This window comes from Motacilla alba, chromosome 14 (genome assembly GCF_015832195.1).
Source record: "Motacilla alba alba isolate MOTALB_02 chromosome 14, Motacilla_alba_V1.0_pri, whole genome shotgun sequence".
Classification (NCBI taxonomy): Eukaryota; Metazoa; Chordata; class Aves; order Passeriformes; family Motacillidae; genus Motacilla; species Motacilla alba.
Window position 1 is genome coordinate 7,023,570 of NC_052029.1, and position 247,009 is coordinate 7,270,578.

The 247,009-nt window shown below is 39.7% G+C and overlaps 1 protein-coding gene and 1 long non-coding RNA gene across 5 annotated transcripts; one reads left to right on the forward strand and one right to left on the reverse strand.

Annotated features, from left to right (window-relative positions):
* Nucleotides 1-3,912: 3,912 nt before the first annotated feature.
* On the forward strand, nt 3,913-213,998 carry LOC119706873. Of its 2 annotated transcripts, none has more exons than XR_005258621.1 (4): nt 3,913-4,017; nt 71,535-71,759; nt 188,959-189,047; nt 202,896-213,998. It is a non-coding gene; the product is annotated as an uncharacterized LOC119706873 (long non-coding RNA). The 2 variants fall into 2 exon arrangements; XR_005258620.1 differs by lacking the exon at nt 3,913-4,017 and adding an exon at nt 61,520-61,906.
* On the reverse strand, nt 56,279-234,039 carry SHISA9 (shisa family member 9). 3 transcript variants are annotated; one of them, XM_038151044.1, is made up of 5 exons: nt 233,902-234,039; nt 232,183-232,782; nt 224,977-225,104; nt 76,582-76,737; nt 56,279-58,903 (listed from the first exon to the last, which is right to left on the reverse strand). In XM_038151044.1, exons 2-5 carry the CDS (start codon nt 232,704-232,706, stop codon nt 58,536-58,538), a joined length of 1,176 nt encoding a protein of 391 aa, XP_038006972.1. In that variant the 5' UTR covers nt 232,707-232,782; nt 233,902-234,039; the 3' UTR covers nt 56,279-58,535. The 3 variants fall into 3 exon arrangements, with proteins under 3 accessions (XP_038006972.1, XP_038006973.1, XP_038006971.1); XM_038151045.1 differs by lacking the exon at nt 233,902-234,039 and adding an exon at nt 233,656-233,858; XM_038151043.1 differs by lacking the exon at nt 233,902-234,039 and having other exon boundaries at nt 232,183-233,186.
* Between the last annotated feature and the right edge of the window lie 12,970 nt (nt 234,040-247,009).

The following is a 247,009-nucleotide window of genomic DNA, read 5'->3' on the forward strand; positions in this document are numbered from 1 at the left end:
TCTTCTGAACCATAGCCTTGGCTCCAGGAAGCTGCAAAAGTGTGCTGAGCTTTCTTTTGGATTCTTGAAGAAATCCACACTTGGAATATATACGTCAACAAAGGGGCAAGACCTGCGCTCTCCATGGCATAATCCATGCACAGCAGGGACAGAAATGCCAGGTCAAAAGCAGGTTTTTTCCCAGGTCCTACTGCGTTACTATGGAGTAACATCTCATAGTATAATAGTGCCAGCTCAGGCTAAAAATTATACCACAGTCTGGAGCTGCTGCTGCACAAGATTGTGCATTCTGCTACGTTTCCATTACATGAGCACATATCACTTCCAACAATTGCCCAGAAAACAACACCAATACACCCACAGTTAGATTTGTGTGTTTTTAAAGTCTTAGTTATTTAAATTTAAAGTATTAACAAATATTTAAGCCTGATTATTTCTAAAGATTTCATAATCTTGCTGATGCAATTGCATTTCCATTTGTGTAAAATAGTAGCAAGGATAGGAAACAACAACAAAGAAAACGGAAAGGGTCAACTCCTGGTACCCTCAGGGCCTGTATTTCTTAGTTCCTTAGTATAATACTAAGCAGCACAAGTGATTTTTTCAAAATGTGTTGTTGTAATGACATTGTAACTGTGTTCACCTGTTATGAATGTCATGAGGTTTGGTGAAAGCAAAGACCAAAAATGAACACGCTTCGATCCAAACATTTTTTAATGGGTGCAAGAGCAGGAAGAGCAGGAAGAGTTTCTGATCTCATGGCTAAGCTCTGGCAGAACCTTACTCCAGAAGTGGTCCCTCTGTTCAGTGGGAGAGTTCTGGAGACTGCTACACTGGCATGGAGCTGTCAGAGAAATTGCTGTACACTGCCATAGCTTGAAGCTGTTGTTAATTACTGTAATAATACATCTGTACACACAAAATACACAATTAAAGCTCTCATAGTTCTTAAAAGCTTAATCAGTACTTACAGAGACTAGCATTTCTATGTTTTTTATATAAAGAGTTGGTGTGAGTATTTACTCAAACTATAAAATTCTAAGTTACTGCATAGGAGAAGCAGGTTCCCTCTGTGACACTTCCTCTGTCCTCCAGCTATGCTAAAGAAGATCAGGACATCTTCCACTGAGAAGAGAGGGAGTGCATCTCCAGTGGCAGCTCTCTGAGTTCAGTGTAGTCCTTGTAGGCTGCAGAATAAAGCTAAGAGAAGTTGGCTCCTTAAAGACCTGTATGGGAATGTAGTGAAGAGATCATTCATCTCGAAGAGATTAATGAGAGGCCTTCATTTGCCAGCCCTCTACAACCACCTTCCACTTCCTGACTGATATTCCCTTGGCAGCTGAGTCACTGCATTTCCAGGGTAGTGCCACCTTGGCAACTTTATCACCTCCTCAGCAGCTCTGCTTATGTTGGCTGACACAAGGGACAGGTCGTAGGCCACCTTTTCCTGATCAGTGCCAGCTGAGCCACCACGGAGTGTGAATGGGCTGCTGAGCTGCCAGCCTGCCCCGATTTGTTGTTTTGATTTTGCTGCAGAGTTAGAATGCCGAAGGAAATCCCTGTTGTTCAGCCAGTACTCTTAGACGAGGACATTACTTTCCATTTTGTGACTTTACAGGTCTGCAAAGCACATGAGACATTTATGATGTCACATTAGAATTATTTTATTAGTAGAAATATAAAGCTTGAGAATATTGCCTAGAGAAGAAATGTCCAACTAAGGAAAAGAGAAAAACATTCCTTTTGTAAAACTTACCAAAATCTTAGTTATAGTGAGCAGAGAAACAAATATCTCTGTATTTTGATAAAAACTGGTCTATGCTAAGGCAAAAAAAACATGCCATGAATTCATGAATGATTTTACTAAAGTATTTTCAGATAACATAGACTGATTTTCATACGGGCTGATATTCCAACATTCTGTTCAGGATTGAATAATTTCAATGTGTTGTTGCTTACAAACAATTTTTGCCTGAGATATAGATATGTAAAATAACATTAACTCTGCAGCATGACATGCTGTTAGGGTATACATTAATTGTTCTAGTTTGGGCCAGTACATTAAAATGCATAATTTTTCTGTGATTAAAATTTTGTGGGCTTTTAACACACAAAACCAGCCCCCACAACACAAATGTTCATTTGCTCTGAAGTACCCATTTGTTAAACCCTCTGAATGGATTATTACCTCACATCTGGTTCTCCTAGATATAGCTGTATATATTTAGAAATCTAGCACTTTATGAAAAGGACCTAAGTTCTCATTGCCTGTCCCCTGCATGGGGAAGATCTACATTTAATCCAAACTTTCTACTTAATGCGTTACAAGCGGTTGTGGTAGAACAAAACTTTGGATATGTTTTCTCTCAAGCAGTGCTCACTGCATTTCATGTACTTTTAGATACACTTCTAAAGGAAATTTAAAATGTAGAAACTTTAGTCTTGTTTTTCATGCTTGGTATTATCATGGGATACTAACAAAAGGCCTGAAGCTGTTTTTAAGAAAGCATAAACATATGCTTTGTTCATTTTCAAATATATCTTCTTTTCATTCATTTTCAAATGTCTTCTTTTCCTTGAAATAGTCATGATTCACACTGTTCTTCATATTTTCATCAGATAAACAACCTGATTGTGCCAATCCCTTAGACCATTAATATTAATGTTTTTATCAGCAGACAGGCTAGGTTCTCTTGCTGTTCATTCTATTAAGGGATTTCCTTCTTTCTTCCCTGACTTTCCCTTAAGACAATGAACAGCATTGGGGAATTAGGAGAATTATTATCTTTAGTATGCCATGTGAAATTTTTTCCTTAGTCCTAATTTTTCTTCAGCTAAATGCAAATGAAGCCATCCTAAACAAGCTAAGGCTGTGAAAGCAGCAAAGAACTGAACACACTGAACATCTCTGGAAAACATATGCATGGGGCATCAGCATCCTACAAGTCAGCTCACAATATGCACCAGCCGGCAAAACTATTAGATATTTTACTAAAATGCTTGTACATTTTGGAGGTAATTTCTTAATGCACAATCCCACTGTGCTGTTATCAGGTTTAAAAATCTAGCCCAGTAGAACAACAACCCAGAGTGGAGGACACAGAGGTTTCAGCTGTTTGAAGCAGTTTCTGCCTCGCCATCCCCTCTGACCTTGAACACGCTCTGCATCATTAGGGCTAAGTTCTGCTTTTCTCCAGCCCCATAAATCAGCTGTTTCTTGCTGTAGAGAGGTAGGGCTTTGATGGAAGGGGCAAAGAAAGGCCTAGGTTAGTTGTGAAAATAGTTTGTTCTTCAGAAATCTGACAAAAGAGAGTTTTTGCTATTACTACTTCAGATAAGCAAGGGACTTGACTTTGGCTCCCTTTTTCCAGCTTAGTGCTCTCCTGAGCACAACAGGGCACAGCCACAGATTTTTTTAAAAGTCAAAACAAACCTTTAAATTCTTTCAAGTCTGGCCTTGCAAACTTCAAGTGGAAGTAGATGCTGCCTTTCAGTAGCATGTAAACTATTGAATCTCACAAAAGGTAAGTTTTTTCAGGAGCTTATTCTGAATGTTTTTGTTCATGCTGCCTTTAGGCAACTCTTTGATCATAGAAGTTAAGGATATTGTCATGAGGCCGGTGGCTCCTTGTGCCTTTCTGTGTCACAAAGTTTTCCAGACCCAATTCAGAACATATTTAGAAACTTAGAAAGTTGAAGTGTTAAAATTTCAGAATCCGCTCCCCTCCTTTTTATTTTTTGTTTGGTTTTGGGTTTTGTTGCCTTTTTGGTGTGGTTTTTTTTTAGTTTTGTTTTTGATTCTTGGCGAAGCTCTTTGTACAAACAGGGAGGCCTCAGTTTACCTGGCGCGCTCCACGCGGGCCGCTGGTGAGCAGGTGGGGAAGGCGGGCCCTGGGAGGGGCTCCGGGGGCACCTGAGCGCAGCTGAGGCCAAGTGGCAGGGCGGGGACATTGCCCGAGGGCATGGAACGGGGCAGCCCAGAAAACACGAGCCTGGCTCGGGAGAAGGTTGTAAAAGGTATTCTGGGGCTGCGGTGCGGGGCTCGCCGGCGGCTGCTCGGGCACAGCGTGAGGGGACGGCTGCCGCTGGCAGGGAGTGACTTTGGGAACCCTGAAGCACGGGCGTGCTGCCACCATGGGACTCGTGCTAACGGAGAGCTGCACTGCGGGCGCTGCTCCGGGCTTCCCAGGGCCGTGAGGTGAGCCCAGCCCTTGCACGGGGTCAGTGCGAGCACGGGAGGTGCCTGTGGCTCCGGTGGCTGTCGGGCCGAGTGAGGGGAGCGAGTGCCTGGGGCAGATGCAGCTTGGGTTTGTGCTCAAAAGCAAATAATTCAGCGCTTTGGCCTAGAATTGTGTAGCGTCTCGTCTTACCTTTCTTATGATGAGAACTGAAGTTCTTAACCATGGGATGCTGTATTGAGTTTAAAGCTGAACTTTAGATGATCCTTGGAAGGCTGACTACCTGCACTTTCTCTAGGAAAGCGTGGGATCTTTGGGGTAGCTGAAGGATTAAATCTTTTGTGTGCTAAGATTTTGCTATGAAAGCAAGGGTGGAAAATTTCACTGTAAGATGAGGAAAACTCGGAGCGAACAGGGACTGGAGTGGTGTGAAGGTTGTGCTCTGCATGGGAATGGCCACATTCCCTTTGGGGCTGTCACAGCCTCAGGTGAGAGGCTTTTATGCATGGTTAAAGTTTTCATGGCATGGATAAAATATAAGCTACTAAGTTATTCCTAGAAATGTAATTGGAAATATGGCTTCAGTGATGAGGGCAGAGCAACTTCTTGGTGTAAATGGTTAAATGGTGCAGCTTTAGGGGTGTAGGAATAAGTGCTGTGTTAAGCTAGCTCCTTGATGGGATAAGATATTCAGGATAAAGGATTACTTAACTACTCTCAAGCTGAGAATTAGATTACTCAATAGATGGTCATTGTACTAGATTATTGCCACCTGTATTAAAAGTCATTAAAAGGAATTGATTGCTTGTGATTATCTCTTTGTACTTTGTTTTCCCCTTGGGCTGTAAGGGAAGGTAGTAGGAGAAGCTAGAATACAGGCTCTTGTTGAAGGCACCTGATGCTACTGGCAGCCTGCTGTTCTGGGAGCAATAGCTCTTGAGAAAACTGGTGTTTCCACAAGGCAAATATGCTATATTTTAGGTAGGGAACTAAATGGCTTGAGTGCAATTACCCTTTCCATCTGCCTTTTCAGTCTCACTGATGTGTATATGCCAAAGGTGGATGTTGGTGATCTTCAGGAAGCACTCAGGTGTGTCAAAGGCAGGCACAGGGACTAATTCTGGGCATAACAGTGGCAGGTGCTTGGTTTAATTATGGACAGAATGTGAGACTCTACAGGGACAGGAGAGGAAGAGTGTGAAAACATACCTCTGGCATGAACTCATACTGGGTTTGTGGGGCTAAAGTATGGTTGAGATGCTATGATTTGTGTAGAATGCCTCTGGAGAGGAGTGAATACACAACAGCTGGTCTGAATTCAGCTTAATTACACTTGTTTAGCTCTTCCCTACCCCTAACACCTCTGAGGCAGAGGGGTAACATCCAACACATGTGCCCTCTGTAACCTTCAGTGAACGCAGCAGAGGGCAGCTGAAGAGGCTTTATGGTAAGCGTGTGAGTGTTCTCAATGGTCTTATGGAAAAGCCTGTTTCTCCCAGTTACTAGGGATGCAGTTTTCTTCACATCAGCTACCTTTACACACGGAAGTGAATTTCTACTGTAGTGACAAAAAGGCTGATGCAGTCCATGTATAAATGCTATAAAATGCTAAGCAGGCATGAAAAGACTCTGCAGCCTCTGCATTTGGCAGAGATATAATTGCTATTGAGTATCAGCTAGTGCTTGCAGTCTAGAAGGAGGCCAACATTTGGAAGGTTTAGAGAAACCCTTTTTTTTTTTTTTTTTTTTTTTTTCCCCAAGGACAAACTCACCCTACTAGTGTATCAAAGCAAAGTCTGAAGAACAATGTGGCCTATAAATAAATGCAGCCAGTTGACTAATTTGATAGAGACTTAATCAGTCAATTCAGCAGACAAAATAAAAGAAAAAATTAATTTTACAGTCTAATAGGAAGCACAAAGTTAGGAATACATACTTAATAATTTATGTAAATTAATTGCTCTTGGAAGAACTTACCTTGGGTGATAATTATGTTATTGAAACATCTTCTAGTCCACTTAGGATGCTTTTCAGGAGTATATGCTGTAGTTCAAGTAGAGATATCATATGTGGAGCAGTGATATAAGGCAGCCTCATGGCCTCTGAATATGTGGGGCACTGGGCTAAAAAATTATAGAGGCTACTCTGATCAGGGGGAAAAAACAACAATTGTAACACATTTCTTTAGCTGAGCTACGAATGGCAACGCATATTGCATGAAGTGGGAGAAAATGCCTTCTTAAAGGTGAAGCAAATCTGCATGATCCAGGGCTCTGCTTAATTGATTAACCAGCACCAAAGCATTGCCTGAATGAGGGAGGGGAGGAAGTATATTTTTGAACTGACAGATCCCTACTTTTAAATCTCTTAAATCAAAAATTTATCTATAATTAGCAAAAGGCATCCATATGGTGACTTTTCCAGTCCCAGATGGGTAGCTGTCATTTTGCACATGATCTTTGCTTCTCTTTTGAAGTAGAAATGAGTAATCTTGGAAATATTAATCTGACTTCAACTATATTTATCCTTCTATCAACAATGATGACACATTTTGATTTCTTTCTGGGTGTGCACAGTATGTGCTGCGGTGCAGAGGATTCCAGTTGCTGTAATTTTCAGTGGAAAGAATAATGATCACAGGGAACTGTAAGTAGGTTATTATGGACTATTTATGTATTTAAATAGAAACGCCAACATTTTCAAGAGTAATGATGCAAAGATGTGCCAGACTTGAAACTCTGTTGCAGACCTGATAGAAGATGTTCTGCAAGTGCTGGAAATTTGCTCCCTTCTCAGTGATGTGTTACCTGGCACAGTAGCAGCTGTACATCTGCTCCTGCCTGGCAGGTGACTGCTAGGAATAGCTATGCCAGAACGAACAAAAAAAAGTAAAAATAATTTACTGTGCCAGGAAAGTTTAGGTATCTGACTTATCTTCTTCCCCTAAGTACTGCAGTACTAATCCAAAGCATGGATCTTTCTGCCTTTTGAATGTAGTTTATGTGGTGCCATAACTTGTGTGTTTAGATTTCCATTTTCTTTTTTGGGTGGCGGGGGATTGGAAAGTAATTGTGTGTGTAAGGGGATGATATTTTGTAGCAGGTGCTGTCTGTGCATTTCCTCACTTTACAAAAAAATATCTTGGTTGCTTGAGCTCAAGTATCCATGTAAACAGGCCAGCAATCTCTGTAAGTGGTACAAAACCTTGAGATCCCTCTTCGTAAGCATTCTCCTTAAAAAGCAATCTTATTTTGGAGGGGAAAAAATGTTACAGTACAGATTTTTGTTACCACAGGCAGCGTCAGAAGCAAGAGGCCAGATCCAATCAAATGAAGTAAATGGAATTACCCTGAATTTACTCCTGTGTAAGTGAGAGCTTGTTTCAAGCCCCAAGCTACATGAAAATGATTGCTGTTCTCTTTGCCCGTATGAAAGCTGACATAAATACAACCTAGAGTGAACTTATTTAGCAAGTGATAGGGTACATTTTTTCATCATGATTAAAAGGCCTTAAGAATTCAAGTCTCCGATGCGTGAAAGTATAAAGGTGCCTGTGATTTGTTAAGATCAATAGGAATTAAATACTTAAGCGACTCAGGCCCAGGTATCTGAAAACATTCCATCATTTCTTAGCAGCTCAATGATCATAGTTCTTTCTTTTCAGTGCTGTCCTTGTGATAATATTTGATTTAACTTTTTACAAAAATACCTGTGAAGCACAGGTGATGAGAATGAATGTCAGAAGCTTCTTTTTTAGATTAATGTATTTTACAAGCAATTAGAATTTTAGTATTGCTAGCCTCATACTAGGTGAAATTTTAGTGTAGTTATAAACTTCACTAGTATCTGTTTGTGAACTTTGCAAGTATCTTTGGGGGTAAAAGACCTGAAAACTAATTTCATTACAAGGGTGTGGAACACCTGCAGTCGGTGAGGAGAAACCCCACACAGACACTCAGGTGCAGTTGGAGCACAATGGTCTTGTTTGTGTTCAGCTGTATTATAACTTCAAAAGTATCCAGTACTTCATAGCTTGGGGTTTTTGATTTTTTTTGCCCTCAGTTGTAGCAGATGTCAGAAGAGTTTTTGGTTTTCTATCAAGCTTATTAAAACCTTTTCTGTGATTTCAGCCTACTACTTCGAGTTCCTTTTCTGTTTTGCTTTAGATACTCTTTTGACATTGCTGTACATACAGATTAGGAGAATGCCTTTGGAAACAAGCCCACATGGGTTAGATCAATAAGAAACCCATAGGAAAACAACATTGTTGTGGTCTGGATATCACAAAACAGGATGAAGAATTGTGTGCATCCCATGGTGAAGTACCTTGCAAAGTGATACGTGGTTTATTTTGCTCCAGGTTTTTTTCAAGCTGTGATGATTATTTATCAAGAAGGAACTGGAGTTTTACAGATATTAGATTAAATAACCTAGCATTTAATATCTGGTAAGTTTAAGTTTGAGTTGGGCCTCTCAATTCTTGATTAAGTATGTAAACCTATTAAAATTTTTGTATGTATACTTGAAAAATGTGCCAAAGATTTAAATATTGTGGCAGAATCCAGCTCCAATGGGTATAGAAATATTGCTGGGTACAGTCAAGAATCAAAATTCAAATAAAAAGTTAATGAGTTCCTAAAATTTACGTATTGCCACCTAATTGTTATACTTGACTTCTCTTAGAATTAATTACAGCTAAGGGAGCAAAAGGCTGAATTCATAGTATTAAACATGATTGTAAACTTATAAAGAGTTTTTGGGTAACCAAAATATCACATAGCTCTAGCTGGTAAAAAACTTCATCTTGTGCCACCTTTAATGTTTGAAACTTTTCTCAGATGTAGACTAAACTATATTACTGTCATATATGCCTTCAAAAAAACCCAACTATATTACTGTCATATATGCCTTCAAAAAACCCACAAAAGGCCCTAATCAATCAGGCCAGTAGAAACAGGAATCTGTTTTTTAAAAAGGAAAATTTGTGCACGAAGAACTTAAAGGTGCTCAGCGGGTGAAGCCTTATTCAGGTGTGGTTTTTACTCTCTAGGACAGAGTTATAAACAGTTTGCAGTATAATCACCAAATAAAGGGAATAGTCCTATCAACATGTGTGCAGATATAGCACCCTCCAGAGAGGTTTAGAAATCTGATTCCTGTTCTGTTCTTATTCTGATCTTTAATTGCATGCTGTTTGTCAGAATCTGGGACAAACTTAGAGCCAAAGGTTCAAGAGAAGACTTGTATTTTTTTCTTATTGTCCATAGGAGTATGCAGGGATATTTTTATGTACAGCAAAATCTAGAATGCTTTGTCAAAGCTTTGAATTCTGATTCTTTCCTGATGCAAACCTTAATTTGCTGTATCCAGTATGTAGATTTCCAAAGCCTTTAGCAAGTCTAAATGTTCTGTTTCTAATAGACATGTATAGAAAACAGAGATTAATCTGTGCAGAGAGGAATCATTTAGAATGTAACAGCAGGGACCTACAGGAAGTATTGCCCTGTGTTATTGCACAGGCTGCTTCCTCACAAGGTTTCAGGCAATTTAGAAACCGTGTGATCGAGAACAGCTTCATGGAAATCCAAAAGGATAGGTACAATCAATGTCAGTTAGTAACAAATCAATTATACAAAGACTAATGTTCAATTACGTTATTGTGTCTAATTTGTTTCCCACACATTTGTCATCTGTTTGCATTCTTAGGCTTCATTGCTGTTGGATTTATTACTGGCCTAAGGTCCCTCCAGATATTTCTCTGCACTTCACGATCACTTAAACACCATGAATAAAATACAGACAGACAGTTTTTAATAGCATTGAAGTGACATTTCATTCTGGGCTTTGGCCATACTCTTATTAGTCAGATCTACATGTGGTTTCTGAGGAGCTTATTAGCTAAAGGGAATAGGTGGGAGCCCAGTTTGATGTAAAACCAGTTTAAGACTTTCCTGGATTTTAGCAAGGAAGCAAGTTAAGTTTTATCATCTCATACATAAGATGATAAAACTTGTATATACAAGTTAAGTTTTATACACCAAAAGGTGTGTAAAATCCCTCCAGGTAATCCTCTGCTGAAGCTTCTGTGCATCCATAAATGGCTGTTGGGGGCATCTTTGCTTCCAGCCTCTTCCTGATTGCTCCTTGATGATGTTACATTCCCTCTTTCCCGGCACAGGTGGGATGATCAGCAATTCCCAGTGCACAGTCAAACAGCCCAAGGGATGTGATGCTGCCTCTGGGCACCCACAGGACACCCTGCTCTGCAGGAGTCTCTCCGTGTGGGAGTTCTATCCTAACTGCACTGGTATTCCATTTCCAGTGTCCATTTCTCAGTTAGTTGCAAACTGTTTGCTTTCCTGAGGGATGCATCATGTTTCAGTACTTCAAAATTATGCATGAAATTTATGGCTCTATGAAAACAATGAGTTATTTGCTCCTCACAAAACCAGGACTCCTGGGACTTAGGTGATTAGGAGAGTGGCAAGGCTGCTTTATCAGCCATGTTATAGCCTGAGTGGCTGCCTTCAGCTGTTCTTTATCTGCTGTTTACAAATACTCATTTGCTTCTGTGCTTTCTGCTGCTTTTTAATCTCCTTTTTATCACTGTGTCACTAAAATCTGTTTATGCCACTCTCTTCTAGTTACACGTTTTCTGCATCTCTTGATTGGGTAGTTGTAATGGAATTATTTCTGTCTTAATGGAAAGCAACTTTTTTATTCTTTTTCCATTCTGTCTCTGAAAAGCAATTCTGTTGGGTTTTTATTTATCTCTTGCTGCTACTCTCTGCATTTTACTGGAAATAATTTCTAGATTTTTCCTCCTTTTTTAATTTTTCCCATTCTTTTTTTAAATCAATGTAATCGTCATCATCAGTCAGCTCCTGTGAATAGGAAGCTTTTATTCCGTTGTTTTTTATTGAAACACTTTTCCAGCTTGTTTTGGAAGGTATTGTTCCCTGCCTTTTGATTTAGAAACAAAGGCCAGTAACATCTGTTATCAAATAATGCTTTATTGGAGATTGGAAACAGTTGTTGTAGTGTTAGAAAGCCTTTGAAATCTGTGACTCTCTACTTGATCTACACTAATTGAATATCTTACCTAACCATTTTCAAAAACATTAAAAGCCATGTTGCCAGATTTAATCCTTGACTTTGACAGGATTTTGTGACTGTCTTTCTGCCCAGTTAATTAGTTCATTCTCTAATAGGAATTATTGGGAAGGTGCCTCTTGGGCATGGTGTGATGAAACTGCATTGAAAGGTGCAGGAGTATTCAGAGATCCCATCACGTGTAGATGTTCATCTGACACTGGTTCTCCATGTATTGCTTATGTTCCTTTTCATGAAGAGCCCAAAGATACTCAATCATCCAAATTACATTTCCCAATCTTGATTAATCTGTCAGTCTTTAATTGGTTGTTCCCTTTATCTGTTCCTCACATAGGTCTCCTGTGTCAGCTTTTTTCCTTTCAGCACAGAATCATTCTGTGTTTAGAAAGCAGGAGAGTTTTTGCATTTTGATTTAATTTGATATGGCAATTCGAGTACCCTCCAGGATATTTTCTATTGGTCTTTTAAAATACATCATCAGAATATTGCATTAATTCATTACCTTAAATAATTTTTAAGTTACTTTTTTAAATTTACTTTTATATCATGAGGACTTTGTACTTCCTAGAACTGGAAGTTTCTTACAAAAAGCAGCCCACCAGAGGCAGTGGCATTAGAAGTAAGGCAGAACAACACAAAATGAATTCCCAGGTTAAAAAGAAATTTCTCCAACTAGGATGAGACTCACAGGATGAACTATTATTTTAAGTATGCTACTAGAAGAATCTGCTTGTTTAACATGTTATTTTCCAGAACACTTTGTTAGTCCTAAAAATTTGAAAACAGCTTGTGAATTTCCATGCAGTGTGCCTTTATACAGGCATCCAAAGATACCTTGTGATGATTCAGGTGTTCATAATACCTGTAAGGTGCACCCAGCGTGATTGGATGCATTGAATGTCTTGCTGCAGAAAATGGCCAAAGCTCATATTAAAAGAGCAATGGTATCAGCTGGCTGAGATCCTTGCTTGGAGCTGGTGTGCACTGAAAGCTAGAGGAAGATTTGTCACACATGAAGAGACTGGATGTGTTAAATATTTTTTAAGAATGTGTAATTATATTCAAATGTGGTAAATTTCTTACCCTTCTTAAATGATTCTTTGTTTATGAACCTGCCATGCTTATATGGCAAAGGGTGGCATTGTAAGGTAATATATATTGTGGATGTGTTTAATATATTAAACTTCACAACGCCTACTGTGAAACTACAGTGTGGTTACAAAATGTCTAACAAGAAGTGCTGAAGTATGACATCAAAAAAAAAATAAATCCATGACTAATATCCTGGAGGTGTTGAATCCCATTTTAATGAAGTTGCATCTATTGGAGTCCCCTTTCTGTAGTCCTGGTTACCTTCACCCATACCTGGAGCCTCCTGCTGAGAAATATTTCCTTTCCTCTTACTCCAAATGTTAATAGTTTGTTGAAGTTCAGCCCTCCACATAGTTTCCAAAATGCTTGAGCTCCTCTGGGAATTGAATTCGCAATAAAAATGTAAAATGAGTCTTGAAATTACATTGAAAAACATATTGGGAAGAATTCATCTGTGTTTAAAGCTTGGTACTGTTGGAGCCTGGCTAAGCTCTGCAGTAGGAATAGCTGATACTGGTGGCAGGGACGGGAAAACAGCCCCTGGCAGATGTTCTGCCTGTCCTGTTGCTTCTCTAATGCATACCAATGTTTTATTGTCACAGATGTCATCAGAAAGGCTTTTTCCCCTTCAGTAAATACTTTTTTGGGCAAAGCAGGTGAAATCACTGGTGACTGGGAAATTTTAGCCTTAAGTAAAATGAAGATGAGGCTACAAGTTCTGTTTTCCCTTCTTGACTGTGTTAAATCAGAACTATGATAACATTCATTTGCTTAAATAGAAGGATGGTGGGAATAGGAAGTAATCTGAAATAGAATGGACTCTATTTTAATCTGAGATTGTCCTGAGAAGAAATTGATTTATGTGTTAATTTGAAACTACAGGCTGACAAGGTGTTCTAGGGGAACCTTTAGAATCAGGCACCTGTTTCCAACACATTTTCAGTGAGAATTTGATACTTTGCTATCCTGTTGTATCTTTGGATGCTTTCTGGTTTAATTCTGCGTTCTCTCTCTCCCGGTTTGTTACAGGGGTTGGTATTTTCAAATTTCCTTCATAGTTCTTGGTATCCATTACTGCTGGTCAATCCCAAAGCTGCTATTCTGCTGTTACCCTTAATAGCTCTATTTTCTCAGTGGTCTCCTGTCTTTGAATAAACTACAGGCTCCCAGATCTTGCTGAGTTCTTTTTGTTCTCTAACTCTTTCTCTTTGACTGAAGCTTCCCTCCCTGAAAAAGAGGTAACTTGCAAAGGAAGAACAATTTTCTTCTCATCAGAAGGTTCCACCTGCTCCAGTCATGGTCTGAAGGAATGTGACTTTTTGCCATAGAACAGCAGTTTAATGTACTGTACCCCTTCATATTCTGAGATGTCTGTAGTATCTCGTGGATTTCATCTGGGGGTGTGCCAAGACTTCCCATATTTCTGTTTGTGCATTTGCTGTTTCTACTTTTAAGCTGTTAGTTTTGAATCTCAGTGTCCCTGTTTTCTGCTATCAGCTCCAGTAATGTCTTTGTGTTTTCTTTGGTTGGTAGCAGGAACCCTCTGTGGGGCACTGCCTTGTGTCTGTCCTCCATGCAGATGTAGATCTCAGGCATGAGAGACCAGTCTGTGGAAAAACATGTAACTTTTAGAAATGTTCCCTGATTTGGCACAGGGAAAGCTAAAATCTAGTCAAATAAAAAGGAATCAAGTTTGATTCAAGCAACACATTTCAAAACTTTCCAAAATATTAGCTGTGATAATTTGGTATGTTTATCTCAGCCATAATTTCAGAAACTTTTTCTTCTCTTTCCTAAACAAAAAATTCTAAGGAGCATAACTAAAAGGGTACCTTTTTATCACCTTCAAGCCCTGTTTTCAAGGAGAGACATTTAATTTTTTTTCTGAGCAGAGAATTTGGTTTCAATTATTTGGTGTCTTAAAGGAAGTTAAAATATTTCAGCCAATATTTAAGACATTCTAAGCAACTGTAATTACTTTCTAATTTCTAGCATATGTTAGGGGCTGATGCACTCAAAATGCAGTTGTTTTTTTAAAAATTCATTTTCTTTTCCGTAAGGGAATTTGTGGAGCTGAATTATTCTGAATATGTTTATCTCTCCTAATGATAGTGACTAGGCATAGCTGCAGTGTTAAATAAGTGGGCAAGAATATTTCAAGAGCTTATTTCAGGAAATATATGAGAAGCATGAACTTATATTTGGATTACATGCGAGCTCTTAAAAACTTCATTTAATTCTACTCCTTGTCATTTCAATTCTGAACAATGGTAGAAGCAGTGTAACTCTTGATTGTAAATATAATTTTTATGGGTAGGATTTTCCTTTTTCTCTTTAACTGAAGTATTTGTTCAGAAATTCCTTGAAATGGCCTGGAAACCATGACCAAACACAGCTGTATAAGTGCCTGTACTGTGCTGTTTCATAATAACTGAGATCCCTACATGGACACAAGAATATTGCACTGTTCCAGTCTCCTTGTTTGTCATAGGCAGCGATGCTTCATTACTGTGCTTCCCAGCAAGCCTCTGATTTGTCACTATAAAAATTTATAACAACTGTAAAAGAAAATAATTAGTTAATTACTTTGTATTTACTAAGCTTGCATATATCGAGATACAGTTCCCTGCTGCCTAGAACAAGTCAGTGACTGTTTTATCTCCTGCTAGTGGGCAAAACAAACACCTGCAAAGGTGGGCTTATTTTAGCAGATACAGGGCATCAATGTTTTTGCAGTAAAGACAGAGATTTTCCAGTCTGTCAGTCTTGATTGTTTTTGTCACAGAACACATGGAAAGAATACAGTTCTCCAGTGAACAGCTTCCAAAACAATTTTTATTCTGTCCCTTCAGAGTGCCTTCAAACTCTTCTAGTTTAGTGACATCTACATCTTTATAAATGCATCATGACTTGAAATCTCCACATTAAGATTAGATTAACTGTCTGTTGAGGTCAGACCTGTGCAAAAGTTTCTTAGATATGACCTCATACCCTGAGAGCAAAATACTCCTAATGGTTCTGAATGCTTCATAGCTTTAACACATCAGCACTGCATGTCTCTGCTCTTGGACCCCCGAACATAAAGCAGAAGGCCAGTATCTCATGGGTGAGTTATGTGACTCTTCTGTTCATGTCTTACTGTGTAAGAATCTGCCTGAAGAGCTGCTCTTTAGATTTGTCTTTGACAGTGCCTTTGGTGCAATGTGCAGCACTGTTAGACAGTACATGTACAGCCTTGCTTGCACTTCATCTCTGAGCAGGATTGTCAGGCAGTGCATGACAACTGACAAAACAGTTAAAGTGACATCTGTCAGTCAGTCTAAATAATTATGCTCAGTCCCTAGCACGTGTCTGTATTCTTTGAGATAACCCCTTTTGAAACAGCATCTCAACATCAGCAGGGGAAAATAGGCAAGCTATGCCTTTTGTTCTTTCTGTTGCCTTTATCTTCCACTTACCTTCAGCAGTTTTTGATACTTACTAGTGGCGTCTAGAAAGATTCTCGCAAAGCTTTATTTTTGTAACATTTTCCTGAACCTCTTCCAAAATTAACTGTGATGCAGCTGAAGGGAAGTCTGCTGCACAATCAGTCCATGGGGTTGGCAGGGACTCTGAGCAGATCCTATCCTGTTGGCACCCTGGCAGTCAGGCTATTCTCACCTGTGTCTCTGCAGATGGATTGCAACATTCTCTGTGCCAAATGTCCAAGGATTATTTTCCCCCTCAGGAAGCCATGGAAGAATGTTCCTTCCAAATACAGAAGGGCATTTATTAACTCCTGCCTTCCAGTGACATCAAGGCCTGAAGATTACACTCATGGATTGTAGGTAACCTGGGCAAAAATATTGCAGGGACGCTGGTGAAACCTAAAGCCTGGACACAGCCATAGCACAGCAGCTCTTTATAGAATAGTCCACAATGATTTAGATTTTAAGAAGTTGTATATTAGTTCTTTCTTTCTAATTCTAGAATGTTTTTCAAACTTGGTTTCTTTGGTTTTTTCTTTTTCCTTGACTTTTTTGTTTGTTTTTGCTATGCCTTTCTTACTGCATGTTTTCTTTAAACGTTTTTTCTTTAGTGTTCTTTTCAAACTGAGAGATGCTCCAGCTGCTTTAAATAGCCTCTCCATTACTCTCCTGGCACATTAACCCCATCCCAGCAGGTTTGCCTGTGGATCCCACACAGGGAGAACTTGGCATACTGATAGCTCCTGAAGCCAATGTCAATATGTCCAAGGTACCCCTTGAGCCAGAGCTATTTATGTTGCTTTCTTCACTGGGGGCAACATTGCTTCTCACAGACAGTAAATCTCAGCCGTCTGAGTGCTGGAATTTAATTATCCTGTTCTATTCAACCAGCTGCTACAAAGAGCTGAAAAGGAGAATTCCCTCTGGTACACAGGTTTTGCAGAAGGATTCATGTTTCGCATAAGTAACAAAGAAGTTCAAACACACAAGCTTGCTGTGAGTTGGAATGAAGTTTTCTATGAACTACGACACAGTTGTGTGGATAAGCCAGCACTTGCTTTACTCAGACTAATAGGATGGCTGTTGATGGGCTTTGGCCTGAAACTCTCCAAATGCTGCCCTGAAAAGTTAAAAACTTAGCCTCTTACTCCTGCCCTGTGGTCAGGGGTGTGGCAAGCTCACAGTCTCCTCCCCATTGTAAGTCCATGTCAGCCTGTGAGGCACTGTTAGCTCAGCTGCTGAGATGTGTGAGTTTATCAGCCACTGACTGATTTCCAGAGAGGCTGTAGGTTGGTCATATGACACCGTTAAATATCTGGGTTAGCGAAAAAAGCAAATTCCACTTCTGTGCAGTGATGCTGAAGGCAGTTTTCTCTGATGTTCTAAGTACCCCGGTACATAGAAATATTAATTTTTCTGAAAAAAAAGCAACTTCTAAGATAGGAGGTTTCCCTTCTACAGCTGTAGAAGGGAATCTTCTTCCTGTGCATGGACAGCCCTCATTGGATAGAACTGCCAGGTATGAAAATATTTTTGAGAATCAGGAATGTGTCTATTCTGTTTGTATTCATATATCTTTTTTACTTTCACAAAAAGAAACACAAAAAAATCCCCAGCCGGTCACTGGTGTACCTCTGTCTACTGAGGAGTGAAATCATAAATTTTCTTCCAGCCACTGGGAAGGCTGCTTAAAAAGTGCTTTGCACAGTCCCAGGTGGGAAATGAGGAATCAGAAAGTGGATGGAAATCAGTTCTTTGACACAGCATTGCTTACCCAGAGTTTTAGATATAGAGGGCTTGGTGCATTTCATTTATATCTATTTGTGCTACAGAAGGTGATTGGAAACCTGTGGCTGGAAATCTGCTGTGAATCAGAATTCCCAGCATCACCTTTCTCCCAAAATTTAAATTAATCTATAATAAATCAATTTTCTTGGGAATAAAAATGTCAAATGTTGGCATTTCTAATTAACAAGGTATGTCAGTTTTTAAAAATTTAATTGTCCCATGTCTCTACCAAATAGTCTATTACAGCTGTAATACTGGTCACTTGACACCTCATAAATAATAATTTTCACATGAAGACTTCTGTATGGAAGACTTCTGAGATTATTTGAATGCATAAGAATTTTATGAATTGAAGAGAAATGCGTGAAATTAATACAGAGTACTAAAAGTCATCAACAAGAACTGTGTAACTTTGGTTATAACTCAGTGTTGATGTTGTTAGGCAATAATCTCCCTTCTGCTAATATTTTATGTAATTGGGTCAGCAAGCAAAGACTATTCTCTTTAATAGGAGCTCCCTATGTGAAAGCAATTTGCTGATTCCCTTTAGGGTAGAGAGAAGAAAGTAAAGCCCAATAGCAATAGAGTGACTTTCTGGTGGTTTGTGCATGCATACAAGTTGAACAAATAAACAAGAAGCCCAAAGAACTCCATCAGATGCATTCAAAAATCCTGTTTCCAAGAGGTGATAAGGCATCATATTTTGGCAGAAGTTGCATGCTAGGAAGGTTCAGTGCATTTCTGAAGTTGAAAACATAAATTCATGTACAGCCAGACAAACTTAAAGTAATTTTAAAAAAATCAACAAAACACCCAAACTAAAACCCCAAACCAAACAAACCGCCAGAACCCAAAGCCACTTGTTTTCTTTCCTAAATGTTCTCTCTAAGTTCAATGAACAGGACTCTGCTATAAGGAGGGCTCCTGCCTAATCACTGTTGCAGGCCCTCAGGGAGAGCAGGAGGGTTGCAGTCTGGGTGAAAATCAGACCTTGGCTGTTTGGATGACTGAGGTTTAGCCCTGGTCAGAGTGAGAGAAAAGAATTCCCCTTCTCAGGAAGGGTGTCCTGGCTCTGAGTGTGCTCTGACAGACCCAAGCTCCAGTGGTTTAGTGAAGGACAAAGCAGTTTGCTTGGGGACAAAAAGGATGTGAAGCTGGGATTGTCCATCTGTTATTAAGGTGTTCTGCGTTTCCCAAGTAGTGATCCAACTGCATTTCCTGCATTTTTTCTCTCACTGAGAGAGGACTGACCTCACAGGTAACATATTTGATGTGGGCTTGGCAGGAGGGAAGGGGTGGGGCAGTGGTGCTTGGTGTAGTTGTGTGGTGGTCGGTTTGTTTTTACACTCTGATATCCTGCTACTGTATTTTCTACATTTTAAGGAGATTGACCTTAGCCAATCTCATATTCCTGAGCCAGGGATGCTCTGAGTTTCCTTGAGGATGTTTCACTTGCTTGGACTCTACCCTGTAAGCTTCAAGTACATTGCACTTTTTCTTCTGTAACTACCTCCCTCATGCACATGGTTATCTAGTTCTGTTCCTGACAGGTTTTGGTTAATTTTAAATTAGGTTCAGTGGTAACTAACCTTTATTTATCCCGAGAAACTTGCTGCTATCTTAAGGCTGCATATTGAAATGAACACACCAGCTAATTTTTTTGCAAATTTTCATTATTCTCAGGACCAAAGCTTGAGGTATCAGGCATTCTTCTATTTACTTGGCATATGTGATGTGGGTACATTTTTATTGCCCACATTCCACCTCTTCATTAGTCTCATTCTCTGTTTTCAACTAATTTAAAATGTCAGGATCTGCCACTTCTCTGCCAATTTCATGATGGCCTACACTGGCAAACACCCTGAATTGCACTACAGTCATTTCTGCAGGTGGAGAGGGCAATGTCACCTGAGGTTTCTTTTGGATTATGTCAGTTTTGGTTTGAATGCTGTGTATTGAAACTTCATTTTCTAGCTGTCTTAATCTCCAAATCATAATTTGGGATGGAAAGAGAAACCTGTGACTGAAAGGGACCTATTTTTATAATTGAATTCACTCAGTAAATGTGACATTTTGTTAATTATATTTGATAGAACATACAGTTGTTTTGTCTGTTCCTATTTTCTGGTGGTGTACAAAATAAGGAAGCTCAGTTTGAGGTATAGCCTTGAGGGACAAGCCAAACTGGTTTTTGCATGGACCTATAAACTTCTCCCAAACTTCTAGTGACCTGCCATGCTCAGGAAGGAGAAAACAGTGCATCTAAATTAGAAACTTTCTCAGTTTGGCATGTGATATTTCTACTTTCCAACTACACTTTAAAATTTTTTTTTTATTTTTTAACATATCATGATTGGAAAGTATTGAATTGACTAGAAATACTTTAAACTTGACTATCAGACCTCTCTTTTCACTGCCTCCAATGTAGCTGTGCCTATTAGGAATTGTACCTTCCTAGTAAAGGGAGCCCCCTTTATACTGCACTGAAACTACTCCAGATGTGCTGTAGTGGTAATTGAGGCACATTACAGCTACATAAGAATTCTCACACTCTGGAAGTCTGGAGTTTTTCCTGATGAAAGCCTGTTGCTGTTGAGGCAGTGCAGTACAAGGAGGGCAGCAAAGTCTCCTGTTACTTGCTGAATCTTGGTGTTAATGAATTTTGTGCTCTTATAAAATAAGATAACGTTCTGGTTTGCAGTTAACCAGCTCTCAGCCAAAATCAAATTTTCTCCTGGTCTCGTGTGGCAGCTTTGCAGCAGAGTTTAGCTGTAGAACCTTGCTACCAAGACTGCATGCTGAGATCCTTCTTTCATGCAGATTATGACTTTTTCTGTGAGCAAGTGATAAGCTTTTTCAAACATGGTAACCTAGCAAATAAAATGCCTCTGTATTTGCTTGAGAGAGCGGCTCCTTTTGTATGCCTCTTAGTGACCTTAATTTCCATGTGATTAAATTTTGATCTGTTAATGATTTCACTCTGACGGGTGATAGAGAAATGAGGGACAAGCAGGAAAAACTGGTACATCATTGCTTCCAAATGAGCTGATTTGAAAAGTACAAGAAATAGATTTCAAAATTCAGCTGAATTGTCTTCCAGTTAAATTATGTTGTATCCTCCTTGTTATTATTTTGTTATAAAGATGTCTGGATTTCTGATTAGGAAACAGATTCTCAAACATAACTTGACTGAAATATAGCAAAAATAACTGAAGAAACCCTAGAAAACTTGAGCAACCTAATGCTTCCTCTGATGCTTATTACACATTAAGTATCTATTAGTACTTCATAAAGAGCCAGTATTGGCAGAAGTGTCAAAATCTCAAATTTCTTATTGTCCTTTTATCCTCAGGTGTGTTCTCCCATAAAATAGAAGTCCTAATGAAAAAACAAACGCCTATTTGAAAAATATAAGGTTTGAACATGTATGTGACAATGCCTGTAAAAAACAAAAAAAATACCCCAACCCCAGAAGAAACAATCCAGCCCTCAAGAAACCTCACCAAAAAAATTGAGAACTCTCCAAAGATGTAATGAGCCTTCTTCATATGTCTATATCTAAACTCAGATGAGAAATCTTCCTGGGTTTTTGTGTTACAGCCTGGGTGTAGGTCTTGTGTATCCATCTTCACACTTGCTGAGAAATAAATGCACCTGAGGAAGGGGCTTGGTTAAAAATTCCTTTTCCATGAGCAGAGTGTCAAAGTGGGGTGTCAGATTTAATAACCACTTTGCTGTAAAAGCTACAAGCAAAGGAATACAGCTACTGCATCATAGTGACTTAGATACAGAAAATACGAAAGGTTCTTTTTATTGTGGTGCTGTTCTTTGCACACTGTTTGACCCTTTGATGTTAGGCACAAGGAGAAACCTAAGCAGCAACACTGGATGTTTTTCTCGTTGTGCTTGTAAATGCTTGTATTTGTGCAGTCTGTGCCTGACGCTGTTATCTGTGAAAGCCACAAGGCCTCCTTTGCATGGTGCAGCAAGCAGCTCCTGCATCACTGGACCGTCCCCAGAGCCACAGTGAGTGTGGCAGAATCCACCAGGGGGAAATGGCACGAGTAGCTACAGGGGGAGATTCAGTGGTGGTGTTTTACCTGAGGTTTTGAACTTGCATTAACAGAATGATCACGAACTCAGAGCAGTTGCTCTTTGAGAGATGTAATTTCTGATTTCTAATTACATACTGCCATCAGTTTTGGCTGTTTGTAAAATTATAGAGCAGAATAGACTGCAAAGGGCCTCTGGAGGTCCTTCCAACTCTGCTTAAATCAGGACCCCTGACATTTAGCCTATAAACAACTTCTGTGCATGGCACAGGCAGAGTTTGGCACTTATTTAAACCTACAGAAAACACTTGGCCATGATGGAAACTTGTATCTTCCCATAAAGTACTTTTGTGCCCGGTCTGGCCTCAAACTGTGTGGGATAAACGTTCAGGCATTCATGTGTATATTACTAGAGTTACTCTGTGTATTACTAGAAGTGCTTTTATCTCCAAGTGTGTTTGAAAAACATATTTTCAATGTAGGTGTGAATGCAACTCTAGCAAAATATAAAACATATAAATCCCTGAAGCTCGTCCAACATGGACCAGAAGTATTAACATAATCTCACTGCTCTTAATCAGATTTCAAATATGAAAACACGATGAGGCAGAATATAGAATCTTCCTGCATAGTAGAATATATTGTGAGATGAAACTGAAGAGGTTACTATAAATGCAGATTAGTTCCTGTACCTATTCCAACAGAAATCAAAGCTTAGCATTTGTATTTCCCATCTGCTTTTGAGCTGACTCTTTTAGCTCTAGTCAGGAGTCCATAATCTGGTAAGCATGATGTTTTTTATATATTTTGTCCTCCACATGAAGTTGTGAGCTAAAATCAGATATAACTTCAGTGAAATTTGCATGTACTTTAGCAAACACTCCAGTCCAAAGAAGAATGGGTTTGAACAGACCTTTGAAGCATCTTTGGCAGTTACAGGTTATAATGTCATGACTACTTTGTGTGTCAACTGTGTGGGTTTGAAAGCACACAAGAATTGTAATACTAACAGCAACCACAGGTGATTTTGTTAATACAATTCAATATGTTTCAAGAGCATCATACCCTGCATGCTTTTCCCAGTGATAACATGCACGAAAAGTGGCTCAAATCTTCAGCACAGCAGCTTGTGCTGTAGATTAACCAGCTCACCTGGTTAAACACAGGTGAGCCCAACAGGTTAGCATTTCCTCTGTTTCCCAATACATCACAGAGTTGTGCTGAGGGAAATGGGAAAGCTGTCAGCAGAAGGGAAGGGAATAACATAAACCAGAAATAGCCAGTCAATACAAAGAAGGAAATGCAGTGGATGGTCAGCTGAGCTTGTCTGGCTGTGCTGTATGACTGCCAGCTCTGAGGTTGTTTTACATCTTGCTCTTGGCAGCAACTTTGCTCCAGAAAGTTATTTTCACTTTGAATCACTTCAACTGTGACAAACTGCAGTGTGGGGGACAAGTAGTGTGGCTGGGGCAAAAGATGTCAGAGAGACATGGCCATTTCTTAGTGGTTTTGCCACTGGGGAGCATCTGCTGTGTCAGCACATCCTGCAAGGATGGCAGTGCAAGCACAGAGTTCTTTGCAGCAGTTTAAACAACGCTTAATCTCTGTATAGACAACCTTACTCATTATTAAAGCAGTCTCAATTTGGTTTGATCTAAATTACAGTCAAGGTGAATTAAGACACATGAAATGAGTTATTTAAATTCTGAATTAAACTAACTACATCATTTTACGCAATTTAATCAATGTCCTTCACATTCAGACACTTAAAGTAGTTAGCTTTTCTAAGATATTCAAGTGCTGTGCTGGAAATTTGAGTCTGAAAACTCTTGTGGGGTGCAGTATTTGGGGAGTCCAAAGGCAATATCTTTCTAAAATCACATTGCTAAATTTAAATAGTTCATATATTATCTTTACAGATAAATGTCATATTGAACAAGGCATGAATGAACGTGTGGTGAGCTGACAGAAAGTGGTTTCATGCACCCAGAGAAAATGACCAGTAGAAGTTTCTGTGTCTATACCAAGTGCAAAGCTTTCTGATGAATTTTTATCATAGTTTGGAGTGAATGGAATACAAAAGCTGGATATTTTTTGGCAATGCTTCAGGGCAATGTGAAGAGATCAAGATAATGAAGTATAAAAATTTAAAATGTTTTGATTCCTTCATTGAAACTGAACTGAATTATACACTTCAGTTTTAGATTTAAAAGAAAGGTCTCATTTAATTATATCTTCAAGAAATGCAGAGAACTCTCAGTTTCCAGAAGCAGGAGGGTTACCATAATAAAATATTATTTTAAATGTATACTATTACATAGTTTCCTTTGATATAGGGCTTTGATTTAACCAGGTAGGTTTTATGATTTTTTTTAATAATGTAGCAAATTTTAAATTACTTCCAATATTGTCTGCTTGACCCTTGCCTCCTTCTTTTACCTATTATATGTGGTAATCAGAAACTAATTGCCTCTGCACTGTCATCATTTCTTCTTTCTTTCCCTTTCTCCTCTGAATGTATTCCAGCACTTGTAGGGCATGTCCTTAACAAGGTGAAGGGGGAAAAATGGAATTAATCTATGATGCAAGGTTCCACAGGGGCTCTGCAGGAATTTGCCCATGCACTAAACTGATTTCTCTCCTCATGTTCCTCTTGCTTAAGGGAACCTTGCAAAGGTCTCAACAATGTCACTACAATGTCTGTCTTTATTAGAAAACACCAAGGGAAGATAATTTAAATGAGAACAAGTTGTTTTTACCATAATTTAAATTATGGTAAAAACAACTTGAATGCTTTGGTAAGTGTTATTTTAAAGGATTCAAACCCAAGTTATTACTTAATTCTTTTACTGTGGCACCTTGTTTCATGCCAGAGCGTTGGAGTAGGGCACGTGTGGGTAGTGAGTTACTACTGAAATCACTTGCAGCGTACAGAAATCTCACTTAGATTGATCCACAAACTGGAAATACATATTTTTGAGTATCAGTCCCAAAGTGTCCTCACAATGTCCCTGTGAGTAATGAAATGTGTGGAGACACAGGGGTTTTTTTTAAGCAAGGATTTGCTCAAACCAGTGACTAATAACTGAATCTTTGTAGACTCTCTCAGTTATCTCACAGTCCTACTTTGCTTTATTTTATGAAAATGTTTGCCCTTTTCCCAAGTGAGAAATTTCTTTTGAGAAAGTATTTTCCAAAGCTCTTTGTTTTGAGAGGTTATCTGAATTGTAGCCTTCAAATGGAAACCTTTCAGAGGCTTTTACACCTGTAGAACATTTACATCACTATTTTGCAGGCTAGAGTTCATACTAGTTCTTCACACTAGAGTTCAGTCATTACAAAACCAAGAACAGGACAGAGACTTCAGTGCTTACATGTTTTTTTCTTAGAAGGAATTACTTCATAAATTAAACTGCAAACCCACTATGTCTATGTACTCGTTTTTCTGTTTTTTTGGTGTTTCACCCATCTGATGTTGGAAAGAAAGTCAAAACTCTCTTGAGCTCTCCATATTGTAGCTCACTAAACATCATTATACAGTCTTAATGGGCCCACACTGTGCAGCTGCCTGGCTGGTTTATAAAAGCCACCAGATCTCTTGCAAGGACATCTCCTACCAGAAGGTATTACCTGCTAACTGCTCAGACAGGGTTTTTTGGATCTGGTTTCCTCACTTAGCAAACAGTCTACAGTGAAGGTGTTGAGCCACTGGTTTGTGTAGTTTTTTCAGCTGCATCAGCAAGTGGAAATGAACAAAAGGGAAATTAAACCGTAAAGAAGAGAGATATGAGGAATTTTTTTCCTAAACAGGAGACAATATTAAAAAGAGTGATTCATTTCTCAAGTCTTTGCAGAGTTCTGATTCCCAATAGTTGAGTTAAGATTTCCCACTGTGCGTGTTACCTCCAAGTAATGATGTTCATATGCTGCCTATGGTGCTCCTACCAGTGATATTTTCTTTTGACATGTGCAGTGTTCCCAAATACCCAGTGACTAAGATAGCTAAGCACGACAGTTGTGTTTTAGGGACATAAACACCAAACTCGGAGGAGGATACTGCAATTACAGTTCTTTTACACCAGACAAATCTCTCTTCCTCTAACCTGGCAGTGGTTGATTTAGAGATAGGAGTTACCTTTCACTGCTTTCTTTTACACTTCCAGTAAATATTCTCTGTCCCTAGCACTGCGTGGGTTTTTGTCTATCAGCAAGTTTGGTTTTTAATCAAAAATGGACATAGCTGACTTGAATGGCCTCACAACATTGTCAAGTGTTTATGACTTTTTGATAATTTTTCTCTTGGAAACCATTTTCTTCCCACAGTAAGGAAGCCTAGGAAGTTTCTCTTATTTCTCTTGACACCATCCCAAGAGCTGAGAGAAAAGGAAGCTGTCACTAGGTGATAGACTTCTGCCAGACTTGACTGCCAGTTGAGTCTGCGATGTGCTTCTATGCATATTTTTTTCTGTGTGTTTTTACCTAACGTTTCACAAGCGTTGTGTTGGAGTAAACTTTAGTGTCTGTTGAATCTGCAGTTACAATGCCAGATTACATGTGTGATCTTTGAGGCAGTACAGATTAAACAAATACATTCCTCCCTGCAGTCCAGGGTATTGGATTATTTGCAGGTGTCCTCAGAGCTGTTCAAGGATCGTTCACTCCAGTGATAACCTGAGTGACTTCCACTCCTCCATCCCTTCCAGATTTTATGAAATAATTCACAAGAACAAACATGGATACTCCCCACAGGGCTTTGGTATTTTTCATTATTTCAAATGATCATTGAAGTGAGTCTAAAAATTATTTTAACACGGCAGCCCTGGCATAAACCAGCAAATTCATGTTTCTGCCATATGGCAATTAAAACTTCTTTGGCCAACCAGCTGCAGATCACCTAAGCCTATTGGATATTGATGGAGACATTCCCAGAAAATATGGGTTAGGCATATTATTCTGAGAACTTCAAGTGAAAATGTAGCAGAGGATTGGGAAAGGTGTCTCCATTAAATATTTAGGACCTATGAAATGATATGCTGAATATCAGAGAATTTTCCTGAATCAGGGCTTAAAATGTCTTTTTGAATGGTTTTATAATAATAATGAGAGTCTGTGCTGACATCTATAGTTAGATAATTGTTTTGAAGCCATAATCTATCACTCCTACAATTTTCTCATTGATAGTCTCCTTTTCAAGTTGAGGAGGAAAATTAGTGGATTATTTCTAAAACTATAATATAAAACTATAAAAATATTATTTCTTATCTCATTTTCACTGCATGCAATAATCTTTTAATTCATTCTGATCTAGTATTTTCAAAATACAGTTTATAGATGATTCACAGCAGTTCAATTTCATTTTAACATTTAAATATCTTATGTTAAATGATATCACTTAAACTTTTGAGCAACTTCCTGCTAGCTTTCTTGAGTGTTAATGCAGTTTTTGCATGTAGGATGCATGAGACATTTTGTGTTTCTCCTTAGAAATAGTTTGTGAACCAAGTTCTGTCTGTATGTGATCTGTGGTGCTGAAAAAGATTTTAGAAATTAATTTCCATTTTATTGTGCAGAAGTAGGGGGAAGGTGACAGCTGGACAGCCATTCCACCTGCATCTCAAAAAACTCATCAAATTATTCAAATATTTGTGAAATACAGCCTTGTCCCTTTAACTCCTGTTTGCTGACCTTGGTAATGATCACAGGGCAAAGAGGTTCTGATTTACTTCAGCAATAAAGACTGGAGTGTTTTGGAATCTCTCTGCCTTTAACAGCACTGCAAGGAAAGGGGTGACTGTAGTTGTAATTGTTTCCTTTTCCTCTCCCTTACTGTGGATTATTTTCATATGCAAAGCAAAAATCTAATACTCTGTTTGCAGATTTGTCTTAAATGCAAGGGAAGTGCTGCCTGAAAGTCCTAATGTTGTAACAAACTTCCTGGACTAGTTTATTTGGGTAAAATTTGATGCTAAATTGCTATGGACAGCAGCATAAATGATTTAATAAGATTCCTGGAGATATGTAGCCAATTGCTCTTATCATAGATTTCCTGTTATAATCAGCATTACTTTTTAATGATCAATTTTTTTTTTAAACTTCATATTGTTTAAGTTTCTATTAGCTGTTTGGAGATTAGAAGAATGGTGATATCTGCAGAACTGATTGGACTATTAAAGAGATTTCTGTATTAATAACTAAGGCTGGGTGATTTATGTATGATTATGGAAGCCTACGCAAAATAAATCGGTGGGAGCTGTGGGGCCAGGACTTCATATGTGGTAGATAAGAGATAAACATTTTAATTAGAAAAGGGTATTCCTACCAATAAATTGAATTATTATAACGGGAGAAAGGGGATTTGCTACATTTGAAGAATACATGAAAGAATTCAGAAACCATCCTCTAATACATGTATTTAAATTCAAAAAATTTAATGTTGGTGATGGTTCCTGAGAATCCTGTGGGAAGTTCCAATTAATATAAACAAAACTCAGACGAAATGAGCAAACCTGCCAAGCCCAGATATTTAAAATGAAAGATTTGTTCATATCTGAAAATACTCAGACATAGAAAATGAAGAAAAGCTTTTACAATAGAGATATACTTGTACAGAAGGGTATAAACAACTCCCAGGCTGCTCCTGTCAAACTAGCAGGGCAGGGGAAGGAACGTGGGGCTCCATTACATCCCACTGGACTGTCAGACAGCTTGAAGTTGAAAAGAAGGAAAATTGGTGGATTTAACATGGTGCTGGGGAAGTATGAGGAAAAAGAAGGATAAAGCAATTTTAACCACTGTAGCATATCATGTAATATAACAATTAAGAACATAATATATACACTATGTAAAATGGAAGTAATTTTTTTTATCTGAACTATTAATGTTACTTTCTGGTGTCAAAATAAAATTTGGAAAATAACAAATATTCAGTTAAATCTTAATCGAGAAAACATAATTTCATATTAAAATCGTTTCCATGTGCAGCTTAGATGTAGAGGAAAGCATATATTCTAGTGCTGTCAGCAGATTTGAAATAATTTGAGTAATCTTTCCCTAGGTATATTTTGTCAGAAAAATTTCTATTTGGCATTCTGAAAACACCACTGATTACAAAATTCCCTGAAGAAGCTGAGCTGAAATACAGCATTATGACTGGGAGCTTGTAGGCATTTCCAATATTAACTTGGAAAGACTGTCAGTAAAGCAGGGGAGGGTCAAGAAGAGAGAATAGGGCTGATGAGTGGAAATTACCTATTCCAGGTAAAATTCACAGCTGATATAAGAAACTTCCTAAATAGCAATTTTTAGTGCTTGTGACTGCCTCATCCTCCTGCCATCAAAGAGCTTTCAGTAGCCTTGGAATATGCTACAAGCACAGCAATTTTAATACCCGGTATTTTAGCATATTTGCATATTTTAATCATGTGTTTTCATATAAAAGTTCTTCAATAATAACTACATGTGATATTATGATAGATTATTACAGTGAGTTATCTTTTGTGACTCCCCAAAGTTAAATGACGATGTTAAAAAACCAACCAACCAAATAACTAGAAAGTTTTAACAGGGTAAAATAGCTGAAATATTTAGTGTGAAAACAGATTCAAGAAAAGAATCAAAAATTACTCTATATTAGTACTCCTGAGGCATGATTTATCATAAAATAATACAAACAAGCGGATGGAAATCTTGGGTGTTTTTATTGACTCCTAGGGTTCTGGGTTTCTATTATGTAACAACCTTCCGTTTTGCGGACTGTAGGCAAATTAAAAGTACTTTTCAGTTACATGAACTGTTGAACTTTACCAGCAAAATGGAGGAATTAGTCTAGTTTCTTGTTGAATGTTTAATTTAGATGTAGTAATCTTTCGAGGTTTGTGATCCATTGCAGGAAAGAAAAGTCTGTGAACTGTGTGTCATTACAGAAGAGACTGGGCATTAGATTAGGCTGGCACTCCTTTCAAGGGCACCTTTCAGGTTTTAGGCTCTACATTCTCACTTTGCACTGGTGGCAAAAAGGAAATAGGCTGTGGTGGAGAATCTTCCTGCTTCCCGGGGTGGGCACTAAGAAATCATTAGTGCCAAGACTTTCTGTAAAGGAATAGAGGATGCTTGTGAAGCAGTAGGGAATATTGCCCATGGTCTCTGGAGGCAGGTCTGGACTGCCTTGGGAAAGACTGGAATTTCCCTGTTGGCAACACCTGCTAAGGGAAGACAAATACAAAGGAAGCAGCAGGGTCACAAAATCTCCCAGGATTATCCTGACCTAGTGCAGTTTACTAATCGCTCCTTACATAGTATCTTGTTTAGTGATAGAAAGTAGGTCAGAACTTATTTAAAATTGTTTTCTTTGCTTGTTCCCAAATCAATTAGGACTCATTTTCTATGGTACTCACCTAACCAAAGTCATTGGCTGTCTCTTTGCTTCAGAAGAAAATTCTCCCTTTCCCTCCCAGGGGTCTCAGGTCTGACATTACTTTACCATGACACAAAATCTTCCATTTTCTGCTGGGCAAATAAAGCAAATTCTCCAGCTTCCATCAGAACATGTGCATGAGTGCTGGCATATCTAATGTTTGACACATTTGTTATAAACAAAGTAGCAGCTGTTACCTTACCCACGTATATTAGTTCATTAGAGAGCATATTTATTTCATTTCAAATTTTAATGTTAACTCTTATGTGCACTTTTGTTGCTAGCAGAAAAGCCAACATGGCTTTAAAGTTAATGCTTTATGCTCCGTGTTATTTTGCCTCAGAGGTTCGGTTGTTTTATTTTTTTTCATAAGACAGCAGGTCTGCTTTTTCCTTAACTCAGAGCAAAATAGTGTCCTTAAATGTAATCTCCTTTTTGACCTGGTTTTGCTTAAACGTACAGTTATGAAATGTGTTTGTATGTTACATATATATATTTATATAAGCTATGGAAAGAGGAGAAAAAGGGAGTTTGGAACAGGAAGCTGGATCAGATCCTCTCAAGGTCCCAGCCTGAATTTTCCCGTGGTCTATCTGAGGTGGCTTACAAATCCTGGTTGCCACAGGGAGACTGAGTTAATGAGTCACTTCTGCATCAAAGTTTGACTCAAGTCATCCGTGAAATGGGTTCATTGGTCCTGGCCCGAAGGCACAGCTTTGATCCTGCAGCTCCTGTGCTGAGGTCTCATCCCCTGAACTTCTGCAGATGGCACCAGCCCCCCTGCCCAGGGCAGTGCCGGCCCCCAGCCGTGGGAGTTGCTGCGCTCCCTCAGCCCGCAGCTCCTCTCTGACCCTGAGGCTGTTCTAGAGGATTTCACTGTTAGAGGGGTGCGTGTCAGGACAGCTCACCCAAAACTGCCTTACACCTAAGAACAGTTACTTGGGGTTTAGGCTCATAAATCCAGTGATTTCCACAATCTGCTGGAAGAAGTTGTACCTAGGAAATTGCTGCTTAAATAATGTGCCTTGGGGAACAGTGAACATACACTGATAGAAACTTCAATTCTAGTTGATGAGATCTAGTTATGACCTCTGAATTATGAGGTATCAGCTGTATTTAATTTTTGAAATATCTTTGTGAATCATCCATGCAAACTGTTATTGTTAGAAAAATCTATTAACAAGGTAGTAAACAGTAAAAGATTTACCAGATGTTATTCCTTCAGTGGGTTAAAAATAAATCAAACGCTGTATTTTTAGTTTGTACAGTAGAGCAGTCATGTTTCTCCATAAAGTAGATAGCTATCAATACATAAAATGGGTTCTGCTTCCTGAGCATTGCAAGTGAATATGGTTTGGCTGCAGTGGTTGAAATCATAGCTTGTTTCCCACCTCCCTCCTGTCTAGCTGTGGATTGGGTGTGTAAGCACACGTCACATTTCTGTTGGGTGTTTTCTGATGATTCCCAAAAGTGATTCCAAAACTGAGATTGTACACGTAGCTGTGAATATACCTGTCTGTATGAGCAGGATCCTCTTTTAGCTGAAGTTAAATGGAGTTAACTAGATAATGATCAGAACCTGTTTTCTTTGCTCAGCACAAAGAAAACTGACCTGACACATAGAAGGAATTTTATTGTACTGCCAAGAGTTCAATTACTGTGGGAACCACTTGAATACATGTCTGTGTTTAGTTAAAAATGAAATCTTGATTATAAGCAATCAGCAGAGAAACAGAACTGAAGTAAGCAGGGAATTGCAAAGTAGAGAAAGGATATAAATTTTCTCATAGCTCTTGCACCTGTAAATGCACAAAATACAACTCTTGCAACTCATTGTGTAGGCAGTGACTTCAGATGCAGATTATCATCATATGTTGGGTACTACAGAGAAATTCTGGGGCTAGAACTTTGTGGAATGCCAAACAAAGTTAACATAAAAATAAATCTACAGATCAGTTTAAGACAAAAATATTTCATTATTTTAGGACTGTAGCTGATGATTCTGCTCCAGGAGGTGCCCTTCTACATCAGCATCAGGAACAGAAAAGCCTTTGGTATATTTTTATTCACTATCGATTGATTTGGGCAGCTCTTAGCCAAACTATTCTAGAACATGACAATGTTTTATCATACCCTAAACTGAAATGGAAATTCAGCCAGAAAGTACTGCATGAAGAAACAGAAGAATGTCTGTACTTCTAACTTGAAATTGAAAACTGTTTTCTTTTATAGTTAGAGATGGAAATTCTCTGAGATGCTTTGACTAAAATAGGTAATATAAAGCTGCAGTTTTAATCTGTAGCCAGGGAACTACAAAAACCGTAATTTTCAATCTATTCAGCAGTATTTGTAAGAAAAAAAAATTTACTCCCTTTCATTCTTTTTGTAAAATACAGAATGAAACAGTCATCTTTTACATACCTGTGAATAATAAAGACATCTAACAAGTTTTGGAACCTATCAACAGTTTTTGTATGATAACTCTTAACTGCTTATTACCAATCTTTTCCCAGGAACAGACTGTATCTTTTTTCCTCACTTCCTAATTTTGAAAACAGGCCTACAATTTTACATACCATTTTGCAGTAGAGTGTATAATTCATCCTATTAATGTTCTCTCTTCATTCTTTTAATTACAGTTTTAAATTTTTATCTATATTCTAATTTCCATGGAATTAGACATGCTAATCCATCCTTTAATAATATGTTTACATTTTACTTCTTTCAGGATGGGAGTAAATTTAGGTGCACTTTAATTTATCTTTCAGTTCTGCATTTTCTGAAATCTGCATTGCAGATTGATATCTTTTTGAATATATGCATAGATATGTACCTATATAGATATGTATCATAACATGCATACTGAGGATCAGTGAAACCTCAGTGTACTTTTACAGCTCCTCAGGCATTATTTCTTTCAGAATTAATTATTACTGCTGTCACTGCAGGGTAATAAAAATACTAAATGCATGTCTTAAAAGCTATTGGTATTGTAGCTACCCCTGGAAATACCAGAATGGATTCCCTTGCAGCAGGGAATTGAGTGTGGGATAGCTCCCTGTGCCAGTGTCACAGTCACCTGCTCAGTTTTTGCCCATCCTGCAGGAATGTCTCTGGCCAGCTCCTGAGCCCTGTTTTCATGTGCATCTCTGCCCCAGGAGTATTGCACCAAGTTAACAAAGGATGATCATTAATAGCTGCACCTAGGCAAACCTTCTGTCTTCCAGCAGTCTGAACTCCCCCAGCATTAATCACTTTCACAGGAATTATGAAGCCAGATATGAAACACGTCCCTTAAAGCAATAGAGTGCAGGAGCTGCTGTAGAGGGTCTGACCCGCTGAACGCGTGTCCCCTGTGGCCACAGCTGTCACCAAGTACAAGACATCTCTCGAGATCCATTGGGTGTTCAGCTCTCAGGGTAATACTGCTTTTAGTCCTGAGACTGATTATTTTCTATCTGGAAGTATCAGGGTTTGTATGCCTTTATTCTCTGTTTAGTTGGCATGCCTCGTTAGGAACAGAAACCGTAAGTCAACTCCATGATTGTTTCAGTAAACGTGGTCCCCCAGGGGAGCTGTGCTGGTATGTTCTAGCTTTTTTTCATTGATTGCTGCAGAAATACCAATATGGAGGGTATTAAACCCCAATTCAGCCAAGTACTTAAGCAAGTACCCTCTTTATATATATGTGTAGTCACTCTCATTTCAGCCACATTGCTCATAGCTAAAATAACTTAGTGTACCAAAGCTAAAACGCTTTAAATCCTCTTTTGTGATAAGGCTGCTGTTTAGGATGCAGAGATCCTGTGAGCAATGCTGCTGCAGCAGTTGCTGGCACTGTGCCCCATCTCCCATGCCAGAGGTTAACGTGCCCATGCCAGCGCTGACAGGGCAGGGCGTGTGTGCGCATCTCGCCTTTCTCTGGTGACAGCTTGGCGTCTCCTGTTAAGCTGTGCTTGTGAGCGACCTCTGTGGAAGGTCGAGGTTGACAGCTAGGGGCAGTAATGTCTTAAGCTGCAAAATTCCTCCAAGGATATGTCAGTACTTAGAGAACGACCAGGGAAAGATATGAGTGATCAAAGAGCTGCAGACAGAGTACTGTTGTGTAAGGAAGGCCTTTCCATATTTTTCAGACCCTGCTTTTTGACATCCAGCACAGCAGCAAGCATTTACAGTTAGAATATGCCTTGCACCTTTTGCTTAGGCTCAAGGAATTGTGTTCTGCTAAATCTGTGCTCCAGGATCTAGCCCAAGAAAGTGTGCCAGGACATCAGGTTGCTAGTTAATATGACTAAAGTATGGGATTCAATTACTCCCTAAGAACTGGATTTTTTATTTCCCTAAGTTGCACTGGTGATCTGCAATCGGAGAATTTTAATTCGGAGCTCTGCTTTCTTATATTAATTTTCTACATTTTGCATGCTTGTGCAAAGAGGAGCTTTTGCATGTTTTTCTTAGTTGTGTTTTTAAAGAAAAAAATGTGGTAAGCATGGATAGAAGCCATCATTCTCTTCCTCAAAGTAGGCAGGAAGAAAAGTCTCCACACTAAAGCATAAGATGTAGTATTGCAGGTTATAAAAGATAATGAACCATTATAAAATGCTTCAGGAGTCAAAGACTGCCCCTTTTCCTTGAGGCCTCACTAATTGTACTGGATCAGACCCATGAGGCTGAAGCAAATGGATTGTCTTCATGGTGGACAGGCTCCCTGTTTGACCCTGACACAAAGAGCTGTCGAGCCATTGGTTTGGCAAAGTTCAATAATGAGGAGGTAAAATCTGAGGTATCTTTCAAAAAAAATGAGTAAATCAGAGAAGTGTCACAATCACTGGTTCATAGAATGGTGTGGGTTGGAAGGGATCTTAAAAATTCTCTTGCTCCAACCCCTTCGTTTTTTGCCTTGTGACACCTTCCCCTGAGGGTGCACTCAGTCCCACTGTCTGTGTCACCAACAGAGGTGTCACACAGCGCCAGCCCCAGCGCTGACCCGCGAGGAACGCTGCCTGTCCCTGCCCCCCACCTGGACAGTGAGCTGCTGTCCTCAGCTCTGAGTGAGACCATCCAGTGAGACCACTCTCTGAGTGAGACATGGATTTGATGGGGGTCACTTAAGTAAGGCAGTGACCCCTATAAAATCTATATCTGCCCGCTCCAAAGACTGTCCTGTGTGGGACAATGAGAAATGCTGGGCACAAGTCCAGGTAGATGACAGCAGGTGCTCTTCCCTTACCCACCAGTGCTGTACCCACACTGTAGAGAACATGAGCGTATCCATGAACTATTCCCATTTGAATGTGTGCTCTGTGGTTTTCTGGCAGTTTTAGGAGTTGTGAGAGGCACAAGATTTTGATTACAACATCATGGTCATACACACATCCCCTCACACACTGTTGCACCTGCCTTCCTGCCAGAAGCATGCCTTGTTTTCCAGGGGGAGTGAATTAATATCTCAGGCTATCTCACTTTGCTTTTAAAATTATTACCTAAATCTAGTTTCCTGTTCCTTCCATATATTGTTCTATCTTTGATCGCATCTATATCTGGGGAAAAATGGAATAGGAAAGATAGGGATTTAATTAGTGGTGATAGCCAGGGGGTATAACTGTCATCCCCAGAATGAATGACTGCTTCCCACTGGTAGCAGCAGATCTAGCAAAATTGTATCACACGCTTTATCTACCTGTTGTTATTATTACTGCCTTGGAAATTCCCATGTGTGTTGATCACTTACCAGGTGATTGATTAGTCTGCTGCAGGAGTACTGAGTCTTTTCACAAATGTTTTCAGTTTTTTTCCTTTGCAGCCCTTTCATTTTGTCACATCTTGTTTCCTCTGACTTGTGCTCTGGAGAGATCTGTACAAGCCTATGCAGATTAGTTTTGCCACTAATGCACAAGTCCCCTGTAAGTGATCTGTCCTTCCATTCTGACTAAACAGCTGCATTGTTTTCAGTGAATTAAAAATGAGCTCTGCTGCTATTTTCTCTTCAGTAAGGATGCACATTTCTAATTTCCTGTTAGAGAAGTTGTTTATTAAAAAATCTGTCTGTTCATTATTTGTGCTTATGAAGGTGGAGCACCTTCATATGCAGAACATAATTAGCACTTGGAATTGTTTTGATCTAGTTTTCTTTAGGTAAACTCTTCACTAATAGAAGGTTTCTACTGGTGAGAAAGCTCTTTTAGACTCCTGGCATCAAAGCCTAACTAAGTGAATGTCATTATTCAGCCAGGTTTTCAGTGCAGTGCAAATAATTTGAAATACCTTTCCCAAATACTGCTTTTTATGCTGATTTTGCTTGGGGTAATTTTGGGGGGGGGGGAAGTTATGAAATGCAAAATATTTCATGAAGAAATTAAATAAGTGAAGCATAGAACTTCTCACTCGGTTTGAGGGCTTTATAGAAAAGTGACATGCTGAAAAAATCCTCTTTTGGCTGCACAGCAAGATGAGGAGAAGCAAATGGAAAATATATGTTATTTGGACAGACAAATATCTTAGAAAATGTTCCTTGTGGAAATCTCTCATCTGTTTCTGCTATCTTAGGTGGTTGCAGTCAGCACTCTGAGGCAGGTTGTTGCTGTGCTGATCTTCCTGTTTCACTCTCTTCCAGCTCTTCAAAAAAACAGGGAACAGGACCCCATTCTCAATTAGGGATCTGCATTGGCTTCGTTTCACCAAAAATGCAGATTAGGATGTGGTCACCTGCTGACAACATCAGACACAATGTTTTGAAAACTGGTTGCATATTTTATCTATTACTGGTCATTTTAAAAATCTGATATAGTGACCCTTTGAATACCAGACTACATTTTCAGCTGCTGTGTTATAAATTCCTACTTTTTCTCTAATGTTACATTTCTGTGACTCCTAGAGCACTGCATTCCATATTCTTCACTCCACCTCATTTCTAAAGAGTGGAACAATCTTCTTTGTGTTGCTCTTACTTTGTTATAAGTTGATGCAAAGCCAGATCCCTTCAAATTGTTGCATTCGTATTATAAAAATATGTAGAAATACACACACAAACTCCTGCTCCAAGCTGTATTTTTGGATCTGTAGAAGGTATTTGAACATTAACCATGTATCTTCCATTTAATCACCACCTTAATTTAATTTCACTTAAATAATGGAGGTGACAGCATTAATCTCCCATATTGATTAACCAGACAGAAAACACTTCTTCACCTGATAGTGAGGTGACAGATTTATATCCAGAGAATGATTACTGATGTGTTTAATTTGCCTCCAAATTGAGCTGATAAGATACAGATTACATAGACTGAAGTTGGAAGTTAATTGTCATGTATGAGTCCTTGTTCAGACCAATAACAAGGACTCCAGACAACTGATAGTTTGGTGGATTTTAAATATTATTTCCACAGGTAAAACAAATAGTTTCCACACAAAGTGCATAAATGTTTTATATATATATATATATATATATATATCCATATATACACATTTATATGTGTATACATATATATAGACTTTGTGTACTCCTACGACTTTCTTCAAATTTCTTTCTACTAAAACTTTAATAAAACACACAACTATCACAGTTCTTTTGAGTCTAAGCTATTATTCTCTCATTGTATATTGCATCTTCCTCAGTGAGGAACAGGCATCTCCAGGGATAAATGTGTACCTTTGCCAATGGAACGTCCAACTCCCTGAACTTGGAATTAAAAGGAGTGCCACCAGATATGGGTTCAGTAAACAATTTGCAGAATTGTCTCCCTTTTCCCCATAACACAGAAAGTCTCCCATAGCATGCAAATGAGCAAATGTAATTGAAACAATAAAATGGTCTTTGAAATAAAAAGATAGTAAGAATAATAATCCTTAACTGATCCATTATCACTCTCTCCCTTCTGTTTAAGCCTCTTTGCTGCAATAATCAAATCTGCAGTTAGTCACTGATAAACACACATCATAGATTAATTCTGTTATTTTCCTGCAGGCCTTAGAAGTACCTTTTGACCATGATAGACCTTGTCCAGTGATTGACAAGGGTTCTGATAGCTCGTTTCAGAGCTTTTTTGCATCTTAAGGGCTGAATTGCTGGAGGCAAAAGCTTTGCAGAGAGAAAATCAAGTCTTATCTGTGCTTCCCAAATTCTTGTTTAGGTTTTTCCTCTTGAGCTTCTGTCTGCCTTTACTGATTTAATTAATGCCTCTCTGTCCCCAGGTTACATACCTGCTGACTTTAAATCTGTTGCCATTTATCCTTTATTACAGCAACATTCTATGCCTGACGATTTGGCTGATAGCTATAAAACTACTGCCAAACACCCATTCCCATCAGAGAGCCTTGGAAACAAGGACATTAGATTTTTATTTTTAATGGAAATTGATAAAATTTATCTTAATAGTTTAAATATCTTGAAGCTCTTTAGAAGGTAATTAACTTGGATTAACTCGGACATTCTTATTTCTCCTTTCATTCATGTCAGTGTTGCTTTGGAAAAGAAACTCTTCTAAAAGAGCCGCTTGATTCTGCTTGTGATGGTGAAGTTAAGGAAGGTATCCAGTGGAACTGGCAATATCTTTAGCCTTAAACTTGCTTCTCCTGCTCTGCATACCTTGCTTTGAAGCTTGGTTCTCAAATACTGTCCAGGGGCTGACCATCTGTTAGAGCAGAAGGGGACCAGCAGCAAAATGAAAAGGAAATCATTACCAACCCTGTGAGTTTCCTGACATTGGGCAGATCCATTGTGCAGCCTGATTTGTGAAAGTTTGTCTCCTTCTGAATAAAAACCATCTTTTAGCTGTTACTATTTAAAAACAATGATGTACAATATTTTTCATTAGTGCCCTGTAGCTCAACAGATTTCCTCTACAGTCTATTTCCTTTACATGGTTGTCTGCTCTGACTGCAATGGGGGTTTTAGTTTTTTTCAAGTCATAGGTTAGATTTTCTAAGAGAAATGGACCTCTGCATAATAGATTTAAAGCTATTGATGAGACTTGCTCCTCTTAATTAACTCTTTCCAAGACAGTAGAAGCAGCCTATGGGCCCTTAGAGGTCTGCAAGCCACGAGAGGAAAAGTTCTGGACTAGGATCCTGCAGGAGCAGTTTAGGAGCCAGCACATCCCTGTCTGTCTCCATTTCTCTATGGCTTTCTTCAGCAGTTCTGTACTGGTGTTTCTTTATTCCTCTTTCTGTAACCTTAAGCTTTAATTAAATTAGCCTACAAAATACACAAATTTTCATTTACTGACTGTTAAATGCTAGGATAACACACGAATAAATGGATGTAAAAGTCCCATAAAGAACAGTTAATCTTGTGTTCACAACTTCGTTGTAGCCTAAATCCAACTGATCTTTTAAAATGCTCAGAGGGCATCAAATGAAATTAGCAGGAGGTAGATGCAAAGGAGCTTATTCTTCATACACTACAAAATGGTACAGAATGTCTGTCTAAGGCTATTGAGGGCTCTAAAACTTCACATAGGTAAAAAGGGACTTGGAAATATAATGAAAGAAAAATTATCCAGTGGGGATCTTTAAACAGGAAGATGCCATACCTGGCTCAGAAGAGCCTGAACTCAAACTGCTGGAAGTCAGGGGAGTACAAGTTCATTTCACCTGTTCTTACTCTGTTCTCAGACTTGCTCCTACTTCTGAGATTTTTACCCAATGTGACAGGCGAGGTTCAGGGTGATCCTGTATTATGCTTATTTTCCTATTTGAGTGCTTTTTCCCCTTGACCCTGTCTTTCTGTTGGGCTGCTTCTGGATTATCTCCTTGGTTAAACATTTGCCATCTATAATGCTTTAATAATAGGTTTTACTCTGGATGTATTCATTCAAACATTAGTACTTTAGATGGCACAGGTGGTTCTGTTGAAATTTTTATGCCTGATTTGATTTAATCTTTTTTAACAATGTTTGTCCAAGATTTAGCATTTGAGCGAATAAAATTAAAATTAACCTCAGCATTTGAAAACTAAGTTTGGGAATCCCATCTGCCATAACATTTTTTTTCAAGCACAGCAAGTTTTGAAAGCATTGAAATGCCAAAATTATGACTTTGCTTCATAAGATTGGTGTCAATTCCTTTCTTTTCTTTTACTGATCTTAGATGTTTTTAAGCTCCAATTGTAGCTGTATTTATACTTTTGAAAGATTACATTATGCAACTAATCTGCTGTGATCAAAATTGTAAGATATACAGGCTGAAATACACTGAATAATTCCTGCAAATATTGATGTACAAAGTCTTTGGCTTCCTTTCACCCCACTATGTTTGAGCATGTTGTGAAACAGGTTTTCAGAATCTTCTAAATAAGTATTTTTGTCATTGCAGAAGGAGTTTTAAATCATACAGAATGTCACCTCAGCTGACATCTGACAGTGTGAACCAAATTGCCATACAAATAAACAGGGAAACAACTACAGCTGGAGAAAAAAGTGAAAAACCAAAATTTTAAGTTGAGCCCTTCATATATTGTACTATAAATGAAAGCTTTTAGAATTCTTTCATTCTTTTGAAAAATTTTCTTGTATTTCAGAAGAGTTGAAAGAAGGCTAGATGGGTATGAGCTGCTTTACTCTTTATTGAAATGGGTACCCTGCTCAGGTACTAAGTGTGCCCATGGAGACAGGTTCAGATATTAAAGATATTAATATTGTTGTGTCAGGAGCTGGAGTTAATTGTGCATTTATCAAGAAAAAAACTATAGCCAAATGTTGCCTGGATATCAAAACAGAACATTCATGGGGAAATGCAGTTTAAGAACAATTGTTCACCTCAGGTGTTTTTTTTTAAATTTCAGATTCATCAGTCTCAAGCAGAGAAAGGAACATCCAATTTTATAATCTGATAACTTTTCATTTTAAAATTTAGAAAATTAAAATACTTTAAAAAGTCTAAATGCCTGGAGCAGAAATTATTTAAAATGTATTCTAACATACTGAATCATAAGTAATTATATTTCATAAGTAAATGTTGGAGTCTACCTTGTCTTCAAATCTGGATTCTGCTCTTTGTCTGGTGGAAGTGGGAGAGTAGAGGGAAAGCTGTGTCCAGCTCAGCTAATCTCTGGAAATGTGGCTGAGGTGTGGATTGACAAGGTCACCAGTATATCTGTCCACTGTTCTGGGCCTGCCACTGCAGATTCCAGAATTGTTTTCTGGGAATGGAGCAAGATCTTTCTGGCTTCTGCACCATAGCCTTTGCTGCTGTCCTTTGTTATTAACGTTGTCCCAATGGCCATACTGGAGTGCAGACAGCCTGGATTAACCCAGGAATCCAAGCTCTGTCTGCTCCATACAGAGATGCGTGTTTGGAAGAAGACTAACAGAGTCTCGTTGCGGTTTGTTTTCATTGGTAGTGTTTGCTACACCTGCTCTGGCCTGCTCTGTTGTTTTTGTCATGTTGAGCCTGCCATCACCTCTGTACTGGATTCTGCAGCACACGTTCTCTCCTCATTCCAAGCTGCCTCAGGCCACGTTTTCTGTTGTCAGGGTTCCCTGACAGTTTCTGTGCTGGTTCCTGCCTGCCTTGCCAGTGTGATGGATCAGGTCCCAGTCTGACACGGGCTGGAGCTCAGGTGGATTGCAGCACGTATTGGTATTTTGCATTTTCAGCAGCTGATATCTCACAGGGTTTAGGCCTGATCCCCTGGCTCTGGTTTTGGCACCAGGGAATTGCACATTGAATGTTGCTGCTCACTTGGGTTTGCTCCAAGTCACGGCAACACGCTGACAATGGCAGATTAAATTGCCTTCTGTTCCTTGTTACAAATGTCAGTTAATAATCAACATGCTGAAGATATGGCGGGCCTGGTTGATGCCTCTTAGCCCCAGTGACCTCGGTATTACATTTCCCTTGGCACAAAGGGATATGGATTTGTGAGGGTTTTGCAATCATTTATCTTCCTAAAAATTATCAGTTTTTCTGATACAGTTTGAAGCAATTTCAAGACTATTTAAAAGAGGCTGAGGGTTCCACTGGCAATAAAGCTGGGTGTCAAGGCTGAGCCACGTTGGCAGAATGGAATTGGGAAACCCTTTTCTCCCTGCATTGTGCTCCACTCTGGCTACTGTTATAATTCTCCTGGTTTAATAATCATCCGTATTCATACACACAATAAAAGGAAGTGCATCTGACTTCATCATTTTAATTTTAGGGTTTTTTTTTTTGTTTCTAGCTTCAGATGCTTCCTTTATCTTCACTTAGTCTCTTCATTTATATTCAAAGAAACCTCATTCAAATCCAGCAAGAAATTACACTGTGGTAACCATGAATAATATTGCTGTTTACACACACTTAAGATAGCCCATTCCTTGACAAGGAACGATATTATGTAGATTGATACTGCCTTTTTAAAAAAAAATTCTGTCTGACTTGCTATCCATCTTTTTAGACATTTATGAAATATTTGTCTTCATTGGAGCCTTCCATTAACTGCAGATCATGTTTTATCCGCTTGTGTATTCTGCCACTGCTGAGAAAGCTGAAGGTGCATGCAAGGTGCACAAAATCACTTACAGAAAACTAAAGTATGGAGAGGAAATCACGAAGAAGTCATCTATATATAAAGTGTGGAAGTGAAAACATCTTATTAAAGGCAGCCTTTCATCCTTTTAAGACATTAAACCAATGCTGAAATCAAGAGGAATCTCGTATCTAAAACCTCACAAGCTTCAGATGGCTCTAAGTCCCTCTTAGGGAATTGCTAGAACAAGCTGTTTACCTTTGTTATTAGTTACACAGGAAAAACAATTTTTTTATGCCATGATTTCATGACTTTGACTTGAGGGAGCTTCCTCCAGCAGCAGACTACAGGTTTTCTTTCAGTTCAGCAGCCAAAAACAAATTTAGACAAATCTCATGCTGAAATGAAACTCCCTTCCTTACACATTTTTTAGCAATAAATCCCTTATTATGCAGCAGTTTAACAAAGAATTAAGAGACTAATTAATGCTGTAGTGACAATTTTCTCCAGTAAAGAAGTAGAAAATGCAATTCCAATCGGAAAATATTTGTTTAGATTAAATTGCTACTATCAAAACGAAAAATTCATACAAATTGAAAACTATATAGAAACAGGAACAAAATGTTAACAAATTATGAAAATCTATCAAGATCTACTAAAGGGATCTCAAGTCACCCTAAGTTGCTCAGGCCTTTCAGAACTTACCACTTGCTACCAGTGACTGGTTTTGATCCAAAAAATGGCATTAGCTATTGCTAGAGCTTTAAAAACAGTTCTTCACTTTGCTCTCTATTTTTGCAGTGAGAGACTTGCTTTCCCTTCTTTGTTTGGTTGGTTTTGGTTTGGGGTTTTTTGTTGTTGTTTTGTTTTACCTTTTCAGAATGTTTAAGGAATGGCATTTTTTTTAAAATAAAAAAGAGAAAATATTTAATAAGAAGTCTGCAACTGTCCTACAACTTGGTAACTTTATTTGCCTAGAAGAGGGAGTGCACTGGAAAAGGGAAACGATGCCTTAGAAATGGAGAACTTCATCTGCAAGCCAGGATTTTCTACTACATGCTGCTTTAGCTTATAAACATTTATGTATACATTTATGTCAATTTATTTAAATAATGAATAAAACTAATGCAACAACAGATAGTATTTTAGGCCACAGAATAAAAGATTTTAGGTAATTCCTCTTTTTGTTGAGGTTAGAACCGTTACTGCAAGAGCAGAAACTTGCTACAGAAGTCAGTATTGGGCAGAACAGCCCCAGCAGCAAGGGCTCAGCAGGCTCTGGTGTTGGCTGGGTAATGCAGCACATTCAGGTGTTGTTATCCCCCATTTAGATTTCCCCCTGGGTTTCAGTGAGGACTCTGGGCCCAGAGCCCCCTGCTGTGAATGCTCAGAGCCCTCCCCGGGTGTCAGGCACAGGTCACACATGGCCAGAGCCTCTCCTGTGCCCTGCTGCCAGGGGCCACCCGGGAGGAGCTGACCCTGGGCAGCTCAGAGGCAGCGCCTGGCAGGATTACCCTGGGCCATAATGCTGCCTTGCTTGGAATGTAATCCCTCTGAAGAGATCCTGCTGCTACCTGTGGTGAAGCTTTTGACTAGTTCCTCCTAGAATTTACAATGATTTTTAGACTATTGAGCCCATTTATACTTCTAGCAGTTTGTTTCTCTTCAAGAATCAAGCTTGTGTATACAAACTTTTGAAATTATGATTGCAAGCAATATTCAACAAATATCACCAATTTCCCTGTGAAATAGCTGAATAATTGTTTTACATTTACATTTATAAATACTAAATATCCTATTCTATAGTTTAATGAGATGAACAAGCTATCTCTACATTGCAGACTGAACTGTTGGGGTGCTATTTATATTTTATATATAATTTTATTCATCCAGGTCTAAAGTGTTTACGGACTATGGTTGTCTGTGGATGGTGATAGTAGCACAAAATAAAAAGATCTGTGGCATTTCTCTGGCACTGTCTGTCAAGGGAGAGGGATCCTCACCAGGAAAAGTGAAAATAAAAATCCTATTTAATGTTCTTCTTTCAACACACCTCACACTTTACTAGTAAAGATCATGATGTGGGTTTACAAAACTGAAGCAAATGATTCTCACAGAAACACTACTAGCAGGGTGAAGCAGTAGCAAAGGAAGTATGGAGAGCAGGTAGAAAATTAGTGTCCAAACTTATATGAAGTTCTATACTAGATAATTACTTTTTTTTAGATGCACTTTCGCAGTCATGTCTGCAGTTTCTGTTATTTAGGCCAAATTGTTTCACATTTTAAAGATAAAATACCTTGGAGGAAACAATTCATCCTAAGAGTAGTTTGTGGTTTGATTTTTTAGAAAAGGCTTTAAGGGATGAAAGGGATAACATTAAAATAATTACTTCTGCTGCTAATTTGAGTTTCCTAGCATGGTCTTCATTTGCTAATGGTAAAGTCAGTGAGGAAAGAATTAACATGCTTGGGGTTTTTCTGTTGCAAGTGTGAGATCCTTGCAATTAAACTTTAAACAGTTTTTCTACTTCATCAATAGAAGTGTATACAGGCTTTGTAAGTATGGCTTTGGGCTACGCTCTTTACGTGCACATCTGTAATGTTGATATAAATTCAACTTGCATTTAGTTTATAGTGCTTCTTCTCTGCAGTGGGTTAATACCAATAACCTGGATTGTTGAGTTTCCTGACAGGGGAGAGAAGTCTCTTTTGTGAGTGTCACTGTCTTTTAGAAATGCCTCTGTGCAGCTGAGAGTCTGATGTTGGCAGCAGCCCACAGCTTCAAACCAGGTCAAAAAAAGTGAATCCTTGCAGAATGAACCCCCAGGGGGTTCCCCACAGAGCACTTGGACAACTAACAAATGCCGTAGCAGGAGTTTTAAACATATTATTGACATGCACTCTTGTACCAGCACTTACAGAGGTAATGTTAAAGAATTTGTTCATATGCCTTATGATCTGGTCATAGGAAATAGAAAGGCATTTTCATGCTGTCCTTTGTAGGGTGCTGGCAACATTTCCTCAGCTATAGTTTAGAGTTGTTTTCAAATTACAGGCATAGAAGTGTATAACATTTCCTATTTTTTTTTTCTTATACCCTTTTCTTATCCCTGGAATTTTCCTCAGAGGAGTCTTTGTAGATGAGTCCATCCTCTGTGCTGACTTAAAAATGGGTGATTATACTTTAAGTTATTCAGTTATGCTTAGAATCTGTCTTTTGTTAGTGTGATTTGGGTTTGTGTAATTTCTGCATGCCAGAGCTATAGATTTTCATGTTTTTGATATTGTTGCAGTCTGACTAATTTACTCTCAAGTCCTCTTCTTTCCATAATTTTCTTTTTTTGTTCTGGGAAAGCCCACTGATTTAACTAATGTATCCAGCACTGATTTCTGAACAGCTGCTAATAATAAGAAAATTGTCTTGATGGTTATTCTTGACTGTGAAGAATGAGCATGCAAGCAAGTTGGGGTTTTTTTGTTGTTTTGTTGGGGTTTTTGGGGTTTTTTTTCACTTTCCAGGATGTTTGGCTTGTTTGGAGAGCTCTCATGTCAAATCCCTTTTATCTGTAATTACAACGCATTATGATTTCATCTTGGTGCCAAGGGGACAGCAAATGCCTGAAGGGAATAGTGAAAGCCCATTTATTTATCTTAAGGCCAACTTCTGGTCATGGTGACATCATTGCCTAAATTCTCAGTCAATTTATCTGTTTGGAGCTTTAACCCTGTGTGTGCATCCCACGACTGCCTAGAGTTTGTCTAGGAACTGTGCTGGGAGCAGTTGGGAACACAACTCCTTTCCTTACCTGTTCCTCTTAAATAGTATGGGCTGGATTAATTGTCCCAGGAAACTGACAGTCAGATGACAGCTAGGTTGTTTCATACAAATAACTGATCTTTTAAGCTGAACTAATTAACTTTTTAACTGAACTGATACAGAAAATGAACTGTTTCATCCTAAATGATGGAGGAAGTCCATTTCAGGCTAGGAAATGGAACCGATGGATTTTGGAAGCCCTGTCCTTCTTCATGGTTCAAAGCCTGTCCTACCTCCCTTCTCTATTCTTCTGCCCTTTCCAATGCTTTCACGGAACTCAGAGTCATGATTTATTCAGGTTGTAGCTCTAAGCTGACTTGCAGAGGCAGGTTCTTTCCTTACCTCTGAGATCACGTCATCTGTGTGGGATGTTATATTGAAGATCAGGATTTTGACCTTTTAAAAACTGTGGCTGGCTGCCAGGGAAGGACATGCAATGAAAGAGCTACTGTTAAATGTAAAAATCAAGTTGATATTGGTAATGTGTAAGAAGACAGTTGGAGTAGTTTGTGCCTCAGGATTCTTTGTTCCCAGACAGTCTGTAGCATGTCTGAATATATGTGCTTTTAGCTGCTGTGTAAATCTGTCTGGGCAACATTATGTGCTGATTTGCAATTGCAGTGTAGCAACACTGAATTTGGGGGAAACAGCAGATACCTTTATGCTTCTAATTACAGCTTTCATCTGCTGCTAACTGATAAAAGGATGTGAGAAAAAACTCATTCCTAGGGAAAAAGACTTTCTGCCCCATCTTTGCTTTGGGCCTTGAAGAGAAAATAATAGGAGAGCTGTAATGGCCTTTGAATGGTCCATCTTTCTTCAAGAAGGGTTCAGAAATATCTAATCATTCTTGACAGAATCAGTTCAATGTTTCTTTAAAATCATTTAGCAATGGAAACTCCACAGCCTCTGTATATAATGCATTTCATTGCTTGTCATTCCACGCCATTCAAAAGGGTTTTCTTCTAACACATGACTAAATTGTGCTTACACCAATGAGAGGTTTTTTTCCCTGTCTCTGGTGGTGTATGTTATTTTCTTCTTTTTGGCAGCTCTTTACATAGATATAATAATGTAATCTAAAACATGATTTATTGTCAGTTGCTGAGTATATTTTGTCTTTAAAAAAATCCTCTGCATTTTTTAAATATCAAGGGATCAGTGTCAGCCCCAGTGTTTATATATGTCACTCCTTACCTGCACTGCCAGTGGAGAAGCTGAAATAATAACCCAGAATAACCCAGGCTGGAAGGGACCTTCAGTGGACATCTGGTCCAACCTTTAATGGGAAAGGCAGTCTAGATGACATGATCCAGCACCCTGTTCACTCAGGTCTTGAAAATCCAGTGATGGGGACTCTGCCACATCCCTGGCCAGGTTGCTGCAGTGTTTAATTGTTCTCACTGTAAAAAAAAATTGTTTCTTTTACTGAGATGAAATCTCTCCCGATGAAAAGTGCACCCACCTGCACCTTGTCTTGTCCATGTGGCTCCTTGTGAAAAGAGAGCATCCATCCCTTTTCAGCCACTTTTTAAAGTACTGGAATAATATGATGAAGTTCTTCATGACTCTTTCCTTCTCAGGGAAGGTTAGGATGAGACCGAACTCTTTCCATATTCTAGACATGAATAGTTCTATCCTCTTTTCAGGGACTCCATTGCAAAATATTTAATCTGTACATAATACCTCTCTTCAGTTATCTGTTCTGCAGCATAAACAGCTGCAGTTTTTTCCATTGTTTTCCTCACAGATTGTTTTCTCTACACCTTTGCTCATTCATACTCATTGTTTAAGTAAGAACTGATTATAATAACCTTAACATTTTTTTTTTCTTCCCTGGTGCTTTCCAGCTGACCCTCGTATCTCTGGAATAATGATGGCCAAGGCTTGTCACCGTATTCTAGCAGAGGCTTTATTGCATCTGAGCAGGGTGGGAAGTTTATGTGAATTTACTATTTGACCTGTCTGAATTTCTTGACTCATGGGCAGCTTTTACAGTGTTAGAATTCCAAGCCCTGTGTTTTGCAATTCTGCTGCCTGAACTGTTATTCTGAAACTTGTTGGTTTCAGAATGCTGTCATTCCTACCTGTCATATAGAATAATGGTGTGTATGTGATACTGTGCAATATCCTCAGTGCTCCATCCTGCTCAGTTCATGCCCCCATGCCATGTGGTGAACACTTTTATTCCTATATTGCTTTCCTTTTTTTTTAAGCTGACAGGAGTTACACATAAATTTAATACTTTTCCTCACTAAGACAATGAAACACAAATGCATTTTGATAGTTTAAAGCAAACTTTTGAAGAACGTTGCCTGATTTCTCTGTGTGGTTTTTTAGAAGGTTCTTCCATTACAGTAATATTTTACAGTAGGCTAATTTAACCCACATTTCCCTCATTTATTATGAAAATGACACAAGCCAGATTAAGAAATCTTGATAAAGTAGATGATATCTACTGCAACTTGCCATCTTTTGGATTGGAGACCTTACCATTAGAAATGAGCCATTGACTTTTAAGATGTCACTGGGTGGACTCAGGGCAGAAATCTGCACCTCTATCAGGATGCTCAGGAGAAATTTTCTCTGCTTACCAACTAAGCCCCTGAAGTGCCTTCCCTGCTAACAGTCCAGTTTGTCTGAAGTTTTGGATGAGAACCTTATGAAACAGCTTTCTGGCAATTCTCCTGTTGCTGAAAGAACAAGACAAAAAGAAATGAGAGAATAGAGCTACTCTCTATTACAACTTCAAGCCTTATATGCACAGAGGAATCAGGATTCTGGGTGTATATGAGATAGTCTCCCAAGGGAAACAGGCATGTCATGCAGCTTGAGAGATTGTACAGCTTGAAAATAGTAGAAAACATGATATGGAATCGTATGCTAGGAGATAAGATGCTTTTTATTCCCATCTGTGCTTCAGGGGTTGAATTGGCAGCAAATTTGAAAACCTTTACTAGGCAACAGAAAAGATCAAGAAATATAGTATATGCATAGCAGGGCTTTTGGCAGAGCCAAGTGTATGTCCTAACTGGATAAGAGAAGCAGGATCTTAACGTACAGCAGGCACTTTCCAGATGTCTTGTGTTTGGGTTTTTTTTAAGATCTTATGCTATGTTTGTTTTTGCAGAGTCCTTATGGACAATAGATTTTTGACCTATAGTTAAAATGCCTTTCTCCAAGAAAAGCCCCAGCCACTATTATTTTTCTGGCATCTATTCTTGTGTAACATATGGATATGCCCCTCTGCGGAGGTTGTGTTGTCTGTCTCAGCTGCTATTCCACATTGATAAAAATACTGGTTCTCTTCTCACTTGTATATATTAACAGCTTGGGTGTAAGTGAACATATATGCCACAGGCTCTGGAGACTTATGATCTCCAAGGGAGAAAAAATACCTCTGTTTATTATGGTGTCTCTCATGTGGTTCCCTTGTGCAGCTGACAAAGGGGAAATTAGCAGATGGTGTAAAACTTCTCTAGTTATTAGCAGGCAGCACTATCAAGTCTATATGTTTTTCCTTACTGCAGCCAAGTCACTGCTGAAGTTTTGTAACCTTTCACTTGATCTAGTGGATTTTTTTTTTTGATAATCTGTTTTTTCTCCTACTTTGTTTGATGACAGGAATATGCCCATTCTGACATTAACAAACCCCAAATTTACCAGCCAAACAGAATCAACCAGCCAATCCCCAGAGGCAGTGCAGAGGAGAAAGGAAAAAACATTACATCTTTCTGAAGTAATGTCCTCTTGCTGCTTAACCCTATCAATGCAAACTTACTTCTGCTGATGTTGGTAAGCTGCTCCCTGGGGAGTGTGCTGTGATGCTGGCAGTGTTAACAGAAGGAGATGCACACCACCAGGATGTCTTGCCCATGTTTTTCCCTTTTTTTTTGGTTGTTCTTTTCTTGTGTGTATACATATATATAGGAATACAATATATATTCATCCCACGGTCAGATTAGACAATAGAAAAGAGTTTTTTAAGGCTGTTGATTACTGTGATATTTTACACAGAATAGCTATGCAGTTTTGTAACTCTGTTTTTTTCTGAAGCTTGACCCATCCTGAAAGGTCACTCTTGAAGAGTGAACAGAGGTAATAGAACATACTGGAAAACATTATTAGAAAGTCAACTTCATCTTTGCCTGAAGTTGTTTAAAAGCATTGGCTACACTTCAACCTCTGTAGTATTACTGTATGAGAAAGTATTATTACACAGTTATAATGCCAGTTATGGCTGGAATATTATAGGTATGGGGAATAGGATTTGAGCTGGTGAAACACTCAATATTTTCCCTTTACTGAAGTGTAGCATCTCCTCTCTTCTACCTGTTTACTCACAGTCCATAAAGACACAATCTTTTTGAAAATACATGTGTATTGTCTTCTTATTTTGAAAGAAAACATGTTTAACAGATTTTATAGTGCACATAGAAGCTCTTAAAAAAGTAAATTTTAATATTACTAAGCTGTCAACAAAGTGCAACCTCAAAGATAACTGAACAGTGATCATCAGTAGATCTGGGGGCGATAGGAAAATTTCCTGCTAATACTCCTCCAATGCAGCTGTCTTTGGAGAATATTTTACCTAATAAAATTATCATTTAATAATAAAATACATTGTAAACAGTGAAGTAACAGCCTATGGAATACCAGTATTTATTGTGATGCTCATTTTGTGTAGAAATATAAAAAACATATTAGTAGGTGAGCAGTTAAATATTAACTAAAAGTCAAAGAAGCTGAAGAGTGTGTAACATGGGAGGGTTTCAAGAAGCTAGGCAGAAATTCATAAGGAAATCATATCTGGGACTCAAAATTCAATATACTATGCTGCTGTTTCTAGAAAGTTTAAGATTTATACCTGGATTTTGACTTTATGCAAACTTGAGTATCCTAATGGCTGGAGTAGCTGTCTTTCACAAGGACTTTGAATGTGCACATTGAAGCCAAGCAACAGCTTGAGAGTGGAGTCTTCCCTACTCATTATGAGCTGTGTCAGAAGAACGAGACATCCAGGGAGATGAGATGAGATGCTGGCAGGATAACTGTGGTTTGCTACAAGGCAATGTTGCAGCCATTATTTTGTTGAACTGCAGTCTCAGCTGTAAGTCAGTCTAGAAGATCTGTGCAATCCTGTGGTGTATCTGCTGCACTTCCTTTTCTATACCATTTAGTTGATGTCAGGTTGAGAAAAATCACTTGTAGTGGAGTCTGAAAGTTCTGCATATCAAAGAGTGAATGTGTGTTGTCGGTGGGTTTTGGTTTTCCACACGCTGACAATGCTGCCACTAACTCAGCAGTGCGGGCTCAGGGCCTTTGCTGTCACAGTTGTGCTGTACAATGTTGTGCTGCTTGCTGTGTTCAACAGGGCACCTTTGTTATGAGCACTCTCAGTGTTGTGCTTTTGAGATTCATCTTTTGGAACAGAAAAAAAAGAGACAAAACCACAAAAACAAACTCATAAATCACATTCCGTAAAAACCAGAGCAGTTTGCTCTGCATAGGCAGACTTGTGCAGAGTCCTGTGCATCACAGCGTGCACAGGCTGTCTCTGCCTTAATGAATCCTGTCAAGTTGCTCTCTATCATCCTTAGTATTATTCTCCAAGCAGTAATGGCAGAATACATTACAGCCCTAAAGGACACTTTTCATCCCTAAACTTTAGATTGTCTCTTCTGTAGAATGCATATTCTTTAGTATTTAATTTTCAAAAGCAGTAAAGTAAATTAGGGATATAGATCCCATCTTCAAAACGGAAATAAGGCCCCTAAAGTGTAGTGAGGCAGTTAGGTGGATTTTCCAAGTCAGTATTACCCTTCAATGGTGTTGCAGACACAAATGATTTAGGGAGTCAAGCTCCGAAGCTCAAGTGATATAGGATGTGTCTGTGCATGCAGGTGTGCACAAAGTGAGGTTGATCCCCAAAACTGCAACTGTGGCATAAAAGGTGAGAGCCAGACGAGGTGCTGGGTGTGAGGCAGTGCTCAAGAAGGCTGCAGGAGTTCACTGGAGAGCATCAATTGTGAAAATACCACACAGTTCTCCTGACCTCTTCAAAGGGCAGTGGAAAGTAGCAGCCAACTTGCAAAGCCAGTACTGAGGCCACAGTAGTCCGGTCTACCTTTATGTCTTTCAACTGCATGATTTTTTCATTCCTAGTATAAGAGGGAGTCAACAGGCTGCCTCTGTGCTCTGTAGCCAGTGCAGTCTCCTGCAGGATGTGTATGAAAATCTCCTGCTGAATTGTAACTCTGCCTTGAAAAGAGGAAGAAAAGCAGCCCTCCTTGAGCTCTCTTACCCCTGTAAGGATAAAGCAAAGCCTAGCTTTTCTTCACCTGTGGCAGAAAAAAAAAAAAAAAAAGGCACAGTTAATCATAGAATCATAAAATGGTTTGGATTGGAAGGGGCCTTAAAGATAATCTAGTTCCAACTCCCTATCCAAGTTTGCAGTGTTTCTGTTGCTTAAAGAAATAATAAGTAGCAGGTAAAGTGTTCTTTCCTCTGAGGATAAATTACTTTAAGGAATATATTCACTGAAATTGGCCAGTCTCTGATAACAGCTACAATGATCAAAATGTCAGTGTAAGCCCAAATCCCAGAGGGTGAACTTGAGGCCAACTGCAGCATGCAGTGAAAAGAATGTGCTACTGCTCGGGGAGTGAAGTGGCTTCACTGACACACCTGCTGCTGTGGAGCACTGGTTTCCTTATCAAATAATGCTGCCAATGGCCACTGAAAGGCTTGTGATTAATACTGGTTTTCAGTTCTTGTTTGTAGCTCAACCTCAGATTAAACAGCAGCAACACTACCTGACATTCTCTCTTGATTTGAAATCATCACTTTTGATAACATATTGTTCTCCCAGCCTTATTTATTGTGAGGGATGCACACAAGGCTTGGTGTGCAGGTTCAGAAGATGAACTCTGCCAGCACATCAACCCCTATTAACGAGGAGCAATGCCTCTTACCATATAAATGCAGGAGTTGCCAAGTGAAGGCAGCTAGAGTTGACTTAAATAGACAAGATGCAACTGTGTGTAGCAGTGTATTACAGAATGCGAAGACAAAAACAATTCTAGCTCTGAATTCTAGCTTTACTAACCAAAAAAAAAACCTTTCACAGAATGATTGCTTGAGGATGAAAAATTAGCTTCAAGTTCCCTGCAGAGAAAGAGAGGTACAGAGCCTCTTCATGCATCCACGAAGGACCTGACTTTGTACAGCAGTGCTTCATGAACTTAGACACAAATTGCATCTTATTCTTTTCTGATATGTGAAATGGGAGCAGCAGTAATAGACGGGGGTTTTGATCTTAGCCTCAGGATCGACTGAATCCAAAGCTTCCCCTTGCCTGAATGGGTCCCTTAGCTCTGAAGGTGAAAAATGAAATTTAAGGGAGAACACCTTGCTGTTGAAACACACCATTGTCTTGCTGGAAGAGTGGCTGTGGGATGAGAAGGGCCTATTCTGGGAGCATGGCCTGTTCAGTATTGTTTATTTGGCAGATTCTGACATGGGAAGAATGCCCAAAACTAGGATCAGGTTGTCACAGAAGGCTGTCTTTGGGGACAAATACATCTCCCATGCTTTGCTAACATGATGTGGCCTGCACAGTTGAATGAGGTGTGTCAATCTCTTCATGGTGTGTCTTCTGTGGAAATGTTTGCTGCATCCCTCAGCTGCATTTGTACAACAGCAGCTTTTGTGCAGATACGGGGTATAACCAGTACCCTGATTTGGTCCTGGCTTTCATTAGTGCCTGGACCAGGAGGAAGGGCCTGGTTGGCAGGTATGAGGATTCACCTAGCTTGCAGGCTGAGCAAAATTTGAGTCTGGAAATGTCTAAAGCATGAAGCATGAATTCCAAGATTGTTTTACAGACACTTTTCAAAATAGAGCTTTATGACTTTCCCACCAATAAAAACAACAATGTTCACTTTTTGGTAATGTGTTACTCCTCCTATGATCACATTTTCAGCAGCAGATGATATATGAGATTGTATAGTTTAATACAATAATATTGCCTATCATAAGTGTTTTTAGGAAAATAAAATTATCTATGCCAAATAGAAAGATGATATAATTACAGTGAAGCCTATATTTATCTTTGGAAGTCCTCCATGTATTCAAGTATACAGACCAGGATTAAATAAAGTGCTCAAGATTGTGTGCAAAAGGGATTTGTGGACTAGGGTTATTTATTTAGTACCCAAAATTCAATAACCATTCTATAAGAACAGAGCAAAGCATAAGTCTTTTCCCAGATCTATTAAAATCTAAATTTGTGAGCTGTGGAGACACCTTGTAGTGTGAAATCTCCTGAGACCTGATCCTCTATTTATATAAGCCATCACATCTTCAGTTTGTGTAAGCTAAGGACCATGCTCTAAAGATTTAGTCATGAGAACATATGTTTCCAGGGTAAAGGGCTCGAAACCAGAAGCCTTTGGGCTTTTAGACTCCATAGCTCTGTGCAGGAACACCCTCCTTTCTTGACAGGGCACTTTTCTGTTTGTAGTCACTGCATCTGTGTTAGGATCAGAGAGCCTTATGGCAGAAATGCTGGTGGGAGCCCAGTGCCATTCTTGCTAGTGATGTCAAAAGGGTCAGGCTGTCATGAGAGAAAATAAACATGTGGAAACACAAAATCACATTCCAGTGGGTTTTCTTTGGAGGTTTTAATGTACCTGAAAGAACAAAAGCTATGCTGAGACACTTCTACTAGCTAAGCAGTTGGCCCTTTTGCCATCTGTGATTCCAGTCAGGAATTTGATGCTAGAAACAATATCTGCATAGATGGAGCTGTAAAAGGAAGTTGTGTCTACTTCAGGTTAAGCTTGTGTTCCACTGGGCCCCTCAGGCTTCCCTGTGGGTCTCAAGGCTGCCCAGAATTTTCCTGGCACTGACCAAACTCTGTATGTCTCTCAGCCCTCTGGCAGGAAGGAGTTGTTTCTGTAGCTGTACCTGAGGCAGGGAAATGCTCCTGCAACAAAAAATGGGGCTTTTAAGAACCACTTCCTGGCACCCATGACAGTGTATATTGAAAATGACATTTTTCTACTGTATAAAAAGGCTAATTCTGGAGACTTTTGAATTTATGTTTTCCCTTTGATAATGTGTCATGGCTCTCAAAGACTCATAAACTATCTAAAGAATTTGTATCAGGTCATGCAGTAAGTGGATTCTGAAGCTGGGTTTCCTGACTCCCTGTTTCTTCTTCTGAAATTTATTCACTGTCATTTTAGCAAAGAAAGGAGAAGAAGCTACCCAAACTCTTTACCAAGGTTCTGTCAGCTTTATGAGCCATTAGCACTACTAAAAGCCTGTAAGGACTTTCTGTTCCAGCAGACTTGGTACACAGATGTTGTGTACAGGATCTTCTCTAATTAATGTATAAAAGTTTGAAGCAGTATACATCAGTGTTTCATTTGCTCTCACTGAGTAGTTGCAATGCTTGGACGTGTCTGAAGCTTATTGCAAAACTGCCATGCATTCATGAGGATCAGCCTCTGCCCTTGGGCGTGCTTACCTTTCTGTTGTTTTTCCTCAAAACATTAATGAACTGATCAAGTGGCACAAGGTGTGTGTGGTGCCTGGAGGCTTACAGGGCACATGAAGTTTTGCTAGGCTGGCAATCCCTGTGTATCTTGTATTGCATCTAAAAGGCAGTCATAGAGTCACCAAATGATTGGGCCTGGAAGGAGCCTCAAACATCACCCAGCTTCTCCATAATGCAGGTAACGTGCAGTTGATTTCCAAAGAACCCCTAGCTCACACTGGCAGAGGCAAAACATCCTTTGTGCTGATATGAACCCCACTGGCTGCAGTGAGATGCTCCAAAAGCTCCGTTTAGACTCAAAAATTGGCCCAGTGATACAAGTGTAGGAATGAGCCAGCAAGTTAGATTCACTTAGAATCAGTTTTATTGCCAGGTAAGAAATTCATAGTAATATAGTGAATACATATGTTTACAAATAAACATTCTTAAAAAACAAACAAACATTTTATTGTAGGAAGTATTATTGGTATCATAAACTCTGTAGTTAACAAGTATTAACACGGGTTTACTTACAGAACATACAGTTACTAAAATATTTCCACATAAAATATGCTCAAGTTACACGAAACCTGTGTGAATTAAGAGTGCAGCTGTAATGTGTATCTAAAGCATATGGATTAACAGCAACATTCCATAAAGGGTCAAATTAAGTCAGCCAGTTGTGAAGGCAATAAAGATTAAAGGAATAAAAGTAAGATAGTGGAGAGTCTGGGTTGTGTGCAAAGTATTTGTCTTGTGGGGTTTGTCTACTTCTGATAGTCTTAAAACATATGATCATAAAATTTAGCAGCACACTTACGGAGAGATACCGGTGCTCTCAGGATGCAAATCAATCTTGATATAGCTAAAAAAAATGGTATCTCCATTTAACCAGATTTCAAAATCTTAGCCCTTGCATCCTTGACTAAGCAGAAGCACTGTCAGTTGAGTACAGTAAGAAATGCCACTTCCAATTCTTCTTACAACATAACAGTTCTCACTCCTCCCTGCATACTCTTCCAGACCTAATCTCCCAAAGAATTGACAGCTGGTGAGAATGCAACTGTAGCAGGACAGCTAGTTGGGATTTAGCCAAGTGACTTGTGTGGGGGGAAGGGCAGGAATTACTGAAAGACTGAATGCATTGCCTGCCACCCCATCCCAACTCTGTCTCTTTGTGGAAGTGCCGAAGCCTTTACAGGCCCAGGACTGTGAGTTTGCTACCAGTGCCCAGTTCGAGTGGTTTTACTCACACAAACAAGGCATCCTGCTCATCAGAACCACAGTCAAGACCATGAGTCCAATTGTTTGTTTAGTTTAACCCCAGATCTCTGATGTTTGAGGCTGGACCAGCCTCTTCCACCACACAGCCCACCAAGAGGGAACGCCACTAGAGAAAGCCAAACAATAGAGACAATATACCAGATAACATTTACTTGAACTACAGAGAACTACCATGGCTAAAAGCAAATACAAAATGAGAGACTAGAGGGGAAAAGTTTTAATTGGGAAAATGAAGGGGCTAACTAAATAGTCCTGACTGTGCAACCACTGCATGGAGATGTAGTCCAGTTTCCTTTCAGAACAAACAGAGGAGGCTGAGCAGGGCAGAACCCTTGTCATCCTTAGCAAAACATGAGGAAATAGCTTAAAGGAACAGAGGGGTCACTTTGAAGAACAAGACTGTCATTGAACAATAGTAATACAGTAAAGGCACCACCCACGCTTAATTTCAGTCTGAAGCAGTTGAAGATAGGCAAAACATTTAGGTGAAGAAAAAATCCTGACAGTCTGCAAAGTGAGAATAGTTACCATCTGCCTGAAAACAGGAGGACTGAGAGGGAATATTCTGATGCCCTTTTTCCCCCAGCAGCTTTCTGTGTCATAGGAAGTGTCTCTTCTTATTTTGGAGGTTCCCAAAAATTTCAAATCAAACGAAGTAAACTGAAATTAAATCTTCTGCTGTTATCATCCTGCTGAATTCTCTACCAGCCAAAAAGGTCCCATATGCTCTTAATCATAACAGTCTTTATAAATTCCTTGTGAAAGTGTCTTTGTCCCTTATTGTATATATATATTTTTTGCGTTCTCTAGAGGATGGTCTGAAAGTACAATAGTAGATGTTAGGGATCGTACCAAGATGGTTGCTCTTGGTTTTTCACAGGTCTAGTGATTATTAATAGGTTTTATACAAAATTCCTCTCTGAAATACTATATTACAGTATATTGTTCTCTCTCTCTTCCTCTGTCTCAAGGCAGGAACATAGTGTAAATGTTTAAGCAGACATAAAGTTTCGCTAGATTGTGCTACTTCTCATCATGGATTTTAGTTTCAAGTAAAAAAATTTAGTCACAAGGGTTTGTGTTCCATTGTGAAATACAAATGGAGTTTGTAATTCAACCTTCAGTGTGTATTGCTGAATGGTATTAACCCACTCTTCGGCCTACAGCTGGCTGGATACCAAGAGTGTCCAGGTGGAAGTTCCTTCCTTCTGTTTCCTCTTTTTTTGTTGTTTTTGTGGTTTTTTTTTTGCCTTTTGGTTGAGTGTTTGTGTTGTGTATACATTTGCGTGTGATTTTTAAAGGATTTCATTAGAAAAAAAAAAAAGAGAAAGAAAACAAACTCAAACAGTTACTTCTGTCTTGCTGTTGGTTATGAAGTATGGCTGTGGGCCCAAGTAGTGCTGGCTCCGGGTGGTCAGCGGGTCACTTAGCGTCGGGTCTCCCATGCCGTGCTTGCCCTTGTTTGTGAACGCTTGCCGCCTCAGGGACGGGTCGTTGGGATCCCAGGTCTTGTAGTGGGAGTTGTAGCCCAGGGGGTGTGTGTGTATCTTGCCCATCCTGGATTTCCCGTTCTGCCTGGTGAGCCCGCTGTCGATGGTGTAGGCCCTCTCCTCGTCCAGGCGCACGGGGTGCAGGGGCAGGCTCCCCTTGGCAGCCAGCTCGGCCAGGTGTCGGCGCTTGGTGTAGAAGTCATCGTTGACTTTGTCAGCTGTGTGGGGTCAAAAGGGGGAGGGGACAAAAAGAATCAGTTGGACACAAGAAAAATGGTTTACAGTAGGTCTTACACAGTTCCATCTGCAGACCAGAATTTTTACAGGTACATTAGTAAGAGAAATCCACACCACCTCCGGCCCTTATTTTTGCTCTGGAGCAGAGTTCTGGATGCCATTGTGCCAGGCTTTCATACATGCAGACAAAACCCTGTTGCCCTTGCAGAAAGGACTGTCCCTGCCCCAAATCACTCAGGTTGTGCTGACATTTCCATTATGGGGAGAACTCCTGTGAATCTCATCACTGTTCATGTCACATAGCACAGGAAATTCGGCAAGCCTGCAGAAGTACACAGGCTTTGCTGGGAATACTGCGGCATCTTGGGTCGCATTGCTGTGTGAGAGCACATCCCTTTAAATGCAAAGTGACTCGTGGGTGTTTAACCCAGCCGCTGTAAGGTCTGGTGGTGTGTGATTAGTTGGACCTGTTTCTGTTCAATAATGCCTCAGGGCAATATTAAGAATGGGATCTGTCGTCATAAATGGTTGGAAGGTCAGTAATGCTTTATGGGGCTGAAAATACTTTGGGTTGTTGATGGTTGGGTATTTACCCTGTGATTTCACAGACCATGAAAATCCTAAATTCCAGGTTCTGACATAATTTTCTGGGGTCAGTGCCACTAAGAAATACAGCAACAGCCCTGCCAACAAATACTGCATTGCAGTTCTCAAATCAGGATTTTGCCCTCTGTGGTTTTCTAGGCAAATGTCTTCCAGTGCATGCTTTTGCTCAAGTTTGTTATTGCTGGCATTTATTTGGCCTTGCTTGAAAGTATGAACCATGCTTAGGAAACTAAAGGCATTCTGCAGCAATCCAGCAACTCATTTAAATTTTGAGACTGAGGTTTAAGGGAAGCTTAACTGAATTTCATTTGTTAAGACCTTTCCTTTTATGTAAAGAGTGTTTATTTTCCCCCTTCAAAAATTTAGATGTTCATTTAAGATAGTGCCAAATACGTAGATCAACTGGCACTGTGTTAATCAGCAGTGGTGTGCTTGGAATATATATTGTGTCAGTCTGGATTTGACTTCTGCTGTGCCCTAGCTGGATCCATCCATTTTCCTTGAAGCCATGCCATGTAAGGCTTCTCTGCAGAGTCTGGTACATGTAGCTGTCTGTACAGCTGAGCTCCTTTTGCCTTCATGAGGTTTTTAATTCCCTGCACTGTTTTTTGTGTAGCTTCCTTCTTTTGCTCTTGCCCAAGTATTCCTAGGAGGCTTTTGTTACACTTTGAATTTTCTCCCTGTCTCTGGTTCTGAACTGGATCTTTATGCAAGGCGGGGAAATTCCCAGGAGCATCATATTAGTCTTCAAGATCAGGCTTCAGTTGTGCATCCCCCTTGTCCTGGCCCCTCAACAGGGAGGAATACTACCAAAGGCAGTTGCTATTTATTAGCTCATGACATTTTTTGTATAAATGACTGTGCAACTGGACTCTGCTCTTAAATACTTAATTGTGTCATTAAAGAGGTGTTTCATCTCCAGTGGGCTGAAATTGCTCCTTTCTGTGCTGTCAAATTGGGCTTTGTGTGTTTTACCCAACTCCATCTGTTTCCATTTTCAGGCATTGAGTGAATGCTTTTCTATAGCATACAGGTGTCTTCTGCTTGAAACAAATTACAGAATGTAGATAATGGCCTGCTCTCATTTCAGCCCAGGGCGTGCAGTTGCAATTGCTGATAGACCTGTCATGTGTTACAAAGAGAGTCTGTGAAGTTCTGCTTTGATTTTGGAGTGAGTTGTTTCATTTAGAGAGCTGTAATCTGAATAATCAAGAAGTTGTACCTATTTCTCCCTGAAAGAGCTGTTTCTAGTTCTACATGTGGCTTGTCCTTTCAATTTGTTAATATTCTCTGAATGTCACAGAACCATTATGAATAAAAACAGGCTGGAAATGCATTTGCATTACTATTATCTCATTAATCTGTTATCAATAATTGAAAAAAATGGTTGCAGAAAAGGCACTGTGAATATTCACACAGGTCTTCATTTATATAAATTTTTACATCAAAGGCACTGCAGGCCAGCTGTTAGGGGAGAGATGTCATATGACTTAGACCTTGGCTATTTATGAAAAGTCACACTAGCTTATATAATTTAAATTCAGCACAGTTAATTATGTCCAGCTTTTAATAGAGATACATTTGTATGCCTGTTTCACATTTAAATTACTTTAATTTGCATACAAAAATTAAAAATTTAGCTAATTTAACATAAGAACAGAGTAAATGTATAAGTTTGTAGTTTTAATTTTGTATTAGTTATGTTGCAGCAATTTGTCTTCTGTAGCCAAGATCTTTAATCAGCTGCAAGGTAAATAATGACTTCTCATTCTAGAAATAGCAATGGTGATGCAGTTATGTAAATAATGACCAAAAAATGCAGCTATTTTTGTTGCCTGGCTTTTCCTGCCATTTTTCCCTTTGAGGCCACAACAAGCTCATGCTATGTCCTCAGTTTCTGTTAATTTTTTCTCACTCGCTGCTTTTCCCACTGCAATGGTCCTGGGTCTCTAAATTTTATCAGACATTAGATATGCCACTCAGATCTGCAATCACACTGAGGATGATGTCTTTCAGAAGAATAAATTGTATTTCTGTTGTATATAAAGGAGGTTGAAGCACTGTTGAAATTTTTTGACATTTGCCATGTTTAATGCCAGATTTTCAACTCTTTGTTTCTTATGGAAAACCACACAGAAAGTGAAACGATTATTTCTGTAAATTTTGTTCCATTAAAGTTGCTTTAACTAATGTAGTCAATTGTCCCTTTCTAGGGACTTCTCCACTGTTCTCTGGAAACTGGGCTTGAAGGAAACCAACCAGGATGTGAACTGTAAATCCTCATCAGCAAAGTGAAGCAGAAAGCTGGCAAACAGCTGCCAACTGGCTGGTTTCGTGTTTTATGGGGGAGAGCTGCTGTTTGTGTTTGTCCTGATCAGGTAACACTTTGCAGGCTTTCTTTGCCCGAGGACTCTTCCCTGTCCTTGGAGTTCAGTGCTGGCAGTGGAAGGCAGCCCTGTGCTGAACGTTTTAACCTCCCTCCATCCTGTTTTCTTTCTGCTTGCACGTGTAGGTGGACACACAGGCACTAGTACCAAAAATGGGGGGAGGAGATAACATCGTAGCTAATATGAGCAAAATCAGCAGGGATAAACCTGAATTGTTCAGCTGGTCAAGAGAGCTTTTGGCAGCTCTTAGCACCATCCTTGTTCTTTCATGCAGGTTTCATAATAGCAGCGGGCTCTGCTCCGTGTGAGTGACCTGATGCTACTACAGTGTAGAAACAGGGTTTTTTTCCTTTTCATTTTCAAAACTGAAAAGATTCAGAACAGTAATATTGAGCACGGTTTTGTAACAAATGTTTTACTAAGAAAAGTATATTAATAGTATCCTGAAGCCAACTACTTTAAAAATCGGCTGTGAATCTGAGGGAGTTTGTTTTTCTTCTTAAGCAGACCCTATAAATACTTTGTGGACTTTAAACATCCGAAGAGATATTTTAGAATTAGAGGATGGATTTGTTATGTGACCTTAGGTACATGACTCAACTTCCCTCTGCCTCGGTTTCACCTGCTGTAAAATGAGCTGTTAGCACATTGGAGGAGGTAGTTGTGTTAGGAAGTTGAATTGCTATTTGTAGAGTATTCTGAGATTTTGGATGAAAGGTGCTAGAGAAATGCCTTTTCCATTGCTTCTGTACCTTGATCGGTAAAAATATTATTTAAAGATATCACTGTTGTGTTTGAAAAAAGAGTAAAGAATTACAATTGCAACATTGCCAAATAATAATAGAAGGGCTTTCATTCCGAGTGTTCTTGTGTTCCTTCATCTTGGTAGCTAATTATAAAAATGTTCTCAGTTTCAATATTTCAGTAAGGCTTTTCTTTAAGGTACTGGGTCCATTTAGTTACTGTTTTACAGTTCATCTGGAAAAAAATGTTGAAATATGAAATTTTTTCCAACCTTAAGTGTGAGCCTGGCATGACATGGAAGTTTCACATCTTTCTTCATAATCCATAGTTATGTAACAAAAGCATGGAAACCAGTGAGTCTCTTACCAAGTAAATACCATGGATGAAAATGTGTTTTCTTGAATATCAGTGGCAAAAATCCTTGTGGCTGCCAAAGGGCCAGAATTTCTCAGTAAGCTTATTTGAATATAAGCTGTATTTGAGAGGTGATCCTGAAACTGTGTAATGTTTTGTTCCCCAGCTTAAGTAGTCATCAATGTTGCTGTGTAAGCACTTGTGGCTAGAGTCATGTGGCTGTGCCCTATCATTGGGAATGCTTTCTTTTTCTTGTAAAATGTTACACTCTTTTCCTTACTGACGATGCTCTTATCTCTGTGGGTCCATAACATGGCTCTGAATACTCACACCACTTACAGCTGTGGGAGAAGGCAGAATCCTGAAAGACAATGCTGTCCTACAGGTTTTGTGAAAATAGGCATGTAGGAGTGGGAAGAACCCTCTGAAGTGAAAGAAGAGAATCCACAAAGGAGTGAGCCCTTATAAAAGCTCTAAAGACACTAAAAAAACTAAAATCAAAAACCCAAATCAAAACTTCCATGTGAGCTTACAGTCACAGTCAAAGATATCAACTTATGTAGGGACACTGTTTCTCAGTAGGTATTTGCAGAATTGTTTGTTATCCGGATGTATTTTAAGAACTAGTTTTTGAAATGCAGATCTTTATTCTAGCCAAAAAGAGTGTATTTCAAATGAAGGGCTAGAGATGAAGAAAGGAAGCCGGTGGAAAGTGCTGAGGACAGGACAGCAATGGAATTGCTACACTGACACACCATATTACAGCTGAAATGAAGTCACTGCCTGTTTGTGGGAGGTTTGTGAGGCTGTCCCTATGTTGTGTACAGCAGTAACAAAGCTTTGCTTCCACAGCCGTGGGTTTGCTGAGACCATGGTGTCATTACCTGAAGCTGTGGGAAACTTCTCTTTCTCTAAGTAAAGGAAGAGAAAACTCAAGGAAAGACAGAAGGGTAATGAATCCTGACTCAGAGACAACATGAGAATTTTGCCCAGGGAAATACTGGGCTGCTGCCTCTGGTGGTGCTGTTGATCCTCTCAGAGTGTGTGATTGCTTATTCATTTGCCTTTCCAAGCTAGCATCTAAGACACCATGTTCAAAGGCTTCCAGGACATAAAGCAGCTCTGTGGGAGAGTTCTTGCAAGATTTCATCTGAAAATCAAAGAAGTATCATTTGTATACTAGCACAAGTTTATTTTTGGGTGAGGGGCAGAAACTCAGAGGTTTTAGCTGCCCCTAGGTATGAATTGAATCCAATAAATTCACATAAAAATGTATTCCATACAGTAAAACAAATAACTAATGACCTGTGTTTTGAATTAAGGGGCTCACCAAATATGGACCATAGAAGAATTTGCTCTGCATGATATGAAGTGGATTGGAAAACAGACTGCATGGGGAAATTTCAGCTAGACAGGATTCTGCTGGTAGAATGGGCAGGATGGTGTGAGAGATCTGTCTGTGGCCAAGAGGAGGGAGTGTGGTTATTTCATGGCTGGTCACTGTTCTCATCTCATAGGCACTGGGGTGGCTCTATACAAGTTGGGGCAATTTTAAACCATATTAAATTTCAAGAATGGACAAATACCATTTAAAATTATTTTTACAGCCCTCCTTCTCATTCTTGTATTGAGTTTTGAAAACTCAGAATTCAGCCTGTGGCCTGCATTGATTTCTGTCCTAAATATTTGCTTTTCTTCTAATACCATTTACCATTTTGCCTTTATTCAGGACATTCTGAAAATGAAGACTATTTTATGTCTTTGGATTCTTTCCCATGTTTTTTTTTTCTTACTACTGACAGAGGTAAAGAAAAACACATAATGCATAGAATCCACATAAGTTTTGTAGAACCTACTTTTTGTGGCTCAGTGTTATTCCTCTCCTGGCCCCCTTTACCACTTCATCTATTTACTGATTTCTTACAGTGATCTGGAGAGAGACCAAGCATGAAAAGAAAAACCATATCAACCTTTTCTTCTCAGACATTGTTTGAAAAGAGCTTGTCCACCTCCAGACACAAGACTACATTTTGTTTTCCCAGTGAAATAAAATTATTTCAAGATATGAGACATGAAAAAAGATAAATATGTAGGCCCAAACATTTCTTCTCTTTTTTTGATTATCTTTGTGACAGTTTATGAAAGGCTGAGGAGGCCAGAATATTTCTGGGTTTTGAGACACATTAGGAATGGTTGAGGACAGGAATGTAATTAGACTGGGTAAGTGAAGCCTCCAGTCTCAGCAATGCTCTTTAACCCCCACAGCAAAGTCTGCTGCCTGGGTGGGATCACTGAGACAGATTTTGATGGACTCCTCAGGCATCAGGCAGGCTGTGTGCTTCACCAGAAGCAAGGCTGCCATTCCCTGGAACACAGGAGTAGCCACATGTCTGGGAGCAGAAGTGCCCCTCTTCTGACAACGTGCCAAAAAGCACAGCACTGCAAAGTCTGGTTGTTTCTTTCCCTTTTTCCAAATGTTTATTTACTGTGTGAATTTAGGCAGGTTCCTCTTTGGACATGTAAAACAGATTTTCCAGCTGGGCTTTGTATACTCGCCTGCATTGATTTGCATAGTATTAAATTGCAATATTTATGATTCAATTTTGCAAAGTGCTGCAGTGATATTGTGATTTGGTTTTGATCAAAACACTCCAGACACACACGCATTCTGTCTAACCTAGGGACCAGTGGCACGCAGATATTCAAATCTAACCAGTATAAGAAAAACAAGACTTTTCCTGACTAGTGAGAATATAGGCTCTGTTAACCTGGAAACAAATGGTGGCTGGTTCATGTTAAATTAACATTAGAATTGTAAATGTTTTTTAGCAAATGTGAAATCTATTGCATGCAGATGGACAAAGATCACACTGCTTGGTTGTATCCTCAAGTGATTTAACATTTTAAATTCAAGCTCCAACATGCTAAACTGCTGGTTCAGTATTGTACAATGAATGATAAATTTTAGAGGAAGCAAGAGCACCAATTCTATTCTTGATCAAAGGGATGAAATTGTAAAAGAAGTCTGAGAGAATTATGTATTAAAATCTCTGACTTTTCTTTGAAAATGCAGCCAGTGGCATTCCTGTAGCTGTAAATCTGGTTCTTCATTATTTTTTTCCTAAAGCCCTCTAAGCTTGTGGCTTTCATGGCATCTACAATGGCAAATAAATATTAAAAGTTCTACTGTGAAATATTTATTTCATTTTATCTCATTTAAACATATTTATCAGTTTTTTTACTGGAAACCTTATATATGGTATGAAACCTTGCCTTTTCAAATAGAAAGTATCTAAGGAGTCATGCTGTCATGCTTAACTTCTGAATAAAGCATGACTGCAGCATAAACTGATTTAGGGAAGGAGGGTTTGGCTTGCTTTCTAAAAATGCTGTCCAAAGCCAAAGAGGTTAACACTTAGGAGATTTGCTTAAAAGGCTTCTTCCACTTCTTCCTCCAGTAATCTTGCTTGCTTTTTCACTGGGTGGTTTTAAATGCTTCTCGGGATAAATCTGATTGTGTCAGAAGTTTTCCAACGCTTCCATACATCAACAATAACACAAAATTGTTTGTAACCTTTTTGGTTGGTGAGGACCTTCCGTTTGTCTAAGGGCAGAGGCTCCTCAGGTTTGCAGGGGCTGCTCCCTGTGCATTTGCAGGAGCAGTGAGCAGTGCTGAGCACCCAGGGCCCTGCCCTGCAGCCCGGGCTCCCAGCAGCCTGCTCAGGGGTGCCCCTGCTCCTGGGGGATGAACACACAGGGATGAACACAGGGGCTGCACACAGGGGATGAACACGGGGATGCACACAGAGGGATGAACACAGGGGATATACACAGGGATGCACACAGGGGCTGCACACAGGGATGAACACAGGGGCTGCACACAGAGGGGATGAACTCAGGGGCTGCACACAGAGGGATGCACACAGGGATGCACACAGGGATGCACACAGAGGGATGAACACAGGGGCTGCACACAGGGGATGCACACAGGGGATGCACACGGGGATGCACACAGGGCATGTACACAGAGGGGCTGCACACAGGGATGCACACAGAGGGGCTGCACACAGAGGGGCTGCACACAGAGGGGATGCACACAGAGGGGCTGCACACGGGGATGCACACAGCGGGGACGTGGGGGACAGCAGAACAGAGTTCATCATGTTCTGCAGGGCAGTTTAGCATCTAAGAAAGCCTGCTTGGTTTTCCTCCAGGTGTCAATATGCCTTATCTAACGTTGACTGAAAAAGTTCTGCTATTCTTGACCACATTTATTTGTAACTGTTCTTAGCATGAACATAATTGAATTTTCTTTTCACACGTCGCTGTTGGCATTCTTCTGTGTGCTCAATTTTGTTTTCAATTTTAATACTTTTGATTGATATTTTTGTTTCTTTTCGTATACTGCTGGTTATAACCCTTAGACAGATGTCTGAACCAGCTACAGATGAGCTGCACAGACCAGATGTGATGACATAGGAAGCATGAGAGCACAGAGAACCCAGTTCGGAGTCTGAATATGTAATTAAGATATGGTTTTAGTGCTGAAATAGACTTGCATTTTTATGCTTTTCAACTGCCATCATACTAGATTTACACTATTATTTCTCAACATGAAGAAAGGCCTACAGGCTTTTTGAATTGTACTAGTTAAATGAAAAAAATAAGTCCCAGTGATGTAATAGCTATTTTTTACCAAATTTGTATTTATTTTATCTGTTTAACTGCTTTAATTTAAAAGGATTTTTAGTAATTTTTCTGTATTGAAGTTGATTTTTTTTCCAAAATAGGTGTGGCATAAGTAACATAAGTAGTTTCTATTATAAAGTTATCTTTTTCTACTCTTTTCTCAGGAGGGGAAAAAAAAAAAGGAATGAAGTAATTTCATAGCTATACTTATACAGATTGTTTTCTGGATTTTTCTTCTTTTCTTCTTTTCCTGTCTCCCTCTTTTTAGACTCTATAGTTTGTATTATTAAACTCTTGAGCATGGGTGCCAGAGGTTTCCAAACCAGAGATGTGTGTCAAACTGAAAGGAACTCGTGTTCCCTGGCAATTCCCAAACTTGCCCTGTCAGAAGAAAATGAGTTTCTTCAGGTTTTCCTGCAGCTTGGGCCAAGTCCAAGGCAGAGCCCTCACATAAGGCAGCAGCATCAGTGACTGACAGCCAGCCCAGGACGAATTGGAAATGCAGCTCCCTGCCATGAATAGTTAATAGTGACACACCAGATTGCAGCCACAGAGGAGTGCACAGCTCCTCTCTTCCCTTTTCCCCAGGAACTGCAATCATATCACTTGCTGGGGAAAATGAGCAGCAGCAGTGCTGAGCTGCAGCTCTGCCTCCTCCCCTGTGGCAGGGCCCTGGCTGCTCTCCACAGTAGCACCTTCCATAGCCTAGAAAGCTTTGCAAACCTTCCCACTGCAAAAACTACCTGTTGTACTTCACATTTTCCTTAGAATGGAAACAAATGGTATCTTTGTGGTGGATTTTTTTTTTATGCTGTAGTATCGTAACTACTACATATCCAATTTCTTTTTCAGCTTCTCTTTCCCCCTTATTCTTCTTCAAATAAGCTGTTAGGGAAAGACTTTTGCAGAAATTAACTGTGCATTGCAAATCATGTAACTGCTCGTTCTCTCTGCATGCCCCAAGCCCTTTGTTATTATAGTATGAATGTGTAGGAATAAAGTTATTGTCTCTGTGACTTTTATGTGTGCAATTTCTTAAAAACACATTTGCTGTCTTTAGAGCCCCCTCTGCAGAACCAAAATAGCAGAGAGATAATTGCTGCTATTTATATGATTTTGTTAGTAAGGGATTCATTCCTATCTGTTGTTTTACTATCTTTTATATTCATGGGTAATCCTGAGGAACATTGCACTCTGCTTTTGACATATATCCATATACAAAGCTGCAAAGCTTTTAATCATGATATCGCATGTTGAACACAGGTATGAAACGCTTCCTGCAAAAATATTGCCATACATTACCTGCAAAGCTAATAGTCCAGAGGGAAAAATGGGTGGAGTATGTTAAAAGCAAGTAGTGCAATGTGTAGGCTCCATGGTGGGAACTGTTAAAAGCCACACTTTAGATTCAATCTAGATTTGAGTTGGGATCCCACAGTGTTGCTATTTATCTGCAGGTATTCACAGTTGTTTTCATATCTTTAGGATCAATCTCTACGCTTAAATAATTGATGAAAAAAATTGCACTTTGGGATGAAAAGTATGTTTATATTGCAAAATAAAACAGTTACAGAGAGGAATGTTTAGGAAGGGCTGAAAGTGAAAATGCTCAGCATTGTTAGGCTTTGTCATGGCATGAGCTGACCCTTGTTTTTATTGGCTTACTTTTATTGCCCGAGCATAAAATTTCACCCATGTCTTCACATCATTTAATGTGTAAAAAAATTTCATGCACAATTCATCAGCATTTCATAGAAATAAGTTGGAATAACCCATGTTTGATTTAGATTTATTTCTTTTCTTCCTGGGGTTGCCACTGATCTCAATGGGTGGAAATAAACCTGGTTACTGTAAGCTTGTTTCCTCTGAAGGCTCTACCTTCAAGGCCTAAAGACAAGCAAAAGACTGCAAAACCCCCATTCTCTAGCAGTTAGCTGGGTTTCTGCTACTCTTATTTTAGATCTCTCCATTATGTCTCATAAAAATGAGATTTTTGTTTCATTTTGATTCATTATCACATAATAAGGATTTTTAAAATCAATTAGATTCCAGAGAGCCAACCTAATTTTCAGTGAAAGGGTGTAAGTTCTCTGTGGTGCATAACTGATGGAATGTGGAGTGGTGTTATAAGTTGAACTTCCACAAATAATTGGTGAAGATTTAGTTTTCATTATTTTAATGAGCTGATAACAAAAAAAAGAGGCTGTTTCTCTGTGGTAGGGAGCGTAGGTGCAAGGAATATCAACATCAAGAACAAGAATTAGGATGCACAGATTTAAATTTGCTCTTTTGGCATAAAAAAGAGGTTAAGATTAAATAAAGTCTTATGAACATTCTTCAGCCATTTCATAACCAGGGAGTGGGCCAAGTTCAGAAAAACCAATTCACTAGGTGCGAGTCCAACCCACAAAAGTAAAAGTTTAAAGTATAAACCTAAACTAAATATGCCTCAAGGTCAGATTTCCTTTCTTTCCCAAGTTCAGTGTGTTACTTAAGTCTAAGAAATAAGCCAACATAGATGGCAGTGCTTAAGAGAATCCTATTTTGGTGCTAAAAATGCTTCTTGTTAAAGAAGGACTATTTGCAGTTTCCTTCCACCTGCCATGATGTCGCTTCTGTCAAGAGCAACAAATCCCCAGAGTTCACAAATCTGTCTGTTTGCTAAAGGATGGAATGGGCAATGGCTGCTTGGAAGTCTGATTGCTTAGAGCACAATTCCCCATCCTCAGAAAAAATATCCTACTGTAGATTTTACAGTAAAATGTTGGTTTTTAAAAAGCCAAAAAAGCATGTCCGCGAAGCAGATGATTTAGCTCAAGATACTGAGGCTCTGCACAAACGCCACATTTATAATTAAAATATGTGTACTTCACTGGAAGAAGAAATGAGTGTTCTGGATGATAAAACAGGAAAATATTTTGATCAAGGCTCTCCAAGCGTTTTGTATTTACCTATGACAGTGTGCCTGTGGGTATCAGAAGCCAAATGGGTAAATAACAGATAAAATAATTAAATTATGCAGTGGAAGCAAGGAAAGGTCTTGTAATTTCATCTGCATGCACTGGGCAGGGTGTGAAAAATTTGCTGGGTCTCATCAGAAGACATGAGTGAAAGAAGTGATGCTCCACTTCCTCTGGCTGGGGACTGGGAAGGCTGGGGGAAGGTGCTGGCAGGGGGGTTGGTAAAGCAAGGCTTGCTCCTGAGTGCTGCTTGGCTTTTCTCTTGTGCCTGAAGAAGAAGCAAGGATTAAAATATGAAAGACTTCCTTAACAAATGAACACTCAAAAGTTTCAAAATCTCCAGCCCCACTGGGCTGAGTAAATAATAATAATGATGAAAAGATATCCAGCTTTTATGTCACACTTTCTTGAGCCAGATCTGTAGTTCCAGTGTTGAGTTGGGCAGACCTAGCCAAGCATTATTTATGACACAGCACATACCTCTGGATATATGAAATCATTATCTGAATCACCCTCTGGATATTACAAGTGATACTTTAACCTGTGCTTCCCTGGTTTTGGTGGGGGTAAATCCAGTGAGATACTCCTATGCCCCAGATTTTTTGATCCATCTTTGTGTAACTGCTTATAACTGAAAATTATTTTTATCTTTGAAGAGAAAGCACAATTCCTTTTTCAGCCTTCCAAAGCATGATTATTTACCTCTCAATGTAACAGTGTGGTTGGTATAGGAAAGTAAATTAATACAAACATATTGGGTCCAATAAATTTGTAGTTCTTCTTTTTCTAAAAGTGGTCTGTATCAAACCTGTGAATGCATGGGCAGGCATGTTGTGTGATTCCATTTTTCCAATTACAGTGTTTCTTTCCAGGCCAGAGCACAATAAACTTCAGGGAGAGTTTCATGGTGAGAGACAGTTCTTGTACCAGCACAGAGCTACAGCCATTTCTATGGAAATTGAAAGTTTGAAGCTCGGGAGAAAGCAGCAACAAATTTCCCATCAGACAAGAAGATGGCTCAAAGACAACAGCCCAGAGCTAACCTTCAGGTGATCTTCCCTGTGGATCTTCTCTGTGTGCAGAGGACACAGGACCAGGTCAGTTTGCTCATAGGCTTCACCTTTCTGGAGAGCTGTTGCCTGGTGCCTTGGCACACTTGTGGCCACACTGCTTCCTGCAGGGACCTAACCAGGAGATATTTATTCTTTGAGTGTCATATTTGCAGAATCTCACTTTGCAGTTTTGCAACTGCAAGCTGAGCTGGATCACAGTCTAATGTTTCCTCTGGGATCAAAGAACTGTGCAGCTTCAAGAAATGCTGGGAGCTGTAGACTCAGAGATGTGATGGTGGGTCTGCTGCCAATTATATCCTCCTAGCTTCACTGTATCAAATCAATTAGATCTGATTTAATCCCACAGGAGACTAACAACTCCCAGCATCAGGGAAGGCTTTCTCAGTCTGTGTATTGGGAAGGAATTCTGTCCATTGTAGGTTTAATTAATCTTTTTCTTTTTTTTTTTTTTGACATTGTCCAGTCAGTTCCTCAAATGTTTGTGTGTGTATGTGAGAAGGGAAGAAGAAAATTCATGAAAGAAACAGAAAATCATGTTAAACTGTAGAAACATTTGCATTCTCAGTTTTTACTTGCATGTTTGTGCACCTTTCCAGCAGCTGAGTGATCATTTTCCCAGTCCTCTGGGTATTTAGGAGTTGGGTTTGGGGTATTTTTGCATTTCTGAAAGAAGGTCTAAAGATTTTTAGTAACTTTGCACTCCCATGAAACTCAGGAAAGAAAATTAACTGTAACTGAGCCAGACTTGCAGAACAGTGTGACTGGATAAATAACTAATAACTCAGGATAATGAGGCCTGTTTGAGCTCTAGGAAACTCTTATGCAGCAGGATGGACTACAACTCTTGCAGCTTGGCAGAGTGGATTTTGAAGTTGGATTGCTAATGCTTTCCAATGAATGTCCAAATGATGTGCATAAAAATTTGTGATGAGCTACCTTTGTATGTCCTGGGACTTGAATTTCATGAAGGTGTTCAGCTACAAGATCTCCATCCACTTGTAGCTTTAGGCATGTCAGTATTGCTTAAGTGAGCAATAACCATTTAAGCATGGAGTAAAAACATGGTTGATGAACTGGAAATAAGAATAATTTATGCAGAAAAACCTCTTTCTGCACTTTTCACATAAATAATCAAATACTGCAAAAGCACTGAAGAAAACCAGGATCATGTTTTCTCAGGTGACCAAAAAACTGAAATTTCTAAACACTGGGTCCTTATTGCCACACAAAATTCCATGACCACTTCTGCTGGGACTTGTCTTGGAGCTCGTTAACCCTTTTCCCTCAGACAGTCTCTCACATTCTGAGGTGTGAAAAATTTGGCGCTGTTGAAAAGAGATTCTGTGGGTTGAAAATGGAAAAAATAATGGGTGAACAGAGTGCACCTAACAATAAGTCAGAGCAGTCAGCCAGGTAGGCTAGAGATGCCAGGAGGTAAATTGCTTATCTATTTGTTCAGGAAATGGGTGTTCTCTATCTCGTTTCCAAGTGGTCCTCTGCCGATTATTCCCTGGTGGTGTGCGTGCCAAGGTAGAAGGAGAATAAAATTCTAGTGCAGTGAGGAGAACAGTGAGCACATCTCAACTCACCAGTACATTGCTGTACTCCAGGCACTCATCTGAGAATACAAAATAGGCACAGAATGTCCTCACATCATTCAGAGATGTACATGCCAGCAGGCAGTAAGGGGAAAAGGTGAATTTGGTCAACAACCATGGCCAGTACTTAAGGAATTCTGGAGGCTGAAGCAAATAAAGGAATTCCTAAGAAGAAATGAGGATAACATCCTCTTCCAGTGAGTGTAAAAGTGTTTGGTTGTGCACTTTGAGCTTATTCAAGTAAAAAGCTAAAGGCATTCACAGCAGCCTTTTCAACTCTCTCCTCCCCTGTCGTGCTGAATCAGACACTGCAATGCACACATTGCATGGCACACATGCATGAACAGTCCAGTGTCCAGCCACACTGCTAAGCTCTGGCACCTGGAGTGTGAGGTGCAGCTTTAGAATCGCTTCCTGGGGATCAGCTTGCTCTCACTACCAAGGGATGGGTCATTCTTACTCGGTAGCAACATACTAATTGATAGCAAGGGCTCTCCTGTCTCTTGTTTTCACAAACACTTGAATCTTTATGAAGTTAATGGAGAACCTGAACATTATCAAAATAGAGATTAATGTGACTCTCTACTTTTCCGTAAACTGAATTTTCACAACAGACAATCACTGAGGAATGAGTAGCTCAATTCTAAAATAAGCCAGATTTTTAGGACATCTGTAGTTCAGAAGAAAGCAGCTGTGTAGAAATTAATTTAATACTGCCTCTGGTAAAGCTTCACTTTTTCAGTTATCTAAATTTCTTACCACTTATGGCCACATTCTGATGAGGGATATTAATGTACTATAGCTACAGTTGCTACAAAACATTAGAAATGCTTCTTAATCCAATCCCTTATTAAAGAAAAGGGTTAAGCATAGTGGACACCCAAACAATGGGATCATGCAGAGTAAGGGGCACTTAAATAAATATGGTTTGCCTCAAATGCCTGGAGAAACACAGAACACATCCCTTATTAAGTTTCTCTTGTGGCAAATGAATGCACCCTCAAGCCACTATCAATGAATGCAAAGGGGAATGGATTACACACACTCATTAACCTGCTGTGGGGATCCATACATGCAAGTCTGAATGTTGGCAGGCAAAAAATGCCTTGCCCTGTGACATGAGGTCAGGGTGAACTCAGTCTATATCTGCTTGCTCAAAAGATGTTGTCAGGTTAAATTTGTACTGGTGGGCTTGATGTTGGCCAGCTCCTTTTTCCTGTCAGTGCTCTCTGAAAGCCAGCACGAACCCTGCAGTCTGGAGAGCTGGATGTCAGCATGGTCACAGACCTAGGCCTGGCTGGCATCAGGGAAAAACCTCTTTGTGACCTTGGGATGTACTCAGGAGGTACTCTTTGGAGGAATCAGGGTCTTGAGAGTCTGAAAATGGTTGAAAACCCAGTGTATTTAGTTCTTGTTTCGCAAGTCCAGACCAAAGGTGTGAATGTGCAACAGTTTCAAAACCTCTCTTGTTTTCTGCTGAGAAGTTTGGATCACAATGTAGCACTTTCATACTTGTGAAAATTCACCTGCATCTAAAACTTGGCAAAAAAGATAGAAGGGAGAGGAAGAATATGGGCAAAGCATGGAAAGATGGTGCAATCCCCCTGGAAGAAAATGTCCCTGAAATTATGTTTAATTTAGTTTAAGATTCTAAGAGGCATTATACAACTTCTGGAGCTGAAGTGCACAATCTTTCAAGGTTGATTTAACTGTATGGTTATAATCTAGCAGCTTTAAAAACTTGTAGTCAGACACACAAGAAATATATAAGTTCTGATTTCATAATTTTTTTAAAAGGTACATTCAGTGGCTCTTGGGCAGATGAGAGAAGTTTCTTAGAGTGTTTCATCTCTCATTTTGTTATGCTTAAATACCTTTCAGCTTTGATGACTGGCTTGACCTAAATTGACATCTGAAAAAGAAGCTCAATATCAGTGCATAAATCTGTGATAATCACCACATCATTACACAGTAGCACCTTTTGAAGAAGGAATTGAAGCTGCTTGGTATTCAAAACCCAGCAGAAAGCTATTAACCCTTGTTTTTATAAACAGATTTAAAACACCAAGACTTATAAACAGATTTAAAACCAACAAGCTAAAGTAAAACTGAACTATTTGAGATGAGATTTTGATGTACATTTTGTTAGAGGTCTGGAATCCTGAAGTGCAGATAAAGGAATGTAAGTCTGTGATGACAATTTTTTCTGGCATGGTGAAGACTCAGTTCTTAAATGAGAAAGCTCTGAGCTGTTCTGCTCTTTTTCCAGATATGTATCTCTGTCAGGAAATAGGGAGAGTAGCATTGCTCTGAATTTATGGGGAAACAATGTTAACATCCATATGTGAAAGCTAAGCAAGGGTTAGCGGGAAAAGACACCCCAGTTCTTAATGTATTATTGTCTAGAAAGGGCTTTTTGTCATTACAGGGTGTGCAGCAGGTATTTACAGCCCCTAAAAACTATTATAAACTTAGACATTCAAGATGAAAATGATTTTTAATTTTTTACTCATTATTGTCATTTTCCCTCCCCACAACTGTTTCTTTGAGGGCATCCTCTCATTTATTTAAATAATATTAATCAGGCACAGAAATAAGCCACCACTGGGATCTCTATTAGGAATTTTATCATGCACTAATTGTTTGAAATCACAAGATCTCAGAACACTCCTCCAGTGATCTACTAATGTACATCTTGCAGGGAATGTGGATGCTCTTACTTCTGAACTGTGTGAGTACCTTCTCTTTTTGGGCAGGTGTCTAAATCATAAGCTGATGTTCTTCTCTCTCATTTTTGTAGAAAGCTGTGGGAAATACACATCACAATGCATATGTAGGCATATTATAGGATATCTCAGGTTGGAAGGGACCCACAGGGACCATCAAGTCCAACTCCCTACTCATCACAGGTTTGGGACATAAAGAACTGGGGCTGAACCCTGTGTGCACAACACGTGAAACTTGCTGGAAAATGTCTTGCAGGGACATGGGGTGGTTTTGTGTGCATGTATGAGCTCACATCACATCAAGACCAGTTTCTGCATGTCATTTTCTTATCCCTTAATTGCAGTCCTTGTCTTAATTTTCATTGCATTTCCAAGTAACATGATATTCCACGTTAAATTTGACCATGATATAGTCCAGATGAGCAAGACCTCGTTTTCAACTTGGAGGCAGCAAGTCAGCTGCCAGCAGCAAGTGCAACAAGCTGAGCTAGAGGAGAACGGTGCCTCGCGCCGCTCACTTACCGACTGCCTTTAGAGACGCGTACTTGTTCAGTTCTTTGCCTGGGGGCTGCTGCTCATATGGGTTTGTGATCTGTCCCAGGCTGGGATAGGAATGTTGATGTGCCATCTGAGGAAGGAGGGGAGATGTTGGCATGACATTATTCATCTGTGGTGGATCTGTGTTAAAGAAAATCAACAAGCATTAAGTAAAGAGTAAATTAGATTTAAGGTTTTCACGTCATTACTGAGTACAGATTAGACAGAACGTGCCCTGAGATTTAATGCAACAAAACAGTGTTTATTACAAAGTGGGAGCTTACGTACAGCAGACCTGTACTTTGAACAGTTAATGGTAGGATTAAAAGCTGACAAGTAATTATGGCAACACACAATAATTTTTGTATAAGAAGGTCTTTGAACTAAAAAATAGGTTTTCAGAACAATTAAACACCGACAATACTGAATTTGCTGCAGCATTAAGATACAAAGCAAAACATGGAGTTTGTTCCAAGTTAGACTGAATACAGGGCAGTAGAGTGGTTCTCTGCAGTAGAAGAGCCAGACTCATTTAAATTGGCTCAGGCTGCTGCACATTCACAGTTACACTGCTTTTACAACCAGGAGCAGCTTCATTATTTGCACAGCGTTACGTTGTGTTCTGTAGACAAGCATCACATGACTTTTGCCTCATGACCCAAATGCCTCATTTGGTGATATCTTCAAAGCACACACTTTGTCCTTATGTTTTCTCCTGTCCCCTGATGTTTGGTATGGTAATATCATACCAAGATCATGTTTTCTGTAGCAGACATACATAAAAACAGGAGCTAATCACTGCTCATGTAGAGTTTTATGCCACCACTAACCCTATACCTTTTCTAAAATTGATTTGTTCCTTTTTAGTGGAGAATACAACCTGCATACTTTTCTTTCTAAGATAAAATTTATTTGTTGTTTCTAGCATTTAGTCCCAGCCTCTAAAACATTTGATCATGATTGTATGCTGCACTCAATTTACAAACCTAAATTTCATCAGATTTCAACGTGGTCAGTGTATCTTTTTTTGCTGAGTCTTTCTCTAGGCTATGTATTTTGAGATATTTTGAGCTGACTGGCAATTCTAGAACCTTCTCATGGCTTCTGCAATCACGGACAAGCACATTTTTCTCCTGCAATGAGACCATGGTGCTGTCTTGGTGACAATACAGTAACTCCCACAGCATCAAACACAGCATAGAGATCATGTAGACAGAAAGCTGGTCAGTTATGGGAAAGGCGGTTTATTGTGATGGATGGATTGGACCATCCTCCAAGTGCCCACAGGATCTGGCAGGAGCCAAATATCCCTGCAGTTTGCCAGGATTTTAAGGGAATTGAGCCACCTGGCTTTCCACAGCTCATTAATAAGCAGGAGCTCTGAAGTCAGTTAACAGATTTACTGCTGGGAGAGAAAAGAAACTAAAGGTGTTTTTTAACTTCTTCGCTGTCTCTGGTGCCTGGTGCAGCCTCTGCCATTCTCACTGGGGCTGCCCCTGCCCATGCAGAGCTCTGTCCATCCCATACACCTGTGCCTAAGGTGGGAGGGGACCCTGAGGTTACAGGACAAAAACTGTACCAGTGCTATCATTCTTCTTGCTATTTCTGATTCTTAATAAGAAAGAACCAAAATTCAGAAACTTTTCTGTTTCAGAATTCCCCAAAAACTATTGGAACACCTTTTGAATCTTTATAGATAGTTTAGCTTAAAAGGTTAAAGTTGGTTAAGTCAGCAATTTCACAGAAACAGTTGATGTTTTAGGGAATTGTTATTTTGTAGTAAGTAAAAATTCTCAGTATGCTGCAGTTCAGTTCTACTACTGGCATGACTGAGGCATCTGAGTGACTCTTGGAGCAGGAGTTTCTGCAATCCTATACCATTCCCATTCCATCTCTGGAGTACAGCTGAGGAAAGCCTCTCAATGGAATGGTTTGAACAAATGAATAGCTGACCAGTCTTTCCAAACCGCCCATACCTTCCAAATATCTCTCTCCTCTGGCTGCATCTGTGAGTGCACTTTGAGCAGGAATGCCAGCACGGCTGTATTTCAGTAAAGGGCAGCACTGAAGGTGCCAACATGGGTGGGACCTTCACTGTAAGGAAAGTGTCAACTTTTTAACCCTACAGTCATTGATTTGTCTTCTGAGTAGAGTTAAATCAGTACTTCATGGATGCTACTGTTATGAAATTCACTTGTGGCAATTATTATTCAATTATTATTATATGTCAAAACATCATGATTTCACTGCATTAAAAATATTATGAGCACCACACTCACTGCTGAAATGACTTCCAGCCATGGAGACTTGTAAAAACAATATAAATAAGGTGTAGCTAACTAGGACAGGTTTCTGTATGTGTTTCTGACTTAGACATATCAGTTTTATTCAGTCATCTCTCCAAACACAGAGGAGAAAGCTACCCCAGGAATGTTCTGGGGAAGATGAACAAGGTGAACTTGTGCTTTGTCCGGATGTTCAGTGACAGACACTGCTGCTTCTCTGTTGCTGGGTTACTGATGGTGCTGTCATTTTCTCCCGAGTGTTTACAAAGATGTAAAGAAATATGTTTTCAATTTCTAGATCTTCTTTGGCTTCTCTCCTGTCTTGTTAAAAGCCCAGAACTCTTCTAAATTATGAATTTCAAGTGAATTAAAGACAGTCATTCTCACACTGCCGCACTGACTAACGCAGCGCCCCTCACACACAGCCAGATGCTTACACAAGACTAAGCCATCACATAGAAGACACAGCTCAAATTACTCTTTCAATTGGCCATTTGCACAAAGTGAATTAAGCAAAAGGCCACCTCTGGCAAAGTGCATCTGGCCATATTGCAGAATGATTCCTATTTATAAAGAGGCTCCCGTTAGAATGAACTCCTCGGGCCTACAAGAGAAATCTCAGCTTGATATATACATATGTCTAAATCTGAATCAAACTAAATTTTAGTCTAACTGGCCATTGCTGCTGAATGTTGCATGTGTTCACAAGCTCACTAAAGTTCGTGATCTTATTCCTTACCTTGGTTTTCTAGAAATAAGTGAGCAAACAGGAAACTCATGTCATTTTCTCCCCATGCAGTTAACATGACGATGTGGGTAAGTAAATTCACCTGTATTTGGATGCTATTTAGGAAACACTCATAACTGAAGCAGCAGTGGTGCAATGCAAATTCTGCAGCAGCCTGGGCAATGGGTAGTGTCAGTCTAACCACTGCAGGAGCCCAGCAAGCTGTGAGCAACTGGGAGGTTTTGAGCAGCACCGCCCTACCGTGGGGCAATCCACATTTATAACTAAAGAAGGAATTGGCCTTGGTAGTATCATCTTATACTTAACACTCCTTCAGTCTCAGCAGTACAGAACAGGGATGCTCCAAGGAAATCAGACATTTGTCTACAAATAATTCACAAGATGTTAATGTAAAATCTGAGCTTTGTTTAAACCTTTTTCCTGAAGTTGGAAAAAATAATAATTGTTACATTTCTGTGAGGAAATAATAATCATTTGGATTCTTCAAAATATTTTGTGATACAAGGGACTGGTTTCAGTTAGGACAAAGTTTAACCAGAAAAATCTCTACCAGCTTTACCAGTGGCCCCTTGTGCCAAGTGAAATTCTTTATACTTGTAAAGCAAATATTCTGTGATTGGTATTTGCAAATAGCTGCTTCACTGAATGGGGACAACTTTAACCCGAAAGCTGTGGCTGTGCTCACAGATTATTTTTGGCAATGTGACACTGGTATTGTCCACCACAGTATTCCATACAGCTGCATTGCACCCCTGCCAAGTTATGTATTTATTTTTAAAAAGCAGAGAGTATGAACATCACAAAGACTCAAAAAACTGTTTGTGCCACAGCTTCTAGCATGAATAATCAGACCTGATTAGCAATGGTGATATTGTAAAAAACGTGCAATGGTGATATTGTAAAAAACCTGCAATAGTCCCAACCTATCTTATTTTCTGCTGAAGCAGGGAAATGCAATGCCAGTCTGCTCCCTAACCTTCTGAAACTTTGAGGAGTCCTTGTGGATGAAGTATTTGTGGTTTGCTCTGTGTCTTCCTGCTACCAGCCCAAAATGAGGAGTTTGAAATATGCTGGAGCTCATCACACACACATTAGATGTCTGATAGGCAGAAAATGAGACAGGGAAAAAAAGAAAAAAAATTAAAGTTGTTTTTTTTTTTTTGTGCTGGAGTGTTTTTGACTGTAATTCCCTTAAGACCTCTTGGTACAGAAAAGCTGCTGGGGGACACATGGAGAAGAAAATAACTGGAAGGAAGCTGCACCAAAACCAGTATATATCTAGAGAAAATGAAGTTTATATCCCAGCCAACAGTGAGCCTTTGGAAATATCTGAGGCATTGGTTTCTGGTCACATTCCCAGTAGCTGAAAAATATTGATCATTACCTTATCTCTTTACTACCTTGACCTATATCTCAGCAATTGAAGATATTACAGTTAACTGTTTATTGCATTTTTCAAGTGACAATGATTTTTGGCATCCCTCTCCTTTTTTGAGCTTTGAAGTTAGTTTAGTGTGAATCACATGGCAATAATGGTTTTGGTCACTGTAATTATTCTGCACTCCGTCCAGTTAAGATGGTATTACATATGATTTATGCACTTTATTCAGGAACCAAGTGATGGGCGTGTCAGCAAGTATTAAATACAAATAAGAACTCAACATAAAACCAATCATAGTTCCATGTTTGAATGGGGCAAAAGCCTCAAAGCTGAGCGGTTTGATTTCTGCATTTCCTTTAGCATACGCTGTGCCTTCATGTAGTTTGATTAATCTTGTCAAGAAGCTGCCAGAGCTATGGGAGACTCAGGGACAGAGGAAGGGCTGTGAGGAGGCTGCAGCAATAATGAGCTTGTTCACTGCTTCAGAGCCAAGAGCCTGCCATGGGCATCCCTTGAGCTCAGCCACTTCCCTCCTCCTCTTCAGCCACGGGAGAGTGGAACCTGCTCTGCAGAGTGGCCTGGGGACTCATTCCTTTCTGTACAATGAACTCAATGATTCAGTGCTTGAGGACAGGGAAAATGAACAAACTCCATAGGCACAGAATGGAATCTATTAGGAAATGAGTGGTTACAGGCATCAGGAAAAGCACAAATGAGAAAGGCAATGCAGTAACAAAACAGGAGAGAGTGGGGGGAGGCCAGGAAAGCAGAATGAGATTTTGCTATAAAAGCCACCTGCAGACACACATACAAAAGAAATGAGAACAAGACAGACAAAAGAAGTCTGGGAAGTCAAAGGGGGAAAAAGAGAAAATTCAGAGCAAAATATAATAATAGCTGAGCATTTTCAGATACTCAGGAGAAAAAGATATGCCCTGAACTAACTAAAATTGAAAATAACAGCTATGAAAACAGGAGAGAGCTGAGTGATTAGAGAGTATCAGTATAAAATTGCTCCCCTCCCATCCATAACTACACTGACACAAGAAGCATATTTGCCTCTTTGTTCTTGAGTCTAATATACTTAACCATAAACCAGCTCATCCAGCATTGAGAATCCATACTCGTGTTCCTACAAGCTTCACCAAGAGAAGCTGCAGGTGCTGTTTCTGAAAAATCCCATATATGATGAAGACTGTAGGATTTCAACAATGTGACTATGGCTGTAAAGTAATTCCTTCCTGTTTCTTCCTTTATAATAAGACTGTTGTCCATTCAGGACTCACTGTTGGACTGACACTCCAGCCTTTGCCCTATGTATTTGCTCTTTCCTCTCTGAAGGTTGTCCCACTGCAATTGAATTGACCCTCACAGAGGTTTTGCGTTTGTGCATTTTCTTACACCTTTATAACTTTAGTATTTTGTGTCTTTGTAGGTATTGTGATGCCACTGTCATTGTCTTTATTTACATTCTTTACTCCTTCCTTTAGATTTGCATTAAATGCTGTATTTTAAAGGATATCCTTATTCACACCCAGCCCATACAAGGGTTTGTTCTGCAGAGGGTAGTACATCAAAACCAGGGTGCCATGTCCATGAGACAGTGCCCTGTTTGTGCACATACTGACAGCCTGATGTGCATGGTCCCTGCAGCTGAACAGCCACTCTGCCCACATGAAACGTGTGACAGGAGGCTGTAGGAGCCCCAGTGGTGCTGATATGCAAAACAGTCTCTGAGAGGTGTGTGCTTATCCCATACTCTAGGGGTTATTCCCAGAAACAGCAGAACAGGTTATGCCCAAAAACTTATAAAGTTGAATAATTTTGTTTTTATTTGCTGTTACAAATATCCATGGCCTTATTCACCCCATAGTTGAAAAATGGTATTTCTGGTCTTAACAAATTATTGGCATTCTGCTGCAACATCTTCCATAGTCTAGCACAAGTCCTAAACTGAAAAGTAGTCCTCTCATCTAATCTTAATTTCTCTGCCTTGCAATTCAAGTGATTTTGTATTTTTGCAAGAGCAAATGCTTGCAATCCAACTTCTTTATCATTCATTATTTTAAATGCTTTTTTATCACTTTTCAAATATTTGTCTCTTGTCTGAAATAATAATTTCACTACTTGCAATCTTTCCAATCTTTGATCGTTACTGCTGCCTTTTCTCGACATTTGTGGCCTTGCAATGCAACTTCTGGGATGAGGTTCTACCCTCAGTAATCCAGAGCTGTGTTGTCCTGTATATAATGCTGTTGTAAGTCATCCCTATATATCTTTGTCCCTTAAGATCTGCAGACTTTTTTGTTTTCTCATCAGTGATGCACAAGTCATGTGAGTCTTGTCCCTAAATATGACAGCTCTGAGACAATACATATTTTTTATGGCAATTTGTGCTAGTCAGTGATCTGTTCTGTCTCTGCACCATATCACAAAAACATTCTTGTAACACAGACAACCTACCCATCTAATCACAATCGCAGAAAAGATCTGAGATGATTGGGATGGCGTTTCATTCAGCAAAAAAAGATGTCTCTGTTAATGGAAGTGACAGTCTACAGTATAAATGCATGTCACCAAACATAGTGTCTGATGCCTCTCTGTCCTAGCAAGTCACTGAGGACTCAGTCCCATCATGTTGGGATTCTCTGTGGTGCCACTGAGTGCAGAGTCTCTCAGCACACTGAGCTCTGAGGTGTTATGTTTTATATTCACTTCCTGCACAGTTAACATCTCGCTGTGCTGCTGTCTCCTGTGGTAGAGGTCGTGTGGTCCTTCCCACACAGGTAAGCTCAGTGGATCTCTGAGGCCAGGCTTTCCTGCCCCGTGCAGGAGATGCAGTTACACTGTCAGAGCAGAGGCACTGGACTCCCTCTGGCCCCGTGGTGCTGGGGCTGTGCTGGCAGCACAGAGCACAGGCAGGTGAAGGACACCCGCCCCTGCTGTGAGTGGCTGTGCACAGTGCTGGCTGACACCTAAGGAGGGACAGCAGGACAGCTCTGGGCATCTTGATCTCATCTGAGACACCCATGAACAAGGTTACTGTGGGTGCAGTCTTCATGAACAAGAATTATGATAGGGAGATTCATGAGCTGATGTTCAGAGACAATGCCTTACATCTGGACATGGGAAAGAAGGTTGAGGAGCCAGGTCACAAAATCCATGATGCTCTCTTGGTACTTATCTTAGTAGGAGCTGATTTTCCTCTAGCAAGAGAGATGAACTGCAGAGATGTTTCGGTGAGCTGCGTAGTGACAGTGCTGCTGTTGCTCAAACAATGCCCTATATCTGTTTCTTAATGGCAAAATTCCCAAGTTTCCTTCCAGTGCTGTGGAATTCTCTGCTGCTGTCAGATGAAGGCACTCACACCACACTCAAAACCAGATGGACTCTTCATTTGAACTACTTTTATCTGAAGTGAAGATGAGGACAGCACTAATTTTACAATATAAATCCTCCCACCTCCACTCCTTTAATTTTCTATCTACATCCTTCAGAAACTTACCTGTGTGAAGGTCAGAGATTGTATTTCTTTTAATAATGATATAAGGGGTGGGTGAATGGGTGGGAGTGGAGCTGAAACATAAAAGAAAGAAAATCAATAGCAGTGTGGCCAAAGAGATGGGAGGCTCCACTGCTGAGTCCAGCCAGGGAAGAACACTCAGTGTTCCTGTAAATGGGTCTTTTTCTTACTAAATGTGCTGCATTCACTTTATGTTTAAATCTCTGGGAATTTTATATATAAGAATGTAATGCCTGTGAGCTCTTCTGAACTCTTTGTGACAGGTTGCAAATGGGGAAAGAGGCAACTGCATCTTTGTGTATCAGTTAAAATTAAGACCTATAGACTGAAGCTTCCCACTCTCTTCTAGATGAAGTCTGTGATGCTGTGAGGTGCTGAATTCTCTGTGGTCACAGGGATTTAGGAGATGGAGCCTTCATCATGTTTCAGGTTTGGGCTCCTTGTTTCTGCTTAGGCTCCAAGTGTGTAGGAGCAGAGTTCTGTGAAATCAGTTGGTTGTTTTACTGCCATCCGAGGAGGGTGGGAGTGGAATATCACTGGCCTTGTGACTAAACTGGCTGGAAGCCTCTCTCTTCTGCTTTTCATTTCCCCTGGGCTCCATACTGTACCGTCACACTCACATCCTTGTAATATTTTCTGGGCTCTTGCTTTACAAAAGAGCTGCGGTCTGAGGTTGGTTTTCCATGTAGACTTTTATTATGTGGCAGTGGATCTCCCTTTATGAAGGTTATTTTTATGTCCTCTGGAGGTTTGCTTTTCCATCATAATTACTCACAACCTGACAGACTTATAATCCTCTGATAGGATTTGTGACATTGTAATCTTCTCTACCACTACCCATTGTGGCTTCACAAACAGAGGATTATAACCTCTGAGGAGGCAATAAGCAGATGAACTCTGGAGATATCAGGACCCTGCTTTCATATCAATTTCCAGTGCTTGAGTTGTGGGAGGGCAGGGAGCAGTGCTGTGCTCTCACTCCTGCCCACGTTTCTGGTTTTCTTCATCTTCTTTTGCCTCAAGTAGCAGAGTTGAGAAATTAATTAAACCCACCAGTTATACACACTTTGAGCACTGCAAATATCCTTAGCGATGCAAATTAAGAAAAGATAAATTCAGCCAATTTGACTTACACAACAGAATTTTTTTTTCCAGATGAATGTTCTTTATATTTTTCCAGTTGTTTTACAAATCAAATACTCCTGTACCTTTCCCCAGAAATAAAGAGTCTGCTAAGATGTACCAGCCAGCTCAGATCTTTTGTTTTGACTGCTTTGTCTTTCAATGAAATTACTTTATTTCCGGCAATTAATATACTGTAACACAAGGGGAATGTGCCTGCCATTATAATGTTATTCTAAATATTTGTATGTCTTGTTTATTGTTTTCTTTAACTGTAATGGTTTGAATACATTAAAAATTTCCTTGCTTCAGGCATCCCATTAATTTGTCTATTGCCTATCCACATACCATGTAGTAACAGTTTAGAAGGAAAAGACCAGACAGTATAAAATTACGGAAGCCAACTTCGTGCCTTTGTTCTTCACAGTTTTGTCTAAGCAGTAAGTTAGCAGAACCTTGCCTGTAGCTTTTGGGTAGCAAATTCCCTGCAGGATTCTTACATCATTCAATAGCAAAAGCAATTAAGAGTAAGATTTAAGGAAGAGTTAAAATAGGGAGAAAGTTGCTCATTGCTGTTTCCATTCTAGCCAGCAAAGGTGGAGGACAATTTCTCTAGCGAATTATCTGGTTAGTGGGAGACTTAAGAAATATTTTGCTTCAATATTTTCTCACCTGAAGCACATCCCAGTGGCATCTTCTGTCCTGACATACCTGGCCCAGCAATGGAGATGAGTGTGCTTTTTACTGGCATCATCTCATTTATTCTTTTAGAGTCTTTCTAAAGGGGAAATTCTTTCAGGGACTGCAGTGAAGCTGTAACATCCAGGTATGGCTATCTCCTTTCCCAGCTCCCACGTGCAGGCTTGTTAATGTCAGTTAGTTGTTAGTCTCTTAAGCAATCAAAAGCTCAGAGAAAAAAGACAAAGGCCAGGGAAGAGTTAAAGTTCTGTTCTCAGATAAAGAGTTGCAATTTGTTATCTCTTAAAACAGAGAACAAAATTTATTGCATATGAAGTAGGTTGCATGTTCTCCTGTTGCACAGACTCACTGGAAATTCAATTGACAGGATTTTCAAAGGATCATGACTATTCCTTGTGCTGCAGCACTTTATGTATTTTGAAGTCTCAGCACCACAGAATGAGTGTTTAAATTTTTCTCACATAGAATGATTAGAGATTTCAGAAATCCATCTTTCTTGAGGTTTGGCATTTCGTGTCTTCTCATATGTCTCGTATCTTGCAGGATGTCTACTTAATTATGCCCTCTAATATACAATTTCTTCTCTGATATCAGCAGAGTTTTGTTGATCCATTTTTGCCTTCAATCCCCTAAAGCCCAAAAATCCATTTATGTCAGACTGCTCTTCACAATTATTGTTCTTAAACACATTTAATAGGAATGCACCTTGTTTTTCACTGCATGTTTCAGCTTTTTATAATCTCTTGAATTCCAATTCTGTCCTTCAAAATCTTTGAAGCACCTTCCAGCTTGATGGTGTTCACAGATTTAATATATACATGTACACTGTCCCATTGTCCTCCTCATTAGTGAAAATATTGGAGGCTGAATAAATTACTACAGAACTCCATTCACTGCATCCCTCCACTAAAAAATAGGATCATTTAGAATTATTCTTTGAAAACAGTTTTCAGACAATTTTGCACTAACCTTTTAGAAACAGTTTCTGAAAGCCTGTTAAAAATCAGGATTTTTTTGTATCTGCATCATTCCTCCTCCAAAGGGCCTGTTACATTGACATGAAAGGGAATTGCTCAGGTTAAGCTCCATTTATTCCTGAGAAATCTGCATTAGTGGAAATGGACCATGTCCATTTCTATTCCTTTCTCCCTTCCTTTCCCTTGTCCCTTAATTCATGAATTAAATGAATACTAAATTATTTTAATTGTCTTCTGTTCTAAGGCTTGACAGCACACCTTGTTTATGAGTGTTTTACAGAAATTCATCCATTGGATGAATTCTCAAAGATAATGACACATGGTGGGCCCAAGTCCTTTTTCCCAGTATGCAGATGGATCCTTCTGGGCCATCAAATAGAAACAGAATATAATTTTTCCAAGAGCTCTTCAAACCTGCCCCTCTTTTCCCTCAGGTGTGATCCCTCCTCTGTTTTCTGATGTTGATTTTTTTATTAGTTTCTTGAAATGTTGGGTCTTTTGGGTTTTTTTAGTGAATAGTGATGTCCTGCCTTCCAAAAGGTACAATTTAATTCTTTGCATCTTTAGATGTTAACTTCTAAAATCTAAGAATAAATAAATTTTTTCAGTAGTATTTTAGAGCCCTATGTATGGTTGTCTTTTAATCAATGCCAAGCCTTATCTAAGCAGGCATTTATATGAGCCACAGTAATTTGGGTTGGCCCTTTATGTAGAATAATATCCTAACATTTAGCTGCTTAGTTATGGTGTGTTCCACATTGTTATTGCAAGGATTTCTGGAGTTGAATTATTTTCTATTTACATAATGTTGTTTTATTCAAATATATGCACAAGAGTTTCAGGGGAAAATAATTAGGCGAGACAGCATGAGACAAATAACTCTTTTTGAGAAGGAAAATGAAGTCTTTGGTGGGGGAGTCTCTGTGAGACTTAGCCCATCTCATTTGCTTTTGGCCACTGAGGTGAATCTTCAGATGGAATGCTGCGAGCAAAGCAGAGTGGTACGTGCTGTGTGGGTAAATTCAGAGCTGATCCATGCCCAGCTCCTGGTTTTTAAAGCGAATCCCGTCCAGCCCCGTGGCTGCAGTTATCAAGGCCCCTTGTGGAGTGTGTGACTCACACCTGGCGTTGCCAGAGCCCGACTGCCCCAAGAGCAGCCCCAGCCCCGGCAGGGCAGGAGGCTCCAGCTCCCCCGGCCAGCCTGGGGGTGCCAGTGCTCAGCCCAGGGCTCCTGCTGGGAGCTCAGCACACACCCCTTCCCTGCTCGAACACTCATTCACTCACAAGCGTTTCCTGGTGCAGCACTGATGACATTTCAGCAAGAGGTAAAATACCTGTTTCATGCTTAGGCACTAGAGAGGAACAGTAACAGAAAATGAAGAAACAGATTTTATAATACACTTTCCTTTTTGCACCTAAAATTGTGGATTTCAGAACTTCTCCTGAGGAACAGGGGACAAATATCTTTCCATTTTCCCCCTTGGAATTACCACCCAGACCTTTACTAGGGGAGAGGACTCACTTTATATTTTTATTTGAGTTTATATTGCAAATTTTAAAGGAAATTAACATCACATTAAAGACTACCATTTAATTTTACTATTACAAGTAATCTTAGGAATTATTCCAAAGTGTAAGTGACTTCAGCCTTCAGATTACTTAATTTTCTCTATTGATGATGTACATATCCTTTTGAAGGAAGTGCCAAGTAGATAGGAGACTGGAGGAAAAGGAAGACAGAAAATCTTTCCGTAATTAGGACACAGGCAGTCCTGTATCAACAGGAACTTTCTATTCCTATTTAACATTTCAATAATGATCCCATTTTATTTTGAACCTTCAGACTTAAAAGACAACTGTGAGAGCTGCTGCCTCTCCCCCTGTGTTATTTTAGGAACCTCTTATGTGTAATTTCTGTGATCAATAACGTCCCTGCACATACCCTGACGTGCAGCATAAAGATGGCCTAGTTCTATTTTTGCATTTTAATGGCCTTTTGCAGAGTGACACCTCTACTCTTAAAGAACAATGACAGATATATATCTCAATAAATGAGAAAATCTTGCTGCTTTGGAGAAGAAAATTTCAGCAACTTTTAAAAGTCTTCCCTTGCCTGAACACACATTGAACCTGTCCACCCAATTGCAATCTTTTTACCAAAATGCAAATATTTCCTTCTAAGCAGTCTTTACTGAAAAGCATTATCAAAATAACTGCAGCAGGCCAGGCCCTGTTCCTCTGGGAATGAGGTTTAAAGGGCTGCGTGGTCATGGGCACGTTGCACAGACAAGAATAACACTGAGCTGACAGGAGGAGAGGGCTGGAAAAGCCTTCACCTGTCCAGTGATGGAATCAGGATGGATTAATCCTGCTAGGCTGAGCAGGTGAGCCTGTGGCACTGCCCTGCTGTGAGCTGAGAGGTGCCACAGGTGTCCTTGTGGGTGTGCCCAGGAGCTCTGCAGCCAGCAGCGCTGCACGGACTGCAGCCAGGACAGTTCTGGGTCAGCTGGGTCAGTGTCCCAGGGGTGTGTTCCTGCCTTGTGCTCCCTCTTCTCTCAGAGCCTTTTCTTTTTGTTTTATGTCTGTTCTTCACTAGCCTAAGTTAACCTTTTCCTGTGTCTTCCTCCTCCCTATGATGTGTGCTGGGAATGACTGCTTGGCTGTGGGGCATCTTCAGCCATGTCTTCTCTTGAGTTTGTGGCTGTCTGTGCTACATTGCTCTTGAAAACATCTGCATACAGGTGTCTGTGATGTCTCAGGGAGGCAGCAATAGGATTCAGATCTCTAGGAAAGTATCTTCAGCCTAATGTTTTGCCTTCCACTTTGGTGTGTGTCTACAGCAAAGAAAGTTGCCTCCATAAACTCCTTGTTGGACAGTTTCTTTTCTTTTTTCTGGAATTAAAAATTATTCATTCCTGAAGTCTCTCTGCTACTAGGTTATTGCTTTTATGGCCTCTATTTTCTTACTATTCTCTTTATTCTTTTCTCTACTTCGATACAAACTCGTATATTGTATAATTTGTAAGCTGAGACAAAAGTATAAAAATGTAGATCTGATATTTTGAAAACAATATTATTTAGTGTGAAGTTTTGATCAGTGCTCAGGCTTTACTTTGCTCTTGGTGGAACTGGCACTTTTTGAGAATGGCAGAATCAGAGAAATTTAGAACATTTCTGAAGCTCTGTCTGAACGTGTTTCATGAACACCTACTTTAGTGGAGTTAGGCCAATATTTATAAACTGAATTTCAGTAGTTCAGCACATCTTCAGTAGTGGTACCTCAGCGCTGCTCAATTTACGAATGTGCTGCTGCTGAATTAAATTCACAGTACCTTTTCCCTCCTCAGCACAGTGCATTGCCTGGGTTTATTTGCCTTTTTCATGTCCACTGTGCCCCATCTCACACAGAAACCCCGCACCCCAATGAGCACATCTCACCCTATCCATCTCCTTGACCTTCCTGACAGGACCAACTTAATCAGTTCCTCTTTCAGAGCTGTGTTCTGTAACATCACTGAGATCAACAACCCCTTTCACAAAAGCCACTGAATAAAACTGAGTTGTTAAATTAACTCTAAGTCCTTGAAAATGAATATGGGTTGCTTTTGCACTGAAGCCATGAAGATGGGGTGGTTGCTATCCCATGACATTTCCCTCATGTCTGCCTTTTATTAAGCCACAGGAATTTTATTTCCAGTCTGGAATATAACCACTCTCACTGGTGTCTGTATTCATGCAGTATTATCAATGTACTGAGGACTAACTTCACTGTCTTGGGGATTTTTCTTCTTTTATTTAGCTACAATCCAAATAATAAGCTGTTTTCTTACAGTGCTTTACTTCTCAGCAGGTAAGTTGGATGGGTTTACAGAATGTGAGGAACATTTCAAAACTGGACCTTTTCCCTCCTGATGAATTGATACTCAAACAGAAATACTGGGGTTTGGGTTTCAATAATTTGTTAGGGTGCCACTACATCAAATTTAAGTTCCTCTAAGAACCATGATTAGCTGATACAAAATGATGAATGGGGGACTGCTAATTATGCTAATTAACAGTGCTTTTGAACCCAAGTGCATCTTGGCAGGAGAACAACACCCGGGACAGATTTTGAGTGTCTGCCCAACGGTACCTGCCTGAAGTAAAATGTGTCAGAAGTCAGGCTGAATAGGGGACAGTTTACAGCCCTTAATAATACAACCTCTTCTGTCATGTCTTCCTCCTTATTAGCTGGACTGTTGTCACCCACTGGTCTTTCACAGTGCAGTTCTTCATCCAAAAACTAAGTACAGGCCCAGAAGGAAAAGTAAAACTGATGCTTCTATTCTCAGACATTTCTAGTTATAAGCCATTACTCTGCATACATTATTTTTAATGGATTGCAGAATGCCTCTTTAGCTTTCTCAGAATGTCTTCCAAGAACAAGGCTTTGTGGACTCCTGCCAGGCACACACACGTATGATTTGTATGCTGTCCTTTTCTTTTATTGTTGGGAGCAAAACTGTCTAGGCAGCAGCTTTGATTCTCTGCCTTCAATCTTGTTTTGCTCTAGAACTCATAGAAGCCAAAGTCTCAACCTTCTCTGCCTTAATGTCAAATACAGGCAGGTGCTCAGGGCCCTGTTTTCTGGGAACATTCACTTATGACAGGTTAAATTACCAGTCTCTGAAAACTGAAATTCTGGGCACAACATCATCAACAGGGGCTAAGCGTGGGGTCAGGTTTTCATCCCTGGGGCTGTTACCTGCCTGAAGGGCTTTTGCTGCTGGGTAAGAACCTTCTTGCTCAGCTGACTGAAGCAATGAACTCTTTCAGTGTTACATAGATTATTTGGAACACTTTTCCATGCAGTGTTGTTTTTATTTATTTATTCCTGATGTGCTCAGAATTTGCCAGGCAGAAAAAGGCACAGTCCCTGCCCTAAGGGGAGCCTGCTGGAAGCTCTGATATTTGCATGCCTGTGAACTTCCTCTGTGACCAAAGGCAATGTCCTTGTATTACTGTATTAATTCTGTCAGAACTATTGCTTCTCACAGCATGGTACTGTAAATAATTTCTGTTTACAATAATGGATCATTACTCAAACTTCCCACAGAAGCTCAATATGCTGTAAGTGGTTTTCCCTTTGTATTTAGTATAATTTACCTCCAACCTTAATCAATGCTACCTCAGGAAAATTCTCCTTGTATTATATATTTACAGCCAGAAATACAGTGGTTAATAGTTCGTTTCCAGTACAATAACAGATAAATCATGTAGCAATCATTTTGTCCTCTCTTCTATATGTTAATTATGGATTTTTAGCCCATGTTTTAGTCTTTTACATGGCATGTCTATGCCCTATTAAACAGTCATGTTTCACCCAGGTGTGGTTCTTGCTGATATGATCCCTTTGCTTGGTTGGTAGGCTAACCTGCCTCTCTTTTTTCTCTTTCCTAGGAGCAAACAAGTAGATGTTTAGTGAAACAGCAGTCGTGGACTCAGAGTCCAGTCCCTCAATTCCCACCTCCACCACCATGACTTTATGTGCTCATGGTGAAGTCACCAAAAGACTTGCAGTGTTAATACACCAAGTTTGGTCTTTGGAAACACTTCATATACTTCTGCCAGTGGGGCTTTTTTTGCATTTTCAGTTAGAGAATTGTTGTAACACTAAAAAAAAAAAAAAAGTTATTTTTTCATTTAAACTGGTCTGTACAGACTTTCTGAGAGTTTGTGTTTGCTCATTGCACTGGCCTGGCAGAACAGATTCCTCTATGGTTGGGAAACTAAGGATTAGTATGACGCAGCTTAGTAGGAATGGTTTAATTTTCAACAGGAAAAAAATGGTTGAGATGTATATAGTGATATCCTAGAGCCTTGTTTTACCAAATAGTTGGAAACAAAAATCAAGTTAGACAAAACATTATAATCAAGGCTCTAGCATTAATGTCTCCAAGAGAGATGGATCTGCCATTCTGTGATGGTTACATCCAGTGTGGAGCCTTTCCACATCCAGTACAATCCACACAAAATGTAATATTGTAGCCAGAAACTCAGATGTCTGTATTAGAACTTATGCTCTTAATGCATAGAAAGCACATGGACAAGTAACCTCAGCAGCAAGATCTTTTTGATTAAATTCTGTATCTGCCAGCATCACATATCCACAGAGAACCACTGATGTTTTGTTATCTCCTCTAGTGCTTACAGGAATTCACATCAAAAAGCCCCAAACAAATGGAAAAAAACTTTGAAACAGAGTTTGTCTTTCATTAAACACCAGTTGTTCTTGCAGTTCAGAGTGAGGAACTGAGTATAAAAGGTAGAGAGCGTTACATACGCAGACACAGGATCAGGTGTCAGAACAACTTCTCTTTTGAACACTCTACCTGACTTACGTTAGGATTAACAAATGCTCAGCAATCCTAATTTCTTTCAGAAAATTGTAGGAGAAAGGGGATTATTTACTTATATGCTGTACATATTTCATTCCTTTTTCTGGGTATTAATAATGCAATATTTCCAAGTTCCGTGCAAAACATGGAAATTGAAAGTATGTCCAGCTTCTCCCTGTGTTTTTATTAGGTTTTGTTTAAATGTTTGCAACTCAGATGTGTTTCCAAGCCATAGTAGAATTCTGTGGTTTGCCTGCCATCAGCATAAGCTGGAGAAAGCTGTGCCACTCTGAGACTATTGTGCCACAGATAAATACTGTCAGAATTCCTCCTAGTGTGTCAACAGTTATTGCATTGATTGAAATAGATTGTCAGATCTTTCTCTCTTCAGATTGGAGACAGACCCAGAAGGCAGATAAATATGTGCTTAACTGCCAATTATGAATCTGTTTGGCCTTGGCAGGACTAAAAAATGTAATAAGACTTTCCTGTTTCTCTGTTTGAAATTCAATAAGAAAAGAAGAAAGATTTTTCTATTATGTTTTGGGTTTTTTTTTTTCTTATGGGTGGATGAGCACCCTTTGCTTAGCTCTTTCTTTTCACAAAATAATAGAGGCTCAAAGGGCATTTCTGTAATTTATTATACATGCATCAGTCCACTTGACTAGAGATTGGTGAAAGAACCTGACCTTTATCATGATAAAGGGAATATAAGCGAGGAACAATTTTGATGTTGTAGTGACTCTGACTTGTAGGTGTACATGAGCATGTATTTGTTTTGGAATGATAACTGTTGTCACTTCCTGGCAAGGTTTCCTTAGAGAATAATCCTTGTTCACACTGATACTGGACTTCCTACTGTGCATTTAAAACAAAGGCTCGAGAGATTTGCTCAGCTAAAGACATTTCTGCTTAAACGTGCCCAGGTGAGGGCAACAAAGCTGCCAAAGGGGTGGGGGGTGTCCTATGACAAGCAGATAAGGACTTGGGACGGGAATGCTGCGGAGGAGAGAAGGCTGAGGGAGGATCCCGAGGAGGGGACACATGGAGAGGGAGGTGCTGATCCCTCCTCCCTGGTATCCAGCGACGGGATGTGTGGGAATGGCTCAGCACTGCACCAGGGAGGCTTAGGCAGGTCATTAGGAAGGGTTTCTTTACCAACAGGGTGGTCAGACACTGGAACAAGCTCCTTAGAGGGGCGGTCAGTGCCCCAGGGCTGTCAGTGTTGAAGGGCGTGTGGACAATGCTTTAACCTGCTTTGACTTGGTCAGGCAGAGCAGTGATCACTGCACTTCCAACTGGAACAGTCTATTCTGTTCTATTATTTTATGCCAGAAGTTGAGAAAGAGACAATGAAATCAACAATTAAATTCTGTTTTTTCAGAAGTATTTTTCTTCTGTAAGTAAGCAACACGTTCTGTGCTTCAGGGTATTAAAATCAGAGGCTTTTCTGGGGAGAGAAGGTGCAAACAGGAGCTGTGGTTTGGAATGAGTGAGCTATTCTTGCCAGCAGGTTGCTGACTTCATTTTATACCAATTTGCTCGGGGAGCCACATTGCTCAGCCTCTGATGTCATATTGTGTGTGAAACAATAACACAAACAATGTAAAAGGAGGGGGAAAAGCACTGCTTTGCATTTTAAATCTGAACCCGTAAAATCCCAGCTCAGTGCAGGAGCACATTTGAGTGAGAAGTCTCAGCACTCAGCTCTCTCAGCAGGACAGCTGTGTCTGAGGCAGCCCAGCTTTGCTGCTTCCAAAGCCAAACCCGCCTGTTCCCAGCTGGACCAGGTACTCCACATAATTACCTTGTGCCTTTAGACACATCACTCATGTAGACTCCTAGACCAACTGAGGGCAAGAAGGCTCAAGAGCAGGCTTTAACCTGTATATTTTATTTTTCATATGGGACTCACCTGATAAAAGTGCTTGAGCACAATGCATTAAACATCTAAAGCCATCCCACACAATGCTTGTCTGCAGGTACCTTAGTCTTTTTCTGCCTAAAGACCACATATCCTCAGTCAAGTCCCTGCTGGTGGATCATTTTTGTTTTGGGGGGGGGGGGGGTTGGAGAAAACCCCAGGCTGCAGCAATATGGTTTACAGGAACTGCTGTTTTCAGGATTCAGCCCTTTGCAGTTCAACCTTCAATCACGCAAGCTGATTATGCAGGGAAATAGCCAAGATGTGCATGAGACACTGGAAAACATGTTATAAAATTTTAATATATCCTCCTCCAAATAGCTTTCGTTCATACCTATTTTTAAAGGGAATTCAACTAAACACGATCAGAGCCAATATCAACAGCACAGCTCGATATATCTGCACACAGCCGTAAGAAACAGCACCTGTTAATAACCTAAATCATTCTATCATTCTTGTGTGCTAACAGAATGGAGAGAGAGATGTGCTAAAGCTCTAAAGTTTGGGTAATTATTGTACGTCAGCAGCAGTTCCGTGTGAGCCAGGACAGCCACCCACTCCTGCACTTGGAGCTGTGTAAAACTAAACGGGCATCAATGTGTTGATATATTGTAGCCAGTGATGTGGCTGCTTCACAGGAAATCTCTATTTTTACAGTGGAAGGTTATAATCATTGAAAGAAATTAAAAAGAAAAAAAAAACAACCAAAAAAAAAAAAAAAAAAAAAAAAAAAAAAAAAAAACCAAAACCCAAAAACCTAAGAAACTTTGTAGAATTAAAGATATGCAGCCTGGAAAAGAATTAAGGTAAAACAACTGGTTGTTAGGGAAGGTCAGCCACCCTCTCAAGAAAAAGACAGCTGGATATGGGGTGTAATATTTTTTTTTCTTGAAAGCACCAAAGCTAGAAGTGTTATTAAAATGTAATAATTCAGAGAAAATACAAAGAACTATAATTTATGTCTTGTTAAATTAAGAATTCACTTTTATTCCCCAAACACTTGAAGCTAAAGGAGTCTGTGCAGAGACCTGAAGCCATGTGGTAAAACTCATGCCTTAAACCTAATGAGTCTTGAATGAATAGTTCTGATTTCAAAACAAAGTACACCTAGAACAGCCTCTTGAATGTCAACTAACTACAAGTATCATCATCGTCATGTAAGAAAAATATTGAGTCTTAATTCTAGCTATGTAAAATTATATCAAATTCAGTTGTGAGTTCATTTTTTTCCTGTGGTGGTATTGGTAAGAGGAAAAATAAGCAGAAATAAATGTCTGTGGGCAATTAAATTATAATTGCTGCTGGCATTAATGACATCTATTATTCATGTGTTTTTCCCTTACTCCTAAATAGCAGAGAATCATGAGTATTTTTTGTTCTTTAAGAAGAGTAATATGAGGTCTAAAAATTTAAGTAGTGTAAATTTGTGTAAATATAATGTCTTTCTCTCATCCCAAGTCTTCAGAAACAGACTGCATCACAAGTCTCAAAGAATGCAGTTGTTTATCTCTTGGTTCTTAGTGTGAAATCCATTGGGCTCTAATCCTGAACACATTAAAGCCTGTGCATCAGGCCTGTGTCCCAACAATGGGCTGCTCTCAGAAGAGTGGATTTGCAAGTGGATTTCCTGATGGAGACAGGAGCTCAGCTTTCGCAGAATCTGTGATTTGGAGCCTCAGCTAAAGCTGGTCAGAAGTGCTTTGAGTGGAGAGTGCTGATTTGCACAGATCAAAGCAGCACCCATGGCAGTGTGCTTTTATCCAAAGGCTAATGAAGAATGGCCGTGGTTTGGAGGCTCTCTCTGGCTCTGGCAGCTGCTCAGCCGAGCACCTCTGTTCCCTGCCCAGCGCTCAGAGCTGCTCTCAGCTCCCTCAACCTCTGCCACACATCTGAGGAGCTGCTGGGGAGATGGCTCCAGCTCCTGGCTGCTGTACAGGGCGCCCATGTGGCACTGGGATTTTGGCTTTCCAGTCTGCAGCTCCTCAGGACTTGGCTGCCCAGCTCCACAGCTGTGTCCGTGAGATGCAGGACAGCCAGTGCTGGACTGGCCTTTTGCAGGGACCGCTAAAATACTTAGTTTTCATCCAAACCAGAAAGAAACCAAATTCTGAAATTTCAAAACCCTTTCAAGCACAAAGCATAATCTGCTCCCCTTACTTTATTGCTCTAGGTTGTTCCTATAGTAGTGTTTTCTTGTCATAGTAAACAAAAATAAAAAGGAAGCATATTCAGTTGTTAATGAGCAATAATATGTATTCAGGGTTTCTCTGTCTTGAAACTACTATCTCCAAAACAAACCAAAGTGCAGAATATATTCTCCTGGAAAATGCATAAGCAGGAAAAAAAAATCATATCAACAAAGTTGCAAAATCTCTTGAAAATCTAGTTACACTAGAAAAGCATCCTTCAGCAACCGACGTTTTAATAGAAAATAACTCAGTATTCTGCTGACCTTTACAAGTTTAGCCTTTATACAGGAATGAACTGTTTGAAAAATGTCTCTAATTCAGTTGTCACAAACAGGCACCAGAATGTGCTTGATCTGTTTCATGAGCAGAGGCTTCATTTTGATTTTTCACAAGCACCAAGTCTGGTCTTATGCTGTCTCCCATAGTTCTCAGCTGCCTGATCACATCTATTTCCTCACAAACAAAAGGCTGCTTGAAAAAACTACGTATGTGACTGAGATAATAAGGATGATAATGGAAAGTAATCTTGGCAATTATTGCAGCTTGCACACCGAAAAGCAGACCCTGCCTCATTTCCAGGAATCCCACAGTGCCAAGCTGGTGGGTGAAGGAGGAAGGATCCAGAATGCTGCTCACATGCACATTCCATAGATCCAGGAGGGAGAGGGATCCATGTGCTGATAGGCAGCAGCAGTGGAGTGCTGCTGCACAGCCAAGGTATGAGGCATAATGAGCAAACATTTATGACCCAGGGAGCTCAGTAACAACAGCAAGCCAGACTGCAGCTGTAGCTGGTCATTATGTAATGCCACTTGCTCACCCATTTGGACTCCTTTTGAATCAAATTGAGCTCCTGCTTCATAGCAGCTAGCAGGACAAAATATATTAAATTGTGACAGAGGAAGGAAACATGAGGAGTGACAGGCTGTCTGATACTGTAAGCCCTCAGACCAGCCAGGCCTTCTCCAAGCAGAGAATGACAAGGATAAATATGAAAGGAACTAAATATTTCGAGTCAAATTTTACTGAAAATGTGTGAAAGGACATGTAAGGACCCTGCTGTTATTAGAAACAATGTCATTAACTGTCATTAGTTATTAATGACAATCAGCAGAAAAAATGTTATGAAGAGTATTCTAAACTAGGAACTGACTTTCTGAACAGAACTGAATTTCTAGAACTAATTTTCTAGTTCTATTTATTACCATTTCTTGTCTAAAGAATGTTTATGTAGGTGAGAAAGTGTAAAAACCCTGTTTCTGTATTTCCTCAAAGGCAAATTGGACTTCATTACCTTTCTGGAGCTAATGTAGTGCTCCTTTTGTGGTGGCCACACTGCAGTGGTTGTTTACAGTTGGACTTGCACATCCTGTAGGTGGTTGCTCTGAAATATGCTGCTCTCAAGCCTGCTCCTCTGAACCCCTGCTATTCTGAAACGCGCTGCTCCCCTCAGGGATGGGCACGCTGAGGCAGAGGAGAGGCACTGACTCCCAAATGCTGCGCTCTGTAGGTAGATCAGCCGAAGCTCCTCTCTGCCCTCCTGTTCCTTCGCCTAAAAATGCACCAAAGGTTGCGCACCAGGAGTGAGATTCTCTCTTGGGAATGGAGCAAACAGGTAGCGTCCAGGCAAGTGAGATTTATTTATCCATAGTTTAAAAGTTCCCGGTAGGTTCTGCCTGGCGCAGGAGCCCTGTGCAGACACGGGCCCGCCTGCAGCTGGGCGGACGGAGCGTGTGAGCCCGGCCCTCACGCTCAGGGCAGACCGGGGGCTTGTGTTGCGTTTCGGCAGAACTGTGCACGCCGAGCCAGAGTTCTGGGAGCAGAGGAAGGGATTGCCAGCTTTCCCGAGCCGGGGGCTGCGTGGCCCCAGAGCCAGCCGGGTCCCCGTGTCCCACACGAGGCCAGCAGCGGCGGCGGGCGCAGGGCGCTGGGACGCTGATCGCTGTGCCGGGGAAAGGTGCGATGCTGCCGAGGCTCAGTGGGAAGGCAGCCCCAGAGCCAGCTGGGCTCCTGCTTCAACTGGCGTGCCCCAGAGCACGAGCGGCAGCGACCTCCACGGGGTCACAGCAACACGTATTGTGGCTGTTGCAGGGAGGTGGAGCCGCGTTCTGCCCAAATGCCTCCCTCCAGCTCTCTCTGGAAGGAGCGAGCAGAGGAGCGAGGCCCGGGCCCCGCAGCAGCGCTGCCGCAGCCTGGCACGGCTGGCAGGGAGCCCGGCGGGGCCGCGCCCGCAGCAGCGCTGCCCAGCCCCGGCGGCTCCCGCCCCTTCCCCGGGCCCAGCTCCAGCGGCTGCCGGGGCCGGGAGCCAAGCGCAGCCTTTCCAGCCCTGCCGGGGCACTGTAAAGAGCAAAAGGCTCCTAAGTTTATCCTTAAATTCAGTGAACTCGTTTATCACAGAGATTGTATTTTTTGCCCTTAGAAATAGCTGATAGGAGGCAGTAAAGAACTGCATTTATTTGTCCCGCATGCTGTATATTTGAAGAAGCATTGTATAAAGTCTGCTGGAAAATACCTTTTTATTTCTTTTTTTTTTTTTAATTTAGTTTCTTTCTCCACTTAGCTGCAGATTTTTATACGCAGATTATACCCAGAACTGAAAACACTCAGCTCTTCACAAAATGACCTTTATTAAATATATATATATATATATCTAAAAGGGTTTAGGAGCATAAATCAAAGCCTCTCTAATTATTACCTCACAGAAATGTTTTTATTTAAGACTTTCTTAATGCTACTGTACTAATATTATAGTGAAATACATTAAGTTGCCTGCAACTTTGACTTGACAGATAATAAAAAGGAAACATATTCTGTCTCCTACAGTAATCATCCCACCTAAAATACAATTATTTTTTCCATGTCTACGTAATGTGCAGGTAGACTGCATGCTCCCTAATTGTACTGAGGTAACCAGTTGTTTCACAAGTTCATCATAACCAAGCTTTCCTCCCAAGGATTCATCTTTCTGCCCAGGCCCTCCAAAATGTAGTGGTAAATTTAAGTATTAGTACACCAAAGAAATTGTGGTGTTTTCATCAAGTTGGATAGTATATGTCGGATTTCCAGGAAGTTGTATACTTAAATAAATAGCTCTTTCAAACAAAATGAGGGAGCAGTTCTGTCTCCTTTTTGCAGGTCCCTTTTTGATACAAGTTGAAATAGTGTCACCTGCTGTCCGAGGCCTCTCCTCAATTCAGAGGAAGGAGTTTGATTGATTTGTTAGTAACTGTGCATAGAAAGCAAGGAGATGAATTCCCCTTGGAAAACAACTCCAGCTGCCAGCTCCAAGCTGCAGAGGAGTCGCCAGGGCAGCAGAGAGTAGTCTTCCAAATGTTTTAGTAAAGGGAGCAGGAGAAAAAGATCAGTAGCTGATTAATCATGTTGCTGGTGTTTTCAGGGACATAGGCTAATAGAAAACCAAATGTTAGGAAAATATGTTTCAAGGAAGGCCAACAAAAAAATGAGAGGAATGCAACCACTAACAATGTTGTGTAGAGATTGAGAAGGATGTAGGAATGAAAGAAAAGCAAATGAGAGGACAACTCACGAAGGAGCAAATGAAAACCACACAAATAACATTTCTTAAAAGTCATAACAACAAAAGACGAATAAAATGAACAAGAAAATGAAGAAATTAGCTTCCTGAAATTGTGTTTTCTTGTGAACAGCTATGGTAGGTGGTAGGAGTTGCTTGTAAATGACAAAATGGCAGTCATCTGTGTCCTCAAATCATCATGTGCAAATTGAATAGATACTGAAAATCTGCTCTGACAATGGACTTTGGACATAAGTTCCTATCTTTGACATTGCAATTTCCTAAGCCCTTACTTGTCAGCTAACTTCTAGAGGCATTTCCTTCAGGCTGGTCTCCCCTCTTGCAGAAATATGAACTTTTGAAGGCAGCAAAATATCACCAAATGCAGGCAGAAGTGACAGCCAGAGACAGGGAACAGACCTTTCCACACACTGTGTAGGAAAATTGCCCCACTGCCACTGTCCAGCATCCCTGTGCAATTGAGAGCCTTCTGTGCCAGTGCAACAGCTGAAAAACACTCCTGCTGTCTCTGCCAGAGCAGTCCCACTCTCCTTGGAAAGATTTAATGAACTTCATGGTCTTAGTGAAGAACAGGAGGGATTTCTTTGTTGTCAGGATCATTTATTAATAATCATAGCTATTCCATTTTTATAAATGTTCAATAATGCCTACAACACACCTTGTAAATTAACCTTAATAAATATGTGGTAGGAATCAGCTTACCCTAGTAATTGGTATTTAATAGCATACAATATCTATAATTTACAAAGCTAACTTCTCAGCATAGTTTAATTCCTAATTAGCCCTTGGGAAGGACTAACCCTCCAGACAGTTCTTTGGTTTTAAAAAGTGTGCTGTGAGAAAACACGCCTGGCTTTGGTTTGGCAGATTTCCATCAGGGTAAGTTACTTGTATGAGAACAGCCTGCAAATGGCAAATACAGGGGGTGAACATATTTTCACTTCAATCTACTGCATTTATCATCTCCAAATTCACAAGTACAACTTTGATTTTTTTTTTCCTTTTATGCAATTAAAAATCATACCATTACTTAATTTTACTGTGTGGGCAGACTCGGACTAAGGTGAATTAGAGGAGACAACTCTCTCAGCAATTCTGTTTCTCTAAGATTGTTACAGTGCTCTAGACCAATTCTTTGGGGGGAACTCACATAAGACTGACTGATGATGATGATGATGATGATGATGATGATGATGATGATGATGATGACGATGATACCAGAGGCTGTAAGGAAGCTGTGATTTCAGAGACAGATTCCTTCAGGTGTCTTGGCCTCATGCCCAAAATAGCTTCAAATCTGCTGATACTTGATCTCCACTTCCCAAAATCTCTCTTGATGGTTCTGGAATCTCTCTGGGTGGTTATCCAGGGTAACCTCCAAAGCCAGCTGCAGGTCTCCAGGAGACAGGCTGTGCTCAGAGGGTTGAATCATTGGGGTGATGCAGGAACTGAAGTCGTTCAAGCCATGTATAGTTACCCATAATACTCATACTTAGAAGTTTCTTTCTAAGCATTCTTAATTCAACTTATTTAACTCGTTTAAACAGCTATTGTAAAGCCTTTGTTCCTCCTGACATTTTAGTTCTTACTAAAGAAACACACATCATGTAATTACATCAGTGCTATTAATTATTATCACTTCTCCTGTGATTGCTGCCATTTTTGGGCAAGCTGTTTTAGCAACAGTGGCACATCAGAAGAGAAGACACTGAATGAAGAGTATAGTGCACATGTCAAATTCAGCTTTCAGGTGTTACTGTCTTTTTCTTATACTACCAAGCCAAAATGTTTCAATTTGTTTATGTATAAAATTATATTTACTATGCAAACTCACTTAACCAATAAGCAAAGTAATACTTCCTTTCAGATTACATAATAATATTACTTTATTTTTGTTTGCTTCTATTTCCAGCTCCTTTAATTATCTTTTATGAGGTCGTGCATCTTCCACATTAGCTCTCCTGTATTTCTGTTGTGGTGATCTTACCTGTAATCTTCCTCGCTTTCTCTGTCCCTCACTTTCCCCTCCCTTTCTTCTTTTCTTTGATTATTTTTCTGGGCACATTTTGCCAGCTGTGCACAGCCATTCAATTTCTGAACTGTCTGTTCCATTTAAAAACATAAATGGCAGCATATTCACTTTTGCCTTTTCTCAGCCTCATGTCAGTGAGATTTTCTTTTTGTTGCAATTACTCAGGAGTCTGAAAAAAAGTTCTCAGCCTCACACCATTACAATCATTCCCTGCCTACACCAGTTGTTACTTTGATACAGTTCCGTGTGATTTAGGTTTTACCCAGAAAACATGAAGTCCTGATTTCCTCTACCAGCTCATTTCAAGGTTCAGGGGAACTGCCTCACACTTAGAGAACACAGGGACACTTTTAAATAGTATGAGGTACATTTTCAAAATGGTACTTAGGAATTACACATCTCATTAGCAAATAAATGAGATGCATCAGCACAACTCACTCCTTGGAAAACCTTCCCCCATAACATCTATAATTTGCTGAAGTTAAAAGAGGGCAAACGATGACAGAGAGCATATGGATGTGCCTGGAAGTTTTAACTGGCTTTAATCCTTCAATAAGTACTCTGACTGCCCCATCACTGCTGCCATTGGACATGGAGCTGCCATGGATTCCTTGTCTTAGAGCAGAAAGGCATTCTGGGGAAAAATGTAGCTCTTCTACCCCATACACACCTGTACCTAAAGCAACACAAAAAAGCTTGTCCATTTTTTATTTTTTTTTGCACTGCCTGGCCCACAGCAGAAGATTTGGAAAAGTTTGGGGCTTGAAGGAGACAGGAAGCTTGCTATTGCATAAACTGAAAAACAAAAGTTCTGAGAAATTATTCCAGGAAAGAAATGTTCTTCAGTGTTAAAAAAGGCTCTCTGAATAGCGCTCCCTCACAAAGCTGTTTTCTGTGCTCCTGTTATTCCTGTGGCTCAAAGCTATCAGGGCCAAATCCTCCCACCCCCTGTATCAGGTACAGCTCTGTTGACTTCTACAGGTCCTTCACATGAACCAGGATCCAGAGTGCAAGACTTGGTTTGCTGCATTTGTAACTGGTTAGAAGGTGTGAAATTTCCCTTTCCCACCTGAGCCCTGGCAGCGCAGACTCTCCCGACACGACCTGCTGGGCGCTCACATGGAGTGGGCTCAGCGCAGGGACAGAGCCCCAGGGGATTTCCAGTTCTGTGCCCACGTTCATTCCGGCCCATGCCGCTCTCCTTTTGGCATAGCTAGGTATCAACTCCCCAGTAACAGCTTGAACAGGTTCTTTGTCACTGCTGGGATCTGTTGTGTCACCCGAGAGGAGTCGCTTACGCACATCCCTGCCGAGTGTTAACTTGAGCACAGGAGTTTCTGAGCTGGTGGCGTCGCAAAGGAAAAAATAGCAACCTTGAGTCTTGATACTATGTACAGAAATATTGCAGAATGACGAAAGAGATGTGCTCAACAGGAGTTTTCCAATTTTTCTTGGTAGGAGGAGTGGGTATATGGGGGAGGTGTTCCATGACTTTTTTCGTTGGGAAAGGCTCTTAGGCTCACATCATCATACTTGTGTACGTCTCTTGATCTTAGCCAAACTGAAGAGATATATTCTCTGGAATTCCATAGGTGCGTTCTAGAACAGTGCCCCTTCAGCTAAGATCAGTGGTTATGAAACTTGGTATGTCAGTGTGTGACCAACCTTTCCCCTCTCCATTAATACGTGTTGTGTAAAACCCACATTTTGTCTAAAATTTTAATGTATTGATAATTATTATAATGATAGCAGAATAGAATTTCTAAGCAGTCCATCTAAGGAGAAGTTTCATGTGGCATACTAAATCCTTGTAACTGGAAGGAGAAGAGAGTTCTGCATCTGTGTGCAGCATCATGACCTGATTAAAAAATGTAGTTCTTGGTAAGATAACCCTGTTTTCTACTGTTGCTTGTAGCTTTGAAATACTGCTGCCCAAACAGAGTAACATTTTGTAAAAGGAGGTTAACAGTATAAATGTATATACATTTATATATTAAATGTATAATATGTATTAATATATATTAAATCCTTCAGTTGTATTCTCTAGAAAAAGAATTATTTCTGTATACCCTTTCCTCAGTGCTACATCCAGCCTTTACACTCCTTTGATAGGAGTTGATAAGGACAAGTATGTGTGATGTAGCAAGCCAAGAAAAACATTCAAAAGGGGAATGACAGCGTCTACAAAGGGGCACAGTGAACTGAGGCTAACTTCACATCTTTGTATAAATTGACACACAGCAGAAGAGCCTTACATGAGTCTTGGCATGTCTCTAAGTGAGTGGGACAGCTGTCTCAGAGAATAAATAAATACCAAACAATTGCATGTGAAAGACACAGTCCAGAAACATTGAAACTTGCCCTGTAACTGCTCTTTTATATCAGCACATTACATTTTTTGGCCACAGTAAATATTGAAATTTATGTAATATCCTTATTAGAGATTTCTTAGAATTCTTAAAGTGAACACCTTCACAGAGACAGGCAGCCATGCTGTCTGGGTAACTGAATATCTCTCTTCCTTGGCATAACTCTCTCTCTTTTCCTCATCCTGCTATCTGGTTTATTGTATTTTAGGCACAGGATGGACTATGAGGGGACAGAGAATTTATGTGAGTCCTGAAAAGGAAAATATCTTTTCAGCTTCAAACTTAGTTCAGTTTTTTCCTAACAAATTATTTAATAAGATTTAGCATTAGGCAATAGTCTACCTTTTCTTAAATAAAAAAAAAATCCCTCTTGTCTGTCAGAAAAGGGGAGAGTGAGAATTGCAGGTTATGTGTGTGCTTATTCACAGACTACAGAGGGGCAGGATGATGGCAACATGCTTAAACCAACCAGACTTTAAAATTAAAGTACAGTTGTTTCATTCCTTTTGGAACAGGCAGTTTATAAACTTTATTCTCTCATTGATTTTTCCTAAATTTGTTTTCTTCGTAATCTATTTACCTGATTTCCTGTTACTATATGTCAAAAGGGAGGTTCTGTGTCAGAAATATCTGGATTGTGACCATTCTCTTTGTGTGACAGTCAGCGGGCATGCCCCTAAGGCAGGTCCACAAGAGCTCCTTCAGAAAAGCTCTTTCCTTCTGAACCACATAACTACTTCTGAAATGAAGCTTAATTGCTTGTCTGGCTGCTGTTTTATGTACTCAGATGGAAGGATGTGAAAACACTTGCTGCTTAAAAGCAAGAAGTGCCCCAGCGACTGACCTTCGCTCCTGGTGAATCTTTTCTGTTCCTACCAGGAGAGGAGAGAAGTGTGTTAGTTTTGCAAACTTCCCAGCCATTACTGCTGGTCTCTAGGTAAGGGAAGCTGTGAAGATAAAAACACAGGGGACACAAAGTGCTGCACTCAGCAGTGGGTTGTGGCTCAGGTCCTCCCAGCAGGGAATGACCCAGTGGTGCCATCCTCCCCCTTGGCAGCTGCTGCTGAACGTTGTGATCTCCTCCAGAAGTGCAGCCACTTCAGCTCTGCTCCAATTCCTGCTCATAAGTGGCACACTACACTCAGGTATCTGCTATTCTAAAAAAGCAAAGATGTTTTAATTTTTAAACCCCTGCTAAATAATTCCTAAGTGCTCAAGAAGTACTTGACCAGACCAGGAAATGGTGAGCCATCCCCACCTGTTCTGCAACTAGAAATTACCATAATGGTACAGGTTGAGAGGAAAGCCCTGCTGTTCTTCAAAATCTGTTCTTGACAAATGTATATTTTATATTGCAGAGGTGTATCTTAGTATCAAAGCACCCACAATTGGAAATTGAGGATTAGTTCCCTGAGCTAAGAAAGGGTTTTGTGGATTTTGCATTATTTTTTAGAAGAATTACTTTGTGTCACATGTAGGGAGAAATGTTATCAGCTTCCCTATGCTGAATAAAAAAAGGAAATAGGAACACCCAAAAAATGGCGTGCCAGTGGTCAGAGGCTGATTCACAGTTTTGATTGGGCAGTGATTCTGTGGCAGGGGAATTTTTCCAGTGTGTTTGCACTCCTGAGGTCTTCAACTCCCTCGTGGCTCTGTCACCTCCCTCCAAGTGTCCTGCAATCCCTCCAGTTCTGAGCTCCCATGAGTAAAGATCCCACCCTGAACCACAGAGTAATGTTTTGTTAGCCAAGTAAATATTGGCATTTGCAATTTCTAGCAGTTCTTATTTTGTGAGTTATGTTCATGTTATCCTTTGGATATAACTTAACTCTACAAATGCCCTCAAGTATCTGGACTTATACAAAGAAGCAATGATTAACGTAACAGCCTACAACATGGCAGTTCTTTCTCAAATTCTAAAGCAGTTTCCCTTCTTTACTGGACAAATGGATGGACAGAAGGAACAGCACTGTAAGAGCTAAAGCTTTTTTTTCCCAGAATTTTTATGCTTAAGTGCTTGCAGAATTTTATGCTTATGTGCTTGAATTAATGGCTCCATGGTATTTTATGACTGCATCTCTTTTTATCAGTTGAGTTAGGAAAACCACAAAAACACACATAGGACTTTATGGGTGTCTCTTGTATATTGCCATTTTTGCCATACATGTGTAGATGGATGTAGGGTTTTTCCAGCTAAAAGAATCAACACTCTTCTACAGAGCCTGAGTGTGAAAAGCCTCTTTACCTTGTTAACCACGTGCACTCCCTAAGGGTGTGTTAACAAAGGAGACCTTTGGAATTGTGCTAATGTTAATGTATAGTACATGCTTCTGGTAAGACATTAATATTTTCTTTTTTACCTCATTTGAAAAGAAAAGTAAAGAACAGCAAGGTGCTGCAACTTGTTAAAGATATCCCACCTTTTTAGTGTGTTTAGAAAGTACCACAGCTGAAAAGCAAAAGAAGCTTATATGTAATGATTTTTCCATTCTAAGTTCCTTATTTAAAAAAAAAAAAAAAAGAAAAAAAAAAAAGAAAAAGAAAGAAAGAAAACCTGAATTTAAAATTAAGGGAATACTGTGACAGGTCTTAAGTCTTAAGTGCTTTTAAGAATAATTTTTTTTCTTTTTTGAAAGATAAAATTTATTTCTGTGATGATTTGCATTTAATTCTCACAGTTCTAGAGTAGTTTTACTGGCTGCATAGGTCCAAATGCATGAAGCAGGCCAGAGTTCAAGGGCCTGATGCTGAAAGCAGATTTGTAACCCTACAAATTCTTGTTGCTTAGGGTACTTCCCATGCTGGTCACTTCCACAGTAAGGGCTTCTTCTAGGAATCTGTGTCAAAGAGAGTAATTGCAGTGCTACTCCTTCCTGTGCTACTCCAACCCAAGCAAAGGAGCAAACTCTCCTCAGTATTACCAAGGAGCAGAAATTGCCTTCTTGGCCACTCTGTTTTGTTCCATCCCAAAAGGGACGTGTAAAACAGAGCGGCTGGCCTGGTGTTCCACCCTAAAAGGACAAATGTCTATTAGGCATCTCTAGGAGTTGCAATTAGGGAGGCAGAACACTCAGCTCAGCTCTGCAAGGAAGAAAAACCAACTGCTTCAGTAAACTTGTATTTACTATAGTGAGAAATATTAATCAGAATTAAATACTACACCAAAAGCTACCATCCAATTAAAAATAACCCTCCCCTGTTACCATTCTAGTGGATAATTATAAAATTAGAAATGTTGGAAATGTCATTACCAGAATTAAATTAGGGAAATTTCACTTAATAGAATAAGAGTGTCCCTGGTGATGGAGGCTGGGGATGTCTGGATGGGCAGGGAAATGCCCTGTCCGTGCCTCTGTGTCCCTCAGAACTTTGCTGGGAGAACCCCAAGGGCATTCCCAGGGTTACATCCCCAGACGCTCTGCATGGCTTTACTCCAGGGCATAAATTGTATTTGCTAGCACGGATGTCTTGTGAGAAATAGTGCACTGGCAGTCTACAAATCTGAGTCAAGTATTCTCTATATTTAGTAGGATAAATATAGCAATAAAGTCAACTGGGAAATCTTAAGCTCTGCTGTGGAGAGCAGAGCCATTAAGAAGCAACAGAGTCGTGCATATAAAATGGCAATACACTCACCTATAGGACCTTCATCTCATTTGCTCAGCTACCCAAACTCACAGTGGAGCCCCAGTGTTTCTTCTCTCTGTTCATATGATCTTGTTATTGAAAACGTTCCTTGACAAATCTATAGAGCAGATTTGTTAATCCATGGGATGCTGGAGCGCCTGGCCAGTCCCTGTGAGCATCTCCTGCTCATGAGCCTCCACCACAGAAATGAGCCTGAGAAGGGCTCTGGCCGAGCGCTCGGGATATTATTGATTTCCTTGATGACAGAGGCAATCAGGATGTTTGTGCAATGTGTGTCTTTGACAAATAAGGGCCACAGGGGTGTTGAAGCTGCAGCAGCAGAGAGAGTCCATCTGTTTTACAAATTTCACAACATTGATAGAGAATGTGCACAAACTGCTCCCCAAACGCTGTTAGTTGCCAAGGACAGCTATCATAAGTGGTGGTAGCAAACTTATAATCAACATAAATTACCAAGGCCATATATTTGTTAAGCAACAGAAATAAATGGCACATCTTCTCAGATTTGTTTTTTATGCCCATTTGAGAAAGACATTTACCTACTGGGCTGTAACCCCTTCAATCTGAAACTTCTTCACTGGAAACACTGTATATTAATTTCCAAAGAGCTGTGGTTTTCTGGAAGAGACATCAGATAATCAATGTGCTCCCTGGCAGAGGTCAGTGTATCTTAGCAAACAGAAACTTCAGCACATGTAACACTTCTAGTAGTGGTCCTCAGTATCACTCAGAAAAGTTTGTTTAGCTGTCACTATAGGACACGAAAGAACACAAACATACACTGCTGCTCTCAAGGTGAAGAAAAAAGGAACGTTTATTTTCTGACTTTAACATTTTTAGTTTTCTAAAAGTGACAGTGGATTGGAGGGTGACAGTGCCACCTCTCCAATGACACTGGACAAACCAACAGTCTATTAAATTTCTTCTCCTCCATAAAGGAATGCAAAACAATGAGTTATTTACAGAAAGTGAGTGAGAAAGTTCATTACAAGAATGTAAACATCAGAAGGCTTAGAATATCTTAAAAAATCAGGGTGACATTTAGCCTTCACAGAACTTATGGAATAAAATGTTCCAGTTTCACAATATCTTCTGAGACAGCAAGTTCTCGCCTATTCCTGTTCTGAGCAAATCATGAACTGGTACATTTTCAGTTTCTTAAGCATTCTGTCCTATAGCAATATTTCTATCTGGGTTCTCTGCACTTGTTTATTCCCCCTGAGCTATGTGTTAGGATTTACCATGCAGTCACAGCCAATGCACAAGGACTATAATTACCTGTTTTCCCTGGTTCAATTTTCAAATACTTTCATTTGGCACAGTTGGAAGTTCTCACCTATTCATCTTTTCACTTCTATTATAATTCATCTCAGTAAAAAGGTAAAAAAGTAAAATTCTGTACTAATTAGTATTTTTTCTTACAACTCTTATTGCCACCAAAGCCAATTTCAAATGCTCCCACTCTTCACCAGTCTCTTATTTGTCCTGCCATGGTGCAGCTTATCAGCTACTCAGTGGAACAGATGCAATTCTTTATAGGTCTGCACAGTAAAATGGGTCATGCCATTCTAGGTTTGTTTGGGTTTTTTGGGTTTGGTTTTGTTTTGCTTTGCTTTTTTTTTAAAGAATAATAGTAGAGAGAGGAGAAAGTGGTAAGGATGAGGGCAGGTCAGCTGTGCTTCTGAGGGCAAAATTATTTATGAAGTTGCATTCTTATCAGTTATAACCCTCCTCTTGTGCTCCAGAGTACAGACAATGCCATGAAGGTTGATACAGTGTCGTGCAATAATGGCACAAAATCCTGTACATTGATGGTCTTGAGTGCTCCCAACCAGGCACTTGCCATTTGGTGCATATTTGCACCAAAGATCCAGGGCTTAGGGGAGCATCAGCTCCCTGTTAGGTTCCATCTCTGTGCTGTGCAGGTACCTTTTAGTGGCAGAAACTGAACCCCCACTTTGTCAGGGAAGAGCCACTGCAGTTGTACAGCCCAGGGGAAAAGAGACTGGGGATGACAAACTAACTTTGGGCTGGTTTTTGGCCTCAGGAAAGGTCCTATCAGAAGGCATCCACAAGAACTGCACCTTCCAGCACTGCTTCCTGTCTTTCACTTCTGTTATTTTGTCATTCTCTTTCTCACTTTCTAGTATATGTAAATACTGTGTGTTCCCAGGGGTGCTTTATGTACTGCATACAAGTTCTCACACAAAATACCTGCAGGACTGAGTCTATCATGCTGTCATTGATTTATTCTGCTTTGTTGAGTCATTTCCCTTTTTAAAAATAGAATATTGCTTTAAATTTTTTTGTCTCACAGAGCTCTATCTAATGAGGTTATTTTTTGTGGGGAGAGTCCTGCTATGATAAGGAATACAACATCAAATCAGCCCAACCCCAGTGAGCTCTGTTCATCCTTGTAACTGTGAATTGTGATTTTCTTTAACTTCTCTCCTCTGCAGTGCTCTCTCTAGCAATCCCATCAAGCTTTGATTTAACAGCCAATGATTTTTTATTTGTTTCCTGGAAGAATTTGGGGAGCTCTGGGTGTGGGTTATTGAGGACAGTGAGCTTTATTGCTCAGAAACTACTGACACTGTCCTTTGATAACTTTCTTTTGTCTTCCATCTAGTGAATCATATGACACAGGAACTCTTGGCAGACGAAATGCTGTCACAGGTGGACTTGCGCTTAAATGCAGATAAAATGTCTGGGTGAATGACTAAATTGGGTTTTAAGCTGTTAGACTCAAGAAAGGGAGGTTCTAAAAGATTTTTGAACCCAGAGGGACTCATCAATGCCCCTGTTGCATCCAGACTTCCAAAAACAGTGCCAGATTTACTGCTGTGCATTTACTGTTCCACTACTCAATCAGCAAGAACAGAAAATCTGTCCCTCCCATTAGGCAGACAAGTGAAATGGCTGCATGGAAGTGATATTTATATTTCCTTGTGTTTTGTGCATCCAGAGTGCATTGCATCAAAGTGAGTAAGGAGTGGGAATAGAATGGTGTTAGGGAGATAATGAAGACAGTCTTTAAGTTGGATGGTCACTAAATGTGTTGGATTCATGACACCAACAAAAAGAAATGTTCCTATCTACCCTTACTGTTTTATCTTTCTCTTTAGATCAATAAACTCACTCTGCTTTGGACTGTACAACTGAATTATGTCCTGTGCTTCCCTCTGTCTCCCAATGCATAATGCAAAAGATCCTCTGGGTTCTTACAGGAAATTCAACTTCATTTAATTCACAGGTGTTTTGCATTGCCAGCACCCAGTCTCAGTGCCTCGCATCTCCATTCTTTTTATTCCTCTTTTTCAGAAGGCGGGGGGCTCATTTTCTACCTGAGTTTTGTGTAGTGACCTACATCTTCCCTTACACAGAGAAGAGATTGAGGCTCTCTACTATTTGGTCTTCATCCTGCTTCGATTTTTTACTGTCTCTTGATCCTTTTTCAGGCCCTGTAAGTTTTTTAGGGTAAAAATAGCAATAGCACACAGAGATACAGATCTGTTGTAAATGTCCATGTCTGTTGTTCCGAATTCTTTACTGAATTATTAAAGTACTTCATAGTTGGTCGTATTTGGAAAGGTGATGCTACAACATCCAATATTTTTGCCTCAGATTTTATATCAAATATATGGTATCCAACTTGCAGTATGAATCAGAAGTTGTTGGGTTTTTTTTTTATCCACTAGACTTCTACGAACTGTAAACAAGCTGGTTTTATCTGCCTCAATGGTTGCAATAGTTTGTTGTGGCAGACTGGAGTCCACGTCACTGTAACTTCTGCAGTGCTAACTCCTGCAGGCAGGTTTGGGGGCTCGTTGCACTCAAACAGGCATCTGAAGCCTACATATTCTGTTAGAGGGAATTTAGTTTCATGTTCACTGACAACTGCATTGGGCTTCAGTGTAGGCTCCAATTTAAGTTGAAATGGCTTCACCCTCACCTCATGTCACAAACTGGAGAATGAGGGATAGAAGGAAAGCAAAAAAGGAGAGGTTTCCTTCTGTTTCCTCCATCTCTACAAGGAAAGGTGGGCAGTTCCCCAGCTATTGTTTCACCTCTCGTTAGGAAAAGCAGCCCAAAGGATCAGGTCACACAGATATAACTACGGACACCACCCCACTGTTCCAGCACCGGGGCAGGCACTGCCACAGCCAGGACTGTGCACAACAGTGCAGGAGATTCAACAGCTGCAGAGAGCCCTCCCTGGCCTTGTCGGGGTGGTTCCCTACACCGGGGAGACCTTTCCCCTCGCCTGGCCTGTCCCAGCGCCGCCTGTGCCCCGGAGCAGAGGCTGTGCCCTGAACCCCCGCTCATCCCCGGCCGAAGGAGCCGTGCCAGGGCTCTGCTGGCCCAGGGCTGGGGCATCTCCAGCCCCAGGTTCTGCTGCCCACAGAACGGGCATCCAGCCTCAGCCATCCCCACCCTGTGTGGGCTGCTGCTGTGGGATGCCCTGCTGAGCAGGGGGTGCTAAGTGCACATCTTTCATCCTTGCCCTAAATCCTGTAAAGTCTGCCAGGACAGAACACATCTCACCTGCTGATCCGGCAGTGTTTTGCACCCAGGGCTTGTTGTTTTACTGAGTGGTGAGACAATTTATCAACCTGTATCTAAAGTGCCTTCTTCCCTGGAGACAGCTATTTAAATTCAACTGCTTAGAGCATTAAATACAAATGATCAAAGCGAGTAACTGCTCGAGATATTTTATTTTGAGAAATGGTTAATGTATGTGTAATGTCACTAATTACCTGTGAAATTCAGATGCATGTTTAATGGTCACAAAGAGGTTAGTTTACCTCACTATAATTTAGATTCTGCGCTTAAATACTGTGTTTCCACTCTTTCTTCAATTCTTTCAATACTGCACTAAGAATGCTATTTCCCACTTGCAGCCAGTCAGATTCTGGCCTACAGAATAACATAAATGCTGATGCCATGATTACCATGCCATGTGAAATGGAACTTCTGTGTGATTTGTTGGGAATTAGTAGTTGAGAAAAAAAAAATATTTTTTTTCCTTTGGTTTTACTTAATGCTTATGAAGCATTTCCTTGGCTCACTCAATAGTGGCCTCAGGAAAACTGTCTATGTAGAAACAATATTAAAAAATATCAAAGCTGCTACTGTGATATAACACATTTCTTGAAAATGTTAAAATGTTCCAAATAAAAATTTGGAGCACATCAACTTGGTGTTCCTGTACCTATTTTGCCTATATACTGGGAGATATATATACATGTGCTTAACCAGAAAACAGTGGCATACATTTCTATTTATATTTTTCTGTCTCCATCTCGCTATTGTTCTAAGTAATGTATTCCATACAAGATGAATTGAGCAACATACTTCTCAACTCTGCCATTTTGCTTCTTATGGTTAAGAAATAAGTATAGACTGGTATTCCACAAAAGTACACACTGAATCATTCTCATTAATTAAGGATTGCTTTTACATCCACTTCAAATTACTTTAATAATAGTCTTGAGATTATCTGTTTTGTTAAGCTGAAATATATGAGCAGCTGTGTTACTCCTACAGCTTTTGGCAAGTTGCATGAACGCAGCACCTATGTGCAGCATCAGGGTCCTGCGAGAGCAGACTCAATTGCTCTTCCATGCAGATCTTTCGCCTGCCTGGGGCCTGACTGCACAATTAATATTCACATTAGTATTTGTTTTATTGTTCCACTGTTATACTGCAAGCAAATACTTTGTGCAGGTTGGTAAGACTAGCAGAGCTGGGTCCTTTGTGGTGTTTTTGTTGTTGAAGAGCCTGAAGTTGGTGGTATTAATCACCTGCTTAGTCAAGCATGTTCCTAAACACCTTGCTAAACTGAAGCTGTGGCACAGAGACCACCATAAAATACTTCTGGCTGCAGATCAAGTTCTGAATACCAGCACAGCCTACCTGACCTTTGGACAGTTTCTGTATTAGCAACAATAAGCTGCTGATAACTGAGAGAGGATCTGAGTCACTGCAATACAGCACTCTTTCATACTGAGAGCCATGGTGACACCAGTAACAGCAGAAATGCTGCTTGGGTGGCTGCTTTCCCCCATGTCTACAAAGAAAATACTTTTTTAGGGTTGTCAACATGCTGATGACAGTCACAGCACTACTCACTTTGACAAAGCCCTTTGTGCTGATGTCATTTTCATGAGCTGGGAGGGACCTGATATCTTCTTAAGATAGTTTTCCACATGCATCCCACTTCGAGTTCTGATCTAGTTCCTGGCTCCCAGCCACTTCTCCTGTCTGATATTAATCTTGTCAGTGACCGGCAGGTTAAGCTACTGCAGCAGATCTCACTTTACCACATCAGCCAGGCCTGAGCCAGTCCCAGAGGCTGCCAAGCCTGAGATGGCAGCACACACACAATTGGGCTCGCTGGGGAACGGACTTTCACATGCTGATTGTCTTTGAGGCCGACTTACAACCCTTTCATAAAGCTCTCTCTCTGTATCTGAAATTTATATAATACTCCCAACATAATCACTGAAACGTGCTCAGTTTCTATGGTGACGGGTGCTGGTGGAGAACTCTGAGACAGATGAATTGAAGAACAAAAAGGCACAGGAAGCCAAGAGCCCCAAGTTCACTGTGCAGAGCTAATTTGTCTGTGCAATGTTTAAATAATAGGATGAGAAACCTATAGGAAAAAGTAAAACAGACGTAACTAACAACAGATCTCTTTTGGTGCTAGCAAACTTAACCAATGTTCCATGTTCTTTTATTTCTTGAATGTTAAAAATAGTGCACAGGCTTAAGGACGCAACAGAAAAGTTGGCAGCAGAACTGGAACTGAACAGACACTGAAAAGTGGTCTGAGTTTGAGATCAGGATTGACAAGTGGTGGGGGAATATCTGTGGGATCACTGGAAATACTGGGAAGATGCAAAGTGGTGTAAGAGAGGTATGGGGTAGGATTAAGCAAAATTATATAGCCGTAAAGCAGGAGAGGTCAAGCGCCCTTTCCCAAGTCTATTTAACATTTAGTCTTCTGCTTTTGTCCTACTCTTCTTTTGCCAGTATTTAACTGAATAAGTATCAGAGATATTAAAAAAAAAATAAAGAGCTGTCAAAGTAGCAGGGAAGTCCAAACCACTCAACATTTGCTATGAAAATGGAAAGTTTTTTAAGCAGGTTAAAAAAATTTCTGTGTACATTTTCCATGCCTTTGCAGTTGGTGCCAGCAATCATTCCAACTTGTCATGGTTTGAGCAAAGTTTCAAGTATTTCTTTCACTTTCCTTGCCTGGAATCGCTTTGTGCTTCCTGTAGCACTACTGCTGTGACAGTCACGGTAGTGTTTGGGAGGCATTATGTGCTTGACTAACCTCCCACTGCTTAGGTTCAACAAAATGCATTTCCTCAAGCTCCGTACAGCGCAATTCACAGCTCCTGTAAGGAAGCAAGGGGAGGATGGGCTCGAGTTCATTGACCACAGCCCTGCAGCTTTACTTTCTGCAGCACTTTCCGACAGAACTCTAGGAGGCAATTTGCAGCTCCACTGTGTCACTAAGCACAAGCAGTGTAGTAAACTGGTGGCTTAGCAAAATCCATTTCCCTGTCAAAGGTCAGCAGAGTTTGTAAGTGCATCTATTTAGAGATTGTCTGTTTGATGTTTATAACTCATTCACAGCTAAAAGTTGACTATGTCCATCTTATGTGGGGAAAAGAGAAGAATGTTAGGATTTGAAATAAGACATGGGGCTAGGAAAAGAAAAGCTCATGCATTTTGCTTCTAGCTCTGTTGTGAGCTTTCACACAGTATTCATTTGAAAACATAAAGCTGCATGTTTTCTGAAACTCAGATATGGATTGGAAGAAAAGGAAAAAAGAAAAAGCATTCTTGCCCAGTAGTTCGAGAGACAGCAGACAGATTTACTGGATTTATTGCTGGTGTTAGTTCGCCTGTGACAGACAGGAAGAGGGAGAAGGGATTCTTTGTGCTTTTTGTGTCCCTGTGCTTCTCTATACACACCACTTAAATATGTTGGAGGCATTTTGTTGACAAAGGGAACAAACAGTTGAGACATGAAGAAGGAAAGTCAGGAAAAATATCTCCTGGTTTTTTCACTGCTCTGATAGAAGCTTGGTCCCAGATCCGAATCTGAGCTCAAGAACTCATTTTTCTCTTTGGCTGGTGTTTGTGTGTCCTGGAAAGCAGCTCTACCAGAGCATCCCACTGAATTCCCTGAAGGACTGGAGTGGATGGGATGCTCATTAGGTTAAATGTAACTTCTCTAACTGCTTTTTCATTATTGTGTTCCAGCATGTTACAAAATGTGCAGGACAAGATTTAGCAACTGTACCTTGTTTCAGAGTTCCCTGTTTTATTGGAGGCTGCCAGCCCCTAAACATCTCTGTAATATGGCAGAAATGGGACCAGGAGATTAATAAAGTTTTAAAATCCCTTCCTAAGCACTTTGTAAACTCTAATATGATGTGACTCAGTAATTACTAGAAACTTCAGAGAGACAACTGTTCAGATGGAAGAGTTTTTAATAAACCTATTCACTTTGTAAGTGAAGTGGAGGGAGCAAAACTCTCAGGGGTTTCATTGATCCTTGTCTTTTTTAAATGGTGTCATAGCCTTCATGTTTGGTTCATTGAATGTTTTGTTTTAAAAAGATGCTGACTCTAAATATGATCCTAACAGGGAAACCAAAATGTTTGAATATTCACCTAAACAGAGAGTTAAACCTAGCAAGTTTTCCTAGCTAAGGGAAAAAAATCACTATTTCTGACGAATCCTTTCTGGAGAGAGGCATTGACTGGTGAAAGATTGTCACTGCAGGAATGTTGGAGTAAGAAATAAGCATCAAGCCTACCAGACGTTTAATATTTGTATAGAACCATCTGGAATTCAGTGCCTTTAGAATTCAACCAGTGTGTGGTTCAAGGAGGGACAGGGCACCGGAGTCATATAATGCCCATTATAGGCTGCATCGTTAATTCTGGAAAGCGCTTACAGTCACATTCCTGTCTTTCTGCTCATTTTCACTCTCCAGAAAACATATTCTGGAAGTGACTTAAGCTGATTAAAATTCTTTGTCAAAGGGACTAAAACTCTGAAATTAAAATGCTTAAAAATCATTGTTTTTTTGTGAAAATGAAAAAAAAAAACCAAGATCAGTGTAGGTATTGTACAATTTAAAATGAATTAAGACTTTAAAAATGCAAATTCTTTCCTTGAGATGCACTTATGAAAATGTTATTCATGTGGCAAGTGGATGAGTCTGTAATATAGTTTTTGTTTTCTCATCTTTATGACTCTATTTCATTTCCCAGTTAAAGAACTATACTCAGGTATAGCTAGCTACCTGGTTGAAGATGGAGGAAAGGAGGTGGGCTTTTATTTTTTATCTCTGAGTTTATGCTCATTGCTTACCTTTTCACTTGGTGGGGCTTTATTCAGGAGTGTGTAGACTGTGAGACATCATACTGTCTGAACTACTTCGTATGAGTCACCATTTGTAAACTGTTTATTGAACTGAGCATAAACAATAAGTTACACAGAATAAATGTACAGAATAAATAACTATTTTTAGATTGCTGTAAGCCCTTTGAAAGTCTTCATTCTACTGAAGTAACATTCTCTTCTAAAAGGATATATTCGGAGCACAGTTCTGATACTACTGTCATTTAAAGCAGCATAAAAAGCAGCAGCTCAAACAGTCAGAGTACTCACATTGCTGTGAAAGGCAAATGTCAAAGGCACTTATGAGCTGCTGTCTTCAGGATGTGATTCTGGAGCAGTGGTTGAACGTGCAGGACACACAGGTCTGGCTTGGTGTGTAAAGTCAGCTCAGGTGAGTGAATTCCCAAGCTGAAAGTATCCCTGTTACACCAGCCCTTCCAAGGCAACAGGAAAGCCAAACAGCTACACTAGACCTGAGCCGTTCCCCTCCTTTTCCCCCTCTCCTGTTGAGTAGCTGTTCGTGATATTTGTTGTAACCAGGGAATTGCGGGGTTGTGCATCTGATGCCGTTTATTCAGCTGTGGTGTTTCTCACAGATCAGTACCTGGAGATCCTGCCTGCCATGTGCTGCAGTTCCACCCCAGCTCCAAGCGCTGTGGCTGTGCCAAAGGCTGTCCCAGCCGTGCCTGGAGCAGCTGTGGTGCTGCACATGGTACAAGCTGGAGAGGTCCTCACTGGGGGCTCTGTGTGGCCACCTTGCCTCCACAGCTGGTCACTGCTGGCACTTCAGGAACCATCTCTGACGTCAAGGGTTTCCTGCCTTGCCTCCAGCTGCCTCCCTAAAAACACTAAGGTCTTGTAAGCCTTTGTCTACCTGCCAGGCTCATGAAGGTGTGGCAGCCACTTTAAGGTATCTAAAATTAGAGATGCATATGTTCAGGAAAATGAATTCCACTCAGATGTCATAGCTGAGGAGTAGTTGTTGCTCTGACCTTCCAGTTTTCCTGTAAAGGAATCAGTTTCAGAAGTCACACCTTGAGCCTCTTTTCTCCTACTGCAGTCTCATCCTTCTGTTGCTCTCTGGCAAAATGCAACATCTGCTGCACCCACTCTCTTGTTCAGGAAACACCACAGGCCTGGCTTCAAAATCTGCAAATTCCTGCAAATCTATGACAGATGCAATGACTTAAATAGGTTTTAAAAGCAGTTATTCCTCTGTTTCACACTTGGTAAAGTATAGCTGGACTGCCATGTAGCGTATGAGGCTCCACAATACACAAAAGATGTTGCCAGTGAATGCAGTATGGGCCACCAGAGTGCCCAGAGCACAGGGACTGTCCAGGGACCCTGCGGGGATGCAATGGGCTTGTTCACATTAAGGAGCCCAAGAGGAGCTCTTCAGGTCCCTGATGGCAGAGAGAAGGTAAAGCCAGACTCTTCAGGGGAGAAAAAGAGCAAGAGGTAATGAGCCCAAATTCCAACATGAGATACTCTGGTTATGAAAAAAAAACCACTGTGAGGGATGTAGTGTAGGATGATTTCCAGAGAAACTGTGGAATCTCTGTCACTGGAGGTAGCTCAGAGTTTGACTGGACAAGGTCTTGAGCAATGGGATTCAAGTTCACCCTGCTTTGAGCACAGGGTTAGAGCTCTCAAGGTCATTCTAACCTGAGTTACTCTGTAATTCTAATCACTGACCTGAAAAAGATGAGGCTTGTGAGCACACTTCCTTTTTTTTCTCAAATCTGAGCCCCAAGCACAAAGCAATATAGCATCAGGATCCACCAGAACTCGCTGCAGTACTGTTTTGACTAGAAATTGCAATCATTCTTTAACTGAGTTTCCCAGGTAAATCACTGCAGAAGTCAAGCTTTTAGAGCTCCAAGTTGTCAGTGTTATTCAAATAAGAATCTCTGCTCTAGCTCACTTGGGAAATTAAGTAACTGTAACTGTGACATGTGTATTGGTCCAGTAAATCTATTGTAATTCCTTCAGAGACTCTCAGAGGAGCATTATGTCATGTAGTCCCTTCATGTGTGATCTTTGGAGTCAAAGTTTTGGGGTGAATCTGTGATACAAACCTCAGGACTTGTATTTAGTGGACTTCAGAGTTTTAGTGCAGCTGCTATCTTTCCATGGGTGTTTGCTATGCATTTTAAAATGTTTCCATGAAGTTTTAATGAATGTTTGTGTTTCATGCAGTTTAGTCCTGTCTTGTTCATTATGCAGTTCAACAAAACCACTTCTGTTTCACTTAAAATCCGGAAGATCTGAGAGCAAAAATGTTTTGTGTAATTGTTGAACTGCAGCATTTGCCCATTACAGTGATCTTGTACTGTTCCTATTCCAAGTATTATAAACTGTAGTTTCAAATTATTTTATAAAGGTGGGATTTGTTGTTCATTTCCTTGGTGGATGTTGTCAAGGAACACTCCTACTTGTTTTCTTATACCATTGCTTTAACCCTATCAGGGCAAAATCTTAATTTTGCCCCAGTGCTCATATTGAGAAATATTTTTGACAAGTACCTTTAATAGTATATTATTTAAAAAAAAAACTTACACAACCTCTTAAAAGCTCTAATCTTGAACTCACAATTCTGAGGGTAATTTTTCAAGACACATAAATAGTATGAGGCCATAATTCCACAGTGTATGGGATGAGTTGGGCACATTATTTATATGAGGTAATGTCCAATCAGTGGTTTTCTCCATGGTACCCAATTTGACATAAACCCAGAAAATTTGATCATTTTTCTATAGCATTAGATTTAAAAATAAAGCACAGCTTGAGAAATGCAAAAGGAAATCTATACAAATACCACTATTATTCAAGTATATGAGTCCTGACAACACCTCTTTTTTTTCTTCAAAAGAAACAGCAGTAAGTAACTGAGATCTGTCAAATGCTTTTGCATGGTTCATTAGCTATATTGCCTCCACATTTTTACATTTTTTTAACATTTTAAGTGCTGCCAGTCAGTCAGATTCTGAAAAATAGAGCTTTGCTTCTCATTTTAAAATGTGCCATTCACAAAGGAAAAATTGAATCCTGAGATTTCTGGTCAGGCTGAGTTTTTCACAGAGATTTTGGAAATAATTTATTTGTCCTTTGCTTGGACAAATCCATGAATAATCACACTCTCTGGGAAAAATGCCATCATTTCAACCGTTCATCATTTCATGAAAACATTTTGATCTGGTCCCAGAAAAAGCTTCTTTTTTTAAGTAGAAGACATTCAAGAGAGTAATATCAGCTAGTCTTCAAAGGACATAAATATCTATGTCCTGTGATGTCCAGCTTAATTTCAAAGTCCCCAGGACCAGCTCAGACAGTTCTGGTTTAACTTTAGCTGTCATCATACCACATACAACAAACTCTGCTGATTCTTTTCCATTATGAGTTTCAGTGGCATGGCCAACTCAGCTCATGTTGCAGAAATCATAAGGGCTCCTTAAGTGGTACAAGAGTATTTTGAAATAAATCTTTTGCCACCACTTGGTGTAGATAAACAAGCAATATTATTAAATCCTGTAGAAGTCCTATAGGATAAACACAGTAAATAAAGAAAATAAAATCTTATAATGAGATAGCAACAGAAATCAATCACATCACTAACTTTCCAGGGCAGATTATGCCCACATGGAATTTCAAGCATTTTCCATTTAAAATTAACTGGTAATTTCAAGTCACACTTTATGTACCTTATTTCCTGCCCTCTTTGAGCAGGAAGTGGGACCGGATGACCCACTGTGGTCCCTTCCAACCTGACCCATTCTGTGATTCTGGGAATTTGGGATCTGGTCTTTAAATTTTGTCTGAACAAGTCTTGGAGTTATGTGCAGCTCATCAGCTCAGGGGCAGCTTCTGTCCAAGCTTTATGGTGGGGAGGAGATTGTTTATTTGAATAGGAGGCAGAGGACAAAGAAGGAGTTTTGATCACACGTGGGTCATTAAGCTCAAAAACGTGATATAGTCATTGTACTGAAAGACACTGAACTTCCCCAAAATATTTTTCTCCTATGCCAATTTCTAAAATGAATCCACTCCTCTTTCCCACCTCTGAATCTCAAATACAATGCTCCAGTGTAGAATATGGAAGTAATGCACTTGCTCTTTCTTGGATCTCTTCCAGCTCTAAGGGAAAGAAAAGGAGCTGATCGGTTCCTCTGGCTTAGGAAATGCTGGTTTCAATATTTTAATTGTTTATTTGTTGCACAGGAACTACTGTGCTGCAGTTATTGTTGTGGTTTGATTTCTTGCTTTGAGCTCCTTCAGTACATCAGCATCTTCTCAAAGCTCTGCTCTATCCTGGAAAGTCTCTGACACAAAGCAGTGCAGAGTCCTGAAAAATCTTCTGGAAAACAAAGCTGAAATCTTGATGAATTCTAAATTTGCAGGAATTGACAATTCCCAGCTGTTTTCCTGTTATTACCAATGCACTCTTACAGAACAACAGAATATGTTATTAAAGGTAAAGGCTTCATCTGTTTATTTTATGTGATGCTTTGATAGGTGATGCAGAGATGTCCTATAGAAGTAAGGAAAAGATGGGGAGGAATGTCTTGCAATGTGCAGTCATGGGTCATGGTTATTTTCTGTAGCTGTGAGTTTAGGAATGAAATTACACCTACTGCATGCACCTGAGCTAAACTCTCCTTCTCAGTGTAATGTTCAGTTAGAAAATAAATGGGCATAATTGGAATATTACCCTACTTTTCCCAAACATGGGTGAGCTTGCTGTTCTTAGCAGAACTGCTGCTTCCTTTAACTCTTGCCTCTTCTTTCATCTCTCATGCTGTTCCATAATAAGGGCTCGCAAAATTAAGAAACTAGGGAAAAATCTCATTCATGACTCATGATAAGTTTTTGCTGACCTTTACTGCTTTCTTTTTTTTTTTTTCCTTTGGCTGCTGGGAAAAAAGAAATTAGGGTCTAGTCTTCATCTCAGAGTCTTTAGCATCTGCACAGTGCAGCTCATCTGCAATACCAAAATGTGCTTTTGAACCTGACCTGAACCCAAGAAACAATATGAGTTGAAAATAAATGAAGAGTGGGAACGTTTTCCATGTCATGATAAACATTTTTTTTCACACAGGTCCAATCCTCTTTACTTCTGTTCTTGGCTCCTAAGTTATCCTAATGCAGACTAAAGAGTCTTTTGAGGAGAGGCACCTTGTCTTGTTTTGCTACCTGCCTACATTTTCCTCAATGAGTCCTTGGTATCTGATTGGTTTATTTGAAAGTCTAGAAAAAATTGAGCTGTTTGGAAAGCCTGAATCCTGGTTTGAAGAAAAGCATCTCAAGAGATTTTGATTTTTTCAGCCAGAGGAAGTTAATGTCAAGCTTTATTCAGATAAACAATCTCCCAGTATTAATCCTTCCCTGACTGGGATGTCTTTGGACAGCTGTAATATTTGTAGCAGTTCTTTTAAATCATCACTTCTGTCAATTTGAAAATGCCGTGGTATAAAGTTTACAACCTCTTTTTTACATTGCCACCCATTGTGAATGCTGCTGCACTAAGGAGTCAGTTAATATGGCATTATATTATATGGTATTTCTTGTGACAGTGGAAGTAGGATAATATCATAGCTGGAATATGTCATGATGGCTTGAAATTTCTGTGCAGCCTGTCATTGCCATGCAATTTGCATTCAATTGTTAACAAAGATGTTAAAGCAGTCATTTTTTGATGGACTGCTTGATTTCAACACAGAATTCTCAGGAATGCAGTGCTTTGTGCCTTCTAGATAAGCTAAAATCAAAACAATGAAGAATCATGTTGTGTGAGATGGTTACCAGGGGAGGTGAGTTTTGCCTTCCTGGGTTTTGGAACATGTTCCAAGAACACCAAAGAACTTTGCAAAATTAACTGTCATACTTCAGAGAAGCACGGTACTTTCACAATGGCTGTTTCAGTCTGTATCACAGACTGTGCCTCTTTCTGTCACCTGAAAGAAACCATGCATTTGATGAAATGGGTTTCATGTGTAATATCATTTAATTGCCAGCCTCTGTGACTGTACAAGACACCTTGGCACAGTGGCTTTCAAAATGATTGGTAGTAAATGGAAAGCTGGAGTTGAAATTAGTGCAAAGTTTGCTGCTTTCAGTAGGATTTTGCGTAATAGTAATAAACACCATGCAGCATATTGTTTACATTTTAAACTTGCTGCCTAAAATAGTTCTCAGAATTGGTTATACACATCCTGAAAACAGTCAAAATGCTTTTAAACTGCATGGAAACAGAAGATATGAAGTGCTTGTTCCATTTTCTCTCTTCCTCTCAACTCACCTAAATGCACAAGCCCTGTTCCACAGACCCTTGTCATTCATGTGAAACTAAAAAGCTCTGTCAACATGGAAATTCTCCAGACTGTCAATTCCCTTCACTAATCCAATTTCTACAGACAAAGCATCTGCTGTGCTTTTAGCAAGTGCTGTATTTGCTGATTGGAAGGGAGAAAGATATTGGTGGGAGATCAGGTCTGGGATCTTCTGTAGGAATCAGAACTGCACTTGCAAATAACTTGTAAAAGTAAATATCAAATAACAGCTGCTTGTGTTAAAGAAAAGCCTTTGGAGATACGCAGTGAGAACCTGTGTTACATTTACAAGGGCTGTATATATCAATATATATCAAGGAAACTGTATAGTAAGAACTTGGCCTGAAAACCTAATGGTGGTACTAATGGATGCCATGGGAGAATCTTCCTTCAATGGAAAGATCCTTCAACCCTCCCATGAGCAGCTATTACTCTACATACTGCTTTCAATCTTTTACTCATTCCCATTGAAATGAATAGAGCTTCTGCATCATTGATTTCAGAACCATTTATGCAGCAGGAAGAATATATAATAATAGTAAAAAGACACTGTAGTAAGGAAAATAGGTTGTTTGTGTGTTACACATGACTCAGCAGAGCCCATATTTTGTAACTGTTCAAAGCTGCTTGGCAATTAATCCTTCTCCCAGTAAAGTCTTGGCCTCAGGCACCTTGCCATATGTTTGAGGTGGGAATGGTGCAATGGGAAATCTACAGCTTTCTACAAGGCTGAAATAAAGCAGGAGTTGCAGTGCTATGGTACAGATTAAAATCCCTAATTAACTTTATTGACATTTAAAATTAATTTTTTGTTATGTAGCCTAATCCCAGGAACCTAACTTTGCTGCATTAATCAATGTCAAGAAAGAATAATAATTGATCCACTCAGGGATAAAGTGTATATACTAAAATGTTTTCAGTTGTCTATTGTGTGGAGCGGAGAGAGGCAGCAAGCTGAGCAGGAGAGGTACCTGCCCATCTGTCTTGTCTTCAACTAAAATATCCAAATTTCTTCTTTCCGTCTGAGTGATGTCCTTTCCAGCCTCTCCTGACCCTGCATGGTGAGTTGGTCCTTCCCCACATGGTGCCCGAGGTGCTGTCCTGCCCCTGCTGCCCTCCAGCGCAAGTTCCCAACCCTGGCTGTGGCAGCAGAGCCTCCCAGTGGGCTCCAACATGGATTGCTTCCAACATGGACTGACTGGAATCCAGAAGACAGATGACTGTCCTAGTACTTCAGCCTTCTGCTGAATGCAGGTACCACCTGGTGCTGCTCACACTTTTGTATCAGGAATTCTTTGCTTTGGTCTGACGTGCCCTTGTCTTTTCACTGCAGCTGTAGCATCCCTGCTAGGAGCAAGCAGGCAGCAGGGACAGGTTTTTAAAATTATCAAAGTGCCCAGAGAAGCAGAAAACCACACTACATGTTGGGATTTGTATTGAGATGCCAAATATCTTTAAAAATCTTAACTCCAAAGCTTCAGCTTCTGCACTGAGAATAAAATTCCAGCTCTCATCCAGAAGAAACTCATCTAAAGAGGAGTGAGGAAGAGGAGGGATCAGTTGCACAGATGTTTGGGTCTTACTTACACAAAGAGATTGCAAGTTTTACAGAAAGCGTATCCTAAAGATTAAAAATATAAATAGGAAAAAACCCTCCAAAATGAATGCCTTAAAAGAATTCTTATTTTAACTTGATCTAGTGCCATTCTTTGGATTTTTTTGAGGTCTAACTAATTTTTGAAACCTTGGCTTTGTTCTTAAATAAATACCAGGACTGAATCATTACCCTCCTGCTGAGGTATGTACAGACAGGGGAAGATTTTCGCACAAAGTAGCAGCTTCATGTCTGAGTATCTCCATTTTTGGCAGCTTGCATCTCATTCTATTATTTAAGCATGGGGGCAGGATTTGAATGTAGAATGTTGGGGTTTTATTTTAGTTTGTTTAATTATTAGCTTAGAACCAAAAATAGTACAAGTCCTGATTTACTTTAACACTAAGGGTCCTATTCATAGAATCCAAGCCACAAGCATGAGAGAATTGCATAACTTAGGAACATAATAACTGTAATTACTGGAACAGCAAAGGTCACTGGGTCCATCACCATTATTTCTTAATTTCCCTTTTACTTTTATCCATTTGTGCATATAGTCCTACTTTATCCATTCCTTCTCTGAACATCTTCTCTTGTTATAAGCATGACTGGGTTTGCTGTCCCTGAATTAAGCAGGACACCAACTTTTCCTGAATGTCTTTCCCTTTTTTTTTTTCCCCCCTAAATGTTGTAACTTTTTAGCACTTCTTTCTTCTGCTTCAAATTTTTGTTTGAATTTTTAATCAGTAGGGATCTACTGAGAGTGGTGGCATTCCTGTCACCAGCTGTCCTCAAAGCAATGTCCATGGAATCCTTCCACTGTGGAAAAGCATTTACTCACCTTGCTCTTCAGAACATTAATCTAGCTAATAAAAAATTGCTGTATTTGCACTAAACCATTACTTGTTCATGACTATATAGCTGTTACCCCTCTACCTTAAACCTGGTTTATTTTGGGGCTGTGGATCTTTCACCACATCCTGGAGTGTGGTTGATGGCTGCTTCCACTCAATAAAAAAGCCTCCTCTCCAATGCAAGGTCCTGTTCTGACTAAGAGCACTGGCTGCAATCTTTCCAGGGCACTGAGGCAGGTTATCCATGGCGCAGGTTCGATTTGCTCCCACAAAAGATCATCACCAAGACAGTTTAAAATTATCTCCTGTACAACCTTAGATTTTGAAATATTTGTCTATTTAGGTCAAAAGCAGTGCTACCAAATCAGGGCAAAACTGCGTAGGAGGCTCTTGGGTTTGCATCCTCGTTTATCTGAGTGCTGCACTCTGCTCAGTGCAGCTTCTAAACTTGCCTGAGTGAAGGTTCCCTTCCATCAGATGAGGCACTGAGGCCAAGGGCATCAAAGAACTTCTACTGAACCATAGCAGGGACCTGCATCTGCCACAAATCAAACATAAATCTTCTAATTCCCATATCAGCAAAGCCAGTATAAGCCATCCCTAACAGAAAAAGTCAAGTTTCTTGGTATTCAAGACTCTTGAGAATTTGAAGGGGACTAGTTTTGGGAGATGTCTGCTCGTATTTTAAAAATTCATGTCTTCTCAACACATTTTATCACAGCATGTCATAGAAACAATATGACTGACTGGGAAAGTGAGATTAATCTAGGATGAAGTGTCAAAACAGGGCTTTGTCTCAAACCAGGAACCTCTTAGTGTAAGCAAACTTACAAGAACGGGGCTAAGACAAAAGCAGGTCAGATTAGTTTTACTTATGCTCTAACTTGGATTAGAACTTTGCTAATGTCATCTCTCTCAACAGTTTGGTTTATCTGGCAAACTCCCCACACAAATGCCCTTTCTTCTACCTGTTTTTTGAATGTAAAGTTTTCATTTGACCTGAAGGGGGGTTTGGAACGTTTTCATACTTGTCTTTCCAAAGAGCTTTGTGGCTGGTGCAAGTGTTTATTCCTCCTGTGGGATTTTGGAGGGAGGATTCACATATTTTCAACCCTGCCTGGTACATGATTGTATCAGGAGCCCACATGCAGTGGAATAGCCTGGGCATGGTCATGATGGACCTGCCTTACTCCTGGGTTTTGCTCCAGCTTGAAAAGTGCTGGGAAGCAAAATCCAGCTGGAAAAGTGCTGGGAAGCTGTGTGCCATGAAGATTTAGCTTCAGCTGGTCCAGCACTGGTGAGAAAGCTCAGCAGACAGACACCATTGAGTAAATACTGGAGTGAGCTCCCCAGTGTCCTGCTCAGCAAAGATCAGGGGACCCAGAGTGAGTTTAAAGAAGCAGCTACACAGAAATGGTGGAAGTAAAGTCAGTCTTTCCTGAGTTTATAGGTTAGCAGCAATCAGGGGTCCTAAAACCTCTGTCTCTAATTGAGTTTAAAAGTGCTTGCTTTGCCCCTCAGGGTCAGTCAATTACAACTAACATTTTTTCTTACTGTCATGCCTTACCTGAGAAGAGATGCTCTGAGTACAACCACTTTGTGAATAAAAATCCATTAATGTTTCATATCTAAATGAATAATAAAAATAAGAATAATATCTGAGGGCACGAGAAATAAGTCAAAAGTAATTTAAAATACATATACACATTTTGATGTAAATTGGTAGGAGCTATTATGATAGTCTGGATCGACTGTTATGTCACTGTCTAGATAAACTGCTTCCCTCCAGGTGTCCACAGTGAAATCAGAAGTGTGGAATGGATTAGAAAGTACATGGAAGGCAAAGCCCCTCCACTGTGGTCAGTGAATGCCTGTGGGCAGCTGGGGGAGAAAGGAATGCAGTGGGACATAGACTGAGGGCTCTGTTCTCAGTGGAAGCCAAACTTGGTGTTTTGAGGGAAAGGAAAATTTTGAATCACTCAAGTTACAGATCAAGCCTGTTAATAATTAAATTGTCAGCAGTTGGTGCCTGCACATTCTGTGACTCCCTTTACCTGAAATACTTCACTTTCCAAGTGATAATATACTGAGAATTGAATACTTATAATAAAATAATTGAGTTTTTAATTGAACCCATTAATCTTTATTGCAAATTCCAGAAATAAGAGGATTTTCAAAGTGCATTAAGCCACAATGTTTTCTTCAAAATATAGGCTAAAAGCTGTATGCATATATAGACGTACTTTCAAAATTGTGGGACTCATGTGGAGATGTGTAACACCTCTGCAAACAGGAGCTGGGCTTGATGCAGTGTCATAAATGATCCAGTCTCTCTGAAAGAACTGTCTTGTCCCATTGGGGTGTGCTGACCAGGGAAAGTCATACCTGAGTACTTGCAAGAGCCAAAAAGAGAAAAATTATATGACGAAGTAAAAAAACCAAAAATCCTGTTCTAAATAAGCTCGATTTCTGTCGAAAGGAATTCATTCCCTTTCAAAGGTACTCCCTTCATTGCTAATTAATTCACATGCACCTAATGTGTGATTTCAATTTAAAGAGCTAACCCCCTTGTGTGAGTTCAAAGAGGGTTTTTTAAAAATGGAACATTTCATTTGCCTATGAAAATGCAAAGGAAATTGAAAGGGGTTAAAACTTACAGAAATCTCTTATTTCCCCAGAAGTACTTCTAGAGAGGATTTGTATGAATGGGTGTGTATACATGTTTATGTAATACTTATATATATATATATATATATATATATATATGACAATATGACAAGAACTGAATGAGCTGATAATAATTATCAGGATGTTAATGAATGAGCTGATAATAATCATCAGGATGTTAATGACAATTCCTTAACATTTAGCCTTACAAAGACTTTTAATAGATCTTTAAAAAGATCTTAAAATGGAAAACAGAACAGTACAAAAATCTAAACATTAAAACATTTATACATAGAATTCCTGTGGTGCTCCAGCATGGTCAGGGAATTTCCTATAGAGAGATTTGAGTTCTGTAGAGTTCTGTAGAACTCTGCCACAGAGAAATGAAGTGCAGGAGCCACAGACCACAGACCTGCACTTAGCTAGGAGAACGAAATGCAGCAAAACAGTTTTATAGGTATATAAAGCACTTTCATTCCAAATGTTGATCTTTGGAGAATAAATATCTTTTTTTCTCTTGTTTTTTAAATTTTGAAATCTTCAAAGAACGCAATGATCTAGAAAAGTCAGTTTCAATAAACAAATGTTTTTAAATGGCAGTTTTAGGTTTTTTTGTATCAAGTGACACAAAACTTGTATTTCTTAATTTGTAAATGTTTAGAAAAAGCAGGTGACAGTAGCCACCCAGCTATTTTTGGAAAGCTGCATTTCTTTTAAGAAAATGCTATAAATCCTCTCCAAGCTATTGCATACTGCAGCGCTTAAATATATTTATTTTCTGCTCTATTATTTATTACTTTTGTCCTTCCTTACACTCTCATGCCAGCTTCATTTATCTTTATTCATGATAACTGGAGATGGTGGCAAGGAGTATTTGTTTGAGGACAAACACTTTTGGAAAATAACAAAACTAGCTCCTGACCTTCAGCTGGGAAGAGGCACTGTGGAAATAATACTGTGAGGGAAAAACCTCGAAGAATTAACAACAAGATTCCCCAACAAGAGCCTAGAACAAGCCTTGGGATGAGAACACGAGTAATGGATGTATTTGCCCACTTCCAGTTTAAAAAATTGAGAATTTCTGGCTGCTTCTCTTCTGTCCCCCAATCAGGCAAGATCTCGCTCTACAGATCTTGAAGTTTTGATGTTTGTTAAAGTATTTTTATCCTTGTATGAATACTCCTTCTGTAACTTTAAAAAAACAAACAAAAAAACAAAAAAAAACAAAAACAAAAAAACCCCCACACAACCAAAAAACCTTCATCCCTTGCTGTGAGCAACAACCTGATTTTTGCTGGTTAGCAGCTGCATCTGAGCTCCATGTATGCAGGGAGCCTCCAAATATCCACTTATTACAGTGCTGTCCTCACAAAGTGTTGAAAGAGGATACAATAATAGGTCAGGACAGAAAGAATATCAGAAAATCCCAAATAGATTTTTCATGTAGTTTATTGGAATCAAATATATCCTGGGGCAGTGAGAAGGAAAGGAGTTTTCAGTCCAAAATAGAACTTTTAAGATTTTTTTTCATCCTTTTCATAAGACATCTGAAAGTCTGAGGAAAAGCAGGAGAAAGGAGGATGAAGTAGGAAAATACCTTGAGGGATTAAAGTTCGTGTCTCAAATAACACTTTCATATTTTGCAGCTTTCAAGCTTTCTGGTTTGTTTTCTCTTTTTCTCTTTTTGTTCTGGGAATAGCAGATTTGTTTCCCATAGTGCAGAGTGTTTGGTACATTGGGTGGGTGCTGCTGTCCTTGGGGGCTGCCAAGGACCAAGTGAGTGCTCTGCAGCCCCTTGTGACCCTCTGGGGGCACTGGGGTCTGCCTGCTGCTCCCACTGTGCCTCCTGTCCCCAGCACTGCCCGATGTGCCCAGCGCAGCCCTGCAGGAGCCCTGGCTGCAGTGCGAGGTGTCCTTGCTGTGGGTCACTGCTCCAGCCCCTCCTCTGCCCTGCCCTGGGCAGCCTCACTTCCCTTTAGGACTCTGAAAGGCTTTCCCTGAGCTGCAGAGAACAATGTCTGCTGGGGCCTTGTTAGTATTATCTGGGTTTCTGTGTAGGAGCAAAGGGTACAGCTGCCATTTTAAACATTTTTAACTTTGTTTCAGTTGATGAGGTGTTCTGTTTTCTTTGTGACCCTGTAGTGAGATGCCGCACGGATTCCTTGTGACCTTATCCTCTCTCTTTTCCAGCAGAGATGAATATTTTTTCATGGATATTTTGGTGTTTATTTTTAAGCTTTTTATCACATCTTATGTTCAGCTTCAGTAATTTATACTCGTAATGGTAGCTAAAATCACAGTCTGTACCCCAAGTGCTCACATGACATTTTCCATTTTCTACATACAAACCTTAACTAACACGTGCAAATCAAGACTCTAGACAGAAGTGCCTATTATCACAAAGAAAACTGATGCATGTTTCATTCCACGAGTGACTAAATACAGGGCAAGGATTGAAGATGCATAATTTTGGACAATTAAGTTCAAAAAATATCACGTGTTTTATTTTTAACCGCTTCTGATTATTTTTTTTAACTAATTGCTCCTGCTCTGATTCATACCCTGCAGAGCTGTGTGTGTTTGTAGCTCAGCTCTGGCTTCACAAAGTGAGCAGTCAGCAGTCAGCAATTAGTCAAAGTCTGAGAAGCTTGCTCAGAATTTCTGCTCCAGCCATCACTCGGGGCTGCACACAAGGCTGTGACTAAATGTCTTTCTTGGAAATACTTCTTAGAAGCATGACGCTGAAAACATTCTCCTGGTTCATAATAATTGGTTTTCTATTGGTGGAAAGGCAAGAACAATTTAGGACTAGCATAAATATCAAGCTGGTTTAGGCATAATAGGGATGCACTGACTGTGACCAGCAAGTATAGGACTCAGTATCATCAGCTTACCTTATTATAATACCATTCTCATTTTGAAAATTATCACTCAATAGGGTATTTTTTTGCTTAGAAAAGGCTACAGGCAAAGATGTTAAAAGATGATTAAGGTTGAAAAACCAAGCAGGCAGAAATGAAGAAGTACCCTTTATCTAGTTAGCTCATTGAATGCATTATCAGATAATATTTAATCACACAAACACATTGTGTTGTCTCTGTTCTCCTAGTGCTACAATTCATTCAGCTTTTCAGGTGTATAAATACATCTGCTAATTCAATAGCAGAGCCTTTTGGGGTGCAACAAGGAACCTTTTAACTCATTCTGTGCTGTGTTGTCCCTATAAGCCTGAGTTTAACCCATCAGACAGGTGGGAGGAAAGCACATTCTTTTTTCCTCTTGTTCCTGAGGCATCTCATTACACAGGATCTTTTCACCCCTCTTGTGCCATAGATAATGCTTGAGAACTGCAGCAGACTGCTGAAGGCTGGGAGGGGAAATGGGGTGGGAGAAGTCTGAGGGTGCCTGTCAGGAGGGTGACGTCTGGGCAGTGACCCCTGCAGGGCTGACACTGCAGGGCTGTGCCAGAGGCTGTGGCACAGATTGCACAGAGCCACAGAGCTGATGGCTGGGGAAATCTGGCTGAGCAATACAAATGGGGCTGGGATGCTTGACATAAGCCAGGTTCCTCCTAAACCATGGTAATAGCTCTCTCCCGTACTGAGATTCCCTTAGGATGCGAGCAGTTTGTCCTGTGTCTCTTTCTTAGAAATGGATGAATATGTTTCTTCAGTGGAAATTTGAAATTCTACAAGAGTTGCTAAGACGGTAATGTGAATTAGGGAATTGGCTTAATTCATACCAGATTTGTATATCAGTCTGAATAGACAAAATTCAAAAAAGTAATAATGGATTGAAACCAAAACAGGAAGGAATTAAACATTATGGGAACCATCCAGTGCATAGTAAGGTTTTTTTATGTTTCCCTTTTCTCTCCAAAGGACTGTTTTCTTCTGCCCTGTCAAAAGGAAATGCCAGACTTTAGGTATGACAATTGTGTAACATAATCTCATCAATTTTTTGGTTTTGTAGAGAAGCCACACTCCCTTCCCTCACTACATTCAGCAGTCACCTCTAGGATAAAAAGATGACCTAACAAACATAGGTCTATAAGGGTTGGAAAAGGTGCACCCCAGGATACCAAGTCCCACTCTCACTTCCTCATAAAGCACATGGGATCTCAAATGCTCCTGTCTAAGGTGTGGAAATATAAATGGGGGATTAGTGCCTATAAATGTATCAATTATTTGATTTGAGCTTACACTTTTTTACACAAATCAAGAAATCTTTTTGTGACCGTTTCTCATCTAAAGCAATATTACTGAGAACACATAGTCATTGCTTGTATATGACAGATTTAAAAATCTATTTTTATGATAGATGTTTATGTTAAATGGTATTATTTTTCTTTTCTGACATCTAACAATGTAATACAGTAATGCCAAGCGTGACTCAGGTATTGCAATGATTCAGCAAGCTTAGAAAGTCAAAAAGTAGACATAGCTGACTTGAAAATTGGAGACCCTGAGCAGAGATAATAATTGGACTGCATAAAAAGTAAAGCAATTACTGAAACTGTCATGCATTGTGTACATTTACAAAAAAAAGTGTATTCAGGTTGACCAAAAATAATATTCCAGGGTCTCATATTACAGTTACTAAAGTCAGTGGCATATCTGCTGTACCTTAAATGCAAGCAGGACTTGACTCTGATTTCCTATAATATTCTGAATGTTGAATACTATGAACAGCTACAACTGGTATATCTCAAGAATTGAGACATCTACAAGCAAAAGCTTATAAAATGGAGATTTTCGCAGAGAAAATCCTTTCTGGTTGCCACTGGGTGACATCAGGAGTGGCTGTTTTTCAGACAGTCAGCTGATGGTCAGTCCAACTGTGCCTCTTAACTTCCTTCAGAACAAATCCTGCCCAAAGATTTTCATATTTCAGCTTTGGAAGATGCAGTCAGATTTGCAGAGAAAATGCTCCCAAACACAGGGGACCATTTAAGGAGTAATAAAATAACAAGGCATGGCCTTAGTAAAGGGGGCCAGGCAAGGAGAGAAATATAAAGGTCCCTGAGGCTGAGGGTGGGAATGACAGGAGGAGGAGGAAGCAATAAAAAAGAACTAAATGGAGAGAGACAGATTGAAATTAGATGGCAATTACTGAAAACATATCACCCATGTCCTTCAAATGATGTTCTCTGTGATCCAAGCGCCTGGAAAGATCTAAACAGCCATTTGTCGCCATTGGGCAAATTTAAATGCTGAGCATTTACACTTCTGACTTCTCCAAATAGTTTGGAACAGTGCAGGTGAGATCTTCAGCAAGTGTAACTCATTTTTGCTCCATTGGCAGAAGAGCATAGGATGTATGAAGTCATGAAAGCTGAAACTGCTTACATTCACTGAAATTCTGGCCCTATAAGTCAAAATTTATAAAAGTCATAGCCAAATCCCTTTTCCATCTGGCAGGCTAGCTTCCAACTTTCTACAAAATTACCCATGAAACTATACTGTCCAAAGTTACATGTATAATCCTTCTAGATGTAAAAGTGTTGAAAGATTTAAAATAATTATACAGGCGGTTTGGTTTTTTTATTTTTACTTTCCAATATCTTCTTTATCTGATCTTTATTTAGCTTTAAAATACACTTTTTAACTGTGGGTGGTGTCAAGGCTTGTCTGGTAGGCAATGGCCTAAAAGCCTCTGCTGGCCATTGTACAACCTCATAGCCTGATGCTTTCATGAGTTTTGGGCTCCTGTCTAACTAGCAGGGACAAAGATGTGCCCACAACGACAGGACCCTCTGCAATCTCGTTTCCAACTTCAGATTTTTAGACCTCTGTGTCTGACCTTTCCAAGTTCTGGTTCTGTCTTGGACTCAAACCTGCAGGGACTGATCTGAGCTATGAGTTTGAAATTGCTGGCATCATTTTTTATTGTGAGCATTTAGTGCCTTTTGCTCTTGTCTGGACTAAAATACCATAAAAATACACCATTTGTTTTATTGTTTCCTTTCAGGCTGCCAATTCTATTCTTAGCTGCAGCCTGAAGTATTATGACAGACAAAACATGGGTTCCATAGATGTTGGCTACCCTCTAAAACATATTCTTATCTGGGCAAGAAATTAATTTGAAGCATCTGTATTCATTTTATCAGGGGGATTTTCCCTATTTCAGTGCTAGAAAAAGGTATTTTTCCTGTCTATGTTGTTTTTATCCCTTTTAGGACTGATGTTTCACACTTTTTTGTTTATTTATCAAGTGATCCCACCTGGGAAAACCCTAAAATGTTCCAACATGTATCACATAATTTTTAAGCCGTATCCTTGTCTCACCTGTCAGCACTGATGTTCTTAATACATCAGCTCCCAACCTCTCCTGTTCCAGTGACATCAGCCTGATAACTCATCTGTTATGTTTTCAAACACACATCTTCATGCTTAGCATGAGCTTCCTATCAGCATTCACAGAGCTAATTGTTGCCTGCCTTCCTATCCCTTCCTAAAGCCATTTTCCCATATGATGACAGAAAATTTTGAGTGATTATGCAGCTGGTACGCTTTAACCTCTCCTTTTCTTTTCACCAAATATTGTCTCACTGTGGTATTTGATTCCCCCTTTATTTCCTGAATCCATCTGTTGCCTCTTTCTTATGCCTGGGTGATATTCCCTCTGACAGCTCCCGACCATGATTACGTAGGTGCTACAGGAACACAATGTAGACATCAACAATAACAACATTCTTGTCTCTCTTTTTCGATAGAAGCAGTTTCATCCAAAAATGTGCCTTGTTTAGTTACTCTTTCTTAAGGGAGAAAGAATTAGAAGCTGTTAAACCAGCAGACCAAAGCAGCCCAAACACAAAACTTCAGTGCTCTGGTCAAGCAGACAGAAACACCAGGCTGGGAAAGTTTCCCAGTTCAACATAAAATACTCACCAGCTACGTGTGTATTCATAGCTACCAGTGAGGTACAGACAGGCTGTTGATGTAGATTGGGTTCTGTTTTAAAGGTTCCCTGAAGGAAGGTTGTTCTGCCTCTACCCCCAGAGTTGTTATGACTGAAGGAGTGAGAAGAGCAAGGGCCTGTCAGGTGCCCTCTGCAAGGGATGTAAAGCTCACTGCAAGAGGATTTACTGTGGCTTGGGCTTTCACCAAGCCTCTGTCAGGCAGGAGATGCCCTTCATGTCCTGAGAGCTGCCAGAGACTTTGCTGACCAGGATGACCAGATTGCACATTTGTGCAAAGACTTGTCCCAGTAGCTGTCCCTACGATTGCTCCTTGAGACATCCACTCCTGCTATCTCTGTATCTGCAGGGACAGCTTCCATCTCAGATGTGACCAGCACTCCTTCACCAATCCATGTGTTGAACCTAAAGGATAAGGGGCCTTTTCAGCCTACTGGTGTTTGTTTGCAAAGGAGAGAAAAGATGTGTTTAATGAAATGCAAAACATAATGCACCTCCAAGTACATCTCCTGCCTAAAGAGGGAGTTAACAAACGTGAAATCAGCTCAGGCTTCCAGATTTATCAGAGCATGACCACAGATACAGTTCATGGCTCAAACTGTTTGTGGCAGATGCTGCAGATGCTGCCCTGATCTAAGCAAATGCAGAAAAGGGAACCACACAGAGCTCAGTGAAGCCTCAGCTCTGTCCCTTGGGCAGGAGCACATCCCACACTGGCTCCTAAGAACAGAAATTGTTATCTCTATCTGAGAGCTACGGTCCTCTCTAAAGGGAGGAGGTGTGTCCAGCCTGTGTATCCCCCACGGGGCTACCTGGCAGTTTGTAGCCATTAGGTAACTCCAGAGCCTCTGTCAGGACATAGCCAGAGCCTCTGTGAACAGGATGCCCTAATTTTCTTCTTTTGCTATGCAAAATCTGCTTTATTTTCTAATTGACAAAAGCACTTAATGAAGTTCGGGACTTTGTGCTATACACTAATTTCTTTTTTGCATATGCAGCCACTTCAAAGGTCTTTTCTGAACTTCAAAGACTACCTTTTGAAGTCTCTTAAATTGTGAGCTGGCTAAAAGGATTTACATCCTCCATTCAAGGAGTGTGTAAGTAAATTCCACTGGAATATATGTTTTGTATTTCACCGGTGTCCCTCCACCAAGAATGAAAGATCCCTCACAACAGGGCACTTGCAACTTGGAGGGTCCCAGCCCAAACCATTCCGTGACTCTGTGCTAAGATATTTGCTGTACAAAAGATTCCTGTACTCCTCTTTAACAGAGAGGTATGTTTTAGTAAGGTAGCTGTTAACATATTAATAGTAAATATTTACAAAAATACTCTATAAAACAAGGATCTGAGTAAAAGAGGAACCCAGCCCCCTTCTGATATTGATAATATTATTTTCTTAATTCCACTGAAATTTAGCATCATCAAACAGACATTTGCTACTGCCAGTAAAGCCCTCCAGTGTCTTGGCAACCTGGCAGTAATTATAACTTGAAGCTTCTGTCAACATCCTTAGAGAGGCAGTCTGTAATCCATAGGCCACAGGGACAGGGTGGAGATGCCTTTTCTTCTTCCGCTATATTCCTCCACAGCCACGGCAAGAAAGAAGCAATAATTTCTCAGCAGAAACAATCTTTCTCCTTTTGGTTACATGGATTTTCCTGAACTGGCAGAATAGGACAAAATATCAATAAGACAATAAGGACTTCTATATCTGGGACTCTAGTTCAAGTTAATCAAGCTCAAAGCAATAATTATAGCTCAGGAAGATTCCCAGGGCAGGTGTTCTCAAGCATTTCCAACTAGTTTGTTTTCACTAGTTTATTTCTAGATTTACCACTGTGTAAACCATGAAAGGTAGTCTGGGCATACAATAGTTTACATTTTTTTAAACTGTACGTCTCTCTACATCTCAGTATTTGCTGAATTTCATCTGTCTTCCTGGAATCCTGGTTATGAACTTGGTTGGAATTTTTTTTCTTTAAGAGAATTTTGCATCCAAATCCAAAACTGAGTTAGCTTTGACAAGAAAACAAAATAGGAAAGGAAAGAAGTCCAGCAAATTGTAAAAAATGTACTTGGAAAAGTGAGAGTTCGTTATTTGATTTCATAATTTTAGGTTTTGTATGAATTGTTCAATGCTCCATCTTCTCTATTCAAAGACATGTCAATAGCAGTGGTGTGGGGTATTCATGTGCCCAGCTATGTGCTGCCATATGATAGTTATAGGACAGTTAAATATCATGTTATGTTTTATAAACCTCAGTAGATACTTAATACTGACTGATGAAAAATCTCAGGCTTTCTTCCTGACTTGTCTTCAGCACTGTCTCTTCTCCATTTAAAGGTACAAGAGGCAGAGCCCCATTCTCTCTGTGTCATCAAGAATTCCAGGGTTCTGCCTTGCAGTTCTGTCTTGCTATTCTCTTGTGCTTTGGCTAAGCTCTGCCAGAGCGTGTTTACCCCTTCTGATTATCACTTGAGTTAATAAATACCTGAGACTCCCTCTCTCTAAGCTTTCTTTTCTGCTGGGTCTATGTTTAGCAATAAAAGTAGAAGATATCTTTGATTTCCAAATCACACCTTTGCAGTCACAAGAGGACAGAAATAGAATCTTTCTGTAGTCCTGTCCCAGCTCCGTCGCTATTGGTTGGCCTGGCCCCACTCCCTCCAGATGCCAATCCTGAAGCTCTCTTCATAGTGTAGAAATATCCTCTTAGGCACCCTAAATAAAATAGATACAACTTTCAAAGAGGCTGGGAGCAGCTCCCATTTGATTTCCCTGGGATTCATAAAATGCAATTAGGCCACTCGCACAGAAGGATCCTTGGATGTGAACACACTGTATTTATCTAGGTTAGACTATTTTGGCCTATTGTTTATTTCATAACCAAGGCTGATCTACTTTTTACATGCACTAAAGGAAGTAGGTTTCTTCCAGTCCCCTTTAAACTTGTTGTTTCAGAAATATTACCAGCGTTCAATCTCAGCTGTAAATAATGACTCTCATCTTTAGGTAGACCATAGCTTAATTGGTAAAATTGCTTAATTGTCTTACTTACACACTGTTCTCTGCTGAGTTATTTAGAGCACTTTCTATACAAAATGCATTATTCAAAACACAATCTGTGCTCTTGACTTACAAACTTCACATACATTACAGAGGCTCATTTGTATTTTTTTTCCTATGTTCTAGCACCTACATCTCTCAATACTTATATTCCTTGAAAAAAATGTTCAGTTAAGAATTTCTTCACCCTTACAAGCAGCTAACCTAAAACACGTATCAGCAGAAGGACAGATAGCAAGAGTGCTCTTTAAGATGACAAAACTCCCTCTGCTGTCCTTTCCCAGTCATTGAACAATAATGGCAGCAACAGCTTTGCTCACCTCTGCCTTTCTGCTGGCCTTCAGCACCTGAAAACAACCTCTGTAGTAACAGAGCAAAAGCAAAGGCTCATATGCCGTGTGGAGCCTTGCTTTACCTGGCACATTGCTAGGAAACGCTGTGTTGCAGTAAGTTCCCATTTCCCATTGGAAGGAAAGAAAAGGCAGGTGGGAACATTCCTTCCAAGAGTGATAATGGATGGCACCGAGCTGCTCTCACAGCCCTGACTGCTGTGTGCTCATCAGGAGGATGAGCACTGCTGTTTTCAGCTGGAAATGGCAAGAATGAAGATTCCTGGACTTTCTGTCATACCTGTTCTCACTCAAAAGCATAAATGAGATACTATTATAAGGTAATAATAATTACATGGAAAGTTAATTAATTATTTAAGACCTTAATTAATCAGGAAGCAACATGAACTTCTATCAGCAAATGCCAGGAAATAAGTGAAATCCCTGGGACTGTAAATTCCCAGATTAATGCCTTGCTCAGCAGTGTCTGCATTGCACCACTCTTCTCTTCTCCTGTTGCATAACAGCCCACAGCTGTCCCACTGTGATCTGCTCTGGCTCTGGGAGACTCCTCTTTGTCACCTCACCTCACTGGCAGCACTAGTGCTCACTTCCCAGAGGTACAGATTGCCAGGCTTGGGAAGGGAACTGCTGGTGCTTGGGGTGTTCTTAGATACCTCCTGCCTTTGTGCTCTGTTTCTGTGTAAAAATTCTGCTCTGTTTGTAAAAATTGCAGTTTTATGAGTTTCTCCTGTTTCAGTAATCAATTACAAGAAATGGTAACAGAACTGTCTTTACTCTTCAAGGTGTATAGCAGCTAGTCCAAGAATCTCCTCAGGTCTGAATTTCAGCATTCTCCAAGAGCTGACTTGCTCCAGCAACTGTGAATCTAGAATTCTTTTGAAATATTTCATCTAAATGTATCTGTCCTAAAGTCCTGGTTAGAAACTTAGTTGTTTTCCATGTTATAACAGATGGAGAATAGGAAGAACAGCCATTGAATTAGTGCTAAAGGAAAGTTTTGCTTTAGTCTGAGCTTCAGGAGATAATGTTCCCAGCTGATTTGACAACCTCAACTATGTTTCCTTCCATCAGAACCTTAAAGCTGTCATTTATATTTTAACATGTGCTTAAGATGTTATGTGGTTAAACCATGAACAATAATTCACCTTCAGCTGCAGTCAGTTGCTCTCCCATAACAAGACTTTCATAAATCATTTCTAACAAAGTAAATAAATCTCTCAGTTCCCACTATGCACCATTATTAAATTTCAATCCTTCCTTAAAAATGAAGATCAATGCATTTAGTAACTGCAAACAACTAGGACTGCCATCCTTTAAAATGTTATCTCCTGCTATAGAATTTGAAGTAGAGAAATGCATTTACTTTTAGGAATTTGAACATTAATCATGTGGCAGAAATGACATACTATATACATGGAAGCTGGCAGTGGAGTGGAGCTCTGTTTGACACCTCTTGGGACCACCTACAATACCCTACAAAAATGGAGGAGAGAAATATGATGCAGCTTCATACTGAAATATGGAAGTGCTCATGATATACAACCCACTACTGACAGCCCTTCTGTGCCCTCGGGAATCTTTTGCATTAGTTTGTCAGTTAATTTTTGTATAGTAAATGCTTGCACAAGTTCACTTTCATGTGCTTGATGCACACAGAGTCCTCAGGCCTCCTTAGTTAACTTTGCATGGAATCAGCTCCTTTTGGTGTCTTCTTTGTATGACAGATGAGACTTCATTTTTGTTCATGTGGAATGAAACAGTCATCCTAAGAAGATGATGTTGAATTTATGTTTTGTAAATGTTTATAATACTATGGCTGTGAGTTTTTCTGGGAGTATAAGGTTTAGGATTTTTAGTTTTTTCTCCTTTGTCTGTGCCTTACAAGTAGCCACCACAACACCCACTAGGTGCTTCACCAGCAGCACCTGAAATACCACAACAATTTCACTGTGCAGGGCTGCGTGATGGGCAGTGAAAGCCTAGCCTTCATCCACATCTAGGCACACTCATATCTGAATTACAACTGCAAAAGAAAATTCTTCTTCATCAATTGACTTACACTTCTTCAAGGAGTAATACAGCCAAGCGAAACTTAAGAGCCTGTGCACTGACTGGCAAACATATTTATTTTTCTGTTACTAAAAGAAATAATTTGGGCATTCCATTTCAATTTGTTTAACTTTTACAATGTAACAAATAGAGTTAAAGAGTCTTGCTGCAACAAGAATCAATGATGCCTAAGAGGTATGTTACAGGTAATGATCCACACTATAAATTTAGTTCAGATCTCTGCAGATATTACAGTTATACCTCTGTGAAGCTGAAAATGCAAACAGCTTCTTTGTCACAGCCTAACTGAATAGAAAGAACTTTCCAGTGAGAATTTTCAGCATACAATTCCTCTTGTATGTACTTTTGTTTGTATGATGCAGCCGTATGTGGCTGTTATCATCTACTACACAGATAAGGCTGTGGAAAGACCTGGAAATGTGACAAGAAAATCTTCTCTTGTAGTTGGTTAAGCTTGCCAAAAATTGCCATGTTGTGAGTTTGCTTTTTTTTTTTTTTTTTCTCTGATGAAAAGAAAATTTATGTCACTGCAGTTGTGGTAACTGACAGAAATAGCCTAAGGTAAACAAATACACAGAGTTACTCAAAAACTTCCACAAAATAGTAATAGCATGGCTCCCTTGCAGTTAACACAAAACCTCTCTGACAACTTGCCTGCTCAATAATTTAACACCCTCTGTAGCAGGTGATGTATTCCTGTGCCATTTCTTCATCTTAGATTTTACAGGTTTAATAATTTCCACTCAGTGACCAAAAGAAACCATATGTAAAATTACTGTCCACCACTTCCTAGTGACATTGGTGAAGAAATTTTTGGCCTGTTTACCATGTCAAATGCTTGAGAACAGTGTGCAGACTCCTTACATCCACTTAAGCACTTAACAGAGTGTTCAGGTATTGATTTTCAACTGGTTTTTAAACCACTCAGATGAATTCATACGAGCGCTGGAGCATCTGTGAGTTATCCAAATGGACATTGATCATACATAATGACCTTCCTCATGGAAGCTAGGATCATTCTCTTTATTCCTTCCCTTCCATTTTTCTCTTTGGTTGTCTAGCTGACATACAGCATATTACATTAAGGTTCGGTCCCCTAGCGCCACATGTCTTCAACATTTTTGTCTTAATAAAAGAAAAGAAACTATATTCCACACACTTGTCCAGAGTCCTGCATTAACTTCATGATACATTTATTTCTCATTCAAATCTATGTAAATGAGAACATAAGAGTTTTTCTTTATAAAGGATCATTCACTATGAATATATAAACTGCCCAGTGAACCTCACTAAGCATGGGATCAGAGTGCTGGCGAGAGAAAAGCTTTCGTACTCAACCCATACAAAAAAGCTTAAGAATGCTTCATCTTTTAAGGCTAACATCATTGCTTCTTAAAGTATCCTGCGCCTGCTCTGTATTGTGAAGCAGTTTCTTTAAAACTCAGGAATGGCTCCAGAAAGTTTCTCTGTATTGTGTCAGCTTCCAAAAGGTGTTTCTGGCTGAGGTTGGTCTTAAACGTGTGGCATCATCAGTCTGGCAGCACCCTGTGCTCCAAGGGGGTTCCTGGGCAAGTCCTGCTCTTCCACCCTTCTCACCCTTCACCCTTCTGCGGTCCTGCCTTATTTTATACCACCACAAATAAATACTTATTGGCAAGAAAGCAGATTTGCCTTACAAAAAGAGTCACAAAGCTATTAAGTGGCCAAGCCCACACAATTTAGGCAGCAGCCCAGCATGAAACCTTTAACACAACCTTATCTCATGATGTGCAGGTGTGTTGATGGCTGGAGAGCTCTGTCCATTCTCACAAAAGAGCACCTTGTTTAGCAGAAGTGCTGCAGTTATTCTGATATACAGAGGGGGCTCACTAGCTGCCTTTTTCCATGACTCAGGTTTTACTGTCTGGGCAGCTGTGTTTTTTTCTGGTTAGTTAAATCCACACTTAGTTGAAGAGTAAAAATGTTGATTTCCTTTAATACAATTGGCAACAGAGAATTTCACCTACAAAATTACAGTCCTCTGTTAAAAATCTGGCCTCCCCAATGGTCATTGAACATGACTGTATTTCTGTCTTTTCCTGCTGTTATTCAAAGGTAAAGAAATACACAGAAAGATTTAAAAAGATGTTTTGTTCCACAAGTTTACTATAGGTGTGTAAGTTAAAACCATGTCTAGACAGGGGCACATAAACACAATTAAGCAAATTAATTTACTGCAATATTCATAGATTTATTTTAAGTATCCCTTTCTATGATATTCTCAACAGAAACAAATTATCTTTAAGTAAATTTCGTTTCGCTTCGCTTAAACTAAAGCTTTATTTCTGAATTAAAGTATCCATGTGAACTCGAGGCTATATTGAAGATACTTTAAAATTACACTCTCTAATTAAACCTGGTTTGCTTTCCTGCTTATCTTTCCCCATGTAGACATGGCATCAGCCCTGCCAGAACAGCACCCGGCGGGGCTGACCTTGGCAGTGTGATGTAAAACCTCTCTGCACAGCCTCTTGCCTGGTACTCCCTGTTCCCTTCACCTCTGCTGAATCACAGTGATGTACTTTGTAACAGGAGCTGATAGGGATCATTTATAACTGGGACTGCTTTCATACATATAACACTATAAGATTGGTACATTTATTAAAATGCAAAATAGAAAAAAGGTGGAGGATTTTTTTTGTTGGTTTTGTGATTTTTGTTTGGTTTTTTGTTTGGTTGCTTTTTTTAATTTACTATTCAATCTGCTATGGACTGTAATTTTTTGATGTGTGGATTTCTAGATAGATAGCCATCCTGGCCTGAGTGATCCAGAACTGTCTGTCTTCCTGTGTTACTGTGATATAGTGTGTTTCTTAAATCATCTTTTAAGAATGTTTGGTAAATATCTTAAGGTTGCTGCATTTATGAGAAAAGAGATCATAAAAATAGTTACTAATTCAAAATGTGATAACAGCAGCAAAGAAACTGAGTGATAGGGCAGCAAACCATACTTGGATACGAAAGGGAGACTTTCTGCCCTAGCTAGAGGTTAGGGAGGGCCCTTCCCCTCCAACAGATTCCAGTGGAGGGAGAGCACGTCTCTCCTGCTCTGAGTGCAGCAGGAGTGCCAAGGCAGGGGGCAGCCCAGGGCACTGGGCTCTTTCTCTCACAGACTGTGGCCACCAGTTTGTGACAATGTGCAGAGCAACAGGGCCAAAGCCTTGTGCAGTGCTCAGGGGTGAACTTCCCATGCAAGGCTTGCAGGCTTGGCCACACCTCTGCTGCTCTGTCCTCTGAGGTGACAATGTCCAGCTGTGCTAGACATGGCTGTTCAGCCATGGAAGTCTGAGTTAACAGGAGAACACAGACGGCAGCAGGATATGAAAACTGGCAAGGAAGTCATGGCTGGTTAGATATCCTTGGCTTTGCTTTATTTTGATTTCTAAAACATCATGTTTCACGCAACATATTTTGTTCTTTGCTCTTCTGTGCTATCTTCCATCCAAGGGATCTCAGAGCACTTTACTCACATTATTAATTAGGCCCCAAAACAACCCTGGAGGTAATTAAGTATTTATTATTGTACAGATGCATGAGCTGAAATAGTGTCTGAGATACAGGGCCTTGTTTACATTAAAGGCCCCTTGGACTGCTCTGTTAACAGAAAATGGCTTTAAAATAGTTGTAAATTGGATTATTAGAAATGTTAATGCTTCCTCATCCTTGTTATTCTTGATGCTGGCTTGTTCAGTGAATTTTCTAAACTTTATGCTGTGAACAGGCAGTGCAGAACCTGTTCTGGTTTAGCTTCATACATGGACATCTGCACTGAGCCTTTTGGAGAGGAAATCCAGCATGCTCCCAACACCATTTACATCAACAGCTCCATACTGCAAAGTGTGGAACTTACACTTTTAATCACTGTCATGATTTCCCTCTGAATCTGCATTTCCTATTTACAGTGCACCGTTCCATGAGGAGGGAGAACAAGTGTCCCTCTCCTGATCTGCATACTCTGAATTGCTGAAGGTGACTTAGGTACAGTTGATTAACTCAGCATTGCAATGAAGTAGAAACTAAGTGTCTGTTAATTTGTCTCAGAATATGGGTGATAAAAAAATGTTTCCATTTGAAAAATGCTCGTTTCTTCTGTTTCTATTTTCTGGTCTTTCCTTTAGCTTTATTTGATGAAAATGTGCCTCAATGTCTGCTCTAGGTACCTCTGTTCTTCATTTAGTTTGTCCCTAAATTTATCTGTCAAGGATAGCTTTCCCTTGTTAAAACTTTAGGGAGTTGGTGGGTTTTTTTTCCTTCTCTTTCTTTTTCTTACTGTTTTCTCAGCAAGTTTGAAGCAAGAGAGGAAATAATGTCGCTGTTTTAAACACAACATAAAAAATACTATGCTAGAAATTTTATTTGCAGTCTGACTCTGCCCTGACCTAGGACTCCTTGCTGTAGGGACAGCAGGAATTTGTTCTTGCTTCTCACCAACAGCTTAGCTGAATCCATACCTTCCCAAAGCTCCCGAAGCAGGTACAGAAAACTGCTTTTTCAGCATTAAGAAGGTAAAATGGAGGTCTGATGGTATCAACTTTCCTAAGAAACATTTGCAGTGGAAAAAGGGACTGGTTTGCCTGGTGAGTCACCAATGGTACTTCTACTTCCTCTACTGTGGTCAATGATTGAGCAATATTTCAAAAAAAGTATTTTTTCCTAATCAGACAAGTAGATCTGCGTATGGCAACTTGGACTAGACATTTTAAATGAAGAATGGAAAGTGAATCCAAGTGCAGAACTTCCTTTTCTTGAACACAGTAGGCACATTTCCCTCACCACCTGAGGCTCAGGTTAAAAATCCCACAACTTCAGAGGTACCTCTGAGTATCAGCTCACCCTAACCCAGAGCTGACTCTGTATTAGTGTGGCACTGGGTAGAGGTGTGTAATTATGTCTGGTTTTGTGCAGAATTGGCTCACAACATCAGTGGACCACAACTCGTTCTAGTCCCAGGCTTGTGTCATCAGTACTGATTCAAGATCTTTGTGCCACAGACATCCCTTGGGGTTTCTTCCATACAGAGAATTGGTGGTGTCAGATGCTGTTCAGAAATGCATGTAATTCCTCTTTGCTTTCCTGTTTACACTGATGAAGTCAGGGTTGTTTTTTATAGTTAATCAAGGTACCTTCTGCAGCTATTGCAGTAGTAGAATAAAAAATACAGGCAGTGTTTATTGCCAATTGGTGTTCTCCCTCAACAAGCAGACTATGAACTTAAAATACATAGAGCTTAAATTTGGAGGACATTCTGCGCAAAATTCAAGGTTGATTTGAATTTTGGGCATAAACCACCTGACAGCTTCTGTTTCACATTGGACTATTTTCGCTTTTAGTAATTATAGAGTCAGTAAGAAACATGTATACAGCTGATGCACAAACTAGAGGATCTTTGTCACTGTTTAATTTGTCCTGACAACAAGTTGCTGCTGTTCAGTTCAGTTTAGGGTAAAATATCCTTGTATCAATCCAAGTGTATCTATAAGAGAGCTCCAGCTTTTAACTGGAAGTGTTTCACATTTTCTTTCCTGTGACCAAATCCTTAGACATGAACTTAGACATTTATATATCACAAATACTCTATGGCATTGAAATGAAACCATCTTTCTCATCACTGCATTACCATGGCAGGAAAATGTAAATAAGATTGGACAGGACTTTCAGGATTATCAAATTCTTTTGTTTAGTTTCTAGGGCAACTATGGGATAAATGGTTCACATTTGCTTTGAGGCCAATTGCTTTCTTTAGTCTGATAGATAAATTGTTTCGGCAACTCACTCCTTTAATGATTAGAAATCTATTATTTGCAACCTCTGTGTATGCAAAGCCAGCCTGTACTTTTTGTACTTGCACCAGTTTTGTTCATTAGCCCAAAGAGCACTTCTGCCTGAGGTTTCCTTCCAACACACCTATGCCAAAAGCACCTTTGTCTCTTGTTCAGCTGTCCTCTTGCTTGGGTTGCCACAACATCTCCTCTTAAATCTTATTCTGTAAAGGAGATTTTTATTTTCCTTCACCTCTCTCATAGTCCTGCTCCTCACTGCTGGACTTTATATTGCTGTATCTTGCTTGCTCAGGACCAGATGACCAGAGCTGCGTCAGAAGTAACCAAGAAGCCTTTTGTGCCTTGGGCCACAGCATGAATACATCAGATGTCATTAATAGCCCCTAGATTTCAGCAGAACTTTATGTAAGTCTCCAGGTACTGGCATTCTATTTAATACTGGCAGAATGTGTCTGATTTTTGTAATTTCAATCCTGAAGATCACGCTCCTTGCACGATACTGCTCTCTCCCATATGGCATCTATTTCTCACCTTTTGTCATCTGCAGATTCAATTAGCACCCATAGACTTTTTTATATTTTTGTAATGGGAAGATCAAATAAAGTCAGCCTTCACATAGGTTCTTGAGGAATTGTCCACGTAAACTCCCTGCAGTCCAACAGCTGCTTTCAGGATGACCTTCAGTTCTTATCCCCTCCGCATTTCTGACATCTTACATTGTAATTGCAAATGCAGAAACTTTGGTTTGCCCTGCCGAAGTCCAGTTTCTTTTCTCTAAAACATGAACTATCCTTTCTTAGAAATGTTAGTTAAATTTAGCAGGCAAATTTGAAATAATTTTTATAGTTTTATTTTTTTGCCTTACCAAACTGAAAAAGAGACTAATCATGTTTATAATTTGCAAAAGAAACAGCTGTCCTGTGCTCCTCCATAACATCAGTGACTACTTTGGTTTAAAATGCGTCATGCCACTAATTAGTTTTTAGTGCACGCCACTCTTGGAAGAGTGTGTAACTGCTTTCATGGGCACAGTAGAAGCTCATGGTTTATGTGCCCTAAATTAGTGTAAGTCGTGGTTCTAGGAGATGTGTCACATCTCTGATCCTTTACAAGCTGTTTCACTGCTGCTGAATTACATCCCCATGCTCAGCACCAGTAAGCATTGGGTTAAACTAACACTATCTACCCTGGACAGCCCTTGAAAACAGTCAGGGCATTAGTCCATGATTGCTCCATTTCCTAGCAATCACGTTGCTCCCAGGTTCAGAGGCCGTTCCCTCCCGGATCGTTTGCTCTGCTCTCCGCAGCGCAGCCGGGAGCTGCTGGGTGCTGCCAGCGCCGGCTCCGGGGCTCAGTCCTCAGACCTCATTTGCTCTGCAGAGGCAGATCAAGCGCTTGCTGCGCAAGTTCCCTTAACACCTGCGGGCATAATTACTGTTTAATATGTCTTTTGCATTCCAAGTGCCTGAAAAGCTCTTCAGATTGCGCTCTTGTTGTATGATGCCAGGTGTGTATCGGTGTCCACTCTGCTGTGAGGCACACGAGGGCACAAGGGCTATTCCTGAGAATTTGTCCGTGGAGGACTGAACAGAACAGGGCAGGATCAGTATCCACAGCGCCTGTTAGCTAGAGGGTAGAGAAAAATACTGTAGCAGCAGTGCTGGGGTGTCATCTCAGAGAAAACCAGTTGGAAGCTGGGAGTGAATTACCATGAGGGTGGTGTGGGTGCTCAGGGACCTGGTCCTGGCTCAGGGAGGGAGCAAGGATCCTGGCAGTGCAGAGAGGATGGTGCCTGCACCATTTCCCACACACATGTTCCACACAGATGATGTCTGGAACACTTGAACACTCTGTAATCTCTAATTTGACGAAACCAAACCAGCTTGGTGTTTTGGAAGCTGATCTGATTTGATTACAGCTTTAGATCTTGAAAAAACCTAAAATATAATCCTACTTAGGAGCTACTTAGTCTTCTGTCCACTGCCAGCTACCTACGTTTTTTCTGCATTGGGTATCTCCTCTAAGGAATACACGGAGACATTTATTTCTGATAAGTAATCAGGACCATGATAATTTATTTGAAATTTCAGACTAAAGCATTTGTTTCTTTGTAAGCAAGTATTTTAAATCTGTGCACACCAAGACTGCTACTGTTGCTTTCAATTAGAAATAATAAGGTTAAAGAAGAAGTCTCAATGAAACTATACAGGTAAGAAATTATTTTCAACTAAGTAAGAATGAATAGTCTAAATGCGACATTAAATGCTTAAAGTGTACAGTGAGAATCCCCAATACACATTTTAATTTTCATTTAATATCTGAGTTTCTCTGAATGAAATCCCTGTTGCTTAAGAAAAGCTGGGGTTAAAAACTGACTGGTAGCCATATTTTAAGGTAGAGGGTCAAAATCTGTTACTGAGAGAACAATTAAGAGTCTGGTTCTCAGCTTGGCCAATTTGATGCAATTTCTCTGAGTTCAATGAAGCTTGACTGATTTACGTGAGCTGATAAATTACCTTCAACTCCATGTTTTTAGTGAGAAAAATAATTTCCTTGTCCTTTAAAAGTATAACTTCAATTATTTCCTAAGGACTATCTCACAGCCATTAAGGAAATATTCCACATTGGGGTAAAAATGCAAAAAGAAACTTAGTGATATAAACCACCAGGACACCAGGCAAGAAGGAATGATGACAGAGATAAAGATGAAGGTCTGCTCAATTTTTAGGGAATCTGTAGGATGCACTTTCTGTGCACTTGCTTATAATGATGTGAGTAACAGGGTGCAAAATGTACAGGATTTCTGCTAATTCCATATGTGTTCCTTATGTGAGTGGATTGAGTGTCACTGTGCTATTGAAATATACAGTGATCTTATTAACTAAGTGCAGATAATGTCTGTGTACCACTTGTCCAATATCAATGGAATAAATAATGTCGCATAGAAAGATCAGCAGCTCCTCAGACATGGCTGTTCCAACACACTGCACAGCATTATTCCAAATAGCACCGTACTTGCTATCTTGTTTGCTGAAAAATTCTGGACTTGTTAATAATGTATGGGATTATCATAAATCCACCAACAGGTAGTATCTGTGAGAGCTGCTGAATGAAATGAAAAGTAGGATAATTCAGATATAAGCGTGTATTAGGAAAGGATTTTAAGGAACAAACTGTCTCAGTGTTTTCCACTGCTCCTTAATTGGAGGTTAGGTTTGAGTTCAGCCAGAAGCATTCAAAGTTCAGGAGTTACTCTTTCTTAACAGCAATAGCCAAATTTAAATGAGTAAGTGATGGTATTCTCTGAGAACAGATGGATGGTTTTGTGGTTTTGTGATCAAAATATCAGACCTTCTTTGCTGTCTTTGCTGTACACTTAATGGGAACAGACTATTCACTGAATGTTCCTATATCCAGATTTCCCAGCACTAATTTGCAAATAAAATTTGCTTGAAAGCACTTGTTTCTTTATAGGCTTGTTTAATATATTAAATATAAATATATATAGATAGATATAGATATAGATATAGATATAGATATAGATATATTCAGCATGTTTAAAGGTAACCCAAGTATGTTCTGTAGATGGGGAGGACAAACACCAGTCTGGCTGTGGGGGGCTGAGCTGGTGCCCAAGCTGGTGCCCAGGCTGGAGAGCACCTGAGCCATTTGCAGTGCAGCACAAAGCAGCCAGAACTGCTGCTTCAATTCAGACAAGGGAATGTTAATCCTTAGCACGAGCATTTATCTACCAGAGAGGTCCTATTCCTCTCCTGCTCACCACAAACACATCACTCAGAGGAAACCTTTGTCACGGTCGTTGTTTCCTTGGTGGTTCTGACCAGACCTGGGCTGACACCATTCCAGTGTACTCTGGAGAAAGCAGGAACCCTGATGTCTCAACTTACACAAGTTCACCTCAATCTAAATTTTCTGTGCATCAGTTTCTGTATTAAAAAAAACTCCAGGAATTTAGAGCAGTCAAAGATAGCTGAATAACCAAGCAAAGCTGTGAATTTTTTAAACAGATTTGTTTCTACATGTTATTTGTTTCAGTCCTAGCAGAATAACATGTCTCTGTAAGAAAGAACTGAGTGCTATTTTGGCTAATGCATTTTCAGTAAAAACATTATGCTATGTTTAAAGAAATTTTTTTCTTTTAAAGTCTGAATCAAGTTTAAGAAACCTAACAGACATATCACAGTCTGAATTTAAAGCACAGAAAGATAGAAAACCAGCTCATCACTGAAATTAGGAGACCATAGAAACAATTCACACAGAGCTCCCCAATACTGTTTTTCAGGAAACACTGATAATTGAGATTTACTTGGATGGAGTAATTCTTTGGCTTAAACATGCGATGCAAATAATGCTTTTCTCAAACTGTAAACATGTAATTTATAACACTGCAATATTTTCATGTGGAGTCTCAAAGTAATAAAAAGCACAAATGTGCTATTGTTTTGGGAAATTACAGACTGGGAATAGAATAATCTGATCCAGCTGAAATACAGGAGCACTTCTATAAACATTATTCCAAGTGAGATTTCTGGAGGACCAAGAACTTCTGAGGTTGTCAAAGAATGTGCTTAATTGTTTCCTTCATACATTTCTCTTGAAAGTGGGATTTTTTATTTATTAGGTAGAGCAGGATAAAGGCAGGACTGTGGTCTGTGGGCTTCAGTCAGTGGGGTCAGACTTGCCCTCAAGCAGATGATAGAGCATCACTGTGCAAACCATGATGATCAATATCCCTGCACTTCCCAAAGTCTTGGAAAACGCTCCAGCTTTTTGATAGGCTTTACAAAACCTGATGGGAACTGGGTTCTATCCTGTGGGCTTCCAACTAACAATATATGAAATTCACGCAGGTCTAGAGGATTTTATTTGAGGGATGAAATACCAAGTTCTCATCCACCATACAAGGACAAAATAAGCTCAGAGACCCAATGCACAAACTGAGCAATCACTAAGACATTCGGCCAGTATTATGTTTAGTGCAGATTCTCAAATTAGAGATAATGGCTCTTAATATCTAAAGCATTTCAACTCTGTCTCCATGAGAAGGTCAAACAAGCCAACATAATCCGTGAACAGAAAGAAAATGTTATTGCAAAAGTATTTTAGCCCATCATTAAAATTAATCAGGGCATTTTAGTTACTCAGGTCCATTCTATAGGAAATCACTGATTAAATGTGAGAATCCTGTGTTTCTGGTGATGGCAAGGAGAAGGAAAATACGGGAGTAATGGTTAAAAAAATGTCCTTTAAAAGATAGTGCTCCAATTTTCTTTCATGACAGTTTAATAGCCTCTGGCTGGTGCAAAAAAAATCATTCTCACAGGTTTACACCCCAACCTCACAAGTAAACAGACACATCATTGCCTATTGCGGAAAGCAGTGTCTTCCTAGGAAAAAAAAAAAAGGACTAAAAAGTCATAAAATAGCACCACTTAAATACCAACACTCTTGTTGCTCTTTCAAATTCTTCTCAATTCCTTGAATGTGAGTCTTAGCTAGGCTCAATGTTCTTCACAGCACCAGGTAATATAGTGATATATTGATATATGGCTGATTGCGGACCAGTAGTGACTCTTCCTGCTCCCAGATGCAAAGCAGACTTACAGTTTCTCAGGACAAATTTCAGTTTTAAAATAATGGTCTCCTCTCCTCGGCTTGTGTGACAGGCAGGAATTCTGCTGGAACAAACTGCTTGTTCCCATAAATTATGGGGGTTTTATATAACATACCCAAGAAATACAGTGGACAATTTTGTGGACAATTTTGATCACTCAGGCTTGTGATAGTGAGTCCTCCTTCTTTGGAGTCCTCATGGAGTTTTTTTCTCTGACTTAACATTTTTTTTAAGTAATGACCTTTTACATCAAGTTTCAGAACTTCATTTCCTTTATTTCCCAAAGCTCCAACTTCCCTTCCTCTACACAGATACCTATCATTGCCAGATGTTTTAAATACCAGAATAGTACTTCATTTGCAGAGGCAAATTTTTCACCAGCACCAGGAGCAGCTCTCACTGAGGCTGCTCTCAGGTCAGTGCAGGTACTTTTTGTACCATGCTAACTGAATCCAGCTCTCATCCTCATCTACACCACATGACTCAGCCTGGTTAGGCCTGCTGGTTCCAGCTGGGTCACTTAAAATGGCATCCTGTTAAATGCTTCACTGGAAAGGCTCTAGTGTGCTTGAACCCTATCTTTGGCTAAATATTCCTTTAAAATATCATTTGCTGTTAGAGTTTTTGCCAACGAAACTCTGTATGCACTGTCTTAATTACAAACCTCTTCTCTTCCTTTTTTTGGTTCATTTGAATGCAAATCCTGCTCCTGCTGCTGAACAATGGAAATGTCCACAGCCCTCACTTCCTCACATCAGGGTTCAGATTTCAGGAATCAAAAGAAAAGAGCTGTGCCAAGCCTGAAGAAATGATACTGCTTAAAATGCTTTTGAATTGTAATACTGTGCATGCAATATGGTGATAATAGTACTGTGCAGCAATTAGGAAACCTATTGTGTGTATATATTGTGCCCTACTACATACAAAAATGTGTCAGCTATAAACTGAATACTGTTTTCATTTATAGAAACAATCTTCTGGGTGCTGAAATAATCTCCAAATACATTGAAAGAAAACAACTGTATTCATAACTATTCTTATTAGGCTCTCCAAAGGAGCACTTCTGATAAAGACAGTGCTGGCAAGAGATCTGCTTCAGGTGGAACTAGGTCAGTAAGAAATTATAAGTCAATAGCTGAAATAATTGAATAGTTCAAATCAGAAGACAATAATTGAGAGGTCCAGCCTTCTGAATCTAGGCACTCTAAGAGTGTCTACGTGACTATAAAATTACAAAGGCTATTACAGTGGAGATCCTCCTTTCTGAAGGATATGACAACAGAAATTATACCCTTCAAAAGAGAGAGAGGTTTGGAAGGTATTTTCTGGATGGGTGTCAGTATAAACAGGTGACTAAGCTCCCTGTCCTTAGGCATACCCCGCACCCCATGAGATTTATACTGGTATTTACTGGAGAGGTAATGCAGCCTTTGATGAAGGCTGTTTTCTACCCATTTGGGAGGGGCTTGCTATCCTTTGGGTTACTGGGCAAGTTGTTGGTTCATGTATCAGGGAGGAAGTTGAAAAGAATGCTAATGGAGTTTGGTTTTTCTTGGTTTGATCCTCATGTTTTGTGCATGTGTGTATGGTCCAACTCTTCTCATTGCCTCTGTGCTATGGTATGTGCAGCTTGTTTCAGCTGAACTGGGTTCCAGAAGGAAAATCACTAATGAGCCAAAGTGGAAAACAGTCCTTGTGCTTTATAACCAACATTTAACCTGGTGCTGTGTTCCTCTAAGAATTACATGGTTGCATTTCTTCCTGCAATGTCAATGAGAATCCTTGTATCGAGTGAGGTGAGCTCTACACGAGACCCTAAAAGGGAATAAAACCTCACCCAAAGGCTGAGACACATCCCCATGAAGAAGAAGCCTCCTATCTTGCATGTTTGTTTACTTTAAAAGTATAGAAATTGATTATTTTCTCAGGAGCCTGTTGACAATTAAGAATATGGACAAGATAGAAATGGTGAAGAAGGGAACTTCCTGATTTCTGTCATTAACAACTCACCATCATGTACTGTCTTTCCTCCATGCTTCAGTGGCATCCTTGCCTTTGTGCCAGACTCTTCTGGAGAGCCAGGATCAAAATTTTTAACTGGCTTGTATGGCCCAGGGGGCTGTCAGAGCTTTGTAAACACACTGGGCCAAATCCTTCTGTATTTTGATCACTAACCATCAACAAATGACTACAGCAGATGAACTCATGCAGTAAATGTCTTGGACATCGATACTGTTACGACAGATAAGAGTGTTCAAAACTCAAATCTTTTAAGCTAAAATAAAATATGTTACCAGGTTTATATTCCATGTTTGTTTCCCGCAATAAAAAAGTCCTTTCCCATAAAAAGCATTATTTCCTCAAACTTAAAAATATCAAGATATAATAGTGGGAAAATAACATGTGCTGCTAGCATATTGTGATTATATTCAATTAAAGCTTTTCTCTCCACTTTCCAGACCATAGTAAAAAGAAAAATTGTTCTATTTCTGTCAGCACTGCGCACAGAACAGTCAAAGTGAATTAGTTTTCACTGATTTTCACAGTAATCTGTAAACAAGATTTATTAAAGTAATTAAATGAGGATTTCATAATTTGTAAAGCATTTAACTCAGAATTTGGAACTGTTAAAAGCACTAATATACTTAAAATTGATTCATCTTTAGATTATGTAAGACTTGCAGATATTGCTGTTTCCTAATGGAATTGTAATCAGTTATGAACTATGGGATTCGTGCTCATTTTTGTAAAGTGTACATTTGAGAGAAGACCTATGACATTGCCACTGGGAGAAAAGGAATCGTATAAAGTCAGCCTGTGTGGGAATGTCACACACAGAGCTCACCGGAGGCCTGACCCACCGCCTACCACAGGCAAATCCTCGAGTGCTGTTCCACCAAGACTTAAACTGAGGAATCAGACCATTGACACTTTTCACTTTACATTTCTTGTCCTTCCCTTCCACCACACAAATTTTCCCTTCACAATAACCTGTCTATAGTACTCTAACTGCCCCAAAGATTCAGCTCCCGGTCTTCCTAACTTCCCATTCCCTCATTTGCTTGGTGCTCCCCGAGGGTCTCCATGCAGAGCAGTGACCCAAAAGTGGGAGGTTGCTGCTGCCCAGCCAGCTGCTGCTCTCCGCAGCCTCCCGAGGCTGCCGGGGCTGGACGGGCTCTCACAGCTGCCGTGGCTGATGCTCAGGTTCAGCCACTGCTGCTGTGTGTGCATCTCAAGAGATGCAGCTCAGGAAGTCACCTTCTGTCTTTTTGTCAGCCCCTTGTCTGGTTATTGTTCATTGGAACTCCAGCCAGCTCCTTTTAGCAGTCTCTTCTAACCTGGTGTGTCAGTGCCAGATGTGTGTCTAATTCAAAATTTTTGATGCTTTCATGGGGAAAAAAGAGTGTTTCTCTAGCAAAAACATGTATTTTTCTTCCTTTTCCATGCCTAAGTGGGTTTTTTGTTTGTAAAATACAATAGGATTCTCTACAAAGGAGGTATTATCCTCATGGCATTGGGAAGTTCTGGGAACTGCTCAGTTGGATGTTGCTCTATGTTACTTCATCCATCACTTCTATGAGTTTCTTACTATTGTTTCGAAACCTTCTGCATGAACTAGAAAACAGATCATTATTTCACCAGAAGAAGAGTGCTCACTTCAGGTGGTCTCATTTGAACACTGAAAAATTTCCATTCTATCTATTGCTCAGCTGCTGCGGCAGAATTCCCTGCAGGGGTTACATCCCAAGAGCAGTCATTCCTCACCAAGAGGCAAATGAGAGACCCCAACACTCACCCCCTCTTTCAGCCCAGGAGGCTGCTGAGAGCCATGCAAGAGCAACCTGTTCACTGCAGCCAGGCTGTGCCTGCAGGATGTCCCTGAGTTCCCACACCAGTGCTCACTTTGTCCCAGCCCAGGGCAGCCCTGTGTCCGTGCTGCCAGCCTGGGGCAGTCTGAGCCCACACCTCTGCTGGGCTCAGGCAGGACTTGACTGCATCCCCTCCTGCCAGCCTGGTGCAAGACATTTTCCATTGCCAGAAGTGTTCTTTGATCAGTGGGAGGTTGATTTATTCTGGTTTTCTTGGGGGTTGGGTTTTTATCCTTTCCTTTGATCTACCATGTCATTCACTGTTAAGTAGATCAGTCAAATATCAGCTGGAATAAATATTGACTGGAGCCTGTGAGTCCTCTGAAAAAAACCCTGTTGCTTAGAGAGTGATGTAATGGGCATAGAAATTAAGGGGATTGTTGCTAATTCTTCTCTGTTCATCATTCAAATATGGAAGCACCTTGCTTAGTAATTTTGTGTGATCTCCCTTTTTCTTTAAGCAATATTTGCATAAAGTTATCTTTCTACCTTCTCCAACTATTTCACCCTTCTATATCTTTCTTCAACTCATTTCCCACTGTTTCAATTTCAAGATTGTCAGTAATTAAAATATCTGCCACATTTATACAGAATTTAGGCAAATTGAAAATAAATTTTTAGAAGGAGAAAGTCAGAAGTCCTTTTTCACATGTAGGTAATGGATATGCAAGCAGAGAATAACGTCTGCAAATTTCTACTAATTAAGTAATAGCTGAGGCTGTTCTATCAGCAATGATTTTATTCAGCAATTATTTCATTCATCATTCAATCTCCATTGGCAAAGAACTGGGGAAGGTGAAGAGTTTTTAAAAAAAGACATTTTAAATATATGGAGCAGAAGTGCTGAAAGGGACTCTGAGCCACATGGAACAATTGGCTTCCAGCGGAAAAAAATACTGGCTAGTTTATTGCTCATTATTTCTCAGATTGCCTTTTAACTGCAGCTGAGAGAATGGGACCTGTGAATAATATATATATTACAATGTCATTGTTTCAAGCTGATTTTCATTTTACTATCTATGCAGCCTCTTTGGAAATGCAACATTTGCATGAGCTACTGCCTCTGATCTTTGCCTGGAGACCTGGGTGGGATCAAACTGACTAACGCAGTAACATAGCTTAGCTGCTCTTCCTGGAGCATCCAGACTTCCAAGCCATGCATAATATGGTGCATACACATATCAGAATTGCTAAATATATTTTATTTCTATATGTTTTCCATTATCATTCAAATAAATGTAAAATATAGCACAGGATTTTTCACTACTGTATCAAAACGAGGGATTTTAATTCCATTCCAGTGACCAATGGGTTTGGAGTCATTCTGTGTCTTCGTTTATATAATGGTGAAATTGATTTTATTTCCACAATAAGAAGATATTAAGCAGTCAAACCTTTGTACAAGTGGTTTTGATGTATTTGAATGCCAGTATGACTGACATGTAAGTTTAGTGCCATGAGTATGTTCTGTTATCCCTTTCAGTTTCCTCTGATCTGCCAGCTGGTAACATTACCCCTAGGGTGGGTCCTCATAGGAGCCTGGCCCACAGGGCTTCAGAGTGCTGCCTGAAGTCTTACCTCATTCATTGCTGACTGGCAGTGCTTATTTATTTTGCTTATTTTTACTAATTTTTTTTTTTCCGAGAGAAATGGAAAATATTTTGTTAATTTCTAGGAGGTTTATAGTATGTAACTAAAAGTAGGTAACTTATGACAGTAAGGAAATTAGGAAGGTGAAAAAAGGTGAATTCTCTCTGTTGTAAATCTCTTTCTCCTCCTGAGACCCACAGCAAAACCCACTGGTACCAGCACAAGTAACCTCAGCTGCTCCCCTGGGCTCTGGTCTTGGGCCAAGTCTAGAAAAGAACGACCAGTGAAGGGACATTCTGAGGCCATGGATAGATACAGCTACAGACAGCCCTTCCTGGAGCTCTGCAAAGAAGGCAGAACCTGTTTGAGCCTCTCTGTACGGGAAGTAGCACGGAGGCACTTTATCAGTGCTGTAGCAATAGACTGTTGTGTGGATTTCATGCAAAGATTGCATTCTTGATTACCCAGGAAGCCAATTTCTCCCGAAATTCAGACCGTTATCAAGCAATACATTGTATTACATGTATATACATAATACAGTGTACCTAGAAAAGCTTTTTCTCCTCTCATACACACATTTGCATGTTTTTTAGCCCTGACTTCAAAATCTGACTTTTCTTTCCATAGGCTGTACTTGTATGCATTATTAACTAAAATAATAACTAAATAATAACTATTAACTAAAATAAAATTAATTTCCCTGCTCACTCTCACAAATTCTATCAGTAAATTGTAGGTTTGGTTTCTTAAGTGGTTTTGTTGCTGCCATTGTAACATACTGGCAGGAAGTAATGCGAAGGGTTACAAAATACCAACACATGCATCACAGGTTAAAATCCAGTTCCCAAGCAGAGTTTAAAGGATTCCATCCCTCTCTGTTTTCTAGGGAATGAGACCATACCTTCAACCAAGCTGGGGATTGGAATCTGTGCAGTGGTTTTAAATTTTAAACCACTAAGATTAGCTTTCCTTCAAGTGACTTAGAATGTCTGCTTCTTTATAAATGTTATAACACATAAAATTCTTAATTTGTTAGCCCTGCAATGAAAAAAATAATTTTTTGAGTGAAGACAAGGTCTGTGAAGCCAAGTCATTCTTCTCTGTAATGACACTCACATAACTGTTTTTAGAACACACTATAATTGTAAGAGCACAAGCCTCTGCCCATTTTCCATTCATGTTTCCATTATCATCAAAATATGAACATATCTGAACTTAGGGGAATATGGTATATAAAGTGCCAATTATTTTTATTGCCATGCATGGTATTTGCTTTATTTTCCTGCAGTTGCTACTCTCAGATAGGCTTCTGAGCATATATTGCTGAGAAATACTAATGTGAGGATCTAAAAAATGTCCAGAGATGTACCCAGTTTTGTGCAGTGTTATGTAAAATTTAGAGGATCTGGGTTGCAGCCCACTACTCCTGAGAAATGTGTATTTGGTGGTATTTTAGGTCCCTTCCCTGATCCTAAAGTGGAAAAATGAGTTGTGGGGGTGGGAAGAAAAATAAAAAATTTGGATCGACTACCAGAATTTGAAGACTGGAACAGGGTTTCAGCTTAAGCCCACTTCAAGTGTGGGGCTACCGTGCCGGTCAATTATTTTATCTAGCAGGATTCATTCTTCCAGAATTAGAAGTGGCATTCTGGTACCAGAAATTACCCTGCTCCTTCAGAAACGGAGCATGTGTGGGTTCGGCTCCTGTCAAGGACAATTTTTAGCATTTCCATAGTGTGATGCCCCAGAAATACTGCTGAGAGACAGACAGACAGAGCGAGTGAGGTCAGCACGAGGCGCTGGTACAATCCTGAGTCACATGAGTGTATCTATTTCCCTGGTGACTGCCAAAGGCAGTGTGAGGGTTTGAGGCTGGTCGTGTTGAACAAATGACACCTGCAATATCGCTCTAAGGACTGTGCTGGCTTGTCAAACCCAAATATGAGGTATAAAAAGAACAAGGCTCCAACTTTAGAACACAGATACAATGGTGGACTTTCTATTGACGAGGAATTCATTTGACTCTTATTTCATACTGGATTCTATTAAACTCAAGCTGTACATAAATTGTCCAGTGTTGATTTCTCTGAAATTGATTAACAATCCGCCTTGCAAGTTACACAAATAGGGACAGTCTTTTTGTGTGTTTTGGAAACAATCTAGGGAGCTGTTTGAATTCAAAGTGGAAATCATATGATTATTGAGAAGATCCCAGAAATTCCACTGGGGACGTGCTTGCAAGAATTAAAAAATAGTTAAGTGTTATAATGTTTCTCCAACAGCATGCAGCTGTGCCAGGACTCAGGGTGGCTTAGTGGAAGTGGCTGGAAGGTTGACAAAATCCTGATTGCTAATGACTTGCAATGATCTCATGGAATTTTTTATAAGTCTTAGTAAGAGTTAAATTATCTATCCAATTTACCCTGGGACACCTGTAAAAGACACTGGAAATACAAATATTTACTGTTGTCAGCCAATGCAAATCTTTGTTTGAATCAATCTATTTGGGTAAGAAGGAAAAATTGTATAATATTTTTTTTCACAAGAAGTGGCAGCTGAGATACCCTCTCCAAGTGCAGCCCTCATTATCCATTTCCTTTGTGGAAATCATCTTACTTCACTCACTCAAAAGCATTTCCAATCTGTTGTTATTACTTATCCTGATATCAGAAGTATTGTCAGAGCAATTAGGAGTCCTAAGCCATTTTGAAGGCTCATTGCATTTGATTTTGTAATGTCTTGCCCAACAGTTTGCCATCCAGCTACACTGTACTATCCACTAAAACTTAGTGGAAGCAATGGAACTGCTCACGAAGAAACCTCAGGGCAAAAAGGATCACATGACCCTCTATGCAGCTGTTTGGTAAGATGGTATTTCTTGAAGATACCCAATATTTAATGCATTGTACAAAAACGTACACAAGCACAGCTAACCTGCCTGGTGCACTTCTGGAGGTGATCTCAGGGGGAGCGTTGGTGCCTTGCAGATTAATCCCGATGAGTTCTGCAGAAGTGGCAGACCATGAGCCACAGCCTTTTTGTTTCCCAGGGCTGCTGCAGTGCAACCTACGCGCGAGTATTGCTTTTTGATATGCTTTTCAACGTGCTTCTGCTCACTTGCCCGATTCTGGAAGCAGCATCCCATTGTAATCCTTTCAAGCACTACTACAGAAACGGGCAAGGCTTTCAACACGGAAACCTGCACCGAGTCTGAATCATCACAACACTTCTGTGCAATTCATCTCCCCGTAGCTCCTGCTCCCTGCGGTCGGGACTCTTCTGCTCCTGCAAAATAAATCCACTAGCACGTAACTCACTTCAAAAGAAGCACCCACTTAATTTTCAATTAAACTTCTCACCCATTAGAAGTGCCAGACCCCCCCACTCCGCCTCCCGAGCGGGATCAAACCCCCCCAGCGCCGCGTCCCCACGGCAACCGCACAGAGCGCATCCATGGAAACGAGGGGGCTGGGGAAACAGTGCCGCTCTTCCACTTGTGAAAATACTTTAAAATTGCTAAAACACGGGAAGGGGGGAAGCAAAAAAGGCAATATTGAAAGCCACTGCCATTTGTGCCAAACAGCACTCAAGACGGATGGCGCAGAGATAATGGTCCTGTCTCCACTGTTTGGTTTGTCAGGGAAACGGCTCCGTGTTTATCTTTTCCTTTGCTCTTACAACAGGATAAAAATAGGACACATATCTAATGCATATGTGTCGAAATTACGAGTACAAAACTGTGCATGTACGTCAGAGTGAGACTAGATAGTGCACCCATAAATACTGGTGTATAACGTGCCTGGTCTCATGCTTTCAGTTTAGCCTGAGCAATTGAAAGAAGTGAATGCATAAGATAGTGGTTCTCTTTCTTTATATATATTGTGTCATTTCTGTCTGTTTCTGCATCTGTTTGAATGCATGTCTGTGTGTCATTATTTCACTGGACTGCTTGAAAGAGGTTATTGATTTAAAACAACAGTGTAGTAACCTTAAAATATGATTTGCATTTTGCAATGAGGGACATATTTATATTCCACTTTGCTATTATTACTTTTTTTTATTATTACAATTTCCACAAGGCTATTCTTTGTCTTCATGTCCTTGTATAGGAGCTGTTCTTCCACAACAGAGGAAAAAAGGGAAATTAAAGAGTCTATTGCCCAGGGAAGAAGGGAAGGCTTTCATAGGCAGCAGATTAGTAAGGATCTGGTAAGGAAGAACTTCCTCCCACTGACGGTGGCAGAGATGCCCAGGGAGCTTGTGGAGTCTCCCTCTCTGGAGGTATTCCAAACCCACCTGGACAGGTTCTTGTGTCACCTGCTCCAGGTAACGGTGCCTTGGCACTGGTTGATCTCCAGAGGACCCTTCCAACCCTAACAATTCTATGATTCTGTGATTCTAGGACCTTGAATGAACCAAGGAGTATCACATTCATGTCTCGTCCAGAAGGACTGAGGGCATGGATAAAAAACAGGGTTTATCAAGCAAAACAGAGGGAGATGTTCTTTCATCTTCTATCAGTTGTGCCAAGATTTCTCTTCCCAAGGAGCTGGACACATGGCCAGTTTGACAAAGATACATTGCCAAGTACGGTGTTGAAGGGATTAGGTAGGAAGTTGGAAATGGAAGACTAAAATTACAGACTATTTAAATCCTAACCTGTAATTGAATTCCACCATATCTCTGAGCACAAAGGCATCATTTGCAGGTGGTTTGTAAAGGAGAGTCAGTTTTACACTGCTCCTCCACGCAGATCTGCAGCTGACTGAGAGCTGCAAGAGCCCCCCCAGTGCAGCTGGGCCGTGACTTATTTTAAATGTTTGGGGAAATAAAAAGTCAATGCAGCCATTTCTGAGAATCATGGCCATAAATAAAATACATCAACTCACACTTTTGAAGATCTGTTCAGTTTCTATTCTCTTGCAGAGAACAGAAGTGTCCTTGGTTTAACACTTCAAATACAGCTGCATGTAGCTGGGAAGGGGCTGTTACAGCTTATACATATTTCATAAAGAAATACAAAGTTCTGAACTTTTGAAAACTTCCTACCCTCCTAAGCATAGTTTTCTTCTACACAACCATCATTGTCTCTTTCCTCTTTTTAAAAAATTTATTCATCTGTGTTTTTTTCTTCTTGTTAGCTGGCATTTAGGTGTTCAAATAGAATTTTAAAATTATTTTCCTCCTTCTTTAAAAACTCATGATTCAATTTTCTATTGTTTTTACTATGACATTGTAGAAATTGACTTTTTCAGACCAAATATAAATTGTACATAATCAGAAGGAGCTGCAGATAATCACATAACAGGATGTTTGCATCTGAAAATATTACTCAACAATGCACAGATATAAGCCAGATTTCCTTAATTTTTTTTTATTTTTTAATCAGAATTGGAGTAGATTTGAGTGAAGTAGGACAATTGAGGGAAGTGCTATTGATATTCTTCCTATCGTGGTCTCTCAGCATGTTATCAGATACTACTCTTGACTTTGGTTTGACAGGAAAATCCTTTATTCCTCAAAATTTTTATACTCCATTTTTATACTAAATGTTCAAAAGAGTTTATTTGTATATGTCCAGGTTTTTAAATAAATTGCTGTACACAGTCCCACTATGCATAAATTGCCACTCCATTATCATCAGTAAAAAGACAGAAGATAAAAGTTTGTCTCAAGTTGGGCATGTCCTGGCAATATTTTGAAACACATTTGGTGTGGTAATGTACGTTAATGGTATATGCATATATTCTGAGAGTTAAAAGGATTTTTAATTCTCATTTTTCTAGGTACATTTGGCACTCTCATTTTGTCAGAAGTCTGTTATGAAATGCAATGTTTCATATTTGTCTGGTAGAATCTGAACTGATCTCTCACAACCTCATCCTATGCTCTCATCTCTTCGGACTGTTTCACGTCTCCCTGGTTCCAGCAGAAGGAAGGTCAAAGGCCATGGTGTGTGATTATATAAATATTTTATAATTACCCAGATTTCAAATGCTAAATAGGAAGTCGATTTCAAAGTTCTACCCAAGCAAAGAAGCATTCCTCTTGTGGGGGAGTGCCAGTGAACTGTGACAGCAGAGCCACATTCCCTGTGGCTGGAGCTGGAGATGTCTTTGGATGGATGGTTGCCCTCATGTGTGATGGCTTCATTGTATCTGCACAGTCAGCATTGCCAGTAAAGCAATCCCTACCTCTAAAAATATAGTTTTGTTCTTTTCAGCTATGAACTTTTGGGCACATTTTGATCTGGTGTCACTGGGCTGCAGTAACAGTACAATCCCTGTCACTCTCAGACTGAAAGCAGATCTGAGCACAGGCACCCAGGAGTGTTTACACACACCTGTAAGCCTTTGCTGGATATTTAACCTTACTGTGCAACACCTCTTATTAACAATAATTGGTGTTTAGGTTTTAGCTTCACAGGAGGTATATCACATGTAGTCATTAAATGAGTACATGCTTTTGAACGAAATGATTCATAAGTATTGAAAGTGAATGTAACCAGTGATTTGATTTATTTTTTCTCAAATTCAACTATTATTGACCAGGCAACCTTAGAAATTTTATCAGCAAAGTGCTACAGTTTTAAGTTGGCACTCTAAAGTCTGTTTGGCCTCTTTGTCTCTTTTCCAAAGCAGTGTTTACATTTGAAATGCTGGCTTCAAAAATCAATGAAACCTTTTGAAAACTGAGTAAATTCCAGAAATATATATATGCAATGTGATAGATCATAAAGTAGACAACAATGTATTACAGGTGTGTATACATGATTTTAGTTTGATACAGATGGCCACCATGCATCATCCACAAATACTGTACAAATGTCCAGAATTCTGCTGGAGCTTTTGAAGTCCCTGATTCTGACAGTGAATGGCTGTGGGTTCTGCAGGGTTTTTCCTTCAGTACTTGGATATTTTGAGCTGGCTGACTCTTGGTGACAATGTGGAGCCAAGAGTTAGTGCTGGTGAAAGGAAGGGAATCAATGTGACTCCTGCTCTGGCCTATCCAGAATCCCAGGTGAAGGTCCCTGTGCAAGCGCTGCTGCCTTCTGCTGCTGCCCCACTCACGTGGATGCACAGCTGAGTCCATAACCTTAGAAGAGGCACTTCTTTGGAAATTCAGGGAATTAATTCTTTCATATTGCACTGCTTGGCACACATTAGCATGGACATAATAAGCAAGCAATTGCACGGCCTTCTTCAGACTATAACTGTATCCAGCTTTGAAAAGACTGTTTTGAGCTTTGTTTCCCCTTCCCCAACTGGACTCAGACTGGTGTGACATTCCATTTTAGCTAGTGATGTGCTCAGGATGGGTTACATTTCTTTCTGGGATTAGTGAGAAAGCATTGCCGTGTTAAATGCCTGTTTAAAAAAGATGTTAATTAAAGTTTGTCTTCTCTGGTGGGAGCCATTCAGCTCTATCCCAGACAAAGCAGCACTATGGACATGCTGCAGGTACACCAGAGGTTTAAGTGCTCTAAAGTTCTTGGAGAAATCCCAGAGCGCAAGCCCATGTTATCTATTTAAGATGAGACCCAGAATTTTCTCAGACTTAAAAGCTAAGCAGACAGTGAACGTTCAGACTTGAGGGAAATGCTTGAGCATGCCAAGAGAGCAAGGAAGCCACCAGCAGTGCCTGGGCACAGTGCCCACAGGTTTGCTTCCAGATGTCAGTGAGAAAGTCAAATGGGCAGGAGGCAGAGCCTGGTGTGCCGTGTCTGCTCCAGAGCCTATTTTCAGAGCAGCACAGACTTAGCTGAAGTGCAGCCCAGGCCCCCAGGCTCCTGCTGTCCTGGGAGAAGGATCTATGATGCTATACCTCAGTAACTCATCAGAGCTCTGCCTTTTGCAGCAGCAGAATAGTGCTCGAAGCATCTCACATGGCTCTGTGCAAACAGTCCTCCAGCACATGGTTTAGGAATGGGCAACTTAGCAAAAACTCTGCGTCAGTTTTAATTTGTAATTTCTCATTCAGCTTACTACAAAGCTGGACTACAGATAATGATGACAATTTAAGTGTAAGATGAATTCATTTGGTTCAACCAATTTCCCCATTTCTCACCTTAAAGGAATAGGTTTCCAAATAATATAGTGGCTGCTAAAATGTTTGTGATATCTGTGCTTTAAGTAAGTATTGCAAATAGATATCTGAGACAGTAGACTGTTCTTCTTTGGGGTGGTTTTTCATGTGTCTGTACAGTTCACACATAAGTGAAGGTGGCTCTGTGGTACATAACTCTAACAAGTGCTTTTAAGTACGTTATAAAATCTCACCATGGCAACATCTTTCTGCTCATCGTATTTATAGTGAGAAAAGAAAACAAGCAAAAATAATATTAACCCTGAAACCTTTCTGAAATTCAGAGGTTGAAAGAGTAATCTAAGTTAGGGGGAGGGGTTTGCAGCTTTCTGTAAAAATCCTTGAACATGTTACCAGGGAAATAGTAATTGAAGGTAGGCTTTTAACCTCAGCTTCATATGAAATTATCAAATACCTAGTTTTTGTTTGGGTCAGTGTGACCAAATATAAGTTGATTTTAGTAAAATAAAACTAGAAAATGATGCCATATTTGCTTACCTCTAAAACCTAACCATAGTGGGTGTGATGCAGAAGCCCAGGTATAGTCCTAGAAAGACCAGGAATTTCCAGCTGGGAAATTACTCCTCAAACACCTTCCCGTCCCCCTGTGCTCTGGCGTTATGTAAACCTGGCTCAGCAGGAATTGACACTCTTCTTGCAGGGGCTTTACACACCTCTTAGGAATGGCAATGTGCTCTCCATTCCCTTGCTACCTCATTCCTGCAGTTTTTCTGAAGGCTTGGAATCGTCTGAGTAAATTGGGAGGAATAATTGTAAGAGTGTGTCAGGGTGCCTGCACTAGAGAATGGCACTTAAAGTGCTCCTCTTGGAGTCATCTAGTGGGCTACAGTTGAAGAGATCTTCCAGATAACATGATTCAGAATAACATCAATTATCTCTGTTCTTGAATTTCTCCATCCCTTTCCCTATAGCCTCCAGAGCCCTGTGTTATAGGAACACTTTATTCGAGCAGTGTGAAAGAGGCGTGTAGGCTTGCTGAAAGGCTCGGATACAGCTAAATGCAACTGCACTGTCTCTGGCCATCATTCCTCAGGTGAAAAGTGAGAATTGACAGATTGTCAGGGAATTTGTCACCTACAAAATCCTTGTAACTGTGGATAAATCTGCGGATGGTCTGAACAAACCATACCACTTCAATATTTGTGTACAGATACAGGGTCTAGAGTTTAACCACCTACTTCAGGAATTAATGGATTTATATCTTATCTCACTCTAGTTCATTCTCATTCATCTAACTTTTTTAGAACAAGTTCTTTGTTTATATTCAATAAAAATAGGGAAGGAAACTAAGGGAAATATAAAGAGATTCTGAATTAAACCCAAAAAAAATCCAACTATTTTTAATCCTTCATGAATTTTTCATTACTACTTCCCACAAAACACCTCCTGCCTTCTCCAAATGTTCCAAAAAGTGCTGCCATTCTTGGTAGATAAAAGCAGTATAAAATTATTAAGCAAAATTCCTTCTTTATTTCTTTTTCAAACAACTGCTATGTAGTGACTTTCCATCCAGTGTCTCCTGCAGTGGGAATAGGTTCTTTAACCATGAGGTGAGTAAAAGCTGTCAGTGCTGCTTACAAATCTGTTTAGGAACTTGAGCACAGGCAGACTCTTAGGGGCCCTTTGCTCGTTTCCATGAGAATTACAGCATAGAAAGTTCACTCGCAATCACTTCTTTCTGTATGTGCTTATAGAGGAGAAGTGGCCCAAGGACCAAGGCAAGCAGGAGATACTATTCATTCTTTACATTCTTTCTAGCCGTGGCACCCTGAGCAGGGAAGAGTGTGGAGAAGAGGCTGCAATGGTACTATGTTATATGTCTCAGGCTGAGAGAAAAAGCCAGCCTAAAATCTAGTACAGATTGAATTTATTAAATTCATGTTGTTTAGAACTGGTTGAAAAATTTGTCAAAGTTTGGCTTCTTTTCTTCCAAAGATGTTTTCCTATGTATAATCAGATGCTCTCATAGACCTTATCTTGTTTGGGTTTTACAGAGGTGAAATTTCACCAGTTCCCCAGAAGACTTTTCAGAATAAAACAAACAGTAAACTTTTGAGATCATCTTTTAATGCTGTATCGTTAGTACCGTGATATTGAACCTGGAACAACTGTGGACTATTTCAATCCAGTAAATTTGGATAATACACACTGCGGATGCACCTTGGAGCAAATTTTTTCCTGCTTTGTACTTCCAAATCTTATTCTCTAAGGCTGCCTCAGGCAGGAAGGGGATGGCACAAACATGTGCTGGTAGGTTGAGTCCTATGCTGGAGGTGCCCAGTGTGACAGCTGACATGGCATGGAGGTATCCCACCACGCAGGGCACTGACCCCTTTATCACATATTCTCTGGCTGCTGTGCTGCATCTAAACCTTTCTCCTGCTTCAGGTGTAAAGGCACAAGATGCAGCCAGTGGTGACCCAGTGATCTGTGCCCGTCATACAGGCCCTGGCAAAAGAAAGAGGCAGCCTTCATTGGCTGCGAGCGTGAGGCAGGGACCTCAGAGCTTATTTTGGAAATAATGAGTATCACTGATCAAATCAGTTGCTGTGGGGGTGTAACAACCTTGATCAGAGATCAAAACAGACTGTATTAGGCCCTGAGCAGACATGGCCTTCCTCAAGGAACACCAAGTATAAAATGACACCAATCTTTAATACTTGCTATGATTGCTTTGCTCTTAGTTCAGGGCCCTGCTACACCTGAAATTAAGTTCTTGCTAAGTACATGTTGCCCTTGACTACTAAACCCCTAAGGAAGCTGCCTTATGCCATGGCTTGGAAAACAGTGACTATGAGACATGTTTTTGTTCTGGGTATCTTCTAGGCTACGGAAAAAGTGCACATTTTGTCACTGGGGTGCTCAGAGTGTTCAACGAAGCTTAATTGTTTGCTTAAGCAGCCTTCAGAGCCATGTGAGCCAACAGAGCTATAAATTGGCAGGGCTGGCCAATGTGGTTGAACAGCAAAAAGGCTTTCAAAGACACAGTTTTGCTCCCAAGTGCTTATTGTCAGCTCTTTGAGTTAAACAGATTTTAACAACCCAAACAAAAACTCCACAGGGGAGCTTTTTACAAACAGAAAACAAAGGATCCCTGCTCCAGCTACATCAAAGCTTCCTGGCCGCTCTAACCTCTGGTGGCAGATTGTTTCATCCAAGGCCCCTAACTTAATGCTAATGTCAGTTTTCCCGCCCACCAATGAACCACTTTTTGGAGTTTCCTGATCTAGCTTTCAGCTGACTTCAGACAAGAAACAGAATTGCTGCAGGCAAAGCTACAACCATCCCCATTACCATGCCATGGTTACCCCCATGAAAGGTGTCTCAGATCACTGTGTTGTCATGAAGTTTGAAAGCCTTATGTGCCTCTGGATTTGTTCATGTTGAAGCCCTCCTGTTCAGGAGATTTCCCTTCCTATAGCAGCCATGTTCTCTTGTTCAGGCTGAGAGAACTGAGAGGGAGATTTGGGCTGGTGAATTTGAAGATAAGATGATAAAAATTATTTTATTCTTCTTTTTCAATTCCATTTTTATCTCACAGCCCAATGTAAATAAAGGAGAGTAATAAGAGATCCTAACTGTTATAAAGTTCATGATAGTGAAATTCCAAGCACATTTAAGAGAGAGGATCATTACTTTGCATTTTGAGTGGGGGTTTTAATGTGGTTTTGTTCAGAATATAACAAAATTTAACACTGCAGTTAAAAAGGGGATGTTCTCATAGCTCTGGATAATTAATGACAGAGTAGGATGCAGCCTCCTCTGAATAAGAGGCAGAACATCCCAAGGCTACTCCACTTTGACAATACATAAGTATGTGCTGCAGTGGTAAATCTACACCTAATGGGAAAAAAATGCACTGGTTGCTGAAAAAACAAGAAAATCGTATTTGTGCAGGGTGTAGGAATGAAATATGTGGTTGTACATGAAATGTTGAGATTTAAGTTGTATGGAACCAACTCAAAGTTATGAATCATCAAAGCCCACAACATTACAGACCATCCAAAAGTTACAATTTTTTTCTTTCAAGCTGTGCACTTTTAGCCAAAGAAATTAATGAAAACTGAATAATTAATTTCTCAAATCTTTCTCACACTGTATAAATTGGAGAGGGAGCACTGAAAAGGAGAAAATTGCAAGATGGATCCCAACACAATATAACAATCTCAGATTCAGTGGAGTCATCCTGATGCCTATATTATCACTTCAGCTTCCCTGCTCACTTTAATTACCCAAGCAGTCCCATCAGGATGACATCTACTTCCAAGCACATTGTGTTGCCTCCTCCTACTCTGCAGATCCTCTCCTTGCTGCTGGAGTGCTGTGTTCAGCTCAGCACAGCACAGGCTTGCAGCTCTGGTCGGATCCAGCTTTGACAGTAAATACAGAGTGACAAAAAGCTGGACTGTGGAGAGCTGTGGTGTCCCAGTCCTGCACTGTGCTGGGAGTACATGAGTCTGTAACATTTCACTGTTATTAACAAAATCTTTAAAGCCCAAGTTATTTTGGGTAGGTACATTTTGGATTCCTAACTCAAAATCCTCTGAAGAGACATGAATTTTAGAAATTTATGGGGGAAAAAGGGGGGGTTCAAAGTACTTTCAGGTGATGGACACCTGAATTTTAATCTTAAATCAATATAATCTCTTCCCCTGCCTCAAGGTCTGTATTTTTGTCCTCAAGAACAGACAGCAGGGGCTCTAGGCAGGGTTCAGTTTGTCACTGTTCTTGAGATCAGCACTTGCATTTCCTTCCCCCTGACACTAGAACTCCTCTCTTTGCTGGAGCCTTTGAGGTTAACTCCACTTCCTTCAGGCCAGCAAGTGTCTTTAGATTATAACAGACTGATAGGAGGAGGTAAAGAGGAAGAAATATTCATCCCTAAGCAATGGAACAAATGGATCAGCTGAGCAGGAGGAAAGGTAAGTAAGGAAGAAGTTTGTAGGTAAATAATGTAATGGGATTTGAAAATGAAGATGATCAATCTAGACTGAGTGAAGGATTGGAAAAAGGAATATGGAAAACCTATTTTGGGGTATCAACATTAGATCAAATAACTGAGTCACTGACTAAGCCCTGGCCTGAGGTTAGGTGAAGGAACAAGACGTGGAAAATTACTGGACATTACAAGAGAAAGTGCTGAACATGATTGTTAAGAAGGTGAGAAAATCCCTAAAGTTACAGATAGCACCATGCAGGAGGGCTGGGTTTCACAGGTGGTGAAGGGGGAGTTTTGTGAGAAATGGAACAGAAGGCCCAGCTTCACAGATAATTGGGGAGGTGTTCTGCAGACCTTTGGGGGAGTAACATCTTGCGAGGCACCAAGGTAACTGCATCACTAAGACCACAAAAGGCACAGGTAAGGGTATCAGAACTGACAAATTTGGGATGGATGTAGCAAAACTGGGAGCAATGGGGAAAGAAGTGGTTAGATGAGTGTTGTGGAGGAGACCAGGGCAGAGGAAGTGGGTGGTAAAAAGACTGGGAACTGAAAAAGGGATATTAAGGTATAAACTGCAGGATTGGCACCATCTGGGATAGCCCTGCACTTTAACACTGGATCGAGACAACAAACCAAACCTTCCCTCTGATCATCTCACACAACCCAATCCTGCTCCTGCACCCCTGGGAGCAAGGCAAGCAGTGTGTCCTGTCCTCCTGGGCTGCCATGGGGCCGCCCCCACACCACGTGGCAGTGCCCAGCCCATGTTTTTCAGCATGCACAGCTGCCCATCACTCCCTGACAGATGGCACTGACCAGACTAAAAAGGACTTCTGCAAAATCACCACTGACTTCAACAAATTTCACTAAAACCTGCTGACAGCAACTAAATGTTTTTGCAAGGGAGGGTTGGGTTTTTCCCATGAAAGAAATGTGTGAACATTTAGATTTTTTTCCTGAAGACAGGACTGGGCCCTTGCTGCCCACAAGATATGTAGTTTTTGTCATGAATAAAATCATGGTAACCATTCATTAAAAATTCTTAAAAGCCCCCACAAAAGAAAATTGTTTCTCACAACTGTCAAAAGGGACTATGGGGCTTGTAAAAACCAATCAGTTTTTCACTAAATTCATTGTTCTCTGGTTCTCTTAATTGTATGGCCTTTTCAGACAATATTTTGGTACTTTTAATAAACCAGACAGCTTGTGAAGACCTCATCCCTTTCTTTGGTCTTCTCATCTCTGCACCTCTCAGTAATTCTTAAGTCAAATGAATGATTGTGTAATCCTGAATAGTGGTACAGACTTGAAAATGTCATCTAGGATCATCCTGCTTTTCATTGTGTCTGTGTAGGCTGCAGAATTCTGTCTTTGACATTGTATATAAAAGATTTATTTCTGTCATCAACTGAAGCACACCATATATACAGATTCTTCTTGAAACCTCCCGTGGTTGGTTAGATTTTTAACAATATTTCAGACTAGGAAGTGCCCAACACAGCAAACAGATACTTATTGTCTTTAATGAAAAATTATTTTTCATACTGTCATGCTAAACTTGAAGGTTCAGAATCCAGCTGCCTCTGAGTACCACTTTTTCTCTCATAAAGAATCCGGTGAAATTAAATATTCACTTCTCAGGAGGGGGCAGAGACGAGCGAACACAAGTGCAAACATTCATTTTTTCTGCTACATCGAGCCCTCTTTAATTATGTGGAAATTGACAGTTGTCATAATTCCAAATAATAGATTTCAGTGTGTAAATGACAGAAAAGCGTAAACCTCCCCTGGTGGCGATTGCCAGGAGGCAGGGAAGGGGTGCAGGCAGCCGTGCAGCCTCCTCAGGCACCAGGAACTCACAGAGCCAGCAGGGCAGGGGGCAGTGCTGGTGGGCACTGGGAGCTGGACCATGGCCAGGCTGCCTGAGAGCTGTGCTAAGGTCCCAAAATTGAACAGAAGCAATGGAATGTAAATCCTGCTCCCATCCCATGCATTTGGCAACGATAGCCTGGCTTTCTGTAGGATCATTTCTAAAATTTTGCCCTTACCATTACTAAGCACTAAGTATAAATTTTCAGAGGGATTCCAAATATTACAGAATATTCCTACAGGTTATCTGATTATGTCTTCTTCTTTCCTGCTCTTTTTGCTGTAAAGAATAAGTTGCTTTGACTCTGGTGAGAAGAATTTAGGTCTGGTTCAGAGTTTCACTGCATACAGTTTGTGTTCCTGAAAGCTTTGCTTAAAGGTATCCCAGTGTCCTCTTCTCTGCTGGAGTAGCAGAGGAGCAAAGAGATGTGTCAAGTTTAGGGTACCTGTAAACCTTCACAACTGCTGTTGTTGAAAACATACCTTTTACTAGGTAGTAGAGTGTTTCCAAGTACAGATGAAGTGCTTTACAGCTGGAAAAGGGGAAATACCAGTGTTGCTATGAGAAGTATTTGAAAGACTTTCACCACACTATTGTTGTGGAAATCCATATCAAAATCTTGAATTGAAAACAGAGGACATGCAGAGAGGGCATTCCCAAAAGAGCAGGTACACAGTCTGACTGTGGGAGGTTAACAGTTTAAGCTCCACAAAAGAAAGCTGAGAGTTGGTTCAACTCCTCTTGCAAAATATACCACCAAGTAAATAGCACAAAGTAAGAGGGGACAGCACTAAACCAGTTGTGGCAACAGATAGATTTGGAGCAGTTTTCTAGTTAGCAGAGCAGGCTGGTTGTGGAACAAGCTCACAGTAGTGTCAGACACATTTCGATGGACAGGAGAAGTGCCAAAGGTCCAGCAGCATGTGGGAACTGTCTCATCCCATTTGTTTCAGCCTCAGCTTTCTGTAAAAACATGCTGACTCCATGGTTTCAGCTGGGTTTTAACCACAGCAAAATTTCAAATATCTTGTATTCTCAGTTGTGAAGTTCATTAATTTTAAATCTCTTTGAAGTGAATAGAAGCAAAAATTCTTTGCTGTCTGAATGGCAAGTACTGGATCAGAAGGGCATGTTCCATCTTTTAGAAAGAAGATAACTTTGTGTGGTTGGAACTTCAAAAGTTGGCACTAGAAAATCTGATTTTTGGAAAGATAACAGGAGAGAGTGTTCACATCTTAATTTTCTAGTTTAGGCTTATAGCCAAGCTCTAAACTTGCAAAAATAAAGGAACATAACAAAATATGTGACAAAGGTGCAATGGTTTCACAACCATAATTTTATAGAAAGCCTGTTCGCTTATGTTAATGAAAATAGGATTTTTTTCTTGCAATATAGATGTTTTCCATCATGTTTTTTGTGAGTAATCAAGATATGCACTGAGTGAAATGTGTGATTACAGACCATTTAAGATATATATTTCTCTTCAGAGAAAAACACAGATAATTAACTATATAGTGAGTTCAGTGTTGCGTCTAAGAAACATGTTACTCCTAATGAGACCATTTCTTATTCTAGCAGAGACACTCTTGTAGTTTCATTAGTGAGAAACCTTCTGAGTGTTAATTATGAGAGCATAATAATGAAAATATGAGTCACAAATTAAAGAAAAACTGAAGGGCTGTGATATACAACAAACCCTTCTGATGTCACCACCTGTTCTGCTGAGGTGTTGAATACACTGCAATAACTATGTGTAGAAATGCTTCCAAATTTGCAAAGTCATCATTTAAAAATTGGGAAATGCCAAAATTTAAGATTATCTGCATAGCTGTATTTGTATTCCTTATGCATACACTTTCCATAATCTCTCAGCATTTTTTCCTTAGGACCCTGGCCTTCTTAAGTGCCAAGAGTGACCAGTTCTCACAGAGAGCTCCTCGGCACCTTCTGACACACTTTCTATGCTGTGTGTGGCACCAGTCTTGTTTGTCTCTCACTGTTCAAACTGTCTCAGAAGAGCAATAGTTCCTGCATAGACTTTTCTGTCACATTTATCACTGCTGTCTCTGAGGGCTTCACAATGACTAATTAATTTAACTTCACAAAGTCTTGCGAGATAAGGGATGGCATTTAATTGAGGGACACAGAGATGAAGGTCAAAAGTGTCCTTCATCGTGGAGGTGCTGCTGGGATACTCTGAATATGGTGCTTGAAACAAAATAACTTTTAATGTTCAAATTACAAATTATTCATCTCAGTTGCAATAAATAGTGCTCAGCATTTCTGTCAATCTGAACTTCAGGTCAGAACAGACACCTAAAAAATAAATGAATGGCAATGAAAAATTTGGTTAAAGTGCCTCACTTAATGAAAGAAGGACAGAAAATCTTTGACAGATGCAGAGCTCTAAAATGTGATTTTTCTGAGGCAGCTTTTAACATTTAGGATCTGTTTTCTTTTCCAGTAACTCCTCTGCTTCATTTTCCCTCTCCCTCCCAAAACTTGCTCCCATGGGTTCTGCCTCCTTATCCAGTTCTATTCTATTTCTGTTAGCTCACTTTCCAGGACTCCAGTTGAAAGTCCTTCACTTTAACACAGACTTCACTGGTCAGTATAACACCTTTCTCCATACTCCTCTGGGTTGCCTTTCCCTTCCCAGTAATGTCTCCCAAATTAGTTTCCTTCACTGAAGTTCCCACTTTTCCCCATCCCCACTGGCACTTTCTGTGCCTTTTTCCCACCTTTTTGCTGAGATAGAATCTGTCTAAAGCCTTCTCTAGCTGAAGTAGAGTAGGGAAAACATAACTCACATGGTTGAAGTTTCTCAGTGCTGGCAGTTGAGAACACACTCACAAAGCAGAATTAAACAACCCTAACAAGAGACAAACCCACTAACATACCAATAGCATCTCTTCAAAAATGTTCAGGAGTCCTAAATGTTGTCCCAAGCAGCTGATGCCCACCACAGCACAAGACAGCACATGTGCTGACCATCCATTAAGGCATCTGATTTAAAAAGCAGGAATTCTTCCAGACAATACATGAAAATAGTTAAAGAATATTTTAAGTATTCAAAGGCTGTAATTATAATAAGCATCATTAAGCTTCTCTAATTCAAATGTCCAAGATATGAGCAACCAAAATGTACAAACAAATATTGCTCAAAATTTAACAACATAATTCTGCCTGCAGAAACACACAAATCCCACTGATGTCAGTGCATTGTTTCTGGAGTCCATTATTTGGGGCTCATGACTGCAACCATAAAGTTGCATTAACAGTCTATTTGTGTGAAGAAAATTAACTCCCAAACTAAAGAGTATAAATTGCTCTATTAAAATTTTTATAAAGTGTTTGTGAGAGCAATAAATGAGTTCAAGAATAGTCAGAAAGCCACAATAATTTTTTAAAGAAGACAGTAAATTTATAGTAGAATTATTTCCATGGTACTGTGTATACATATACACATATATTATGTAAATAATAAATGTTGCGTTAGAGGCAAAAGAAGATTTTTAGGATATTGTTCAATGGCTGACAAGGATGAAGTCAACTGAAATGTGTTTCGGACCAGAGGATAAATCTTGTTTGAAGGCTTTCTAAAGCAGTCTTATAAATTTAGACCAAAAGCCTGGATCTATTTTATGTACTCTAGACTTCACTTTGGCTTCTGATCACAAGGAAACTGGTGTAAATCCTAAATATCTCCTTTGAAACCAACTAAGGTTTTCAGAATCCATGCTCCTAAATCCCAGAGAAGAATTTAACCCAAGGGCCCAAAGCCAGCTTTACTGAGCAGGAGACATTTGGTCTGGCTGCAGGGGGGAGAGACTGTGGCAGCTGGCCAGTTTTTCTCCCCAAGAAGTGATGTCAGACTAGTCAGTGGATCCCTTTGGGCATCAGACATCATGGGAATAGCCGGGCTCTCTTCTGAATGGGAGCTGCTAGAGCGAGCCAGCTGGCATCTCCTCTGGAAGGCTCAGGGGACATGGCCACCACCTACAAGTGCCTTCCTGGTTACTGGCCTTTTGTTTCAGGGCTGCTGGGACTCCCTCTCAATCCTCATTCTTTTTGCAATATAATGTAATTTAATTTATGACCACAAAAAAATGAAACAAGAAAGGGAAAAGATGAAAAATATTATGCTAAATACAAGCAGTCGTATACTTGAAAATGTAAACATCAAACAATTCCCTGGATATGTAATTACAGGCAGCTTCAAAGATGGAAAGGCACATTTTTGCAAATGCACCATATTTTGTATCTGCTGCTTTTGCCTGAAGGATAGTCTGGTTTTCTAGAGGAGCACAGCAAACTGCTTTTAAAGGGATCATCAACCAGAGTTTGCGGCTAATCACTCGGTGATCCCAGGAGACATTCCAGAAGCATAACATGGAAAAGAAAATTAAAATACAAAAGCCAGTATTGCACATCTCCAGCGTGCTCCTCTTTCCTTCCCAAGAAACCAGAAGCATGACGTGCTGCCAACCCACACATTGGGGTGGGAGGTAACAGGAGGAGCCTGCCTCTGATACATTCTCCCTTCGCAGCTCTATGAAATTAGAATTGGAAATGACATCAGGAGGAAATACGTCTGCTCCTACTCTGTGGCGTCTGGTACCAGAGAGGGAGCCAGAAAGGCTGTGCTGGGAGGCTGAGCTAATGGCACCAGCTGTGACCACATGATCACAACAGGTTCCCATCCCCAGCACTGCTGCAGTCCCCTCTCCTGGGAGCTGCACTGGGCTGCTGTAAACGGCTCCTCCTCTGGCTGCTGCTCTCAATCAGGCCCCAAAGTCCTGCCTCTGGAAGAGAGATGCACATGGAGCCCCAGGTCTCCCTCCACACATTTGGAATCCACTGCCAGAAAGAGCTCGTGTGGTCTTTCGTGACAGGGTGAGTTTCCCAGTGTCCACTGCTCCCAACAAGCCCGGAGCGCTGCGGAGTGACCTGCCTCCAGGGAAGCTCCAGTCTGGCCAGCAGGAAATCCTCTTTCAAACCCCACTCGGGTCATCCTTCTAACGGTCTTAGTCCTCTTCCCTGAGAAGGGAGAGGCTTTCTGTGTGGTGGTTGCTGTGGCCTACACATCAGTTTGTCAAATCTTCACCACATCGTTAGGAGCAGAGTCCCCTGGCTGTCAGAGCTCTGGGGCAGCGCAGTGAACAGGAGGGACACGGCTCTTCCCTTGTCCCAGTCTGCTGCCTTGGGCAACTGCCACCTTTGGCTGTTCCATGGAAGAACCACCTAAAAGCAAGCTCTGAGGAAAAGCTTCCTGAGTAGATATCCAACTTCTTAATCATTTTCTAAAACATTTTTCACCTCAAATAAAAGAGCACGAAAGATTCAATACTGACTAAGATCCAGAATGTTTGAGTTGTGTGCACTTTTGACCAGCTTGCAGTTTGTGAAACATGTCAGCCTGCTTGTGAGGAGGAGCAGATCCTTCCTCTGTAAGTATTCTTTGTACCAGCTAAAAGGATACCTTGGCCAAAATATGCCAAGGTCAGGTTTTAGAGAAGTCTTTGAGGAGGAAATAATATTTTTATAATTTCAATTTAGAAATTTCTAATTTAATTTTTCTAAACATCTTCCTTGAATAAATGGAGGAAAAAAAGCCAGAAAGGATACCAAAAAAAAAAAAAAAAGAAAAATCTGGCAGTACAAGGTTGAGCCGAGTCCAACTCTCATTTGAGTTCCAGTGTTCATGTTTGGACAACACAAGGAAAGTCAGAAACAAGAGTCCAAGGCTTTCTCTGTGAGTAATTTAAACTCATGTTTAAATCTCCCTTGTCTGTGGCAGATCATTTTACCTCTGGCAAGTAGTTTCTGGTGTCCTAATTCCTAAACAGGCATTTATTATCTCCAGGCTTCTACAACAATGCTTGTCTCAGAGTGAGTGTGGGGTTTTGTGCCTGCATTTGATTTGTCTGATACTTGAAAGCAAAGGGACTAAATTAAAACCAGCGAAACCATCTTCTTAGAATTGGGAAGAAAAATAGTAAAACTTCACTGCTTACATATTAGGAATACTTTCTCAGTAATTTTTACTTTTAAAAGTTAGCAACTGGAGTTTGTCTGTGGCTAAATCCTTGGCATAACATATAGCATTTATCTCCTTTGAGTATTTGTTTCCATTAGACTGACCTTAATTTTTCTTTTTTTTTCCTTTTTCTTTTCTTTTTTTTTTTTTTTTTTTTTTTTTTTTTTTTTTTTTTTTTTTTTGTGGGCAACAATAGAGCAACATCAATATTTTATATTTCAGATAAGGGAATCAGGTTAGTTTTTATTATTACCCCAAGACATTTGTTGTGCAGAGGACCTAAGGGTAAGTTTTATAGCAGATAAAATTAGTAGCTACAAAAATAAACCGCAGGCTTGAAAGGCAGAAAACTCTAGAGGTAATGAATGAAAAAAAATTAAGTTATAAGAGAGAATCTACTGCTAGCCATATCAAAAATTCATCCTGTTGAAATACAGATTTTTAAAAATTAGCATGAATTAATGGGAATCTCTATGCAGCAGTTGGATAAAATCCATGTTCTGGTTTACAAGTGCATTGCCATATAAACAGAAAAACATATGCTAAAGAAATATAACAACACAGGTAAACAAAATACAGTAGCACATACACACAGATTTCTTCGTTCAACAAGCCTAAATCTGATGTGATTTTTAAATAATATTTGCTATTTATCTACCTTTTTTGTTGATTGGGGGACTGGTTATTTCCCAGTAGTTAAATGCCAACACTCATTAGATGATTCATGAGTTGGAAAACAGTGTCTTCTTTCCTTATTCCACACAGTGTTTGGCTGACAGAGTCCCTCCTATGCACATTTAATGAATAAATATTTCAAAGCAATGGTGTTGCTCCCCAGGTTTTCCAGCCTTTCTTTAGGCTGATGAGTGAATGGAACTGGCTGGACCCAAACCCCCCTGGTCACTGCAGGGGCTCCCACAGGCACAGCCCCACCCAGGGAACACGAGCAGGGCTGAGCTGGCGAGGCTGGAAGGCCATGGTTCAGCTGTGCCCCAGGGGACACAGCTCCTACAGGGACACTGAGCAAGGGCACAGCACGTCCTCCCCTGGTGCCAGCCACCTCTCCTGTCCTCCCCTGGTGCCAGCCACCTCTCCTGTCCTCCCCTGGTGCCATACACCTCTCCTGTCCTCCCCTGGAGCCAGCCACCTCTCCTGTCCTCCCTTGGTGCCAGCCACCTCTCCTGTCCTCCCCTGGAGCCAGCCACCTCTCCTGTCCTCCCCTGGTGCCAGCCACCTCTCCCGTTTGCTTCATCAGGCAGGGCGCAGGAGGAGGAATAATCCTGAGCATGAGGGTGAGAAGCAGCAGAGCTGTGCCAGGGCTGTAAGAGCTCCTCAAAAACACAAGCCAGGCAAGGAAAGGGTTACTTGACCCATCCCTTCTGTCCTGCAGGTAAAACAAGTCTGTTTCTTTACAGATGCAGGTTAACACTAAACAATTCCGCAATACAATTCTGATTAACAATTCCCTACCAAGAAAACAGTGATTCATTCATGTGACTAAAACATGAGTTGATCTTGTCCACATTCTCTGCACTCCTGCTTTATTGCATTTACTGAATAGCACTCCCTGGTACTCACAACATCTACAAAAGGTGAGATATATACATCCATCATTATGCTAAAGATGCAAAGCAGCAGAGTAGGGAGGAGTGTAAGGGATCCTGTTACTTGTGTTTTTGCAAACAAATCCAGTGTAATGCAGCCCAGGAGCTGCCTTTCAGAACAGCTGCAGGCTCCTGCTCTACTAATTCTCCTTCCAGACAAACTCAATTTAAGAGCAGTTTTTGAGTAAGAGCTGAAAAGGAAGGAGTTGTTCTTCATTTAGACTAAACATGGAGACCTGTTCAGTTATTCTTACCATAAACAAGCCTTCATCAGCCTGTACATCATTTGAACCTGTTCAACTTTAATCCCAACAACACAGGAACTAAAATTAAAAACACTTTTTCCCTTTTTTTCTTCTTAAAGGGAAAATCACAGAAAATATTTAAAATCCAACATATGCCTGCAGATATCAATCTGGAGATTCTTTAAAATTTTGGGAAATTATAAAAGAATTGCACCTATTATGCTCTATTTTTTTAATATGTATGTTTTAAGAATAAATTCTCAGTTACTAAATATCCCCATTACTAAGAACATGGGTATGAAGCCTTTGGTGAATGAAAAATATTCTTTCAATAAAGACTAAAGATCAGATAAAAGTGCCCAAGCACCTTGGATATTACCTTATTTCTGCACTGCAGGTTTGTTTTCATATAGCTTTTATACTGCTTTTTATCCTGTTGTGTCTCAGTTTTGTGACTCTACTCACTTCCAGTTTCTCTAATTTCAATAAAATAAGAGGAAGCCCAATTCTATTTTGGTTTAATTACTGCCTTCAGATTTCATAGTCCTCCTATTCAAGAGGTTATGGCTGGGTCTAGTTCAAAGCCATGGCCCCAGGTGAATCACGAGGGGAGGATGAGGAGAGCACTTTCTGCAGGGCTTAGGTGTGGGGCTCTCTCAGTCTGGAGCAGTTTGGGGAAGCTCAAAGTCAGAGAAGCAGCTCTCATCAAAGTTCACCTCTGGTGGGGTATTTTCTTATTTTACATTTGTTTTTACTTTAGTAGTTTAGTACTGCCACACTTGTGCCAAAACACTATCCTTCTATCCGAGTGGATTCTGAATTTTACACCTGTATTTAATTCTGAAAAGGCTAGAAAACTTGTACTGGTTGTTCGGGATGTATAGGACACTGGAAAAGTCTTAATAAGCATATTAACTGTGCTCTTAATGTATAGAAAACCAGTTTGAGGAATGCCTGGTATCAGGACTTGCTCAAGAGTGCTGGCTTGGTGTCTTGGGAAAGATGCACACAGCAGCAAAGTGAAACATTCCAGATGGAGAGAAGAGACGAGAAAGGGACACTTCTGAAACCAAAGAAATGCAGTAAAGTAGGTGCAGTCTGGAGCATGCTGTTGCAAGAATTAAAAGTGTGCATATGGTTTCTTTAAAGTCTAGTTCTAAGTACTGTTATTATGATGAGTGCGGAGAACTCTCAGGAATTAAAACACCATTAAAAATTCAGAACCTCCAATGTCAATATCTATTGCTTGATAAAACACACTACAGTGATTAAAGTATGATTGATAACATGCAACTTCAAAAGTCTGTTTCCTGAAGATGGAAAAAGCAGTGAACACCCAGTCAATGGCATTACCTCCTATGGCAGCTGTGGTATTGATTTCCAGCATCAGTCAAAGTGCTGGAAGCAAAGCCAAAGCATCTGTTATCATTATTCTTCCTGAACCTCTATATCATAGTTAGTCTGTCAACTCCAGGGTACACTCCAAAGTTGCATATTTTAATATACTCTTCAATTTTAATATACTCTTTAATTATCAAGCTGTACAAATAGTTCTTTTCTAATAGTCATTTTTGTTTTCTTTAATTGTGAGACACCTGATCAGCAGGTGTCTCCAGCTCATCTCTTTTTCACCAGCCCACTGAAGATATAAATTAACTCCTGGGTGAAATTTAAAGAAATGTAACAGGGAATTTTAATTGTGGTTTGTTTTGGTTTACTTCTTCAAGAACGAAGTTACCCTCAGTAAACAAAAGGATCCTTGACAAAAGTCCCTTTGTGTTTTTACTTTGCTACAAGTGGGGGATGCCTAAGTTAGCAATTAAGTCCTTAGGGGTACTGTGCTGGATAAATGTGCTTCTCCAAAGAAATGCAATGAGACAACTTGTGTACACTACAGTCAGCTGCAGACAGCATTCCTTTCAGGAGCTTTGATTAATATGCCACTGGATCCTGGTAAGATTAATGAACTGTGAAGGATATGTGGACACTGTCTCTTCATTTCAAAGAAGAGTGTGAAGAATTTAAATAAATATAACATTTAGATGGGCTACTTTATGAGGATCTGATTGACTGTTTCAGCCTTTATAAAGCCTATAAAGGGACTTTAACTTGTTGTAGGAGTGGTTTTTGAGCATGCAGTTTTTAGGCAGTAGTTATGCTGGTCAAAGCTAACAACAAGCTATTATTCCAACAAGCAATTAAACTTATGCCACATGAGCTGAATAGATCTGTATCAGCTACCAGGTGAGGGTATAACATTTTAGGGGTACTCTGAAAAGATTAATTTATTGTAATATGACTTCTCTGAGAGCTGCTACATAACAGGTATAAACCAGAAGGGTAAATGGAAAAAAACTCCAGAAGGTCAAAAGAAATTTAAAAAAATATCTGGATGCAGCAGTAGATTTTCTGTGACATAACAATCATAAAGAAAATTTTAATGTCTATCAATGAATTGTAGGTCTCATACCAAGTTTGTTTTTCACCTGCAATTTTTGGCTTAAGTATTTTTTGCCATGGGAATCTTCCACAGGGCAATCTTGATTTACTGCAGTCAAAATACCACTGTCAACCACAGAGAATTAATTAAGTTCATTCAATGACTAGGAATTTCAATGTTTCCAATGCTTGTGACAAAATATTATAGCCTTGCTGAGTTTAAAGTAGTGCAAATATTCATGTGCTACTGGTTAGAAACATTTTAAACTGATAAATATTTACTTCTTTAAACAAAATCTTCTTTCTGTTGCTTTTGCATTTGCTGTACTGCCTTACCCCTCTCTGTAGACCTGCTTTACATTTTGAATTACGTAGGCTATACAAGACTAAAGCATGACAAGGAACCTAAAGACGAATGGGAAAACCACTCCACAAGCCTTCCTCCCTTAAAGATCCAGTAAAAATTTTGGTCCATGGACGTGGTTAATCCAGCTCATTGCCTAAGCTGTAGAACAAACTTCTGGGTAAATCTAATTTCTACCAGTTTTGCCAGATTCAGTCATTCCTGAGTGAGGCAATCGATCAAATATCACAAACAGCTGAAGGGGAGGGAGCCCCCTGGAACCAGGAAGAAAGCTTTTCCATGTTCATCAGAGCTTAAATCTCCAGCAATCAATTCAATATGGCTAAAGTAATTTTAAATTTACCAGTTCTTTTAGAATTATTATTTTTTAGCTGCATATGATGATCATCAATCACAAAGCACAGGCCACAGTCAGGAGAGAGGTTTAAAGTCACCATGAACAAGACCATTACCAAAGGCCTTTAAATTAAAAATTAAATATATTTGTATATTCCCTTCCCTGACAATCAGCAATCTAAAATAATGGAGCCAGTGACATGAAATTTTGAATGTCTGTGGAAACAGCTGTCCCAAATTATCCTGTGTATTTAAAGGCTGGCTCTCTAGGCAGTGGTGCCAATGTATGTCCCAGAGCAAATACTTTCTCTGGTCCAAAAGCTGAAAGGAGGAAAACTGGGCTTTATCAATCTTTGAACAGAGTGGGACTTTCTTTCCTAGGATATTCTGACAGACCTTTTTTTTTAATCTTTGCTAAGTTTGTAAAAATCCTGACATTAAAGAGATCTCAGTTGTCAAATTGGAAATATTTGCTTTGCACAGTTTCAGGTGAGTTTGCCAGAACCTGCTTTTTTCCCCTCAGGCTGGTGGAACCCCTGGGCCAATTTTTTGCTGTCATCTACAATGTATTTAGTGAAATAGCATATGTGTCACTTAGTCATTCATATGAGCAGTACCCGGTGGTTCAGAGGCAGATAAACCTGGGGAATTATTGCATTTGATGCAAACCCACCAGACTTAAATTTTCATTCCATTGTTCTGCATATTAATATGTATTAATTGTCACATAAAGCCATCAGTGAAAGTTTGGCCCTTGGAAAAACAAAGGCAAAATTCTTGCTGGCTTGAGCAGAGCTGGGTTTCAGGCAAAGTGAGTAGAAATCCAATCCAGTGGCAATGCTGATACCCTAAGAACTGATCTGGAATAATGTGAAGAACTCCAAATGGTTCTGTCTAAAAAAAAAAAAAGCTGCTTTCTCTTCTCTGTCTGTCCCACAGTATGTTCTTTGTTATCATCTGTGAATCACCAAACATCCTTTGTGACGTTTATATGGCAGAGTTATAAATAACTCTAACACTTGCACGTTAAACAGAAGGTGATTTACAAAGTGCTGCTCAATCTGACAGCTGTTACTACAGCACAGTCAGAGTAGATTACTTGCAAGTTTATTTTAATTATAGATAGGCCTACACTGAAATAATCACCTATCCTGTAGCAGGACTGCAAAATAGTGGTAAATAATAGAATGAGCTCTGTTTGCCTGTGTAAAAGACAGAGCCTTCACAAAGGTAACTTGTGTTCAAACATCAAATTGTCACCTGCCTCTTCTTAGCAGATTTCTGATCAAGCAAATTCACATCCAGAATTTGTTAGACTTCTACTCAAAATGTAGTGACTATTCAGGAAAAACACATTTAAAAAATGATTAAACAAATTTCAACCTTCACAAGGCAAAATTTGCCCTTCAGTCTAAAACCACTGACTGGACTCAAATACTAAACCAGCAAATTTTTCTTTGAGGAAAAACTGTCATCAGTAATGAGAATAGTTCTGCATTTGTCCTATGGAAACAAAGGATGAAATGCATCAAAACTCTTAAAATTGCTTAAAGCCCTTGAATCACCTGCATGATTCAAAATAAGAATGTGATAGGGATCATAATAATGACAGTTATGGGACCATGTTTTGAACTGTCTGAATTCTGATCTCTAGAAATTCCTTACTTACAGTAAATACTGGAACCTTTGTAGCAGTCAAAAAAAGTTACATTGTTCTTTCATGAATATGTAATTGTAATAACCTATCAGAATAATAAGTACTTCAAAAATAGTAATGAAAGACAACTTCAGTATGTGCACTGTAATACTTGTACTCTGCGTTTCCTAAAATAGGTCACAGGGAGAGAATCTCTGGTTCAATATTAAATGGTAAACCTGGATAGAAGGTGCTTCACTTCTCTGAGAGGATGTGACCTTCTAACTGAAAATGACTCAAGAGTAGTTTCAGATACTATTTTCAGTGACTCTGTCTTTGGACACATTTTGTCATGAAGTGATTCTTACAACTGAATAGCATAGCAAGGTTACATGTGTGCTCTGATTCAAACTTCAAGCTACAGTAACTTCTCTGCAGTAGCCTAACTTGTACATATGAATGTTCTTAAGAAAATTTGTGTCAGTCTCCCTGTGGCCTGTGGCCCATGAGGGCTGACTTGTTAATCCTACACTCTCTGCTGCTTTGTAGGAATGGTCATTATAAATCACATTCTGCCCCAAAGTAGATACAGATGGAATCAATTAATTACTGCTTGCCTGCTCTGAGAATGATCATCAATGCAATACAGCTGAGCAACACTAATCTCTGGTAACATATGGAACCATCAACAAAAACTGTATCTTGTTACCCAGGGGAGGCAAAAGTTTTGGAATCCTTTGAGGCAGGTGGCCTCCCTGAGCTGCCTGCAGTCACAGCCAGCTGATAAAAAAGCCAGGAACCAGAATCGGATCTTCCGCACTGCTTAGGTTACTTATTCCTTTTATGGGAATTCTAAAATCCCTAAATGGGATTTTGTGAAATAAAGTCACTGCCAAATGTAGATTTTGGTGAAAACAAACAATTTCACTGAAGGAAGTAGCAACTTCCAGAATCAGCAGATGAAACAAAGAGCCTGCTAAAAGCCTAGCCATGATCCTGGATGGTAGAACAAAATGTTGAAGGGGCAAAAGGTTGGGTTTTTCACTCTAGATTTGCCTAATAAAAGATATAGTTTAGAATTATATGCTCTGATAAACCTCTGGGGTTCTTGAGATCAAAACTGGACTTCATATAGCAGACAGCTCCTGCTGTATCCAGGTATCTCCAGATGAAAGGAATACACATGAACACAAATCTGCTCAGAAATACAACTTTGAATGCACTCTTTGGTGGGTTTACTGCTCATTGCAGAGAGTCGTAACTCTTTATGTTTAGAAAGGTAGCTGTTTGCAGTAAGGCAGCAAGAGTCCCTCAGGGAAAACACTTCTGCTACCAAACTGGCAGTCAAGCCCAATCCAGAACCTGAGGGAAAGATGCATCTCCAAGTGGAAGGGCTTGCTTTTGAAACCTTAGCTAAAAGTAGTCCTTTGTATTTTAAATCCTCTTCTTAAATAAAGGTAAATCCTTATTATGTCTAATATTTTGAAAACTTAAAACAATTTTTCATTAAAAGGGTGGGAATTTTTAAACAGTCACATTTTCAAGTGCCTGCAAAGCAACTTTATAGAATGGAATATGGATTTTTGAAAGCACCCTTATTTTCATATTTCTTTTCAGGATCAGTAGCTAAATCTTATTTTTGGTATTACAAGATTTTTTTTCACCTGAAAAGGGTAGTACAGGAAACCTGAAAACTGTATTGTTCTCTTGACTATGAATTTTATCTCACAAGGCATCTTTTTTTTACAGCTCACCATTTTATTTCCTTGGAAACTTCTCTGACACCAGTCTCTTCACAAGGAGAAACAGGAATTTTCTGTCACTCAGAAAAGAAAGGGGTGAGGAAAGATCTATTTTAATTCCTAAATGGAAAGTTGGATGAGTCTTTCTTAGAAAAATAATTCCAGTTTAGGTCTATGTGGGGGGATAGAATATAGATAGTGTAGAAAGCAATCTTACCCCTAAGGAGTTGCAGCTGGGCCAATTATCAAAGATTAGGAGCAGGCCTGACTTTAACAGGCCACCGCTGTAACTAATGAGAATAAGAGAGCTATAAAAGCGTGGGTTGGTTGGTTAACAAGGAACACCCCGAGGTGGGAAGGGAACTGGAGTTAGTTGGCTACCTGGTGAGGGAGAAAGCGTGTGCTTGGAGGAGCTGCTCACCAGAAAACACCAAAAAGGTATGAAACTTTTGTGATAAAGAGATGGTAGTATGGAACTCCTGCTATATATATGACAACAGGTCTACTTTAACAAAGAACTTCAAACAGTAACATGAAGTGCTGGAGTCAGGCCATTGGAATGAAAGTAATTATGAAGACCTCGTAATGCTGCAAATGTGCATCTATCTCACACAATGTGTACTAAAGAATTATTTTATTCTAATGTTTCAGTGGTTTTGGTAAAAACATTCAAATATGTAATTCAGATAATCAGAAAACTTTCATACATGTATATTTCTGTGTTTCAAATGTGCAGTCCTGGAAAAGGTGGAAGATTTTTCCACACATCTAATCGCTGTGCCTCTCTCTGTTTATAATTCTCAAAAATAACTGAATCTTCACAAACCCATTTAGCTGGTTTTCTGCTTTTCCATGAAAGCAGTTGCATTCAGCTTTGCAGGTAGAATTCTAGATGCTTGGTATGAAGGCTAAGAATTTTGTTATGCATTTTCATTGTTGGGTTATGTTATGCCAATAAATGTATGAAAAAGCAAGATTCATTCATAAAGGGAGTCATACAAGGGAAGGTTAAACCTCCCACCTTGTGCTTTATTTTAATTTGTTTCATTTTAATATTGTTGCCCTAAAAATATTTAGAAGGCTCAACATTTTATTTTTAAAGTATTAAAAAAAGTGTGTGTGTGTGGTAGGGGGACCTTGCTGTAGTAGACAAAGGCTCATGGACCACAGAGCGTCTTGACAGGGAGGGCTTGATCTGTGTCTGGACAGTTCCTGTTTCCAGGAGGGAGGGGATCCAGCTCCAGGTGAACCTGTCTCTAGAGATCCCTGATGCACAGACCCTACACTGGCCACCAGCATAAGCCAGCAGCCAATGCCACCTCAATGACAATTTTTCTTTTTCACACTGAATTCCAGATTAAGAGGAGTTTTGTCCGAGTGAGCTACAGTTACTCCAGTAGATCAGGCACTGCCTGCCACCGCTGTTTATGTTGCCTTTAAATTGATCTATGTTTAGAAGTTCAAAGAAAATTTTGCAGAAACTAACAGGCAGGAGAGGGAGAAAGTACTTAATTTCAAGATCTGATTGGGGCTTAAGCTACTTTTTTCACTTTCACTCTACATGGTGCAATTCTTCTCAGGCTTTCCTTCATGCTAAAGGATGACATCTATTAACTGGAGTGACATAATGCAGGCGTTTGCATGCAAGGGATTAACTTAGTCCTGGTCAAACCTTGTGAAAGGCTGAGCACCAAAAACCAGTGCAAAGAAAGGATGGCACTTTCAGGCCTACTCCCTGTATGCTTTCCTAAGCAATTCCTTCTGCTTTTCATGTTAACTCAGTGGTGTATTTCACTCTTAATTGAGGGAAATTATTTGCTATGCAAATTAAAAAAAAAAAAAGATTGTATCTATTGGTGCATCAGTAATGGCATCTACATCTCTGTTTGTTTTAGGGATGTTTTTCTCTTAAGACCTATCTTGGCCCAAGGCTGGTAACTTGAAAATTTAGTGACATATTTTCTTTCAACATCTTGAACTCAGAATGGAACTGTGTCCAAGTACAGGTGTTTCCAAATCCTTTATAAAAGAATATGGAACTCTGTTTGGCACTCAAGAAATGTAGAGGCAATTTTTGTCTTTTTAAATGCATAACAATAATGGACTGTTTGCTCATAATTACAGTGATAAGGTCATCAGAATCTGAAAGGAAGTAATATACTGACTGTGCTCTGCTGTCTCCACACTTAAAACTTGTTATTTCAAATTTAGAATGTTCTATATAATTCTTTGAGAAACCTCTACATATCTCTGAAAAAAAACAAAAAAATATTTTTAAGCCATGTAGGACCTTGAACTGCTTGCAAATCTAATGCCGTATTGGATTATCTCTATTGTCTCCCTTTTGCTGATTGGAAAGACTCATTTGTCCCTTAATGCCAAGGACAGTTCTGCAAAATTGGCTGAACAAATGAACCAATAACCCCAACCTGTATAAGAAAAGAATACAGAGAAAAATGGTCCACTGACCATGTATACAGAGAGACAGGAAGAGGAAAAAAGATTATATTTTTCCTAGGATACTGTCTCTGACATTTTCAAGTAACTGATACTTAAAGAGTAAAAGCAAGAAATGTTGCCTTGAAAATAAAATAAAAGCTATTTAAATGCCAAATCCTAGTCACAAAACCTTAGTGCCTGAGATGCTGGATGGCTGACCTTGAGAGAGGCCGTGCTGCAGCACCGGGATGGGAGGAGGGAATAAGGGAGGAGGCACCCTCAGTGCTGTGGTCTGACTGTCCTGAGCCAGCCCCAGGGGGCAGTGGGAGCCACGCAACCTTCTGGTGTTGGTAGAATAATCTGCCTGCACCAGCTGCTCCCAAACAGGGTCTGTGCTGGCCCTGGCTCTGGTTAAATTGGACCCCTGTGTTTGTGCGCCCTGAGACACCATTTACAACGGTAAAAAAATTTCCACACAACATTTTGAAGAGATTAAAATTTACTTGTTGTGAAAATCTGCTTGGACTTCCTTTCTGCTTAAGTGTGACTCTCTGTTCATAGTGGTCACAGCTGGCACAGACCTGCTGTGGGCAGCAGCACCAGCCCTTGTGTCTGTGCCTGGCTTGGGGGACAGCACAGGCCACCCGCTGCCCCACCAGCAGTGTGCATGGTGCCACTCTGGCTGGGGTGTGAGAATATTGAGCTGTGTGAGTGTGGGTTTGGCCACCCCGCTGACCTCAAGGCAGAAAATGATTCTCAGTTCATTCCATTTACGGGTAGAGTTGTAGGCTTAAGGGTTTTGTGTATGCTGAAAATTTTTGTTTTCCTATTTGGCAGCTCACCTGCATTATTCTGCCTCACTTTCTCTGCCACTGCAAACCACAGTGAAATCCTGTATATCAGTTGCTGGTCCACACACTATCTTTTAGAAACCTGAAAATTGAGCTCTCTGTGCAAAATTCTGCTGCACATTGAGAACAATCTCTCTCTAGCCCAGGCAGGGTGGTGCTCCCTGCTCCACTGGCATGCCAGGAGAGCAGGAAGAGCACCACAACATATCTGGGGCATAGCTTCAAGTCTTACATTCCTTGAGACAAAGGACTGAAACTTGCATTCAGTGCTCAGGAGAAACTCCAGTGAAAAGAATTTCATTCCTGAGCTTAGAGGAAAAAACCAGCTGCAAGTCTAAGAGCTAAGGTGTGGAGAATATCTTCCTTGGGCACCAACTTCCCCATTTGAATCAGAATCTTCTGCAGGGCTGAGATTTCTGGATATGGTTTCATAGTGTCAATAAGAAAAGGGAATTCAGGATGAGAAAAGTAAAAAAACCCCAATAATATTTTTGGAGTGCTCCATTTTGACCATGTAGGAAATCTGGGTTTTAATTAAGTATGGCTGCTCAATATGTTGTTGAGAGCCATTATATGCATTCATGAATCTGTCACAAATTGATTCTCCTTAATTTTTCCATTATATTGTTTATGCTTTTTATTTACCATTGGAAAAAGCAAGGGGAAAATAGATTGTATTTAAAAATTCAATTTAAAAAAGCAGTGAAGTGATGAGTTCTGAAGTTTCTTGCTTTTATTTTTGAGGAATAGTATTTTGGTAGTTTTAATTTAATTGACAAATTCCAGAACTATCCTAAAACTACATCAAGCTGTCTTCATTTCTTGACATAAGTGAAGGGAAAAAAATTAACTTCCAGTCTCTGTATTGATTCTTTGGTCTGAAAACAACAGATTAATATTTCATATTATTTAGTTTACATTATAATTAAGACTGATACACTAATCAGGCTGCTTCAAATCCTCTTCTAAAGTGTCTCATAAATCCTGCTTACTTTCCTTTCCTAATACTGATAGGGAAAAATAATTACATTTACAAAGCAATCTATCTGAATCCACCACTCAAGACATATTTAATAAAAGACAGGAAATCTATGGGCAGAACATGACTTTCTTTATAACCTGTTATGTTCTTGTTTCCTCCCAGACATGCGCAAAGGAAGCGCAATGCCCAAAGGCTGGATGAAATTTAGCTTTTACGGAATGATCCAGCTTGTGAACCAAATTGCCTTCAAATTAGCTTTTTTTGACAAGCTCTAGCTTCCCCTCCCTCATTAATGCCAAATTTCAACTGTGAGGCAAGAGCTGAGACTCCCCCAAGCCGTGGGATGCTGGTGTCCTTTGCAATGAGCAAACCCCTCTGGGGTAACTGCAGCGTGAGCAGAGCCCAAAGAGCTCCATGTTCCAAAGCCAGGCAGTGCTCCAGCCAGGGAGATCCCTGAGAATCACCAGGTTTGGCTGATTGTAACCACTTAGCAAAGGCTGCCTGTGACTTTGAAACATTTACCTCAAAATAGCCTAATCAGACAAGACACTGGCTGAAAGCCACAGGGAGCTCACTGAATATATTTTACTAACACAATTAAACACTTGTGAATTTTACAGTATGTCAAATATATGCACCCTACACTGGAAACATGCCTCCTCCAATTTTTACTTTGTTGGAAATTTCTGTCACAAAACATTTTATTCAGCACTTAAAGCATTGTACAGGTTTTTTAACCACAAGAAAATCTGCTGAACTTGAATATATTTCTGTCACCTTTAATTTTTGTATAATATTGTTTAGACCATTTATATTTACCATTTTGTTGTTAAAACTATCATTCAAAATAGAAGATTTTTATTTGTTATGAAGAAATGTGGTCATCTAGCTTATAGATACATATATACTCCAGAAAGCAGAATTCCTGTGGTTTTGCATAAGGGCTGTAGAAGTGACTGTGGAATGAGATGGCTAGCAGGACACCAAGGCAGCACTTTTTCTCCCGATTCTCTCATCTCTAGAGTTCTGTTTACAGCACATTTTTCACCCAGAATTCCTTCATTCAGTTGGTACCCTTGTAAATTTTAAGAATCCTTTGCCCTACTGTGGCCACCTTGCAAATGGCAATAACAAATGTTGTCTCTGTTATCAGGTGTGAAGTACACATAGTGTTTAGCCTTGGTCCTGATGAAAATGTGAAAAAAATCTATGGTGTGTAAGTTCTGTTCATCACAGTTTTTCCTGCACTGGTTTAATCACAACTTCAATTGTTTAATAACAACAGAGCTATTATTCTGAACATGTAGGGAGACTTGATTTTTTCATGAGGCTGCAGTAAGAATACATTTCTATTTTGAAATAGGATATGTAGATATTTAAGTATAAGGATTATGCTATTTTCATATCTGAAGAACACATGAAAGGTCACTTAGACATCCATACTGTAATGAACTAAAGAAACACTTTGTGTTTCTGGCATAGGAAAGAGATTCATTTGAAAAAGAACTTCTTGGTACTGTCTTAGACAAATAGCACTTTAAAAAATTGCCAGATGTCAAAAGTACAAAAAGTAAAAGTAAGTCATTACACTTAAACTACATAATGATGCTTGGTTAGGTTGCTTTATGTTTAAAATAGCTTTGGATAATTGCACATTATTGGCTATCTAGTGGAATGTAGAGCATATTTCTAGAAGAGGAATTCTTGTTATGAAGGCAATCTGAGTTTTCAGTAGGAATGAAAGGTATTCTTATACCACTGAGCATGTAATTTTTAAAATGCTGGGAGACTTGATGGTTCCACCACTTTAACTCCATCTATACACAAATTCACAGTTCATCCCGTGAGGTTCCTAGAGATGCAGGCAAATATTGTCTAACAAAAAGAGAGATTTATTCTATGATCCTAGATTTTCAGATCTCTGGAAGTCAAGTAGGAAGTCAAGTCTACAGTATGTCCATGCTGAAAGAACACCGGTGCAAGCACAGAGCAGTAAATTGCACTATGACTTCACCAGATCTTAAAGGCATCAGACTGCTAAGCAGAATGTGCACCTCTACTCTTCCCCTGAGGTTTCCAAGACAGCTCCCTGCATCCCTAAAGTGGAATGCATCAGTCAGAGGGAGCTGGGGTATGGGTGCCCCTCCTTCTTCACCACTTTATGCAGTGGCTTGAATAAGTGAGACTTCACTATAAAAGTGTAAAAAAACTCCAAAGTCAAAAATATTGAGACAGCAAATCAAACTATGTAAGTAAAATGAGTATAGCAAATAAATAATAGATGTTAATTGTTTGGGATTTTTCCCATCTAAACGTTAAAAATGTACAGCACTGATTTTTCAAGAGATTCCCTTCTTTTAGTTTTATCATTTGTGACAGTAATAACCAACCTTATCTCCTCAAACATGGTTGAGAATATCAGGTGAATATAAATCAAAACCTCCCTGTGAGGCTGGAGTTCCAGAGAAGTTCACATTCAGCTTTGATCCAAACCCTGGAGATAAAGCTCACTTCCACAGAGGATTATTTTTGGTCTGAGTTTACAGAGAACCACTCAAATTGTGTAGAACATATACAGTAGATATCTAGGCAAAAAGAGAGACTCCTGATTTCTAGAAGGCCAAATACCAGTACTAGTGTGGTATCAGTTAATGAATTAAATTAGAATTATCTTGAAAGGCTTAATAGAAATACTTGAACACCAGCAAGTGTTCAGTACAGAAGCAGTGAGACCTGTCCTGCAGTATGTGAGGCATTGCAAGGTCTCAGATGTGCTGTTGTCTGGCAAATGGAGTTTCAGATATTCCAGCTGCTAAGAATTATTTAGGAAAAAAGTAATCTTCATATCCTTCCCTTCTGTTCTGGAATTACAGGAAGCCACTGCATATTCAGTGTATATGAATCAGAAGACTGGATATTTTGGTTTATTAAATAAAATTGTCAGCTGGCATATAATTAATCAATCAATTATTTTATTTTAGTCTACTTGAATTTTGAAATGCCAACTCCTGAAAGTAGGCTTTAGGAAATGATTTGTTGACTATCGTGTGTTGATAGAACTGAAATTAAATAAGGCCAGAACAATTCTACAAAATAAGGTTTTCTGTGTAAAGTGGAATTCTCACAGCAAACATTTGCTGACAGCTATCCTGAACACTCCAATGAGCAGGTTCCCTCTCAGGTTAAAACTGCATTAGGCTCATCTGGGGGTTACTGTGCTGTTTGTTTGTTTATTAGGGGTTTTCCTAGCCAAGGGCACTGGCATCACTGAGGAATTCCTGACTTGTGCAACAGGAGGGTTCTGAGTCAGCGCTGACTGCACGGCACCCTGTGCTGCAAAAGGAGCATCAGGAGCTCCTCGGGGTGTGCTCAGCACCACTGCAGTCTCTCACCTCTTTGCTTGGGCCTGCTTTGGGCTGCTGTAGTGAGAGGAGGCAGCTTAGAGGGCACTGCAGGACTGCTGCAGCTGGCACAAACCCCCCAGCCTTGCCTCGTGCTGCAGAGAGCTCCGGGAGGGAGGGAACCCAAAAAGGCCAGAGCCACCTGTCCTCAGCTGTTCTTAACCACAGACAGGGAAGATCTGCACCATATTCCTTAAAGAACCATTTCTACTAGTGCCATGCCAGGTTTGTATTCAAAGTGCATTTCACTTCAGATTAAGTGACACAGACTTTAATGACTTACTTCAAAAGAGTTTGCAGAATATAAACATTAATGCATTAATTAATAGAAATCATAATACAATGCAAATACAATTAGTTTAAGGCCAATCTATGTTTAATGACATAGCAGTTATCAGAGCTCAATTACTTTAATTAGAATTTTATTCACAGAGGCACATTTCATTCAGTAAGTGTTTGCTCAGCACTTTACAGAATGAGTCCCAAAGACTAACATTGATTTAGGTTGAGTTTTTTTACTGAGTTTCCTATTTACATATCCTCAGAAAATAAATGAGATGTTATTTATCTGCCTTTTAATAAAGTACTCAATAATTTTTGCACAGTAGTAGCAAAATACCTCCATTATAACAGTCTGTGAAATTAATTGACTCATGGTTATCTTTTATATTTGATAAAATGCTGGTTCTGTCTCTCTTTAGTCAGGGAGATGTTTCTCATGTCAAACCTCTCTGTAGCTTTTATATATACTCAAAGCCACTGACACGTAGTACTAAAGTACATTCAACTTACTCAGAATTTATTCTGTGTCAGATTTTTTTCCTTTTAATTGAATGCAAGTGAAACAGTAACAACTCAACTTATTGCAATAAAATTATTATTTGCTTCATCTTGGTAAAGTTACAGCTTTTAAGGGCGTTGGCTCCTTCTCAGATGAGGCTGCCAACCATGTAGAGAAGGGGAGGACAGTGGGTGTTGTATAATTTATTTTCCAGCAAGTCCTTTGACCCAGTCTGTCATGGTGTCCTTAAAACCAAATTCATGGGATAAGGATGAGATAGGGGTGGGTGAAAAACTGGCTGCAGTGCTACAAGCAAAGCACTGTGACCAATAGTGGGGTCCCTCAGGGATTAGCAGTGGGATTAATGTCATTTAATGTGTTCAGCAGTGAGCAGGAGAAGGGGTGGAGTGCCCTCTCAGCAGGGATGTGCATGGCCCCAAACTGGGAGCAGCAGGGAACACACTGGAGAAAGGGGCTGCCCTTCAGAGACCTGGACAGGCTGGAGAAATGGGCTGAGCACAACCTCATTAAATTCAGCAAGAGCAAGTAGGATATCTTCCATCTCTGAGGGGATCTCATGCAGCAGTGCAAGCTGCAGATGCTGCTCTGCAGGAAAGTGTTAAACTTTAAAAGTGAAGCTGCAATAGAGAATTTCTGTCCCGTGAGGTGCTCAAGACAGCTGGACATGGCTCTTTGCAACCTGATCTATTTAGACTTGTTTTGACCAAAGGATCAAATCAGATATCCTCTGAAGGTCCCTTCCACAATAAATTCTGATTCTATGACTCTGTATTGCTTGTTGTACAGTGCATTTTGTATGCATGAAGACTTCGAAGAATGCAGCATTTTTAAAGTTTTAGTTTAGGTAATTATTATGCACAGATCTATGGTATGACTACTACAATGTCATTTTATTTCTTTTCTTTCTGTTAGTTTTCTGTGATCCTTCCTACCCTGAAAAAGGACCATTTAACTGACTTTATCTCCATGGTAGTGGCAGAAACATTTTTAATAATTTCTCTAATTTCTCACTAAAATGCTGATCAGTGCTTTTGTGCACCTTCTATGCAATAAAAAGGCAGCATAACATTAACTGTGTAAGAAGTATGTGAAAGAAATATGAAAAGGCTCTAAAAGCCACAGCCCTTAAAAATGGGCTTCTCATTTTCAGGAATGAGCTATATCAATTTAAAGATCCCCCTTTAAAATAATAAGGAATAAAATCCTGAAATAACTGACTTCACCACAAGGGTTGGTGCTATGATACTCCAGGTGTTGCTCTCTACCACTGTGTACAAGTAAAGGTCTTCTTGAAACAAGTGACCTGTGGCAAATTGTTCACTACTCTCCTTTCATCTCTGGTAATATTTGATCCCCACTTGCAGTAGTTTTTGAAACTTGCCTGTGAATATTCTACATAGAAACCAAAAAAACCTTTCTAAAACAGCTGGCATCCACTTCCCTTCCGTGTGATCTGCTCATCCAGGTGTATCTTCAGCCCAGCCTGGCAAGGTTTGGGTCTTTTCCTCACAGAGGAATAGCGAATTTAAATACAATGCCAACTGGCAGCCAAAAGTCCTAGGAGGTGGTTCTGGCAGCCAGGGATTACTGAGTCATGGGGATGTTCTGGCCACACACCTGCTTTCCCAGAAATGCCATCTCCAGCTGCAGGAGCACAGGGACACAAACCAACAGGAACGGACCTGAAACTGTGCCCACAGAATGCACATATTCAAGGAAAAGTAATGAAAGCATTCAAATTACTGTACCTTGAAAAAGAGAGCTGACTAATAGGATTACAAGCTCAGCATTACTAGAAAGCATAAAGTCAGTTATAAAAATTTTAGGAACTGAAGTCAACCATTCTAACTTTTTCCTATAAGCTATTAAATCATTTATTAATTTTACGCATCAACTCTGCAAGGTTGTTAAATAACAACCAGTGGTTTTGGTCTGCTCAGCTACCTAATGGGCCTGAATTGGATATTTTACTGGTATTATGGGCATTTTCTGTAACAAGGAGAGCCTGTGAAAAGGGGAGAATTGAAAACATGTCTTAAAACTGATTTGGTTTAGTTACAATGACTTTAACAACACTGCAAAAGATAGAATTTTGTATTCATATGACAGGCATGTAATGTTACATCACCACTAAAAGATAACAGAGAATCTATTAGCAGTAATAATAGAAGTGTCTTACTTTTAAATATATATATCTATTTTAAATGTGCACTTTTCACACTGAGAAAAATCTTTTTTAAAATGTATGTTTTGACCATGGATTGGTAATTTTTCTGCAATTGAGTAAAGTCCATTTATTGATGTCTAAGCAGGATTATTTTCATATAACTTTATGCATAAATCTATGTGTCTGTACACATATTAAAATGCAGTATTTAGTGATTTAATATATTTTGTACAGCTGATAAAAATGGTATCAAATAGCCACATATAATATTAAAGAGTAGTATAATATTCAAGAACTTTTCTTGGGAGGAGCTGATCTAATTCTTCTGAATTAGAAGCTGAATTCTAATTCTAATTTTATATATACTAATATATAAAATGTGAGGGAATATTATACCTGACTACATTTCATGCTCGTTGAATATATTTCTGTTTCTACTCTTATTGTCACTGTTGGTGCCAAAAGACCTTAATTGCAGGCAGCTTTTTTGACAGCAAATGCTGGATGTCTGCAATTTTGGTTTTGTTGAGGCAATGCATCTTGTAGCCTGACAGTGCAGAACAAAGGGGACTTTGGGTTCTCTGGGTCTATAAATTGGTCTGAACCCTGGCTTAAGTCATGAATGGCTTATTGGGCTTTCTCCATTCATCAGATGATTATATTTAATGCTCTGCTATTAATCTTCTCAATTAATTAAAATCAGTGTCTTTATAAAATTTGCTATTAGAAAAATATCATGGGAAGAAGATCCTCTGTCACAAGAATGCTCCTTGGTAATAATGGCCATGCTGTGAATGCTGGTACAGAGTAAGTTCAAAAGTTACCAACACTCCAAAAAATGTCATTAGAAAGGCTTGTCTGACAGGAAAAAAAATTAAAAAAAAAAAAGAGGGGAAAGGAACCCATTGTTTTTTGTTTAGAAAGCATCACTGTGCAAATCATTATACAGGAAAGACTGAATATCTGCTTTCCACAGTGTGGTCATTGAGATGCTCAGTTCCTTCCATGATTGCCTGCAAGGCTGAAAGAAAAGAAAAATAATCAAAAAGACCAAGTTTTCATCTTTCGGGATAAAGAGAAGCAAGGCTAACAGTTCTCTTTCTGCACGGGCTCCACAGCAAGGGCACTGTTCCCTTCTTTTCGGTGTCTTCTGTGAAAGCTGCTGATGGACAAAGTGGTCTCACTTGGCAGTGAACAGCCCTCGCAGTCCTTCCTCGGGCCTGCATCACCATTGCTGGTGCTCTGCTGGCCATAAATAAAAGGTCATTGGCCATGAAAGAAACATCACTTTGTTTTCCACTCAGTCTTTTATGCCTTTTGGATTGAAACCTTATTTCTATTGACCACTGTTTGGATGATAGTTCATGTTTTTCAGTTACAAAAACAGGGTTATTTGTGGGGTTTATAGCACTGTTTTTCCCAAACCTGCCTTGCAGAGCTCCTAGGAGACTCAACAAAACTACTGCATGGTAAACAATTTATGCATATACTGGGAGTTATTTATACTGAAAGGTTTCTAAGCCAATATCAGAAAATTAAGGGAGAAAAAAACACAGTTATCACATTTCTCTTGTTTGTCCCTTGTTTTGTTGAGGAAAGAAACTATTTTATTCAAGGCATAGAATGAAAACAGTTATTGAAAATCCCTGTGAGGGCAAGCAAACACATTGTTTCATTTGGCTATGTCCATCAATCAAGTACTTGTAAAATACTGGTTCACATTACTAAAACAATGAAGAGATTAAATTTTTAATAGGTGTATTAGGCTGACAAAATAGAAAATATTATTGTAGAATGAACTGTTTAAATTAGGACCTTTGATTATCTCTTCTAGGAAGAATTACTTGCTTAGTCTATTATGTCTGTATACATACTTGAAGAACATTGAATTAATGTACAATTTCTTTATTCTTATGCAATTTCTGTTGGTATATTGAAATATGTGAATGGATTGTTTTGGTTTAATTCTGAGCTATTGAAAAATCAGTAAGAAAGGAAATCAGAGGTCCTTAAAGGAATTAAGAGTCCTTTAGAAAATAGCCATTACTTTACGGGTGCCCACTTCCTGCTTCAAATATATTAGCAAGCTTATTTCTCTCATATTTCAAGCTCAGAAGGACACTAAATTGTTGAAAACAAAGCTTGTGTCTACAGAAGAAATATGAGCTGCCTGCAGCTAACAGTGGAGGGATGCCAAGAAAGCTGGTTCATGGCCACAGGCTGTAGCCAGCTGCCCCAGTGGTCCTCCAGCCCCACTTTGGGAAGCCACACTGTGACTCTGTGAGGGGAACAGTTCTGGCTCTAATTCATACATGGCAGGATTGCAGTTATTTTAAAGTCATTACAATCTGACTCTGAAGAGAGCTGTGAAGCAGTGATGAGATTGTAGTGGGGGAAGGAGGAGGGTGACACTCTTAAAAAGGGAGGCAGGAAAAGGGAAATGGCCAGAGCTTGAAATGGGCACACTCTGAGTGCTGCCACTGCTGAAAGTGCAGCCTGGTGATACTACAGCCATGAAGACTAGGATACAATCTGCCCAAACCACAGGCTTCCTGGCATGCACCTGAGGGGGTCACTGAGCTCTTAAGAAAAATGAGCCAGACACACATAATTTTAATATTTTTGCCAGGTTTCTGTCTTCCTCTGTGTTAAGGGATGGTGCATTGTGTCAAAGGAGCTCCTGTGGATTGTTGTACTCACAGGGTTGTAGAGGAGAGTGTGGTGTGGGCAGGCATGGGAATCAGGATACAGATGGGAAAGCCTGGAGTTTTGCCTGTCCAAAAAGCGATGGGATTGCAGGATGTATGCGAGGGCAGCTTAGGGGGAGCTATCAGAGACCCACACTGCTATCACCCCACACTGCTGCAGGCTCATGGCAGGATGATGGAAACAGGCGACTGCAAAGCCTTGCAATCCAGAGTAAAAGTGGAATGACCCAGTGGCAGCTGCAGGGTGTACTCTCACAGAAGCAGGGCAGTACCAGGACTGCTGGTCACCCCTGGACCATCACAGCATGATGCTCTCTTCTCCTTATGTAAGGAAATAATCTGCACAGTTAATGATTCTGTCCGTCATGCCTTTAATAAAAGAGCAATAACAAAACCTGTGGGTGTACTATAAATGGAAGGCACACTACCCCCTCACAGTCCTCAACAAAATCTACACCAAAAATAAAGTTCTGCTTAGCTTTGCAGAAGAAGCTGGAGGAGAAGCACTGGTGTTTCACTGTCAGCATGATGGCACTCTTAAACCCAGCTTAAACACAGTCTTTTTACTCCCAAAGCTGTGTTTTCTGTTTCCAGCTCAACTTCTCTTCTTGACCTGCTCCAGACTAACAGCTTTTTGGTATGGGCATCACTGGCACCTGCTGGACAGAGGACCTGCATATCCCCATTGGAACCACCAGCAGTTCTCCATGACCCACTGGCCAAATTGTTTATTTATTGAAAAGCACTGGACAGAAATGTAAGTGCTTTGGGTGGAGATATCCAGCTTGGGGATTATGTTGGCATATAATATGGGCTTAGATATGCTGAAATATTTTCAGTTACGTTAACTCACAACAAATTGCTGCTGAAATTTTAGTAACCCATGGATTGATTAATATTTTTATAAGCTGTCAAGTATCAATTACTGTGAAGCAGAGGATCTGTTTGCTAAACTTACAAGTTGTATGTCTGAAGTTCATGATCATTGATTTTATTAGATATGGACTTGCTACAGACCATCTGAGAAGTCTCTTAATCATTTGAGAAATATTTGTGCCTGTTCACTTTTCTAATTCTTCTGATATTTCATTCTTAAAACACTAATGTGGCCACTGTAGAAAGAAGCAATTCACTGATACTAATGTCACAGATATAGTAAACTATAGCCATAAAATTGTTCAGAAGTACAAGGTATATAACCATAAACTGATTATTTGATGTTTCCACTTCTGTAATTACCCTGCTACATAAAGTTGGTATTGAAAAAATAGTCTTCAAAATATTTTTAAACACAGTGATCATTCATTAAATGCAATTATTTGCTCTTTTTAACTCAAACAATACATCATACAATATAGTAGATTTTAAGTATATGTTGGAATAATAGACTGCATTTGTTGAACTTATATATGTTTACAAAATCAAGGTTGGTTTAAACTCAAAACACACTTCCTATTGTTACTGAAACAGCAGCATTACTGTTGCTGTGTATGTTGCTGACTTGTTTGGTTCCCTGCTGAAGCTGTGTTTAAAGAAGTCAGAACTGTGGAAGCTCAGTATCTCTCCACAACTAGGACAAAAATTTCTAATACACTGAAACAGAAAATATTGAATATCATTCTCCTAAAGTTCACTATCAAAACAAAGAGCTAAAGGACCATGAGCCATACGCTACCTAGACCAGCCCTTAGCCTTTACATTTCCAAACATTACGTGATGTGCATGCAGCTGCTGTGCAGGCCTTCCACAGGCACAGGATTAAACACAATTCATATCAGGAAACTAAGTAATAATAATTAGCTCATTTACTAGGTGGGGGCAACCCAGATAAGGAGGTCACTCCTCCAGGGAATGGAGAGAATAAAAAGAAATTTGTGGCTAAATGATACAAAGGTAACAAAAGCTACTTTGCACTATGTGACTGGTGTGTAATTTTGGACAGTTGCCCAAAACTGGCACTGGCTGCAGTCCATTTTTTTAAAGGTTGAAGCAACATTGTGGGATTGCAAATTTATTTCATATTGAATTCAGACAGCAGGGGAGAAGAGAAAATAAAAAGTAGAAGCCAAAGAAATTGTAAATAAAAAATAAGTTACACCAATCAAGAGATCCTATATAGAGCTTTTACTGTGAATTCACTGCACATCCTATGCCCTGAAAAATCAAAAAGCCATTTCACCAGATATTTTGAAAGTATGTGGAGTGTGTACACTGTGTTTTCACACAATATATTACACTGACCAGAGCACAGGCTTTGGAGGAAAGAAAATACAACAGATCAGAAAATGTAATTTTATTTTTTTCCATTATTGAGGAGTTGTATAGTTTTGTAATTTTTCACTGTAACTAAGTAGAATGGAAGATGGAAGGATTAACATTGTCCTTTGAAGAGAGTATATTATTATTTTTGCATAGAAAGGACTACTGCTTGTGTTACTCTTTATACCAAGAGTGTTAGTAAAACTGGAAAAGAGAAAATAGAAACAGTCATCTTCTTGCCTTTCTCTTTCAAAGAGAGCAGGCTCTTATGAAACTGTAAAATACTCATTGAATTGCACTTCAGAAACACCTGGGGCTTGTAAACTAAAGTACTTCAAAACCAGTTCCATCATAAAGATAGAATCTGCTATTTAAGTGCTCCGTAGCCATCTGAAGAAGTCCATCTAGTGCCTAAACCAAACATCAACTATCTTGTTCTTTGGTAACCTGAAGGGAAGTTTCTGATGCTGGCATAAGACTTAGTCTATGTGATAACATTTAGTATTGCTAGATATTGACCTTTTCCATAGGAGACATTCAGCAGTGTGACACCAAAACCCTCACAAAATTCCATTTCATTAAAAGGAAACAGTTTTGGAAGGGGTGATAGATGATACATTACCACTAGGCACTTTCAGTATTTGGTTTGTATTTCATGAAGATTCTCATCTCAAAAATGTTAGTTTTGTCATCAGTATTTTTTTAAGTGAACTTGTTGTGGAAGATGGTTCATCAAAGCACTGTAAACAGTTTTGTCTCCCTAAAAGTAGTGCTAGGTCAGGTTACCAGAACTTCAAATGGTATGTATTAATGCCATCATATATCACAACAAGAACACTGCACGCTCCTGAAATAAACAGATCACTTTCTATCTGTAAAGATATTTAAATGCCCAAGGAAGACATCAGACTACAGTTCTCTGTCTGTACCTGTATCGGAGGAGACATTGAACCTAAATGCAACCTTGTTCCCAGTCTGCACCATACCCTTTCAGGTGTGAAAGGATGCATTTGAAAGCTACAGAATTACTTTGTGCCCAAGAAAGTTGGTGAAAGTACCTGTAAATGCAGGACAGGGAGCCTGTTGCAGAAGCAGAGGACTGCCCAGGGCCGGGGCTTTAGAAATCACTGCTGGCATTCTGCCCTTCTCCCTGGAAGCTCTCCACAGAACCACGTGAGTTATGACAGTGATGTGGGCATAAAGTAGATATTACATTAGTTCCCTTTATGTAGGAAGCTGAAAATTATCTGACTCAAGACAGCTGCCTTGACTGCCTGGACTTAATAGATTCCCTGACCAGGCAGAAAGCTGCAAAGAAAATGAGATTCAGTAACTCGCAGTGATGCAAGGAGATGTCGGTGGCATATAAGGGATGTGCACAGATAATGTTTTTATGGCACTGACTGTCTCAGGCTTGATCAAAAGCTGCTAATCTTAATACACCTATTTTCCTTGACTTCAATGAGCTTTGGATAGGGCCCTTTGAGAGCAGATATAAGCTAAAAATATTGCAGCACCAAGACCATGCAAAGTCAGTAGAGAAATATGATGAAATTTATCATTATAATACTCAGCAGTTTGTAAACTCATTAACATTTGCAGAGAACATGCTGTTTTACCTGTGACCTATAAATTCTGGAAAGCTCAGGAGAATTGCCACTCTGAGAAATGTTGATGGCAAAGGTATTTTGGGGGAAGTATGATGAAGCCATGGGGCATAGTTTAATTGTAGTTGTTATGGGATGCAAATGACAAGTCATTCTGCATCTAAACAATTCATGAGATTCCACAGAACGGGGTTCAGGTTTGTGAAATTCCACAGGAAAGTGGGAGTCAGGTTAGCAAGACATTGCCTGCAAATTAAAACACATTCCATAGAGTAGGGACCATTTACAGGGTCAATGACCCATTAACAAAAGGGTAAGTGATATTAATGCCCCCCATTCCAACTATGCCAAATGTTTTTTTCAAACCTGCTAGTACTGAGGGCAAAAAGTATAAATTCTGGGCTAGATCAGTAATACCAGAGGCACACAGGGATCTCATGTAGGCACTAAAAGAATATTGGAGGACAAAAAAATGACACAGCAAGCATGAAGCTATTTACAGACTGAATAGACAATTGTGAATCTTTTGCTGCAGCATAAGGCATTGGAGAGTCAGCAGCCATTGTCTCATGAGAAAGAACATATATAGTGCTTGAAACTACAGGAAAAGAATTTTTTTTTTGAAACTTATAGTTTTACCAGTATGTTAAGATATTTTTTAAAGGCATTAAAGACTGCTGATAGATTTTTTTTTTTGTTGAGTTGCATATATTGCATGCTGCGTATGCAATATTTACAGATCCTTATCATTAACAACTGTTCATAACTAAAGGAAAAGCTGGAGAGACTTGTATTTTCACAATGTGCTTCATAGCAGCCTCAAAGTTATGCCACCCTGGCTCCTAGAGTTAAAGCACTTCCTGGGGCTGCTGCTCCAAGGACAGTGTCCTTGATGCTCTGTTGTTCTTCCCTTTAAAAGGGCTGCAATCCCTGGAGCTCACTACAGTTCCTAAAAAGGGTGGCACAGCTCTAGCTATTTTAGGGAACTTCTGACTAACTCCACCTGAGTTTCTGGCCCTTCTCACCCCAAGCCATGCAGGAATGGGTCTTACAATCTTTTCCATAGTTTGGATATCATGCACTACCAAAAACTGGTCCCTGTCCTGGCCAGGAGCAATAATACAAAGCAAACTAAAACTGCCAGTCTCCTGCTGGTTGTGTATAGAGCTGAGAGAGCCTCATGTAAATGGTTTGCTGCACTGGGTATGTCAACATGGTTTTTGAAGTACATTTGTGTAGGCAAAATCCAAATATAAAGCATCCCAAATTACAGCCACCAATAATTGTGCCATACCAAATTACCACAGACTCAGTTTGTGTTATGCTATATATATGCTATAATTTCTGGGGAATTACCAGCATTAAGGAATCATTTCCACATTTTTTTTAATTAATTACTTCTGTGATCCAACCTGTATGCCATCTATTCTCTGTGTTCCAGGAATCAGAGTAACTACTAAAAACTCTAGAACATTATTTTATTCTCAAGAGACAGAGTATTAATTTGGTATCAAGTTAGCAAATGCTTTTAGGAAAACCTCAAAGTTTGGGAGTATCAGAATAGATCTCCTAGAATTATTTGACAAAGGCATGTGAGTTGATCAATCATGCACAGATATTCAGGAAATCAGCTGATATCCTGAGTCTCACAGCCATATATGCAATAGGAATGTATTTGTTGTGTGCATAGATTTACCTACAATGAAAGAAATAGAGAAAAATTAAAAAGTTTTGAAATGTAGCCCTGTCTTTCTTAATTCAGCTTTTGGCTTCACTGCTGAGACTTCAAATGTGCAGCTGGAGGAAGGGAGAAACAGGAATTTCTGATGTGTACATTTGTCCAGTAGGAACTAGATGGAACTGCCAGCTTATTACACATGGACCACTGAACACCAAGCAAACACTACTCTCTCCCTCCTGCACATTTGCAGTGTCTGTGGATTTCCTCATATAGTTACTTATCCTATTAGCTTAAGGGAAAAGCTGTAATTGCATTCACATGAAAGCAAAATCTTCAGAATATGCTCTTTCCATTAGTATTCTTCTCCTTTTTCCTATTATTACTTAGGGTTTAACAGAACTCTCAGGATTATAAGTATATTTTACACTTCGAGTTTGTATTATTATATGATACCAAAGGAAGTAAAGAAAAAAATTAAAGAAGTATTTATGAAAAAAAAAAAAGTTGTCACTAAAATCTGACTCCTATACAGAAACATAGCAGCAGTTTGGCTTCACAGGCACATGCTGATTATAGGAGCTGCTGGGAAAAATGATAGGACTTGGATATTACAGAGGGTACCTGGACAGATCACAGATCTAATGGAACTGGTTTCTCCTTTGAATCTATGAACCCACCCAGTCCATGCCACTAAGGGATGGTCAGAGATGGAGGTTGGCCAGTGTGAACACGCTGCTGTGGATCACAGCTCTACCCATTCACTTCTCCTTTCTTTCTTCCCTGTCAAGGGAATTTAGCACTGAGATTGCTTTAGCCTAAAGCCCGGAATAAGAGGGAGAAGAGAAAGCACCAGGACTCCACCTTTCCCAAGAGCCCAGGGACTCTGTCAGCCTGCCACAGACCAATTTCCCCAAGTAACAACTCCACCTGAAATGCAGTCTGTCAGTAAAGCTAACATGCTTCTGTTTAAAAAAACCTCTATTTTCTTCAGGAAGACCAAGTGTATTAATAAATTAAACATTTTCTAATAAACACTCTAACGCCTGTTTTAGCAATCTGTCTGCTTAAGAGAAAAGGTTACTGACACTATTAAGAAACTGGGAAACTTGTTTCTTTCCAGATTATTTACTGCTCAAAGGATTGGAAATCTAGTGACACATAGTTTAGGCTGCAGACTTACAAACTGGCCACTGTTATGCTCACTGTGACTGTATTTAAACTGGGGATCCACAAGCACCATGTTCTATTTCATCATCCAGTCTCTTAAGGCTTTTTTTCCCCACAGCAGTTAGGCAATGCCTACATCCATTTCAGTAGCAGGAGTTTTTTCATACAGTCAGATTTTATTCCTATTTTTGAACCACCAATGCTAACTAAGCTGATTTCTTCAGTGAATTGCATAAAAAATTAATAAATTAGCCTTGGAAATAATTCTAATTTTTAAAAATTTTATAATACTCCTATTTGAAGATTTATGGATATTGGAAAACTTAAGGTTCCCCCATTGTCACCCTAAAATGAGCTCCTGATTAGTACCAATTCCTAATTTTTTCAAAGTGTTTATTTTAATAACTGTGTTAACCTGGAGTTGCAAGGAAACTAGAAAGTGCTCTCTAGTCAGCAGCCGTGATTGTGGCAGACTGCCAGGATGTTTGTGACCTCTAGAAATCCTTAAAGGTTTGATCAGCATTTCCTTTTCCAAATACTCTGTTGTTTCTGTTTTAAATTACATCTCAGCGTCTCCAGAGTAGGTGATGATGCTAATGTGAGCGATACAACAGATTGTTACAAGCATCCTTGGATTATGAGATGGGAATATCTTGACTTTCTAAACAATGCTAGTGTTTATTGTATTATAGTTCTGAAATTATTATAGTATTATGCTGATGCACATTACACTGCTGCACGTCAAGCATATTCTTTTAAGATCCAGTGAATGGAATTTAAGGACTGTCAAAGGCAAGGAAAGACAATACATGACTGTCCCCAATTATGTGTCAGGATGAGAATGCTATTTTAACCTTCACATTATGTTGCACTAAATCCTAAAGTCAGAAGATACAAATTTGTTGACTTTTATGTGCCTGTAGAGTTAATAGTTCCCACAATTATAAAGTGTTGTAAATAATGGGTGAAAAATCATGCTGTTGCTGCTAAAATACATTTGTTTGCTTCAAAATGTGCAATGAGTTCATCTAGGGCCTCTTGTAATTGTAGCTGCAGAATATAACAGAAAAATTATCTCTCAGAAGGCATTTTTTGTTCATATATTCATAAAAAGGTTTTCTTCCCCTCTAACACTTTAAGGCAAGTTGATAACAAGACAAGGATTCCTTCCATAGCTGAGGAAAAATCCTCCAATGTCAATGCTGCACAGAGATTACAACGTGCTATGCATGTTACACATTGCACAGCACATGTGGGGATATAGATCAATGTATGTAAACTGTGGCAGCTTAAACACACTCTGTGTAAGTGGTCTAATTCAGAAATTTGAAGTGGAATGTCATACTCCATTGTAGAACACATATAGGCTTGCAGCTACCCCAAAGTGATAAGAACATTAAAGTATGTAAGAAAACACAATTATTTGTTTAAAAACCCCATATTTGTTATTCTAAGTCAAGTAGCACAACTTGAAGCTTTCAGAAATTCATAACGCTTTTTCAGCTAGAGTTGGTGTTGAAGCTGAGACAAACATATGCTGTCTTTTCCCATATCACCTTTGTGGATCCTTATGCTGCAATGACATTTTAATGGGAAGTTGTTTTCTTCCATGCATTTATATGTGTTTTCATTGATTTTTTAAATTAATGATCACCTCTAAACAAGTATGATTTTTTTTCTGTAAATTACAGAGCATCACATAAATTTATATATAGTCCAGAATCCAGCATCAGGTATTAACTATTTCATTTCAACTCCTTTGCCAGGATTTCTCTAGAATACTTGCCTTGTCACCAAAACTGTGGCATATCTTCATTACAACTGTCAGGCACAGGCAGAATCACAAACATGAAGGAAAAAAATGCTTTGATGGGCAAGAAAGAGACTGGGAGAGAGAGTACTGAAACAGTGGTATCATCCACAAGATACTCTGTGGGGTGTGGAGAATGAGATTTTGCCTGGCCTCCTGGCTCAGTCATTAAGTTGTTATTACATTGTATGTATGATGATACTGGTATTCAGGCTTATTTTTGCTTACTCATTTTCTGATATTATTGAACTGCGGCTTAAAAAGAAAAATATAATATAGTTATTATCCTAACCTCTACTGAATGAGTTAGGTTGATACAAGGTCAAAATCCATTCCAGGTAATTTTACCAATGTGGATAATGAGCGTTCTGCAGATACAGCTCTGTTCTGAAAGTTCAGTGGCCTATGCAGGCTGCTCCAGGTGCACCACACTACCTAGCTCAGAAATTTTGAATTTTTTTTAAAAAACAATCTCTGGAACATCTTGAATAGAGCAGACTCTTTCCATGTGCCTTCTGACATCTTCTTTGTGAAACGTGGCTGTTCATTGTCATCTTCCTTTGACAGCTTCTCTCATCTCCTATGTTCAACACATCCGCTCTGAGCAATTTACCTTTTCATCTGGAATTTCTTTATGTTAAGGCTATGCTGATCCTCATTCGTGAATTGGATCTGCCAGGCTGGCTGATATTGGATCCTGCAGTTTGCCAACCCTCGTTTGCTCTGACTGCTGGCGATAGCGGTGCGCACCACTTCAGGCAGCAGTGGCAGCAGCAATCTATGCACGCCAGTTGTAGGTATCTGAACATAAATATGATAATGCTGGACCACAGCCAGCTCTGCTCTGGCTTCTGCAACACTGTTCCACAATATGAAGCACAAAGATAATCTGATGCTCAGAGGTGTTCAGCTTGCAGGCAGGCAGACTGGAAAAAAGCTCAGCTTTGCTGAAATGGACACAGCTCCAGCTGTGAGGCCTCATCATTTCTTATATGGAGGGAGTGTCAGGAACTGTTTTGACATAAGAATGAAGTCCATGTTTTAGTCCTGTGTACGATGTAAAAAAGCTCTCCGTGTCTTAATCAGGGGATAGCTGGTGACAATGACAGTTAGGAGCTTTCACTGGTAGAAAATCCACAGGACAGAGTAAGCAGTCTGCGTGCTGCTCAGTTATCTCACACAGGTCAAATCTAGGGAAATCCATGGCTGCAAGTTACTATGAGGACAGTTCTAAAGGATTCTTCAGATGATGGAGTATTGATCCAGACATCCTGACTGCCAGGATTCAGTCATGCATGTGATATTGGACTATGACATGCAAATGTTCTAGTTTTAATTTACTGGAGTGATAATTCAGATTAAATTATTCCTCTTCTGTTAATTCCTTCCAAGCTGACAAGACTTGTCAGGATCTATATGAGAAGAGTTTTCTTAAAGTTACCAGCTCATGGTAACCAACTTGCAGGGTGCACTGATCTCAAAGTCTAAATAAGCTACAGGTATATGGGAGAAGTTAATCCATTTCTACATACAGAGATTTCCCATAGGGAAATATGCTCTTAGGACTTTGCCCTTTGTAGTTTGCTAGTTAGCCTCAGGTTGCTTTACACCTTTGCATCCTTGAAGCTGTGCAGTACCTTCCTTCCCCTGAGTGTCACAAGCCATAAAGGAGGATTAATGCAGCTTTTGAACTGCATTAACTATTGCAAACATTTTCCACCTGGAAGCTTCTAGCACACACTTAATATCATGTAAAGTAGAAATAAGAATAATTAGCACCTAATAAACTGTCTGCCAAGTTTTGAGCTTGTATTTCCCTCCATGATCTGACCTTCTGACATATTCTGACTACTTCCAGACTTTCCTGGCCAATAATTTAGACACTACAAAGCAGGCAGACGTATACCTGAGAAGTAAGTTCTTTGATCCACACGGAAAAGGATGTACCATAGATTATCCTATCCCTCTTTTCTTGTTTTCCTGGCATTCCCAGACTTTGATGACTACATCTCACTGTTTGATGATTACAGACTCCCAGAGCAGCATCTCAATACTTATGTGATTTATGGATCCAAACTTTGTGCTAACAATGCCCTGTAGCATTTTATTGTGCTCACTAAATAACTCGAGGTTTATTGTTCTTAAAAGAGAACAGGGGTAATGTAATTTTTATTTTGTCTTGCTGTCTGTTACTCCCTCCAGTAGCTTTTTACTCCTTTGCCCTTTTTGGTGTTATTGAGATCTCAAGGATGAGATGTTTCTACAGCTGTTAGGAAAACAAATGGCTGAATGGAGACAAAAGGCTGCACCACAATCTTTATAGTTGTTTGCTTGGCTTGTTCTGCTTGCTAACCAGTCTGGATATATGGGCAACTCTGAAAAAATCAGAAATCATTCCCTGACCAAACAAAATCAAGGAACACAGGAGGAACCTGAGGTACTGCATGTGGGTTATTGAGATGCAGAGGGGCTGAGGGGAGAGGCACAATCCTCCCTCCTCCTGATGAACAGACACCAGAGGTGGTAAAGAGGAAAGGGAAAGTTTAGTGTTATTCCAGTGGACAATTTCAGCAGAGTAAAGCACTAAGTTACAGAGACCAGATTTTCATGGACCACTTGTCTTCCTTTCTAAAAATGTTTGGGTGATTTTGACACTTATAAGATCTGAAAATCTCTCCTTATGCATAGGGCAGATAGGTGATTCACACTTTGCAGCACAGCTCTAGTTCTGTGTCTCTGGTTCCAGAAACATCTTCCTCTATCTCCCTATGTTTGTAGAAATGATGGAAAAGGTGTCACCTAGGAAATAAAGTGTAGCTTGCAAATAAATATTTCAAAGCAGATTTTCACAAGGAAATGTTAATGGCTCTAAAATGCTAGACTATGACAATACAAGGTCATCATGTTATAAACTGATACATACACACATTTGTATGTGTTTGAAAGGAACCCTGCAGCACTGCTGTTCCTTACTGTAATTTTGTTACTCTGAGAGGAAATAAACCTAATATATTTGCATAAAGTTATTTAGCTCTCATTATGAGAGGCATAGGATCACAGTCAGAAAAAAATTAGTCAGCTAATTATTAGATTAGTGCATAAAATTATTAATATAATGAACAAACTGTAGAAAGAGACAGCTTAATAGTATAAATTGTAGAGTATATGCTTATCCTCTGTATCTTCTAAAATTTGGACAATTTCAAAGAAGCATAAACAATTTTACTTTTAATATTCTTAAAGATTTGTTACTGGTTTTGCTACAAACATTTTTATCTGGACTTAGGGCCTGGTCTCTCTATCACCACACTGATACCTTTGCATGGATAACATAAAATTTGAGCTTACTGACTGGTGCAAAAACCTGTAGACACAAGATTAATCCCAGAAATATAGTAAAGAGATGGCTTTATAAGTGAATTTTGCTATTATAGGTCTTAAAGAAATCTTTATTCTAGCTAAACATTTAGGAATAAATCCTCTGCTAATATCTTATCCCTTCTGATTTTATATAGACTCTTGAAGATCTTTTCTGGAGTTAATTCTTTCTAAAAGAAATTATTCCTTTTCACAGACCTCTTTTCTTAAGTGGAGACCCTTTAGCAAGGAGGAAAAACAAGAATCCAAGAAAAATAAGTGTTAAAATTGTGGGGGAAATGTTATTAATCATTAATGTAAACCATTTTACTTTAAAAATCTTTAAAGGAGTTCATTTAACTAAGTAAAGCATTTACTGGAAATTTCAGTACAGAGCTATGACTAGGAACTTGAAACTGTTCTAATCAAAGTGGTGGCCAGGTTTGTTTTTCACAAATAATAAGGAATGGTTCCTCATAAAATCAATGGCTGTTCAGAAATTAACTTGAAACTTTAATAAGAATCTGGATTACTATAGGAGGAATGCAGTTTTCCAACCTTAGAGCTTTGAAAAAATGAGAAATAGTTTAAACAGCTATTGTAAATGCAAATTATATCCTTTAAACTAGAGTTAGTCATTTGATGAGGTAGAGGAAAAAACAGATTTCTTTTTTGGAAGCTTTTTATAAAATACCATCTCATTCTTTTTAACACAGTATTCATCCATTAATTTGCTTCTGAAGGTATGAGCCCATTGTTTCACACGGCCAAACCCTCCATGCCAGAGCAGCAGAACCAGTCAGGCTGGCCTTGGCCAACACCCCATTGCAAACATGTTCACTTGGACCCCCCAGTACTTGGAGGGGTCTCTGTGAAACAAATCCACAGTGCTCAGTGCACACAACATTCCGGAAAAATTTCCTACCATTTACATAAGGGAAAGCTGCCACCTGTGATTCTGTTTTGTGCCAGGGTTCAGTGGCTGGGGATTCAGTATCAGCTCAAATTCTTCAAGGGGCCTCTTCTGCCCACTGGGGATGACAACATTTGTTCAACTACAGCAGCTGGGCTGCCAAAGGGCACGAGCATGAAAGGGGAGCACAAGTTCCCTTGCCCCTGTGTGCACATGACTTTTTCCTCATTTGCAGATGCCAAATTTCCCTCATATCAGAACAAAAAGGGAAAGTACATCTAGCTGAAAACTCCTTCTGGTCTCCTGGCTGCTCAAAACACTTCTCAGGTGGGTCCAATTTGGTAAATTATTTGGTAGTTTCACTGCACTTTTCCTAACTAGCTTCTATTGCTCTTGCCAGTGAACATTTTTCCTTTTCCAACACTGAACTGTTTAAGCTGTGTTTTGGGGGGTTTTTTGGGGGGTTGGCTTGTTTGGTTTTTTTGTTTGTTTGTTTTTATTTCTTTTTTTGCAAAGCTGTGAGATAAACTTCCTGCGTATCCCTGTATCTCTCTCCTTACTCCACATGAACAACAAAACCACAATTCCCCTCCGTAAAGTATATATGAGGTCCTAAGTGAATTGTAGTGCCCCTGGGTAAAATCCTTGAGCCATTAAAGAGGATGAGAGCTTTACTAGGACTTTTGAGCAATCAGAATTTCATCTAATCGGCATAAACCGGCCATTACTCTAAGGACTGCCAAAATCCTGGTTTCGTTGCAAGGCTCAGAGACTGTTCCCACCCCCACATCAGAGTGACACCCACAGCCACTCTGTACTCCAGGGCTGGAATGGCTGGCGTGCAGTGCCCTGCTGACAAATAAACGCTGGCAGGCATGTGCTGCACTCTCTGTGCTGTGGCATTCTGTGCCGTGCTGGCCAGAAGGGCTGACTGCAGCTCCCTGGAGCAGTCCCACCCAGCACCATCAAACGGGGTCTGTAGGCACAGAGGAGCAGCTCGTCGCAGCCAGCAGGAGGGACAGCAATAGGAAGCACAAGGTTCTGCATGTGTAGAGAATGGGGTGAGAGAAAATAATAAAGCAGTTCAAAAGTGATCAGATTAGTTCTTGAAAAGCAAGAGTCTACGAGGCAAAGGCTGGGGGTTTTTTCTCTTGGCTGGTGCTCTGGAGTGTAAAGGGTGAACTAACACAATGAAAACAAACTTTTCAGGGTAAAAAACTGCTCTGCTTTTCAGATTTTATTGTGCACACTTCCAGCTTAGCAAGCGCTAACTCAAATAATGTCCTTTGCCCTAACAAACTTTGTTATGTACATTCTCTTTTGTATATGTTCTTGGCTGTGTATAGATAGCTATTGATCAAATGTACATTTCCTGTAATTGACAAGGATTGAATGGTAAACAGCAATTAGATTATTTTGGATTATATTGCAAATTCATTACAGATTCAGAAGTATAGTTATAGCCTTAAGCTTGGGTGAACAGACATGTTGCTTAAATGGATGAGCTGAAACCAAAATTATGTTACTGAAGGAATCTTGAAAGCTATTTAGATGTGATAACTAAAAATTCAAGATTAAATTCAAATCCACATAGTAATCCTCTGGGAATGATTATCAATGCAGTTTTGTAGTATGGTTCCAGAGACTTTTTTTTCCAACTATTTTTTCTATTATAAAAATCAACAAAAAAAAGTTAGTTCATAAATATTCAACACACTCAGTTCCCTTCTTGACTTTATCTTATGATAATAAAACTGGAATCAGAGCCAATATGTACATTTCAAGGAAATGTATAATGTAAAGCAGAGAACATAGAACAAAGTACTGAAAATCATTTATGATTGAAACTCTAGATTGAAGTTGGTGCAAGTCTCTCCCTGAGTAGCATCCTACAATTGCCTCATAATGTTGGGATTTGTATTCATAAGCTATTTAATGTATGCAGCCAACCTCTTATTCTTTATTGTGTAACCACTGCACTGATTCTGCTTGGGAAAGTTGGGATGACTGATTGAAAAATTAGGAAGGAATTGATTTTACAGAATGTTAAATTTCTGATGAGAGCATTTTAACATCTAAAATACAGTTTTGAAGTTTTGCACAGCCAAAATGATAAAAAGTTATCTTTATAGCTGTGAATATATTCATTTAATTCTTGCACCTGCGTATACCAACAGAACTGATCTATTTGGGATTTTACGCTTTTGTCATTTGTGTTACCAATCTATGACTTTAGAGACAAAATATGAGGGTGGGAGTCCAAGGATTTAGAGCTCTAAGTCAACAGTTAAAAACCATATTGTCTTGGCATGAAAAAGACAAGCATAGCTTGTGTGAGGGCAAACCGACAATGAAAGCAAACAGTAGTTTTTGTTTGCCTTTTAGTGAGGGTTTTCTTACCATATTAAAAAATAAGGTGTCTCAGTCTATCCTTCTTCATTTTGATGAGCAGAAATCTGGCAGAATACAATCAAAAAAAGGTTGTGTTGATGGTTTGGGTATTTTTCAAAACATGATTCCTACTAGTTTGGCAGTGTTTTCTGTCCTAGTTTCTGACATCAAGAATCCCAGTGACTTGAAAGATAAGAATGGGCATGAAGCACTGATGATGGATATTGCTGACAGTTGTGGTTAGTAGTGGGACTATTTGGCACTGGAAGTTGTTCAAGAAGGAAAGTATTGTTGTTTGGTGTGCCTGTCCAATGACAAAATACAATTTTAGCTATTAATTCAGTAGTATATAATAGGAATAGCAACTCATTAACCAAATTTGTTAAGTAAAATTTAAATTGCAAAGCTAAAGTGAAATTACAAGGGAAACACATCACTGATTTCCAAAGATATTGAACTTTTCATTTTGTAGATGGTAAATATGTCCCTGCACCATCAGGCAGCATCTCAAAGCACAGCTCTGCACCCCAATGACAGCAGAATGAGTCTCATCCTTCAGATGTGTTACAGAAGTCTGCTGGTGTGTGACTGAAAGCTGCTATATAATAGTCTAGTACAGCAATGCTCTCTTCTATCATACCAATAATTTTATTTTATTAAATAATCATTCTGCCTTTTAACTGCAGTATAAAATGCAAAAAATATATTCTTAGTATTTTTTATTACCATAATGTTAATTCTTGCACTAAAGGATAATGTCAGTGACTGACTGTATTTCTCCCAAATACATTTTACATTGATGAATATATTTATTAAGATATGTCAAATGATTTCTCTGAATTAAAAGCTGAATAGAAGTAAATGATAGGATGCAAGGCAGTAATCCAATCTCATTGTTCTTATTGTACAATAAATGAAGAAAGATGGAGCAAAGACTTCACTGTGCAGTTCTAATGGAAATCCTTATATGCAGCAGAGCTTATGAAGACCTACCCAATACAACTCAAACCTAAAATTGCACCCAGGATCCATAACAGCCTCATAGAGTTTCCAATAAAATCTAACCAAAAATATTTTAGACCGAAGAAGAGGCCTACTGAACATATGGAATGACATTAAGTTCAGTTTGATTTGATTACAAACCAAATTCCTCAGTCCTGTTCATGCAAAATTTTATGTTTACTATTGCTTTTGCTTTTCATTTTTTTCATTTGCCAGATTTAGCAAACAGGATGATTCCAAAGGCATGGAATTAAATGTTTTGTAGGAGCAATGCCAGAGTTCTGACATAGTACACTTGGTGAAGACTGGTGTAGTTACAAATAAATAGATATTGTGTATGATGTATAGTTACATTTTCAAAATCAACCTGTTTTTTTATAAATTTACTTGATGAAATCTACCAAAAGTCAGTGACAAATGAGATATTTCATTTGTTTTCCTTTTTTTTTTTCCTAAACAACCCCAGAATCTCTCATTCTCAGGTGGTAATTAACTTCCTTGAAAATATTCATTGGTGTTTCAAGAAGTTTCAGAGCATCTTCTCATAAATCAGCATCATGCATCTGAATTAAAATTTGAATGAAAATTAGAAACGTTTTATATTAATGATTGTGAGGCTAAACACACATTCAGAACTGATTAAACATTACTGTCTTCCAGTGACTGAGTTGCAAGAGGAATGCATTTTCAGACTCTACATTTCCCATACGTATGGAAAATTTGGTTTCCAGCATGGAAGCTCTGGATATGTGGAATGCACTGCTATAGCTGTAGTTATGTTTAAAAAATTCTATCACTAACTTGCTAATGCTTTGAAGTTGTACTTGTAGCAATATTTCAGTTTAAGTCAGTATGTAGAAATTAATTTAAAGGTTTAAAAAAGTCTCAAGATAGCTGTGACAAAGCAGTTTGCAGCTTCTAACCTCAAACAGAACCTATATTTAAATATACAATATTTCTTTTGACATGGCTGGTGATAGTAGTGTGGGCTTTTACTTGGATGATTGGTGTGTAAAATGTATCATTTAAAAGTGGACTTTGTCCTCTTGGCTATATATTAGAGTCAGAATGCCATAAGCAGCGCTCTCCCAGGGTTAACTGAAAGCTAAACTTGTGTTTAGCTCAGGAATTTAATTTAAATTATCAGATTCTTTAGTGTTAAGGTGTTTCCTGTACAGACCAGTAAAATGAGTTTTTGCACAGCAAAGAATAAGGCTTTAAATGTAAGCAAGTTCCCAGCATTGCTGAATACAGTCCCCTCTGTCACAGCACTGCAGACTTGTGCACTAAGGACATCCTCCAGTTAAGCTGGCCAGTTTATTCTCCCTCATTCTTCACTGTCTTGGAGCCCTGCATCAGCAATACTTCTTCCCTCCTTCTGTCAATCTGCTCAAACTACCTTTTTCTTGGCTGAAAACTTATTAGTGTTGTTCATCTTTCTACTCCTAGAACATGGCCCTGTCCACACAGCTCAACTTCTGAATCTCTTGTCTTTCTAAGTGAACAGATTACAGCTAATTAAAGTTTATGAAGAAAATAGTGCAATTCCTCTGGAACATGCACGAAACCAGCTCTAAATAAGCATTTCACTGTAATCAAACAACCCAGTCAAAGAAGCCCAACAATATTATTTGCTCAGTCCTTTGCATTTTGCAGCCCTCTGTCCAAACAAGAGTTTGGTGGGGTTTCAAGGCCCCTGTCACCAGAAGCACAACGTTACAATAATGCTGCACATCCCCAACAACCACTTCTTCAATATCGTGCAATTAATTGTCCAGCAGTTACTGTGTAAGCAAATTAGTTCCTGTGTTTGATATGCTCCATGAGTTTTACATATGGAACAACAGGACTTCTCTTTACTGAAGTTTCTTAGTAAGCCTCCCTGCTTATTTCCAATGACCAACAATAGGAATTACATTTAGGCAATGCAAGACAATGAATCATCTCATTTAAACATGTCATGTATGTTAAACATAAAAATAATTAATTTGCCAAAGACAACAACAAAAAAAAAGCTTATTCACTAGTGATGAAAGACTGAAAAATATTCTTGTGAATTCTATTTTCAGAGTGTCAAACTAGTGACAGTTCCTGCCACAGGAAAACACAGGCTGAGCTTCTATGTGCAGAAATGGGGAGAAGAACAGGGATATGCAATACAGAATTTTTATTGTAAAGTACAAGGACTTCAAAAAATATCCTCCTATTTAAATGCCTACTGCCTCAGCACAGAAATAAAGAAAAAATAAAAGTTAACTTATCATAAGGCACCAGTTATAGAGATAGCATAGCTTTGTTTTCAACATTAGCATTTGTTGTTAGTCAGTATCCAGGACAACTGACAATCAAATGCAGCAGCAAACACAACGCTGAATATATTTTTTAAAAGGTCATTTTAATCACATGTGCTGCAAATTTTTAGCTAGTATTAAAGCTGTCCATTTGAAACAGTGCAACATTTCCTTCTTTGAATCACATGTTTAAAATCCACTTTTTAAAAGTTAAATTCAAAAGAAAGAAATAATTCATACATGTCAAACTAACTAAGAGCATTTTTCATCTTAAAAAGCTCCTTAATCAATAATTGGCTTTCTTTTAAAATCACCTTTTATCGTGGGAGCCTGCATAAATTGTTTAAATTTACTAGTGCAAGGCTGGTTCTTGGGAAATAGTAGCAGAGCTTTTACTGATCATTAGGGAAAGTGACTGTGAATTGCACCAACTGAAGTATTTTTTCACTCTGCTATCACAGATCATGAATCAGAAATAATAGCAGTAATCACGTTTCAGAAATGAGGATGTAGCTATGAAGCCTCCTAACTCCCACTCCATCAGTGTTATAATCCCAACAAGTTAAATAAATCCCTTACTTCTAACACAATAAGTAGAAAAAGAAAAAAAAGTTAAAAAATAAAGAAAACAAGAGAAGAGAATACCTTGAATGCTGCTGCTTTAAGATTCCTTAAAGTCGGGGATGAACATAACAAGTCAAATTCTAGAGAAAGGTTTGCTTTTGGTTTGATGTTTTTAACATAACTTTTAAACTTTCTTTCATTTAACATCTGATGTTAGAAGAATTGAATGCTACACTTTTTGATAGGTATGTGCTGCTTCTTTACAAAGCACCACCACATTCTAATGTGTAAGAATGAAGGAGGTAACAGACAAGCAATCCTGAGGAAAGCAAAGTACTGAAAGAAAATTAGGACAACAACCACTAAAGACAAAATAGCTTTTACTAAAAATCTTCTAGGTTATCTGGATTCACATGAGCAAAGAAAAACCTGTGTTTCTCAGGAACCTCCAAAATGTCTGTTCTTTTCTAAAAACCAAAAAGAAGGGACAAGAAACTGAGTAAACTGGAAGACTCTGAAAAGAGCTTTTGGCCTTCCACTGGCCTGTGAGTTCTGGCAAATAGCTGCAGGCATCAGAGAGAATCCTTGTCCTCTGGTTACAAACAGTCCAGAAACAGAGACACACTCATTTTCAGTGTCAGGGATCATGCAAAGTTTGTCATTTTGACAAAAGAGCTTCCCTTCACAAAACACTTTCAGAATGTATTGGCAACAACAGCAAAATGGTTTCAAGAGGACAGAAAGAGCGAATGGACATTCAAATTAGAGCATTTTTGATAATATTTGGCCTTCAACAGCTTGTCTGAAAGACACAGTATGGAAGGGATATGCAATGACTAAGAAATTCCTCCTGCCCAATTCATATTTATGGATCAATGTAAAAAGTATATCAGCCTCAAATATTAAAGTCTCATTATTAGATGGGAAGTAGATAAAAAGTGGTAACTTAGAAAACTTTAAAAATGCAAATTAAAGTTTATGATGCAATAATTTTACACAATTTCCTTTTCTGTGTGTAAGTGAAGACTATGAAAGCTGTGATTCACTCTGGTTTATTTGCTTATTTAAAAGTACCCAAAAAAGCCTGTCACTTTTCCAGCGTTGGTAGTAGGTAATGCTTCACTGCCAAAGTTTCTGTCTGTAATATTCACTCTTGCAGTGTTTCAGAACTTCACTATAAAATTCTGATTTGCTAAGATACTGACCTTGGAAAATTTATCTTAATTATTTTCTCTTTATAGAAAGATTTTTTTCCTATGCCATAAATGCATATTTTCAACAGATTTCAATCACTTGTGATGTTCTGGGTAATTCTAGTAGGTGATTTAATCATGAGTTTATGAGAATTTATCATTTACATGAGTTTATGAGACTAAAATGACAACAAATACATAACAACAATCCACTTGCTATGAAGGAAACATATGCAATATTGGTTATAGGATGCCTTGAGTAATTTCACAACTTGAAGCTTTGCACTTAACAATCTAAAATTATCGACTTTATGCATAACGTTGATTAAAGACTGAAACAATTACCATCAGAGCTGCTGGCCTCTGAGGTCTCCTTCTGTAGCAGGAATGCCTGAGATGTGTAAGAAGCATCGTTGGGACTGCCCCTATACATGACCCAAAGGATTAGGACATCTCCAAAGGAGCAGCAGTGCCTCTGTGTTGTAAATTGCAGTGGTGCCAAGAGCTGCTTTACATATAATTCTTCCCTCTGTGCCAGAGGGCTGTATTCTGTGTGAGACAGAGGTGTGGATGTCTGAGGTCAGCATAAACCAACATCCCACTAAATGTGTGGGTTTGTCCTTCCTTGATGCGGTACCTATGTGGCCCTGAGCTGTGTTTATATGCAAGAGCTCCTGGAAGCAGGGCTTAAATCTGAATTCAAATCTGAGAAACAATGAGTTTAAAGGCTTGCTGTGTTATGTTGTATATTGTAGTATATACAGAGAGTTTTAAGCAAAATATCTCAGTGTGATCATGACAAAAATCTAGATAAAATCAATGCAGCAAGAACCTCTTCACTTTATAACTACTTCATTAACTGGGATTCTGAATAAACACTTCACATCTGAGAGAAAATAATGGACACAGACTTCATTACTATTTGGTACCATTCCTGCAAACATGATCATGTGAAGGATCAGACATCAGCAAGTGATACACGGAGCAAAGGGATGCAGTGCACATTCCCATCCTCATTAACCCTTCAGAAGTCCAGCTGCAGGGTGTTAGAGCACCTCTGACAGGGAGCAGCTTAGGTTCCCCTCCAGAAGTGTGTTTTTACACAGGTAAGGTGTGTGGGTGTGTGCTTCCCTCTCTGCACTGCACATCTGCAGAGCCCCAGGTGGAAGCTCTTTGCCGGACAGCAGGGCAGACAGATGAGGTGTCACATGATGAGGTGTCACATCTCTCTGTACGTGCAACATTTATTCGAGGGCACAGCTTTGATTCTCTCCATTAGGGATGCACATAAGGAATGGCCATCAGCCTCTCCCACCAAGCAGGCACCAGGAGTGCAGGCAGCATGTGGAGCTGCTTTCTTCCATTGTCTTTACACCCTTCCACCAAAAAAAACACCAATAACTGCACAATGCAGTCCAAATAAAACCACAAATACAAGCAAACTTTCTTTCTATAGTTAAGGAAAAGATGAGTGCACATACATTAAATGTTTCAAAATGTAAATACCAATGCAGTAAAAGTATATTTGCAGTAAAAAGCACATCAAATGCACATTAACACTGATCTACAGCACAGAATTAAGCCACCCACTACCTACCAATCTAAACTTTCCTGAATTATACCTTTTATTTTATAACTACATTGAAATTTATTTAGTAAATATATTCATAATTTAAGTATTTTTTTAAGATATAGCTGAATATAAATTACATAAATAAGTACTCAAATTTAATTTTCATTGTTTATCACAAGATGAATATGTATGTCTGCATGAGAAAGATCTTGTGGAAGTATTGTGCTCTAATACAGACTGGGAAATAAGTTGTCTACCACTTCAGAACCACTTGAAATGTCACCATATCTCACCTGAAGCTCCAAGGTGCCCTTTTTTCTTGCCTTCAGTAACATAAACATGTAATAGCAGATACAGAATAAAAACATTATGTAAAAATTAAAATCTTCTCATCTTTCCCTTGAGAAAATGAAAACCACATACAACTTGATGCTATCCAGGGAACTATTTAATTACTGTACTAGTGGATATGATCTAACAGCCTAATGAGACCACTTTGCTACTGGCTGTTACATCCCTATGAAACACATTGTTAAATTCAGTGTAACCACAACAATTGGTATTTTGGTATAACGAAACACAGAATAAGGCAAAACAACAGGTAGAAGACAACAAAGATACAAAACCAAGAAAACTAATTAAAACTAAATACAGTAACTAACTTTCCTATTCAAAATGTATTTATCTCACTGTTGCACTAATCTGCACTAGGAAACTAAATTTTTCTGATTTTGAGAAAATGAATATATCTAATTTGCAAGAACCCATGTACTGTTGATTCTCATTTGACATTCAGCAATATTAGTTTCATAATGCTCTTTTCAGTGCCAGCATTCCAGCTATTGATAAAGTTAAAATGCAACTTACGTAAGTTATTTGGAGGAGGTCTCGTCTCCATGTTTTCATAATGCTGCACGTGTACTACAATGTTTAGGTCTCTTTCCATATGATCTGTTGTACAAGGACCTTGAGGTCGCATAACATCAGCAAGAGCCCTGAAATCCAAACAAAACCGGAATGAATCTGCAAAATCTGTAAGACATTAACAACGTGTTCCAAGATCTATTTCAGTTTGCGATGCCCTCGATCATAATGTCTGCTGGAGAAACCAGCTCCCTTCACAGTAAATGCAGGAAGGAAATGCATTGTGAGACTTCACACCTAAGGCTCTTTTTAGGTTGTCTTACTGACAACCTAAAGTTGCTAGAAGTAAAACACAGAAACACATCAAGTCCTTTATGTATCTTGGCTTTGGAGGAACATAATTTAAGCTCCTTCAGCCTTGTAGAATTCTGCCACTGCATGTGCTCAGTAATATTTATTGCCATCTTGGTTAAAGTGAGCACCTCAGCCCCTAGCCCACGGTTACACCTTTCACAAACTGCTTATTTTCACACTTAGATTACCAATTTCAGAGGAAATTCTCACACATGCATTTGTAATTAGTGCACACAACACAATGGTCTTCACAGTTCTCACTCAAAAATGTCACTCAAGTTGAAAAGTCATATAACTTCCATGCAAAAATCCAGTAAGCAGGGATCTAAGGATTTCTCATCCAGACGGGGAGATCAAAAAGGTCTTTTTCTAACTTCTGTGAGTGTCCTAGTCTTTAACATAGAGCAAAGCTTGCATAGGAACACTCCCTGCTCCTTTGAAGGCAGTTCGGAAACAGGATGAAAGCTTTTTGCTAGCAAAGAGGGAGAAAGCAAAAAGTTCCTGAGTTAGGCCAGGCCCAGGCTGGCGCTGCCTGGGGGCTTGCCCTGCAGGGCTCCAGGCAGTCTGACAGACCCATCCTGTGACTGGGTAAGGACCAGTCCCACTGCCAAGAGTCCTGCTGGGTGTACGTGCATCCTTAGGCACATGGATAAACACACACACCTGGATCTGCTCTGTGGAGCCAGAGTTACTGACCAAGTTTTAAGCTCTGAAACTCCCAGCATGGCAACATCTAACTCTGCCTGTGAGTCTCTGCTATTTTGCCGGAGTTCCATAGGAGCAGGATTAGTCCTTACCTATGTGCCAGAGCTACCTGCTGAACTACTGTGCACTAGGAAATAATTGGCCCACCTGCAGAAGCTGTTGCCTCAGGCAAAGGAAAGCTTTGTATGTGTAGTATGTGTTACCAGTGTCTTCAGTGTAAATCTTTTCTATTCAGGTCAATGCATAATGGACCATTATTTACCTCCTTTTTGTTTTATTGTTTTTAATTTTTAGACCTCTTGAGCAATTTTTTAAGGGTGTGGACGCATTTTCTGGGCACTATGCCCAGTTTAGTTTAATTTTCTACAAAATTATAAACAGTGTCGCAGATACTGCATCAAGAAATACTGGCTTATAAACTAATATATAAATAAATGAAAAATAAGCACATTCCTTGTTGAAAGTCATGGCAAGTGCCATCTAGCTCCTCCACTGGACATCTGTGACATTATGATTTCTCAATCAAGCAGCCCTTTACTTTCAATTATTATAAAGTAAGTAGGTTCCTTTAAGTTACAGAGAGAAATCCTGAGCTGGATCCTGCTTTCAGATTGCTGGAACATTGCTTAGGTACACAGCTGAACAATACTGATGTTTTCTTGTGTTTATGACTAACATTTTGTTATTAAGATATTAGATACAGTTGTGATCAACATGTTAGAGAATACTCTGTTGATCCTGGAAAAGGTCAGAAGACAGTAACCACATGATTAATGGTATCAGAGTAATGCTCCCATTTGAAGCAGTGCTTAGACTGCAGAAATAGCAGAGCTGGCCTACATAGCAGAATAATAAAAATTCAAGAGAAGAGATCTCACAAAGACATGTAGAAATTATGAAAAAGGAAAGCATTATATTGCAAAAACAATTTAAAATAACTGGGGGCCAAAACCACTAATATCTCTATACAGAGGAAATTATTGATATCAATATTAATTGTAATTCCAGAGGCATCTGAACACATTTCTGGGAGGGGAAAAAAAAAAAAGTAAATGAAAGTTCCTAACTCCAGTGTGGGAGTTAAAACTGTGAGATCTAAGTATTTCCCCACTTTGTGAGAGTGGGTTTTCAGAAATCCTTTCCTCATTGCTCTTAGTCTGATGGTAAATATTGTTTGCTGTAGACTTTAAATAACACCCTGTATGATGGCAGATGAACTACTGCCTGTCTATGAAAATGCTAAGTTTTCTACCAGTTCACGGTAGCTTTTTTTAAATGGTTTTCAAGGAATTACCTGTCCAATTCCTTTGTCTATATTAAGAAAAGATTAACTACTTGCCATCAAGTTCTGGTTTTAATAACACAGCACCTATACTGTGTTAGCCAAACTTGTACAATCTTCTCAGGGCAGAATAGCTCCTATAACTGAGAGCATGTCCTTACTCTCCACTGATGCCAGAGAGAGTTAAAAATGTGCAGCAGCTTCAGTATCACTGAAGTACAAAGGAAATGCTGTACCTGCATTTTGTTCTTCTAGGGATTTGCCCACATAATGAAATGGATAAAGGAAGGCTTGTTCCCCAGTACATGACAAAATCCTTGAACAGATGTTTGCTTTGAAAAATTCCACATAGGCCAGGAGACTTTTGAAATACCTTCATGCTATTGTCTCACCTAAATATAGTCATATAGATTTTGTTCATTATCTGAAGAAATTGTTATAGTCAGTCCCATTGAAAAGTTAAGCTTTACAAAGAGGGTCTTTACCTACACCTATTTACCTACTGGATAATTTTTTAAGGAAATGCAAAGTGCAAGATAACCTTCTAATCAGGACACAGTATGATTAAGACCTGTGCAGGGATATTGATTGTAGTATTACAAAAGTGGAGAAGTTATCTATGTAGGAGTTCATGGCCCAGAACTATCCAAGTATCACAAAACTTCAGCATTTCTCTTGCCATAAGATTTTTCTTTTTGGATATGTAATACTCGTTTGGGGTGTTATAAAGCATGTGGAGCCAGGCATTTCCCTTATGGGTACAAGCTGAAAGAAGCTGAAACACAGGTTATTTCATGAAAGGTCACTTGTCATATTTTGCCTCCAAAACTGGGTCAAAACCCATAAGAGAAATAATTTCACACATTGGATTCAGAATTTTGGCAAGTCAGGCCATTTTTGGCCCCAACTACATGTCTTTTAAATGATCAATAAAAGACTTCAGTCCTGAGCTCAGCACGGGACAATTTCTTCTTTGTGAAGGAAGAAAGAGCTCAGATGGTTTGCAGTATTTGTAAGACTGTAACACACTGTCAGAAGCACTGTTTTAAAAAACAGGAGTTACAGCATATGAGCATAATTGTAAACATTTTCCTTTCAGTTCTTGCTTTGTTTGCTCATTCTCCACAAGGATTAAGGAAGAAGACAAAGGTGCAGTTGTATTTACAGAATAATCTCCTCCATGCAACAGAGGTAAAGCTTTTTCATTTTCTATTCATTTTTGAGAGAATTCTCCACTTGAACTGATGGAGCCTGGCATTGGTGTAGTCTCGAGCAGCAAGAACGAGCTGCCCTCATATGCCTAACAAAGCTCCTGGTCTGCTTCAGCAGGCAGATCAAATCTGTGTCCTCTCATGCACAACACTGCCACGTTCCCTCCCTCTGCCATAGCTCCCTCCTACACCATCTGACTTCCTTATTCTCCTCAAAAACAGGAGGGGAAACTCTGGATACTGCTATTACTGCTTAGTCTTGGACACCGCAGCTGAAAGGAATATTCATCTCCTTTTAATATCAAGGAACAAATTTTAAAATAAGGAGAAACAAAACATGTGAGGTCTAAAATGAAATACACTATGCAGAATTAAATCTCTACTCCCCTCTCCATGTTCATCTTCCAGATTTACAATTCCATGCCAACAGAAAGAAAATGTCAACAGTGCCATACCGGGCCTGTTTCCCCAAAACAAGAGAAGTAACAAGTCCTTTCTCTCTAAGAAAGGACAAGTCTTGACTTTTTTTCCTAAAGGGACTCGCCCAAAAGAGACTTTTTCCTATGGATTTTTTTTTCATTGATTAAGTACATTTCCACAATGCTTTTTTCATTGTCAAATATATCAGGAAAATTCAGTGAAGTTAATGGAGTGTTCTTGGTTTGTTTTGGTATAGTAGTAAACAAAATTTAATGAAAGGCAGCTGTATGGAAACTATGCTCAGTTAAAAAAGAAAGCTTTCTTTCTTAACATGGTACCACTCTTACACACACCAGTGTCTTCCTTCAACAGCAGGTCTACTGACTGTGAGATGAAGTAATGCAAGACATTAAAAAGTGTGGCACAGTTTTGCTTCCTATTTAGAAGTCAATGTTCTTATTCCTATGTGTCAGATCTCTGTTCATATTTTGAAATATTTTTAGTAAATCAAAAATGGAAATGTATCATTTACACCTGTTATACTCAGTTGTTCATATTTCTTTAAAAAATCAGCCCCCATTAAAAAAAATCAGTTTCCATTCTGCATTGTCTTTTTTGATAAGCAGTACTATCCCTTTCCTAGGTGAATTTGCTCATAGAAATGAAAGGGATTCAAATTTTTCATGTAGCCATTGGCTAGACAAGGGAAAGGACACAACCTTAGCTAAGGAAATAGATGACAAATCATTCTCTGTGTGTTTCTTGCTGCCAGCCAAAATGGAGTAACACTTAGTACTTTTGCTTTGGCCTACCTAGAACTCTCGATGCAATAAACTTCTGCTTATTAATAAGGTTCAGTACAGAAAAAAAAAATCGTAGGAGGTGTTCTTTTTTGTTTTGTTTTTCTGATATTGTAGTGATGAATATTATAAAAGAAGGTGACTATGAACACAGCCTACATATTATATCAATTGTTGGTACTATTAACTGTTTGAACAGATAAATTATTTTTAAGTGTTGCAGCCTTTTTTCAGAACATTAGTAGTGTAAAATGAGCTAGAATGGAATATTTTAGTTAAGCACTCACTTGAGGACTAAGAGGTTACTTCAGTTCTTCACTCAATGAATATATTTATAGATTGCCAAAGGGATTTACAAATCTAATTCCTTTTCAAATTAATGTTAAACCTATCCCACAACTGGAATAAGAGAGAACTTATTAAAAAAAAAAAAAGCTATAGATCTTCTTTTTCAGAACATGACTAGCTATTATGTGTACTGAGTGGGTGACTGTTTTGCCATGTGATCATGACTTTCCAAGCTTCTATATAATCCTGCCTTGAACAGTTCATGTACAAGATCACAGACGCTGTTAAGTAATCAAGGTAACAGACGACCTTTGCTAAGACCCACTTCAGAAACCTAATCTTTATGCATACATGACTCAAGGATATGAGAATGATTTTCCAATCCCTCATAATTCTACTTCCATAAACTGAGACAGAATATCCTTTCAGAATACTTCTCACCTGTACTTTACATAGCAAATATTTCTACTCACAGAAGCAGGACCTATTAAAGCCATAATTTGCAGGGATGGCTATAACTTCACTCTGTTCTGGGCTTTGTAAATGTTACGAGCCCTCTTCTTTTGCCTGCACAAAGACCCTATAGAGAGAGACTGAAGCAAGGGAGAGCTTTCTGCAAACAAGCTATGTGGATTAAATTATTTTTTTTAAATGGGACCCATGTATTGTTTTTCTCAATTTATATTCAAAATGTCTAAAGGATTATCATACCTTCTTCAACAAAAACCATCTTTGCAGAAGTGTCACTGACACACGGTGTTGACTAAATTTTCTGCTATGTGCTTATTCCCTCAGTAGTAAAGCATTTCCATATCAGCCAGTTTATAAGTAGCAAATAATAGCTCATGGACTGGTGATGCATTTTCAGGAATATTTTTGTGGCTTTCTCTGTTCATTTCTAAATAAGCAGTTAATCAAAAAGTCATGCAGGAACTTCAGTAAAAATGAGGCTCCAGGTGTAGAGTTGATCTCTTGGACTGTCTTATAAAGGATGACTCTTCATCTAAGCCTTAAAGATTGTGGGCTACACCATTAGCTGTCAGGGCAATAGGAAGTTTTCTGCCACACTGCACGTCCAGTAGAAGGTATCCTTTCATTGTATTTCATCACTGAAGTTGCCCAATATGCTGGGATCTATTTAGACTCTTTAATGGATCTGTTTGCCTTTTTTAATGCCTTTCCCCCATCTGCTTTACTTTCATGTGCCTGGGATTAGCATAAAGAATCAGACAGGCTGCAAACTTGACAAATGTGTTATGCCTTGATTTTGAACTGCTGTGACAATCTGGTTTTGGAATATGTTGTTAAAGACACTGGGCTCTGTCCCGAGTTGCCCACCTGCCTATCCACCACTAGGCAGCCAGGATCTGGAGTAGATGGTACACAGCATTCCTAACTCTAGGTGGGGGAGGTTCTCTTTGATATAACTCAGCCATTACGCCGTGGAGACAGTTAGAGCACACACATACATGGATGAGGCAAGACTTTCATATTCCATTTTTTCCTCTTAACAGTAACTGAAAAAATGTTAAGAAATTCTACAATGGCTTTTCTTTTTTGTGTCTTCCTCTTCCCTTCCACCCTGACTCATTTTCACAGCTTAGAAATTTTACAAATAGCTCACACACTTGCAAGGGCTGGAGGAGTAGGGAAGGTCCTGCCAAAAACCATTTTGCAGCTGGAGAGGGAGGGTGAGATGGCATTTGTTTACATCCCTCTGTTGAGAAGTAAAAACATTTTCCAATCTTTGAAACTGTTGGAAGAGGGAACACATCAGGCTTTCTATAATTCAGTGTTGCTGGTTTCAGAATTTGTTTTTCTATTTATGCACAGTATATCTGGGAACACTTGCTGGATCTTGTTAGGGAGAGGGTCAAGCACTGCGGATAAAAATGGACTACTGTCTGTGCGGACTCCACAATTATCCCTCATCTTCCTCAAGATGCATGTTCTGTGGTAACCTGGGCTGGAGGCACCACAGGAGCTCTGCTCAGCAAAGTTGGTGTCTCTCAGTCGCCTTGCAGGGGAATGCAGCCTGCCTGGCAGGAGTTGTTCGTTTGGCAGGGACACATGGGCTCCTCTCTCCTCTCTAGGGGCTGGGCAGGAGGTAGGGGGGAAGGGGACCCTGCTGCCTGGCACTCAGCCTTACCTGGACATGTGCTCCCGCTGGGGTCTGTGTGCCTTCTCCAGCCCTAGTTTGGTGAAGATCCCCACCAGCACCATGACTGCTACAACCCCACAGATGATGTAGACAATAAGGTTGGTTTTATCCCGGGTAGGGTCATGCAGAGGGTCGTCTATGCGGGAAGGAGGCTTCCCGGTGTTCATCCACAACGGTGTCTCATAGTTTGTGCAGGTGCTTTGATCCAGCCTTGTCTTCTTGAACTTGCAGCAAAACCTGAAGCCACAAGTGCCACAGCAGAAGATGAACTCCCCCGAGCTGCAGTTAAAGGGGGGGTCCCACTGCCCCATCACGTCAAAGTAGCCCCTGCAGAAGTCTGGGGTGGGAGGTGGCTCGGACGGGTCTATCTGCTCCCCGAGGCTGGAGTGGTTTCCTCCCGAGAGCACCACAAAGCTCCCCAGCTGCTGGCCAGCTTTCTCCTGAGCCCGACACACCAGCGTGAGAAGGTCCGCCACCAAGTAGCCGAAGAGCAGCCGAATAAAGCCTTCCATTCTGCCTCCCAGCCCCGGCTCAGCGATGCTGCTGCCGCCGCCGCTCGAGCTGCTGGATGCTGCGCTGCGCCAGGAGCTGAACATAAAGGGGCTCCGTCAGGAGCCGGGCGTCCGCTCAGCCCGCGCTCGCCTCCAGCACCACGGACAGCCCCGAACGGGCCGGGCAGGATCCGCAGCCCCGCGCAGGGTCCGCAGCCCGGCCCCGCTCCGCTCCGGAGCAGCGAGCGCGCGGCACTTGTGGAGCGGAGTGCGCGTGAGAGGGAGCGCGGGAGGAGGAGGAGAAGGAGGAGGAGGAGGAGGAGGAGGAGGAGGAGGAAGAGGAGGACCGAGGGGTGGAGGTGGCGGCGGCGTGTGGGGCACAGCGCCGGGCTGGCAGAGGGGCGTGGAGGGGTCGCCAGGCGGGAGGGCTGAGGCGAGGGCGCTGCAGGGGCGGGAGGAGGAGAGAGGGCGAGCGAGGAGCCTCCCCGCGCAGCCTGGTGCCAGCGCGGGCCGCCGGGGGCACCCACCTTCCGCTCCCCCGCGGAGCCGGCGCGGTCTCCCGCACAACTCCCTCAGACACCCGCGGCGCCCGCCGAGCCCCGCCCGCGGCCGGGCTGCCAGGGCAGGGCGCGGGAGGCTGGACGGACCCGCCGCGGCATCCAGCCGCCTGGGAAGGGAGATGCGCCGTGGCGGTCGGACGAGCGCGGTGCCAGCGGGGAGACCCCAGCCCGTCCTCTGAGGCGACCGCGGGAAGCTGCGTGCCAGAGACGGGGCTGCCCGCCCGCCTGTCCCCCCCGGCAGCCGCGCTGAGGGGCCGGAGACTTCTCCCTTTCTCCCTCCCTCCCTCTCTCTCCCCCTCTCTCTCTTCCTCCCTTCCAACCCCTCTGTGGGGCTCTCCGTCCTCGCATCAGCCCCGCCGCAGAGCCGACCCCCGCCTCGCCCCCCTCACCCGCTCCCCGCCATCCCTTACATAAGAGACTGCCCGTCCCGGCGGGCGCTCCCCACAGGTGCGTCTCCAAAAGCGCGGGAGCGCCTCCTCGTCCCCTGCCTCCCTCAGCCCGCCCCGCGCCGAGCGGGGTAGGGGGCAGCCGGCCCGGGCTGGGCTGGGCCGGGCGAGCCTGGGGCAGCTCCGCGGCAGGAGAGCTCCTCTGCCGATAAGTAGAGCGCTCCTTCTCCCGGGAACTGCTCTCCGAGCGCTCTCCGGAGACGCACTCACCTGCGAGGCAAAGGCAGGTGCCGCGGGCGGAGCGGCGCCCATGGGGCCGCACCTCCGCTAAGGCCGGGCGGGAGCGGGCGCTGCCCTGGCCCCGGCGTGCCGAGCACAGGTACAGCGGTGCTCGCAGTGCATGCTGCCGAGCAGGGCTTTGTCTGCTAAACATGAGCTGCTTCCGCACATCATTTATTTAGAAATCTCCTTATAGTGTCAGTCAGTTGGCTCCAGAGGGCACGGTGAGGCAGCGCGTTGTTTGCGAGATACAGAATGGAAATAACTTCCCCCAAACAGAGAACTGACTCTGGGAAAGACTCTTTAGTGATTCGCTCCATCGCTGTTACTTAACTCTCTCATCTCTGTCGTTTGGTTCAGCGGTAACCTGTGCAAGTAGCAATAATATTATCCTGAATACTATGCTGCCACCAAATGTAGGAAATAAGCCCACTATGGCGTGATTTAACAGTGTGGGCTGGTGCTGAAAGCCGCTTCCCTTTTCCTCAGCACACGTCTGTGAGTGCCTTGCCGTGGCCTCAAGGGCTGCTCTTGGCTCTGGGGAAGGCTGGTGTGCTGGGGCTCTGCCATGCCAGGCTGCCCTCCCTCTCCCTCTGCATCCCTGGCGCTCTTCAGGAACTTGGGCCAAGTCCGTGTGGAGTTGTTATGCAGTAAATAAATGGAAAGGTGAGGCAGAGGACAAAGCAGACGTCTGGAATCTGAGAGGCCTCTAGTTAGCTAATTGCAATCCTTTGCCTTCTCTTAAAAATAGCCTCTAAGTACAGTGATGATTCCACTGAATAGTTTGACAGTAAGCCTGGCATCTTTGTCCAGGGGGTAGGTTAGAAAGCCCCTTTTTTTCTCAGCAGAGAAAAACAATCAGTCCCAGCCAAAAACCAGCCTTTCTGGGTTTTAATATTTAATTCTTAAAACCTCCACCTCATCAACATCCCCTTTCAAGTCTCCTCTGAAATCATATCATTCCTCCCTTGTGTATACTTCTCTCTGCTATTATTTATTATTTAACACTTTGTGATGCAGTTTGTGCTGAAAATACTGCACAAAATGAATCTTTTCCATACTTATTATTGCACCTAGAGACATTTAAGGTCCAGTCTGTCAAGCACTTAAGATTATGCAAGTTTCCCTGTTGATTTGACGGCTAAAAAGCTGCTTAAATATTTTGCATGATTAGTGCTATACATGTGCAGAAATAATAACATCCAAAACCGATTTGTTTTATGGTTATTAATCCTGACTAAATATAGTACAAGTTTCTTGTTTTGCTGAGTTCCTAGGGTTTTCCTTAAGAATTCCCCTACAAAAATGAAGCCCAAAGGATTTAGGCTAGAACCTCACATCTGTGGGATTCAGGTCCATGAGATCAGAACTCAACCCTAAGTGACATGTGCTTGGGAAAAAACAGGAGGGTGATCAAACCTTCTCAAAAAAACCCCACTTTCTATAGCACCAAGAGATTTTGGATCAGACCCATGGAACCCAGAACCCATAAATCATGCTATCCTTAATTAATTATAAGTTAGTTCTGTTGTTATGCCTTCTCTGCTAGTTAGTTGTATTAACAGTGATTTTAGCTGTACCGTGTCTTAGAATTCTAATATGAACTGGAGTTGTTCTAGACTGGGGCACAGACCATTTTTACTAGACCTGTGGCAGTGTGCTTTAACGGCTTCATAGCAAATATTTCTAAGAACACCTGCATGACCAAAATATAAACCCATTAGTTACAATAATGGAAATAAAACTAGTTGTGAGAAATTAGTATTACACACAGTACTGAGGCACATTTTGGGTTATTGTGTGATTTTATAAAAGTTTTCACAATTAAGTCAGTCAATAAATGTCTTCTTTATTTTAGTTATGTTTGACAAGTTGAGAAACATCAAAGATTTCCTGGTTTCACACCATCATCTTCCACTTTCAAGACTTCAAGAATTTCAAGACTTCTCTTTTTGCCATTGCTTTAAGGCAAGTAATAATTGCCTACTTTTCTACAGATTTATCCCATAAGGAATGTTCTTTGCCTCTGAAATAAGTGAGAGGATGAATGTTTCAACCTGAACCTACAGAGTTCTCTTTACTCAAGTGCATATCCATTTAATTAAGTGGAATTCTTACTTCAGGCACCAGCCGTATACAAATTTCTTGTTATATTTTCCCTCTAATTTCTTTGACTTGTTTCCACCAAGACAATGTGAATCAATGGCAATGCTTGTGGTTCAGCTTTAACCTAGAAAAGAAAACCTAGAAAACCTAGGCACCTTTCCTGGTAAATTCAGTAGCAATGTACACTCATGTCACAGGGAAGCTGCGTATACACTCATACTCTGTTTATGGAATTCTGTGGGGAATTGTATATAGAACTGATTCTTGCAGGGGTGTTTTATGTAAATAAGAGAGTTTGAGAAAGAGTAAAATTAGGAGAGAAAGTCAGTGAGTTAACCTGAATGTTGAGGTGGTGGTAAATATGAAGAGTATAGAACAACTAGACCATATGGAGCAATTGCAATTATTATGTTAAAAATGTATAATTTTTGTTTATAATAACAATGTTGATGCAAGCTTTGAGTATTTCCCTGGGACTGATTACCTGACAGAGAGAATAGTCCTTTGCTGAGCACTGAGTCAATGGAGCTTTCTAGCTAATCGTTATTTCCCCAAAAATGCCCTATAGCTCAATTGTTATTAACAGACATTCCAGAGCTGTGAATATCTGTCCAAAAAAAGCAGCTAGACAGGCCTGATCTCAGGCAGTATTGATGTAAAAGGTATTTTGTGATAAGAAATGTCATGTGGAAATTGAAATGAAGTAGTCAACATCTGTTTCCTTGCTGTAGGTCATTTCATGCTGTAGTGGGGTGTCTGGACATAGATACAAAATGTTTTGTGGCTAGAGAACAGAAGAAGTGATGGTTCTTCTGTGCCACACCAAGGTGCAGCAGGTTTGCAATCACTGTCTTTAAAAGAACTGTTCAGTGGTGGAAGATGTCTGCTGGGCAGCACTAGGGAAGCTTAAGGCCTGGAGGTGTCTTAGCAGACATGAGTTAAAGAACTCTTTAAAAAGGAGTTAAAGTGTGTTTTACCAAGGAGCCTACAAGTGACAAAATGTTTATGGATACTGAAAAAAAGTCCTATGATTCACAAATACTGTAAACACCCTGAATCACACAACACAGACGTTTGGAGCTCTAACATTAACAGCTCTACATTCTCGAATTTGCATAGATCAGAGAGCCCCATTTGCTTCTACTGAGTTCTGTCACTCCTCTGTGAGCAGTGTCCTTCCCCAGAGGTATTAGTCTTGCTGGGTGGTTAAAATGCATTTGGCTTTAGTTCCATAGCAAACACTTCATAAGCCTTTGCTCTTTTAACCAAAAACTGCAATCATTAGTGTATCAGTACAACAATGTGTGAAATCCCAACCTGCATTGTGTTGAAACTAAATACACTTTTGCTTTTATAAATAGTGAGCGCACATCTTCTAACTAACCTTTCCCTTTTCATTTAAAAAGATGCACATATGGACTAGGACAGAAGCAGCTTGTTCTCATAATTTCATGGATTCATGGCAATTTTAACAGGAACATCTCAAATTGAGCATTTCTTTGTTATTGTCATCAGGTCTCAAAAAATACACTTTGCATGTAGCAAAGGGATCACCATCAAGAGATTTTAATGAGCCAGAAGGTGCTGCATGAATGAAAAACCATGAGAGACTTGGTTTTATGGCTTACTGAGGAGGAATATAATTTATTGCAATTCTATAATGTAGAAATTGCTTTTATAACCTAAGAGGTTTCCTCTTCAGTCTTCTTGTAAAACCTGAACTGTCATAATTACACAGGTTGGGTTTGAGGCAGGCTGTAACGGCAATCACGTTTGGAGTGGACTTCATGAATCCCGAGAGCTCTTGTAGCTTCAGCTTAATTCAAATGAGATTAAGAAAATTCAGATAAATGTAGAAGATAAATAGACTACTTGCAAATAAAAATACACAAGAAAATATATGTATAGTGCAAATGTCTTCAGTATACAGCAGTGGGAAGAAAGTGCCAACAGGTCTAAAGCAGCTTCCAGCAGCGCAGCTGAAAAATGAGCTGTGCCCTAGGGTTTGCCTGTTGCACAGCTACTGCTCTGATCCTGAACAAGGAAAGCTGACAGCCAGTTTCTCTCTTTGGCAAAACTGATGTTACTTTTGAATTGTAGCAGTATTGCTAGTACCAGTGAACAAGGTACATTTCTGCTTGTTCTAAATTAGACTGACATGGAATTTAGATCTGTAGTGATTGACCGGGTGTCTGAGGATTACTACAGCTGACAAAGAAAGCTCTGCAGATCATTGCAAACTTGTGCCAACAAAATCTTAATCTTGTTGACAAAAAAAAAAAAAAAAAAAAAAAAAAGAAGAAAAAAAAAAGATAAATAATACCTACACAGGATCAAAAAAAATGGAACTGCTTTTGTATCTTTCCAACTGAAAAGCAAACCACCTTTGTTCCCATGAGTTCAACTTTTCAAGGCAGAAAGGAAGACTTTCTAAACAGGCCTAAAATAGCATTAAAAATTGTCAAGGTTAAAGTGAGTATAATAGGCTGTATACTGTGCCTGAGCATAGAAAAGCTGTGCTTAGATATAGAGCAGGACATATAGGAGAGAAAATTTTCTGATCATCTGCTCTTTGAATTCGGGCATATATTAGACCAGCTGAGGAGCTGATCTAACCAATACCTCTTCTAAAACTCCTCAGCAACTGAGATAAAGAGGTAGACAAGTTTAGTCTACAGTGTGCATTCTTCAGACCTGGAACGTCCATGGATAGAAGGCAGAAGTCAAACTGATGAGTCAGTTAAAGTCTGCCAGTTTCAGCACTAATAACCCTCAAGGGCTATAGAAGTGAGCTGTAAACCTCAGAAGTGAACTACTTGCTCTTCACAGAAATGTAAAGTTGCTGTATTACCTAACAAAATATTTTAGCCACCATATATTTTGCACATCTTCCAAAATGTTCTATCAAGCAACCAAAATCAAAAATTCTTACTGAAAATTAGACCTTTTTAGTGTGCTTCCCTGATAATAAGCTTTAATGATGTCTCCCTGTATCACTGTCACAACATGCCCATCAGGATCTTGATGTATTTTGAGTCTTACATATAGTACTAATATATAGATGCAGGAACTTTCAGATTTATGAATAAGAAAATTTGTCTTGACAGTTCCATTTTTAAAGAATGCTAACTGTTAAAAAGACGTTCAGGATTTTAAAATGTGAAGTCACGAGACAGATGAAATAAGTGGTACAAAGTAATTATGGCCAGAGTTCTGCGATACCTTTTTAATTCTATGACACAGTTTTCAGTGTCAGGTGATGCTGTCACCAGTTTTCAGGTGGCTGTCAGATTCACTTATGTGACTATAGGCCTGGCCAAGAGGGTCAGATGTCAAGAAGGTTAAACATCCACAGACCAACTCAGTATCTACTGAATTCAACAACTGTCTTCTCACTAATTTAAAATGGAAACTGCACTGCACTGAGTGATTTTGCTCAAGAGATGCTGAATAATCACAGCTTACATGAAACCACCAGATGTCTGAGTGGTCAGTACATCTGAAAACCGGGTCACATATTTGAAAGCCCAGTAATGAATTCAGAAACTAAATTTAGGCCCATATGTTGGAAAGCTGTTGACGTGCACAAATACACACACAGGTTCCAGACCACGCTTTTAGGCAGATGGTAGCAACTGTCCCTTCTTGACTCCACTTCACAGCCAACTGTAAAGAGCAGTGCTAAAGCTGGCTCCAAAGGGATTTGCTCCTCTGTCCTTTAGCATGAAAGTCAGTGAGAAGAAATAACCCATCAACCAGGTATACTGACAGATGGGTCAAAAACCCGGGAAGATTTCAAGGTGGAAGAGTAAATGCCAGTCCTTATGTTTTCTTTCGAGACAGCATTCTGATAGTGCTAACTGTATTCATCATTAATATTTCTGAGCACAGTGCAACTCTGTCACACCTACATAAATGCAATATCTATCTAGAACATCTGTCTAGGTACTCTGTTTTACTATCTTGAATGAAAAGCCATCAATCTAATTTCCTTGCTCTTTGCATAAAGCCAATATTAAACTGAAAATTTAATGTGTAGAGTAACTAATGTGTAGCAGAACATTCTTAATTTTTTTTGTTGTTTTATAACATATATTTGCCTAGAAGTTTTTTATTATTTTGAAAGTGCAGTGATCTCACAGCTGGATAAATAATAGGACAAATAAAAGGATTTTAACTGCATTGTGAAATGCACATCAGGGAGTCTTAAGAAGTGCTGCAAAAAGATGCTGACAGCAGATTCTTGTGGTATCTTTTTGTTGTAGTGTTTACTTAAATCAGCAGATTATCTCCAACCTGCTAAATATAATCCAATGTTAATAAAATATTTAGGATATCTGCTCCCAAATACATATATTTTGGAGATTATTGCGGAGTACAATAAGGTTAAACACAGTTTTATCACAAAACACTGGTATCTGAGAGTACAGCTTCAGAATGGATTGTTTAATCTGTAATCAATATAGGCAAGTAACTCAGGAGTAAAATGTAAAGAAGCTGTAAAAGGAATATTTCAGTGTAATATTGAAATAATATAGATATGTATATACTTATATTACACACACACACACACACACACATCTGTAAGGCCAGTTGTAACAGAATATTTGGTAAGAAGACAACTCACAATTTTATTGGGTGTATGGGTGTATGTGGGAATTAGTCTGTCATTCACTCCCACACACCTGACAGAAAGCTGGCCTTTTTAAAGGCAATTTTGTAATTTCTATACACCTTGAACTCTTAAATAGTATTTTCCAGTTTAACAAATTCTCTCTGTGAATTTAGGGATTGATCTTCTTTAAAAAGAAAAAATAACAAAATTTAAAAGGAAATTGCTCATAATTTCTATGCAAACTAGAACAGTTGACATGAGCCTTGATAATATGATTAACAAAGACATAATTTAGATGGCTGAACTTTCCTACATAAACAATACAACTATTTCAACACATAAAATGACCGTAAGTGAAAAAGAGCAGATATCTCATACTACCCAATTATCTCACTTGTTTCTGTCATAATGTTTAGCTCAAGTTAACAAAAAAAAGAAAGCATTAAAAAACTTGCACAGCAAGATCAGAAATAGATCCTCCATGTAAAGCCTCAGCCTGGGTCCAGCTTTCAAATTTTTTGTCTCATTGCACAGGATGTTTTTGGTATTAGGTCTGTTGACTATCAATAATTAATTATTTATCGCTGTATGCAATGTCTTGACTCATTATTATTAACAGAACACTACCATTAAATTCAATGGAATGAAGATTTCACTCTAAGGAACAAGATTTTATAAGTTTATTCTCATTGAGATGTTCTTTATAGTACATAATATTCTATTTCTTTCAATGGGGTAATTGTACAATGCTAGTGTTCTTCATAATGAAAGCAAACCCAAAATCTATCATTAAAGGCTATAGAAAAAAATACATACAGGAAAAGTAACAAACAAAAATACAAAGGCCAGAGTCTGATGCTTATTATGTGAGAAAATGTAGAAATATTTAAGTAAATAATATTTCCACAAACAATACAGTTTTAAGCTCCAGCACATCTGCTGTATGTTCCTGAAAATGTATTCAGCCAGCTCTCAGGTGTCTCTGTGCATCAATCCACAGAAGCCCAAGGGAGGCACGTTCTGCTGGCACAGGGATAAGGAGAGCTCTCTGGCACAAACACTCAGGGAAGCTGCCTGCACTGCTGGGGAAACCAAGAAAAATCAGCAGTGTATTCAACAACTCTTGTTTCCACCTCCCTGCCTCCATCCATCCTAAGCATCTTCTCTGTGCTTTGTGTAAAAGGATGAGGGCTCCTTCTCACTCCCTTCATGACCTTTCTGGAGCTGGAATTTTCTGGGACAAGAGAAGAGTCATCTCTATACCATGTACAGATACAATTTTCCTGGCAACTGACATACAGCTATGGAGCTGAATCCCTGAGGAAACTCAGCTCCTTAAGAACAAAATGTAAAATCCCTAATTTTCACCTGCTTGTTCAACAATCATAACAATAGCAACAACAACAAAGCCATCCCTCCTAGGACTAGAGGAAAAACTACAGATCCTTTACTGTGGTTACACTTAGAACTTGTAAAGGTGTTTTGATACCATGGTGATGAACACAGCATAAATGCCAAGATAGGCGATGGATCCAGCTGGCACCTCTCCCTCCTCCCCCACACATCATGGTGTACACCACAACAAGTTTATGATTTTGTCCTAAAAATCTGGTGAGTCCTGTTGGTCTTTATGAATCTACTTGCAGAAATCACAAAATGCTCTCTTCCCTTTGATTTAGTCTAGACTGTATGAGAGGTGCATGATTTTTTTTCAGAAATGACACCCATATGATATATCATTCCCTTGAAAAAAAACCTCCTCCAAAATCCTAGCTGATAAATAAATGTGAATACTCCTTCTTGGAAAAAAAAAAAAATTATATACCTGTCTTCTCAGTCAGTTTAGGAAAGTTTTACCCAGGATGATATTATTATATTTGTTCAGGTGAGATTTATTGTTCAAAAGCTCAAAGTCTTCTAAGTTAACTTCTACCTTTTACTTTTTCTGTTTACATTGGATTTATTTAAGGATGAGGGGGTTTGATATTTTTATTTAGAAGATGAGATAAATACTTGCTAGACTAGATTAAGTAAGAAACCAGAAATATTACAATTCTCTTTTCTTACAGGAAAAGTGTGAAAAATAATAGCAGTCTCATTGATTTACTAAATCTTTCTCGAGATATTTACTAACTCCAAGTTTTAAATAGTAAACACTGCTATTTTAAATTTACAGTTTATTCCAGTTGCACAGTACAAGGATGCCATTGTGCTTGACACTACTTTGTGTCCTTGCTGGCAGCTTCATTATAAGTCAAAGGCTGAGTGGGTATGGACAAGGTGTAAATCTTTCAGCTGCAAAGTATTCTCAGGACTAAGTAGAAGAAATGTTGTTGCAAGGAAAGCAGATATTTATAAACCAAGGCTTATAAATCTGTTATTGAGTGTATTAAAATTAAAAATTAAACATTTTTCACTGAGAAATTAATTTTGAAAGTACTTTAGCTACTGAAATATTTTATCTGTTTACATACCTGGATGCTTCCAAAACAGTTACATTTCAAAAGATGAAGCACTAGGTACTGGGAGAATATTAGTAGATGAAATTTTATGGATCTAAATGAGATCAGGGCTCCTTTTAGCCAGGATGAATTTCACTCTTTATTTGCTTGAGTTGCAGAAATTTGATTAACCAAAGTTTATCCAGAAGCAAATTAGTGCTGAAGTGTGAAAATCAGAGCATTGAGACTACTATCATAGCCCTGTGCTGGCTTTTTTTATCCAAAGAGTCCAATTAAGCAAACCTGGCAGAAACCTAAAAAGTAAGTATCCTCTGCTGGTTGCTAGTAAAGAATTGATCCCTCTTTTTTTGAGAGAAACAGCATCTGTTTGCCCAATGAGGAGCTGAAGGAGAAAAAACAGTGTGTGATACCAGAACTACACAGATTTCTTCTGGCTCTGGAGGCCAAGAGAAAAGACTGGAAATTCTAGGACCAGCCTGCTTATAATAGAATTATTTCTGGCTGACAGCAAGGTAACAGATGCTTCTTCAGGTCAGGGCTTCCCATCCTGCTCCTAAGCAAGCTTTCCATCTTTGTTCACACTAGTTGGACTTCAATTATTATGGCACATCAAGGGCAGAAACAGCCCACGTGCAGATCTCTCAATCCTTCAAAATACACAGTGGGAGGATCTCTCAACCCTTTAAAATGCACTACAGTTTAACAATACTGCCTTACAAAATTGCACCTGCACAGGAAAGAAATTTAGCCTTAAACAAACAGTTTGTTCAGTCCCCAGAAACTTTGTTGGAGAAAGCCTAGGGCAAACAGAAGTTACAGTTTACTAGAGTTTGCCTGAAAATAAATATGTAAATCAACCTGGTTTTCAGTTAAGTTTGACCTTCTCTGGAGACAAATTAGACTTGAAGGTTTTTAGAGAAGAAAATGGAGTATTTTCTTCCCCACCTGCCTGTTCCAGCAAGGAATGCAATGATCTCCATCTAGGTAAGCCTGGAAGTATAATAATGAGTGATCTTCTGCTAGAAGTTCAGCACCGGCAAATTCTCACCAGTTCAGACTTATTTAATGCTTTTTGAAGAAAACATCATAGCTAAGACTAGATTAGATTAGAATTGCTTGAGAACTGATAGTTTAAAAGGAACTGTCATAAATATTGTAGTGAAGTGCAGCTTGTTGATACAGTATTACATCACATTTTGTACATCGAATAGGCATAGTAAGATCTTCACCCATTGAATCCAATTCACCAATCACCATTTTTTATATTGTATGCATATTTTGGGTATATATACATAATATATATACACAGATATGCTTTTTCCCCAAAGTCAGTTGCTCTGTTCCAAATGTCTGATTTTAAAATGTTTTTCCATAGTGCTTGTCTTGGAGAATAAACTGAAGTGCACATTCAGACACATTATTATATTCTTCTTAGCATGGTGAGCTCTTAAGATGTTTAGAAATATTGTGGAACTGCAAAAAAGACACAGTCAATTAATTCCTTCATTTGAATAATAAAACATTTTAAATACTCCCTCCATACCTTATGTTCAGCTCTAGATCTATTATTAATAGCAGCTTGTACTGCATGCTGCAGGAGACTATCAGGCACATGATTCCTAGAACCTGGGGAGGAGAACATTTCCTGGCACTGTGAATTTACCTACCCAATGACAAAGTTGTTTTGTTCTAATTCAAACATGTTTCACACCGCAGTAATTACTCCATATGAATGTTGTGTTTTTATTGTAATGAAAAATTCAGCACAGTTAATTATGCCAAAACAATTATTACGTTTGATGAATCCATCCAATTGCATTCAACAAAAATGCTAATCACATGTCACTATTGTTGAGCTGTTTCTGGTTTACCACTCATTCCAGTACCACGGTCTGTTAAGTAAGTCCACGGGATAAATCCATGGGTTTGTGGCCAGACTCTGTTGTCAAGTGGGTGTTGTCAGGATGTCATGGCTAGAGAGGGTTTGTTCCATCTCTGTGGAGAGGACATCCCTACAGACACACAGCCTCCAGTGTCCCTACTCAGTGCATTGGCATTGTGCCATTTGCTCGCTCTCAGGGCCACTCTGGGACAGTGTGCAATGTCCACCATGCTTTCTGAATGAGCCTGACCATGCTTCATAGCAGGAAGGTCTTAATCTTTCATCTGATTTTAAAGCTCGAAATGGGTGGCACAGTTGATTTTGCAAGGACACTGAGTTTGTTTGCCACAGAGTACATCTACAAGGGCTGGATGTAGCATCTTCTCATTGGTAGCTTACTGTTGCACACAGCCTTCTGCAATTCCTTATTGTGTATTCCTGCAACCAACTGGCAAAATCAAAATGATCTTTAAAGGTTCCAAGTCATCTGCAGAAGAGGTACTTGAGTCAATTTCTATATTTTGCCTGATATACAGGGGACATATCCTTATGGTGATCATCCTTCAGCAAATGTTGGAATGGATCAATAAGACCAAGCAATTTTTCCATGAATAAAATTTTATTTCTCCTTTGTTTCAAAACCAGAAGAAATTCAAAGAGTAGGAAAGACACTTTTCTAGTGTCAATTAGTCTGGATTTTTATGCTTGGACATTGGACTCTGTTACATTTGTAACAGAGATTTGAAAACTACTAGAGCATTAAAAATTTGAAAGAACACTGGGAATACAGACAGTGTTTGCGATCATTGACTTAGTTGTTATGAATAAGTACAACTGGAAGGAATCTGAAAAAAAATCATTGCAAACATGGGGAAGGAGGCTGGTAGCTGAAGTTAAGGGTAGTAAAAAACAGGTGCATTACATTTGCCTTGTAGGGCATGCAATCTTGTCCTCATCAATTATTAATTTTAAAAGTAGAAACTTTGTGGTACATGTTATGTCTTCACTCATAAATCAGTCTCTGTGTGCTTCTACCTGTGTCCAAATTTTCCATTATTTCTTTTTACCCAAGGCCCGTAAAACACCTACAGATCTTTAGGCCAGGAATCTGAGGGAAGTGGAAAATGTAATTTATTGCTGAGATAATACTGTTGAAAAATGGATCCTTCTGGTTATCTAATACAATCATTAATGGGAAAAGAAAGGTCCTTGAAATTCTGAGAAACAAAAGTGCTAGACACAGCTGAAGGAGAGTCCATACTGAAACCTAAAAAAAAAAAAAAAAATCAAGTGCTCTTTAATTTTCAAATCACATTTCCTACAAATTAAAATAAGGGGTTTGTAATAGTGATAATTACCTACTCAGCATCCTTCATCAGTCTCTGAACTCATTTTCTTCAGTCATTACTTGAGTAAAAAAAAAAAATTAAATGGGTCATTTATGGTTTAAATTAATCTCTGCTTTTCCCGGAGTACCTCCTTTGTTCACCTCCAGCTTTAATTACTGAAAAACATTTTGTTTTATAGAAATCTGTAGCAAAATAGATGCATCCTTCATAGTCATCCTATTTCAGGAAGTACAGTGACTGCTATATTAGTGACATCACAGATGGCAAAGTCAATTTTAAGATCTACTTCACATGCAAAACCTGGCACACAATATGAGTGAATGCTAATGTGTAGAAGAGTTCTGTGAAGAGTTTAGTGAACATAAATCATTCTCCAAAGCAGCAAAGATTCTCTGAACCATTGATGCAATTTATTAGGCTGTATTTTGAGGGGAGAGTAGTAGCAGAGTGGGACTCAGGAAGACAAATCAACAAGAGGATTTATATGCCTAATTAATGTACAACTGCCTTTTCCACTTCAGAAAACCTAAGTGGAACCTTGTCCCTTAGAGGACATTTCTGTGGTGCCAAACTTCACTTCATAGCAGAAGCTGCGTCTTTGCAAAGTAATATGACAATGGATTCTCTTTCAGAGTTTTTTTGTAGTCAATCTTTTTCCTTCTCAGAGTAATCTGATGTCACTGTT

What these genes read in the sequence shown, in the direction of transcription:
- SHISA9 (XM_038151043.1), bottom strand. Translation starts at nt 232,790, where the DNA reads ATGTTCAGCTCCTGGCGCAGCGCAGCATCCAGCAGCTCGAGCGGCGGC. An exon ending in CAGCGGGAGCACATGTCCAG is followed by an intron (nt 225,105 to 232,182) that starts GTAAGGCTGAGT and finishes TTTGGATTTCAG; the next exon opens with GGCTCTTGCTGATGTTATGC. An exon ending in ACCTCCTCCAAATAACTTAC is followed by an intron (nt 76,738 to 224,976) that starts GTAAGTTGCATT and finishes TCTTTAACACAG; the next exon opens with ATCCACCACAGATGAATAAT.